Source organism: Aulonocara sp. 'chitande type north' Nkhata Bay, linkage group LG8 (genome assembly GCF_057382095.1).
Source record: "Aulonocara sp. 'chitande type north' Nkhata Bay isolate Kocher_YH1m ecotype deep benthic linkage group LG8, A_spYH_male_GT1.1, whole genome shotgun sequence".
Taxonomy (NCBI): domain Eukaryota; kingdom Metazoa; phylum Chordata; class Actinopteri; order Cichliformes; family Cichlidae; genus Aulonocara; species Aulonocara sp. 'chitande type north' Nkhata Bay.
The window spans coordinates 13,660,003-13,903,795 of record NC_141351.1 but is presented as its reverse complement, the minus strand read 5'-3'; the positions used below and the strand labels follow the sequence as shown (position 1 = coordinate 13,903,795).

At 40.3% G+C, this 243,793-nt stretch overlaps 8 protein-coding genes across 19 annotated transcripts; 4 read left to right on the top strand and 4 right to left on the bottom strand.

The window, feature by feature from the left end:
• Positions 1 to 4,207: 4,207 nt before the first annotated feature.
• On the bottom strand, positions 4,208 to 30,740 carry ccdc186 (coiled-coil domain-containing protein 186). Of its 3 annotated transcripts, none has more exons than XM_086303665.1 (16): positions 30,615 to 30,740; positions 28,157 to 29,147; positions 27,710 to 27,836; positions 26,078 to 26,206; positions 23,703 to 23,915; positions 23,228 to 23,347; positions 22,414 to 22,518; positions 21,667 to 21,765; positions 18,614 to 18,700; positions 18,387 to 18,529; positions 17,454 to 17,709; positions 16,848 to 17,037; positions 15,235 to 15,333; positions 14,759 to 14,987; positions 9,625 to 9,844; positions 4,208 to 7,055 (listed from the first exon to the last, which is right to left on the bottom strand). In XM_086303665.1, the coding sequence occupies exons 2-16, from the start codon at positions 29,092 to 29,094 to the stop codon at positions 6,972 to 6,974; spliced, it is 3,039 nt and encodes a 1,012-aa protein (XP_086159791.1). In that variant the 5' UTR covers positions 29,095 to 29,147; positions 30,615 to 30,740; the 3' UTR covers positions 4,208 to 6,971. The 3 variants fall into 3 exon arrangements, 2 of the variants coding, with proteins under 2 accessions (XP_086159791.1, XP_086159792.1); XM_086303666.1 differs by having other exon boundaries at positions 15,253 to 15,333; XR_015130736.1 differs by lacking the exon at positions 4,208 to 7,055 and adding an exon at positions 11,826 to 13,545 and having other exon boundaries at positions 9,706 to 9,844.
• Positions 30,741 to 32,869: 2,129 nt separating this feature from the next.
• tdrd1 (tudor domain containing 1) lies at positions 32,870 to 44,551 on the top strand. The gene is made up of 26 exons (XM_086303664.1): positions 32,870 to 33,025; positions 33,285 to 33,452; positions 33,587 to 33,624; positions 34,004 to 34,064; positions 34,251 to 34,365; positions 34,517 to 34,583; positions 34,716 to 34,796; positions 34,898 to 35,077; positions 35,179 to 35,322; positions 35,405 to 35,570; positions 35,661 to 35,744; positions 35,835 to 36,011; positions 36,101 to 36,208; positions 38,915 to 39,085; positions 39,344 to 39,586; positions 39,897 to 40,019; positions 40,581 to 40,688; positions 40,910 to 41,077; positions 41,209 to 41,553; positions 41,633 to 41,749; positions 41,873 to 41,998; positions 42,797 to 42,961; positions 43,047 to 43,451; positions 43,653 to 43,718; positions 43,840 to 43,883; positions 44,038 to 44,551. Exons 2-26 carry the CDS (start codon positions 33,293 to 33,295, stop codon positions 44,125 to 44,127), a joined length of 3,552 nt encoding a protein of 1,183 aa, XP_086159790.1. The 5' UTR covers positions 32,870 to 33,025; positions 33,285 to 33,292; the 3' UTR covers positions 44,128 to 44,551.
• A 137-nt stretch (positions 44,552 to 44,688) lies between these two features.
• vwa2 (von Willebrand factor A domain containing 2) lies at positions 44,689 to 61,214 on the top strand. Of its 2 annotated transcripts, none has more exons than XM_086303671.1 (14): positions 44,689 to 44,944; positions 49,016 to 49,077; positions 51,771 to 51,845; positions 54,081 to 54,214; positions 54,290 to 54,399; positions 55,888 to 56,085; positions 56,183 to 56,316; positions 56,482 to 56,611; positions 57,455 to 57,510; positions 57,594 to 57,701; positions 57,795 to 58,376; positions 58,505 to 59,056; positions 59,260 to 59,382; positions 59,615 to 61,214. In XM_086303671.1, the coding sequence occupies exons 2-14, from the start codon at positions 49,026 to 49,028 to the stop codon at positions 59,743 to 59,745; spliced, it is 2,385 nt and encodes a 794-aa protein (XP_086159797.1). In that variant the 5' UTR covers positions 44,689 to 44,944; positions 49,016 to 49,025; the 3' UTR covers positions 59,746 to 61,214. The 2 variants fall into 2 exon arrangements, with proteins under 2 accessions (XP_086159797.1, XP_086159798.1); XM_086303672.1 differs by having other exon boundaries at positions 44,689 to 44,994.
• Positions 60,378 to 105,909, bottom strand: afap1l2 (actin filament associated protein 1-like 2). Of its 4 annotated transcripts, none has more exons than XM_086303667.1 (20): positions 105,675 to 105,909; positions 92,017 to 92,145; positions 87,725 to 87,787; positions 79,546 to 79,637; positions 70,922 to 71,033; positions 69,115 to 69,198; positions 68,452 to 68,663; positions 67,542 to 67,721; positions 67,362 to 67,448; positions 67,186 to 67,270; positions 66,967 to 67,071; positions 64,989 to 65,200; positions 63,690 to 63,835; positions 62,911 to 63,022; positions 62,542 to 62,796; positions 62,150 to 62,447; positions 61,650 to 61,823; positions 61,386 to 61,573; positions 61,055 to 61,258; positions 60,378 to 60,959 (listed from the first exon to the last, which is right to left on the bottom strand). In XM_086303667.1, the coding sequence occupies exons 1-20, from the start codon at positions 105,688 to 105,690 to the stop codon at positions 60,933 to 60,935; spliced, it is 2,781 nt and encodes a 926-aa protein (XP_086159793.1). In that variant the 5' UTR covers positions 105,691 to 105,909; the 3' UTR covers positions 60,378 to 60,932. The 4 variants fall into 4 exon arrangements, with proteins under 4 accessions (XP_086159793.1, XP_086159794.1, XP_086159795.1 ...); XM_086303668.1 differs by having other exon boundaries at positions 60,379 to 60,959; positions 87,731 to 87,787; positions 105,675 to 105,908; XM_086303669.1 differs by lacking the exon at positions 69,115 to 69,198 and having other exon boundaries at positions 60,381 to 60,959; positions 105,675 to 105,906.
• LOC147323359 (kelch repeat and BTB domain-containing protein 13) lies at positions 77,005 to 94,992 on the top strand. 4 transcript variants are annotated; one of them, XM_086303675.1, is made up of 5 exons: positions 77,005 to 79,664; positions 88,452 to 88,633; positions 90,512 to 90,661; positions 92,008 to 92,183; positions 94,696 to 94,992. In XM_086303675.1, the coding sequence occupies exon 1, from the start codon at positions 77,140 to 77,142 to the stop codon at positions 78,655 to 78,657; it is 1,518 nt and encodes a 505-aa protein (XP_086159801.1). In that variant the 5' UTR covers positions 77,005 to 77,139; the 3' UTR covers positions 78,658 to 79,664; positions 88,452 to 88,633; positions 90,512 to 90,661; positions 92,008 to 92,183; positions 94,696 to 94,992. The 4 variants fall into 4 exon arrangements, with proteins under 4 accessions (XP_086159801.1, XP_086159799.1, XP_086159803.1 ...); XM_086303673.1 differs by having other exon boundaries at positions 92,008 to 92,186; XM_086303677.1 differs by lacking the exon at positions 92,008 to 92,183.
• Positions 105,910 to 106,502: 593 nt separating the features above from the next.
• On the bottom strand, positions 106,503 to 116,638 carry LOC147323357 (cystine/glutamate transporter-like). Of its 2 annotated transcripts, none has more exons than XM_086303661.1 (13): positions 116,301 to 116,638; positions 112,296 to 112,531; positions 111,793 to 111,919; positions 111,600 to 111,715; positions 110,274 to 110,399; positions 109,553 to 109,652; positions 109,332 to 109,376; positions 109,124 to 109,247; positions 108,934 to 109,037; positions 108,760 to 108,856; positions 108,319 to 108,468; positions 108,028 to 108,205; positions 106,503 to 107,017 (listed from the first exon to the last, which is right to left on the bottom strand). In XM_086303661.1, exons 1-13 carry the CDS (start codon positions 116,636 to 116,638, stop codon positions 106,953 to 106,955), a joined length of 1,806 nt encoding a protein of 601 aa, XP_086159787.1. In that variant the 3' UTR covers positions 106,503 to 106,952. The 2 variants fall into 2 exon arrangements, with proteins under 2 accessions (XP_086159787.1, XP_086159788.1); XM_086303662.1 differs by having other exon boundaries at positions 110,274 to 110,423; positions 116,301 to 116,431.
• Positions 116,639 to 123,866: 7,228 nt separating this feature from the next.
• Positions 123,867 to 195,670, top strand: atrnl1b (attractin-like 1b). Of its 2 annotated transcripts, XM_086303659.1 has the most exons (29): positions 123,869 to 125,160; positions 127,101 to 127,184; positions 128,332 to 128,445; positions 128,765 to 128,893; positions 129,128 to 129,336; positions 130,043 to 130,217; positions 132,574 to 132,661; positions 132,977 to 133,238; positions 133,726 to 133,909; positions 134,037 to 134,191; positions 134,352 to 134,436; positions 134,909 to 135,123; positions 135,282 to 135,400; positions 136,128 to 136,260; positions 137,274 to 137,461; positions 138,589 to 138,802; positions 138,897 to 139,088; positions 146,642 to 146,875; positions 148,459 to 148,596; positions 150,548 to 150,641; positions 161,507 to 161,559; positions 163,082 to 163,176; positions 163,406 to 163,484; positions 165,424 to 165,581; positions 167,867 to 167,928; positions 171,548 to 171,626; positions 183,995 to 184,102; positions 192,104 to 192,218; positions 193,566 to 195,670. In XM_086303659.1, exons 1-29 carry the CDS (start codon positions 124,910 to 124,912, stop codon positions 193,688 to 193,690), a joined length of 4,137 nt encoding a protein of 1,378 aa, XP_086159785.1. In that variant the 5' UTR covers positions 123,869 to 124,909; the 3' UTR covers positions 193,691 to 195,670. The 2 variants fall into 2 exon arrangements, with proteins under 2 accessions (XP_086159786.1, XP_086159785.1); XM_086303660.1 differs by lacking the exons at positions 161,507 to 161,559; positions 163,082 to 163,176; positions 163,406 to 163,484; ... (4 more) ...; positions 192,104 to 192,218; positions 193,566 to 195,670 and adding an exon at positions 152,801 to 153,078 and having other exon boundaries at positions 123,867 to 125,160.
• A 15,199-nt stretch (positions 195,671 to 210,869) lies between these two features.
• On the bottom strand, positions 210,870 to 237,776 carry gfra1b (gdnf family receptor alpha 1b). Its single transcript, XM_086303658.1, has 10 exons — positions 237,062 to 237,776; positions 236,331 to 236,639; positions 235,629 to 235,712; positions 224,015 to 224,193; positions 223,084 to 223,256; positions 221,865 to 221,974; positions 220,103 to 220,237; positions 219,059 to 219,255; positions 214,941 to 214,988; positions 210,870 to 212,568 (listed from the first exon to the last, which is right to left on the bottom strand). The coding sequence occupies exons 1-10, from the start codon at positions 237,099 to 237,101 to the stop codon at positions 212,416 to 212,418; spliced, it is 1,428 nt and encodes a 475-aa protein (XP_086159784.1). The 5' UTR covers positions 237,102 to 237,776; the 3' UTR covers positions 210,870 to 212,415.
• Positions 237,777 to 243,793: the final 6,017 nt, after the last annotated feature.

The following is a 243,793-nucleotide window of genomic DNA, read 5'->3' as shown; positions in this document are numbered from 1 at the left end:
AGCCTTCATCACACTCAAGGTTTATCGCTACCTTTCTTGCTGACTCCCTGCAGTTATTACTCCCCCCAAGGCTTTGACTGTATCTCGTCTGGCCCCACATACACAAGACAAAGTCCAGACACGTCCACATGTAGCTCTGGTTTAATGTGAAACCACGAATAGTTGTCCAAACGGCCAAAACCTGCAGCTCTGCACCTTTTCATCAAACACAAATCTCAACGAACAAGACAAAAATTTAGGCTGTTAATGCACCGCCGCTCTGGAGAACATTAATTGTCTAAATTTCCATGTTAGAGGCCGAGACAAAGCATCTGAAGAGGCAGAGCGTAGAGTGGCATATAATCAAAGCATTACAGATAGGACGGACCAGACGGATACATGAATATTCCCAATTAAAGGGTTATTTTTGTGCACAGAATTACATAACACTTAAGTTAAAAGAGAATAAGTGGAATGTAATGATGGTCGTTATGAGGACTTGCTTATATTCAGATATTTTTTTTATCTTAATGTTACAGCTACTGCAGGAGGCTCCCTAAATCTGGGCTGGGAAACAGTGAAAAAACAGACTGACAGGATAGACTTGTTATCTTTATACCTTAAGAGCTCTTGTCAAGGTTGGTGCTCCGGCTAAAGGACATGGGCAATGCTTTATGAATTCAAGGGTGGTCATCTAAGCTGATAGGAGAATCCGCTATCTGTGAGCTAAAAATAGCCTCTCAGTAACCATTCGCCTGAATTGGATATTTGAACCTGCTACTGTGCCCGTGGAGAAAATAGGAACTTTCACCCCTACGTGACGAGAATAATGAAAGAAATGTCTTGTTTATGCCGCTAAATTATGATATTTCTGATGACAGGGTGCTTTCAGTTGTTCTGTAGGCGTTTTTCAGCGTCTGTACATGTGCATAACCATGAGACAGCATGTGCGTAATGCAAAATTTTGATGTGAGCAGACTGAGCAGCATGACTAAGGGTATTGTTAAACAAAAAAGGCTTTTATAACTGAGATTTTGACATAAAACGGCAGCCATGGTACCTCAGCTGCTAGAAGGTGGCCTGGTAGACTGCACCTTCTCTCAAACTCTGCTAATAAACTTGAGGCAGTTTTTGGGCAGCTCCCTCTGAAGATACAAAACCTGGAACTCCTCTTTAACCTGTGTCAGATCCACTGCTTTTCTCTGATTGTGTCTGCATGTACTCAACTAGAGCTGGGCGATATAAGATTTTTTCATATCACGATATGTTTTTTTCATTTCAGGCGATAACGATATCTATCACGATATAAGCCAAATAACTATATTTGTAAGATTTAAATGTGCCGTTGCTCACAAGTAAAATGTGAAATAATCAGCAGCTTGTTTTTATTTAAATATTTATTTCCCATAATAAGTTCAACAGGGTAGATGTACTTAAGGAACATGAGACTTTTTCAGATAAATAAAGGCAAATATTGCAAACTACACAAAAGGCAGCCGCTAAAGCGTTTAAGTTTCAAAATAGAACAAACGAAACAGACGACTAAATTGTCAATTCCACTTAGAAACAAAATATTAATTCTAAAAATAAATCTTAGTTTGTTTTACAGAAGAACAGACAAAACTGACTAACTTTTGTCAATATCAAATAAACTGAGAACTAAAAGGAAATTCTCAATCTCTCCTTGTTGTATAGCTTAGCTTTTCAAACAGTTTTAACAGTTACTTTAGTCTGACAAAAGCCGAATGACGAATTAGCGCTTCCAGTCAGACACTGAGGCTACGTCCACACGTACACAGGTATTTTTGAAAACGGAGATTTTCCGTTTTCGTTTTAAAAAATAATCCCGTCCACACATAAAGGCAGAAATGAAGGAAAACGCTGCTATGAACATGCCAAAGCAGCAGGTGGCGCTAGATTCCTAACCGTGCAGAAATGTTGGCCAATCAGAAGTCTAGAAGCCTCGTGGGAAAAAGTAAACAAAGCTGGGGCATAGAAGCAGAACCGAGTCATATGTGTGGAGGGACAGTAACTGTGTGTTAAAACATTTAAACATTTAAACACTGCAGAGAGTAGAATTAACAGTAACAGTATTGTAGAAATTCATTTCACCGAAACAACGTGGCGCACAGTGTGACGTCAAAAAATGCGCACACCTTTGACACTGCGTTTTCTCAGTTTTTCTAGTCCACATGTAAATGCAAAAACGGAGTTTTCAAAAATATCCACCCTGGCCGAAGTTTTTAAAAATCTTCGTTTTCAGTGACCAAAAACGCGTGTGGACGAAAGGTGCAAACGCATAGAAAAATCTGCATTTTCAAAAATACCCGGGTACCTGTGGACGTAGCGCACGCACCAGTTTATTGTATTTCCAGACTTGCTTTCGGCACAATTTACTACAAAATTTACTACTACCACTCTGTTTTTTGTCAGACTTGAAATAGCCGAAATACCTTCACACTACGGAACTTCTATGGCTCTTCCGTTTGACAATCTCTCCGGCATTGGAACCATCATCTGTTTTCTCTTCGGTCACGCTCGGTTGATTTTTCTAGTCGGCACACTCATTTCCTCCATTACCCGGGCGGTACAGTGGCTGGCTGCTTCCCAAACAAATACACATGTGCGGCTTGGCACTTGTGCTGTACGTAACAAGTCACGTGACGTGACGCTGCGGCTGTGATTGGTTCGGCTCTGCGCTACTTAATTTGGATTGGCTGTTTTTTTGTTTTGTTTTTTTAAGAGGACAAGAGCGGCGAGGTCTATCGCGATAGGTTAATTTTTCTATCGAGAAAAAGTTATATCGCGATACATATCGTTATCGTTCTATCGCCCAGCTCTATACTCAACAGACACTTTATTAGGTATACCTCGCTAGTAATGTGTTAGATGCCCTTTTAGCTCCAGAAATGATCGAACTCTTCGTGACATAGATTCAAGATGGGGCCGGTAACATTCCTGAGATTTTGATCCTTACTGACATGAGAGCATCAAACAGTTGCTGCATATCCGTGATGCAAAGCTCCTGTTCCACGACATCCCAAACTGGCTCTGCTGGATTGAGATCTGGTGGCTGTGGAGTTCATTTGAACTCACCGCTATGTTCAAGAAAACAGTATGAGATGATCTGAACTGGGAGCAGCCATCGAAGATCAGAACGCTTTAGTAATCAAAGGATGGACATGGCTAACAACAATCCTGAGGCTGTGGCATTTAAGCAATGCTCAGTTGTCAAAGTGTCCCCCCCAAAATATCCCCCACACTATAACACCACCACCAACCAATGATCCATGCTAGCATGCTGTTTGCACCAAATTCTGACTCTACCATCCAAACGTAAAAGTGGAGACTTGTCAGACCAGGAAACAACTTTGTTTTCTGTTATTCAATTTTTTCTGGCTCTGAAAACTGTAGCCTCAGTTTTCTGTTCGTAGCTGACAGGAGTGGCACCTGGTTGTAATGAGTGGTCACTGCCTTCCTATCAGTTCAGAGCAGCCTCTGACCTCTGGCATCAACGAGGCATTTTCACCCAGAGAACTGCCGCTCACTGGATATCTTCTCTTTTTCTGATCATTCTCTGTAAACCGTAGAGATGATTGTGTGGGGAAATCCCAGCAGAGAAGCAGTTCCTGAAATGGTCAGAAAAGCCACATTCAAAATCACTTTAATCACCTTTCTGATGCCCAGTTAGAACTCCAGTGGGTCATCTTGACCATGTCTACATCGCTAAATGCATTGCCACATGATTGGCTGATTAGATATTTAGATTCACAAGCAGTAGAACAGGTGTACCTAACAAAGTTGACACTTAGTCCACATATTTAAAAAGGTGCGAAAAGGGAAAAATACTATTTGCTTTCTGGAAATTAGCAAAAATGTATGGACTTATATCTATATTTAAATGGACTCCAGCTTGGTGCGCCGTTCAGGTCCAGTGAGGAGAATGTCTGTGAAGCAGCAGTTTGGACTTTAAATCCTCTGAATGGAAGATTGCTTTGATGGACAGCGGCACAGCGACGTGCATGACCTCAAGTACCGCTGACACCGCTGCTTTTGAAGTGGGACCTAAAGCTGACAAAAGTCACTGAGAGGGAGGTCATCTCGGTGCAAAAATCGCTTTGTCACCTGAATTAGGCTCAATTCCACCACGCCCGATAAACAGAAACCAGGACAACAGATGTTAGTGTCAACAGGAAGGAGGAAAAGCACAAAGCAAGACTGCTGCAGCACATTCAAGATGAACTTAAGACTCATCTCCTTTTATTCCCTGAAAACATAGTATGTACATCATCCACAATCTTTTTTTTTTAAAACATCTCATCAGAATTTTACACAATGGCATATCTACAAATGTATAATATAATCACAGTTTGAATATTCCACAAGACAGATCAAAGGGAATCATTGCACAGCAGGAAAACAAATAATGGCAACTTCTCTCATTTTCTTTTACAGATCGGCACTCGCACATACTGAACACCATGTTTTCATATTCATCAAGGGAAACGTGAGGTTTGTTTTAGTCAGCCGCACAATGCTGCAGCATGGCTTCATTTCAAGGCTGTGGAATCGTGTTGGATCAGCGGGAACGTCGCCTCTCTCGAGTTGACACGCTATGACCAAAAATCAGACGCCGCGTATTAGCATGCCTCGGAGGATTTACTTGGACAATCCCATGCGACTGTATTGCATAGGCTGTATTATGCTTCTGTGCCAGAAGCAAACTGCCAAAATACAAGACTGTTAATCACCTTATTCAGCAGCAAGCACCTACTTCTTGATTAAAGATGCATGAAAATTTGGCATAATTTGCAAAAATGCAACTTCACTGAAAATCAGCTAAAAAAGGCTAATAACACCCAGAATGAAGACACAAACTCCAGGTTTGCTACCTGCACGCTTGCATACTGAGCTCACGTCGCAATGAAGTCAGTTCGAATGAAATAAAAAAGTCAACACACCGAAACCTCTGTGCAGAAATAGAGAGGCTTTAAAGACTCCGCGCACTCAATCCTGGAAACTTTCATCTTTATTAACATAGTGGTCCATTTTAACATAGCCTCAGGGTGAATTGGGGGGGGGGCGTGACCCATAAAAGCCCGTTTCAGACTGTGGGAAAAAAAAGAAAAAGAAATGGAGGCTTATCTTTTGTGACAGCTTCTGCAATCAGATCAAACCAACTGAAGAGAGACTGGCATTGTTAAATTGAGTTGCTCTCTTCCCTTCATCCAAAGTGTTTGCGAATGTGTATCTCTCTTACTTAAATAGCTGTCAGCGAGAGACAAAAGCATTATTGTGTGTAGCTCGGGGATGCTGAGCTGCAGGTGTGTGCGTGTGTGCGCGCGCGCGTCTTCGTTTGGCTGACAGACTCTGCTCTAAATGCAAATCGCACGTTCCCTCTCGGTGGAACAAACTCCGGTTAAAGCCTATAAGCCCCGACAGCTGAAGCATGTACACAAGGTGTAAACACAACGAGGCTCGAGAGGTTAACAAAAAGGCACACATGCAGCCATGCACACACCATTTTAAATATCCACACACACACACACTGGGACAGGTGCTTGTTGCACGGACATGAGCGATAAACAGACCACATGGAGACAGACAGTCACGTTCAGAAACACAAAAAAAAGACAAAAAAAAAAAGAGAAGAAAAGAAAAACAAATAGGATCAGCATTGCACTTTGTCCCTGGATATATTTCTGTTGGCTTTCCTGAGCTATAGCTACAGATCTTCTGTTCTCCCTTTGATTCATCTACATTTGATTTACTTCAATGGACTCAGTGACGCTACAAAAAAAAAAAAAAAGAAGAAGAAAAAAGAGGAGTGTGACAAGAATACCTAAACATTTCAGTCTCTTTTTTCTCCCCCAACCTCCTACCAAATCATATTATACACATGGTGCTAAAAAAGTTTCCAACCACTGAGCATCTGCCAAAAATATGAGGAATGCTAATGACGCCGGAAAGCCGAGACATACACATCTTGTCTGGATTAGATGGGCTACTGCCAACTGATGCTAATGAACTGCCTACAATCTGAGTTTAAACACTAAGGTTAAGGACTAAAATGTTTGAGGTATTCATTCATTTAAACTGAGAGCAAAAAAAAAAAAAAAAGAAATCCACAGGAAAGTGAGTGACAAAGAATAACAGATATGAAATCACGTGTACTAAAATAAAACTCAGTTTTAACCCAACCTAAAAGAAAATAAGTGAAAATACGTTGTGGACTGCTTCTAGGATTTGCTGATGGCTGCCAGGAGGAAACTGAAGCAGTCTGCTTCCTTTCAAGTCTAGCAGCGGTGTCGCACAGATGGTCAGGTCTTGCTGATGTGATGAACCTTGGTTCACAATCTTGCACCAGCCACGGCTGATCTGTTTTCTTCAGGTTTACCTTTAAATATGGAGTGGCGTGCTGTCAAGCTGAGGAAGCAGTCTTTAAAAAAATAACAGCAATAATAACAATAATACATTTGGCTTGGAGACAGAGAGAACATGCTGGCCATGAGATCATCTCAGTGTATTTACCGTATGATGGATGGAGATCTGTGGAGCCTAATGTGTCAGAATGTCAGGATCTTTGCCTCTTGTTTTTTCTTTTAGCTACACTCCAGGTAGAATTTGCTATACATTCAGAATGAAGTCAATTATTTTACAAGGCAATTAAAAGTTTCAAGCTAGAAGCGACTGGCGTTAAGAGTCTTCTTGGTGTGGCTCGGGAGGGGGGGGTGATCCAGAGGTGAGCCAGAGGAAGATTCGTTGTGTCAGAGGCAAAAAATAGAGGGAGTTTTACAATATGGATGGAATAGAGATCATTCAAGTAGGTTTAGATAACTTGTTTTTCCCCAAATGGACAGAAACAGAGTTTGAGTGCTTCTTCACGAAACAGGCTGCTGGCACTTAGACATTCAACTCATTCTTCATGCGTGTAAAAAAACAAAAACAAACAGAGGTCCTCAAATAGTTCTCGGGCCTGTGAGGCGGTCGTGTCACTTCCTCCTCACGCCGTCCTCGGGATCCCTCTGCTGCTTTATGAGCTTTTCGATCTCAGCCCCGAGAGTCTGCAGGTTCTCCTGAAAAACAGAACAAAAGGGAAGATGAAGCATTAAAGCGGCACACGAGGGACCGGTGTGCTAGTTATAACTCTATTGTTAAAAACCGGCCCCTGTCTTGTCCATTTTCCTGATGTTTTCTGAAAATAGCAGGGCATTAGTCACACCGTCTGCAGAAACCAATTGCCGCCATCAAATCTCATCAATATGAAGGACAATCATCGGCGGCTTAAAAATCAGAAAAGCCTGGATCATCCATCTCGGTAAAAGTGAAGCCTTGATATGGCTTTGTCTGAATATTTTACTGTCATTTTAACATTGAGTGTTTTTACATCATTCCTTCCTTCACGCTGCCAATCATCTTTCATCTGCAGAAAGAAGTCTGAAAGCCAGAAATTACTCCCACATTTTATTGCAATTTATTGTCTTGTTCAGGTTTTTTCTTTTTTAATGAAGAGAGTCTCTAATATGTAAAAAAACAAACAAAAAAAACCAATAAGAAGCTGACTGGCTGCATCATTTGGAAATGTTTATGAAAGCTTGTTCCCACATAAACATCAACGTGGCTGCGACAATACATGTTGAAAGAGTGGTGACACTTTGCTTGGATTTATGTGGGCGTGTTGGAAACGCTAGAAATATTTTGTTTTGTTGTTTTTGTTGTGAAATCCACCAGATTGATTTTTTTGTCATTTTATTTATCGATTTATTTATTTTTCTGGCCCACCATGTTTGACACTGATTCTAGACACATTTGACATTTTCTATGTCGACATTTGCTTGCATTGCACTGCATTGCACACTGACTGCAGAAACAGACACAGCGGTAAATTGCCTGTAATTGTCTTGTTTTTATCCACAGCGAGCAGCATTTAAATAAATGACCTCTGTTAAAACTCATTGCAAGCCCGGCGCTGCACTAACTGACGGCAGCTACCTACTGAACGGCTCTGGAGGATTCAGAAGCCACGGAGAGAGATTTCCCTCAGGAGCCGGTGGAGAGCAAAACAGAGTGAAATGGAGAAACGCCACACAATCACAGGCTAATGTTGTTTTGGGTTGTGACTGCTGGTTACATCCACAAAATCAAATTGAGGCTGTAAGCTTTATGTTCAGCGACGAAATGTGAATAAATATGAGCAAATCAACATAGATACACAACAAGGTCAACACGCAGCACTCTGATAAATACATCCACACTCCAGCTGGGTGGGTAATGCCAGTCTTAACAAGGTTAATCTTAAAAAAAAAACAACAACTACAAAAAAAACGTCTGATCGTGTCCACTAAGGGGACATAAATAAATACTTTCCACATCCAGCCTCTACATGATGTCATATCCCCTCTCAAGTTTCAAACCTGAGAAGGAATATTGATCGATACGACATCAACAAGTCAGAAACTACTAAGTGCATTAAAAGACCGAAAGGTTCAGCACACTAAATGAGGATGGACACCATTAAATGAGGCTTAAATCAACTATGAATAAAGAATACATGTCTCAGTTACAGTAGGCCACAGTCTCTGTGCTCAGCGATAGCATCAATAATGCAGGCTCTGATCTGAATTGGACTACGACTTTCAACGTGTCGTCTCGAGTTATGTCAAGCTGACAAACTGCTCGTCGCAGGACTGTCAGCCTGTCAAATATCTCACAGAGACAATACGATGCATGCTGTGGCTGGCTTTGAAGCTTCGAAGAGCGATCCAAATATCACATAACGCCACTTAACGAAAGGGAAAAGGTGGTCTGACATTCACCCTTTATCACATTATTTTTAATGGTGGTTTCACAACATGCGGTTATTGACAATAACTGGCTGTGTGGCGCGGTTTGCTTCCTGCCATTAAACAGAATACAAAGGCAACGACGCAATGAAAAGATGCCATAAGAGATACACAAGAAATTTGACTGAACTTAACGCAATAATAATTTGTAAGATGTCGAGATGATAGAAGTTTAATAGCAAATATCTCAGTGTGAAACTTTGTGCTAGAGGCGCTAAAGCAGAGCGAGCCAGGCATCCTGCAGTCTCCAGGGCTTACAGAGGTGTGAGATTAATGTACGACAAGAACACAAACGCTAGAAACACAAAAACATCTTCCAACCGTTAAAATAAAAAACACGAACGCAGCAGAATACACCTTTACAAGCACGAGCGTGATCTGTGCAAATGAAGAAGAAGGGGAAATGCTACGCTGGCAGCTGTATGAATTAGAAATGCTGATGTGAATAATTTTTCGGTGTTTTGTGATGCGTCAAACTGTGAATCCACCAGTTTGACATCAACTCACATTTTTATATTTAGATTTGTTGGATTAAAATGGTGATTGCAGTGTCCGCACGCTTTGATAATGAAGTCACATCAGGCTGCGTCGCTCCAAAGGTGAAGCGTGACGCTCGCACGGCTGATTAATTATCCGCTCGAATCACAAAATAAAATACTTAAAAAATTTTTTTTAAAAAGCAACTTAAGGCTGCAAAAGGAAACTGCTCTGGTCATCAATATCATCACTGCGTTTAAATGAGTTGTTCTGCATTTCAAGAGGAATACTCTGGTGCGATGAAGCCTGCTGGGGTACGCCTTACCTTCAGCGTAATGTTCTTCAGCAGCGTGTCCTCCAACACGGCCTGCAGCTTCCTGTTAATCTCCAGCGACAGGTCCAGGGTCAGCCCGCTGTCTGCCGGGTGGGAGGTGTAAAGCGAAGCCATGATGCCTCCCCGCCGGCTGAGGTGGGCCTTGTTAATATCAGATGCCTCTGATGAGAGGGCCCCTGTCTCCTCTCTCAGCACATAGCTCTGGATAATTCTGCAGGGATGAAGAGAGAGGAGATGAGTCAAACCACATGCTTCAAAAAAAAAAAAAAAAAAAAGTAAAAGGGAATAAAGTGAATGCATCGGCTGGAGACTGCTGAGTGAAGAAAATTGAGAAAGTGGGATTTCATAGTTAGGAGCTCTCCATGCTCCTGCAGAGCAATAAACCATTTCCAGCAGCAAAAAAGGAAGAAGAAAAAAAACTCAGCCGACGTTACAAGAATACTAATCCCACTGGGATGGGCTGTTGCACTCATGTACGCGGGATACATTCAGTCATAGTTAGAAAGAATATTATTGTGCCTGTCAGAGAAGGAAAGGTAATGAAAACGCGGCGTAAGAGCGGCCGACCAGGATTCAATTAATCAACCGGCATGCCTGCATGCGCGTATGAGAAAGTGAGATAAATCTTCATGTTCATTATACATTTTCATCACAGTAACAATATGGTGTCGAGGTTAAGCTATGTTTGTGTCACAGAGAGGGAAAGAAGAGAATTAATCAACTTAACAGCTCTAAACTTCCTGTTGTTCAATTTTCCCATCGCAGCCCAGCGAACACTGAGGAGCAAGTGTTTCCATTTAGAGGAGACCAGACCCATAGAGAGCCGCCACTGAATTTCAATTCATTACTGCCGCCTACATTCTTACTCCCCCCCTCCGTCAATATGTGACCAAAGACAGAGAGTGAGAGAGAAAATAATGCAAAGTGCAAGCTCAAGCGAAAGATGCTGGTTAAGTATGGTAGGGAGATTAAAATGTTAGCATTTTTTTAAAGTCTGCTGTCATATGAGGGAAGATATTTGAGTTAGACTTTAGACATCAAAACTGAAACATGCGCAGGCCTTTTCCAATTGCATCCGTATCCTTTCATTTTCCAATCACTTAATAAAGGAGTGCAGATAGCTGAAGAGGGCTGCGTACTGTCCTAGAGAAAAGAGCAACAACCCAGTACTATAATCGATATTTGTAACCCGCTGTCGATCCAACCATAAACCTAAAGTACTCAACTATCAACTAGCAATGTGTAGTTCAAATTCAGGGTGGCTAGCTATAAGATGAGCTCAGAGTAGGGGGCACTTAAAATAATAAAAGCTGAAAGACTCGAGATTTTTAAAAAGATTCATTAGATAGGAATACAGTGTTTAAAACGCTTCTATTTCTATATTAAGCACAACTACCACTACTGCCACCAAGACTCATTAAGTATTTATGAAAAATGCAAAGTAGGAATTAACACAGAACCATAAATGGAAATGAGTACAAAACATCATCCTGTGCTATGAGGAGCTTTATAGATCAGTCATCTTTCAGTCTGCAACAAGCTATGGATCCATTCTAGTCAATTACACTGACCTCCAGTGGTGTCTTTCAGTGTTAAACACCTAGATTTAGACATGCATGGGGGACTAAGTGATTCAAGAAGAGCCCACTGTTTAATTATTCCTGTTCGCAGAGGCATTTATGTGAATGTGTTGGGAAAGAGGTGAAAAGGGTCGGAAACATGCCTGTGATATTTTCATTAATATAACATGCATTAACGGCCCATGTTAAAATAGGTGAATCGAGTTGCAGGTACCAATCAGCATGCAGCAGCCTACATTTGTAAAAAATGCAAAAGCACCAGCAATTCAACCCGAACTGAAAAGATTCAATGTTTGCATAAACAGAAAAGAGAGATTGTTTTTAACATGCATTTTAAGCATCCATACTCAGAGATGGGTCCTGCTCCTGTTCTTTTATAATGCATGTGCTTTTTATGCTAATGTAAATCTAACACATAAGGAAAGCGAACATCTACCTCAAACTATGCTATGGTGTATTGATTCTAATCTAGCAAAGCAAATAAGTACATGGGTGCAAAATTATATGGATAATAGCTCTGCAAGTATCATAAAAGAGCCACCACCAGAAAATATCCCCATCCACACTCACAGAAAAACACATGGGCTACCACAGACATAAAATTAAACTTACCTCTAGACTAGCCTTGCAAGGGTCCATATTAGGACCCCAGTTCCATCACGACAGTGTTTAGTAAAAACAAAAAAAGTGACAGAAATTAAAGATGTGGCTACATGATGTGCTCAATGGCATGCACAGGTCGGCAGGGGGAAGAGATCAGAAATTTAGAATGACAATGACTTATTATTTTGAATCTAAGACTCAAAGGGATTTTTTTTTCCTTCTAAAAAAGAGGGGCAGCGAGTCATGCATGCATAGCGTGAGGGTGGCACAACAGCTCAATTAAGAAACCACAGTTCTTAAGATTACAAACTTTGGACTTCAAAGGTCGGAAGAAAGAAAGCGGACAAAAAAAAAAAAAATATTGTGGTCTGTATTCAGAACATGGAGGCTATAAGCAGGAAGTAATCAGCTTCATTTTGTACAACAACAAGTACACCTGCTCAGTAAATGCAAATGCATGTGATGAGATCTCAATAAACCATAACACAATCCTTCATCCAGAAAATATGAAGGGACAACATCATGACAACAGCAAAAATACTTTAAGATATGACCCTGACTGGCAATGAGACAGATATCCCTGAAGTGATGCGTCCCATTATGCATACTTAACCCATTCACCAGTGTGGGCCCACAATAGCCTGCAACAGAGCCTATATTCCTCTGATTTACAGTTATCATTGATCGCAGCCTTAGTGGAGTGAAAAGAGTGCTCTCCAGATAAATAGGTATCAACACCTCCTGAGCAGAAGGCCTCCGCCTGCTTTGTTCCCATCTGGTCTTCAACAGTATCATTTTAATTCAAGTCACATGAACAGCCAATTTAGACCTAATAGCCATAATAACCAGGTGTGGCAGTTGAGGGAAAGACATCACTGCCCTTGAAGGATGCTGCTGCTAATTCTGCTCGTTTTAGCTCATTTACTTCCAATCACATATACTGTACTCTATACACTGACCCGTCTTTGACTTCCTACACACATTACATCAACAAGCCACTCCGGGAACATAATGCAAGGCTGCGTGATGAGTGAAAATACATCTACAAATCACCAGGTAGCGATAAAATTGCTAAGTGGGAGGGACCATTTCTGGTTTCGCAATTATTTTTTCTTTGCTCCTGCAAGACTATTATATTGTAGCAATGCTACAGCTTTTTAACTGTAGCCGCAGGTTTCAGTCATTACAATATGGTTTCTGCAGAATCTTGTTCTGTCTGGCTTAGAAAAACAAAATAGACCAACGGTACTGTAAGACTAAGCAATATGGACCAAATATGATCCTGCATTAAAGCCATAAGAAGATTTCACAACTGAACTTTAGCCAATATCGAGAGAATGGGCAGCTTAAGACGATGCTCAGACCTGATTTTTCTGAGCAGAACAAAACAGAAGATGCACTGATGCAGCTTTAAAGAAAAAAGGGTTTTAGATTGCAACAATAAACCGTATCACTATCAAATATATACTTTGAATAGATTTTAAATGTAAAACGTATTGTCCAGCCCTGACCAGTGGCACCCAGAAAGGCTCCTCCCACTTTCAAAAGTGAGCTTAAAGATGAAAAACACTGCTATGATTATGACAAGTGTCATGGATGTGGTATCGAAGATTAGCCACCAACTCTCCTTTATCTGAAACCCTTTAAGATTTAGCCGCTATGTATCAGTCTCTTTATTCATCACCTGCTTCGGCCTTACAGCTATCTTGTCAGTGTTCACCGGGCTGTCCTGGAGGGATAGGGACAGAAAGGCAAAAAGGACAAATTTACATCCCTGCTCTGAGTAGTGTAACCCTCCCACACCCGGCCCCGTGCTTAGCAGAGATTTTACACAGCTAAATTTAGCTTCGCAACCGTGGGATTCGTCCTCAATTTTAACTCTTAAATGTAGGTTGAGGCTAATGGATTCAATCCGAGTTTATGGCTGGGAAACAAATGAGAAGTGGGAAAGCAGAGATGATCCAAGTAGAATCAAGTAGGATGGATGAAAAGAAAAAAAACTGAAGCAGAACTTTAGCAAACTGTACAGCGGAACTATAGGACTTCAGTTATTTACCTTTCAGCTTTGAGACCTTCTGACTTTTTAAATATCCTATTTTTTTAGCTTTATATCATATCAAAAACAAATATATAGATTTAATGAACATATATTCATTGATCATTTTATCCTAGTATACCAGTATAGCACACGATGGACTGCGAGGCCTTAAATGTAGAATACGCAACAATGCGATGAGATTAATATCGTCCAAACGTCCTTTACACTGGCTTTTTCATTGCAGGTGATGGAGATGAATATGGATGGAGCATCATTAAGCAGTCATACACATGCGGCTCCATGTATGGCTCAGACTATAAATAGATTTCAGCGAAGTTTGTCATGAATGAGTCAGTGCCTTCATGGGTTAGGATCAAAAGATTAGAGGGTGAGACAAAGAAGGAAGCAGAGCACCGTAAACTGTCTGTATGGGGGTCAAGGTCAGCTGAAGCATCCTTTCATCATTTGGAAAATCTGTGTCGAACCAAGTTATGAAATGAGATATGATACGTTCAGCGCTCAGAGCTTAGCTGTCATATTGGTCAGGGTGTTTCGATGTTTAAAAAGTGAATAAAAAGAACTGAACGTATACGTAGCATAGACTACACATCCTACTTTAAGTTGTTAGTTTTCTTAAAAGGCAGAGGTTGTTTGCAGAGAGTTTCATTTTCTCAAACCTGTAATATTACTGCTATCTTTTAAATAAAAGCCATAAAGCCTGAAACACTGTATCTGAGACTTTTGTGCATTTGCACTGGGACTGCTGTCAATTTCAAACCTTTATTCATAAGTACTGCTTGAGCACGCAACAATCAAAAAGATTCCAAAACATTAGAGGTAGAGATGCAAGAAGTTGTGTCATTTCCCGTTTTCTGCTTCCTCTATGTTGGTCCATCCCACTCACTTGGTCTTTTTGCGGATCTCTTCCACCAGTTGCTTGATATGGTCCTCCATGAATTCGATTTTCTCCTGCTTCCGAGCTAGAGCCTTTTGCAGACGGACGATACGCTCAACGAGCACAGCCTTGTCGACCTCTGGGAAACTGTCCACAACCACCACCGAAGGGCCCGACTGGCTCTCTGGTGACCGCTCTTCAACGCCACTGCTGCCGCCATGACGTGCATTCAAAGAACCTGGAGCATCAAGGGGACAGACACACATCACCAATGAACAATTTTCACTGATGTGGCTTTGATCATGTAAGAATAAGCTGTGAAATATTGCTTTCCTGTATGAAACATTGACTAGATACAATGTTTGGGGGTTTTTTTAGAAGAAGAAAAAGAAGAAAAAGAAGAAGAAGTAGTAGTAGTATCTATCCCATTGAAAGGCCCAATAGCAAAAAATAAAAAATTACAACTTTAGGTGTTAAATACTAACCAAATCTTGGAGTAGTACCTGAGGAACTGGAGCGACTGCCCATACTGCTGGCATCCCGTTCGCACCCTCCATTCTCAACTTGCTCCAGCCTTTTTCGGGCTTTAGAGAAAAAGAAAGATTTGTTAACTGTCAAAAAGTGACTAATACCAAGATGTCATTGTCACAGACACTTTGTGAAAATCAACATCACTGACAATTAAATATTATGAAAATGAGCATCACAGCTCAGCTGAACTCTCGGAAGGATTCAACCTGAATAAACATGACACAGGTTGCTTTTGAAGAACCCTGCAGGCTCAGCAAACCTTCCAAGGTTGAACAAAGGCTTGAAATGACTATGCTGATTAATTGTAACTGCTACACTGATGAAAAATTACTGTTTCTGCCAAGAAAAATGTCCTCTCTAGCCTACAAGACAGCTGAAAGTGAAAGGATTGATCACAGAACATAAAAGTGCTGAACTTTCAGCTCTAAGGTTTTTCTTTGCTCCCAGAGAAGAGGCGAGGGAAGCTGGCTCACCCTGTTAGGTATAACCACAGCAGGGATCCACCTGTACACTCATCAATCACTTTGCAGATTCTCCTCGTTATGTGACTCTGTGATAGTGTTCCTCTTTGTTTTCTTATCCAGGTATACTTTAATTGCCCTGACACTATTTTTGCGATCATTGTCATGTTGATTTCCAGATGGTATTGTGTTGAGAATCTCTTGAAGGTTTTCTGTATTCATGATTCCACCAGTTTTGACAAGATCTCCAACACCACTATTCCCAAATCATGACAGAGCCTTCACTGTAGGCTGTAGACACTCATTGTCTCCTGAAGTCCTTCATACATAGATGGCGATTTCAGAATCAGAAGACGGGCCAGATACATGTGTCAGGTTTTTGCTGGCTTTTTTCCCCAATTCTTAAGGATATGACTTTCAAATAATGTTTATCTGATGGAGATAATTTTTCAGGCCTTGCACTTCTTCTTTTATCCTCAAATTTTTTAAAGCACACACTGCACACCATTCTGAGATATGCCAATATTTCACCTAATAGCTCTTTGGGAATCTCCTTGCTGGTGTTATCTTTGGAACCAAAAAATAAGAACATGAGCAAAATGTCACAGCAAATGTCCAAAAAGAACTATGAAAGCCCTTCGATAAGCCTGGAGAACTATTGCTTAAGACTACTTTAAAAAAATGACGAGAAGCTGGCTCCCTGGAAGCTAAATCTAAAGAAAAATGAGGTGAATCAAGACTTTTCTGCAGTACTTTATATATATGAATGACAAAACTATTGAAGGGTTGATAATTCAATGAAATGATACAATTCTCTATATTACAGTTATTCTGTTGTTTCATGACAGTTAGCAAAGGGTTTGTCACAGTGGGTGTCTGCACATGTTTGATTTGCACAGATCTCTTTGAGACCGGTCTTCTCCTTAGATGGAACTCGGGATTTTTAACTTGTTAGGAAAATGTGTAAAGCACTAAACAACCGAGACGCTGCCATTTTCCATGATAGATGTTTGAGAAATCATCTGCCTTTTCAAACCAACCTTTATTATTATTCTAGACTTTCTATACAAAAACAAGAGATGCATAAATACATTAGGGTATCTGACCTTGTGTTAGCTGTTTTGTGAGGTCTTTGATATTAGCAGCTTGCTTCCTTTTCTGAGTCACCAGCTCATCCCTCAGCTCTTCTACTCTGGTTTTCAGTTGGGCCACCTCCGTCTGCAGTGCTGCCCGCTCCTCCTGCAGACTCTGCACCTCTTGTCGTCTTAGCGCCTCTTCCTGTTTCAGTTGCTGTGACTGCAGGATTAATGGTGTAAGAAAAAAAAAAGACTAATGATGTAATAACACCAATTATATAGTAGTAATATATATTGGAATGGCTGCTTGCTTTAAAAACAAAATTAAAAAGATATTTTAAGGCTTTCTCCTGAATTTTGAGCAGGAAAATGTCATTACTTATAACAACACAGTGATCCACTGTATGTTTTCTCAGTTCTGCTTCTACAAAATGATTCAAACATTTGATTAGAAAATGTATTTCAATCTTTCTTTAATCAAACCAGGAAACGTGAGCAGACGCTGAAACCAAAACAATTTGATAACAACTTCAAAAAAGAAGAAAAACAAAGACAAAAATGAGTTTAGTATCATTTTTATCTTTCATCTCATCAACAAATGCATTGTATCAGATAGTGCATTCATAGTACGCCAACCTTGTCTTCCAGCAGCCTGTTGGTCTCCTCCAGCTTTCCTTGAAGCTCGGTGAAGTTGTTAGTTAGCTGGTCCAGCTGAGACTGTAGTGCGTTGCTCTCCGACTGAAGCTGAGCGTTCTTGCTGCTCAACTTCTCAGTGAAGCCCAGTAACTCAGCTTCACGCTCTCTGCTGCCTTGTACATCACGGTGCAGGTCAGCCATTTGATTGGTCAGGCCATCCACTTCATCACGAAGTGATTTGATTTCCTGTTCATCGCTACATCCAGAAAACAATAAATAAATCATTAAATGGGCTTTAAATGGGCTCAATGACTAAAAAAATAATAATAATAATAATGGCAAGCTAAACATTTTAACTGTTCAATATAATTAAATGTACATGGATTGCATTGCTTATTTAGGTAAGCCTTTTCTTTTGCACAAATATAAAAATGTTTCAGTTTTCTCTACTGTGACTATCCCTTCTTTCTATTAAATCATCTTCACATGGCCATCACAGTCACACACCCACACAGGGACCAGAGTCCCTTTCCTGCCCTCTATGCTATATCTGTCTCTGCTCTATCTTTAAATGCTCTGATGAAGCAGTTGAGTGAGAAAAAAAGAAGAACAGGTAGTATATTACAAACTGTACATTTCTATAAAAAACTGTCATGTCAGCATGGTAATACAGGTCCAAAGCAAAACAAAAACAAAAAAAACAAAACAAAAACTTATACTAAACATGCTTGCTCATAGTGAAATAACAAATGTCACTTTTTTGTGCATTAAGTATAGTTAGGCCCTTTAGTTGATGGTGCTTCAATATTTGTTACTATGTAAATGTGCTATCTTTTATTTATTTCTGTCAGATGCCACATATGCAAAACTGCTCTGTTCAGTGTGCGGTGGTGTCCCATCACACTTCCTATATGGGTGAGTGTGTGGCTGTACCATTGATGCTGCTCCTGAAGTGCAGTCACCTCTTCGAGCTTTTCTCTCTGGCGGCCAATCTCCGTTTTTTGCCGGTTGATGATCTCCCTGTACTTGGTCAGCTCATCCTCCCACCGTGGACGCTCATCCTCCAGACACTTTAACTAAAGAATAACACAACTTTCTTGCAGTGAAGACCTGGAGATATCCTGTGTGCCAATGTTTAAACACCTGTATGTCGAACAAACCTTTGTGCGTAGCGTATCAAGCTCATCCATGGCCTCTTTATAGCTCCTCTTCAGGTCTTCCAGCTCTTTGGCTTTCACCCGGTGTAGCTGCCAGATGCAGTAGATTGTCCATTAGATATGCAACCACTGTTTTGTGTTTTGCATTGCTTCTGTAAAAATAAGCTCTTAAAATAAGCTATCAAAAGAATACCCAACAAATTTTCCTCTCTTTTTGTTCAGTCTGGTAACTCACATACACAAAAGTTGATTATGGAGTTCCACAGGGTTCTGTCCTGGGACCAATACTTAAAGAAAAAAAAAAAAACAATTATAAAAACTTCTCTAAAGCAATATTATTCTGCTATGCAGATGATTACCATGATAGCCAGTTTATGTATGTAGCCATCCAGTTGCAAATAATTGCAGTCTAATTTAAAAACGCATACAATAATGAGCACAAATCCTCTGCAGCACCTATTTGGTACACCCCGACTGCAAATAACTGGCTGGTTACATTTGCTTGTATTCTGGTCATCTTCCTACATATCGTGTGCCATATCGTGTTGCATCCTGCAGCAACAATGTCACTATTTGTGGAGAAATTTCTGAATTTTTTTTTCCAGCTCTTTTCAGAGCTGGATTTAATGTGAATTTCTGTGCATACAGACTGCAACAGTTTTACAGAAGACAGATTTGCAACATTTGCTGATTAATTACAGACTACATTCAACCTCAGGTTGATACCAAACAGACTCCATCTTATTGCCGTTTTGTCACTCTGAAGATGGCAACTGAATGCAAGTGGTCATAGACCTGCCAAAGTCAACAAGATCACAAGTTGCAATAATTCTGGCCCTGCCAGTCTCCAATTACTGTTTACCCTAATGTCACCAGACCCTTGTTACTCATGCTTTATATTTAGAAAACCTATTATTTGGCCCCAAAAACCTCTGAAATCTAATCAGTGCATAACAATACCCTGCCCTCCAGTACTACTGAGACGACTATGGAGTCATTTTTCACCAGGACTGGTCGTTTGACTTGCAAATGAAACATGCAGTTGGGGCCACACCTGCTTTCACTTCCACGCTATACTCAAAATAGGAAACTCTGTGATTCAGTGATGTTGAAATACTAGCCAGCATATTTGTCTATAAATAACATTGGTCAGAACTCTGCTAATTCTGACTAATTATTACAACTTAAGTTCAGTGGTTTTACAAAGCAATGCAACTATCGGTCAAAAAAGAAAATCATACAGTTGCAGAATTTTTAATGCAGAAGCCTTCCTGGGCAACCTGTGTGCGTTATAGTAATCTGTTCATTAAAGTTGCTTTATTTATGCATTAATTAAGCATGTGAAAGCAATGACCATCTTTTTAACAAAGCCATTACCAGTGCTACTGAAAGTCAACTTTTCCCAGAAGCTATTAGTAGTCTGTGGTAACCACGACAACATGGCAGTAATGGAGATGCTGGTAAATTTTCTACTGTTGATTCTTACATTTATCCCTTCCAATCTAATTTTATAGCCAAAAACCAATGGAAACTTTGTACTTGCATTATTTATGACTGAGATGCATCATCACTTGAGCATAACACACATACTAAAATAAACACAGGCTTGGACCAGTTTATTCATCAGCAGAGTAGTGACATCTGCCAAAAATCAACATCCATGATAAACCCTGTCCTAAAAACTATTTCCACACAGTATCAGTGATGGCCCTGCAATGTACTCTCCAGTTACTGGGAAGAATAAAATCTCTGACATAATACCTAACTGGATGAATCTCTTTATGATCAAATTTCAGACCCCTGAAGAAAACAAAACAATGTAAAAAACATCTGCCACCTTAAATCCATCAAAATGTAAATCTAAGACCATCTCATTTAAACACAGACATTTTAAGGACTTTCTAGAAAAACAAAACAGGCTGTAGAATGAAAACAGGAGATGTGTGATGTATCCTGAGTTGTTGTTGAAATGCACAGCTTCATATTGATTATTTCTAGGCCATTTATTTTTAAAGTGCATTTCCCTTTAGAGCGGGAAGCAGCAAAAAACAGGCCATTGTGTTTGGATTGAGTCCACGTTTGTGCCTGCGTGTAAGGCATGTCTGCTCGGGGAGCGCGAATGCCAGTTTGTTATCTCGTCCAAGTTAAGGCAATTACATCTCTCAAACTGAGAAAAACAGGCCAAAAACATTTTTACTAGAAGAGCTGGCATCGACAATCAATAAAAGGCTGAATAATGGCTTGGTGAATCACAGCGTATGTGCAATTTTGAATTATTGTTTGTTTTGTCTTCTGGTGCCTCGTCACACAGATAAAAATCGAAATTGAGTTCACAAGTAAAAGTAAACCTTCATTCATCAAACAGTTATGTCACCCACTAACTATTGTTTTTGCCGTTTTGCATCAATCGTTGTCCAGGAGTGAATATGGGGATCTCTACACGATAAAAATCAGTGCATCCTCACAAAAAGCAGAGCTAGATTTCTCACTTGGAAAGTCAAAGAAGCCCCACCAATCCCAACTTCATAATCCAAGATTGCAGCAGTGTGAAAAAGCAGTATAACTGCAAAACATAAACTCAGGATGACGTCTCTCCCAGCTCAGACATCCAACTTTTAGGATTAAAGAAAGCAACACAAGTTACAAATCTTTAGTTTTATGCAGTTTAACCTCATTATCAACTAAGTGCACAAACGTAACCAATTTATTTAAAGTTCCTGTTGTTTTTTGTCAGTGTCAAAGGCTCCTTCTAGCAACCTAGTTTAACAAGTTAATCTTCAATAAAATGGGGAGGGTTTTTTTTATTTTTATTCTCTACGTTAAAATTCTCTTTTTTGTGTTATTATTACATTTTCCCCAATTTTTCAGTTTTCAACTCTTGTTAACACAATCTAACAAATCTACTGCTTATTCAGTGAAAATCCTAATGCTATAATGCAATGTAGTAAACTGAACTTGACATGCAGATGCTATGTTTTGCCTTAGGAGGGCAAAGTGGATGATAGGATTGGGTACACATCTCTGAGAATGTGTTGTGTATGCGTATTTAGTTTCACCTCTAACTGGTCTGTTTGTTCCTGCTTGTGTTTCTCCAGCTCTCCTTTCGTCTCCCTAAGTTTAGCATCAAGCTCATTGGACCTGAGTTCCTCTGATTCCTGAAAGAGAGTAGACAGTGAAGATTTTAAAAAACAAACAGGGCAAGAGAAAAGTCAAATACAGTGTAAAAAGACAGCCTTAAAAAAAAAAAAAGAATAAAAAAGAGGGGTCTCAGTTGAAGGAAAATATTTTTATAGACACAAATAACAGGGAATAACTGCCAGTAATGATTTTCCATTTGTGGTTTATGTCATATTGTTTTATTTTTAAGTCTTACTTTGTGATATGCTGACACTGTTGTCTGCGATTTAAAAAAAAGGTAATAATCTTTCTACCACAGAGACAGAGACTAGCACAGCTCTTTGCTACCATCACAAGGTACAAATGAAAAATGCTTTTCTCTTGAAGCAGAATCGGTCGTGCTCTAGTTCAGTTGTTACTGAATAGCATATTTTTAAATTCTATGAAAAGAACAATGCCGCGGCAATAGCGTCATGCAGTCTTTGTCTGCACGCGTAATAGCATGTTATAGTTAAAGATCAACTTTTGTGTTGGGTTAGGCCATTTATTCAAAAGTAAGCCAACTGATTGCAGTGACAGATACAAATCATGCACAAATAAACACTTATTCAGACTGATTCTGGGAAAATCTACTTCTTCCATGGTCTTGAGCAATCTGTTATTTTCCTGTGTTAAATATCACAAACCTGGTATGTTCGAATCATGTCCTGGCAGTTCTTGCGGATCTGCTCAGTCTCTTCCTTCGCCTGGGCCAACTTGGACGTGGTCTCTCTCAGTTTGTCTTTAGTTTCCTGCAAATAAACACAAATATGCTTTTGTACTATAGCACTAAAGCACAATTTTAAGATGCACAGATACCTGTCAACCACACAGAAAAGTGGCTCAACAGCTGCGACCTTCAGGAACCACCGACTTTTTTTTTTTTTTTTACCATTTCCCCTCTGTTTATAGCCTCATATTTGCTTGGAGTCACTTCAAAAATAAAACCATTAGTTTGTAATAAGACGATCTCAAAAATAGTAGCTATGATGTTAATGATGATTTTCTTGCAGGTCCATTACTGTACCATTTTCACCCCATTTCATTTTGCCTGTGACTCACAAGACGCCTCTAATTATGTTTTTTTATGGCGTGTCTGCAGACAAAAATGACTGAAGGAGATGTAATTTGTATGCTGGCGTAAGTCTTTGACAAACAACCGGTCTTTAAACAAAAGGAAATTAACATTAACCAGAAGAGGAATGCTGTTTTAATAATATGGGTAAGGCATACTCTGAAAACTGGAGCTGCATGTAGTCATGTAAATGTGTCATTTTAATTTTTGAATAAAATTTGGCTCTAGCATGCTGAGGTGCACATGCTCACTCTATAATATCATCGAAATCCTGAGGATAATATATGCAACAGAGGTCAAATTAACCTTGTACACCTCCTTTTTTACCTTCATTGACTATTAAATTTTAATAAAATAACAAAAAGTAAACACAAAAGTTACATTACCTTGTGCGCATCTGCCTCACTCTTTAACTTGTTCTGGGCCCATTTGACCTTGATGAGATGGGAGTTGATCTCCTCCTTTAGTTTGTCCACATCTCGAGTCAACCTGCCAACCTCCCCTTCCTAAGAACGCAGTTCAAAGGACAGATCAGCAAACAGATATTTGGTTGGGAGCCAACATTTCTTTTATTAAAAAACCTGCTTTTTGTTTCTCACTGATAGTTCTAAAAGGGTCCTACATCTGCAAACCACCGTAGGAAGAATAAATCTATCGCCCACACAATGCTCGCTTCACTGAAAAACTAATATAAGGTCGCTTATGTGATCTAATTTTCACTGTGAAGTACTGTGTATTCAAAGCAAAAGCTATGTCTATTTTTTTATTATGTCTAGTGGCAAATTAGGCTGAATTTAAATGAGTTCAAATAGATAAATACAAAACTCTCTCTATAAAACAGAGGCACTATAAAATAGTCACCTTTGCTTCATACAGCTGCTGCAGCCGCCCTTTCTCCTGAGCCAGCTGGTTTCCTCGCAGGGCCTGGCGATCCACCTCTTTGGTGGCTTCTCTCAGTTTCTTCTCCAGACTCTCTTTATCCCGCCTCAGGTCGAGGGCCTCTTTCTCACCCCGCACGTATTTCATCACCATGGTCTCCTTCTCTTGCCTCGCCTCATCACATTTCTTATTCACCTGGGGAGTTTTATTTTTTTAATATTAGGAGATGTCAGTTGACAATTCGATCACTGAGATATTCGTATTGTTAGGTCCTTATACATATCACAAAAACAACTGACGTTTCTCTTGGAACTGTCCAACAGCAGATGGCTGAGGCAGTGATTTATCAGCTACCTTACTTTGCCTTCCATAACCTGGACAAGTGACAGACAGCTGGAGAAACACATGCACCCTCCCCAGATGCAGTGGGGGTAGATTTCAGGACTGTCACTGTTCATCTGTCAGCATGTCAGCATTTTACAAATGGAGCCAACAAGCTTTCCATTTGCCAGCTATATTAAAAAAAAATAAAAATCTGCTCCTTATTGAAGGCAATTTATTAGCTTATTATTTAGTAAAGGACAGTAACGCTCCCAGGCTTTTATAATTCCCATATTTTTCTTTTCTTACACTAACAAGGGCTTAACTGTATTTTTTAAAATGATTCAGTAATTCATCAACGTAATTAAACAAAATGGGGTTGTTTTTTTTTAAAAAAATGGTAGGAAATGGTATCAAGGAACCAAAGAAGACACATTCAGTCAGTGAAAGCTTGATAAATAAATATGTGCCATTTAAGCAGCTGATGTGTGTATGGCTGAAACGATAGTAGGACAGGCTCTGCTAACACAGTTAAACATCTAAAATAATGTGTGGAGGAAAAATAACATAATGGATGCTGGAGGTTTGCTCTGAAAAGAATAAGCAGCAAGTGGATAAACTACTTTGTGTGCTGCTATGCATCCTGCAGAGGAGAAAAAGGCTTCTGCCACCCGCTGTGGTTTATGATGGAGCTGAAGTCTGTCAATGGGCGATTCCTCTGAAAGGCAGCTGATTACACTCTTTTATTTATTTGTTGCACAGTACTTGGGATGGCGTGTATTTGCACAGGAGAACCTTATAAAATTGTATTATAAATTTAAGAAAGGCTGTGTACGCCTTCTTTCTTGTACAAAAGCACACGGGTCCACCAACCACTGTGGGGAAACTCAAAGGAAAGAAATTATCTTTTATTTGGCACAAAGCGTCTTTAGATTAACAATACCAAATGTTTTGATCCTCGGGGGCTCCAGCTGATTATGAGCGGGACACACTATTAGTACAAGAGAGGAATGATTCAAGAGAAGGGCTTAAAGAGAGACAACCAAGTGCAAAATCAAACCCCTACTGCTCATTGAGCAGTGAAATTAAAAATTGTAAAGTGTGACAAAACTGTCAAGAGAAAAGTCCCTTCCATGGTTTCAACCAGGTGTGCAAATGGTTGGATGAAAATGTGCTTCCCTGCACTATTCGTTTAACAAGTGATTAAATCTGCAATAACAAGAGTTTGCCGTGCAAAGACCTTGAACATTCAGCTGCTAGTTTTGCGCAAACAGCTTGAAAGAAAATGAGAATACAAAAGCCTGAGTATTTTTGTAGTTAGACTTCATTTTAACCATTTCAGCAAGTACTTTAATCTAAAGACTAACACAAAAATATTTAGAAGAGAATGTGACATTGACATTTATATTTTAGAAAGCCATATCTCAAACTAGAACCTATAGCAAGGGGAAAACTGCTTTATGTGCTGCCATGTATCCTGCCCTGATACCCCTATACTCTATTCAGCAAATAGGTGCATTATTACACAATGTGAACCTTTCTTCTATAAACAGAGTACATACAAAAAAAGCCCCTGACTGTTGTGAATGATGTGAATGACTAGTCCAGAGCGCTTTGTTGTGGTTTGAATTTAATTAGCTGTCTGAGATGCAGTTTTTTCACTATACGATCTCTCCCCCAGATGCTGTAACATTAGTTCTTGTCAGTACATTAATAACACCAACACCATCAGCAGGCATTCATAAAATTGGTGGCAGGAATGTGCACCGTTATATCTTGTGAAGCTCAGAAAACCATTTTACCTACACTTCAACAATAGTGACCCCCCCCCCCCCAATCCAACCACTCAGTGGAACTATAATATACTCCCCCCCTCCCTTTAACATTTTTTAAAAAATGTAAAAACTGTGATAAACCTGGCCTACTGATAAGACAGAAACGAGAGCAGAGGTGCACATAACTTTAAGACTGAGGCAAAGCTAATTTGTGCTACCAGATTATCAAGGATGCAGGTGAATAATAGGTTCCAGTTGTACCTGTTCAATCCGGTAACCTGTCTCCTTCTGCATCTGCTGGAGAGCAGCTTTAGCTGACTGCTCCTGGTGAACAAGTTTATCCCGCGACTCCTTCAGTTCTTTCAGCAGCTCGTTCACCTTCGCCTCCAACTGCAAAAACAGGAATAGACAGTGTAATCAACTAGTTGGGCAATTTTGAAGTCTGGGCCACACCTGGGATAACCTGCTATGCAGGGTGACAACTGAGACAGAATGTGGAATAACTACATTTAGACAGCGGTGTCAGGGCTTTCAACCCCTCTAGATACTTGTACTGTAAACATGGAAATACTCCATTAAAAAATAATGACGAATGACAGACGAGAGCCTCTTCTACCTGAAATATAATCTTTTAATCTGATTGTTTTATGGCAAAGTCTTTATTTTCTTATTACATTTCTGAAAAGTAAACAAAATTATGAAATTATTTTGGATTTTTGCTGGACAAAAATGATCCAGGCATATACTGGATGCGTGTAATAATAAAATTACTCCTGTCTGTCTGCTAGGGCAGTGCTTAAACAAACCATGTTACCAAGAACATATTAACCAATTATTGTTGCTTCCATGGCAACAGCAATGCTTAACTGAGCCCGATGAATAGAAACGCACTTTATGTTTGTAGTTGTAGCTAGGTGGGTAAGCTTTGTAAGAAGCTTTTGTGGTGGGAGAAACCACAAAAAAGGCGGGATATTAAAAACTGCATAGAATTCACACAAATGATGATGTTCATGCCCATTGAATGTTGGCAATCAGTACACATCACCGGGCTGTTTTGTTTGACTCGCCTGTTTACCAGTTATACACAGCTGTACTCCAATTTTTAATCAAACTGATATGTGACAGTGAAGGGTACAACTACACAGGCTTGCTTCTCCCATTTTAAACAATACAAAACAGACTAATTATTTTCTTGAATGTACCCTTGTTCTCTAACTAGAAAGGTGCTCAGATATCCATCCCAGCAACTTAAAAGCATCAGGTGTGTCCATGGTTTTTGTATTTTGCTTAATGCACCGGGTCACATTCCATCACAAGTGCCAAAACCAAGGTTGAATTTGACAGATCAAAGCATTGCTGACCTCACAACTTTGCCAATTTCAATTGACTTTTAACAGACTCATACCACTGAAAAGCAAAACTCCACAAGATAACTTTGGTGAGGTTTGATCTGAATATCATTTTTGCCAAGTTTGGTAAAAACCACAAAAACATGTCCTTACAAAACATATACGCCAGCACTCCAGTGTGGTGCTTTGAACACAGCTTGACCCAACAAATCCAACAGGAAAAAATTGCATCTGGTTCAAAAGGTACTTGTATGAATGTCTGAATACTGATATGTCTGACAAGAAATCAGATTAAAAACACTGAAGTGGAAAATTTTCTCAGTGATGGAAAAATCATTTGGTTAATGTGCTTCCATTACCATTTTTTTATAAGTCTCTTGGAAAAAGAACAAAACTTGATGACACATCCAAATAAATATGGCCTATTAGTTTGGAATATGCTTGACTTTGACCAAGTTTTCCCCCTCATTACTTGAGTTTATATCATAAACAGTGAATTCCATATAACCCTGAACAACATAAGAAAGCATAGGGGCACACTAACCTTTGTAATGGTGGCAAAGCGCTGCTTTTCTGTTTCTGTCCTCCTTTTGAGCTCATCTCTCATTTTGTCCTTCTCTGAACAGATACCCAGGATCAGCTCCTGATGTCTCTTGTTTTCCTCAAGCAACCTGTACAAACAAGAGAGCACGCACAATCTCAATTCAGGTCAAGCCCATATAAAGTAGTTTTTGAATCTCTAAAAGAATCTTGACTGCTGCTATTAAGGCCAAGAGGCATAGCGGGACAGGAAAAATCTGTGGATTATACTCTGTATTCATCACAAAAATTAATGCTTAGGTTTTGACATAATTATTCTCCTATGTCTGCTTTTTCAAAGTAAGAAAAAAAACATTAAATGAGTAGACTGATCCCATTTAAAAGTCAAGTACAGTAAATATGGCACTTTCTAATGACCTGCGATATGAATATGTAGAAAATACCAACTTACTTCTGAATAGCCTTCTCCTGTTGTGCATATTTGTACTGCACACACTTCTCGAAGACTACCATGCATCCCTCCTGGTCCGTGGGGAGTCCATTGACAGGTGAGCTCCCTTTCCGCTCACTTCTATCGTCACCATGCGGCAGCTGACAAGCCAAGAGCTCAGACTCAAGCTCATCTAGCAGTGACTCTTGTGACAGTGACCGCTGGATCTGAGAAATAAGCTTTCGGCTGCAATCAGTGTCATAAGGACTTGCAGAAGAATTTGAGGGAAACAGGTTTTTGGCACTGGTTTGAGGGCTGGAAGCAAGCGAGGAGCTAAAGGTGTCAGAGATCGGGGTAGAAGGTCCATTAGAAATACCGGAGGTTGTTGTTGAGTCTGTGGGTGAGTTTTTGGAAGTGCTATGGACAGAAGAGGATGATGGACTCTCAGCTGAACTACTATCCTCAGCAGGTGATGGCTCAGTGGGGCAATTTGTAACCAAGAGCGATGGCTGTTCATTGCCATTTGGAATGGTAGCATCAAAAGTCAATATGGTATCTTCTGTCCCTTTAAGAACAGAAGGAGAGTTTTCTACTACATCCACAGTAGGTACTGGGGCTACCAAAGTGCTACCACTCTCATTTGAAGGACTTTCTGGAGGCTTCCCACTTTCCACTAAAACAGTTCTGGTATCAACAGGCTCCTCTTTCACATCTGGATGTTCATGACTGCATGTTTGAGCTTCATGTTCCGTCTTTGTGTCCATCTCAGCAAGTGCTGTAGTCTTGACTGATTCACCGTCAAGCTGCAATTCATCTTTTGCCTGACTGCAGGTTTCCGCCTCCTGTGCACTGTTGAGAGAGATTTCTTCCTCCTCGTCTGCATTAGACGTGTTGACATTAAGGAGATTCATCTGGTGTGATGCCGTCGTCAAGGACTGAACCTCTGATCCTTCCATCATTTATGTATCTGAAGCAGGACTGAGGTGTACCCAGGTCCTCCTCTGACTCAAATCTGTGTGACAGAGAGAAAAAAAAAAGACTGAATGGAAGCAGACCTAAACTATTTATTTGTTTTATTCACACCAACACAGCAGTTTTTCCGTGAACAACCTGAAATTCCTTTAAGTCACAGATACAGCACCTGGATTACTATCATGTTTTCCCTTCCTTGTTAAGCTTAAAATTTCCTCATTGTAGTTTATTATGCAACCAAAAGGAAGCCTAAACTCAAAGAATTTCCCAACATACAGCCTCATTTGCTGCGACACACACAAAGGGGTGTGGACCTGTAAAAACCTGTGGTGAGATACAGCTTGAAGAGCATGGTACTCACATAAGATAGGCATTTACGATTACTGCAAAGCCTGAACTTGCTTTCAAAATACATGCATTCAGAAGTCCCACAATTAGAAACATCCTGTTTAATGAATTCATTCACTTTCACTTTTTATTACACTTCGAAGGGACTCGTGCATACTCTCCAGTCAACGTAAAGAATAAGAAATAAAACAGCAATGGCTGAGAAAAAGAAATTAAAGACAGTTTATAATTTAAGAAAATGTGTCTGCTAGCAGATTTGCTCTAAATGGTTTAAGGTTAGTAAACAAAGCCGTCCTATCTGAGTCTGAAGCCTTAAATTACAATTTTTTTTATTTAAATAGCGTTTTCTCAGCATTTACCGTGTTATTCATTACTATGATTATTAATAACTGGGATCCTTTAAGTTATTCTCCCTTTAACAATGTGTAATCGTGACGCCCCTTTTCTGTTTCATGTCCAGAAATCCTCCTCATTTGTCCCACCTCTTTCAATACCATCGTCTAGCACTGCTCTTATACCAACTAAGAGCAGTTTCTTTATGTTATTTACACTAATACATACAAGCATTAAGCTCACCATTACCCTGCAGTCATAAATGTAAGGCTGCAGTTACAAATCGGCGTCTTCTGTTGACGCAGTAAAAGCGCAACAGCTTTAACAGATGCAATGCAGAAGATGCTCCAGTGACGGGTGCCATGCAATAACACAGGAGTTATTGTAATGTAGGCAGTCAGTCTTATTAAAACATACCGTTAAGTGTCCGAGCTTGCTGTAAGCAGCAGGCCGACGTCCCGCTTGTGTTTACTGCTGATTAATCTACATTTCGCTTCATTTAACGTTAGCAACACCTTTGATGGCTTTAGCTCGCTAGCTATTGATTTTGCCTTGACAGGGCTATGAAAACGAAAGGAAAAGAAAGACTGGCGTACGACATAGAACACCCTGTGAGTAAAATATAGCTACTAACAATAGGTTTAACGCTAAACTACAGACTGACAAACTGTAAGCGGGCAGTTAGCCTAGAAAGCTAAGCTACACTGATAAGCCTTGTGTTAGCTCGTACAATCCAATCATCTCATGCTTGACTTAGCGCAGCTAGCGCTAGCATCGAACATAAATATCAAAGAAAGCTTAATAAAGGCTGTTATAAGTTACCCACCGAGAAGGAAAACCCCATGGTGTGCTTCGATGTGGAGACAATCGGGGTAAAAATGAACTTTGAACCTCCCCTGCCTTACCAGCTGATCGCACAACAAGTCAGTCACTTTGATATGACACATCAACAAATATGGCCACTGCAAGAGAACCGATGAGACGATATAAACCAATGACAGCCCAGTGAGAAATGACGTTTGTCTGACGTAAATACAGGATAGGCTCCAGCCCATGGACAGCCCAGCCCTGACTACAGGTATCTACAACACCCACGTTTATTTTCTGGAAGAATTAATAATATGTTACACATTCAGAAAGAGCGCATATGAGCACAGTAAAGCCCCAGTTCTGAAGATGTTGGGATGGTGTATAAAATGTAAATAAAAACTGAGTGCAGTGATTTGCAGATCTCATAAACCCATATTTTATTCACAGTAGAACAATCAACATATATTAAATGTTCAAATCTTAAAAATGTACCTTTTTAAAGGAATAAAAAGGTGATTTTGAATTTGATGGCATCAAAACTTCTTTTAACAAGAGCCCATAAACATTCGTTAACTAGGGGGATCAATTATTGGACTTATGGGAGATGAATGCTGTACGATTTGTGTCTGTCTGTCATCTTTGTTGTACATTTTCATTTCACTCCTTTCATGATACTGTTTTCAGCTGGTGAAAGACCTGGACTGGAGGCAGGCCACTTCAGTACCTGCACTCTTCTACTATGAAGCGATGCTGTTATAATGGTTGGTGAAGGAAACGGTTTCCAAGGCCTAATCCGTGGATCGACTTCCTTCGAGGCGTGGACGTCTATCAGCAGAGAATGTACCTTCACCTATCAGCAGAGAATGTCCCTTAGTCTGTAACACAGTCAAATATATTCTCAAGCAATATTCAAGCATGCCATTCAGCGTGTTAGTACGAGCTCGGGAGCAGCTTGGGAGAACAAGAAAACAGAGACTGCTTTAGATTGTCTTCCCAAATTGACTCAACTTTATTCACAAGTACAACAGTTTATATAGAGGGTAAAATTCATGAGACAGCAGATTATCAGTTTAAACCAGTACAGACCAAGATAAGGGAGCGTCTTCCTGCCCATGGGTGAAGAAGCATCCTTTGTGTAGTTTATTAGTTCAGCTACAATTGTGATTATCTCAGCGACATATTTTCAAGGCACAAAACAAAGAGTTCTTTCATTAGTGAAATCTGAAACAAACCATTTGGCCTTCAACAGGCGTCTAAAAGATTAAGAAACTAATGTAGCTGAGGGAGTGATCTCTGTGGTATTTCAACCTTGTACCAGCCTGTGATTCTCACACATCAATTCTTGGGTCAAAGAGAAAAATAACTAAAACAAAGGGGCCTTATTGAATGACAGAGTTTTCCTGCATAATGTCACTATAAAACAATATCCTGTAAATGCTAACCGTAGTGCTAAAATACCTAACAGTTGGAATATAAAGTCTAGTGTTGTTGTGTTAAAACATATAAAGCCCTGAAAAATGGATGAGCATATGTTGTTCTAAAAGCTATATATATAAATATATTTCAAAACTCATGGTGCCTTTCCACATGTACAAACTACCAACTCCATAGGCACTTAAGCACCCCCATACCATCAGAGATGCATGCTTTTGAACTGAGTACTGATTTAGCCAAGAACATGTATGTTTTCCAAAAAGAATTTCAAATTTTGATTTGTCTGATGGCAGGACAGTTTTTTATTTTGCCTCAGTCCATTTTAAATTAGCTTTGACGGCACATAGAAGGTTTGCTTGTGCTTAAAGTAAAATAGGCTTTATGACACAAGAATGACACTTTTTACTGGCAAAGCATCCTAAGGAAATGTAAAGATACACAGACGATGGCTTTAGATTAGTCTTTAATGTAGATAGTTTTTAAAAAGTAAAAGATAAAATGTAAAATAAATAAATAAATTGAAAATGAAAACAAACACTGGGCACACTGCTTTTAAACAAATGACTTGCACTGATGTAATGAAGTACTAAACAATGTGCTACTCCTGGTACTGAAAACAGAGAAAACCCCAACAATGAAATGATGGCCTATAAGCAAGCACTTTGGGGACAGTGAGAAGGAAAAACTCAATTTAACAGGAAAAAAAAACTCCATTGGAACCAGGCTCAGGCTGCAACCGGTTTGGGGTACTTCCTCAAATTTTCTTGAGAGATTTTCCAGAGGTTTTACTTTATTGATCTTTTGCTATTCAGTCCAGTTACTTTTCCTATGTTTCCTCCTAACCTCTCAATAATAAGCCAACATATCGGCTTCAGTAATTGTTAACTAAACTTGATTTGATTTGGGCTCGTGAACATTGTGAACTGTGCGACACTGGTGCTACTGCGCATGAGCACAACTTTTTTCCCTTTCTGGTCAAACAACACGTGCAAGGTACGGCATTGAGTCTGCGGTGTACAAGTACACTAAAACGTTACGTTTATTGGATTATTTGACAGAATAATGCTCTTCAGATGTGCTGCTGGCGGTTTTTATTCGTTTAACGTGATTTTTAAAAAATAGTTTGCTAATGCATTATTATGTGACCTTGACTCGTAGCTTTAGTAACCTTTAGCTAGCTAAGAATGCTAAAGTGCAGATATAAGTTAAGTATAATGTCTTGATACAGTCATTTGTTATATAACACTGAAAGGTACTGAAATGAACCGCTCATTTTCGACAAATGTGGTTCGACCAAACCTGCCTTTGAGGAAACCTTCGTCGATCCCAGCGGGTGTTTGCGGTACATTACCTCCTCCAAGACACCTCACCATGCCCAGCGCTCCAGCCGTGCGCCTCCCATCAGGCGCCATTGGGGACGGTAAAAAAAACAAAACAAAAACCCTCCAAAATGTGCAGTTATGCTGTTATTCACCGATAAAACTAAAAATGAAGGAATCTGATAATTCTGTAAAAATAATTTTCTCGTTTTTTTTTCTTCCTTTCATTTTGCAGGTCCCATAAATTCATCAGTGAACAGGGATAAATCTGGAGTATGTATTGTTGATGGTTTTGTCGTTTGCTAGATATGTGTGGGGTTGATTAGAAATAAGTATATCAAAGAGAGTGCTCAGATTGAGCACTTTGGGGACAAAGTTAGAGAGCCATGGTTGAGATGGCATGGGCAGAGGAGGGATAGTGGATATATTGGACTCAGGATAATTTTGGAGGTGTAAGGCAGGAGAAAGAGGAAGACCTCAGAGGAAGTCAGGATGCACTGAAGGAGAACATGCAGAGGGTTGGTGTGACGAAGGAGGAAGCTATTGAGGGTTAGAGTGAGACAGATGATCTGCTCTAAAAGGAGTTTCCAAAAGAAGTAGAAGACTGTTGAATAGAAATAAAAGTCAGTACTATTTTTGTTTCCCCTTACAGTTGTTGGGATCTGGTCAGCCATCTCTGACTGTGCATTTCTGCAACTACTGTGGTCACCAAGGTAATATGACAGTTTAAATGTGGCATTGTGTTTATTTGGCAGCATGTTTTTGTTTGTTTTTTTAAGCCAGAGGCTCTTAATTTGTTTTTGTTTTTTGGTTATCTTTAGTGATTTGCACTCTCATTTCAGCGCTGTTGTTCTTGTGTAAGCATTTTAGTAAAGTCTAAAATAACTGTTCATTCACAGGCAATTTTCGATGCAAGCGTTGTAAGAAGGTGCCTTACTGCTCAGTGGCTTGTCAGACAGAAGACTGGAAGACCCACAGACATGTGTGCAAAGCCGTTGATCCAGAGCCTGTAAAGTAAGCTTGGGCAACACAATGTGCTTCTGGCTGACAGTTGTTAATATTAATGAATGCTTAAATATCCATTTTTTGTTTTACCAGCATAAGATGAAATTAGATGGAATGCCCAATAAATAATGTGAAGTTGTTTGTTTATCTTAATCTAAAGAGGGAAACCAGTGGAAGCAGCGGCTGTGCCAGCTAAAGAAGACAGAGCCAGCCTGGGGGAGCTGAAGGTAATTGCAATACTTCGCTGATATGCTAATGCGAGTAAAAGTTGAAAGCTTCACATTTGCACAATTTGAAATCAAAACTAAGTTAAAGAAAGTAATCTGTGTTATTATTTTTTTTAAATTTGTATATTGAAGCACGGTGAATTGTCTAGCCTCCAGAGGGTTTATTTCAAGGACTTGCATGTAACTAAAGTCATCAAGGGAACAGACATCCAGGTAAAATGTATCCAGTTTGCCTCAAGCTTCAAAAGTAAAAGCAGATTTTTTGTGTGTTATTAAATACCAGAATGAGTGATTTGGGTTGTTGCTGTTTTTAGGCGCGTGTTGTAGAGTTCTACAGCCCCAGCAGGTTTTTCCTTGTCCCTCAAAGCCCTGAGTTGCTGGAATCTTTGCAGAGCATCAGTACAGAGCTTCAGAAAACATACTGCAGCTCCTCAGTGACAACACATGTACCCTGTGTTGGAGAGATTTGCGCGGTTCAGTTTTCCTGTGATATGGTGAGCCGAGGCCTTCTTAAGCAAGTCCTCAGGTTGCTATTTGTAATATTTACATTGGCTGTGTTTTGACTTGGGCCCACTTTTTGTGTGTGTGTGTCTAGAACTGGTACCGAGGCCTTGTACAGACTTTGGCTCCTGACCATAAGATGGCTAACGTCCTTTACATTGACTTTGGCAATGAAGAAAATGTCCCTGTGGATAGGATCAGAGCCCTGACGGCTGACATCAAGCCTTTTTGCCCATGTGTGGGTGCATATTTGCACAGTTAATACATTCCCTGTGACATGCTGGCATTTTAAATTTGGTCCTTGGCTCTTTTATTTGCAGGCAATGGAGTGTCGTATCACAGGGGTTGTGCCGGTGGCGGGGAGCTGGTCAGGCGAGTGCTGCATTGCTGTGAGACAGCTGCTGGCTGGCAAGATTGTCACAGTTAGGCTGGTGGAAACTGTAGAAGACGGTCGCATTCATGCTGTGGATATTCTGCTTTCCATGGGTGACTTATATAAAACAGAGATGCACATTTAAAGGATCTACTGAAGTTAAAATGTTTAAGCCCAGCTCTCGCCCGGTCTCTTTCTTTTAGGAAAACAGTTGAACACGTTCCTCCTTGAACACGGCTATGCAGATAAAGAGCCAGTTAACATCGTGCCAACTGTGCAAGATATCAGTAAGATTCATATACAACATCCTCAGTCAGTGCAATTTGTAACATTTAAAATGTGTTTTTGTAACCATTTTTTTTCTTTTTCTTCCCCAGATGCCATGATGAGCGCATCTTTGGAAAACTTCCGGTGCCTCTCTGATGGAAAAGATGACAATACCTGGGCACAACTACCAGAGCCAATAACACAAGCAGTGGGTGATCAGCTCTCTGTTGTGGTCACCCACTTCCAGTCACCCACTGAACTTATCGTGCAAAAGGTGGAGAACGCTGGTGAGAAGCTGTTGCTGAACTATTAATGCAACTTAAATCACTCAACCTTTTTATATACCTTTAACCTGTGCTGAGACTTTGGTTTGCAGGACTGATTCAGGATTTGCAGTTAAAGCTGAGGGAACACTGCTCTCAGGTTGCAACCCCACAGAACTTTAGACCAGCTCCCACCACAGTGTGCTGTGCCCAGTTCTCAGGTATAACATTTTAGTACCTATTAATGTTTTACAATGGGAGTATGACGCTATAGCTGGCTATGAAAACTGTTGTAAGCTGTACAGCAGTATTGTAGTGAACACTAGAATCGTCAGAGGGGTCTTTTTAAACCCTGTTAAAGTAAAACCTAATCATTAGGGCTACAGCTGTTGATTATTCTAGTAATTGAGTATTTTGTTGTTGTTTTTGTGTTTGTTTGTTGTTGTTTTTTTCATCGATTGATCTTCATCTTTGGTGATGTTGTTGTGGGATGGGGTCAAATTGATCCCCTCAGTGGTTCGAGGTTTCAATTTCTGTCAGTCCTAGTGTTTGACTTGTTTTTACACAACATGATTTGGAGCTACTGAATGCTGTGGAGTTAAATATTTGTATTTGAAAAATTAAATACTTTTATCTAGAGCTGGGCGATAGAACGATAACGATATGTATCGCGATAGACCTCGCCGCTCTTGTCCTCTTAAAAAAAAAGAAAAAGGAAAAAAAAGAACAGCCAATCCAAATTACGTAGCGCAGAGCCAAACCAATCACAGCCGCAGCGTCACGTCACGTGACTTGTTACGTACAGCACAAGTGCCAAGCCGCACATGTGTATTTGTTTGGGAAGCAGCCAGCCACCGTACCGCCCGGGTAATGGAGGAAATGAGTGTGCCGACTAGAAAAATCAACCGAGCGTGACCGAAGAGAAAACAGATGATGGTTCCAATGTCGGAGAGATTGTCGAACGGAAGAGCCATAGAAGTTCCGTAGTGTGAAGGTATTTCGGCTATTTCAAGTCTGACAAAAAACAGAGTAGCGTGCACTGTAAATTGTGCCGAAAGCAAGTCTGGAAATACAATAAACTGGTGCATGCGCTACGTCCACACGTACCCGGGTATTTTTGAAAACGCAGATTTTTCTATGCGTTTGCACCTTTCGTCCACACGTAAACGGCGTTTTTGGTCACTGAAAACAAAGATTTTTAAAAACTCCGTTTTTGCATTTACGTGTTGACTAGAAAAACATGGGGCGATCGTGGCTCAAGAGTTGGGAGTTCGCCTTGTAATCGGAAGGTTGCCGGTTCGAGCCCCGGCTTGGACAGTCTCGGTCGTTGTGTCCTTGGGCAAGACACTTCACCCGTTGCCTACTGGTGGTGGTCAGAGGGCCCGGTGGCGCCACTGTCCGGCAACCTCGCCTCTGTCAGTGCGCCCCAGGGTGGCTGTGGCTACATTGTAGCTTGCCATCACCAGTGTGTGAATGTGTGTGTGAATGGGTGGATGACAGGGGTCCTTAGGGACTAGAAAAGAGGGCAGCACGGTGGCACGGTGGTTAGCACTGTTGCCGCACAGCAAGAAGGTCCTGAGTTCAATTCCAACATCAGGCCGGGGTCTTTCTGTGTGGAGTTTGCATGTTCTCCCCGTGTTTGCGTGGGTTCCCTCCGGGTACTCCGGCTTCCTCCCACTGTCCAAAGACATGCAGCTTGAGGGGATAGGTTAATTGATTAATTGACGGACTGGCGACCTGTCCAGGGTGTACCCTGCCTCTCGCCCTATGACAGCTGGGATAGGCTCCAGCGCCCCCCGCGACCCTGAAAAGGATAAGCGGAAGCGAATGGATGGATGGATAGAAAAACGGAGAAAACGCAGCGTCAAAGGTGTGCACATTTTTTGACGTCACACTGTGCGCCACGTTATTGTTTCAGTGAAATGAATTTCTACTATACTGTTACTGTTAATTCTACTCTCTGCAGTATTTAAATGCTTACATATACACACACACAGTTACTGTCCCTCCACACATACGACTCGGTTCTGCTTCTATGCCCCAGCTTTGTTTACTTTTTCCCACCGAGGCTTCTAGACTTCTGATTTCTGCACATTTCTGCACGGTTAGGAATCTAGCGCCACCTGCTGCTTTGGCATGTTCATAGCAGCGTTTTCCTTCATTTCTGCCTTTACGTGTGGACGGATTATTTTTTAAAACGAAAACGGAAAATCTCAGTTTTCAAAAATACCCGTGTACGTGTGGACGTAGCCTCAGTCTCTGACTGGAAGCGCTAATTCGTCATTCGGCTTTTGTCAGACTAAAGTAACTGTTAAAACTGTTTGAAAAGCTAAGCTATACAACAAGGAGAGATTGAGAATTTCCTTTTAGTTCTCAGTTTATTTGATACTGACGAAAGTTAGTCAGTTTTGTCTGTTATTCTGTAAAACAAACTAAGATTTATTTTTAGAATTAATATTTTGTTTCTAAGTGGAATTGACAATTTAGTCTGTTTCGTTTGTTCTATTTTGAAACTTAAACGCTTTAGCGGCTGCCTTTTGTGTAGTTTGCAATATTTGCCTTTATTTATCTGAAAAAGTCTCATGTTCCTTAAGTACATCTACCCTGTTGAACTTATTATGGGAAATAAATATTTAAATAAAAACAAGCTGCTGATTATTTCACATTTTACTTGTGAGCAAAGGCACATTTAAATCTTACAAATATAGTTATTTGGCTTATATCGTGATAGATATCGTTATCGCCTGAAATGAAAAAAACCTATCGTGATATGAAAAAATCTCATATCGCCCAGCTCTACTTTTATCATTATTTGATTTCAAAGTGTCCTGTGCCTGAAATGTATTTAACAAGCTAATTCAGAGATGGTGTGTTTTTTAAAATGGTGTAATAAATGTACTTTCTGGCTCTTCGTGTTTTCTCTCCAGAGGACAAGCAATGGTACAGGGCTAAGATTCTGGCTTATTCATCAGAGGAACGTGTCTGTGTGGGGTACCTTGATTTTGGCAACTCTGAGGAGGTCGGGTTAGGCCACCTTAGACCCATCGCTTCCTCACTCTTACGCCTTCCCATGCAGGCTATTCCATGTGGTCTAGCAGGTATTTTTTCCACTATGCAGTAGATTTTGAGTGCTTAGCAATTCTTAAGCGTGTTAAGCTGTGAATGTGAGAGAGCTCAGTTTTATGCCAAATGTCATTTAATTTTTTTCACCTATTTTTACTTAAAGTTACTTGTATACTTTGACTTAAAAACACTACATTTCTTTGGTGTTGTCTTTTTTTAAATGAGAAAATAATACAGAAACGCATGATTAGTGTGTCCCTCTGTTGTTTTTGGGGGCGGTGTTTCCATTCCAGGGGTTCAGCCTGTTGGGGAGAGCTGGCCGGAGGACTGCCTTCTGGCTCTGCAGCGAAGAGTGTCAAACCGAATACTGCACATTGAAATCCAGGGTGCACATGGGGGCAAGGCATTGGTGACCATGATTGATGAGTCCAGCGATCCACAGGCCAATATAGCTGAATTGCTGATATCCGCAGGTTACGCTGCACCTTGTGCTGTTACTACTGATAATGAGACGGTGGTTACTGCAGAGGCCCAAGGTATGATGCATCTGAAAGTAATGGTTTTATTGGGTTTTTAGTTTGTTTGGGGTTTTTTTTTTTTTAATGGGGAGATTAATTTGGATTCATTTGATGCATCTTGGGGGAAATGATGATGATGTAGAACTGAAAACCTGAAGCAAATATTCCTTTTTGGCAGAGGCCTGTGATATTGACATGGATTTTCTTCTTGTGGTCATAAATTTACCTGCCATAGTCACCACTTGCTTGTGGATAAGTTAGACATGAATAACCAAAGTACTTTATAACTTGATTAAGTGTATATGTGATTTGGCTTCGTTTCTCCCAGCATGTGAGCCTCTGGTTTGGTCTTGTACTGAGCTTCCTTGCAACAGCCAGGCGGTGGCACTGTTAGTCACTGTCGTGGCTGGGAACCCAGCAGCGTTTTACTGCCGCATTGACAGTCCTACAGGTATTGTTTCTTTAGCCTAAATAGCCGCCATTTTTACCCATAGCAGCATTGTCTCGGCAAATATACAGAGACTTTTCGTTAGTAACTAGTTATTTTTAGATTTTTAAAGGCAGCAAATCTATCAGATTTTCAGTCATGTAATTATTCTGCAATATTTTCCATATATTGTAAAAATGTACAGTTGCATTAGCACCACCAGTGTAAGGATAAATGTTAGCAAAGGCTTGTTTTATTTAGTGAAAAAACATTCAGATATTTTATATCAAGGAAATAAAAACAGAAGTGAAAAGAAAATTAAGGATACTTTTAATGAGACCACAGTAATAAATAAGCAGAAGAGAGTGGATGGTAGTCTGGGTCTTTTGTCTTTGTAAGCAGAACAAACAATATGATGAGGTGGGCAACCCCACCATGGTGTTTACAAGCAAGCAAAAATGCAAAACAATACTGCAAATAAAATGCCAGTAATTAAGCTATAAATATCCAGTATGAAGAGAGTAACAGCATGAGTCAGAGGATTCATTTATTGATGCATGCATGTGTTATCTGTGTGTTTGTCAGACCACCAGCGCCTGAAAGAGCTGGGGGCTCAGTTAAAGCAGCATTGTGAGGCTGATGCGTCACCTTTCGAGCCCAAGGTGGGAGAGCCCTGTTGTGCCCTGTTACCTGGTGAGACCATCTGCTGTACCACTGACTTTATAAATGTCATCAGCTCAGCAGCCGATTGCTAAAACATGACACAAACCACACTTTATTGTCAGTTAAATGTTCTGGGGTTTTTATTATAGCTGCTTTTTCCCCACACTGTGATCTAAATCCACTCATGATGAATCTTGTCTTTCTTTGTGTTTGGGGCATTTATGGGACATGATGTGCTGTTTGTTCCCCAGGGGATGGAACGTGGTGTCGGGCTATGGTGACGGGGCTGTCTGATGACAAGGTAGCTGTGAACTTTGTGGACTATGGCTACAGCTTGACAGTTGAAAAGGGCCACCTTCGATCCATTACAGCCCAGCTACTGACTCTACCCTTCCAGGCAGTTCGCTGCTGGCTCACAGGTTCATGGAGAGACTGCATTATAGCTTTGGAACTGTGTGAAAGCCAGATGGAAGTTTGTTCACGTTTGAATTAAAAAAATACAAAAATTTAAAGGGTAGATTATACTGAGTGGTGTGTGTTTGATTTTTAGGCGTGGAGCCTCTTGGATCAGAGTGGAGCAGTGAAGCTGTGCTGTGGTTCCAGACTCAGGTGTATGGTGAGCAGCTCTCTGCACGTGTCCTCTCTGTCACTGAACAGGGCTACGGTGTGGAGCTGGAAAGCAGAGGAGTAAATGTGGCAGCTGCCTTAATTTCTGAGCAACTAGCTAAAGTTCCTGGAGAGATTGCCAGAGAAACACATGGAACAACAGGCTCTGCAACCAAACAAAGCGTGAAGACAAATGAGCAAGATCCCTTAGAAACTCAAGTCTCCAGTCAGACAGAAGTTAATTTCAAAGAGATACCAGCTGAAGGATGGACTGCAGTGTCCACAGAAGGTCAGCCAAAGAGAGGAAGTCCTCAAGATGCTGGTGGTGATTTAGGAGGCTTATTTATAATGTTGCATTCTGGTTTCAGTGCCATCTTTTCCAGTGGAGTGGAAGACTGTGGAGCTGCCGCTCAGTGATGCCTTTCAGCCTTATTTTGCGGGCATCATTAATCCTTCCATCTTTTATCTGCTGGGTCCTGCTCAAGGTTGAAACAGTTGTCTTCTACTGTCTTATAAAATGCATGTACATAACATAGACCTTGCTGTGTCTTATCTAATTGCTCTCTATGCTTGTGTTTGTTTGTTTATTTATTGATTTATTTCTGTAGTGGATCAACAAAAGCTTCAGGAGGTGATGGTGGAGCTGGCTGTCTACTGCAACAGCCAGGCCACCTTGTCCACAGCTGTAAAGGGCAAACCAACTCCTGGGGCTGCTTGTTGTGCTCAGTTCTCAGGTGGGGTTCTTTCAAATGTGCCAGGGTTTTTTGTTTTTGTTTAATTTCGGTTAGGTTTTTTTCCTCACCTAGTTTGGATTTTTAGGTCACTGTAACCCTGCTATACACACAGAGAGCAGCACTAGTTCACCGTTCGCAGGCAATGCAGTAACTGTTTCTAGCCACAAGGGGGCAAATGGGTTCTCACAAAAGTTGTTGGATGGAACTTGAAGGCTAGTCCTGAATGAGATATTCACAGATAATCTAATTTTAAATATTTCGCCTTGCTTGATTGAGGGAGACTAATTTTCACATCTCATAATGCTTTGAGGAAATGTTGTTTACTAATTTTCATTTAATAAATAATATAAACATGGTAACAAGAAAAAATCAAGTGAGGACAAAATTGCTGTTACACTAATCCTGTTAGTGTACATCCAGTTTTCATTGCTGGCGGTCTGCTCTGGAAACCCCACCTGAAATTCTTGCTCTTACAGAGCTAAGCTGGTAATTTCATGTCTTCTAGTAGGTATAATTACACTGTGTGTGTGTGTGTGTGTGTGTGTGTGGGGCTTTAAACACAGTATACACGGAGTAGGCTTTAGCTGGGGTTACATTCCACAGTCCAGCTTACAGCAGGTCTGTTTTCATTGAGCTTTTAGTGCTTGTAAGGTCAGAGGAGTTCTATATGTTAGTCCAATGAGGATAAATGTAATATTTCATTCAATGCTGAGTAGTTTGACAATTTTTCTTTCTAAATTGTGTTGGAATTCCTGTGACTACAAAACAAAATATGGACTTAGACTTCTTTTTTTCCAGCTGACAATAACTGGTACCGTGCAGTAATCCTAGAAGTTGGGAAAGAGGTGAGTGTCCTCTATGCAGACTATGGCAACAGTGAGAAGGTGCCATACTCCCGGATCTTGCCCATCCCCAGCAACCCGCTGGAGCTTCCCTTTCAGATCACTCGCTGCACTCTTGCTGGTAAGGCAGCACAAGTATTCTTTGTCATTTTCTGGGCTTTGCTAGTTTACTGACTCGTGTCGCACTGCCTCATGTTTATTGATAGGTAAGGAGAACTTTCCAGCAGAGTGGCCTCAGGAAGTGCAGCTGATATTTCAAAACGCGGTCTTGGATGGGGTACTCGCCACAGTCCAGCACTTTGATGGCTCTGCTAACGTGCTCTCACTCACTCTGCCCGCTGAGAAGGGCGGGGGAAACGTCACTGACATGATCTCAGAAGCATTACATGCCCAGAGGAGAAGTAACCCTTGCACAACCTCGACCCAGAAGACTGACAAAACTGGCAGCAGCACATCTGTCAACACTGCAGCCGCACCAGACGGCTCTAAGCCCAAATCGGTACCCGAAAACCAAAAAGAGCCAGTGAGCACCACAGTGCTGGCAAATACTGTGGATGCAATATCCCAGCATCCGGAAGAGAAGATGAATATTTCTGCAGCATCGGCCTGTGGTTCGTAATAAGATTGTGATTGTAGGATTAAGTTACTGGTTTCTTTTTAGTGTAAAGAGAACTGACAAAACGTATCCAAAATAATGTGAGATTTTTTAAGTGCCGTATTTTACTTTGCTCAAGTATATTTAGGTTGGTAAAAAGATGTGTATCAAGTATTTAATTGATAACAGGACTGGGTCATTGTTTTTTGTTCTTCAGGAGAACCAGTGAAGGAGATTACTGAGCAAATAAAGCCACCAATCCAAAATACTTCCAACAGTGATGGTGTGTATGTTTTAGATTAGAAACTGAATCGTTTTCACCTGAACTGACAAGTGTTTGGATTTCTTTGGACATGACGTTTTGCTGTGCTCTGATTCTCTTTCCGCTCTCATTCAAATCCTAGCCCTTAAGACCTCAGGCTGCTGCTGTCTGAGCCTGCAGGCCAAGGTCAGAGTTGATCTCACAGTTTTGATTAACATTAAAAGATCTTAAATGGCACTATTTTATAAATGCTTTTGTTAATACTACAAAATGTTTTTATATTTTTCTCTAAAATTAAATGCAAACGAGCGACTGCTTTATTTGCTTTTCTCTTCCACAGATCGATGAGCTGGAAGAGCTGATGAAGCTGCAGCTTTCGCTGATCCAAATGTTTGTTGGACAGAAGAAATATGATAAACAACATTGTTGAATCCTGTTTTTGAAATCAAGGTTGTTGTTCTTTCCCAGATTGTTTCTCCCAAACTGAATCTGGTCTCCAGAAGCTGCCAACCAGCTTGTGTTTGCTTTCTCCGTATTTCTTTGTACCTTTTAATTTTGTTCCCTTATCTGTGAGATTCTACTCTATGTGCCTCTTTTACTTATGTTTTGAATTTTTGGTTAAGCTGAAGTTATTTTTTTTGTTTGCTTTTCCTCTGGAAAAAAATGCCAAAATTCAGCAACAAGAGATGTTCAGCTCTCTTTATCTTTGTGTGTCTTCTGTAAGTGTTGTGGCCCATGCTGTGCTGCCATCTGTTCCTTTATTGAGTCGTAATAACCTGTTCAGGTGAGATGTTCACACTGACTCACTTCTGTTTTGACATGTTTGAGTTTTATGTAAAACTTTGTGGGGAAAAAGACAATACAGCGATGTTTGTGTTCTTTTAAGCTGATGGATTACTAAAGCTTTCTATACAGTAAACCAAAGGGAAAAAGTTTAACTTTAATGCCTCTGTAGTTTCATGTGTCTTAAGTGGTACCAGGATGTAAAACTATCTAAGCCACTCCGTTTTCGTACCTGTTGGAGATGGGAGGAGGTCATGTGAAGTACTCATCTGTGCAGGTACCTCAGGGATAGGCATGTCGGGTAGGTGGGGTCGCAGCTCCCTCTCTGGTCGGAGGCAAAGCGCCTCATTAAATCAAATCAGTGCGGAAACAAGGTGGTGTTAGGACGGAGAGGACCGGTCTGCGGAAGACGCGCTCCAGCTTAAAGGAGAAAAATCTGCGGTCGGCGAGGAGACGATTTATCGGTGCGTGGGTTTGGATGTGCTGGTGACGGTTGACTTTCTGTAGCAGTTTAGTAAGTTTGCTGTTTGAGTTAACAAGTTACTGTACAATGATTTTTTTTTTTAATGTAACCTAAAGGAATTTACGAGATTGCTTAAAAGGTTTAAGGAATACCACTTTGGATATGCATACTGACGAAACCTGCCTTTCCATTTTTGACTGTAATGTTAGCATGCTAGGACCTTGTACCTGACTTTAAACCTGCCATACGCGGAACAGTGACCAGGTGTGGACAGACTTGATTAGAGGTTCAGGCCAGAGGGAAAATTAAACACATTTAACCCACCGCTGTAAACTCTGCTACCGTTAAATAATGCTAATAATTTAGCGACGTTTTATCCCAGGCATTTGAATATATTCCCCGCTAAATTTGTAAGGTGCACCTTAATCCCCCCCCCAACACGAATATCTAATGAGCCAATCACACAGAAGCAGCTCAGAGTATTTCGACATGTAGAAGTGGTCAAAGGAGCCTCCTGAAGCCAAATCACCTGACATTTCCCTGCAGTGTTTACAGAGTGAACCCAAAGGTGCTCTACTGCTTCAAGCTGATACAAAGGCAACAGATAACCACTTGGTATAGCAAAGGTATGCACGATAATAAATCTTGAAGGAGATGGGTGCAATAAATTGCTTTAAAATGATAGGAAAACTACAGTAAATAACTAGTTGTTAAAACCAAGGTGTGCCGAAGAGCATCTCTTGGGCAACAGCAGCAGAAGATCACACATTTGCACATGGTCATCACAATTGGACAACAGAAGATTGGGAAATATCTCGACTGATAAGTCTCAATTTTTGCTGTGATATTTGGAAGGGTCAGCATTTAAACAATATGAAAGCATGGGTCCTTCCTGCCTTGTGTTATATGTTCAAACTGCTGTTGGTGTAATGATGTTGGGGATATTTTCTTGACACACTTTGGGCCCCTAAGTACAAACTGAGCATCATTTAAATGCAGTAACCTACCTGTTGTTGACCATGTCTATCGCTTTATGGCCCCAGTGTACCCATCTTCTGATGGCTTCTTCCAGCAGGATGACAAAGCTCAAATCACTCAAACTGGTTTCTCACAGTCACCAAATCTCTATCCAGTAGAACACCTTTTGGGATGTGGAGGAATGAGAGATATGTATCCAACAAATCTGCAGCAGCTGTGCTAAAATGCCAGTATGGGCCAAAATCTCTTAGGGAATGCTTGTGGCACCTTGGAATCTGTGCCACAAAGAATTAAGTAATCTAGGGGCAGAAACTGGCAAAGTGTGTACCTAATGATCTGGCTTGTCAGAGTGTGTATCAATAAACTCAATGACACACAACATAAAAAATAAAATAAAATGAGTTCTTATTTGCACAAACTGGATTTGCTGCAAATTATTCTAAACAATAATCTTATTTAGCTTGATTAACTGGGAACTGATGATAAGCTGCCTCAAAATCCCATCAGAGACTGCATCCTCTGTCTGTCTGTGTGTGGTTTCCGACTTGTTAGAGCAACACATCACTACAGTGGGTACATACCAAAGCATTTTGTGGCTTTTAATCACTGCCGTGCTGCACAGTTTTTCACATTTGCTCTCTGCTGTTTTTAAAGCAGCTGTTTCAGGTGAGTCACCCTAAAATGATTTACACTGTCAGGATGTTTCTTAGAGTAACACACTCACTCCCAAGTACAGGTTACAAGATCTCTGCCGTTTCTATGAAGCTTGTTCAAAAACTGGTGCTCCTTTCTAATTATACAGCATGAAGGCAATTTACCACCAAGCATACAGTTTGGTGGGAAAGCTTGACTTGGCCCTTCCTCTTCCTCCATTATTTTACCACTGAAATTGAGCGCTAATATTTTATGGGTTAATCATCCCATTCACATAAGAAATATGAAAGACATTAGGTTAGGAGAGTGTAGCACTTTAATTAGCTTTTCACTCCCCTGACAGGCTGATCTGTGCAGTTTTGCTCATTTAGCTGGAACCACTATTCCAGAGCAGACAGCTGAGAAGCTGTTCGCTGGCACGCAGACTCGGGGAGGGCAGGAATGCTTGTGAAGAAGAAGCCAATTTTGAGACAGGTGTGCGCACTACACACGTTTACTGTAAAAGTGTCTTTTATATGCCGGCATGGTCGGCTGCTTCCCTGTGCAAGCATGGGCGCTCTAAGCTGCACCCCCGTGGAAGTAATGAAATCTGTTGTCAGCAAGACGTACCAGCGAGTGCACAAAATGAGCATCAATAGCTTTTTCTTGATGTTTATCAGCACGTGCCTTCTCAGACAGCCACACCATGTCAGCTCTGCAGATCTGTATCACAGACACACAGACTCCTCTTAAAGAGGGGCTCCATCCTGCACACAATCACATCCCTGTCTCAGAAATACACGCGGCTTTACCTGTACAGAGGGTTTCTCTGGTCTACCTATACACAGATACACATATTTTAGTACGGCTATCTTTGTGGGGACCTGTCACTTACATAATACATGCCACGCCCCCTTACCCTAACCATAGATGTCATTACTGAATACCTAAAGTCAAGTATTAACCTTCGGCCAGCTATGTAAGCTTTTGGGATCCAGCATTTTGGTCCCCACAAAAATGTCAGATCCCACAGGCATAGTGGGCTTTTGTTGGAGCAAGTCCACACACAATTATATAACCATGATTTAATTGGATATAACATTAACTTACACTGAGTTGTTTAAATGTGCTCTAACATTAATTAGAACTGCTAATCTTAAAGCAGTCTTTACTTTAAAGGCCACTGCCTTTAAGGAGTGTTGTGTTTTGTCCCCATAAGAAAGGAATGCCCGTATAAGGTTACTTTCTAGGGAAATATTAGTCTCTATAATATGCATACCTGTTGGACCACACACAGTCTTTTCAGCCACAGGAAGGATATTTTAGCCCTGCTTATCAGCTCCCAGAGTTAATCAGATATTATATGCATCCCCCTTAACAATCTCTCGCTCCACCACATCCCAAAGGTTCTTTTCTGAATTAAGAGCTGGTGACTCTGGAGGCCAGTTGAGTACAGTTATGTATGCTGAGTATTGTTATATTCAAGGATCCAGTTTGATCTGAGCTTTGCGACATGGGGAGACTGTGGTCTTAAGGGGACGGACATGGTCAGCAACAATATTCCGGTAGCCTGTAGCTTTTAAACGATGCTCAGTTGTTTTGTCCTGTCTCTCAGAATGGCACATGTGTTTTTGATTATTACACTGTAGAATTAGTTGAAATAACTAAATAAAAAATTCTGGGCGTGTAGACGAATATCTGAAGAAGTGTATTGGATTTTGTTTTAATTTAATAACCAAAATAGAATTTAGTGGTTTGTTGCCTGAGGGCAACATTATGCTGTTAGGCCACTTTTCCCAGGGTAATAATACCAAAACAGAGCTTCTAAATTCTCCTAAATTATGTCTGGACGTTTAGGGTCATTCCCACACTGAGAATGGTGAACTTGATGAGAGTAAAGGTAGATCCCAGCATCAGGTTTGAGGAAAAATTATTAAGGCATAGTATGAAAATATTTTAAAAAGTTTTTGCAACCACCCTGGTTTTTCTCTATGGACACTCTTTGAAAGGCCAAAGTTCAACCACTTAGCTACACTTAGCTATGAAAATATGGTAACAGTGCAGTCAGTCTTGGGTTACTTACCCCCTGGCCCCCCTGATCGAATGTAGTTGTGCCCTGTTGCTGATGACTTTTTCATTTTTACTTGGTAGGGTTACACAGACTTGTCCTCATGTCCCTTGGCTAGCACTATAGCACATTTCCTGAATTGTGTCAAGGCTTAAGTGGTTTTCCGTATAACACAAAAACGGCTCACAAAAAAACCTTTCTCACAATTTCTGGCTCCTTTGCCAGTGTCTCTGACATTTTGTCTGTCTGATGGATTATATTGCTAAAGTTTTTTTCACCTTGAGAATAACAAAAGACTTTCACTCGTGAACAAGAAAACCCCCCCAGATATATGTGCATTTTAGTGCTTTTACTTTGCATTCTGGCTAAGTGTCCCTTTTGTTGTCGTTCCAGGCGTCCCAGGATGAACTTTCATATCTGCCTCTCCTCCCTCTTAACTGTGCTGCTTTTTCAAGGTCGGTTTATTGATTTTATTACTGTTTTGCCTTCTGTGCCTCAGAGCCATTAGTGGGAGGAGTGTTTTAAGTACTATTTTGGAATATCTGCTTGCGCATTATGGATGCTTTGTAAATAAAAGTCAGTGGATACAGCGCTGTGTCAGGGTTAGCATTGGAAATAAATGCTAATATTAGGTATGTACTGATGGTTATGGTTGTTTTTGCTCAGGAAAAGTTTAATGTTCTTGTAAATATAGTGTTGAAAATGTTCATTGTGTTGGTGCTTGTGAGAACATTTAAGGCCCAAGTTTATGCCCTGCTGACAACACAGATAACATGTTTCAGTGCAAGATATCCATGTAATCCAGCCTGTCAAATTGAATTCCACAGATAGGGGCAGGCTAATCCCTGTTATTTTTCTGATTTCAGGGAGATATTGTGTTGATCTCGTGGGATTGATGCCAATTGACATCAACCCTTCAGCTGCAGGGTTTACATTTATTATCTTGTTCCTGATTTTTCTGCTAAATCGTCTTTCACACACATTAAAGATACAGTCATTCTGCTAGAGTCGCTCGGCTGAACAGATAGATGTTTTGTTCAGAGCACTGTGGGCCCCACACTGACCGTGAAAATGCCGCTTGCCAAGAACCTAAACGTCCACTGTCAGGAGTGCTTTGGGGCTGCGGCGTTGTTGGAATTCAAGGAAGCTGAAAGGGTCAGGATTGTGGAGAGGTCGGAGAGCAGAGGTCTGGTTTGCAGGTGGTAGGTTTCTTTAATTATTAGTGTTGTGCTTAATGTTTCATGACCCGATGAAGGCCTTTACTCCTATGAATGAATGGTTGAAGAAAAAAAAATAAAGTCATGAGCTTTAAAAAATGATATTATTGCCACTTCAGAGTTTTAGTTGTGCTCAAAATTTAACAATAAAATATTGAATTGGTTTTATTATTTATATGTTGCATACTTTCCCTTTATTTTTTTTACAACCACTGACATGTCTTTTGCTAAATGCATGTTGCATTTCACCATTAATCATCCGTGGCAGCCTGCAAAGAAATCAGCAGGATGCCATCGGCACTAAATAATCCCATCAAACTTTTGTACGTGCAACCTTTCTTTGATGTTTTCGGTTGCGCTTTATCGTTCGGCTCGTTTGACTTTTTATCACCTGTTTTAGCTGATGTGCAGGCACTAAATCAGCAAGACACAGACAGCCTGAAGCATTACAGGAGGACGAACTCACACTTTCTTTCTAACTGAAAAGAAGCACTGTGGTATTCAGAGTGTGGAATCTGTTCAGCGTGGCAACGCACGTTTGTAAAATCACTCAAGTGCTCCCTTCTCTGTGCCGAACAAATGCCTCTGTCGGACAAAAAGCCATGTTCACACGAAAACATGTCCTTGCTCTCCTCTGAGCCGTACGTGTGCCTGAATAGAAGAGCGTCCTTTGACTGAATGGAGCGAAAGAATGGTTTTCTTCACTTGTCTGCTCACATTAGCTTGAAATACTCAATTATCCATTAGAATAGGGCTCATGTGGGAGTCTATTTTGGCTTTAGGGAAAGCATCCAATTTATTGGTTATTTTTCTTTTCTCACGGCTCTATAGGATGTCTGAACAATGATAATAAATAAAGTTAACATGAAGAGTAATGGTCTACAGGTCAGAGCATGGTTTTTTTATATGAAGTATTTTGTGAATCTGAAACTGATGAAAAATTGTGACTTTTAATGGGAGCTGGTGAGGATCCAACTAAAACTAAGATATAAACAAATTGAAATTGCAATGATAATTTATAAGTGTTTGAAACCTTGTGGAGATCCGGACCCTAAATGTTTTAAGCTTGAATATGTTCTTTTAGATTACAGTAGTCTAGACACATTTAGAAAATCAGTTAAATGTGTGATAAGCCACGTTTCACCTATTTCTAATTTATTCCAAGTTATTTTGGCCTCTCTCTCATAGGTTAGTGCTTCATATGTAAATTTACTGTGACTGTTAGGGGTGGGGGAAAAATCGATACTGTGTAATATCGTGATATTTTGTTTGCTAATAATGTATCGATACAGGGACAGCAGAAATCGATATTTTGTTACAAAAAAGGTTTTTGTGCTCTGACTTCAGAGCATGTTGATCCTTTTTCTGAGCAAGAGTCCTGACATTCCTTCACTGTCCAAATGTGTTTAACTGTTTTTTGGCAGCAATAAACATGACAGTTTACTTATTTTAATTTAAGACATGTTTTATTTAGTTTAAGTTTTAAGTTTAAAACTTTTTTTATTTAATGTAAAATTATATTTTGTTTTAATTTACTTTCAAATTCTTCAGTTGCTGAATGGGCTGCATAGTTTTCATATTGCATAGTTCAGAATAGCTATAATTGTACCAGATGGTTGCATTCAGTTAAGTTGGACTAGACTGTAATACAAACTGTTCAGTTTGTCAACAATAAAACTGACTGAAATGAGAGAAAGACTGAGTGCGAGACTTTGATATTAGATAAAATGAATATTGATAAACCTTTATGTACAGAATCTGAATATCGCAAAATATTTTAAAAAATTGCAATAATATCGTATCGTGCGTTAAGTATTGTGATAATATCGTATCGTGGGATGTATGGTGATTCCCACCTCTAGTGACTGTAGGTGAATAAATAAAGACTGAGTAAATATCTGACTGCTCTCTGTGTTGTTGGTGCCTGCTAGTTCAGCACGGCACCTCTGTGCAGGAGATTCAAACCAGCCATGAGAACATTGTGAAAATCAACTCTGCAGGAGAAAGTGAGTACCTTACAAAATGGTTAACACATAAAATGTACAGTCATGTGAAAAATGAAGCACTGCTTCCATAGGTAAGTAGCAGCCAGGCGCTTGACTTTTTGATCATCAGGGGTCACCTCTGTAAAAGCAGCAGTTTTGGCAGTTCTGTGGTTTGGAGCATTCAGGTGTGTGTTGATGCCCAGCAAATTCAACCTAAGATCTGGCTGCGCAATCCTCTTAGAAACTGTATAAAACCAGAGAACTATATCTCACATTCTACAGGCTTCAGTTAGCATGTTAAATGTTAAAGTTCATGATATCACAATTACAAAAAGACACAACAAGTATGTTTTTTTTTGGAAGGGTTGCTAGATAAAAGGTGCCTGTCACTAATAAGAACATGACAGCACAGCTTAGGTTTGCATCTAAACAGATGAGACCAAAGTGGAGATGTTTGGTCATAATGCACAATGCACAAACATCTCTTGCCACATGTCAAACTCAGAGGTGAAGGGGTGATGATTTAGGATTGCTTTGCTGCCATAAGACCAGGGTACCTTGTAGTCATCGACTCAACCATGAGTCAGTGACTCAAAGTATTCAGCCTAATGTGAGGCCATCTGTCCAACAGGTAATGTTTGGTCCAAATTGGGTCATGCAGCAAGATAAAGATCAATAGAACAGCAGAATCTACAACAGAATGGCTAAAAACAAGAGAATCAAGACACTTAACTCATTCACTGCCAGCCATTTTCAAATCAGGTAACTCCCCACTGCCAGGGTTTTTGAGCATTTTTACTCATTTTTGAAGAGCCACAGAAAACTGTGTGTTATGATCATATAAACGCTGAACCTACCAAAATGAAGAACAGACTCTCTTCTTTCATCCAAAAAAAAAGCTTGTTTCTACCATTTTCCATTCTTTAGTAATCAGCTGTAGAAGAGAGGTGGGTTCCACCAAAAATGCCTGTTTTGACCAAAAAAAGGGAGAAAACGAGCTTTTTGTGAAAAATACATTTCAAGCAGAAAAGTGCCTTTGACACTAATATTTCTTGCTTTGTGACACCTCTAACATATAAAATAGTTTTTCACTTCTATAAAACAGAAATAACACTGAGAAAGGTTATGTTTTATCAAAACAATTTATTTACAAATATATGAAAAAATAAAATGTACATAGTGAAACATTTATTCACAATGAATAATTCACTTTTGTGTGGTAATCATTATAACACTTTCCGGGATGCAAGGGCACACAACAAGACTTGCACCACATTTTTGTTTCACTGCGCAATCCCTTACGTGCGCAAACCCTGCACCTCCTTGCAGGTCTACTTTTACTGCTGGTGGGCTTCAGTTTTTCAAGTTGCCCGAGGTTGTATTCTAGCCCCTCCCATTGAAAAACGTAATTGACGTCTATAGACGTCAATGGCAGTCAACGTAAGTTTTTCAATTGACGTCTATAGACGTCAATGGCAGTGAATGAGTTAAGTGGCCCAGACAAACCCTCAAGCTGTGAATAAGCAAATTTTAATGAACCGGAGGAATGCTGTTAACAATAATGAGCCAAAATACTTCCACAATCACGTAAAAGACAGATAAATTCTTACAAAAAATTACTTCAAGTTACTGCTGCTAAAGGTAGTTTTACAATCTACTGAATCAATGTTTTTTTTCACATGAGGGTTGTTGCTAGGAATTGTTGTGACATGCTTGGTCATGATGTCAACCTGCATGCCTGTAACTGGATGTAAGTCAGCTGAGCAGCACACAGTAAATGAGCCAGAGAGCCTAAATCAGAAATGGATAACAAGTTGTGAGACAGAAATACTTAGAAGTTGGTGGTCTGTGTCAGTGGTGTATGTGACTTTTCTATAAGCAGATGACTCAAATGACAGACAGATGACACACGCTGCACGTGTAATGTGCCCCTAATGGCTCTGTTCATAATCAGCTGATGCACCCAGCAAGTACAAACGTGCATGAAAGAGAGAGAAAGCTTTTCGCTTGGTAGTAGTTTAATGTGTGAAAGGGAAAATATAAGAAAATAAAATGAGCTTTGACATGCAGAGTTTGTTTTCTCTTATTATGTCTAGATACTATTTTTGTCTGCAACGGTCCATTTGATACCCAGCCAGGAAAACCAATATAATACAGGAATGTGGGGAAGCTAGTGAATGAGTTTGGACCTATTGACCCATCTTCGTCTGTACCCTCTGTGTGAATTATTCTGTGTGTGTTTGCTTTAATGGGAAGTGATGCAGTGCTCAGCAGTCATGGATATCCTCTTCCTCATGGATGGTTCCTACAGCGTTGGGAAAGGCAGCTTCGAGAGGTCCAAACACTATGCGATCAAACTCTGTCAAGCACTAGACATCGGAGCAGATAAGGTTTGGGTTGATCTCTTGTCTCTCGCCGTCTTCGCATCCTGTCAGTCAGTGCTCTTGTAATTTCTCCCTGTGCAGGTGCGAGTTGGTTTAATTCAGTTTGGCTCAACTCCTCGGCTTGAGTTTACCCTGGACTCATACTCCACCAAGCAGGAGCTGAAGAAGCAGATAAAGAGCATTTCTTACAGGTGTGTCTCTGCTGCCATCTGAGCACGAGTAGCTCAATATGTGAACTCAAGCCTTTAACTTAAGTTTGGTTTTGTATATTAATGAGTTATAACTATGAAGGATCCGGGACATAAATGAAAGCTTTAAAGAAATGTGGAAAATGTGTCTAAACAGGGTTTTTTTGACATCCATTATGAAATTAACTGTTTTAAATCATCTGCGCTCACTGGAGAAGCAGGCGACATTATTTTAAGATTTTAATTAGCAAGCAACACTTCTAAGGATGGAGTCAAAACATTTGTGGCTCACAGCTTTCTTTGATTTGGAAAACAGAGAGCCTACATTGGCAGGCGTCCTCTTTATTTTTTCTTCTAGCGTTTACATTGTTATCAACCGGCCTGGAAGTGCAAGATGCTGTTAGTGCAGACTGAGATTACAAAACTGTATGCGTGTGTTATATTTGCCACAGAAGATTCAGTAGTTCATCTATTTTGACAGCTGAAAAAAAGACCTAGTGCTAACAAAATGGTATGTCCCTGTTGGAGGCATGCCTTTTTCTATGTTTTTAAAACCAGACTGTCATGTTTAAGAAAACAAATCCAAGAGTAAATGAATAAAAAAGGTGATAGAATTAGGTCGAACATATCCAGACTGGCAACATTTTCTTGTCCTCATCTTATATTTTATAAATCCCTTAAACTATGCTGACAGCAAAACACATACACATGCACACATGTGGCTAAGTAGCACCAAATGCTCCCTGAAAAGGAAAACAAATTAATTTCAGATTAGAGGCCCTCCACAGGTGGTCACTGGATATTGGATAAGTGCATAAACCGAGGAAGAGGATGGTAATTTGACCGTGTGTGTGTGTGTGTGTTGTTCACAATGTGGAAGTAACAGTTTGACCCACCAGCTGGTTTGAAGTGGGTACAAATGTGCAGACCTAGCTGGTGACGCTTGATGACAAGGGAGCAACTGAAAGCTGCTTTAAATGCAGATGTGTTTTTGTTCACATTGTTGTTTGAGATTATTGTAGTTCAAAGAAGCGCAAGTTTCTTAGTCTCAATATTTTGAAGATATTTGTGGAGCATATGCTCACACAGATCTGTTCTAAGGAGGTTAGATTGGCGAGGAAGACACTTGTAGCGTTTGTTTCACCACATCTGTCCTCTGTCACCTGGAAAGGATCTTTTTCTCAGTGTCTACACTTTGAAAATGAAAGGATGGACATTTATGTTAAACAAAAACAAAACCGAAAATGATTTAAATGTGTGTCACGAGGCCTGGGGTGATGAAACGCAGCCAACATACATTTAGAGTCCAAGAACTTAAAGAGAAATCCATCCAAATGTAATCTTTAGTTTACTTTGGCTGTGATATGCAGCAGTTTATTGACCTTGCTGACATCTGCTGTAGTACAGTACATGCGCTCTAACTCCTCAGTATTTTTCAAACAAAAACACAGAAATCCTGCTATTTCGCTTTTCCGAATTCTCTACCCACAGGGGAGGCAGCACCCAGACAGGCCTGGCTCTGAAGTACATCCTCAGGAAGGGTTTCCCAGGCGGCCGTAACTCTTCCAGTGTGCCTCGCATCGTCATCCTGATGTCAGATGGGAGATCTCAGGGCAACTCGGTGCTGGCAGCTGCTCAGCTCAAAGACACAGGCGTGGTTGTGTTTGCTGTGGGCTTGCGCTACCCCAAGTATGTTTGACAGCTCCACAATAAACTTTCCCTATAATAATTCATTAAAGTATGTGTACATTTCTTTATATACTAAGCCATCTCTATATGTTTTCAGATGGGAGGAGCTTCACGCTTTAGCCAGTGAGCCAACAGAGAGCCACGTTTTCCTCGCCGAGCATTTCCATGATGGTGTCAATGGCCTGTACACAACACTGAGCACGTTTTCTTTCTGCAACGCCACACCCGCAGGTTGGACTTTCCACTGACAACTATTCGTGCTTGTTTGTTAAAGAAGTGAATGGGAATCCTTTTCTCTAACATCCTTGTTTTGTGCTGCACTACCCCCTTTTTTCTAGTCCCTCATTGCTCAGTGTCCAGTCTCCTCCTAACCCCTGTCTCAACCCTGTTCTCCAGGCTGTCGGATGGAGACATTTCCCTGTGAGAGGAAGACACTGGAGACAGTTAAAGAGCTGCAGGGGAACTACATGTGTTGGAAAGGTTCCAAAGGCTATTCCCCATACACATCTCTCTGTCCCTACTACAGGCAAGTGTTTAAAGGTTTTACTTTCAAATGTCGTAGCTGCAGTATACAGTACTGTGCAAAAGTCTTGACACGGCTCATCTGCTGTAGATAGTTGTTTTTTTTTTTTTTAGATGTGTCACTACTTCTTTTGTCCTCCTATTTATCCAGATTTCTTAAATTCTTTAACAGTTCTTTAACCTGAAACTGTACAGCATGCTAAGTTGTCTGTGTAGAGACAACACGATCATGGGGTGGCTCAGGACTTTAGCACAGCACTGTATAGTTTCCTAATATGATCTGTTTTGGACGTTGCATTGGATCTAAGTGTGTAACAGTGTTTTTTCCCCCTCATTGCTCAATGAGCCACAAGACAGCAGTGGAACAGGGTAACTCCCATGTGTTAATGTGCTGTGTCAGTGTGAGGGTGTTAATACAAAACAAGCTACAGCAGTGTAATTCTTTCAGACCCTCCCAGGCAAAATTAAAATGGCCTTTGACAAAATTAATTTCACACAACATTGCAACTTTACCACAGCAAAATGGCCCGAGGCAAGTGGAAGTAGACCATTACACTCAGGGAAAAGCAGAGAAAAGAAATAAGGTGTGTGCTGTTTCTAGTACCTGAAACTGTCTAGATGAGTGCTAGCAATTCGCATGACTGGCAAATCCAACTGAGATCTAAAATGCCTCTGGCCACTTATTATATGAATCAATTGATGGCTGGGGCTCAGGTAATATGTTTCTGTTACCTAATAGGGAAAATCAGAGAATGGCTTATGGGGGTCAGTAACTTACCCACATCACACCATCTAGAAGCAACTGTTTTAAATGCTAACAAAATATTTTGAATTTTGTGTTCTACAGGTACAACAAGGTTTATACGAGACACCAGACAGTCTGCCATAGAACAATTTGTCCGGGTAACAACCTCGTCTTGCCGCTTTTTACTTCTCTGAGATGCGGTAACTGCAGCTCACGCTCTTCATCTCTCTCTCCACTGTAGATCCCTGTGATTCTCAGCCATGCCTGAATGGTGGAACATGTGTATCAGAAGGTTCAGAGGGCTACCACTGCGTGTGTCCTCCTGGCTACGGAGGAGACCCACACTGTGGTCAGTACACTCAAAGCTGCTGACTACATGCTAAGGCTATGTCGGATCTTGAACGTAGAGAGCAAATTAACCAAACCATCCATTTCTTCTTAGCTCCTGCATTATTGCTGGACTGCTCTGTAGACCTGCTCTTCCTGCTTGAGGGCTCTGCCACACTCACCATGGAAGGCTTTCTCCGCCTGAAGTCCTTCTTAAAGCGCTTCCTGCAGACTGTGATTGGCTCTAACAGTCCCAGCAAGGTCGGCCTGGCGGTGTTTGGCGGGGAACCACGAGTCGAGGCCCAGGTTGGCAAGTTCAAAGGAGACCTGAGGAGTCTTCTTAATGCTGTGTACTCACTTCAGCTAATTGGTGGTGAAACAAACACGGGCCAGGCCCTCCGCTATGTTACCCGCCATGGCTTTATGAGCGCGCCGGTCTTTGCCGATGTCGCGGACGACCTTCCCCGTGTGGTGGTGCTGCTCACCGCCACTCCTGCCGCAGATGAGGTGGTTGAGCCGTCCAAATATGCACGAGACAGAGAGATCTTCCTGATAGGAGTGGGACCTGACAGCTTAAAGGAGCAGCTGAATAACATCACAGGAAATCTGCAGAGGACCCTCACCTACTCATCACCTGATAGGCTCGCTTCCAAGATCCCCGAGCTGAGGGCCAAGATCTGCAGCGTGGATACGCAAGGTGCTTGATCTGATAGATGTGCTGAATATGTTGGAACATTAATGCCACTATTAGGTCAGATACTATTGCACACAAAAAAAATCAAATTAGCTATCCATATTCTTTTTTTGTTTCCTTTTCTTTTCCAGGTTGTCTGGGTCAAGCTGTAGATCTGGTGTTTGCCCTGGATGCTTCAGGTGGTGTGGGCCGTGATAACTTTGCCACCCTGCAGAACTTTGTGCGCAGCGTCACCGTCCAGTTCGACATCAACCGTGACGTGGCTCAAGTGGCCCTTGTGGCGTACAGTAGGAGAGCCACCACTGTTTTCAAGCTGGACACGTATGAGACTGGTTCTTCCATCATTCAGGCTGTAGGTGACGCCAAGTACGTGGGTGGAGTGGCTTCGACGGGTGGGGCGTTGCTGCACATCCACTCTAATGTTCTCACCATAGCTAATGGCGCACGACCGGGAGTGAACAAGGCTGTAGTAGTGGTGACGGACGGCACCGGTGGGGATGATGCTGTCGTACCAGCTCAAAAGATAAGAGAAAATGGAGTCTCAGTGCTTGTGGTTGGTATCGGCGATGTCCAGAGGGAGAGGCTGATGCAGATTGCCGGTGCAGAGGAGCACATGATCTCAGTGCCGTCCTACGAGGATCTCAAGTACTTTGAGGATGTCCTGGTGCAGATGCTGTGTTCAGGTAACGATGCAGGGGAACTTGTCTTTTACCAAACCTCCTAAACTATTTTCCTTTTCTGTTGATAAAGAACTGTGTGAAACTGATCTGCAAACACAGTTTTTCTTCTTTTCCCTTCACTTAGCCTTTTCAGAGATGTAAGATAGTTTATTTTAAACTTAACATGAAAAATAATTGGCTGCTTTGTGTTGATTCCTTCCTTTCAGAGGTGAAGAAACCTGTAAACCTGTGCAAGCCTAACCCATGTATGAATAATGGGGTCTGCATCTTGTCAGAAGGGAGCTTTCGCTGTCAGTGCCAAGGCTATGAGGGGCCGCACTGCGAAAGAAGTCAGTGACATTCATGAAAGTTTTCTTTCCTTATATCCTTAATTTCTACTTTTCATAGCTTCGTCAGTGATCCTTCTACAAAACTTAAGTGCAAAAACAAAGACAAACTGATTTAGATATACATATCCTGATATAGCATTTGATCCCATATTAAAAGCTCATAAATTAAACTGTAAATGTAAATGGACAGAATTGGTTACAAGTCATGACTTGTTGTGTGGTTTGTTTGTAGGAAGCAGCAGGTCTTCATCCAGAGGGGATCTTCCAAGACCTGCTGGTCTGAGGAGGAAGAGCAGACAGAGGAAGAACCACCAGGAGCTTCTGCATCGCTACAAACTACACCGTCGGAGACATACTCCCTGACATGCCCTGCACTTATAAACACAAAGTATACACTGAGCATATGAACACTTAAGAACCGAGGATGCTTGCAGGTAGACGATGGAGCAAAGGGAAATCTAATGTTGCTTTGTTTTTTTGCTTCAGTGTTTACAGTTTCACACAGTGTCAGCAAGTGTCTGTACTGCTGAATCCATTTGTATGTTATTATTGTTGTCACTGTGCTCACTGTTGTGCAAATGTCTCAACACGGTTCTCTTGTATTTAAAGGATTTAAGCTTTTATATTATTAATCAGTGTCAGGATGCTAATGTTTTTAATGCATAATAGACACAACTTTATTTCTTTACATAACCAAAAAGAAGGTCCTCCCACTCCCTCCGTTTCCATTTTTAATATTACGCTCCATATTTTTACACGCAAATCCACTAAGCTGGTCAAGGTTCATTTGGAAAAAAAAGTACATTCATATTGTTAAATCTAAATGTACAAAAGGTAGTTATACTCCAGTGAGGGGTGAAATAATTGAGGATTTCAAGAGAAGATGGCAGGTACATTTTGAATGAATTGATGGGAAGGAATCTGAAACTAAAGGAAGGAAACAAAAATGTTTCCCCTTACAAAAGTAAAGACTTTATTCTTGTTATAGCAAAATGATACATTTACAAAAAAAAAAAAAAAAAAAAAAAAAAATCAACCCATATTTTTGTCAGTATATTTTTATTTGAATAAAAAGTGCATTTTTAGCTAGCAATACAAGCCCAAAGGCTGAATAATGGTGTAAATATATTTACATCTTGGCTACCAGCATATATGAACCAAGCTACAATCTGTGTACAGAGCGGCTGATTTAGTAAGGGGGCCTCTGTCTCGTTCTTCAGTGGTTTTTAATTTCAACGTTTCAAAGTTTAAACGTAGCATTAATGCATTTCTTACACTGGCCAAAATGCTACTTCATCACTTTCCTCCCTTTGCAAATAGAAACAAACTTTAAAAAGTCATTGAATTTAAGATTAAATCCAGTGGTATCCAAGAACACGAAGTGTGCCTCTGTGGCTCATTATAGTCTTGACAAAGTGATGGTTTGGTTGAAGGGCCAAGGGAAGGGAGGTTCTTGATTAAAATGTCTGCTCATTCGGTGGGTCAGAATGTGGTGACGGGCGACTAGACCAACATAAACTTCTGAATTTCAAAGGTCAATGAAGATTTCCTTAGGTTGTTGATTTCTTTTCCCATTCCTATGAATATAAAAAGAAATAGACCTACCAATTATAATATTTCTTTCAAGATAGGATACTGACATTGATGCTTTCTGTGTAAATAAGAATCTCACCTTAGCTTTCTGTAGGACGTTGCCTTTTGTGGTCATCATGGAGGTGGGTCTGCCTTTAAGAGCAGACACAGAATTGACCGGGGAAACTGAATCTGCGTTAACGTTGCTGCTGGAGGGTTGGGAAGAAGATGATGGTGACAATAACGACGACGACGACGACGACGATGACGATACCTGGGGAGAGCCTATCGTTGATGCTTTAGGCTGAGGGTAAAACGGCAGCGAGATGGTTAAGGTTCACATTTCAAGCATCACGCACTGATTTGAAAAACACAGAAAACATTTAGCAGATGGATTCTGAGGTGTATTGAAAGACAGCCAGCACACTAACCATCGGCGTGTCCTGGAGGCTGCTGTCCAGTGTGGTTCCCAGCGTGAAGGGCCCTGACTCCACTTTCTTCAGACTTTCCTTCACTTCTACCAACTGTAGCTCCACCTCCACCCTGTGCTGCTCTGCCTCTCGGCACGCCTCCTCCTTCTGCTTCAGACGGGCTTCCAATGAGGCCTGCTGCTTGGGATCTGAGGACAACAAACTGCTGTCAGTCCCCATGTGATCAGTGCAAATCTTTGAGTCATACAGACACTGCAGGTGTACCTTGGCAGGTGCTGAGCTCCTCTTTGGTTTCCCTCTTCTCTTTCTTGAGGTTTGCCAGACTGATTTTCACCTCCTCCCTCTCTTTCTCCAGGCGATCACGCTCCTCGATGTAACGCCGCATGTCTGCCTCTGTGCGGTTCTTGCCCAGCTTTATCTCAACTGCACCGGGGCATCCTGGTAATTGAGCATTTATAATTTTAGAGGACATAGAGATTTAATATCCGTAAAAACCCCAAACTTGCCCAGATCTTAAGCTGTGCTTTTAACTGTAGAAGATGCAGGCTGTCACTAGAGGGAGCCATGGTTATGTAATAGTACAGAATAGGAAGCAGGTGTCAAGGAAAGTAATAAGTACTTCTAACATATCTGCTTCATGATGAAAAGTTGTTGAATATATCTGTAAAAAGGTGAGTGTGGTGATATTAAAATGAAGAGCATGCTTGCTATATCTTTTTTATATATACAGAACTCAGCAAACCCACTGCCCCATTTGTCCTGACCTATAGTATGTGCCTTGGGCCTTGCAGGTTGTGGGCTGTGAGGATGCACAGCAGCAGTGTGAGATGTTGGACCCTTGTGGATTTGTCCACCAAAGGAATTGAAGGCCTGTGTGATTCCCAGGCTGGTCTTCTTAGTGGTCTCTTGGCTCTGGGTTGAGGTCTTGACTGGTTGAGTTTGTGGCTGTGATGGAGTGGGAGTCTGGGCTCGTTCTTGTTCTGGTTTGCTGGTAGCAGAGGCTAAGTTTGTCCCATTTAATGCGGGCATTGAATCTGGCTCAGTATTGTTAGTCGACGTCCCCTGCAACCAAATGATGTGCAAATTATTAATGTAGAAAGTAAAAAATATTTTCTAGAGAAAGGTTTGAGGTTGTCAATAAACTCTAATTTCCTACCTCTTTAACTTGAGAAGAGGAGTCCTTCTTGTCATCTGCTGGTATTAGGGAATGTCTCGAAGCTTCTTTAGGGGAAAGTTTCCCTCCAGAGGATGTATGAAGGAAAGAGCGCACAGGGACGAGGTCTAGGTAAATCCTGTTTTCAGAGTCTTGTTCTGTACCCTGTGGGCCCTTGGTATTGTCTTGTGAGCATGTTTCATTGTCTTTCTGGAGATTGTTGCCCTCGCAGTTTGTCTGGCTATTCTCCTCAGCATCCTGTATGACACGAGAGGAGGAAATTAGGAGATGGCTTGTGGCCAGATGACTGAGTCAATATTAAACTGAAAGTTAAAATCTCAAAACATTGCATCGGGTTTCGTGACAGCGTACCTCTGGGTCAGCTATAGAGGCCACATCATCGTACAGATCATCAGAGTTGTGAGAAATAGAAGGTAGGGTGTCTATGTAGGTGTTTGGCTCTGAATACCTCCTCTGCATCAAGCTAGAAAGACACACAATAACAAATAACCTTGTGCAGTGGTAGTCCTCTCCAAAAGCTCAGACTTCAGACTGCTTAAAACACCGGCATTTAGACAGCTTTATATACTCTTCTATCTGGATGATGTCAAAGAGAGGGGATGTTATATTATTTTGGTCATCTGAGGCACTGTTCTGGCTGTGAACACAGCAGCTGCAGTTCAAATGTTTTGTTTGTGAGGACTGACCAATCGGAAGAAAGACAGTTTTAAAGCAGTGGCTGTGGCTTGAAAGATAGAGCAAGCCGTGTACCAATCATAAGGTTGGTGGTTTGACCTCTGGCTCCTCTATTCTGCATGTCGTCCTCGGGGAATAAAAGTTTCCCTTGATGCATCCATTGAAGTGTGAGTGTGTTATGTTAGATTAAAGGTGATTTGGCATAGAATAAAGTACATATGTGTGAATGGGTGAATGACTCTTGTAGTAAAAAAGTGCTTTGAGTGCTCAAATAGACTAGAAATGCGGCGTTTAAGCACTGGTCCATTTAAAGCAAAGTTGGACCAAAGATCAATGCGTGATAAATGAGGATTATTTCAAACTGTGAATGACGCAGAACCACTCTACTAAAGTCCAAGAATAAGATATGGAGCTGGAAATCTGCATATTGAGGTGAACAAAAGCGAATAACTTACTATAAGGAAGTCCTCGCAGCATTGACAATAGTGGAGATCCTCTCAGCATTGACATAGTCGTATGTCAGCTCCTCTGGATCTGTTTTGCTTCCCGTCTGTGACAGCAAGAGTCCCAGCCAGTGACCCATATCTGCTGATGTCTTAGCCTGGGAGGGGATGGAAAAGAAAAGGACAAGCATTCACTGTAAACCATGCACTTGCAACATCATGTTTTTAAATTCTCAGAGTTTAATTTGGATGCCATTTTTAATTAATGAAATGATTGCTACAGCACCATTTCCAAGCAGCGGTTCTCTGAACTAAACTTTAAGAAATTAACCGTACAAGCCGAGCTGTTAGACTTAACTAGAAAAATATAAGAGGAAAGAGCTGTTTCTCGGATTTGGTATTTTGGATCAAACTGCTTCTTAAGAATTCTCTATTAAATAAGTAAGATTGAGATTGAGGCACGTAAAACAACCTGATATGACACGATGTGTTTACTGCCTTTTATTATTTTGGAAGATTCAAACAGCTTGTCTAAATTAGAAGGTTAACTATTACACATATTACATAATGGTTTGACGTCGCATATTTATTTGAATTAAAATAGTTTTAATGTTAACCTTATGACAAGAAGGAAAAAAACAGAACACATCCCAGAAGACTAAACATTGAATTCCATTGACCAAACATGCACTGCAGCTGGGTGGTACTGGAAGCTTAATGAAAAAGGGTGTAGCATTAGTCCCCCAAAAGCCCAGTACATCCACACCCTTTACACAAAGACGCACACTTGCATATGTACACATGCACCCACACCCATTCAAGCTCCCAGACCACCCTTGTGTGCGCACATATATTACATATGCTGTCTGATGTCAGCAGAAAGTGAGTTTCAGATGAGGACATGTTTGTTGAGGGTTCCAAGAAGCAGCTGTGCATCTTTTCTCATTTTGCTGACTCGGTATTTGCTTTTTTCCACACATTTAAATCCTGCCAGACATTTGAGCCCACCGCTTAGAGCTAAGCGGTAAGCCCAAAGTAAGCTCTCATCTGAGGCAAGCATGAGCTGCAGACAGGAAACATGCTGTGTGTACATGCGATATCATGGTCTATTTTCAATAAGCTTTGGTTAAGTAGCGCTTTGAGCTTGCAGCACACCGCTGTTCCACTCCTGACTAACTGAAACCTGCGTGGTTGGGTTTCCACCCAGTGCAAAGTATTTATTTTGCATGATAACAAAGCCTCCAGCATTTTCTCACCAATCTAACCCCCCTACAAACATTTAAATGTAGAGAACATAAAGCGGTAATCTACCTCTAGAGTTGCCATCTGTGTGCCATCCATGTCAATCCGAAAGGAGTATAGGTGCTCTGGGCTGGGGTCAGGCAAAACATTGCAGCCCTCTAGAGACACAGCAGGTTGGGTTACTTTGTTCTTGCCCTTGTCTTGGTAAAACCACAGCTGTCCATTCTTTATAAGACACCAGCAGGTCCGCCACTGACTGTTCACCAGTACATTGAGGTAGCCTGAAAGAGGATGGAGGAGAAAACATAAATATGAAGTTTCCTTTTTTACTTCTCTTAGAAATTAATACTGTGCAAAGAAAACAAATACTGAAGTCGCAGAAACTTACACTGCGTGGCTTTAAGGTAATTCCACTTGACTGAAAGAAATATATGCTTGCTTGATGTGATAAACCTCACAATTCATACTGGTTCTTACTTAAACCAGTGCTTACAAATTGCTGTCATATAATCTTGTTTGTTGCTGAAAACCAACAGTCTGCCATAGAGGGTGCATATCATTATGGACTAAATGATTATAATCCAGTAGCACTAACATATATTACAATGAGGAGTTTTGACAGAACATCATTAGACCATGTTCACAGTGAGGTTCAAAACAAACTGCTTTATTTTGCATATAACACAGGGAAGAAACAGAGACGGTGCTTTTTTGTATGTCTTGCATACAATCTAATGTTATCTGGACCAACCAAAATGATATGCAGGTGCTATGCCAGCCCAATCATGAGGTGGGTTGAGACCTTTTTGACGGACGGTGCTGGAGTGCATGGTGCTATTATTACCACCAGGAGCCCACAGGGGAGTGTCATATCTCCAGTTTTATTTACTTGCTGTACTAGCAAATGTAGGACTTATCTGATGATGCAATGAGTGTTAATTTGAAAATGTTATGGATATTGTGGATGAGTTGGTGTCATGCTAGGTTTCGTTAGTTAAACACCAAGAAAATGAAAGTGGGCGCATCAACAGGTAGCTTTTAGTGAGGACGTTACTTAAAGACACTAAAAAAACTACTTTTCTCTACTTCCTTATTCACGTGTTTTATACTTTGAGTTTTTACATCAGCTGTCCTTCCTGACACAAACACAAAGGGATCTTTGTCTCCTCTTGGAAAACTGGTGATCTTTTGCTTGTTGGGCGAATGTGTAAATTACTACAAGGGGCAAAATCTGTCATGCAATTCAATCACAAGTGTCTGTAATGTCTCCAACAGCAATGTCTTTGTCGTTGTGCTTGCATTCATCTTACATTTATCATGAGATATAAATGGAATTATTGAAAGGGTAATAAATGTTACTACTACGATATATTTACCTTCGACCGGGGATGTCAAGCTCATTTTAGATTACAAGTCTTTTATGACTCACTTTGATCCTAAGAAGGCTGGACCAGTGAAACTCCCCTTTCTGTCAGTGTGCAGAAATTTAACTACACTTTTAATCATTGAGATATCCAAATAAAAGAAAAAAGAAGTGTAATTTCAACAATAGGTCGTAGTTTTTTCTGCTGCTGGAGTAAATGAAAGAAACTGTTCAGCATGACTCTGAGTGTAAATTTTAAAAATAACCGGATTAGAGAGTTTCTGTTAATTCACAGAAAATGTCCTTTTTACCTTTTTTACATTTTTATAGGCAATCTTGAAAAAACAGGAACTTTTCTGTTATTTAATTGTAACTGTAATTTCTTACTTAATTACTTTGATGTAGCAGGAATGGCTATGAGAAAGGTCTTTTTTAACAGGTAAAGCTGCAAAACTTGTTAAAAATACATTTAAAAGCCCAATAATTTATGCCCTACTTCACATTTTCAAAAAGGCATCCAGTTGGCCAGACTGGAGTCTTTGCTGGGCCGATTCTGGCCCCTGGGCCTTATGTTTGACTCCCTTGCCTTAGACCTTCATTAGACCTCTCATGCCAGTACGAATGCCATCCTGCAATTAAAAGCAGCAAACTTTGAACTTTGAAGTTAAGTAGATTTTTGCGAACCTGAGGTGTCGACACATTTCTCTGGGCTCTCGAGTGCGGAGGGTTTTTTCTTGCCGATGTTCATCAGGTTGCTGAACATTAAACCTGCTCCATATTTTTTCTTCACTGTGGAAAAGAGGAGGAGAAGGACGACAAATTGACTATTTTTTCTTTTTACACCCTCTCCTTGAACATGTGGAGCACAGCAGATAAAAGCTAAAACCCCACAGAGGAGCTTACCATCTTTGCTTTCTGGCGTTTCAGCATGGCTGTCTGTGCTGCTGCCGCTCTCTGAAGCCACAGAGTATCTCTCACTCAGCTCTCCCTGTGGATTCATGGCTATATTTTAGTCATTTTGAAATCTTATCAAAAGTCTCATCAAAAACATGATGTCTGATCACAACAGATCAATGTACCTTAGTACAAATAAGCCTTGGGGAGTCAGACACAGTGTGTTGGGGGTCACAGCTATCAGCTGGCTTGGGACTGATCTCTTGAATAACCTGGAGCAAAAACAAGATGTTCTCATTTTGATATTGCGAACAAATAAATAACCATCCAATGATCTCGAAAGCAAGCTACTGTGAACGTGTTACCTTCAGCCACTGCTCAGCCTGTTCTTTGCTCTGCAAGCCCAGGACAATGGTCTCCCCACCCACTGGAATAATCTTCAGCTTGTGCTCTTTCCTCTTTAACTGCTTCTCTTTGTAAACAACACTGCAGCCCAGCAGACTCACATCCAGCAGAGGTGTCTGCTCCTTGGAGCTTTTATAGCACTGAGAGAGGCAGAATCAACATGCAAGCTTCGTTAAAAATGAATTACTGTCCTTTAATTTTAGCTGCATGCTGACCAAAACAAGCTAGAAGGTAAATAGTAAATGTTGTCAACCAATCAGTGTTTAGAATAATCAGCAGATTTGTGTAGTTACTAGGCAGTCTTCTCAACCATAAACCATTACCTACCTATCTAACAGCAAAGTAAAAATTGGGTAAATTCCTGAATGTGTTTATTGATTTGAATCATATTAGAATAAAAGTTTTACAGTAGACTTTTTAAGAAAGTGAAAACAGCCACTCGTGCGAACTCCATGCTTTAGATAGCCTGTTAAAAAAAGTGTTCATAGGTAATTACCCTCTAGAATGCTAGACGAGCATTCTAGAGGGAACATTTGTCTTTTAATACCAAGAAAAATATAAAAATATAACAAGTCAGTTTCAGAGGAAGTTGCATATGCGTTGTCACAGATCTATTTCTTGACAGCTGTTCATTCAGCGCTTGCTATTAAGAATCTCTGGCAGCTGTCAGTTGAACAGTTAAAAAGTAAAGCCTACACACCGGCTTTCTAGCATACAAAATATTACAGGGACTATACACAGCCCTATTCTTTTTAATATATGGGCTAATTTGGTTTAGATTTTTTTTCTTCTACGTATCACAACACAATCATAACACGCAATATCATAACACAAAACCTCACTGCAGCGTTAATACAGTCGTTTACCCACCAGCAGATGATGGTCTTTGATAACGCAAAGCTGTTTGGCCCACTGGCCAAGCCATTTCTTCCTCCACAGGAAAGCGCAGATGCGAGCATCTTTCATCAGCTCAATAGACGCCTCTGCTGATGGCCACTGGTGCTGAGCTGATGACGACTTCTCTCTGGTCACTTCCTCCTCATCGTAGGACTCATATGAGCTGCTTACCGCCTCTCCATCATCTACAAAGGGCAAGCAAAGCTAAAGATTACGACACTGCATGGGCTACAAGGGATGAAAAATGGCAGGGCGTCGAAAGCAAGGATTAGGAGAAGCAAAATCTGTGCGATGAGAGTTAATGAAAAATAAAGTTAATCTCTGTTTTTTGGACCTTTGTGACTTTCTTGAATGGAGGAGGATTTCCTAAAGCATTGAGCAAACACACATTTTCAGTACTGATGGTAAGCAGACAGGAAAATGATGAAACAAAGTTATGATGAAAGGGAAAATAATAAACTCAGGAAATTGATAGTATGAGGCTGATTGATGATGAAACTGTTCCCTTACATGCACAGCGCTGATAAAACTGGACAACGAGCACTTTGGGGACATGCTGGCTTCCCAATTTGAATTTTGGATTTATGCAATCGCCTGCATTCATGCCACACAGACAGACAAACAAGTCCTAGCTACCCCTGGTGATAACAGCATAGACCACACTGTCAGAGCTGTACTCTCGTATCCAGGGCCCTGAGCGATGGCCAAAACAGTCCAGATCTAAATAATATCAAAGGAAACAGGAGGAAGAAAAGCAACATAGGGGAGATTGGACAGAACATAATGCCTTTGAATAATAATCATAGAAAAGATTACAAAAATAAATAAATCTTGTACATATTCATTATTGCATTCTCTTTGGCCAATTCACATATGTTTTCTTTTTCAAATGCATTCACGGGCCACTTCGTTTTTTCTTCAAAGCCGCCTTAAGTCTTTGTGGCATAGATTCAACAAGGTGCTGGAAACATTCCTCTGAGGTTTTTGTCCATATTGACATGATAACATCACACAGTTGCTGCTGATTTGTCGGCTGTATATCCGTGATTTAAATCTCTTGAGCCCTGGTGACTGAGGACTCCACCTGAGTACAAAGAACTCATTGTCGTGTTCCAGAAATCAGATTATCTGAGCCTTGTGAGATGGTGTGTTATCCAGTTGGAAGAAGTCATCAGAAGATGGCTACACTGTTGTCATGAAGAGACGGACATGGTCAGCAACAATACTCAGAAGGCTAAGGTGTTTAAATTATGGTCAGTTTGTACTAAGGGGTCCAAAGTGTGGCAAGAAAACATGCCCCGCACCATCACCACCAGCCAGAAGGATGGGTCTATGTTAAATTCTGAACCCAGCATCACCATTTCCAGTCTTCTTTTGTCCAATTTTGGCAACAATCAAGTCCGAAGTGTAGCAGTTTTCATTAATAGGAGTGAGACCCGGTGTGGTCTTCTGCTGCTGTAACTCAAGAGATGCTCTTCTGCATGCCTTGACCATAACAAGTGGATGTTTACTGTTGCCTTCCTATCATCTAAAAACAGTCTCGCTAGTCTCCTCTGACCTTAGTTAAGTATTTTTGGACAGAGAACTCCTGCTTACTGGATATTTTCTCTTTTTTAGATGATTCTCTGTGAACCCTAGAGAAAACAGTCAGCAGTTTCTGGAACAACCATGCTATCACTGATATTCACTTAAACCACCTTTCACTCCCATTCTGACATTCTGCTTGTTGCTTACCTAGGCGATGATTATACAGTATGACTAATAACAAACAACCACAGGCCAAACAGGACAGAATATTCTTTGCAGCTGTGGTAAAAATGTGTTTAGTAACAATTCTGAAGAAAAAGCTTCCAGTACTGAATAAAAAGCTGACATGTGTTATATTCGAACAATTGTTACCTAATTCTTTCCCACAGAGCTGTGAAACGCCGCTATTGCGCAAAAACTGGTAATACAGACTGGTTTCTTATAATTGTGGTGCGGGTCTTACCACTTACTCAGTTATTTGTTCCAGTACCTAGGCAACTCTTTTCGCTTTATTTTACAGCTCAAGCTAAAATGTTAAGCTAAGAAAAAGGCACAGCAGGTCTGAAATGTCTGTAACTTACATAGTTGAACTGAAACAATAAAAATATATCTAAATGAAAATGGTCTTAATTTAAAAGAAGTGATTGTAAAATTCAATTTAACAGCGTCAGAATTATGAATATACACTTAAAAAAACTATTTCTGTAAAGAAGCAGTCTCAAATATTTTGTGGCACACACTCACACAAACACGAAGAATTGCTTCAAATAGGAAGGCTGCATTAAAAATAATACTGATATTCTTTGCAGTAGTATACAGCAAGAGCACTGGCTAACTCTGATGATGAATAAGGTATGAATTCATCACCTGGGGCTGTGCGATAGATGATACATCTAACTTTGAACACAGTTCTTACCATTGACAGTTTCCTCATAGGGTTGAGCCTCCTCATAGTAACTCTCTGAAGCGTCTGCACAGGCTGGAGCTGGTACTGGAGGCAAAGGGAACGGTTCCCGACACACCACACCCTGACAGATGAGAGAAAGATGAGGGAGTCAAAAACGAGAAAAGTACCCAAAAAAGAGAAGTGTGGGATTGTAAATGTCTGTGCTTTTTGTTCATTTAACGTCACCCCCAAACCTACTGTCATTATAGTTTCTAGACCAGTGGTAATTAAGTGCTCTGAACACACGCGCATACACATGCACACACGCACACATCGACATGTGTTATTCCCACAGGCTGAACATGTGGTTAATCCCAGCTGTCACTTCAGGAATAACTAGGGAATTCCTCGTGTAACCAAACCTCCTCTGACCTGGGAGGCAAGACCTGGTAACTACTAGCACGTTTGCCTTTAGGGAAGAGGGAGTGTTTGTGTGAGCAAGGAAGAAGAGAAGGGTGTCGTATATTTGTGTGTGTGGGTATGTGTGTGTGCGTAGGGGTATATATGTGTGTGTGGCTTTCCTGAAATCACTCAGCAGTCTGGCTTCACTTCTGTCTCCTGTGTGGTAAAGACTGTCTCCCCAACACTTAATGCTTGACTAAAATCAAAACCAAAACAAACACATCTGTCTCCAGTTGTGTTTTTGTTTTTTTGTTTTTTATATTTAGCTTCTTCTTCTTCTTTTTAATGAAGCTCAAGATTTTGCTCGATACATTAGACAGATGTTGCTTGTGCAGCATAATGGCTCCTGAATATTTACACTGTTACAACTGAGCCTCACTCTCTCTGTATCACTTTTCTTTGGGTAAATTAAGAATAAAGCTTGAATCAAAGCAGGACAAGCATAGCACTCTACTGGTAGCTACTGGTAACGCTCTCCAGGAGGATGGAAAAGCAAAGTCACAATAAACTTCTTAGTTCTTGTTAACAATTTAGGCTATTTCTACTTTGTGACTGACACAAAAAAATCACACAAAAAAATAAGATTTTAAAGGCTTATTAAATCTAAATCCACAAACCAATCAATGACATTGTGTGGTTAGACACATTAGTAGACATATAACAGTTAGAAGTTACACAGTAAACTAATCTAGCAGAAGATTCTATTCTATTCCTCTCTATTTTTATGGCCTCCAGGTGCTTTATACTATCAAGTAAAGACCCTAGAATAATAAAGAGAAAACTCTCTGTGAGCAAGCACTCTGGCAAGAGTGGAAAGGAAAAACTCCCTTTTAACAGGAAGACATCTCCAGAAGAACCCAGGAGGCTCAGAGTGGCAGCAATGCACTGCCCCTGGTTGGGGGTGACGTGAGGGAGACAGGATGATAGACACAGTGTGGAGCCAAAGTTATAATAACTGGTTAAATGTAGAGTGGTGCAGAAAGTTTGTCACTGCCATTTGTCAGTCTTATGGGCTGAACTTGCTTCTCTTTTGGCAGTGCATTGGTAGACCATATACAGTCCATCTACCTGCACAGAGCATCTGCTGTCACACGTGTCCAAAGTATGTGGTTCAACCAATCTGTGGTCTTGTGAAACTGAGCTTTGAAAACAAGGAAAAGCATCCACTGCAGCGCATGTCTGTGTTTTCAATACTTTATTTTTGAACTTTAATGTTTTTTCAGACTTCTGCACCCTCGCCCGATTCTGGCCCACTTGTCAACCATTCGGCATTCAGCCTACGCACGGTTGAACAACGTGCCGTTTGGGTTTTTAGAGGAGAACATGGGAACGCATTTGCATTGCTTTTGCATTTGTGTTCAAAACTTCTCCCCAGGCTATGTAGGCAAACAGCTATGTAACCAGATATAACCATGGTAGTATAAAACAAGCATTACTAATCAGCATCTTTTAGGAGATGCTTTGAAACAGCATGTGGTACCTTTTATTAAAACTCAGTCTTGTGGGAAAAGCTGTCAACTTCAAAAATGCAGGTAATTTGAAGACCATATTAATTAATCAGGTGTTTATTTTCACACTTTGAACAACCTTAAACCTTTGGACTCATGCATGATGTGTGGGGGAAGGACCTTCCAAGAAGGAAGAATTTCATCACTGGAAAACAGCCTCAATACCCTGAAGTTGCGACATAATCCTATGAAGTATCAATGGTGGCAATCAGAAGATGGCAGATATGCAAGTTTGGTCTTGGTGCAATCTGGAAATAAAATGACTTGCCCGCTTAAAAACTTCAGTAGCTGCCAGTGAAGATGCAATCTATGTATTCTTTTTCTTATCTCAGATAAACTGAGAGATACTGGAGTCAGACTTCCACATAAGGGTTATTCTTCTGAGGCAGTGAAGTTAAAGGAAGTTAAAAAAAATTACATATATCCCACTGTTTGAATTCTTTCACTTTCACTTCTACTTATTGAAATTAGTATACTTTAAAGCATTCTGCTTATTTTTATTATATTTACTTATTGTACAGCTTTCACATTCTCTGAAAGGTTGCAGTCCTTCAGCTGCTCTGTAAACAGAATAACTCAATATACCATATGATGAGAGTGTGAATGGTACTTTTAGTTGCCCCAAATCAGCCACGCTTAAAATATACAGAAACAAATGAGAGAGAAAGCAGTGATAAATTGTGTTTAGCGGTCACAAACCTGTGGTGGGTCTACAGATACCAGAGTGATTTACTGGTTCAGCTTAGAAACAGAACAACAAAAAATAAAAACACAGCCATATTTGTCTGTTTGTGTAAAAATTATTATTTCTGATGTGGGCTGTCAGTGACAGACGCAGCAACTCCCAGTAAACAGGGAATTCCCTGTTAGTGAGCTTTTCCCACCATATCACTTCAGTGAGCTAAGACATTTTCAGTAATCCATAGCAGATGTTATAATAACTGGCGTCATGTCACGGTCCGCGAGCAGTCACAGTGATGAAGACTCACTTGTGTGATTAGCCTGCATGCCTGAACATGGAGGAAAGCAGCCACTAAGCAATGTGTTGGCAGAAATGTTATCACGGCCGTTTAGGGAGGGTAACATCCCTTATACATCATGGAGCTATTTAAGATGCGTCATTATACAAGCATCAGCAAATGTGACTGTCAGTGTGTCATGAGACCTGCTCTCGAAAATGACCAAAATATATAAAGTCTATTTAAACACACAGGTAACTGATGCTGATAATAACTGATGCTGCTACAGGTATATTGGCTCACTTGTGCCCACATATTCTTCTGAACTTTCTTTAATTCGTAAGTGAAACTGTCAGTGTGTGTGTTTCCAGTTAGGTGATAAGCAGAAAAAACCTACCACGTTTTTTTGATAGCAGGAAATACTGAAGCAAATCAGCAACAGAAGAAGTTGTACTCTTGGTTTAAACACCCTACTATGAGGCAACAGTGATAACCACTGAGATAAGATGTTGGCATTACTAGGGTGTCTATTGACCATTGTTATTTTTAATCACAGGAGTTACATCACTCCTTCTTACTCGTTTATTTCTGTAAAATTATTATAACTTTATAATTTAGGTTGTAGAAAATGATGGAGGCAAAACTAAAATTAAGTCATGTAAACCCCCATTTATCCTAATTGCCAACAGGGGGCTTCAAAATTGAATTCAACTGTAAAGAAATCAATGAAAATATTTTAGATTTTTCCTGATTTATGATCTAGGTAAATTCTCTCCTCGTCAACTTATCATCTCAATTGCTATTTCCAAGTTAGATTTATGTTTATTTTGTATATTAATGTTACATTTACCCCCAGCCAATTACCCAAGTGGCTCAGGATCATGTCTCTTCTTCTTTTGCAGATGATCAAGCGGTGACCTCAAGAAAAACTTGCTGCTGAGTATCAAACTATAGGAATGAGAATTAGCACTTCCAAATCTGAGGCCATGATCAGAAAAAAGAATAGTGCACAAGCTGATTTTAAGACTCTCTAGGTCTGAGTGGAGATGGACATCGAAAGATGGATTGATGTGGGTTTTGGGAGCGATGTGAGCGCTGTACCATTTTTTTGTGATTAAGAGAGTGCTAAGGGAAGCACTGATCTTCCGACCTTCACCTTTGGCCGTGAGCTCTGGGTAGTGCCTGAAAGAACTGAATCATGGATACTAGCGTCAGATATGAGCTTCCTCCGAAGGGTGGCTGTATTCTTCCTTAGAGGAAATTTGTAAATTGAGAGGGATTCAGAGCCTGGCCACTACTCCACATCAAAAGGAACCAAATGAAGTGACTTGGACATATGAATAGGATGCCTCCTAGGTACCTTGTAGGTGAGGTCGTCTGAGCATGTCCTGCTGGGAGGAGGCCCTGTAGCAGATCCACGATACACTCGAGAGATTACATCTCTTGGCTGGTGTGGGGAGTGGAAGGTCTTGGCATAGAGTGTGTGCCCTGAGACTTGAGCCCAGATAAGAAAATTGATGGTGGATGGATGTTATGTTTAGAGTGAACAAACAACAATCGATTACGGGTATGACTATCTTGGTATTGACAAGTTTCTGCCATATGACAATGTGCTCTCAGTGTCCTCAACACTTAGATCCACCCCTCGCTGTTGATGCCCTGATTTAAAGTATTCAAGATGACCATGGCCAAAATGCCAAACTCAATCCAACAGGTGACAACATTGTGGCTATGTCCGTTTTTACATAGAGCTCATGGTTTCATAACCCATATATACTGCAAATAACAAGTCAAGAGAGTTAGAGACAAGCCTGGTCTAAGCCTTAATAATAGTTATATACAAAAGCAGTTAACAGGAATTTCCTGAGAAAGTTATTATTCTGTTTCTCACTTCTCTCTCACTCTCTCACTGCAAGAGTGTAAACTTCTCCAGAGTTTAAAAAAAGTAGTCAAGAGTTAAGCATCTGCTATTAATTAAAACAAAAAGTCAGGCATTCCAGAGGAACCGCAGTAAGCCACCCCAGACTGCCCACCCACTCTTATCTCTATCTTTTTTCTTTTTCTTTTTACATTTCCTCAACTCCAAAAATATTAAATTGGCTTGTTGTCTGTGAGCCAAGCCTGAAGAGAAGCATAGTAAGCCATTCCAGGGAGGTGTTGCACTGGTGAAAAAGCATCAGGGACATGCCAGGTGTGTGTATCCATTCTCCCAGAAGACTTTGCTATTCTTCTGTCTCTAATAGTCACTTTAGCCCCTTCCTTTCACTTCTCTCACGCACAAACACACTTCTTCACCACAGAAACATCGACTAGAAGGGAAGAAATGAGGAGTCGGAGGATAAATAACAAAGCAAGGAGAGAGGGTGGCGGGGTGTGGTGGAGGGGCTTTGAGTAAAGAGTGGGAAAAGAGAGCCCAAAAAACGAACAGTCAGAGGAACATGGAAAATCCCTGGTTCCCATGCCAAGAATTCGGCGCAGTGAAAGCACACACACACACACACACACACACACACACACACACACACACACACACACACACACACACACAGTGTATCTGAAAGCCTGCTGGGAGCTCAATGTAAAAGGTGGTGATAAAAATTATCAGTTTGGTTTCTAGAGAACAGAGTTCAGGAAAAATCCCTGATCCTTTGCCTCTGTTACTTGTTACTTAGTAACTTTTTTGATTTAGAAATTATGAAATTAAAAATTTAATGAGTGAAAATAAAAAAGAAAAGAGACTATACGTTATCTACATGGCAGGAGGCAGAATGCAAAGATTTCACATGACACAAACTATTTGTTTTCCTGTTATTTTGCCTTCTTGGGAAAACTTTGACCTTTTCTAAAACCTTGATATTTTTGGTACCAGTCCCTTTTTTGCCAGCTTAATCCTTTTCAAGTTACCTACTTAAAATGTATGGCTGCAAATGGGTCTTCATGTGTAACATTTAAATAGCCATTTTAAACCAAGCTGGATTTAAAGGGATAACGTAATCATGAATAATTCAGTAAATACTTACTTTATGCTAGCCAGTCTTATTGCGGTTATGATAATGACCAGTTGCCGGCAGCCACATTACCGCTACAGTGCATGTCAACAGTTTTCCTTTCCCTGCCTGACGCTTGCAAGTGGCACAGCTGCTATCTATAGTCCATCTCTATTTTAAGACCATGCAGACAGGACGCAATGGAGCTCACACAAATCTTTATTTACCATGCAGCTCGAGGGAAAAAATGGCTATTCCACACTCGAGTCACACACAAAATAATTACTTGAGAGGCCGTTTTAGGAAGAACAGAGATCCTGGTTTAAGAGACCATGGAAATGCCCGAAGGCCTGGGAATCAACCGGGATATTCATGCCGAGAATGCGACCCTTGATCTGGAGAACAGAGAGTGCCAGGCAGGCTGGCTGAGAGTGAGGGTGGAGGACAGTTGGTTCACTGTGGAGCGGGCTTTTCTCCTTAAGTACAGCGACTATTTCTGTGCTCTTTTTCACTCTGGGATGAAAGAAAGTCAGCAAGATGAGCTCTACCTGAAAGGAGGCGTGCACGCAAGAGGTTTCCTCATTGCCCTTGCAGTCTGCAGGGGAGAGATTCCCACCATCAGTGAACCAGATGAGCTTGTCGAAGCGGTCGAGTGTGCTGCTTTTCTACAGGTTGAACATTTGGTCCTGCATCTTTGCGACATTATAGACTCGGACAACTGCCTTCTGCTTTACCATACAGCCTCCATATTTGGGGTGCACGCACTGTTTCACAATGCTGCACTCTTTCTTTGTGACACCTTTGATGATCTCAAGGATGAAGCAGAAAGTTCAATCCCCGAGGAGCTGCTGCAATACTCTCAAACTTTGTCCCCTTCTTCTTTTATTGCTATAGGGACCCATTCTCCTTCACTGGAGCTGCTGCAAGACTCCTTCAGGGTCGTTTGCTACCTCGACGAAAAAGAGGGGCAGTGGAAACATCTGACAGACCTACCAACTGCTTGCAGCACCTCCATGGCTGGAGTAGCAGTGGTTGACAATCGCTTATATATCGTTGGTGGGGTTTTTGGTTACAGTAAGGACACAGTGGACAGTAGCTTCTGCTACAACCCCGATTCAGGACTTTGGACTACTCTCCCAGGTCCCCAGCAACCCAGATATAATTTTACCCTTCTTGGGCACGGGGGTCAGCTCTACGCCATTGGTGGAGAGTCCCAAAAGAATATAATTTCCACAGCAGAGAGGTATGATGTTGTAAAAGGAGAGTGGACATTTATACAGCATGCGCCACGACCCGTAGCATCTGCAGCTTGTGCTGTTGCTAGACGACGGATATTTATTTGCTTCTGGAAGCCACCAGACACCACAGACATCTATGAATACGTACCTGTGAATGATGAGTGGAAGCTTGCTACCACACTGATCAGACCTCAGAGCTATGGCCACTGTATGGTAGCTCACAAGGACAATTTGTATGTGATGCGCAACGGGCCTTGTGACGACTTTCTTCGCTGTCTAATGGATTGTTATAATATCACAACAGGCCAGTGGACAGCTATGCATGGGCATTACATCAACAGCAAGGGAGCTCTGTTCACCGCAATGATCAGGGGGGATTCTGCGTTCACAGTGAAACACATGTTAACTCTTGTGTATACCATCACTGAAAATGGATGGAAGCCCCGTAAGCAGATGAACGGATTTCCAAAGAGTGGTTCACTGTGGACATGTTTACTCAGGCTTCCCAAGACGGGGCCAGTTATACCACAGCTGGATGCAGAAGGCAAGGAAGGAGAAATGCCTCTGTCAGACCTGTCTGAGGCATATCTGGAAGCTATACAGCACTTGTGAAATTATTGTACAACTGAAAAGTAAAACGTTTTTTGAGTTTTTAAATAATAAAATAAATCCTCGAAAATACTGCTGCTAAATAATTCTGAAGGCTCCAAATGGACAAAAATTGACTTTATTTCAATGCATCCAATTCACATGCACTCTCACACACATGCTGACAAGCACTTGCACTGATTAACAACAGCTGCTACTGCAGTTTATAGTAGGGAGGCCACTGTGCATGTGTGTGAAGTTCAAAGGCACTGACGGGATGTTTTAAACCTTTTTCCTGAAGTCACACTGGGCCAATTCAGAAGCCACTGGTCTCCTAGTCAACATGAAACACAGTGTAGTTCCCTCTCACACACTCCTGAACAATCACCTCTCCAGTCTTGTAGCCCCATGGGTTGTTAAATACCTGCTTCTGAGGGAGAACACATTTCACGAAGCCTCGGCTTGCAACTCTGATGGTTGAGGGGAATGATTTTGGCTTGCATGACCACAGACGTTATTTGTGTCATTATATTAAAACTGCTGCAGCTGGGTTTCAATATCTGACAACAACCCATTAACTTACAGTACTTTTTACTGTAAGTTACAGTACTGTTTTTAGCACTACGCTTCTTAGTGATAGCTGTGCACATACTGTAACACAAGACCAAAATGCTGTCGGTTACATATCAATTTGGAATTTGTCTTCTGGCTTCTTTGGTATACAGTAGGATATCTTGATCACCACTGATTTGTTCCATCTACTATATTACTTCAGCCACTGACTTGGGTCAGTGCTATTAACATTCCCACAACCACAGTGGCAGAGACCCAAATATTTGTGCTTTTTAAGCCAAATCATTCTGCATCATTCTTCTGTTACTCCAATTATGGAAAGAACTGGTCAACACTTACTGTTCTGGGGGGTGGCAGGTCGGGAAGGTTCTTTTGTGGGACGGGGACACGTTTTGCTGCTTTTCCATTGAGCAGGGCATCTAATCTGTCATCTTGGTAACACAAGCAGAGAGTGGAAGGTCAGTATATACCAGGCATTTTGCATTTAAATTCATTTCCATAGCATACCAGAACATTTCAGGATAAATGAATAGCTGTCATCTTGCAAGTATAAATTCCACATATCCAGCTATCTCGGTTAAATATTAATGCAGTGGTATCCCCAACTAACACAATGATATAATCTTCATATCTATATCTATATATATATAGATATATATATATAGCTTTTCAAACCTTGCAGTCAACCTGTTCATAACTGGGCTTTGAAAGTGCAAATTTACTTGTTTGTTCCTGCTGAAAGCCATGTTCTGTTAAACTAATCCATGGGTTCCAAAACTGTGAGCTGAGGCAAGTGAAAAATAAACATGCAAGAGTTTGCTGATGCTATCATGTTCACATCATTTGTGTAAGATTCAAAATATTTCCTTTAACAAAGTTAATTATTGATAAAAATGGTATGATGTAGGGCATGAGTTAATATTTTGCCTCTGAACGGGCATGCTAGAAAGAGTGTTGGCTATGTTAGCTATGCTAGCATTTAGCATGCAGATACGGAGTGATAACATCATATACAGTATGATAACAAACCTCTACACTGTCTTAAACCAAACTCCCCCAAATGTTAAAATACTAACAATGGTATGGCCACTTGTGGTGTCAAGCATTAAGTCATAATTTTGTCTTTTTTTTTCTTTGTTTTATCATGCTAACCTAAACCATTTAGGATAATATCAGGTCATTTTGATTCATGCATTTATCTTTCTTCTAATATTGTAAGATCTTTACCTTACCATATAAACCATCTTAAGGCAACTGTTTTTGTGAATTGGGGGTGTATATTGTGGCGAGCTCAGACAAGGAGGAGACGTAGGTATCGTTTGGTCTTGCTTCCCGTGAGCTAGCCAGGGAGCACAGCCGTTTATTAACATTTGCAGAAGAACACTGCCGCTAGCTAACTGCTCAGCGCGGCAACAACAACAGCAACACCCACAGCGCCCTCTGACAGAAGGACACACCGTCGCAGCGAGAGGGCGTCACCCGTCACTATGGCAACATAAACAAACATAACTGTACAAACAGAACCCCGAACAGCCCTGACCCGCTACATAGCCCCCACCTAAGGGGTCAGTCGTCCCCGACGACCCCATTACCCCACACGAAGTCCTGCAAATGTCCAGGTGCCTTCTTTTGGCGCACTGGCCGGTCACGACCGGCGGGGGAAAAGTCACTCGGGTCAGAACATGGGGTGCCACCATCATCCCCTGCCCCGGCGTCTGCAGGAGCGAGCGGTCGGTACGGTGAGAGCCTGTCCCGGTGCAACACCACCATGCGCCCCGGCCCCGGCATGCGGATACGGTACACCACGTCTGTTAGCCGCTCCACGACCTCCGCCGGCCCTTGCCAGTGACTGCAGAGTTTGGGGGACACTCCTCTCTTGCGAACTGGGCAGTACACCCAAACCTTGTCGCCAGGCATGAAAACCCCCCCTCGGCACTTGGTGTCGTAGGCTCTTTTCTGTCGTACTTCGGCGCTGGCCTGGGCCTGGCGGGTGTAGTCATGAACCACCTGCAGCCGCTCCCTCAGCCTCCAGTAGTAGTCCATCTCTGGCCCACCATCAATCTCTGGCTCGGGGGGGGGGGCCCGAACACCAGATCCACAGGCGTCCAGAGCTCCCGTCCAAACATCAGAGCGGCAGGTGTGCACTGGCTGGACTCCTGCACCGCAGTCCGATACGACCAAAGGACCAGGGGCAGATGTCGGTCCCAATCCCGCTGGTGGCGGCTGGTGAGAATGGCGAGCTGGGTGGCCAGCGTGCGGTTGAAGCGCTCAACCAAGCCATCGCTTTGTAGGTGGAGCGGTGTGGTTCTCGTCTTCTCCACCCCCAGTCGCCAGCAGATCTCCCCGAAGACCTTCGATTCGAAGTTACGCCCCTGGTCACTGTGGAGCTCAGCCGGGACCCCAAATCGGGTGAACATCTCCTCCACCAGCTTCTCGGCCGTCGTCGTTGCGCTCTGGTCCGGCACCGCGTAGGCCTCTGGCCACTTCGTGAAATAGTCCATAGCCACCAACACATACCGGTTCCCTGACTCTGTGACGGGGAAAGGCCCTAGGACGTCCACTCCCACTCTTTCCATTGGGGCCCCCACCAAGTACTGCTGAAGGGGGCAGTGGAGCGTTGAGTTGGGCCCTTTTGTGCCGTGCAGGTGTCACAGCAGTGCACATGAAGTTCCACATCCCGTCGACAGCCAGGCCAGTAGAACCGTCCCCTGAGGCGGCGGAGAGTTTTGGCGTTCCCATAGTGTCCTGCCCCCACCGAGCCGTGGACCAGCTCAAGCACCTGCGACCGCAGCGACCGAGGCACCAACAGCTGCAGGAGATCTCTGCCCTGACCGGGGGCCCGCCATCTCCGGTACAGGAGGCCGTCGTGGGTCTCCAGATTGTTGTGCTGGGAGTAGTAGGCCTTCACCTCGGGCTCCTGTCCCGACACCCCCGTCCAGGCGGGGCGTTGCGCCGCCTCCAGCCAGGCTCCCACCTGAACCAACGTCGCGTCAGCCTCCTGCTCCCGCTTCAGCTGCTGCGTTGTCAATGGGAGCCACCCCCCTCCTCCAGCCGTGGCCTGAGCAGTAGCCACCCCCAGCACCTCCTGGGTCCGCTCCTCCTGTCGCAGGCAGTAGCGGCACTCGACGGCTACGCAGGGCCGTCTGGAGAGGGCATCAGCGTTGCCATGCTGTCGACCTGGCTGATGCTGGATCTCGAAGTCATAGCCCTGAAGGACCTCCAGCCAGCGGGCCACCTGCCCTTCTGGGTGTTTGAAGTTCAGGAGCCAAGTCAGAGATGCATGGTCAGTGCGCAGGAGGAACCGGCAGCCGTGCAGATATGGCTGGAAGTGCTGCACCGCTAGCACTACGGCCAGCAGCTCCCGCCGGGTCACGCAGTAGTTCCTCTCGGCTCGCCCCAAGGCACAACTGAAGTACGTCACCACCCGTTCTCCAGCCTCGTCCTGCTGGGAAAGGACCGCCCCGACCCCTACATTGCTAGCATCAGTGTCCACAATGAAAGGTTGCCGGGCGTTGGGGTAGGCCAAGACTGGGGCTCTGGTGAGGGCCTCCTTCAGCTGTGCAAAAGCCGCAGCACAGGTATCCCCCCAGCCAAACAGCTGTCCCTTGTCAGTCAGGTGGTGGAGGGGGCTGGCCATTGTCGCGAACCCTTTGATGAACCGACGGTAGTAGGAGGCTAGGCCCAGGAAACTCCGCAGTTCTTGGACGTTCGAGGGAGTCGGCCAGTCCCGGACCGCAGCCACTTTTGTGGGGTCAATGGCGACACCTCGAGCGCTGATCACATGGCCCAAGAACGTGGTCTCTCTCGCCAACAGCCGGCATTTTGCGGGGTTGAGCCGCAGCCCAGCTCATCGGATGGCACTCAAGACCTCGCTCACGTGAGACAGTGCACTGTCGAAGTCGCCACCGTGCACAAACAGGTCATCCAGGTACACAACACAGCGGCTACGAGGGATATCCACGAGCACCCTCTCCATCAGCCTCTCAAACGTCGCTGGCGCATTGCAGAGCCCAAATGGCATGACCCTGAACTGCCACAGCCCCTGTCCAATGGTGAATGCAGTCTTAGGCCTTGCGTCAGGGGCTAGCTCCACCTGCTAGTAACCGTTGCGTAGGTCGAGGGAGCTGAACCAACTGGAGCCGGCAACGTAATCTAGGGCCTCGTCGATCCGCGGCAGCGGGTACGAGTCCTTCTTGGTGACTGCATTGAGACGGCGAAAGTCCACGCAGAACCTCGGGCTGCCATCCTTCTTCCCCACCAGGACCACAGGTGCCGCCCATGTGCTATTGGACGGCTCGATCACCCCAGCCGCAGCCATCTCACGGATCTTCTCTTTCTCTACCTGCCGTTTTGAGAGGGGCAGCCGGTGTGGGCGCAGACGGATGGGCTGAGCAGAGCCGGTGTCGATGGTGTGCTGGACCAGACTCGTCTGCCTACAGTCTTTGTCACTGGTGGCAAAGATGTCCACGTTCTCGTCCAGGAGGCACCTCAGGAGGCCTACGCTACTGCGCTGCCAAAGGTCATCAACACGCCTGTCTCATCTGGTCCCCGTTCCCTGCTTTTGGCCGCGCTGGAGAGCAAAAGTCTCTGCGCCAAGAGTGATAGCCAGCTTCACGGTGTCGACGCAGGCCCCCCAGCGGCTCAGCAGATCCAGGCCAATGATGCACTGGTCTTGAATGTCGGCGAGCCAGAAGTCGTGCACCAGCTCTAGATCCTTCACTCGGATCCGCAACGGTTTATTCCCCCGCATAACAGTTTTCTCCCCCGTCACTGTCATCAGCTGGGTGTCTGTGGGCAACCAACCCTTCACCAGTGGCCCGGATGTTCCAGGGAGCACGCCAGGTCGTATCAGGGAAATGGTAGACCCTTTGTCCACCAGGGCCTGGCATGGCTGGTCCTCAACACAGCAGCTCAGGTAGAGTCCCTTGAGGTGCCCAACTCGGCCCACCACTGTGCATCGTCCTTGGAGGGGGGCAGGAAGCTGGAGCGGTGGTCCCCTCACTACACCGCTCCCTCCTTGTTTCCCTGAGGCTGCGTAGTTCTGGTCTTCGGGGATGGTGCTGGGCAGTCATGCGCCACGTGGCCAGGCTCATCGTACCGGTAGCAGCGGTCGGTCAGTCAACGAGGACGCCTCCGGGGCACCGAGGGTTGCAGCTGGGACATCTCGGCGACCTCCCCCTCCCCGTCGCAGTCTGTGGCTCTGATTTGGGGGTAGTTTGGGGGGGGGGGCACCTGCTGGTTAGGTCGTGAGGTGAGCACCGGCTCTGCCCTTTCAGCCTCAAGGAGCGCCTCACGGAGGGTCTGAGGCATGGCCAGGCGGACGTGTTGGCGTAGTCGCTCGGGGAAAAGTCCTTGCAGAAAAGCATGCAGGCTAATCTCCTCACGGGCTGCTGCTGGAAACTCCGGGTAGCCACGACGAGCATACAGCAACACGTCTGCTGCAAAGGTGCCCAGGCTCTCCTCCGGTCGACGGCTCCAGTTGGTTAGCTGCTCTCTTCTCTGATCAGTGGAGTGCCGGTGCCTGAATCGCCTCTCGAGTGCCGTAGTGAGGGCCTGGAGCTCATGCTGCTCTGCCGGGGCTAGGTCAAGGAGTATCTGCAGTGCATCTCCCTCTAATGCTAGTGCTAGGTGTGTAGCAGTCTCCTCTTTGCTCCAGCCACTATGTCTGGCGGCCAGCCGCACTTGTGAGAGGTAGGGCTCTAGCGGGGTTAGCCCGTTGTATTTCGGTACCTTAACTGGCGTGGTAGGCATAACTGCTCGCGGCTGGGGGCTCGGCGTGTGGGTCGACAGAGGTAGCCCATGAAGCATTGCCCTAGCATCTGTCACGACGGGCCGCCGCCGCGGTGCGCTCGCGCCATCCGGACCCGTCCGGGGACTTACATGGCCGCTCACATCCTCTCTCTTCAATCGCCGGTTTCCCAAGCGGGGAATGTTCTCCTCGACAGCTTGCTCCAGCCTCTGAATGTCTCTCTCCATTACGGCGAGGGTGAGCTATCCCACTTCTGACACCAATGTGGCGAGCTCAGACAAGGAGGAGACGGAGGTATCGTTTAGTCTTTAGTCACTATGGCAACATAAACAAACATAACTGTACAAACAGAACCCCGAACAGCCCTGACCCGCTACAATATTTAATATTAATATGAGGCCTAATGAGCGTGACAAAATGGCACAGCAATTTTCTCTTTAAGATCTTCTTCAGTGTCTTATATTTTTTTGGTCTCAAATGGGACCTTCAGAGAACATCCTTAAGCCAACTAGAGTTCATATATGTGTTATAAAAAGTCCCTGTCTGTACCTTTGCTCTATACCTTTATGTATCATTACAAGAATAGAAACACGCTGATATGAACTGCAGCAAAAGCACTGCATTACCACAGGCTGCACGTGTACTATCACGTACACGTAAGATAATTGAACCAGGCTGCCTGTTGTTTTATGAGCAATGCTTTACAGTAAAAGAAAAGGTAAATAAATAAATAATGTAGCTCATCCTATTTTAACAAACAGTTCACTCCGAGTGTATTTCATCCCCCCCTCACATGAGTTTCTGTGGTAGACAGCGTGTGGCTTTGTAAGCATCGCTGCTGAAAATATGTGTTAACTCTAGTGCTCATTCAAACCACATTCTTTATCACTGTCCAAACAAAACAGGTCAGTCTCAGATGTTGAGGCTCTGCAAAGAAACAGACAGGAAATGGTGGGCGAGTGCTGAGGAGCTGAAGGGGCCACAGCTTGCAGCGGCTTATCATGTCTGTTCAGTTGAAAGTAAACTGAGCATGAGATGGAAATAGTGTAACAACTATGCGCCATCTGACCTTCATGGATAAACGCAAAATTACACTAAAAGCCCTTTTTTTAAAAAGAAGGGAAAAAAAGGTGCTTTCTTTGTTTCATATTCAGAAAAATTTACTCTGAAATGAAGTCATCATAACAGGATTATGTAAGTACAGTAGGTAATTTGTAAGCAATATGAATATTAGCTACACTAACGATATATAATACAGACATGACGAGCTTTTGCCAGAAACCTTTTATGTTTAGATTGGCGACCTGTTCTGTCGTTTATCCTGATAAAAAATAAGCGGAAGAGAATGGATAGATGGATGGATGGAATAATCCAAGAATAGATGGATGAAACCTAAAGAATGACAAGGAAATGTGAAAATGTGACATTCAACTCTGTGAGGTTGCAAACTTTGCCTTGATCTAAATTTGTTCGCATGCAAAAAATCTACCTAGTTTACCATCTTAGTCAGCAGTTCTTTGGTTTTTACTGGCATGCAACACCGTGTACTGCTGATGCAATGCCAATGAATGGTGGGTGAGTTTGGTAGGTATGTGGTCGGAAAACAAAGAATAAGATTAACTGAAACAGATGCCACCAATTATGAGAATTGATATTCATTCTTTTTTCAAAGTATTGAGCTTTATGTCAAATAGATTTTTACACCTGTTAGTATAGTAATTTTTTTTTAAAAAAAGAACCTGCTGGAAAAGTCAGCAGTGGCTAATAATTATTGGGATTATTGAGCACAAACTTTTATGAAAGATTTCAGTTTTGTATGTGACATTTGTCTTAATTAGTTGAGCTTGACTCAAACATTGTTATAAAACTATGTCAGTAATTCCGTGTTAAGCCTTTCGTTTATTAGCCCTAATTTTCAACAGAATAACATCTTTAAATATTATTGTTTGAAGCCTGTATTTTTTAGGCGTATACGAGACAATTCAGCACAAAGAGTCTGTGTATGTGTGAAGTTGTAAAATTAGTAATTTGTGGGTGTTTTCTTGTGCTAATCCAAATGTATGCAGTTGTTTTTTGACAGCTGACGATGCCTTATTGACGTAAAATTTTTGCATTGTGGATTACAGTTCAGTGCAGTGAAGGATCAGTTTGTTCCATAATCCAGTTTGCACAGTGCTTAATTGAACAAACCAGAAATCGAGAGCACAAGAGATTTACATTGTACATAAGATATTTGAGTGGACATAACAGTTTTTATCAACCAAAATTTATTTAACTAATTTGTTATCTATTAACTCATATTACTGTTATATTATTCTTTCACTTTCCTGGTTCACTGTGTACAGAATTTTGTAATACAATATGGTAAAGTAAGCCAAACAGCCTGGTAAGACTATGAAGTCATTAAAAAATGATGGTGCTAATACGCAGATCAGTCTGAACAGTGATATAAGCAATTTTGGACAGATGCGGCCAAGGCAAAATGGGATTGAATATCTGCTTTAATATATTTTAGGCGAGTGTTGATGATTTATTTATGCACAAAGAGAAAATGTACACCTCAACAATTGAGTTTCAATGTACAAGCTGGAATGTGGAACAAACCGGTGCTTCGGTGCGCTTAACAGTTTACACGTTTTCATTCAATCTGCCATCAAACATTTACATTTGCATTTCTTATTATACAATTTCCGAAGCTATACTTACATATACATACAAAAACCACTAAGTCATTTTCAAAGTTCAAAGAGCAACATTTAAAACTCACACCTTTACCATTTTTTTCTTTTCCCGGAACGACTTTGTTCATGTAGATATACTCCTCATCAGCACCTGTAAACAGAGACAGCAGAAGGTGATTAACTGCTGACAGCAGTGCACTTTTGCATAGATGTTTTTGCTCTGTGGTTAGCTACCACAAACACCTTTATTGAATTTAAGCAAACCTTACAAAACAACAAACACAAATGCCAAGAAAATATGAGCTTATGCACAGGTATTTTTGTCTTTTTTACTGTTTAACGCTTGCTTTGAATTCCCAAAGTTGATTTTCTTGATTTGGTTGAATATATTCACAGTGTGACTTAACTGCAAACGATAACACGGAAAGAATGCATATTTTGCTTTCCCTTGAGACAGCTGATGGGAAAATCTGATTCCACCTTGGTGCAAAACAAACTTCCATCGTGCTTGTCAAAAAGAAGTCCAGGATAAAAGGGAAACTTCACCCAAACAAGTAGTCCATTGTGCACATAGATAGGGCCACTATTCACACCCACTCTTACCGTGGCAAGCATTCATCAGGCATTAGTCAGAGTACTCCTTGCCTGCACAGATACAGCACTGTGTCACGTCTGTAGCGGAAGTTTTACATTGCTTTTTAATATACAAGGCAACTCCTGAACTTAATCCACCTGTTCATAACAATCATGTATTCACAAAAACTTTGCATTTGACTCTAAAAGTGATCCATTTTCTGTTTCTTTTGCATGGTTAGAGGAGCTGATCATAACCAGACTAAGGAACTAAAGGATGAACTTGACTTCACTTGCACTCAACTCTTCAGGCAAAAAGTGGAGATGATGAAACCTTCTTACATACATCAATGCTAGAGTCAGCGAGGAAAGGACTACAGCTGGAGTCATGTCACTCTCAACATGGTGGAGTAATTACAAGCTGGTGAGGACATCGCCATAACATTGCCACACAAACAGTCTGAAGAAAGGCCTTTTCTTGAACAATAAACACAGAGGTTGTGGCTACGAAGGCTCCATTTGGTTACTGTAACCTGTTATGGGAATTTGTTCCGGAGCTGCAGCACAGTTTTTCACTGGAATTAAATATTTTAGCTGACTTAGATTAGAGGAAATCAAACAAAACTCTAACCTTGGGTGATACTGCGGAGAAGGGCTTCTCCTTTGAAATAGATATCATGAGGTGAAACCAAACAGCAGCAGCATAAAATGATGTTTTGCCTGTACAGTGAAAACAGATTTTCGGGGAACAAAGTTGAAATGCTATTTATAAATTGCTGCTCAGAGGAAGTGAGCATCCCCAGAGGATAAATGCAGCTTCGGAAAAATGATACAGCTTGGAGCCAGAAGAGGAAGTACGGAGAGACGAGTCCAAGACCTGAACATGGAAAAGCTTGACTGCTGGTGTGTGTTAGTGAACAGTGTGAGAGCTCTCTGAGAAAAACAGGGCGAAAGAGAGTTGACTTTTAAAATCCAGAAGTGAGAAGGTGACAGCAAATGACAAAAATGGCAAAGAATCGGGGTCATTACAAAAACCAACCAAACAAACAAACAAACAAAAAGTCATTATCATATTTGTGTCAAACTATTTTTGAGGTAGCGGTAGCATGTCATTAATTAGTTGCTTCAAAGATTAAGTAGCAGGCATAGAGCACCATAAATCACATCAGCCCACCAGCAGTTGCAAGAAAAAAAACTCACCTGAAGCTGTTTAAAAAGTTAACAAGTTAAGTTTTAGCTTGATTATAAACTGAAAATTGTAAAAAATTGCATGAAGCAAATAATTTTGCAACAGAGGGAGGAATGTAGTAAAGAAAAAAAGAGCAATCCTGCAGGCACAATGTGGCTTTAGCTACCAAAATTGAGATTGATGTTTTTGCAAAGCTTGCAGGGATATGATTATGAAAGGTTAGTAAGAGCTCAAAATAACAAAATAAAACCAGAGTAGGTGGTTTAATAACTTCTCCTAGGCCAGTTTCACTTAAGTGTGGGAAATGCAGGGAATGACCACATGTTACATAAGATACTTTGTTGGATGGCAGATTAACTGCCAGCCGGTCCATGCAGCTTTTGAATGAATTGAAACATTTGTGGTTAACCTTCAACCAGTGTTACAGTTTTGGATGCAAAAATCAAGAGAACAGTTTAAAGGTTTGTGACAAATTCTTCTACTGAAATTAACTTTTTTTTTTAAAAAAAAAAGAAAAACCTAATAATGCACCAAACAACAAAACAAAACACTGCAACATTGTTGTAAGTGGATTTATGCATACTAATAGGCCAACTAGAAACACTTCCACAGCAACTTTAAAGTGAACCTTTCATACTTTTTAATTATTTCCTTTCACACACTTATGGTACAAAGAACATACACCCTCTATCAAGTTTTAACATAAAATCTAGACCCTAACATCAGGTCTTAAAATGAGCTAAATATAAGCTCAGATGAATAATAAAACATGACACATCAAAGTGTGTCATTATTTATTTACTATAAGAAAAACTAAACCAAATTGCTGAAGCAGTGTGTGAAAAACTAAGCACATCCCATAATTTAATATGTTGTAGAACCACCAATAATGACGTGCTTATCAGTCTTTCACATCATTAAAGAGGAATTTTGAACTTCTCTTCTTTAAAACACTGGTTCACTTCATTGAGGTTTCCAGGCATTCATTTATGCACAGCTCTCTTACTTTGACTGCATCATTGCAACACTTTGATTCTTTTCTTTTTCAGTCATTCTGTTGTAGATTTACTCTTGTCCTTGGAATAATTTTTCTATTTCATGATCCAATTTCAGGCAAGCTGGTCGTACAGGTGGCCTCGCACTGGACTCTAGAATACTTTGGTGTACAGAGCTCATGGTTGATCCAGTGATGCAAGGTTCACAGGTCTTATGGCTGGAAAATCAACCTGAATCATTAACGTCCACCACCGTGCTTGACACTTGGTAATTATGACCTTGACATTAGGCGTTTGTGCTGATATGCTGGGTTTGATTTTTCCAACCGTGGTGCTGTGCACAATGGCCAAACATATTCACTTTGGTCTTGTCTGTCTAAAGGACATTGTTTCAGAAGTCTTGTGGTTTGTTCAGATGCAACTTTGCAAACCGAAGCCATGCTGTCATGATCTTTTTAGAGAGAAGAGGCTTTCTCTTGGCAACTATTCCAAAGAAGCCATACTTGTACAGTCTTTTTCTATTTGTACTGTCAAACTTTAACATTAACCATGCTAACTGAGGTCTGTAGAGTTTCTAGGGTTTTTTGTAGAATTTTATTACCTTGGGGTCCGACCACTAAAATGCCAAAACTTGATAAAAGTGCTCACACTTGCAGATAATCAGTTAATTAAAGTGTCTTTGATTAATAACACCTTGCTGCTACTTAATTCCTATCAAAGCAGTTAGGCTGTGCTTAGCTGTTTTAATGTGTTTTGGCTTATTTTTGTTAAAGATAATTACACAGTGTGATATATATGATGATTTTAGTTCATCTAGAGTTTGATCTAATTTTAGAACTTTAGTTTTACCAACACTGCACATCTACAGTTGCTCATGGTAGTGTTAAACATGACTAAATGTAACCACGGTTAGACTTGTTTAGGTCATTTCTCACTTCAAATGTTACATGTAACATGTTTGCAGTAATTCTACTCTGCAGTTTGCTGTGAGTCAGCTAATTCTGCGGTTATTTAGACTTCACAGTATATCTAACCTCCCAATTACATACTGGGAAGAATAATTTTCTCTTCCTCTCATGAAATTTTCCTAAGGAAGTTATTATATTGTAGTTCAGTAACTGTATGTCTATGACTTGTTTGCACGCTTTCACTTCCGATTTGTTATTTTTTTTAATCAAACATATCAAACCGATTTAAACTTTCCCCATAAAATATCCATGAAAATCAGTTCCTGAATAAATATGAAGTGAGAATTTGGTCATGCGGTTTCAGATTTGTATTTCTGTCTTCATCTGCTTTAAGTTTGAAGTTGTTTGGGCCGACATGTTAGAATATAGACAGATGTTATTTTATTATTACCACTCACAGTTTTCTGACTTGTCTGGCACGTATAAGTTAAACTCTAAGCAAGTAGGACAGTTTTTAAAAAAACTGTAGCTGGTTGCCTTGACCATGTCTACAAGCCTGAATGCACTGAGTTACAGCCGTGTGATTGGCTGATTAGATATTGCCATTAACAAGTAGAAATTGTGTACCTAATGAAGTCGCTGTTGAGTGTATATCAACTGTACTTTGAAAAGACGGGTGAATAATGGTCCACTGTTTCTGAAAAAGTGCTCTTACCAGTCGAAGCTCTGTAGGACTGGAGGAGATCAGACAGCAAACCCTTCTGGACGGTGGCGTTCCCACTCAGCGTCTCCTTGTCCAAGATGACCAAGAAGCGGTGGAGCTCCATCAGGAGCTGGTCCAGCACTGGAAGCACAGACAGACAAGAGGGGCTCAGATTTACAGTGGTATAAAAATTCCTTTAAATTTTATTACACTTTTCTTGGCAAGAAAATATTTAGAAGCATTAAGACAATGGCTTAAAACCAGGACTGTCAAAGTTCCCATCATCAAGAAAAGCAAGAGTCATGAGGGAAAACAAAGCCTGTAATCTTTCCAGACAGCCATTATCAGAATATTGTGCTTTAATTTATGGCAGAGAACTTGTTCAACTTAGGGATTTGTCTTTTAACACTGATTTCAGTTCTTAGTTTAGCAGCTATTCCTTTCCCACTGACTTCCTTTTGTTCCTCAAGTTGTTTGCTGGTTGCCAGCATTTTGCATGGGAGAGACTCCTCTGAGGTTTTTCACTGGCAACAGCTGATAACCACTCAGACTTCATTTCTCATTCTCATTCCTCTCATCGAGCTGTTATTGACAGTTGCAAGTCCGTTTGAGGTTGTTTTGGGAGTTTAGCTAAAGGTCAAGCTCAGAGTAGGGAGGAGCCTAGGCTGGTGTTGGCGGGGCCAGTGTGTCTGGGTGCAGCCCACACACATCCTTCAGGGGTCAGCGCTGAGCTCAGAGTCCTCTCTGCTGTGTGGGGAGCTCTTTGTGTTTTCCTTCACTGTCTCTTGGCCTCATGAATAGGCCCCTTGCTACAGTGGGCCTCAGTGTGTGAGCACTTCAAGAGAAGAGACGGGGGAGGAAATAAAGAAGAAAGACCTTTTTTTAAAGAGAAGGTGGGGCAGGTAGTGGTGGTTGGGGGATAGAGATGCGTAATTATTCCTGACTTTTTTTTTTTTGAAGAACTGCATATTTTCTGTTAATTTTCTAAAAAATGATGAATTAATCTATTTTACATGAATTGCAAGCACATATAGCTTTATTAAGTAGGAGCATATTCTGATGTTTGACCATCAAATTCATCCGCTCCTCTGAGCTGACTGTTGGCCCAATGGCTGATGAAAAATGATGATTAGCCAATCAGTGCCAGAGGCGGGATTAACACTACTTTTAAGTTGCTTTGAAGATGTGGACTAACATTAGAGTTGTGTGATACTTATTTACTTGGTATCAAGCTGGCAGCATGTCAGTACATTGCCAATACAGATATTATATTATTAATTTCCAAAGTATAGATCCTATTGTGCTAGAATCAGTCTGATACCAATTGGTATCAATACCATCGATATTTGGATCGATCCGCCCACCTCTACATTAAGCACTCCTGAGGCATGGGTACTAAATAATAATGGACGAACACACTGAGCTGTTTTGACTTTGCACTGCCCCACTCTTAAAATAAGATAAGATTCAAGTTGATACATGGGTATTGTGACTGGTAAGGGAAAATCAAATCTTCTTCCTCAGGAATCCGTTCGAGTGGACATAATGTTAGACTAAAAATGGAAACTGAGTTTTCAAGTTGGCACTCCTGCCTGGTACCCAAGGGCAGACTTTAAAATTGTCATGAAACTGAATCTATTCTTTCCTGTTCATGGACATAAACAGTACTTCTCCAAACTGAAAGGGAAACAAAATTTGCCTCAGGAGGCAGGAAGTGGCAGAAGAACAGTTCTAATCCCACACAGGACCACTGTGGCTTTCCTTGGTATTAATTTTACACTTGAAGATGACCTTACATTCATCATTTAACATACAATTTCACTCACATCTAATACCGTTCAACAAGGATCATGTGTTAAAATACAGTATATGTGTATATATATATATATATATATATATATATATATATATATATATATATATATATATATATATATATATATATATATATATATATATGTGTGTGTGTGTGTGTGTGTGTGTGTGTGTGTGTGTGTGTGTGTTGCAGGTGATAAACATCATTCCAACTGAAATAGATTTGCTTTCATTAAGACTGGCCCGTACATTAACAGATACACACTGCTGTAAATGAAAAACTGTAAGAAAAAAACGAAAACAAAACCACCAATATTGTGTCAAAATCATCTGACCCTACTTAAAACCTCAACTCTGCCCCACATAAAATGACAGTAAGTTGCCTTTTTTGTTGTTTATTCTCTATTAAAACTGTCAGCTCTCATTTTTTAATAGCTCCTTCCGTCTCAAACTGATTACTTAGTGGTATGTGTCAGCAATCTATTGAGTGCAATCATTCCCTCTGCTCTGTTTGCTACTCTCCCATACATGGCTAAACTTTTGAAAAAGGGGGGAACATTTTGCAGCGTAAGGTATCAGGCCCGGGTAAGTTTTGCCTTTCGGAAACGGCAAGAAGCTTTCCAAAAGCTACAGCACGCTAGGTTGTTTTTTGATGACTCTAACTCAAGCTGAGTCAACTTCTGCTGAGAGGCACCATGGAAAACATCACTGTATTGGACACATATAGATACACACATACACTGCTCTTTGTCTCAAAGCATTAGAGAAATGATTTAAACCACAGTCATTACAATTTTCAGTGTTTAGCTACTGATGTATGCCTGGTGAATATGAATCTAAGCATTTTTCCTGCTCCTTCTCCTTGTGTGTTTGCAGAGAGTGACTCAGATGGCCTTTTGGATTGGGGACCCTGGGAAACAAAGTCAGCTGACAGGACAGGGAGGTCTGCAGCAGCCTGTCTCTGTGGGTTTTGGGTTGGCCAGACGCCCACTAAACATCCAGTTAGGGTCCGCAGCCTCCACAGTATAAACAATTCACTTCTGCAGAATAGCCAAAAGGAATCTGAATCAGAGAGGAATACTACTACTACAGTGATTTGTAACTGCTGCAGTTAAAACAGAGTAAACAGGGTACATAAGAATGAACTTGCTTTGCTTGAATTAAAACTTTCCAAACACCTACGCGGTGTGATCTTGGATTTTCTCTTCCCCCTGCCTGATTTTGGAGTTCCAGATTTGTGTTATGAACACAGTACATGACCATTTTTTGTCTGACTTCTCCCACACTACGCTTATCAAACACTTTACTGTGTTTGATAAGCACTCTTGTGCATTGTCAGGCAAATATGTATCTATTTGCAGTGACGGTAAAGTTTCATAAAAGGTTTCCTGCAATCGTTGGCTAAAGCTTTTTACATTATCCTGACTGTCAATAAAGAAGGTTTATTTTTTTATTTTAAAGCAAATATTAACAAAAAATATCTTCCTTTTTTAACGAGCCATCCAAAATTATGAATCGTTTTGCTGTATGTGCAGTTATGCCCATGTTTTTTTTCTTTTAGACAGCCACTGTGAACTGGTCTTAACCTTTCGTCTTCTGGTTAGGCAGGTTTCCCAAAGTTTAACTAAAGATAAACAAACAAAACACTGAGACAATATAGTGTCTCTGCTCTGCAACAACTACCTAAAATGTTAGTTTAGCTTGTTAGAAATAGAAAAAAGCACAAGCTTAGGTTCCACTTAAAAAGGACTTTTTGTTTCAGAAGTCTGGCAGATTGAGGAAGCTTGAGGTCCTGCATCAACTCTGGCATTTAATTTTCTTAAATTAACAAAGCACACGTGGAATCTCATTTTAGCTGCTTTGAGGCTAAATCGAGTTGTTGATGCATTTTTCACATACACTTAGAGGATTAGGCTTAGAAAATATGCTGTGCTAATGTAATTTGACAAGAATCTAATTGGCCTTGCCTTCAAGTGTGGTCTCAAAACAGCAAGAGGGACCTGCAAGAGTAATGAGTGCTTCAAACAAGACTCCAATCCAAAGGAGAGGTCAGCATTTTGCTTGAATGTTGAACAGTCACATGTGTTCAAACATTCTTTTGCCATCTCTTTCTTTTCTTTTTTCAAATGTGTGTTTTCTCCTCTCTTTTTCTCGTATCCAAATCAAACTCGCCCCGTTTAAAAGTTTCTTTTCATCTGTACATCATCAGCCCTACTTTTAAAACAACTCTTAGCATACCAATTTATGCTCCAGGAAATATCCTGGGCTCCACTGATGCAATATTTGTGCTGCTTCCAAGCATGTTTATGATGACTTTGATCAGCGGTGAATAATATCATCAGTGGCGGAGAGTTAAAGAAAACATAAACAAGTCGAAATGTTAAGATTGATGATGCAACCGAGGCTGTTTCAGTGCAACCCGGGTATTCCTGCTTGTTCAGCTTGGAGCTGCTGGTAAAGGTCTGTTTGGGACACTTCCTTTAGTCTCTGAATCACAGTCATATTTTTGGGATGTGGTGCAGATGTTGAAAATAGTTGCAAATGTGCTTGCTTTGCTTTTCTCGAGTCTAAAATGTGCTATTGGACTTTTATATAACAGATTCTGACTGTGAAGATCTTTCCTTATATCTGCTCATTTATGCACCTGTTTAACTCAAGTACGGTTGTGAAAAAACAAACAAACTACACCATGTGTGAAAAATAACTGCACCTTTGCTGCATCAACAGGAAGGCACAGCAGTAGGGTCAGTAGCAGCCTGCTAGAGTGCTAAATGCACTTGAGCAATTGATCATTTGATTAATTGAAGTTTGCTATATAAGCACAGGCAGAGCAGGTTATTGGAAGGTTGGTGGTTGGAGCTGTTTGCTCCATGCTGCATGCCAAAGTATCCTTGGGCAAGATGTTAATCTAAAGTTGCTCTCCAATGCTTCCTTTGGAGTGTGAATCTGTCTGAATGTTAGACAGAATGCACTTAAGCATAGAAAAAAAGATCTTTTATGAATTGCTGTGAATGGATAACTTTGTATATAAGTGTTGTGTAACTTTGAGTGCTCAGGTAGAGACGAAAAGCACTACATAAAAACCAGTCCATCTACCATCCGCAGGACTGGACATCCCAGCAAAATTAGTCCAAGGTCAGACCAAGATATGTTCAAAGGAACTAGAAAAAAACCCAAATTCACTCTCAGTCAGCAGGATAAAGTTCATAACAGTGCATTAGAAGAAGACTGAACAAGTAGACACCAGAAAGTTGTTGCTGTTTATCTGGATGTAGCGTGTTGAGTGGGAGAAACGTTTCATCGCTCATCCCAGTGACTTCTTCAGTCTAAGCTGAACAAGTACGGTTTATATTTGCACAGTTGCAACAGACCAAGCATTTCAGCACAAACACCTCATAACAATTGACGAACACTGTGGTGGAGGTGCGATGAGCTTGTTTTGCACCCACAGGACCTACCTTTGCACCCACCTTGCATTCACTGAGTTAACAATGAACTCCTCTGTATACCAAAGTATTCTAGAGTCAAATGTGAGGCCATCTATCCAACAGCTACGACTGGGCTCGAATGACATAATGCAACATGGAAGTGCAATGGCCCACTAAAGGCTACCCTGGCCCAGTTAAAATGTGGCAGGAGCATAAGCGAGGTGTGCACCAACAAATACGCACAAACTTTAATGAACTGAAGCAATGCTGGAAAGAAGAGTGAGGCACATTCCTCCTCAAGATGCGAGAGACTGATAGCATCACACAGAAAAGGGCTCAAGTTCAACGGTGTAATATGTCATGTGTTGTTTTTCATTTGAGTTTGTATTTACTAGACTACAGAATGTTCTGATGCATAAAACCTTAGAAGTGAAAGAGGGTGCGCTTTCTTTTTTCCACATGAGTCTACATCCATCTCACCCAGCGTTTACTCATCCATTTACCACAGCATTAGATTTGAAATCCAGAGGTGTATCTTCTTTATCTGATTTGTTTTTAAGATTACAACATATTTAGCAGAAAGAAGAGTCTCACCACAGCAGGTGTGACCGTTTCTCCCGACATATTTTATGACTCACACTCACACTATCTACTCACACCACTAGCACTTTATATAGCCTCTGTAGAAACTATCTACACCCTCACTTATCTTAACTGCACTACTGTATAGCTCTGTGTAAATAATCATTCTGTACATACGATAATTTTTAATCCTACAACTGTTTACAACTTGCATAGTTCCCATTTCTGTATAGCTGTATATCTCAGATTCTGTAAAGTTATTTATTTCATATTCTGTATAGTTTTTCATATTTATATCCTGTTCATAGCCTGTACATAGCTTGTACTCACTACAGCTTGTACATACTTATAGTTATAGAATATTCACAACATACTTCATACCGTGTACATCATAACATACCATAATAGACCCATTTCTGTAATATACTCACATATCTATATTATTGCTAATATATATTGTAATATATCTATATCACTAAAGCACTTCTGGATGGATGCAAAAAGCATTTCGTTGCCCTGTACCTGTGCATGTGCAATGACAATAAAGTTGAATTCTAATTCTAATTCTAATTCTAATTCACTATGCACTCTACTAATGACATGTCACACAAAACACCAGAGATAAAACTGATTAAAAATAAAATAAATCCATGTTCAACAAGTTCAGTAAGCCAAACTGTGATTTCTTGCTTGTTACTGGAATGAACGATCAATCAACCAATCAAGACTTGATCTCTATGAATTGGTAAACACAAACAGCAAAGAAGTTCAAGCCATGACAAACATGAATATATGACATTAAATATTATAGATATGAAAAAGAGCTTATAAACTTACATAAATCCATTTTAGAGGATCGCTCTATTTTGGAAAAATCTAGTAAAAACTAATTTGCATGAAATGACACCAAACGCCGGCTCGATGATCTGATTAGCCTTGTGACTGACACTTACAGAGCTACGACTCCCAAAAGGGAAGTGGTGGCAAGAAGGAGAATTGGAACCAGTAGCCAAAGTCACAGTAAAAACGTTTGGACTGTAATGTGCTTTTCGCCCTGTCACACACTTAAAAGTGCTTCTGCTCCAGTAGACACGAAAAAACGACTGAAGCAGAGCTGATTTGTATCAGGCGAAAAATGTGCACAACTGGAAAAAAAAAAACCCAAAAAACCAAAGAGCTGCATGTGATTGATTTGTTCCAGGCTGCTCTTTCTTTGGTGAGAGTGGCAGATAATTCACTGATGAATAAAGGATCAAACAACAATTTGATTGGTGTTTCATCCAAATTGGCAGGTGCACGTTTTTTTCTATGTGAAACATGCTGGGTTCAGCTGTTGGACAGAGACTGCGACCGACATGGCTGGATTAATCCAAGCTGTGTTGTGGTGTTATTTCCATAGAAACCACAGAAGAGAAAAAAGTAGTTGACTTGATGAATTCAGAAAAAAAGGGGGCTGTAAATGTCTGATAGCAACACTGAAGGACAAAGAGAGAAATGAAAAGTTGTATTAACAAATCAGTGCCAACCTGAGGCACACAAAAATATGACTGGTGATACCGTACAGCCTTACTAGCCCTCCCTGAGATGCCTAATGGACTAGCACATGATAAATAAATGCATTTTTGGAACGTACAACCTTTTATTCACTCTTAGCTGTCACCTTGTCCCATGAAAAAGATGCGTTAAGTATTCCCCAGGTTAAAAGCAAGCCATCACAGGTCTATGCAGCGTACCATTATGCCAAAATGCCTTTGAATTTCAGCATAAAGACAATGTACAAAGAACAAACCTCACCTCTGAGAGCAAATATTGTGTTTTATCTGGACCATATATCTAAAAACGGGACGCCGAAAGAACACAAAAAGTCTTTGCACCTACATATAGTCACAACATAATAAGAACACACAAAGGAATAGCGAAGATCACAAGTGATTACAAGTTCCTACGTTAGCATGTAGCAGTGTTCAAAAACCACTGAGATGTGGGGTTTTTTGTTTTTTCACATCCTAGTCACTTCCGTCACTGCTCATTGCACGGCGAGGCCATGGAGACCAGTAGTTGTGGGTTTTAATTCTGTGTAATGCCAAGCTAACTACCCAGAAGGACTGACTACAGTAGCACTTTCAGGTCCAAGGACTTGTTTCAAAGTACTGAATGAGATGAAAGCAAAATACAAAAAAAACAAGCCTATTCATACCGAGCCTTGTTACTACAAGCTGGTCTTGTAGCGACATGTTTTGGTCGTCAGGCTCAACACATTTTGCTACTTGTCGCATATGTAAATTAAAACAATTTGGAAGCGACTGGATTTTGTTCAAAAAGTCTCTGTTTGGCTGTTCATCATCATAATTTCTATGAGACAGTTTTCTTCAGCAATACAAAATATAAATCATGGTTCAATTTAAAGTGCTCCAAAAATAATCTGCAGCAGTCTCACTTTCTGATAAGGTGATAGAGGTTGAGAAAGAGTTTTGCAGAGGAATTGATACAAGTAAGGCTTGAGAGCGTTCAGCAGTCTTATTATAGCCAAGAGCCCAAATAGTCGATTGATTTGAACACTGCAGCATGCTGTTGCACTACACACACACACACCCCTCTCTAAAAAAACAGGAACAGATCAGTGAAATCAGCTCCCAAGTCTTTGATAGAAACAAAAACCTGAAGTCATGACTGCTCACAATGGAGAACTATTTGTTTTGGTATTTTTTTCCTTTCGTTTTGGAGGATAAAAATAACAGCATGAACAAGGAAGGAGGAACAACCTGCAAAGAAACAGTGTCATATAATTAAGAAGGTAAAAGAGAGTGGGCACGGCATGGGCGAATGACAACATAAGACTCTGAGCTGAAGAAGAATTCGCACAAAGCTCACAAGGGCAAACTCTCCATGCTGACCCTCCCATTGAGGTGTTAAACTATAAGGATGAAAGAAGTTATAAAGAAGCCACTTATCAAGAGTCATTCCACTTTCTTTTTCAAGTGTCTCCTCTTTTATCTTCCCTCTGCCCCAACTATTGAATCTTGCCTTTATTCGAATCACGCTTCAACTTTCTTTACACTCTTTTCTTTTCTTTTCTTTTTGGCGGTCTTTCTTTAGATCTGTGCCATCTCATTTATATTGAGGCTTACATCTGAGCCCTTGGAGAAATCAGGCAGTTTTTCACTGCTGAAGCATGCTAATGGCCTCTAAAAGCCCAAGTAAATCTTTGTTGATTTTAGGAAGAGGCCTTGCTCTGCTTACACAATTTTGTCTTGATTAGGATTCAATGCAGGTTACAGTAGACAGTGTAGATAAACGCCAAAGCTGAAGAGTCGACTCGTCGGATTAAAGATGTGATGCTGCAAATTTGTGTCTGTGAGGCTGCGTATACATGAGATTCGGGGAGAAAATAAAAACGATGCCGAAATCTGGCTCATCGCTGAAGCTTAGTGTCTGAGTTGTTGGCTTAATTTGACATTTTTAATGCGCTGGAATTTTAATAATGCTCAGAAATTATAATATAAACAGAGACTAATGATTCAAAACACCATCTTCTAAGCTGCTCTAATCATGATTTAATCAACAGTGGATCCATTGAAGGGGTTGCTTCAAGTGCAAACCTAAGGATAAATCTGCCTAGACACTGCTGTCTCCCTCTCCTTGCTAAGCATGCAACAGTAGATGGGCCAAAGCATAGCTAGCTAATTAACAAATACCTAGTAAATAGGCTAAATTCAGCCTAGAATTACATTCTCCAGGCAGCCAAAAATTACATTAACTTTGTACCATAAGACTTGCTCCAAAACAAACTTTCTCCTTGCCTTTGGCCTTTCTCACAAACACACACAGAGATGAAATATCTGTCAGCCCCTGGGCCATAAGGCAGAGGAGGCTCAGTGAGGTTCCACGTCCCCTTCTTAATCCACCACCCCGCCTGCATCCTTCACTCAAACCTCCTCACTGCTTCCCCTCAGACGCTTTCCTCACACCGCTGTTCTCTGGTGTGATGTGTGTGTGCATGTATGTAACACTTTGTGTGGCTTTTAAGTGAGTAGCGCTAAACTGATTAATTCAGAAAAAAAGACAAAGCTTTACGAATGTGTCAAACTTCTTGACTCAATGATACAAAAAAAAGTGACAGACTAGAAGCGGCAATTCCCAGCCTCAGTCCAGCCACATTAAAGTTTCTCCGCTTAGTTAAATATCCCACAGAAAGGCTGCCAAGAAGGCCTTCGTGGAGAGACTGTGCATATGAGTGTGTGATTACAAGTGTACCTTCTCCAACAAAAGTGTACCTGGTGAGAAGCAAACAAAGTACAGGTTGATCCAGAGCTGGATCCATAAACCAAAGACACGTTTGATGTGTTAAAAATGGGCGAGAGTGCAAGCCAGAGGGCAAAAAGAGCCAAACTCACACAGAACAGGAAGACCGCCTTTCTTTTCATCATTTTTATAGCCTCATCCAGCTTCCTGAATTACCCACACTTCACTCACTCCCCGTTGGCAAGTTCATCCCATGACACACATACGAGTGAACCAGGAGACCCCATGCCAGCTCTAATGGTCTACATCTAAGCAAGCTACTGCTGAGCTGATAGCAGGTCAAACCCACTAGACCCACTGACAGTTTCATATTGTTAAGCTGCGCTGAAAAGCACCTTAAATTGATTGGCATGATCTGTGCTGACAGACTGAAGAGCATGCTAATATGGAGATACCGGCTTAAAAAGACATTTAGGAGGGGATCGGTGCCTTTTGGATTTGTAAAACTGTTCAAAAAATAATATGTGAATTAAGGTCAATGAATTTTTTTATTTCCAACTCCATCCCTTCCTTTCATTTGATAAATTATGGGATTTTGAACTTGAAGATGTTTTCAAGGTTTGGCGTTTGTGGCACTGTAATAAAAAGTGTGCCATTACTGGCATACACAGATTAAGAAAAGTGAAAATAGCTTTTCAGCATTTAGCGGTTTGTGCACAGCGTCTTTCACTGCAGCCACACACAGCACACAAATACTTATGGTTAAAAATACATTAGATTTGGTCACTACTGTGTTATACAAGCACTCGTTGTTGAATTGAGCAAAATGACCACAAATGATATTAATGGGTTCTCATTTGGTAAATGAGGGACTTCTTGACTAAACATTGCACCTGTTTGAACACCAATATGACTGTGCTGTGGGTCCAAATCCTACAGCTACCTGTGCCTTTAGGGGTGCCTTTGCTCCAGCTTGTAGAGGGCTCTCCACTAATTTCACCTAAATATCACTTCACTCGCATGGCAGCACATTCTTGTTTTACTGCAAACTTTTAAAACTTTTAAAAACTATGCTCCACCACTCCTCAGATTCATACAGTTTTAATCTGTGAGTCTTCTGCATAATCTTCTAAACCAACAATGTCCACAAGCACATCTTTCAGCATGCCTCCATTTTACTTGCATATTCTTTTGGAACTGCTCACAGAGGCAGATCACTGCTGGAGAAGAAGACTGATGGCTGAGGCGAGAAAAGAAGCCGTCGCCTTTATGGGTGAAACGCAGCTGTGAAGAACTGGAAGACAGGCATATGTAGCATATAGCTTTAGGCACAAATTGCTGGGATCCATATTAGCATGGAAGGCTAAATAAACAAGGGCATTAGGTGGAAGCCGTTGATTGACAAGGAAACGAAGATAATAAATACTGGAAAGGATCTTAGATGAAAATAAACATATGCTTCTATTCCCATTATGGGAACATTTAGTGGAATTACACTTTAATTATTTCTATAGTTCCACTTGTATATTATGAATGTATAATTTCTATGTCAAGCCAATACTATGAAAATATGAGGGTGTCTAAGGACTTCATCCATTTATCAGCTGATAAAGACACAGTTAACAAGACATCTGGTATCAGTAAGTAATCTGTGAAAAAAGAGGACTGTATAACTATTTCGACCGCTCTGATTATTTTATATTTTGTGGGCTAAAACACCATCATGTGGGTTTTAATCAGGTGCAGGGCAAAGCGAGCTCAGGGCCAATGGCTGAGTAAGAAGGGCTCTAATCGTCTCTTGGCTGAGCTGCAGAAGTGTGCGTTCTCTTTTGTAATAATCGATTCCCAAATATGTCTCACGACAGCCCAGAGGTCATGGAAACCAAACAAAGCTCCAGGTGGCTGAACTAATTCGATCCTCATCTCTGGCACAAGGTGTGAGAATCAGTGGCATGAGCTGCTGGGCTGCTTCTCTGGAAGAAAACCGGCACGAGTCAGATTTCAGAAGCACGAAACATTTCCAGAATACTAAATAATACCTTTCCTTGTCATCGGCCTCCCTGAATTTTCCCAGGTTTCCCTTTACTGTACCCCCTCCAATGGTTGCCTGTGGCTGTTAGTATCTAATTCATTGTCCTAGTGCGCTGCCAAAAGAGGTGCAGTCCAGCTTTTTTTCCATTTTTTCAGCCTGAACACACCGACTCATTCTCTGCAGCCTGTTTCTTACCCGCCCAATTTTGCCCTTCTCTAATCAATTACATCCCCACTGCAAGTCTGTTGCCTCTGCCTCCCCTTCATTGCTGACTCATAATTCATCGAATCATTGGCATTTTAAACACCTTTATCCCCTATCAGGATGACCTGATAGGCATCAAATGAAAGTGGTGCAAATCTCACTTCTTACTACTTTTAAAACCACTGACACACACACAGCAGGCGGTGAAGTGAGCAACGTGGCTCCCCTGGTGGACGATCGCTGTAATATCATCGGTCCTAAAACATGACAACATCACTGTTTGTTACATGAGGGCGACGGATGTTATTACATGTTATTACTTGTTATTATATCATTGATGTTTTTGTCATTGTCAAATAATCTGGCATAATCTTGGGAGGAATGGCGGGTAACAAAGGAGAGGAAAATTCCTCTGAGCCCAATAAAAACATTTCCAGATATATCTGTGTTCAGCTAAGACAAAAACAAACATAAGGGATATGTGAAAAGAAAAGAAAAAAATCAGTCAAACGCCTCAGCTGGTATTCTCCCACAGTGGGTGAAAAATGCACATACGCATAAAACACCTCTGTAAGTGGCTGCTTGAAACACTGACTGTGTAATCTGATGGGCTGTGGGAGTTAGCAGTCTGGGCTCACCAGTCAGCTGGTAAACGGGAATGTGGGAGCAAGACTTTTTTGACTAGTTGCCATTGTTTCTACTCCAGCCAGGAGTCGGACAGTCACTCCTCTCAGCAGTGCAGAGGTCCAAAGAGCGATGTTTTGTTTTTCTTTTGCAGTTAGGCAAGCGAGGTGAGATTCACCTAACTTTATTTTAAACTCTGATTGTGTTAATCAGGAAGCATTAAAAGGACCTTGCTCATCCCCTCGCGAGCAAATAACCACAGGAATTTGAGGAATGCTGTGAGAACGATGTTGCAGCTAATGGAATTCATCAGAAGCCACAGTGTAAACAATTTTATGGAACCCAACTTTGAATGGTCGTGGAAAAGCCATCTTCGTGTCCCGGGTTATTTTGGTTACATCCTTAATGAGTGGCAGGTGACCGACAGTTAAATGATCCACATGTTGAAAACAGTGTGTTATTCCAGCACAGCACAGCAGAACAGAACAAGCACAACCGAAACAACTTTTATCTGAAGATGCTTTTCTTAATCGTTCATTTCGAAAGTATATAAAGTCACAGCAGTAGATTCTCCCGTGTAAAAACCCGAGTAATTATTCACCGCAAGCCTGTTTTTGTCTACCCTGCGTGTTGCACAGTACCACTTTTTATTACAACTGTTCACAAGAAAGCAGTGTCACCAATCCCACCCGAGAAGTCAGCAGCCCTTTCTCATGTTCTTGACACAAAACCTCTCCTCTTACCTTTGTGCTTCTCCATTCGCTCGCCCCTTCAGCTCTCATAAAACGAATCAATCCCAACGAAACTTTGCGGCAAAGTTCCTCAATGATGGCACTACTTCTGCAACTAATGCGGAATGTAGCCCGACCCTCCCGTTTTCAACAATACACTGACTGAGCCGGACACGCTGAGTTGTGACGGAACAACAGCGCTCTCCTCTTGTTCCTCATCTCTCTTTTTTGCCACACCTCCTCCACCTCCAAGTTTGCAGCATCCAGACAGAGACTACGTCGCTGCTTCAAGACCATCATCCAGGTGTCACTCAAACATCCACGCCCGTAGACTTTCAGTGACAAACTGGGGGAATGAGCTGTCTTTAAGGGCATTTAAATGCGTGCGCTAAAGTGGAAACTAAAGGGAAGTCTGCGTATCCAGAAGCTCATTTTATCTGTTTCTCTGCTGTGCTTCAGTTGCCTATCTTGGGTCGAATAAAAGGCTAATGCTAAAGAGAGGAACCCTGTTTCATGTCAATTGATTATGTTTTTGCCGTAACATAACAAATCCTCAGGCAAACACCAGAAATCCTCCAAATCCAGAAAGGTAGAAACTGCTGTTTACCAAATCTTGGATTGGCATCCTTGACTGCTAATAAGCACTCACATGAAAGTGAGTTCCTGTCGCCTTCCAGCTCTCTCGTTCTCTCCTGCAGCAGAAAAGTGAAGTTCTCTGCCTAAACAATCGAGAATCCCCGTGGGAGAACCGTGACCGGGTGGAAGTATGGGAGGAATGTGAAGCGGAGTAGCAGATCATGCTCCAGAAGATGATTAAAACGCACGACACGCACTCTGGTATTTGAAGACGTGAACATATTGTGTTTATTCAATGCAGACACAGAATATGAATATGTAGGTGAATATAGAAGAGAGAAAAAAAAGCAAGATTTATTTGAAAAATAAACAAAAAGGGGGGTTAAAAAGAAAAACATTCTAAAATATTCAGTGACAGCAAAAGAAAAACATGAAATAACCAATAGTTCTTAAAAAAAAAAGATCTAAAGGAACCATGACAGGAATAAAACACAGCCTTCGGATAGAACAATGTTTTATGGCTCCTACAGATCTTGACAGCTTCAGGAGCCCATCAGCAGTCACCTTGAGAAAAAAACGACCACTTTCAGTGTTCTAACTAAAATTCCTCAACCAGAGGATTTTCTTTTTGTTTAATTTCCCCCTTTGCTATTCCAAAAATTTTAGAACCTGTCAAGATGCTATCCAGGAAGTATATTGGTAGAAAGCAGGTCTTCAGCATGTCTTGACTTCCTGTTGAGCCACTTCAAGAAGGATCTGCAGCTGCTTGCTGCAATAATCTGGGAATGTTGGAGAAACAGTATTATGCACAGGTCAAGAAGTGCTCTCTTTCTTAAGATGTTTATCTTTCTGTCTTCCTAAAGAATGGTCTGACCCAGCTCAGAGTCTGATGACTTAATAATAGCCCAAGGTTCGTGTTTCACATACAGTGCTGTGAAGATGTTATGTATCACTTCCTGATTTCTTCTATTTATTTTTTTGGTCACACTTACATGTTTCCCATGTTTCTTCAAAAAATGTATAATCTTAGACAAAGATAACACCAATCAATCCAAAATGCAGTCTTTAAACGATCATTTTGTTTATTAAGGCAAAAATGTTATCCAAACCTTCCTGGTGTAAAAAAGTAGTTGTCCTAAAAACTGGTTGTACCACTCTTAGAAGCAAGAACTGCAATCAAGACTTTGCGATAACTGACAATGAGTGTTTTACATCGCTGTGGAGGAATTTTGGCCCATTCATCTTTGTTGAATAACATTTTTCCCTTAATAAATCAAATCTTTAATAAAAAGTGCATTACGTGGAAAACTGGAAAACTTTGTGGTTCCTGTGTTATCCACATTGTGGTCACTGTATTTTCAAAATAAAATATTTAAATAAATAATGAAATTATCGTTCTATTATTATTGCTTACACCTCTTATATTGGACTTATGGGTATTTGTAAGATAGTGATAGGAGTAGGGAAGTTTCAGCACTACTACAAATAAAAGTGTCCGTGTTCTGCAAGGAGTTGATTTCAGTCATTAACTTCCTCATTCACAGGGATGTTTTGTAACAAAATGAGTATGCATATTGCATGATTTCACTTCCAGCTGATGGAAAACCACCTAGATTTTACACGCAAACAGGTGCTAGACTTCCCCATCAAAATCTGGATAATACATTTTAAGGCAAAACTGCAGTGACGCAGTGTTTTCACAACAACCACGTGTTTCTGTGAGAGACCTAGTCCATCTTGCAGGACAGATGGACTAGGACTTCAAATGCTTTGCAGGTATGAGACTTACTGAAGATTCGCCTCCATGTGGGGGGCAAGCAAAAGTGGTAGACGGTCATGTAGTAAACTGGAACCCCAGACAATGTAACTGCACAACTACATCCTGTGTTCCAAGGGTCCGAGTAAAGAGAGAGACCCACAATGAAGAAAGACACCGCTGTGAAGGTGACTGCGACGACCAACGGCACCTTAATGTTAATAACCACAATGTAGCAAATACATAAACAAACAAACCAATAAATTGTTCAGTTTAACATGTAGTAAGACAAAAAGGCTTTGCAATTCAGTACAATATGCTAACCTTAAAAGGTCTAGGGTGGAGGGGGAAACGATATCGATGGATGAGCATCCCCAAGGTTGCCAAGGCAATGAAGAACCAATGAGAAAAGGAGGCAAGGCTGATGAGCTGGGAAATATCTCCACTGATTAACATGATCACCATCAGTGGGTACTGGAGACACACAGAAAACAGAGTAACTCTTATGTCACTGTTACACACACAGTGATTAAATACACAGAATCAAGAATCATCTCATATCTTTTTAAGGTGAATTAAATATACAGTTTAAATATATTTAATAAGATATTCACGATAAAATATTAGGACTTATTCTTGGTTGAAATTAAACATTCTACTTTGAGAGTTTTTGACCAATGCCTTGTCTTCTGTACTATATTTTCAAAGCGTTTTACTATTTATTTACGTAGATGACTGGTTTATAATGTGTGGACAGCTCTTTACCATTAACAGCAAAGCAGGTAAAGGTGTGTGTCTGTGGATATGGATTGTGGAAAAGATCTGTGGCCAGTAGCCCTCTCTGGCTCCAACGAAAAGCATCCTGCAAGACAGAGCTCTCACATGAGTTCAAAGCCACAGAAAAGATGGCAGTAATCATGTTTTAAGAGGTCCGAATACCTTGGTGACACAAAGATGCCACCATTAAGTGTTCCGAGGCAAGATAAGGCCACAAGTACTGGAATTACAGAATCCAATCCCTGAAGAGCACAGGTGGCGAATGTCTGCGGGACAGAGAGCTTATCACACAAACTCTGTACACACATCGCTCTGATTTTTCTTTTTTAATACAGTACAGAATGTGATGTACCCCAGCCACAGCATCAGACAGCAGCAGCTCAGTGGGAGCCAACATAGTGTAGTAGGCCACATTAACAAGCACATATAAGACTGTCACGGTCATCATAGACGAGATTATTGCCAGTGGGATGTTTCTGTTAAGACAGGATACAGACAGAGTGATATAAGAGCTGCAGCCAACTTGGTCTGAGAAAAAAAAAAATGAAGATGCAATCTACCTGCTTGGATTTTTGACCTCTTCTGTGACAAAGTTCAAACTGGACCTAAAGAAAAATAAGGAATGACACAGGCATCTGATGTTTGTAACAGTATGATTTAATGGACTGTACAAAGCTAAGCAAAATAGTTTTGTATAAATTATGGTAAAAAAAACCAAACCCAAACATGTTAAAATCGTTTGTATTTGTAGCAGCTCTCCTGATATAATATGTTTGCTTACCATCCACTGTAGGCATATAGGCCATTATAGATGGCGAGTGGCAGCCTGTCTAATGTTAATGATTCAAACTCAAAACCATTCTGGAAGTTTTCAGTCTTTCCTGCAAAAAGGATGATACAGAAAGAGATGACAACCAACTGAATGCATTGTAATTATTATTATTATTGTTATTGTTGTTGTTGTTGTTGTTATTATTATTATTATTATTATTATTAGTGGTAGTAGTAGTAGTACAAAATCAATTCTGCAAAATTTGGGTTGCTGTGCAAAAATGTACAAAAACGATGCAAGAATTTACAAATCTTATATTTCGTGCACAACTGAACATGGAAAATATATTGAATGATCACACAGAGAAAATCCCAGTCTCTGAAAAGCAATGTCGTATTTTCAATTGAACATAAATTTGGGCCAAAGCCATGTTTTACCACTGTGCAAGAATGTTACATTATTCTGATTTTTTTTTTTTTTTTTTTTTTTTTTTGCAGAGTAGTGAACCTCTGTACATTTCTACTTCTGAGAAACTCTCTAAAATGCTCTTCTTATATCCAGTCATATTGCTCATTTGTTGCTAGTTAACCTAATTAGTTCCTGAAGCTGGTTCTTTTTAGTATTTCTTACTTTTTTCAGCTTTTTTTCAGTATTTTTTATTTTCTTTTTTGGGTGGATCTTTACAGTTAGGAAGTCTGTGTCTTCAGAAATAACAATTACGTGTTCCCACCTTTGACCAAAGCAATGATGCCAGGGATGATGATGAGGACTAAAGCAAACATCTTAATGAAAGTCAAAGAGACCTGGATGTGAGATGCCATGCGCACACTCCAGCAGTTGACTGCCACAAGAAATGCTACAGACACACAAAGATAAACAACTGGCAAAATAAACTATTGTGGTTAGTATAATACAAACATGTAAAAAAAAAATAAAAATACAGGACTGTGCAAAGTTGTTGAGTCATTCTTCATCTCTTTATATTTTGCAAGGAAAATGGGAAATAGATGAATGAGTAAAATTTCTGCACGCATGGAAATATGTGTTCTGTTTGGAAGTATATAGGCAAAACAAGTTTGTACAAAATTGCAGAAACTTGTTTTTACAATTTAAATGAGCTTTAAAGATTTGGTACTCCGACCTTTATTCTTGAACTCCCTAGTTCTCCAGGCTTCTTGAAGGACATTCAAAGATCTTCTTTACATGTTGGCTGCCTCCTTTTCTTTCCTCTCTCAAGCTGATTTTTGTCAAGTTCAGATCTGAGCTCTGATCTGAGTCCATGACTGATAGTTTTCAATTGTGTGTTTTTCTATTCACATATACTTTTACTGCTTTGGCAGGGTATTTGGGATCATTTCAAGCTGAAAAATGAAAATATTCCCAGTCAGATACTTTCCAGCTGATATTGAAAGGTTTATAAAAGTCAGACGTTTCTTTTGTGTGTTCAGAATTCCAACAATTTTGACAAGATCCCCAAAATCACAGCATGAAATCAAGCCCCAAACCATGACAGAGCCTCCACTGTGTTTTACAGCTGGTTCAGACACTCACTGTTGTACCTCAGTGATTTGAACAAAACAATATTCCATGAAACCAGACTTTCAGTTTGTTGTATTGTAGCATACCTCAGTGGCTTTGTAACAGACACTCTTCCACTTAGACCATTTCTAATACGGCTTCTGTGAATTTTAGAAGGATTACCTGAAGGCCTAGATGCATACCTCAGTCTCTACTGGATTTTTCCTATAACTTAAGGACATGTTCATTGGATTTTGTTCATCTGCTACAGATTCTTTTAACCACTTTTTCCCATTTCCTCAACATTTCAAAGGAAACACTGCACACTTGAGAGGTTTTTGGTTAATAACACTTTAGGAATCACTTTGTGAGAGCAAAAATACAATCTCTTGCCCTGTTATCTTTTCTGTTCTTCATAGAGTCAGCTAAAGAAATTAGAGAAAAATTATTACAAGACAGTCTATTTGGAAGCAAAACATAAAGAAATCAAGGTAGACTCAAGACTTTCGCACAACACTGAGAACTGAAAACCACTCACTCACTCCAAGGATGCTCACAAGTTTGATTAGCATTGTCGGAGCAGCACATGGTGCGAAGAATGGCTCCACCACATAACGACTGAAGGCCAAGGACACAAGGGAAGTCGAAGCTGGTCTGGATATTAAAAATATTTTCAGTGATTAAGCGCTGACTCTATTTTATAACTCTAGCCTGATAAATAATAATCTTACCTGATAAATAAGAACTCAACCCAGAGTCGGAGGAAAGCAGGAAGGGGTCCTAATGTCTCCAATAGATACGTGAAGTCACCCCCTGATTTTGTAAAAGTGGTGCCTAGTTCAGCATAGCACAGTGCCCCTGGAAGAACAGAAAATAAGCACATGAAAATTTTTTGATTGTGATTTGACAATCAAAGGCCTTTCTGACAAAACCTTTAAAGAATTTGATCATCATGTTGGGCTCAAATCAGATTTTGTGGTTATTAGACAAATGTATACATTGAAGATACCTATTACATGTAATATTTATGACCAGCTTAAGAGATTTATTTTTACATCTGTAATTATTGATGAACTTTGATAAACTTTGATAACCAAGCTTGCAACATGATGCTTCAAAATGTGTAGTTCACGAAACAATGAACTGACATCTTTAATTTACAGTTTATGGAATTTTAAGCTTGAGACATAAATACAGCTTTTAAAAGACAGAATACACTTTATTCAGATCTTACCAAACAAGGAGAGGACCCCACACAGTCCCCACACTAGAAGTGACAGCTCCACGCTGCCACTGTTCATTAGGACTCCCTTCGGTGCAATGAAGATCCCACTGCCCACCACTGTTCCAATGATGAAAGATACAGCAGGCAGCAGCCCAATCTCCCTCCGAAGGTGCACCAGCTCCTCGTCCGTCTTCTTCTTGTTATCGTCCTCTTTATTCATCTGTGTGTGTCCCATTTGTCCGTGGCTGCAGGTCACAAAGTAAATGAGCTTGAAGCTATAACAGAAAGAAGCCTCGACCTACACGTTTTTCTGTGTTCACTCGCTCTTACTCCATTGTCCAGCCTGATTAGGGAACAAAGCCAGTACTCTTCCAAACTTCAGCCATTAAACATAACAGCTTTAAGCCTTGACGCTTTTGTGTGGAGCTTGTCAGAGTCCTTTTAGACTCAAAGAGAAAAGAGTTGGGATGTTGCAGAAACAGCTACATAGACTGCACATAGCTACTTTTAACAAGGTTCACACAAGCTGTCATTTTCCTCTGGTTTCACACAGTTTATGTGTTCTCATTTGTCTACCTACTACAGAATGTTCATTTATCACTGCTTCCCTTCCTGTAAAAGTCACAACACGTCACTGATATTTACAAATTTATGAAAAGAATTCAGCTACAGATTGTCTCATGTTTCTTTGTCAAGTTAAATAAACCTTTTTGAAGATTGTTTGACCACTATGGGAGTAAAATGTTTACAATGTGAAGCTGTATTAGTGTAAACCTAAGCAATGTGGTTTATATCATCTCTGCAGACTGCATTTTTAAATATTAACATTATAAACTATCCACTTGAAAGGCTGCTAAAGCACTCTAATGCATTGTGAAACTATCTGTCTGAGCATATTAAGGGCTACATTAAGAATTTATTACCTTTGTGATTAAAATGTAGTCAACATAATGTATTGTAAATGTTAAAGCCTACATGTCAGACACCTTGTCCCAACCATGATAAATGACACAGTGTATTTATAAAAGAACAAGCTATTGTGATTCAAGGACAAAACAAGATACAAAATAACAGAGAGATTAGTTGTAGATTTTACTGACATGAATCAGCACAGATGACAGTCTTGCAATTTTAAAACCAGGAGCAACCACTACAAACATATGATCATTAATTTTTTAAGTCTAGACGGAAAACAAGCAATTTATCTGATGGTGTTTTAACACTGGTAATGTCAAGGCAGGGTATGATTAAGCTTCTAGGGGCCTATATCTTGATATCTATATGTCCATAATTCCTTTTCTAAATGAAAAGGTTTGAGTGCACAGAAAAATAATTCATTAATTAATTAAGAAAAATAGCTAAAGTGTTTTAACAGCTTAACTGGGACAGGCGAGAGGCTACCATGCCACTATGTGTTAGTAGATAGAAATGGTAATAACTAGACTTTCTACAGGCGTGTGAAAAAGAAAGTCCACATTCACTGTTCCCATAAGAATGAAGAGGGTAAAGAACAAGCAGGTGCTACAAATCCCCTTGTTTAACTGATCACCAGTAAGTGTGACCACCTCCTGGAAAGTAGAAGTTTTGGCAGTTTGCAGGTCTAAAGCACTCAGGTGTGTGTTAACAAGATGCTGCAAGCATCCCAAGAGTGGACGTCCAAGTAAATTCAACTCAAGATCAGGCTGTGCAGTGTGCAAGGAAAAAACCTCTTTGTGCTAGAAAGAACATGGCAGCATGGTAAATGGTAAATGGCCTGTATTTATATAGCGCTTTACTAGTCCCTAAGCACCCCAAAGCGCTTTACATATCCAGTCATCCACCCATTCACACACACATTCACACACTGGTGATGGCAAGCTACATTGTAGCCACAGCCACCCTGGGGCGCACTGACAGAGGTGAGGCTGCCGGACACTGGCGCCACCGGGCCCTCTGACCACCACCAGTAGGCAGTGGGTGAAGTGTCTTGTCCAAGGACACAACGACCGAGACCGTCCAAGCCGGGGCTCGAACCGGCAACCTTCCGATTACAAGGCGAACTCCTAACTCTTGAGCCACGATCGCCCGAGCATGGTTAGAAAAGTTGTTTCCCCGAACAAACAACAAGACTTCTCTCCTTTGGACAGACAGAATTCAAGTGGAGATGTTTAGTCATAAAGTATAGCGCCAATTTGAGTGAAAACCAAATACAGCATATCAGCACAGACGTCTCATAAAACCTTTCAAAGTGGTGGAGTGGTAATGGACTCGCTTTGAAGCCAGAGTAAAGACTTGTAGTCAAGACTGCCTAAACCAAGAACAAGACAATACCAAGACCAGAGGGTATCGAGACCAAGACAAGACCAAGACCAAGACGGACCGAGTCAAGACCAAGACAAAGTCGAGACGAGACCAAGACCAAGACCGAGACAAAAAAAGTCTTTAAATTGCAGCCACGGGTGCCAGGCATATTTATGTGTTTTTGCGATGCACTCGCACAGCCCTCCTCACTGCTGTCTACAGTCTCACTCACTTACTGAGAGGACAGACGCACGCTCCACTTGACTATCGCGTCTCTCACCCTCTCTGTTTTTTACATAATGATATTATCCTATATCCTCGCATGTGATTGGCCACAATATGGAGGGATTGGAGCATAGCTGAGCTACTGTGTGAGAGCTGAGCAGCGAAAAGAAATTAAGTGAGGAGCCGGCTCTCGCTCAATGGGAGTCGACTCTTCTGATTCACTACAAAGCACTCTCTAAGCACGGCTCTTAGAGCTAAAGCTTTTGCGCATGACACATTATCGAACGTTACGTTGTGTGTCATGGATACTGTTGACCCCAAATATCCCGACCACTATGTCGATCTGAGACAGCGAGACCGAGACAGCGAGACCAAGACAAGACCAAGACCACATAAAAGTGGTCTCGAGACCGTTCTCGAGACATCCAATTTTACCAGAGGACTTGGGCACCTTGCAGTCAATACCAAAGTATTCTAGAGTCAAAGTGAGCCCATCTGTCCAACAGCTACATCTTGATTGAAATTGGGTTAGTGGAACAGCAATCTCAAGGACATGAGCAAGTCTACAACAGAATTGCTGAAAAACAAATAGTGCTGCAACACTCCAAAGACAGCTGCGGATTAATGAACACCTCCAAATCTCAAAGAACTGAAGCCCAATGATGTAAGGAAGAGTGGGCCGAAATTCCTCCATAATGTAAGAGACCGATAAAGTCAGAGAAAAAATGATTACTTCAAATTATTGCTGCTAAAGATGGTTGAACTGAATGATCGGGTGTAGGCTACTCAGTTTTTCACAGGATTTCACACAGCCCGGTAAAAACTTTCTTTTTCACGGGACTGTATGTGCTGTTCACACTGTTTATGGATCACATAAAAAACAAAACATCAAGACGAGTGAGCATGATAATGAATAAAGAGTATGTATTTGCATCTTTGCCCACGTTTTTGAGTCTTACAGATATTTCAACCACTTTTCATTGTCTTCATCGTCAAACAAAGACGTCTGTGTCCACAAGGTCATGTGAGCTATACGTAAATTTTCTTTGATCTAATTATTGTTTGCGAGGTAGGATCAACACCCTTTCTTTTTCTTTCCATTAATAAATCCAATTTTTAATTAAGGAAACGCTTTTAATCTCTTTTAGAGAAACATTGTTCTGTTTTTTCTTTTTTCAGATCCTAGGCTTGAAACTATGGCTAGCAGATGATGTCAGCCTTTTCTATGCTTCATCCAGTGGTTAAAGTGGGATTTGAGGAATGAGTCAAACCAGTATAATGCTAGTAAAAGGTGGAATTTGGAAAGAACATCAGTAGCTTAAATTAAAATTAAAATTACTCACGATTACTACTTCTAGGAACCGGTCTTGTAAGTCAGCCATAGTTAAAGGTATCTGGATGCCTACTTTGATCCATTATATTATTTAAATTTCATTTTAATGGTTAAACTGACATATATAATAGCATTCATTGTTGTTCAGATTTAAGCTTTAAATTTCTGGTCCTTACCTTTGAAGAGACTCTCCCATCTTCCTCTCCTGACCTCTTTCTCTTTTGTCTTCCTCCATCTCTATGTGTGAACTTATCTCACACTCACTTTTCTTTTTCTTCCAGGAAACTGCAGCTACAGCAACTGCAGATAACGGTAGCTCGCAGACGCAGTATGTTGCAAATGTTACAGAACAGTTTGTTTCTTTGGTGATATTCGTTGAGCTATTTGAAATGTTGCATTTGAAATTAGACGCCACTTCAAGAAACATCTTGTCCCTGCATCTTCTTTGCATCGACACCACTCTGAGGACGTGTGCGGGTGACAACATGTGGTGACTTAGCTGCTTCCATGGCATCCACTGGAAGGGCCAGGGTGGACTACATGAAAAACAAGATTGACTTTACATTATTTTGTATTAAACGTCTTATAAGATTTAACAAAAAGTGCCGGAACGCCGTTCTGAATCGTTTGACCCATGCCTTTATCATACTGCATTCAGTGAGTGTTTAAAGTGTGAATGTGAGTCAGGCATGGTGGCTCAGCATGAACTGAAAACAGGGGTGGTCCGGCATTTTTCTCCTCCACTCTTTCTGTGTGTGTCCAAGGACTGTCTAGTTAATCCAACTGGGGAATTCCTATTGTGCAGTAGACCTTTGTAAGGCCCTGACTGCGCGGGACGTTCAAGGTCCTAAACATTCAGATTCGGATGATTTGGGGTCATCATGCTTGCCTTTTGTGTGTGTGTGTGTGTGTGTGTGTGTGTGTGTGTGTGTGTGTGTGTGTGTGTGTGTGTGTGAGTGAGCGAGAGAGAGAGAGAGAGAGAGAGAGAGAGAGAGAGAGAGAGAGAGAGGTATTTGCATGTATTTGTGTAACAGCAGTGGCGAGATTTTAAACACCTGAGGTTTATGTGACTGCATTTTTGAGTCAAGGGCCCTGCTGTGGACTAGGCTACTCTCCTTGGTTCTGCTGCTGATTGAAGCACAAAGAGCATTCCTCGGCTGTGAATCAGAGGACAGAGGTCACCAACATTGCTCCAAATTAGCACTGAAACTCTCATTGAATCTTGGGCCATGTTTGCACACATACAGTGGGGCAAAAAAGTAATTAGTCAGCCACCGATTGTGCAAGTTCCCCCACTTAAAATGATGACAGAGGTCAGTAATTTGCACCAGAGGTACACTTCAACTGTGAGAGACAGGATGTGAAAAAAAAATCCATGAATTCACATGGTAGGATTTGTAAAGAATTTATTCGTAAATTAGGGTGGAAAATAAGTATTTGGTCACCTCAAACAAGGAAAATCTCTGGCTCTCACAGACCTGTAACGTCTTCTGTAAGAAGCTTTTCTGTCCCCCACTCGTTACCTGTATGAATGGCACCTGTTTGAACTCATCATCTGTATAAAAGACACCTGTCCACAGCCTCAAACAGTCAGACTCCAAACTCCGCCATGGCCAAGACCAAAGAGCTTTCGAAGGACACCAGGAAAAGTATTGTAGACCTGCACCAGACTGGGAAGAGTGAATCTACAATAGGCAAGCAGCTTGGTGTGAAAAAATCAACTGTGGGAGCAATCATCAGAAAATGGAAGACATACAAGACCACTGATAATCTCCCTCGATCTGGGGCTCCACGCAAGATTTCATCCCGTGGGGTCAAAATGATCATGAGAACGGTGAGCAAAGATCCCAGAACCACACGGGGGGACCTGGTGAATGACCTGCAGAGAGCTGGGACCAAAGTAACAAAGGTCACCATCAGTAACACACTACAACGGCAGGGAATCAAATCCCGCAGTGCCAGACGTGTTCCGCTGCTGAAGCCAGTGCATGTCCAGGCCCGTCTGAAGTTTGCCAGAGAGCACATGGATGATACAGCAGAGGATTGGGAGAATGTCATGTGGTCAGACGAAACCCAAGTAGAACTCTTTGGTATAAACTCAACTCGTCGTGTTTGGAGGAAGAAGAATACTGAGTTGCATCCCAAGAACATCATACCTACTGTGAAGCATGGGGGTGGAAACATCATGCTATGGGGCTGTTTTTCTGCCAAGGGGACAGGACGACTGATCCGTGTTAAGGACAGAATGAATGGGGCCATGTATCGTGAGATTTTGAGCCAAAACCTCCTTCCATCAGTGAGAACTTTGAAGATGAAACGAGGCTGGGTCTTCCAACATGACAATGATCCAAAACACACCGCCCGGGCAACAAAGGAGTGGCTCCGTAAGAAGCATTTGAAAGTCCTGGAGTGGCCTAGCCAGTCTCCAGACCTCAACCCCATAGAAAATCTGTGGCGGGAGTTGAAAGTCCGTGTTGCTCGGCGACAGCCCCAAAACATCACTGCTCTCGAGAAGATCTGCATGGAGGAATGGGCCAAAATACCAGCTACTGTGTGTGCAAACCTGGTAAAGACCTATAGTAAACGTTTGACCTCTGTTATTGCCAACAAAGGTTATGTTACAAAGTATTGAGTTGTATTTTTGTCATTGACCAAATACTTATTTTCCACCCTGATTTACCAATAAATTCTTTACAAATCCTACCATGTGGATTCATGGATATTTTTTTTTCACATTCTGTCTCTCACAGTTGAAGTGTACCTCTGGTGCAAATTACTGACCTCTGTCATCATTTTAAGTGGGGGAACTTGCACAATCGGTGGCTGACTAAATACTTTTTTGCCCCACTGTATATAAAGACACATAAAGCACCACTTCAATCCCCTTGAAAAAAGACCTCCCACTTATATGAGCATTTTCATCTAACCCAGTCTAAACCATGTGCCGTCTACTCACTGTTAGGTCTGGGAATTTCCAGCAAAAGTCAAACCCAATGACTCTGCTCTACCTCCCTGTTTTTTGGGAAAAGTTAGAAGAAGAATGTAGAGGGCACTGGCTTTAGAAATACTACACCTTGTAGAGATGGTGCCTATTTCCCTGCACCACAGAGGTGCGTGCACCTGACTAAACGCCAGCAGGCTCTCACCATGGCTTAAGTGGAGGAGATCTAAGTCAAAACTGAATAATATTGTTTTTGGTTCTTGTATGATCATGATTTAACCTCTTTGAAAAATAAACAGTGGTTCTTCAGATTTCAAAGAGTCTGGGTGGCTCGCGTGAAGGTTGAGGATATTCTAAGGCAATACTTTTTGAGGGAACTAAAACGCTGTCTACCAGACTTTTGATAGCCTGGAAAAAGTTTTGATAGAATTTTCTTAAAGGATTATATTCTGAATAAAATCACTAACAGTTTGGATTGTAAGTATTGTCGCAAAATCGATCAATGTAGAGCAGTGTCACAAACCACGGAGGCCCCAGAAAAGTGCAATCAAACGTTGAGTTTATTAACAGCCCGGAGAAAACATCAACATATGTCTTCTGACCAAAATACATGTTGTGGATACTTATAAAGCAGTGGGGTACACGCCCCCCCATGGCGTAAATGACAGATTAAAATAGGTTCCAGACATTAGTCACAGTTTATCGTACATCTTTAATAGCTATAAGCAGACATAGAACTTCTCTTTTCTATAAAACCTTCCATACAAGGTAATAAACTTCAAGCCCTCAGGGTCTCTGAGGCTAATTATTGACTCTGATCATCTGTTACCAAGTAGAATAAAATATAGTAAGACACCAAATGAGTTAAGGTCTCAGGCCGGACACATTCCTAGATTATATGTATTATATGTACTGCAAGCATGCATTGCAGTTATCCTTCTATGTTCTAGTTTCCCTCAGCATGTATCACCTGGACAGTCACGCCAGTGAAGCTTAAGACCCTTAATGAACCGAACATCAACTCAAAATAAGCACAGATATGCAATGTGTATAAAATACTTCTAACCGTACTTGTAATAAAAGTTAACATAATGGAAGGATCCTCAAATGGACATCTTCAATAAACAGCTGTAATGCAGTATCAATACTGTGAGAAATATTATTACATGAAATAATGCTGTAAAGAATGTTATTAATGCAATTATAATGATGCAGATTATATGGCAGCAATAAAAGAATTTCTGTATCTCCACAGTATCCAAAATACACATATTAGATTAACCCTGACTCTAACACAAACTGGGATGGAGCTTATAGTTTATAAAACAGGATTTCAGCTACTCACTTCCAAGTACTTGAATGATGACTGAGTTATGACAACATATAGTCAACAATGTGTCTGAAAATATGAAAAAGCTGTAAACTGCAGTATAAATGAATGTAAGGTCAGTTTCTGGAGGAATTTCATGCTGCACTTGTTAGTAATGTAGCATAACTGTGCACAGTTTTCTGTCTTAAAGGAAAACCAGCAGATCACCCTGTATAGATAAACCTTATTGCAAAATCTGTTTTAGTGTTGCTGTTGATTATGCATTAATTAAAAGAGGCTTCGTCACATTGCAATATTCGTTTAACGTGTGGCTGTGCAACAGTGGCACCTGCAGGTGAAGCTGTGGAAGTGCAGAAATAAATCTGCTAAACAATTGCTGTTAAGGATTTGAAATCAATCAGTTATCATGTGATTGAATTGCAGTTTTCCAGCTTTAATTAAAGAGATTTTTAGCATTAACTGTTCACACAACCCCCATTCCATTTTCAGAGGACTTAATAATAGGGCTGTTTTAATACTTGGATCAATATCCTTTGCAGTCAGTGACTGCCCGACATCACCAAATGCTGTGGTTTCGCCCTTGAGATCTTCTGCTGGGAATTTACTGCAGCTGCTTTGACTTGCTGCTTTCAGACTTTCTGTTTTTGTCTCCAGCAACTGAAAAAAGGTCCATTGGCTATACTGTCTTAGTTTTTTGTCCATTCACACTGGTTTGCTGTATTCGGTTCAATCTGAGCAGAGTATAGCAGTTTACATATCAGAATTTATCCTGCTGCTTCTATCAGCAGTCACTCAATCAATAAACATTAGTGGCCATGAGTCACGTGACCATACTATCACATTGCCACCATCATGTTGTTTCTTTCCTCCAAGCTTTTCTTCCTATCATCCTAGTACAAGCAAATCTTAGGTTTGATCTATCCAAACAGTTTTTTTTTCTTTCTGGGAGCTGTGCAGACTCAGACTCTGACTCTGAGTGTAACCAGCGGTTTGCACCTTCTTGTAAAGCCATTTGTCTTTTCATTTATGAAGTTACCTCTTCATTGTAGACTATGTCATTGATACACCTGTTTTTGAGCATCCTTGGTTTGGTTAGATGTTGTGAAGTAATTTCTTTAACCCATGTTAACAATTCATGCACTTTAGTGGTCTTCTGTAGTCTTTGAGACTTTCTGCTATTGCTGAACTCCCTAGTGAGTTCTTTCTGTTTAAGGATCTACTAGATTGTTGCACTGACATTTCTTTGGGCCTCAAATTTAAAATTACAGTGAAAAGCTGTAAAATGCAAATTCAACACTCTGAATGAACTTCACATATTCTGTCTGTTTCTGTCTGCACGGTTGTCATGAAATAACAAGAGAAGGGGCCTCCCCTGGCTGTGAAACTGCTTGTCGGGCAGTTGCCTGATTAATTTTGAGGCTCTGAGAATGAGAGGCTGTATAAAATTGGCTGCAATTCCTGAACAGTCAATGTAAACTTTTTGTAAAACTCAAACATTGATTTAGTTAAATTGCACTGTGGTGGTGTACCAAGGCAAAACTACAAAAATGTGGCTTTTTCCCCAAAAAATTATCTACCTAACAAAGAACATATATTTAATTGAAGGGTTGTAACTCAAAAACAGTGTAATTGTGATTTAAAACATTAATTTATTGATTACAATGCCAGTACAGTTAAGGTGTAGATGTCCATCCTATTTTATACCCATTTCAAATCTACTATAGCAGATACCAGGATCCATCTGTCAATGAATCACCATATGCATGGTATAGAAAAATAAAAGTAAACCTATCATATCACTCTCTTCACAGCTGCATCCAGAAACTGCATACTTTGCTGTGTGTCAGCTTCTTCAGCTTGGCAGCTGTCACCACAATAGAGAGCCCCATTCCCAAACAAAGACAAGTGCCTCTCCACAGAGGCAGGCTGGATCTAACGTAGGGCACAGTCACAATAGAGCATCTTCAAACATTTGAAGGATAAATGACTTTTAAAAAAAGCTGCGGTCACACAATGACCTCGTCACTGATTTATTTTACCAACCATGAGTGTCAGAGAGTAATAAACTCTTTACAGACGAATTGATCCTGCAGTATAAGTACTTAAAATGCAGAGGTTATACGTGCATAGCAGAGCTGTGAAAAATTATTAAAACCAAATTGTTCAAAATCATATGCAAACCTTGCTGAATTGTTTTTCCACCACCACCTCCAGGATAATAATGCCCAGTAAATTATAGCAAAATGTATGAATAGAATTCAATAAAGTAATGTGGCATCGTTATCAAAACTTTAGCGCTTTTATTCATTTTATAAACATTTAGGGGATGCAAATCAATTAATTAAAAAAAATCCACTGACCCTGCTAAAGATTATGCTGCAAAAAAGAGGGCAGATGGAGGTTGCAGTACAGTTACCACTCACACAAACTAAATGATCACACTCCAATACTACTGCACAGCCACCATAAACCATACTGCCCCAAGTGTGCAGACTGGCTGCCACTAGGAAACTCTGAAGAAGACAGAAGGGCCATGATTAAAAATCATTAGGACAAATCACCAAGAGAACAAACAACAGTTTAACAGTTAAAAGTGTAAAATAATCAGCACTTGACTAGAATTGGAAAGAGAGAGAAAAAAAGAATTAGACTCAGACACAGCACAAATTTAACTACTATAAAAATATCATGGGTTTATACACATATGTGCTCAGTTAATACCAGAAATTCTTGTCCACACAGCCCAGGCAGCTGTAGGTTTATGATTCTTGAAGAACTGCTTTGAGATTAGTCTCTCTGTCTCAGCTATAGTAAAGCATCCAGCTTGAAAAAAAATACTTGTGTTTAGCTTTTCCCTTAACCCACCAGCAAAAGCACCCGGGAGTGCCAAACCTTAAAATTCAACTCACCAGTGGTACAATTACTGTACACATGCAGCTTGGGACACTCTGTTCAATCAGCCTCCATCATTAAGGGAGACAAAGAGGCCTCATTACACCTGATGCATGACCTTTTGTACACCAACTATTCCCAGTATTTCTGAATCCCCTAGGGATGTAAGAAATTCCGTCCATTACACATGGACTACAACATGTGACTGTTAAATGTGACTGCAACATACCATCCACTGTTACTTTTATCTTTACATGTATTTTTGCATATATTACCCCTAGTAATAAACAAACAAACAAAAACAAAACACGTTTGGAAAAAAAATTAAATTATTTGCGGTACATCTACTAAATAACTAAATATAGCCTAAACATGTAAGTTTTGCTTCAGTTTTGTGTATTTAAACAAGGTCAAATCACATAAATAAAGGGGGGGGGGGCTTTATTATTAGTAGTATTTACATTTATTACACGTGGAGAGAGATGTAACAACTTTTTGAACAGTGATTATAATCACGTGACAGCTGTTCCGTACGTTACTGGCTTCTGCCTGTGAGATGCTTTAAGAATAAATAATATGTCAGCGGGACACAACAGTGTGCTTGACCTTATAAAGCTTAATAGGATTTAATTGCCGCATAGCCTAGTTATAAAGATTTCCGACACTCTACCTTTAAATGAACTCCATTCCCGTACGCATGCGCAGGCTGTGTTTGGTTTTTCTTTAACCTGAGGAACTGTCTAGTGTCGCTGCGCTAGCAAATCCATCGCAGCTGTAGTTCTTGTCATGTTTTCAGAGCAACGGCGTGGTTTTCCCCCCACTGGAGTACAAGGACACAACACCAGACAGTGTCGCCAAGGAAATATACGTTTAAGGATGCTGCAGTCGTTTTGGGAATAGACTAACAGGACCAACAACAGTTCAAAGTGTTTACCCAGCGCTCTCTCCGGTCGGCAAGAATAGCACTGCTGTTTCCACATCGCAGTCACCACATCCATGTTCACTGCGGCAGCCTGCTCTCCGGGTCCTGGGCTTCACACGCTACAACCTCTTTGTTCGTCTGTGGAAAATATCCGGGAAAGTGTTACGACCTGTGGAAGGACTGCCGTATGTTAAAGTGTGCATCCCCTTTTCAGTCCGTGGGATTGTTTACGCATTAAAATGGCTGCTCAAATGGCATTTGGGAGAGAATGGTATTGAATCAATGCAGTAACGTTAGATTACCGAGCAGAGGCTAGACAGCCAATAAGCTACATATGCTAACAAATTTAACTTGTCAAAGTATTAATCGACTAGGCTACTTGAATAGCTTTAATCGATGGTCGGCTTTTTAGCTAGGTTCTTCCAACAAGAAGTAGGGTGAAGGGAATTCCTCCCACTCCAAATCTATGCATGCGGTTAACCAAGCAGCTTTTGTAAACACTTAGCTAACATTGCGACTTCTTAGCCAATTTTCTCCCAAATCTTTGTAAGCAGGCTTAGCTAAAGCCCTTCGTTTAAGTATGCACATCAATCAGCGAATATGCAGGACTTTTTCGTTATAATTAAAACATCCTAAATATCCGAGGCTTTCTCCCAAAGTAGACCTCAAGGCCCCGGTTTTCGGTGGAGAAGGGGGGGAAATGGATCCTGGGAGAAACTGTAAACCTAAACTCTTTATTTTTGGACCCAAGCTGACCATCCACAGCGATTTGCGAGGTATCAGCAGATACTTGTTGGTCTACGTTTTGTTTTACTTTGTACTGGTCACTCATGCATCCCCGGCGAAAGCGTGCGAAAAGAACTGCCTCTCTGGAAAATGTATCAACGGCTCCTGCGTCTGCGACCGGGGATGGGTGGGAGACCAGTGCCAGCACTGCCAGGGGAGGTTCAAGTAAGTGCCCTTAAAATTAAATTTCTGTGTCTGATTGCTTGTAAAGTGATCTGTTTATAAAAAAAGTAGGTTAGGAACCACTTTGACCCAGTCTGCCTGCTGTTTATCCTTTAAACAGCAGTGTCGGGGAGGATCGTTTAACTGGACAAACACACCTGTGTTCACTCAACTTTTTTTGGGGGGGGGTGGGGGTATTGATGAGAAAGTGATTGCACGCCACAGGCAAACTCACTTCAGTTTTATTAACTTTAAAGAGGTCCAGCTTTAGTAATAGAAAACCCATGCATTCATTATTTATCATTGCGTCCTTCAAGTGTAAAGTTCATAGATGTTTATTTATACAAGTGCTGTCAAATGTTTGATCTTAAATGTTTTCATGCCTTTTATTATTTGTCATGTTCTCTCCCACACAAGGGGGGCAATGTGTAAAGAGCCATGTTGCCATTGCAATGTTGAGTTCAGTCGACACATGAGAGCATGGGGTAGAAAAGCATGACTGTACCATGTCATTATTGACTTCGCACCTCGCTTGCTGATATGGATTCCAGATACAGTCTTTAAACAAATGAGTACAACTGGGTTTTATTTTTCTGAAGGCGGAGCCCGCAGTGGATGCGAGGAAACATCTGTCATCACCTAGCTTTAACTAAAATCCAACTGAGGATGTGACTGATATATTTATCAGCTGTTGTTCCTCTGCTGATCTGCACAGGAAGTTATCAAGGCTACATAGTAATAAGGCCACTAAGTCAAGGCTTGTGTGCAAAGTACTAAAGGAAGGAGGCAGAGACAAAGTGACAAAACGAGGAAAGATTAAAATGTTCGCAATATATAATAATAATGATGTTCATCTTCACAGACGCTTATAATGACCTTTTGACACACTTAAGGAGCACTCTGTGGAACAGAAGTACCTCGATCACAGTAATTACCCCTCTTTCAATGTGCCCTGGGTTTGCTATAAGTTGTCATCAGGCATGCTGTCAGAGAGTAACCTCCCATCAGCAGCAGACACACAAACTAATGAATCTTTATCTTTTAGACTCTGTTATGATTAGGAATAGGAACATTTACACATTGCCGCCTAGCACCAACAAGTGTGAATTCCTTTCTTGAAGGTGGATTGCAGATTAATTTCTTGCTAGTGCGGTGTGGTTGATGAAAAGCACACAGACTCTTGATACGCTGAAGGACAGACTAGTGTTTCCCTGGATACGCTCAAACCTACACGGCCAAAACTGTTTGATAGTTAATTTGAGTTTAGTGTTCACCTTCAGGAGTTATTTATGAGACTGTAAATACACCTCAGCCATATCTTTACCCTAATGTCTGCTTTTATGATGCATTATTATCTGAAACTCATACACATCATCTGTCTTTATGAATTACAACCAATCTTTAGTCAGTTATCGTGGAAAAATCTAACCAAAATATAAGAGGGGATTGGGGGGGATTTAACTCGTATTTCTTTTGATATGGGACAGTGATGTATGGCCATTTAGAAGTTCTCTATCATTGTGACACACTGCTAATTTGTTTGGCACCTTCTCAGGAGACAAGTGATTGGATGTTTTGGTTGACTGGGACTTTTCTTGGGGAGACAGTTATTTTCTGGGGTCTTAAATTGAACCTTTGGATATGAATACTGTGTGTTGTGCTGTGTTTGGACACCCATGTCAACATTTATGGGCAGAGACAAACAGACAAGACATCTTTTTAGAGAAACACCAATAGATCTATCTGCGTACAAAATATTTGATTGATATTACAACTTAATATCAATTCAGAATCGCATATAACTTCTCTGTCAGACTCGAAAATTTGTTTAAAAGTGATAGGGTGACTGATGTACGTACCAGTCAGAAATCTTTTTTTCTTCCCCGCAAATACTTGAATTTAACCAAATGTAACTGTGCTGTTTTAATTTTGTGATTTTTCAGGCTGACAGAACCCTCAGGATACCTCACAGATGGTCCAATCAACTACAAGTACAAAACCAAGTGCACCTGGCTCATAGAGGGCTAGTAAGTATTTATGTAAATCATTGTGTTGTGTAGATGCTGGGTATGCAGAATTTATTATGTAGTGCAAACTGATTAATGCAATTAATTGAAGCTCATCAGCATCTCTATGGCGACGGGTATGCTTTTGTTGCTTAGGTAATGTAGTGTAAAGCTGGCTGGCTCTGGCATTTTGAAAGTTTAATATGTTTAACACGGATCATCATTCAGAGAAAAGAATAACCTTTACCTTACCTGTTGATGCTATTTATTGTCACGGCAACAGCAGCTGCTCCAGGACAGACAGGAAACCACGATTGCAATAAACAGTTTATATTCACTAAGATGGTTCAGCTGAAACGGAAAAAATCATGCAGTGGTATCTGTTTAAAGAAAAAGAAACATTTTTGAGCATCTTGAAGTAGCGCTGGTTCTCAAGCTATATTCCCAAGATTACCCTGTACCCATAAACCATAGCCATTGGGTCTTCAGAATAATTTAGTGATTATTTTGGAACATATATGCAAAATTTCTGTTGTTTAAAAGAAAAAGTATATGCCTTTTATTTCCTCCTTAGGGCAATGGAAACTGTGAATTGTGACACATCATACTATATTGAAATTACTCACTTCTCTCAGGGTGTGACCAGGCGTTATTGCTGCTGTAGATGGGGTTATTAGACAGCTAACTGGGGATCTTGATGAAATAGTTGAGTCAGGCCACTGTGTCAGATAATGTTGGGCCAAAGCCAACTAAAGTAATATTGTAACCGAGATGAGCTTCTTGGAAAAGCGTCTTCCCTGTGCAGGGTCACTGGCAATGAAAAGTTTAACAGTCCTTGATCTAAATTCTTACGATAAATTTGCATGCTGCTCATCACTACACCGTGACTCAGGAGATTTAATGGGGCGTTTACTAATCGTAGGGTCAACTGTGTGTCGTGTTAGTGTCCTTCGGTAAGATATTGAACTCAACCCATATTAGCGAGTGTGTAGGAAAGGATGAAAGATGATGGGTTGTTTGCCAAGAAAAGTCATTATAAATATGCATTAATGTGTGCAAAAGTGATTGGAGTGGTCAATAAGACTGAAAAGCACTTAAAAAAAACAGTAATCTAGTTAGCTTCCATTAAAACCTGAACCGTGATTCTATTGTTATTTCTCTTCTTCAGTCCAAATGCAGTTCTTCGCTTAAGATTCAACCACTTTGCCACAGAATGTAGCTGGGACCACATGTATGTCTATGATGGAGACTCGATATATGCTCCTCTAGTTGCTGTTTTCAGGTGAGTTGCTTACGTCTTACTTTATTCCTCGATACAGATGAAATACTTTTACTCTTCTGTCACATTGTAACCAGTGTGTGCACTCTTAACAAATCAGTATTGGTTTGTAAAATAAAAGAATAAATGAAATAAAGTCATGAAAAAAAATTGTTAAAATTTTGGAGTCAAGGTCTCCAGACTCTTCTTCTGTGTTTGTTTAGTCAGACACATGCAACAAAAGTTCAAGTCGACTGCAGAGAGTTACCAATTTCTGCTTGCAATTTAGAACTGGTGCAAATTTCGAGAAAGTAATACTGATTCTTTTTTTGTGTTTCTCTAGCGGTCTCATCGTGCCCGAGATACGAGGTAATGAGACGGTTCCTGAGGTTGAGACGACTTCAGGCTACGCACTATTACACTTTTTCAGCGATGCTGCCTATAACCTCACAGGATTTGAAATATTTTACTCGTAAGTACTTACCTTGTGAGTAATTATCGGCGTCACAATTCTAATGATTAGGTGTCTTTCTAATTATAGATGACAGCAAACTGTTTTCAGGCTTTCGTGTCCTTATAGCTGTTTTTCTAGTGACGTGCTAAACAGTTTTTATGTCTCTCCAGTCTTTTTGTTCCACTAACTGATAACACCCCTCAGTCATCCTCAGTCTGTGTTGGAGTACTAATCCAAATCATATTTGTCCAGGATCAACTCTTGCCCCAATAACTGCTCCGGCCACGGGAAGTGCACACCTGGGAACTCAGCTGCCAGCAGAGTGTACTGTGAATGCGACAAGTACTGGAAAGGCGAAGCCTGTGACATCCCTTATTGCAGAAACAACTGCGGCAGCCCTGACCACGGCTACTGCGACCTCACAGGGGAGAAGCTTTGTGTCTGCAATGACAGCTGGCAAGGTGGGAGCAAGCTGCAGATCTTTTGCAGATGCTAAAAAAACCTCTTAAGGTTATTTGGAACAGCTCTACTCACTCTGATCTAACCCTGTGGCATATTTCTGAAGCGGCATACACAAAATTAATTTTTTCCAAAACAAATCTTATATCACACCATCTCTCAACGTATTTTGCAATCAGGTATACTAAAGATGGACTCCTCCCACGTGCGCTGCGGTCTGCAAGGCTGCGGTGGTTTTATGTTGTAAGCTTGTGTTGTACTGTAATGCTGATTAGCAGCACGCTGATCAGGCCTGTGCATTATTATGCGCCTCGAGCTGAAGGAAACAAAATTCTTTTGCGTGATGAAACTTGACAGACTCATTAGCTGAGATCTCTTCTTTTTTTTGTCATGGCCTCCGATCGCACAGTCTAACATGTTTACTTCTCTCTGACTGTCATGTTTGTTGAATTGCATTCCTCTGTTTATGGGTTTTGAGGTTTGAGAGCAACCAGTTTCCTTTTTAAGGTTTCAGTGGGTAATTATGAAAGTAGCTGGCAGGTGCTAATGAAGAATTGCATCATGCAAATATTAAGTTGCCATGGAGCAGATATAAAAGAGACTATAATATTATTGATTTTGGAGATTTTTGTACATATGAGCATTGGTGTTTATTGTTCCTGAGCTATAATTTCTTTGCTTTTGCTGCTCTCCTGTATGTCCCTGCAGGCCCGGACTGTTCGCTGACCGTACCGTCAACAGAATCTTTCTGGGTCCTCCCCAGCGTCAAGCCCTTCGGCACATCACTCGCCAGAGCCTCCCATATGGCTATGGTGCAAGAAAAGGTCATGTGGGTGGTGGGGGGATACACTTTCAACTACAGCTCATTCCAGATGATTCTTAAGTAAGTAGAGGTTTTTCCTCGAGCAGCTTTCTCACTTTGTATGTTGTTGATGTGTTTCTGAATAGAAAAACCACCATTGCTTATTTGGGGTTTTGCTCACACACAATGTATGGCTAAGCAAAGATTTCCTTATATTCCCCGACAAAAATTGCAGATGAGTTTAGGTGTCCGTGACTTACATTGTGATGGTGTATGTGCTGCTCTCATGAAGGCCAAATTGAGAATTTAATATTTAAAGTACTTGGATGGTGGTGTGGAAGCGTTTGCAGGGCTGTCAAGGGGCACTACTTTACGCCTTTGCCTCGCTACGATATGCTGTGGATCGCTACGGCTCTCTTTTAGTTATTCCCCTTCACTCTGAGACATTAGAGAATGTCTTATACTTTATTCACCAGCTTCTTATTGAGAACAGCTGCAGTGTGTTTTGTCCCAGTTATGCAGAAGTCGTTTGAAATTATCAAGTGGTGACTGTGGTTTAGGTGTCTGTACGCTGGTTTAATATGTGAAAGGTTTGCAGTTAAAATGAAAGTTAATATTCGATGTGCTTTTTATGCATTTATTTATTTTACCCTGTATACTTTTAACGTGTTATGTCTCGTCTCAGATTGTTGTGTATGTGCTGTACTTGGCACAGGAAAAAAAGACCTACTCAAATTTCTTTGGGATTTCTTTTTCTTTTGCCACAGCAGATCATCTTCCTCCTTCTTCCTTCTCCCCCTATCCCTAGCGGCCTCCTCCTCTGTCACACCAACTCTCTGCATGTCCTCTCTCACTATATCCACAAACCTTCTCTGTGGTTTTCCTCTTTTCCTCCACCTCCAGCATCTTAAATTTCTTTGGGACTACTTCTGTAAAAACTGAGAAATATGGCACACGCTCAGAGTTCTCTCGCAGTTTAGCTGACGAGCTCTCACCATCTGCTCAGTGTTTGTTCATCACCAGGTGTTATGATTCCTGTTGCTCCTGGAGTGCCTTGTTTAAATTGCTAATGTGTGATGATGTGACCGGGTGTGCTTTTTTTTTTTTTTTTGTGTGTCTTTTTTGGATGTTAATGGCAGCCAACAGTAATGTATGCATTTGCCAGCCTGCTAGATTTTTTGCACAGCAAAATGTTCAGCTCGATTAAATCTAAAGACCTTGAGGTAAACTTATATTAGAAAACAAGACACTATAATAGCGTAGATTTTAACAATGTACATTTTGATTGTAAACTTGCATTTTTATATTTTAAATAATAATAGAATGCAATTAACAATGTTTTATATTATTTCATTTAGTGCTGTCAGCATTAATCTTGTTAATATGACGTTAACGCCATAACTTCGTTAACGCGGCAAATCCCTGTTAGCGAGTTAACACGGCCCCGTGAGAGGGCTGCACACCGCTAATGCGTTAACGAGCTAACCGCACTAATGCGTTGATGCCGTGCAGGCCTTGCATGGGGTTATCCACGTTAACTCGCTAACGGGGATTTGCCGTGTTAACGCGGTTATGCTGTTAACGTCGTATTAACTAGATTAATGCTGACAGCAATAATTTCATTATAAATCTGGAAAATTATATAATGAGAGCCTTGAAACACCCCATGCCCCCCTTTATATTCATCCTGCTTGCTGCAGGTATCTCTGCAGTATAAAGTGGGAAGGCTCCCGTCAGCGAGTTGCTTAATTTAATCGCATCAGACTAAGTTAATAGTTTATCTGCAAATTTGAATGTAGTGTCTGTAGCTTTACTGTACATTGTTGTGTAAAACAAAGGGCGGTGGGTGGAGCAGCTACGAAGTTTGCTTTTCTTCTCGTCGAGGTTGTTGATCAGGTGGTTTGATGAAGGATTTCGGCCAGCTCTTGATGGTGATTACAGGAACAAACGCTATTGTTTTGGACGTGATAAAAATGTTTCATTCCACCTGAGCTCACAGTCTCAGTAAGAGCTCCGCCTCTTCACTCCTCGTGGGTTGTATGTAGAGAGACGGCGGCTCCACGTTAAACCGTGACAGCATCATCTTCAGTGCTGCTGTTATCAGTCTTTTTGTTTAAAACCTGGGGCCTGCCTGGGCTTCATGCTGTTTTAATTTGGTATTCACACACACATGCTTCTAGATGTGTTTCTATTGCAGGTCTATGTGGGTGAAACACTCGCGCTTACACCGAAATGACGGAGCGCTACAGAATTTAAACTAAGCATCAAAGCAAAAAAAAGGATTTTTAAAATTTTTTTATTATTGATCGATGAATCGTTGCAGGCATGTTATGAAGCCACAGTGGGACAAAAAGTGAATATGCAAAGGGATTTTCCCCCCTCTTTGGTGTGTTGGAGGTGCATTTAAAGTGTAAAATTCTGTTTCTTTTCTCTGCAGCTACAACCTTGAGAGTGGCATCTGGAACACAGTTCCCATCAATAGTGGCCCCGTGCCAAGATACGGCCACTCACTTGCTGCCTGCCAGGTAAACACACACAGATTTAGAAAACCACAACAGTGACTGGGAGGGAGGAATATTTGGGAGAAGTGGGAAGAAAAGCAATCAAATGTGGTTTCAGAAAAGAAAAGGTTGCTTTCAAGCAGGAACTGCTTATTTCTTTGAGTAACTGAATGTTGTAACACATTCCAAACACAGAACTATTTTAAAACAACAGCAGGAGAACAACTTAAAATTATGGAGTTTAAAGCAAACGCAGGCTTGTCCTAGAGGCACATTTATGGCACGTTTAGAGACGAGTACATTCTTTAGCTTACTAAATAAATGCCGCCCTGTGTTTAGGATGATATCTACATGTTTGGTGGAAAACTGGAAGCCGGCTGGGAAAACGTGACGGACGAGCTGTGGGTCTTCAATGTACCCAATCGGACATGGCAGCGGAGAAACCCTGTGGTCGGCCCACCGGCCCAAGCTCAGATATACGCCGTGGAAGGACACTCGGCCCACTGCGTCCCACTGGACAGCGGCGAGACTATCATGCTCGTCATCTTTGGCTACTCCCCCATCTACAGCTATATCAGCAATGTTCAGGAGTACAACCTGAGTGAGTCACAGCTTTCAAGTGCAGACTCTTTCACGTTTTGTTTCTGCTTATCTATCAGCTCTCTGTAGCTTTCCCTTAGCACTGAGATAAATTTAAAAGCCCTGGCAAGCAAACCCAGTATGGCTGTGCTTCCAAACTGCAGTGGATGGTATCCACTCATAATTGTAGACTTCTCTGGGATCTTTTTTTTTTTTTTTTTAAATTTAAAACCTGCCAGCAAATACTTTGTGAATCCAAAAACACCATATTTCATGACTGAATTTTTGGATAGCAGAGTCTAAGTGTCCTGTTTTATTTCTTTTTTTTTTTCAGTGTAAACAATAAATAAAAAAGTATAAACAGCAGCCATGTAAACCATCCCTGAAAATCTGTGTTTGAAGCATCAAGATACAAGAGCCCAGCTGTCTGCTTCGATTCTACTAGGAGAGATCTAATTGTATATATATTTTTTCCCTATAAAAAATGTCTTCATATATTTTCTTTTTAGGGTCCAACACGTGGTTGGTGCCCGAGACCAAAGGTGCCATTCCCCAGGGAGGCTACGGCCACAGCAGCACGTATGACAGCGGTAGTGGCAGCATCTACGTTCATGGCGGCTATAAAGCTCTGCCCGCCAACAAATACGGCCTTGTCGATGACCTCTACCGATACGACGTGAACACGCGGACATGGTAAATCGACACAGTTGCGCTGCTCTTGTTGTTTCATTATGCATTCCAGACTATATGTGACACCGTGGGAGTTGCATATCTCCTTGGCACAGTTGTCCTTGACATGCCTGTCATGCACATGCTCCAGGTTCATTCTGAGAGAAAGCGGCTTTCCACGGTACTTGCACTCAGCTGTGCTCCTCAGCGGCACTCTGCTCATTTTTGGAGGCAACACGCACAACGACACATCCCTGAGCAACGGGGCCAAATGCTTCTCTGCTGACTTCCTCGCCTACGACATCGGTAAGAATCCTGTTATTGTTAAATAGTCCTTTATTTATTTATTTTTAAATGTATCTCTCTGTTTCACATAAAATCAGAAGTACAATCAGATCCATCCGCTATGTTAACTGATAATCACACAGCGAATCCGAAATAGTCACCTACACCTTGTTTTCCTCAGCCTGTGACGAGTGGACGCTTCTGCCCAAGCCAGACCTGCACAGGGATGTCAACCGCTTCGGTCACTCTGCTGTGGTTAGTAATGGGTGAGTGTTTCTATTAGAATTTCTGTGTAGATCACCCAGATCGATTGTGAAATCAGGTTTGGTAGCTGTCCCTGTGGTGTAATCATGTTTTGTTTCATAGAAAATGCCCAGTTTTTCCCAGTAGTTTAATTTAATATATTCCACTGTGGTCTCGGCACTAATTTATCTTTAGAGTGGATGACTGGGTCTCTTTGTGAGCATTAAAAGCTTAATTTTTTACCATAAATTTGAAAAACAGTGTAAATAATAAAGAACTGTTCAATATCACAGCAATAACAATGTAATAAAATGACTTGCTTAAAAAAAGAGAAAGATTAGATAATTATGTTTATCAATTTGAGCATGGCGAAATAGAAAAAATACTCCATAATTAAAAAACAAAAGTCCAGTTTATCTTAATTTGTTGGCTGTAGTTTACACCTTTTTTTTTCCTTTTTTCTTTTTCTACACTGTTTTCTTTCGTCTTGCTCAGGTCCATGTACGTGTTTGGGGGCTTCTCCAGTGTACTGCTCAATGATGTGCTTGTTTACCGACCTCCGAGCTGCCAAGCCTTCTTGGCAGAGGAGGGTTGCGTGAAGGCTGGGCCAGGGGTCCGTTGCATCTGGAGCAGAGGCCGTTGTCTCCCCTGGGAAGTCAGAATGGCTAATAGCAGCCTGACTCTTGCTCCATTTTGTCCACCTAAAGCTGGTGAGAAAGACCACAGAACTTCTCCAGCCTCTTTTCACTTTCTCGTCACTACTTTATTTGTTGTTGTTAAAACTGCCTTCTTTCTAGAAATTGTATTTTACCCGTATTTACAGACTGATTCATGCACTCTTGTTGCTCTCCCTCTCATCTCTTTGTAGTTACAATGGACGAGTGGTGCTACAGGTTCTCAGACTGTGCCAGCTGTACAGCAAACACCAAGGGGTGCCAGTGGTGCGATGATAAGAAATGCATCTCAGCCTTCAGCAACTGTACCTCTGTAAGTGTTCCAACAGGGGGCAGCAGTGCACTGCTGATCTTGTGTTCAACTCCCTGAAGCTGCCAAACGTGCACACAAGGACACATGCGCTTTTTAATACAGGTTTTGTGAGTCGAGGACATTGGTATGATAATTTTGTGCTATTCAGGACTACATGGAAACATCACCTCATTGCTTAAGGTAGAAAAAGCCTTTGCACATGGACTGTATATAAAAGATGGACACGGCCACCATGACGTCACCCGTTGGTCTCTAAAATCTGCATTTTTGAGGATTCATTAGTAGCAGTATTTAAAATATTTTGAACCAGAAGTAAGCATAGCAGGTTTAGTTGGCAGACTATATCCATAAAATGTGTGTGCAGTGCACAGGCACTGCCCTGACTAATTAACTAAATACATTTAACTGATTTAAACTGAAGGATGGACATCTTGGATTGTGTGAACAACAAACCAAGCTGTCTTATTTTTTAAATTTCAATATTAATGGTGAAAAAGCACCAACAGAGCAAACGCCAGTAAGACACCTTCCTATTATCTATATAAATCTGTATAAAAGAAGTATATAATAAAGTGGGGAACTATTTATAGAGAACAAAAGCGTCTTTCATACCAGACTGTAAAGATTCTATTTAATGCTGTTAATTTAGACATTTTAACACGGCGGTCCATGGGGCTCTATCATAAAATGACACTTTCTCTCATGATTCTTTTCTCTGCCGCTGCAGAATGTGAAGAACTTCACTGAGTGTCCTGTGCGGAACGAGCAGGTGTGCAGCAAGCTTGCCAACTGCAAGAGCTGCTCATTGAATCTCAACTGTCAGTGGGATCAGAATCACTCGCAGTGCCACGCTTTGCCCGGTAAGCTTTCCGTGCACACAAACACGCCACCTTATTAAACGGAAGCTTCGGATTTGGTTCTCACACATGCATGGCAGAGGATTTTTGGTCATTTCCAGGCAAGCATGTGGGAGACTGTGGGAGATGCAAGATAAATGCAGATATGTTTTAAAACTTAAACCTAATGCAGAGATGCTGATCAGTGTGAATACTCAACAGCCCTTGTAACATGAAACGGCCACATTGGTGGTTGTATTTAGTGCGTCAATTACGAGCGCTGACATTCAGACCTGAAGGGAAGCCTATTTCATTAATTAAATTTTTGCAGATGTTAATGACTCCCTACCAAGTTTACTTCTTCTGCCGCTGCTTGTATGGTTAAACCCAGTATCAGGGATTTGCAGAGATGTATTTTCAAGATGTCATCCCAATGTTGTTTATGAGGTCTGGCAGTGTATTTAGCTTACCTCTCACCATCTACCCCCCCGCACCCACCCATCGTGTTGTTGATGTTGACGCTGGCTGAATCTGAAGAGATAGTGCTGTCACTTTATCCATAATTTTCAGTTCACCAAGCCCTGTCGCCTAAGGGGAGTGCAGTGGGAGCTGAAAATAATATCTCTGTGTGTGTGCATGTGGGTGTGGATTTCTGATTCCTGAAAGGGAGCCGCTGATTGCACAAACAAAATGCACACAGAGCAAATGGGTGCAAATTACGCTCAAACAAAATCAGTGACATCCACACACACACACACACACACACACACACACACACACACGTGTTAAACCCTAATTCTTTAGCCCCCTGTGGTTTGTTATGCCTTCTAAGTTCTCTGTTTTCATTTTTCTTGGATTATGGTTCTCCCCGTTGAGCAGTACTTAACTAATATTATTCCATAGTTAATTATGTCATTTTTAGCTTACGACACAATACAAATAATGTCAAAGTAGTTTTTCCTGTTAAAGTTAAAGGAGAGCAAGGTTTTCTTGGCCCGAGGTCATTCACTTCTTGACATGCTCTTTTGATCGTCCAGCTCAGCAGTGCAGTGAGGGTTGGAACCAGGTGGGTGATGCCTGTTTGAGGATCAACTCCAGCCGCGAGAGCTACGACAACGCTCAGCATTACTGCAAGAACCTCAATGGCAACATCGCCTCACTGACCACCTCCAAACAAGTGGACTTTGTGCTCGAGGAGCTCAAGAAGCTCCAGCAACAAGACAAGGTACACTTAAATCAGTCATAAAGCAGGGGATATTGTGTTTTATCCTTGCTTTATTGTTTGACAATATACATGTAGTACAGTATCTCACATTCATTTTGAAATATTTTCTTTTGCTAGAATTGCAGTTTCCACCTTGGTGTTTAATTGAGTGAAAATAAAAGTGCATTTTAGCTGCTGGGGGAGCCTTTCTCTAACTCTGACTTATTGATTCTGAGCCCCGATCAGTTTTCTGCAGCTCTATTTTTATCTGATTGCAGGCATTCTTCTAGCTTTCTTGCCTTTCAACCAATTATGGGGAAATAGTTTTCCACTATTCCAACATCTTGTCTCAGACTGTGTGGTTTGCACATAGTTTTGTTTCTGAGATACCGCAGCTGATGAATCAGACTGCGATAATCACTCATCACTTCTGCCTGCCTTACGCAGGGCTAAAAGGGCCTCTGTGATTCTGTCTGATGGAAGAATCATGTGCACTTACAGTATCTAAGACCTTGACTGCGTAGTCTGGTCTGCATTTAGTTTTTCTTTTTATCTGAGTAATTTTCCTGATGTTGCTCTAAGTTTATATATTTATTGCTCTGCTCTGTTTTGTTTAACCCTATGATATGGTGCAGAAACTTGTTCACTGAGAGAAATCCAAATATTCACAGCAACATTACAATTAGAGCTTCTGCTTCTTTAATGGAAATGCGGTTTTGGGCATACTGGCTTCTTCTCATCCCTCGCGGCTACGTATTCTCCTTGCAGTGACAGAAAATTGTGGCATCTACTGATGATTTTAGTTTGGTCATGCCTGCTGTATTCATGAGAATGTCATTTCCTGTCAGTCTGCTGGGTTGAAACGCGGCTGTTTGTTCCAAACAGAACCTTGACATGCCTTTCCACATCATTTTCCCATTACATTAAAAGTTGAATCCTGAAGGCAAATAAGTAATCATATCTGTGAAATTATTCTCAGCAGACTTTTAATAGCATCTTTGGTTCCTAGGTGTAAATGCAGAAGGCAGGCTTTTTTTCCCTTTTTTTTGTTAATAGCAGGATGGAGTAAAAAAACGAGGCACTTTTATGAAATTTTATCTTACATTTGAATAGCTTTATTTGTTTAGACTTTTGCTGTTTTTCCACAGCGGCTGTCTCCCTGGGTGGGTCTGAGGAAGATCAATGTGTCATACTGGGGTTGGGAGGATATGTCTCCCTTCACCAACAGCAGTCTGCGTTGGCTGCCCGGTGAACCCAGTGACTCTGGTTTTTGTGCCTACCTGGAGGAGCCACAGGTGTCAGGACTGAGGGCCAATCCATGCACTGCTACTGCCCACGGGCTCATCTGTGAAAAGGCTACTGGTGAGATGACCGAACACACAAGTACACTTCCTAAATATTGCATCTGCTTGAAAAGGTTTTTTCATGTCTTTTGTTTTGTTGTTTCTTTGTCCAGGCAATCCCAACCAGAGCACCCGTCCATCCTGTAAGAAACCTTGCTCGCTGCACACCAACTGTGCCAACTGCACCAGCCAGGCCATGGAGTGTATGTGGTGCGGCAGCGTGCAGCGCTGCGTCGACTCCACTGCATACGTCATCTCTTTTCCCTATGGCCAGTGCCTGGAGTGGCAGACTGGAGATTGCGTGGGTGAGTGTCTGAACTTAATCTAGATGAGTCTTCTTTGAAGTCTGCAGTCCGGCATTAAGGTGGCAGACAATAAGCTTTCCCAGAATGGCTTCTGTAAGCAGTCAATATTCATCTCGGAGAGAAAAAAGGTTAAAGGAGGAAACAGGCTTAAAGTGGCGGGTGTCTGTGGCGGAGGGAAAATCGTATTAGTTTTCTGTGATTGGATTTGGAAGCTGTTTTTGGTTTGTAATGGCCAATTACTTTTGCATATAATCACACGCCAACTGTTAGATTTCCCTGTTGACCGAGCTGTAGATGGGCTCTTTATCATTAGCTGGTTTTAAGTAGTTTAAAGACAGTCTCACATCAAGAACAGTGATTGCAAATAACTCTGTGAATAGGAAGTGTGCATAATTAAAACGCCCAGACATGCACTACTGTAAAAGTGGATGTTTTTACATTGAAAGTCATTGAAATTTGAAATGGCAAAAATGAGCGTTTCATTCTGATAATTAAATGTTAAACGTTAGAATGGAATAAATGAACATCTGAAAAAAACTCAGTCAACTTCACTGAGTGATATACTATCCTTAAGTACTACGCCAATACAGCTGAGCTGGAAAACTGCAGTTCCTGCTTGTGCCGTTAATCCACATTTATTTATTTATATTTTGCTGTACTTTTAGGTTTTAATCCACCATCCAATACCATCGAAACCAAAGTTCAGGCTGTGTTAAAGAAGAAATCTTCCATTTCAAACCCATTATATATTACAGGAACTCTGTTTTTGACTTACGGCATTCCCATTGTTTGTTAACAGATGTTTCGATATATCACTGCACCTGTTGCCCATTTTCCTATTAAAATATAAAGAACTGAAAAGTGAGTCAAGACATTTGCACAGTACTATCGAGGGTATATGTCTGTCATTTGTAAGATATTTACAGTAGTGCTTCTTGTGACTGTCTGAGCTGTCACAAAATAAACACAAAGGGTCACAAAGCAATTAACAAGAAGTGATTTAAGAAAAAAAGAGTCCTCTTTATTAAACAGCGTCACTACTCTTTGTGATTTCCTATTTAGTCGTAGAAATGTCATGCAAATTTAATGATCTGGCAAGGTCTGACAAAGACAGTTTTTGCTTAAAATGCTCTCCGAGACGTGTTAATTGGATGCAAGTTGGCATATTGAGTTTTTAAAACTAAACTGAAAATATGTGCAGATGAAAAGGCTTAAAGTTTTGCTCTGTACAGGTTAGTTCTTTGTACACAGCCTGCAGCTGCAGGTCCTCTTATGATAACAAATATGAATACCTTTAATCATCCATTTTCTCTTTGTACAACACAGCAAAAAGAAAGGGACTTTCATCCTATCATGACATGACTGACAAACATGATTCCGCTGTTATTTTCCTGATGGTTGTATTGAAATGTGATCATACTAAGTACTAGACACGTACCAAGGTGAAACTGCACAGTAGTAAGTTGATTGGAAAGATCCTTCACATGAAAGTCGGTGTAACCGCTGAGGTCGTTGCTGTTGTGCTACGTGATGTATGCCTTTTGCCCACAGTTGTGTTGGATTGTAAAAACATCTCTGATCAGTTTAGCGAGTAATAAATTTAGGGAGCCCAGGAGTGCTGTCTCAAATTCATTTGAGTGTGCTAGTGTTGGGTGATGCAGAGATGTTTCTGTTCGCTGTGGATATTTGTCTTGAGGAATTAGTCCCTGTTGGCATGAAGGACAGAGAAGGTTGTCCTATAAATTGTCTCTGTATTTTCTCCTCTTTTGCTTTGCTCTGTCTGACTTTGCTCGTCCATATTCACTCCCAGGGTTTCAATCACTGTTTAAGGCTTTTCTCACCTGCTTTACTTCTTCCTTGCTTATTTGGAGTGCATGGATATGTGCTCTAGGCTGAGTATGCTCCATAAATACATGCAAAACTACAAACCCTGGTCTAAAAAAACCAGCTCTTTTCCTAGTTTTTTACACTGACTTCAAATGTGCAATTTGACTTGCACGTCGAGTTTGCACATCAGGTTTTTGACATACACATCACTGTCATTTTGACTCTTTTGAACATCAATATAATGGACAAAGAATTAAAGGAACACTTTGAAAACACATCATATCTCAGTAGGGGCAAAAATGATCATGATTGATGTCTGTACTGATATGTACTGGATAATGTGTTAGCAATGAAAAGATGCCTCATCTTTTCCTTTTAAATGAAAATGGTTGACCTACACAGGGCTAAATTCAAAGATACCGCAAAAGTCAAAGTAAAACAGTGATGTGGCAGGGCCGTCCATTTAGCTGAAATTTTGTTGCAGCAATTTAAAATGGTTCTCGTAGTTTGTATGCCCCCTTACATGCTTGGATGCATGCCTGACAGTGTCGGGGATCGTGCACCAGGGGGAACCCGGGACCCACTGCACCATCGTAGGGTCTGACAGTGACAATGACTTCATCCCAATACCTAATGGTAGTCCGGGTGCTGTTGTTTAGCCTGTAGAGGTTTGTGCGTCCCTTCGTGGATATGCCTACCCAGACGTCACTGACCCACCATCAGACCAGTGACCCTGAACAATGTCACAGGCAGCAAAATGTTTCTACTTTATCTCTAGACCCTTTTACACCTTTCACATGTGCTTAGGGTGAACTTGCTCTCAGCTGTGAAAAACACAGGGTAGAAGTGGTGGACCTGCCAACTCTCGTATTCTACGGCAAATGCCATTCAGCCTACATGGTGCCAGGCAGTGAGCAGATGGCCCACTAGAGGACATCAGGACCTCAATCCACCCTCACACAAGAAGCCTGCCAGAGTAGACTGTCTAGAAGTGCTCATCCTGTTCCTCTTTGCACAAAGGAACCAATGCCAGCCCCGTGCATGGGTTATGGACCTTCTATGGCCCTGTCTAGTTCCTTCAGAGCAACTGCCCATCTCCTAGAATCTTCTGTGTTCTTGGATCTGTGCTGGGAGACACAGCAGTCCAGCATGTGAAAATGAAAGTGTAACTTTCATTTTTTCTTAATCAATTTATATCACCACAATGTCTCTAATTTTGACTATTTTTGACCAAACTATTTATTTATTTAATTATTTTACTGTAAAAACAGCCTAGAAGATATAATACCAGAGATGTGTCAATTTAGCTCAAAGTAAAATGAGGTCATTGTTCTCAAAAATGCCCAAGTCATTTGCTTTTGTGCTCAAATGGCTCATCCGTATCTCTTTGCAAGTACCAACAGTAGTTGCCCGTCATGGTCGGATTAAATTTTCCCTGATATTGGTTTTCTATCACTTTCATATCTCGATGAAATCCTTCCTGGTGCCCATTGCTGACATCACACAGGTTTGGTGGAAACAAAGTCAAGATGAGAATTTTAATAATAAAAAAAGAAAAAGGAAAAAAAAGCATCTTCAGTGACATTCATGCGCTCATTCGGTGATTCATTTTCAGCATCTTATCCACAAGCTCCTCGTAATTCTCTGCTCTGTGATTGCCATGAAAATTCTGGACGACCTGCAGGACAGCTATGGTTGAGACCAAACGTATTTTATAAATGCTGAAATGCATCACCGTTCCTGTTCAGTCATCCTAGTAGTCCAAAACTTGGAATATCAACTAAAAAAACCCCCAAAAAACCCAGGATGTGCTAGTCGTAGGTTTTTAGATTTTGAGTAGGCAAGTGAAATGTTTGTAAGTACAGGTGAAAGGATCCCAGGTATGTGGTATCTTTTGCTTGCTGGGCTGCTTTGAGATTTTGCTCTCTGTATGACCTAAGCAGCTTCTTACTTTGCTGAGGGGATGGACTCTAAATGTATGTCCTTTTAAATTGATTATTTAAAGATCTCATTTGTCCACACTTCATCTTCCCTGATCAAACAACCTAACAAAACCTGGGGTCATCTGTGCTATGAGTTCGCGGTCTGTCCGCTTCATTATGACAGACCAGAAGAAAGTCCTTCAAGCTGTGAGTTCATTTCAGGCAAAATTCTAAACAGGCAAGGCTCACAGAGTTTTCTGTGGTCTTTAATTCAGTCTTTTTTTTTTTTATATTGGATCAGGCTTTTCCGCTCACTCAAGCTAACAGCTTCCATTCTTTCACAATGAATTGAATCTTTTAGTTAAGTACTGTAGTTTAGCAGCTGCTCTGTCATTTTTTTTCAAGCAGAAGTGGAATTGTCAAATATTCCTACTCTTCAGATGCTGCTTTCTGTGGCCTATGTTGGTGAGAGTGGCAGCCATGGGTCAGAATGGAAGGTTGCTCTGTAATTACAGGGTTGAAGGTTTGATCCTCTAGCAGATGTGATAAAGTGTACATGCTGGTGCAGATGCAGTCACACTGTAGTTTTTCTGTGAATTCCACATTCTAGTATCCTCACTAGTGGGCTGTCCACTTTGTACCCTGCCTCTCATCTGGGTTAGAGTTAATTAATAACTCATTTGGCAGCTTTACACAATATGTTATTTACATTTAAATAGCTAAATAGCTCATCTTATTCTTTTATAAGATGCCTTGGTTTTTACTCCATTTGGTTTAAGAAGCACTTGGCTGTGGCACAAGCTGTAAAGCAGCATTTGAAGTCTGCACAATTGGAGGGATACTTGTGATTGACACAGAGCTGTGTAATTTCCTTCCTAACACTGCTTTCAGATCAAAAGCAGATCGGATACTGAAGCAGTAGGGTTATCACGATGATCAGTAGTCTGTGAAATCAAAGAAGAACAGTTTGAAAGCTGCGAAACAGCCAGCCAGCATAAATACTCACAACTCTGAAGAGAAATGTGGATAAATGGATCTTATAAAAATTTTAACATCTTGAATTTGGCCTCGAACGTCACACTTAACTGGAGTTTGTGACTGAATAAAAGCCTGTGCAAAAAGTCTGGAGCCCACCCCTCTTTTCTTCATATTTGGGTTCTAAGTGGTCTTAACTAATGGTTCTCCAGGCTTTCTGGACATTTGCTGCATTTTCACTTATTTCTTTCAAAGCAAAACATCACCACTGTCTTGACCAGCAGCAGTGCCTCATCCTGAGAGCAGTTGAATCGCGTCATAAAAATGGCACAAGGACTGTCGTGAGCATGCTTCCTGCTCCTAACCCTAACGCACCAGGACCAAACCTGTGATAAAATGTGTTGACACTTTCGTCACCAAATAAAAACAAGATGAAAGTGTTCTGGACAGATAAGAGCTAATTAAGTTGCGTAGAAAGGCGGGACAAGTTTACTTCTGATTGGATCACTTCTAATCTCCTTGTGCAGCAAGGTTAGAGACGCACATTTGATCTGATCCTGAGAAATGGAGTTGGAGTGAGAGGTTCAGCTCAGTGACTACAGGCCAGTGGCTCTAACACCAATAACCATGAGATGCCTGGAGAGCCTGGACCTCAAATACATCAAAGTCACTATTCCACCTACTCTGGGCCCATGTCAGTACACAGACAGAACCAGCATCAACAGATGATGCCATTCCCATCACCTTCTACACCACATGGACCGCCTGAAACCACAGGGAACATTTAATACCACAGTTGGTCAGGATGGGCCCCCACTGCTCCTCAATCCTCTCCTCAGCACAGGAGCCCGACAAGGCTGTGTTTTTAGCCTTTTCCTGTACTGTCTGTATGTATAAGACTGCATAAATGTCATTGTTAGGTTTGTAGATGAGACGGTGGAAATAGGACTGCTCACTGGTGGGGATGAGTCTGGCCACAGAGAGGAGGCTCAGAGGCTGACAGATTGGTGTACTGAAACAATCTGGCTTCTAACACCACAAACACCAAAGAACTAATAACTGACTTCAGGAAAAATCAGAATGTTGACTCTGTGACATACTGGGGAACCTGTCTGGGGTGTACTCCACTTCTTGTCCCATGGCAGCTGGGATAGGTTCCCCTGCGACCCTAAATTAACTGAATGGATGGATGGATGCACGCAGGGATCAGGGATGGACACAGGGCTGGATCAGAATGCCCAGATACCATTGAACGTAATTGAGAGGATGTACAGAATACAACACAGCCTTGTTAAAAGAAAAAAGCCCAAGATAGACTGTAATTCCTGAAAACTATGAGGAACATAAACCTGTCTCAAAACCTTCTGGTGTCTTTCTGCTGGCACACTATTAAAAGTGTCCTCCTTTGCAGCATGCTGACATGGTAAGGTAACATCTATGAAGCGGATAAAAAAAGGGACTGCGGAACGTCATAAAAGCTGAACAAAAAGATCACCAAGACACAGTTGCCAGCACTTGGAGACGTATACACATCGTACTGCTTGCAGAAAGTACTCTGAATCCTAAGGGACGCATCTAAACTGTTTGAATATCTGTCCTCAGGCGAGCGTTACAGGTCCATCAAATCACAGACGACAAGATTAAGACACTTTTTATCCCAGATACATCACAACACTGCAAATGTTTCAGTAAACTTCATCAATTTTCAATGTATCCAGCAAAATATAAAGAAATGAGGCGTGGCACAAGCTCCTTATGTTTCTCAGTTAATTCAGGGTTTTTGAGGAAACCTTAGTCAGGCTGTATATGCTGTGATGATGAAAACTGGTGATGCAGGATGAAGAGAATCTTGTTTCTCGGGTGCAGACAGAGTCATAATCAACATCCACTTAACAGAGCATATCTAGGCATCAGATTTAGTTCTTAGATATTGATTTATCTGTCAGAATCCAAGTGAGAGACGTGATTCATGTTTTCGTGGCAGATTTTGTGCTTCAACATGCTTCTTGTTGTGTGGCAAGACAAAAGTCCCCATCCAGCTGCTGCTTTCTTTTCTCAGAAGGACGTGTTCCTGAGAAATTCGCCACTTACGTCTTGTCGTCAAAACAATCTTAAATGGCCTTACTTTGTGCTTATTGCTCTTGTGTTGTCATGGTTTCACATCCATTAGTGGAATAGCTAGAGATTTGTTTGACATAAACTGAGGTAAAAGCACTCAATGTTTGTCTCCTTAAAATAGTAGTGGCATTTTCTCCGCTAAAGTGTCTGTCTGGCAGGCGAGTGGTGGCGCTCAAACAGTTTAGAGGCCTGAAAGTTCATCTCTCAACTGACAAAAACGGCATCGCTCCCTTGGGTTTCTAAGCTTTTTGTGCGGAGCTACTTCACACATCACACTTAATCCTTTTGTGGGACTTTTTCTCAAATCAAACTTTTCAGGGGCCTTGGTTATCTGACGCATTTGCTCTCATTATACAAACTTCTCAGACTGCGTCAGGTATTAAACGCTCAGCAAGTTGTTTCGTATCCTTTTATCTGTGTTTAGATCTGTTGTCCTGCCACCTCACTAGATAACCTGTCCATTGCCTACAAATGCTCAGAAATAAATTAGGGTGACTAGTACAAAGGATAGAATTCAACAATATGCATATAAAAGCAACATTGTTCAGAATTTAGTCTGCTCCAGCATTAAGCCTTCGGTGCTGTGGCTGATGTTTTGTTTTTGTCGTTTTATCATTGTGTTGTGATGACTCTAGTAAAATGGAATGGAAAAATGATGGCAGTGGTGGTGGGTTAAAACATACAATTACCTGCATTTTTCCTCTCCTGCAGCCCAGAACTGTTCAGGCCTGCGGACGTGTTCTCAGTGCTTGGAGCAACCTGAGTGCGGCTGGTGCGGAGATCCCACCAGCACAGGAAAGGGCCTGTGCATGGAAGGTTCGTTCCGGGGTCCCATGAAAAGACTGGCGAAGCAGGGCCAGCAGGGCCCGTCGCACGACATGAGCCTGGAGCCAGGCATCTGCCCCAAAGACAAAGGCTACGAGTGGGCCTTCATTCAGTGCCCCGGTGAGTGCTAAACTTCCTGTCAAGCTAACTGAAATTACAAACCATCTGTCATGTCAAGTGAGGCATTATTACCTATTGGAGGTCACTACTTAAGCTTAGGGGGAAAAAAAAACAAAAACAAAAAACTCTACCATGGACTCCTGTTACAGCCTCCCTATGCAACTAATCCGTCCCTGCTGATTCCATGCAACCTTATGCCGGTGTGACGTTTCATGCTTTCATGAAGCCCCTGTCCATACTGCTATGTTATGTAAGATGATAATGTAGCCACTGTAAGTTGTAAACTGAGAATGTGAGCAGCGCTCAGCAGCTCGCGGATTACTTAAAAAACCTCAAGAAATCAGATATTTGTGTGAGTTTTGGTGAGTCTAGAATGAATTAAAAGACTTGTAATATTTTGCCCAATTAGAGTTTTACGCCTCTAGGCTTGAACTCCACCATCATTGTGTCTTTTTCTCAGTTGTTCACTTTTTATAGCATGGTGCCTCCGGCCGCCGTTGCTGCCATCGTGGACCCATTAGAGTTTTGAATTGTCTGTCCATCCTTCCCAAACGCTCTCGTGAATGCCTTGAGGGACTTTCTTCAAATTTAGAACAGACCTGTATTTGGACTCAAAGATGAACTGATTCGATTTTAGTGATCCGTCGTCAAGGTTGGGGTGACCTCAAAAATTCATATGATTCACACAAATGTCAAGTAGGATTTGGGCATTATTGAACACCACATCTCAGGGACAGAAAGGGAGATTGTGGCCGTATTTTACATTTGCCATAAACTACACTGGTGACGCTAATGGATACCCACCTTGAAACTGTTCTGCTTGGCTAAAAATGCACATAAACTATTCATCTTTCCAGTTACATGCTATTTAGCAAGTCAGTTCAGTTTCACTTATATAGCATCACATCACAACAATTAGCGTCTTGGTGTGCTTTATATATTAGGGTAAAGACCCTTTAATATTAGAGAGAAAACCCCCAACAATCAGATGACCCCCCCCCCCCTCTAGTAAGACAGCACTTGTTTTAAACAGAAAACGCCTCCTGGCAGTCTAGGCCTGTTGCCATTAAGGTAGCATTGCTTCTTTCATGGCTGCTACTTTGTGTTCCAAGCATAATAATTTTTAGCAAATTACTTCAACAACTGCTCGATAGCGCGAGCACTTCTATTTACCGTCACATACAGGTAGTTTAAGGAGTGGACGTTATCCATCCTAAAATATCGGGGGTCATACTGATGCATAGTTTCTTACATGCTCACTGTGTCCACACACTTTGTCTGAAAAATCAGTAACAACAAGGTTAATCTGCAAATTGTTGAATAGATTATCTTCAGGTTGATTAAAGGATTAAACTATTACAAATATTACAAATATTTTAAAAGGCAGGTCTGGATAAAATAACAAGTCAAACAACAAAAAGCTTTTGGATTTCTAGGATGCTATAACAAGTCACATATGACAAAGGCAGCTTATGAATCCAAGAATATTTGCTTGGGTTGTCAAGTTAATAAATTTCCTATAATTTTTCATTTTTCTTGCTGTGACAAAGCAGCAGAATGAACTCTTCTGTCTTTTTTTGCAGCATGCCAGTGTAACGGCCACAGCACGTGCGTTAACGGCAGCGTTTGTGAGCAATGCCGTAACCTCACCACCGGTCCTAACTGCGAGACCTGCATGCCTGGTTACCATGGCGACCCGACCAATGGCGGCAAATGCCAGGGTGAGTGCCGCATCACAACAGACATTGGTTATTCTGCATGCATACGACTTAATGGCTCCACTTGTTTTTGTTGAGGCAGTCGAGTGATGTACTTTAACCCCAACAAGCGCCCCCTCCCAAGCATGTTCTCATCATCGTTATAGATTTCATTGCAATGCAGGAGATCAGCATTATGAAGTTTAAATGATACAACACAGAGTGCCTTCTCTAGGTTGTTTTAATTTGACTCAACCTGCTTTGTGTAAGTGATAATTAAGCTTTTTAGAAGGATATGGCCTGCTTTTTGAATTCTAATTGATGTAATATGTGGTGAATATGGTGTAATGCAAGTTGATAACCAACAGAGGGCACTATTGAGTGTTGATAGTGATAATTTGCCCACTCATGTTTGATTAATGACATGCAATATGTTGGTTTCCTAAACAGGCACTTTCCACCCATGGGATCCAAATACTTTAAATTTACACTGTGAACATGCACACAGCCTGACACACACACACACACACAGCTAGGAAGGGGGAAAATTGATGCTTTAAGCTCAACTTAATACAAACTTCAACACATGCAGCTCAGTAGCCTAACTGCTTTACCAGTTTTCTGGGTGTGGTGCTCTTTCTTGATAGAAAACCTCTTTTGATTGAGTTTTTGATTAGCTCATGAGGGAGATTTATTATCCCAGTCTCCTGCCCAATGGCAAATAAATTTTTCTTAAGTGACTGCAACCCATAAATTATGCTGAATTCCTGTTTTCTAAGCCAAAACACATAATGTCTGCTAAATTTATTGTGGAGAGTCGATGTGAACGCAATACAGGAATGGGTATTAAATCAAATACACAATGATCACACTAGTATCTGATAACTGTCTTGGCTTGTGTTTCTTAATGAATGGATCACAGACTGGCTGAAGGCTGGGAGTACAGGCTCCTTGTTGAGAGGAGATTTAGCTGCACTCAATGGTTATGAGACATGAATAGCATTCCTGAGAAGTTACATGTGGGGTTTTGTGTGACTCGCCAGACATGGGAGACACAAATTTTGTGGGCGCTTTACAGTCTCAGATACCATATGTTGCTGCTCAGGCTAAAGCTGTGAGTTGGAAAGTGAAACTGCACCAGTGAATACCTGTCACTATTCTCCTCATTCTCCTGGAGCCTGAGGACAAAAAAATCATAATTTGTGATAGGAACATGTGAATAAATTCACAGCGAGGAGAACCACATCTAATGTGGCTTTCACATAGTCAAATTAAATCCCCGTATCACCAGCTGTCAATAACAAGAAGTGTTGGAGGAAGTGTCAGTATACTCAGTTAAAAGCTTTCCAGTCTCCTAAAATATTCATGCCATGCTGGAAAGGGTGCACTACTTGGAAAGGAGGGAGGAGGATCCACTGGTCCTTCAGTAATGCACCTTTTCAGTGTTTTAATGATTACTGAACTGAAAAGAATTGGTCAGTGTTTTTTTTTCCTTCTCTTTTTTTGTCCTGCAAAAGCAAACCTGAAAGGCTGTCACAGTAGAAGCACTTTAGAAGCCAATTCACTCATCTGTCACACATCTATTGCAGCACTTTCTGTATTCTTTACACACACACAGACACACATGCCTAGCGGGTATCTTAGCCTTTGTTTGGAGGTGCTGGTTCTCCTTCATGTCTTTGAAGTTCAGCCAGTCTTTTGGGAAATACATTTGTTTACCATCTTACCCAGATCAATATCAATTTCCCCCTCTGTGCAGTCTTACCTGCACAGGTTTCAAATGTATAACTGATCACATATAAGTGTACAAATCCAAACCAGCCATGTGTTTACTGTATCAAGTTTTTTTTCTTTTTTGTTCAGGTTTGATATTGATCATTTCTGTTCTTGTACCTGTCTTTTTTCCTTTTCTTTTTTGGCTTTGCTACTCTCTGTCTTCCCAACCTTCTTTTCCATCTGGTTTTGCCTGTTACAGCCTGCAAGTGTAATGGTCATGCAAGTGTGTGTCAGGTGTTAACCGGCAAGTGTTTCTGCACCACCAAGGGGATCAAAGGAGACCAGTGCCAGCTGTGAGTATATTGGTCACTTCTCGCTCTCTCACACTCACTCATACAAATTTTGTTCCTGAAATTTAACCATGGAAGATGCACTGACTGCTTCCATCATTTTCCACTATGTGTATAAATGCACTAGATAGCAGGGCTGTTTTTTGTTTTTTCCTTGTAGCTACTTTTGTGCTTTGCTCATACCGAGGCTGATGACTTGTAGCTGGTTCTGAGCTTTGGGTTGCTTTAGATTGATCCACTTTGCCTTTGTTAGCTTCTTTAAAATGTCTGTATTCATCTGGGTGAAGGTGACTGAAGTGTCTCATTAAGTTTATTGTTATGAGCGTTTTATGTTTACTTTGGACAACTTTGTGTCTTCACTCTCAGTAAGGAGCTTCCACACTAATGACATGTTAGCGTGTGACTGCGAGTGTGCAGCTGTGTGCCTGCGGTGCTGGGTGCGTGTTGTGCGTGAAATGGACCGGCCTGTAATCGGACACACGTGAGGATGATTGGCTGTTTACGGGTCAAGACTGAAAATGCTGGAAATCAGCTTTGTGGCTGGTTGAGGTTGATAACAGAATAACAAGATAAAAAAAATAATGTAAAGTATCTGATTATATATATTCGTATTAAATCCACAATAGAAAAATACCATTTAAGTGATGGAAAAAAGTTGCTGCCTGATTACTGGTGACTGTTTACCCGATGAAGATCTGGGTTGAAATCTCACCTCTTTTCAGTGCACTCAGTTTTTAGGAGCTGTTGTCCCATTACTTATGACCTGCGGCTGACCTCATTGTAGTACTTGCTCTTTTGGCTGAGTTTTATTTCAGTATCAGAAAGGTCAGATCAGAAATACCAACAATGTTCCGACTAAACTCCACTGACTCACGGTAATGTGTTCAGAGCGATTCTCTGAACAACATAAGCGTGTCAGTAATCACTTGGGATAGAGCCTTGAAGATGTGCTTGAGGCTGTTTTAAGGAAAACAAGTGAGGTACCCGGCTGTAGGAAAGCACTATGTGCTTTCTTCATGCTTTAAAAAAATTGTAATTTGTCTTTACAGACACACAAATTGAACTGCTGATTGAGTTAAACCAATCCTAGCAAAACAACATTGTTGTAAAGTAGAGTAACGGGTAGCTGGTTACCCAAAAGAGGTCTTTCTTGACAAACAAATAATTAGTATGTTAAAAATATTCAATTTCTGTGGTGAAGTGGATCAGTGTGTTTGTGTAATTGTTTAATTTGGCCCCCGTATTGCCGTCATGGATAATTCCAAAAGGCATTAAAACAATTACTTTGGTTGATTTTAAGTCATTATATAGCCTGACTTTCACCAGCCATTTTTAAAATAAATTTAATGGGATTTTTTAATTACATGATTTATCTCCTGCAGTGACTCATGATTTTCATAATATAGTTATGAGGATTGATTTCTGACCAATAAGAACGGCTCAATTTCTCCTCATGTCGAGGCTTAGATGCTGATGCTAATGGCCCTGTGGTGTAAAAACAGGCAGTTGGCACTATTTGCCAGGAACTCCACCTCCAGGGTGATTTCTGCTGACACAGTCGAATCCACTCGCGTAGGAGGACCATCTCTTAGCTGTCTGCTTTCCCAGTTGTAAGCATAATGGAGACTGATATTTCTGATAACCCTAATGCAATAAGCCTTATGGATGGGTCAGCGGCAAACATATGTGTGCTTACGTACACACTCACCCACAATCTAATGATTTTTTTTCTCTCTCCAAAGTCACCCAACACTCCTTTGTGTTTTGATCAAAATGAGATAATCCCCCTCCTGCTTTTCTGCTTTTATAATTCTCTTTGAAAACACAAGGAAAATAATGCATGATCACAATATACATGAAAAATAAAAACATTGACTAGAAGAATTCATAAAGGTTATGGGAATAAGAGGGAAAGACTGCAGAGAAATCAAAGAAGAAAGAAAGAAAGAAGGGCTACAGGAGAGCGAGACCTTTCCAAACCCTCAGTGCTTTCAGTCAACATTGAGAGCAAATAACTAACACTTTGCACAATTGGAAAAAAATGTCACATTGATTTTTGCTACTAGATTTAATGTTGTGCAGTGCAGTACAGTGTAGTGTTATACTCAGATAGCAGGTGGATAACAGTTAATAAAAGAAACGTATTTTCTCATTTACTGCAGAATCAGACTCGAGTATCAGAACAGGCCAGGCAAAGCTTTGAAGCCAGCTTCGAGAAGATCCTTGTAGCTGTTGCTGATTATCACCTTGAAATTTCAACAGTACTAAAAAACTCCCAAAACAACACTTCTAAAGTGAGGGCACTCTGTTATTTTGTAGGTTACTTTGCCGTTATGCTCATGATGGCTACATTCAGACATACTCATGGCCGTGTCTGTGTCATTGACAGGCTCTGTTTTGAATGAATCTGCTGGGCTCACAGATCATAAACTGGGGGGCAAAGAATGGGCTGCCATGATTACAAAGGATCTGTCACTTTTAGTTTTTAGTCTTAGATCAGCAGAGGTGTAACATGAGAATTTTGTATAACCAGATAAGCTTTTCAGCAGCATTCTGCACAAGCTGTAGATGATGCATGGAGGGATTGTTTGAGGCAGGTGAAGAGGTGAATTGCAATAGTTTAAAAAAATAAAATAAAACAAAAATCTAAATCTCTGACTTAGATATAACAGGAGGAAATGTACTCTTTCTTAACTGATGAAAACAAGAGCTAAAGAGATGCTTACAAACATGCAGAACCACTGACAACTCCCCACGCAAAACAACTCCCAGGTTTTTTTTTAATAGATTGGGTTCACTCTTCTGTTATGTTAACCAGATTTTAAATAACAGGGTAGCAGGGGCGACAATTAAAACTTTAGAAAAACACTGAGGTTTAAAAGTGATATAAAGCTGAATATCATCAACATGCCAGGGTTTTAAAAAATGATCTTAAATGCCGATATAAAGGAAGTAAATACAGTGGGGTGCAAAAGTTTGGGCAACCTTGTTAATAGTCATTATTTCCCTGTATAAATCGTTGGTTGTTACAATAAAAAATGTCAGTTAAATGAAATGAGATGAGATAGCCTTTATTTGTCAGTTGCAGGTCTTTTGCCCACAACCGAGATGACAGACCTTGCCGACCGTACATACAATACAAACATCACATTGGGGAGACAGGTCAGGCCAGGTAGTGAGGAAAAAAACATTGAAATGTGCAACACAAAAGGATAATACAGGAATGCACAGGTATCAACACACCATAGCACAATAAACACAGACAGCAACATGGGAAAGTGTTCCAGTGTGTACATCTGATCTGCGCCTCCAGCTGACCCGATGTCCACATCGGAGGGGAGGTAAGCGTTGGAGGTGGCGTTGGATAGGGAGGGTGATGCGTCAGTGAGTGCTTATCAGTATCAGTATATGTATGTATGTGCGCGTCCATAGTTCAGCTGAGACAGTGTCCTTCGCCCTGCCAGGCTAAGTAAACAGTCTTCCAGCCAACCCAGGTGGCCTTGCATGGAATGGGAAGGAACAGACTCAACACAGTCGTTATCAGGGAGTTTTTGTTCGGCTCCAGCCTTGAGCCCACAGCTGGCGCCGAAGGGGTAGCCGGATTATGATGGTGATTTTTCTTTTGCAAACAACTCATGAGAATTTCAAGCTGTTTTTAACACTCCGACACAGGTCTCTCAATCTCCCGTTGGATAGCCGCGAGTTTCTCCGTGATGTTCTTAGCCGTCGATTCTGTGGTCTTGTCACTCTTTTGCTCACATAGCAGATTCTGAGACCTCACGACCGCAGCCAACTGATCCGAGATGTAATCCAGCTTCCGCCCAGAGATGTTGTTCTGAGTTGATTCTTTCCTGATCTAATCCAACATACATACGCTCAAAGGTGTTATTCTGAGCATTCATTGCAATCGTAAGCGCCTCCAAGCTCTTAACCATGCTGCCTTCAGTGAGCCCTTTCTGAGAAGTCGCACCTATCGTTCCAATCCCAGCGGGCAGCCTTGTGGGGGTTTGAACAGCCGGTTCCGCTCTCTTAATTCTCCAATAAACCAGGGCCAAGCCAGCTCCAATCAGCAAGAACCCTGTTATCATGGTTCCGAATAGGTAGATATCTTCAGCGTCCTCGATCGACAGTCCCACGCAGGCACACGATCCTCTGCCACCCGTCCATCGTGTATCCGGCAGGGAAAGTCCCTCCAGGGCACTCGGGTTCTCCCGAGCCCAGACTTCTCATCAGAGGGTGTCAATAGCATTCAGAGACCAGTTGATCAAATCCATAATTCTCTTTTAGGTTATTGACACAGACTGTGAGAGAGTGTTCCAGGGAAAGTAATACAAAAAAGACATGAGACTAGACAAGGACATAAGAACTAGCAGGGAAGATAAGGGAGAGGAGAAAAAGTGCGTCCGCCTCCTCCGAGAGCCAAAGAAAGAATATATCATATAGGAGACACACACACAGTGATATTTGAGAAGTGAAATGAAGTTTATTGGATTTACAGAAAGTGTGCAATAATTGTTTAAACAAAATCAGGCAGGTGCATAAATTTGGGCACTGTTGTCATTTTATTGATTCCAAAACCTTTAGAACTAATTATTGGAACTCAAATTGGCTTGGTAAGCTCAGTGACCCCTGACCTACATACACAGGTGAATCCAATAATGAGATAATTTAAGGGGGTCAATTGTAAGTTTCCCTCCTCTTTTAATTTTCTCTGAAGAATAGCAACATGGGGGTCTCAAAACAACTCTCAAATGACCTGAAGACAAAGATTGTTCACAGTCATGGTTTAGGGGAAGGATACAGAAAGTTGTCTCAGAGATTTAAGCTGTCTGTTTCCACAGTTAGGATCATATTGAGAAAATTGAAGACCACAGGCTCAGTTCAAGTTAAGGCTCGAAGTGGCAGACCAAGAAAAATCTCAGATAGACAGAAGCAACGAATGGTGAGAACAGTCAGAGTCAACCCACAGACCAGCACCAAAGACCTACAACATCATCTTGTAGCAGATGGAGTCACTGTGCATTGTTCAAGCATTCGGTGCACTTTGCACAAGGAGATGCTGTACGTGAGAGTGATGCAGAGGAAGCCTTTTCTCTGCCCACAGCACAAACAGAGTCGCTTGAGGTTTCCTAAAGCACATTTGGACAAGCCAGCTTCATTCTGGAATAAGGTGCTGTGGACTGATGAAACTAAAATTGAGTTATTTGAGCATAACAAGGGGCGTTATACATGGAGGAAAAGGAACACAGCATTCCAAGAAAAACACCTGTCTCCCATATAATATATTTGACTGACATTTTTTATTGTAACAACCAACGATTTATACAGAAAAATAATGACTATTAACAAGGTTGCCCAAATATTTGCATCCCACTGTACAATGAATGAAAATGGGGCCAAGAACAGAACCCTGTGGAACACCATGTGAGAGTGGCAGAGTGATGATTTGTAAGTTGATGTGGCAATGGAGACGCTTCTATAAGCATTAAAGTGAACTGTTCAAATGCTGGACCAGACTTGCTCACCTGCTGTTTCAACCTCTTGATCAATACTTGTTGGTCAGTATTGTCAAAGGCTGGGCTTAAATCCAACATCACTTCGAATGAACTCTCCTGAATCCCTGAACATCAACAAATCACTTGAGAACAGCAGGCTCTGCCAAGGGACCTCTATGGGAACCAGACTGAAACTTTTAGAGAAAGTTCAATTCTTCCATAGAACTGAAGTGCAGTTACCTTTTATTTTTAACACTTTTGCAATAAAAGGGAGTTTTGAAATGGGCCTAAGTTGTTCTCTGAGGGTTGTATGTCTTTTGGAGCCAACTTTAAGTGGTCACTAAGCAGTTTTTGGTACTTAATGGGTTGGCTTTGTGCTTTGTTTATCTAACCAAAAGACTGCCACTCGCTTATGCAAAGTTAAAAACATAATATGCCTTAATATAATGCAACTTAACTCATTCACTGCCATTGACGTCTATAGACGTCAATTACGTTTTTCAATGGGAGGGGCCAGAATACAACCTCGGGCAGCTTGTCGGTGAATTTTATTTTTTCATATATTTGTAAATAAATTGTTTTGATAAAACATAACCTTTCTCAGTGTTATTTCTGTTTTATAGAAGTGAAAAACTTTTATATGTTAGAGGTGTCACAAAGCAAGAAATATTAGTGTCAAAGGCACTTTTCTGCTTGAAATGTATTTTTCACAAAAAGCTCGTTTTCTCCCTTTTTTTTTGGTCAAAACAGGCATTTTTGGTGGAACCCACCTCTCTTCTACAGCTGATTACTAAAGAATGGAAAATGGTAGAAACAAGCTTTTTTTTTTGGATGAAAGAAGAGAGTCTGTTCTTCATTTTGGTAGGTTCAGCGTTTATATGATCATAACACACAGTTTTCTGTGGCTCTTCAAAAATGAGTAAAAATGCTCAAAAACCCTGGCAGTGGGGAGTTACCTGATTTGAAAATGGCTGGCAGTGAATGAGTTAATATATAATGCATAGTACATATAACCTACCAGATCATATCAAGGATGATTGCTGCAGAGATCTTTATGGAGCCCTGACATTTCCAATACATAATGCATGTTTGCATCTCTAATGTCAAAATCAAACCAGGTTTCATATACAGCTACGTTGGTGTAATGACACAAGTGTAATCTAATTACTTTTTTTTATATCTTGTAACTTTCAAGCTCTCATTACATATAATCATTGTGTCCCCAAACACTGTCAGCTGCTCGCTTGCACCATCCCTCCCTGTAAGCCTAAATAAAGACCTCTTCGCAAGGGTACTCTGCCTTTTGAGCATTGTGCACAGAAGTACACACATGCAGATTTTCACTCGTGCATGCTCTGCATCTACTGATGCCATTAGGACCTCCAAATAATAGCTGCACTAATGAAGTGAAGGGTGCATCGGTGCAGAATAGAAGTGCTTTTGAAAGCGATTGAAGAGGTCTGAGCTGCATCATAGCGATGAGTCAAATAAAACTGGCGAGGGAAATATTTATCATATTGCTCATTTGGATGCATCCAGTGTTCAGGATCCTTCACATGCTCGGGGGTAACGTGCTGTACCTCTCAAGAGTGCGTGAACATATGCATGCCTGTGCTAGCCTGCACAGATGTGAATTAAACTGTAAGGGTTTTAAGCACATTTCTTCTCTGTTGTTGTGTCTGTCTTTGCATTTTTGTCTGTTTTAATCACTGAGCTGGCACAGGGACAGGCAAAGGTTCAAGCTGAGTGTAGATTAAATTAAGATACAGTTCAAGGGGACTGCCTGAAGTTCAGATGTGTGCACGGATGCATGCAGGTCTAGATTAAATTAAGATACAGTGTTGGGAAGCTGCATTATACTGATGAGCACATGGGTACTTGTGTGTTTTGCCATCTGCAAATGCCAAGCAGTTGAAATGCCCTGCCAATGACGTTCTGTTAGGCTTAAAAGCCTGTGGCAGCATTTGTCCTCTGTCCTTTGTACCGTGGTAAAAGACCACTCTGCCCTGTCCTTGCCTGTATAACATTATAACAGCAAGAGGGGGCAGAGCTGACCCCTCCTGAGCTGTGTGAACCTGCCTCCTTTAGGTCACTGAAGACACCGATCCTTGTTATTTAGGTTTTGCTGGGTAGATGCAGTGTTAAAAATCCATCTTCTGCACATGTGCATTGGCGTGAGTTATTGTTTTCATTACATGACGTTTTCAGTTTGAATGAGTTTACCAAATGATTAAAAATTTTATCACCTCTTTATAATTTATAGAGTTTAGAGGATTATTCCTTATTTTCTAAACAACAAAAATCTAATACTATAGAGTGATTTTAGTGTTGTAAAATGTGAACACTAGAATTTGAAGATCCGACTGTAATGCTGCATAAAAGCTGAGAAAGGATGCATGGAGGTTGATTGCTGCTCAAAATGAGTTAAAACACATTTGCAGCAGTAATCAGCAGGTATAATAAGAGCTATAGTACCAGTAATTGAAGCCACAGTGACGATCCTCTTAAAATGTTGCCTTGTACATTGTCGTTCTGCGAAATAAATGGGCAGATGCCTCAGATTTGGCACAGTGGTTACTGTATATGTAGAATCACTCTTAATCATGACTTCGTGACATTGCAAAAATGCAAAACCTTGCTTGCTCTACATTATGAAGAGTGGGAGCACATTCTTTGGTCTGATGAGACCAAAACAGAGAGAGGGGAAAGAAAAAAAAAGTTAATATCGGATGAACTACAAGACGTTTTGCTCGAACCTGGCCAGAGCTGCCACTGTGAACACATAGTCCTGACACTGAAGAGGTGGGAGTGCGATGATATGGTGCTGCGTGAGTGCAAGGGGTGTTAGAGAGATGACATTTATAGAGGGCATCACGGACATGGTCGACGAGATGACTCCAGGAGCCTGGGAGAGGAGGAATATTCCAGCATGATAACGATCCAAAGCACATGGACAGAATTACATAAGAGTTTGTCTAAATGAATAAAATGAAAAGTGTAATCTGTTAAAGTGTTCCTTCTGATGCGAATCCAACAGCACACCTTTGCAGTATTTCAGTGAGAAAGGCAAAGGGACACAACCCCTGCAGCAAAGGACAGGCTGGGCAAAAATTGTCACTGAAAAATGTCAAGACAAACGTCCTCCACGCCAAGAAGGATCAAGTCTACCATCATAATATAGCTGGAGATGCACAATATTGAGAAATGAACAGATTCAGTTATTGAAGCTGTGCAGACTTCTGTTGTTGGTGTTCTTTTGTATGATGCAGTCAAACGAAACTGTTAGTTTGGATTTTGAATAAATCCAAATGTCCCGTTTGAAAGCTTGAAAGTAGTGCAACTGTTGTAATTTTGAATCATTTGAATTTGAAGTTGCTGCACAGGGGTGTAGTCACTTCTGCTGTGCACTGTACTCCTGAGTGTCTGAGAGGAGTCAGCAGCTACAGTAATATGTGACATATAAAGCTGTTGTCAAATCAAAGCTGTTGTGTAATAGCTTTGCTTTTTTTTTTTTTTAAAGCATTTTTGACATTTTTTCTCCCTGGTGATATTTAATGTGCCGAATGACGTCTGGTGACCTTCAACCCCCGTATGACTGGGTTTTTATTTTTGTTGGTTTTTGCACAGTACGTTAGGTGGTGATAGCGTCTGTCTTGCAAATCTGAAATGCTGCAAACCAAGCCAGTCCCAAATTATTTTTAGAGTCAGAGTCATCCTCATTCAGTGTAACATCACTGACGGCCTCCTCCTCCTCCTCAGCGGCGTTCGTGCCTCTCGGTTGGCTCGCTCCACTCTGTTCCCTCCTTTATTTGCCGTCCCCTCTGACTCCTCGACACCGCCTCGGATATTCACATTCTCACAAGTTTCATTGGTTGTCTGCAAGATGAACCAACTGTGAAGCCTAATCAGTGTGATAATAGGTTTCTTATCTTTAAAGTAACACAACAATTTTCACCTTATTTGTGCGCTTCAATTGCATATGTGGCATTCATCAACCTGCTCATTGTGGTCAGTCGCTAAAGAGTGATGACAGTGAAGTTCGGAGTGAACTGCGGACAGTTAAATGCATGTACGTGCGTTGAGAGGCGGAGCAGTGCAGTCCAGTGAACATTGCCATATGTTCCTCCTCATTATGGGGGCTTTAGAAAGCAATGGGGCTGATAAAACAGAGCAGTTGATGGCGTTCTGTGGATGTTAACAAATTATTTTGCTTGGAAGCACTTCATTTAAAAGTCAGACTGTTTTCTGGCTGATACCACAACATCCTTGTTGTGAAAAAAAACCCCCAAAACTGTAGTGGGTTTTAGCAAACTACACAATCTTACAGGAAAACCTGGATGTTTAAAAAGTGTTGACTTTAAAGGAAAAGCTTGAGACTTGAATTTAACCTCTCTTAGGCTTATTGTAAGTTTGACATCCCTGCCTTAGAGGGAGAAAAAAGCATGGCTGCAAACCCCTTTGACATCATGAGCCACGTACAGTACCAAAGAAACTAGTTTTACTATGCATTAACTATCCACTGTAAACAACTGACATTTATGTTGTAAATAGTGAAAAAACAAACAAATAATAAAAAACAGGCACTTTTAAAGGGATTTTTAAATCGTGTAATTATTTTGTAGGATGAATAGGAAGTTGGAGATCTTTATCAGCAGGAAAAATTAGGGCTGGATTGCGGGCTTTGCTGTGGCGATTATGACACCCCTGCCCTAAAGTATCAGAGAAACAAGGAGTTGCACTTAACAGCGTCCAAGCAAAAGCCTCCTGTTTTCTGTAAAAACACTTTTGAGTTATGGACAGAATTAAACGTCATGGGACAACCATTTAGTTATTTAGCCTGTGACTGTTGTTACTGTGTTCAACCCCAGCTCTGATTATCACATCTGAATTTTAACTTGGGTCAATAAACCTGGTCCATTTTGAACTTTAAATTTCCTCCTTACTACGTGCAAAACTCTGTCTTATCTGACTTTATTCCACGAGGAGGATTCCCCTTGATCACCGGTTATTCTCAGTTAAAGATTATATTTCTCCAAAATTCAAATAAGAGCTGTTTTTGCTCCAAGGATTTTAAGGGCTTAAACCTGATCACAGACCTCTGTGATCAAGCGGAATGTGAAGTTTTGTGCATGTGTGACGTTGATAAACAACATTTTTTTGGGGGGGGGAAGAGAAAAAAAAATCTAATTAACTTTTACAAACTATCAGATTATTTCCTCTTTGTCAAAAGTAAGAGACTTGATGAGGCGCCAACAGCAGGAGCTAATGCGCTGGCACTTGGCAGACACTGCTTCTGATAAGAGGCATTCTTGCTCTCAATCTGTTCGCACTCTTCTTCATCTTGTTCTCTCCTCTCTGTTTTCTTCACTGCAGATGTGACTCAGAAAACCGTTACCTTGGCAATCCACTCAGAGGAACCTGTTACTGTGAGTAATTCTCCGCTGGACAGCTACTTGCTGGAGAGACAGCTCATATGCACTCGCTCTCACAAACACACACCTTTATTATTCTTGGCGATTCTCTCTCTCTGCCTCTCTCTCTTTCTGTCTCCCCTCTCTTTCTCTCTCTCTCTCCCCCCTCTCCTTCCACTTCCACTCTTCCGCCCAGGGCAGATGGAGCATTTTAGCACTTTGGCACCAGGGGCGCTTGTTCGGTGACAGAATGACTTGTCGTGAAAATGTCAAGTGCATCAGAGGGAGTGAGTGATTGAGCTAATCAAGGAGACGGAGGAGTAAAAAATTCTCCACTTGTCTACCCACTCAATCACGCACCTACTCATTTATTCATTTAGAAAGTTGACTAAATGATAGATTTTCCTTTCACTTAACAAGTCAAACTATCAGTGTGCGTATATGGAAAAGGAACTCGAATGACACGAAGCTGACACCCAGCGCCGAGTGGTAGCACATCTGTGCCCCCCTTCCTGTGTATACTGTACACGCTGGTGTGTTTGTGCTTTGTGTGTTTATTTGCATGATGTGGTGTCCTTCACGGTGCTGCGGTACTTAGTGATTTGTTATCTGCCTTTCAGCACTCCGCTACTGACAACAGAGCCTTTGCCAAGGTTTTGTCCCTTTTTGAAATGCCACAGCCTGACAACAGGCTCAATGGGGGGAAGACAGGAAACTAAAAGCCTGAAGCTTGTTTTAACCTCTGGACACCACTGGGACTTGTTCTTGAGCTTAGCTGTGCACTATTGTAAACATGGCAGTGCTCACTATCCAAAAGACCACTGAGCATAGATTAGCACTTTGAACTCATGCGACATTATCCAGCTCCTTTGCAGTGTGTGTTAGTTTGTAGTTTGTAATTGAAAAATGCAGACCTAAATGTATCTCCCAAAGCCTTCTGTGGCTTTAATGCCATTTTACTATTAATGTGCAGTTTTTTGTTTTTTGTTTTTAATCATGAGTCAGATCTTCAGGAGGCTTATTTAAGCCTATAAAGAAATACTTTTTATTCTGTGGCTTTACAGGACATCTCAGACTCTGGCCGGTAAATTATGTAATTTATATGCCAAAAAATAGCTCCTGCAAATTCGATCATCCACTGTCTTAGTACTCATGCCCCTGCAGTCCCCCAGGGAAAAAGTAAACAGCTGTGGTACGAATGTGAAAGGACACATTTAATAATAAAATATTTGATGCATGTATCTCCTTTAAAAAAAAAAAAAAAAAAAAGATAATTTAGCATTACCAGTGAAATCATCTGTGGCAGTTCATTAATAATAAAAACTTCATTAATCTCTGGTGAAGATTATTTACTCTCAGGGTCAGGTTAATCTGTTAGTTCCATGCTTGATTGCAGCAATCAGATTTTAGCCTCTAGCCTGTGGTGGTAAAGCTACATCTGCCAGCTAAGTTCTTGATGAAGCTGTCATCTACGTATGATGTACGGGACATGGGACAACATCTGAGTAATTTCTTTCCTGTCTGGTTTTCTAAACAGACAATCTTCTGATTGACTACCAGTTCACCTTCAGTCTCATCCAGGAAGATGATAATCACTACACTGCCATAAACTTCATGGCCTCGCCTGAGCAGGTAACTTCTTCAAGAAGAGTTTTCAGTGAGTCATCGGGAACGATGTTAGAGTTAACATGAACGCAGCGCTCTGAGGCACTCACATTTAATTATTCTGGTTACTGGTCAGTTGTTTTTGATAATTAGAAACATTGAGCCTGACATTGCTGTAAAAACGTTTGTAATGTAAATTGTAAATTGTGCAGTATTTAGATGATTTCATTAATGGATTTATGTTTTTCATCTAAAGCAAACCAAGAATTTGGAAATGTCCATAAATGCGTCCAATAACTTCAACCTGAACATCACGTGGTCGGTTGGATCAACAGGTACTCTTTTTTTTTTTTTCTTCTTCTTCTTTTTGTACTTGAAATGTTTCTGGTGAGTTATTAGTCCCAGTCATTTTAGTATCCATCCTTTTTTTTTATCCATTATATCTGATATTCAGGGTTGGAGGTGGCTGAAACCTATCCCCTCTGGCAAAGAGCAAAAGATGGGGTACACCCTGGACTGGTTGCCACTATAATGCATGGCTAACACAGCAAGACAGAGAACCATTCACACTTTTTGGCCAATTTAGAATCACAAATTAACCCAACATGCATGTTTTTGGAGTGCAAGAGTACCCAGAGAGAAGCCATGTAGGCACAAGGAGAACAGACATAAGCAAGATTAGTAGTAGTGAGTTTGTCTCTCCTGTTCCAACTTCTTTGTCACAAATAGTATTAGGTATTCTCAGCAAAAGTTATATGTTTCGTGAAGTCGCGAACCAAGAAAAAAAAGTATCTTTCAGGGTTTTTTCTGGGGTTTTTTGTGATTTGCGTGACAGAGGACATAAATGAATAGGCTGGGTCTCAGGAGGCTATTTGGATGTTATAAAAATGTCCAACAAAACATCTATAAAACTTTCTCAGCATTCAAAGGTCACCAAAGCCAATATTCAAACTGACAACAATTTGTTGCTTATTTTTATCCACATGGACTCAGGCTGATTAGATGTCCTCTATTTATTCTGAAGTCTGTGACATAAAAGGTTCCTATTGTTCCCACATTCACAGCATTAAATGAAATAATGACTAAGATGCTTTCAAATTGAACCTAATTACAAAACAAAGCCTTTGTTTAATCAGTTTCATTCAATTTGAAAAAGAAAGTATCTAATAACAAATGTGATTAATACCATACAATCAGTGCTTTAATAATAATAATAATAATAATAATAAAAAAAATAAATGTATATACAGTATAATGTCTGTGTGTGTAACATTATGATATAAATATTAAAGTAATGAATTAGTCAGTCAATATAAGAGATATAACAGGAACAACAACGCGCCTTCTCTCGTTAGTGTGTACCGTGTCACTGTTGAGTGGATATTATAGGTTCCCTGAGGAAAGACACCCAAGGACACTGCAGTCGTCCAGTGCCACTGTTTATCTCTGGCCTCCCCTCCTCTCAAGTCATCTGCCGCTTTCTCCTGTCCACACAGCACTGACATTTTCTAGCCACTAAGACACGTTAACCTCCCGCGCGCCTCGCCACCACCTTAACCTTTTTGGAGTAGCGTTATTAATATTTGAAGTTGGGTCCCCTTTCTCTGCTAAGATATTGTGTCTCAGAAGGAACGGGACCCTCTTCACAATCGACGAGCGCGCGAAGCGCCTTTGGGTGGGGGAAGGAGAAGGGAGAGGAGGGGTGATTTCAATTAAGATAAATGTGCTCACGTAGCCACAGTCAAGCTGTCATTTTCACTGCTTTTGTTTCAGAGCCGTGGTTTGGAATGTCAATGTTGAGAACCCACTGACATGAGGAAGAATAAGAAATGACTTGGAACGTTTAGATAGATGGAAGATTGAGTTTTAAGAGTTTTAGTCCAGAATATGTTTATATATTGATTTCATTAGGGATATCAAGAAGTTTGTATACACAAGACACAGAAAATTTACGGTTTAGTGTTTAGCATACAGAATTTCATTTAAGGCACATTGCATCATCCTGTTTTAAAATTTTAAGATGCCACTTAGAGAAAAGCTAAAAATGGACACAAGCAAGAACTGATTGTTAACAATAGTGGATCTGAGCAGACCTCATGCAGACTTCATCTTCTATAGTTACATTAAGGCAAAGTTAGGTCTCAAACGACTTAATGTCCCTCTTTTAGGCTTTTCAACCACATCTAGAAATATTTAAAACATTTCTGTTTTACATAAATAACAATGAGTGTGTTAGATGTTTATATTCTGAACATAAACTCTTTAACTCTACAGCTGGAACAATCTCTGGAGAGGAGGTGCCCATCGTGTCCAAAACAAACATCAAGGAATATAGAGACAGTTTCTCATGCGAGAAGTTCACCTTCAGAAGCAACCCCAACATTACTTTTTATGTCTACGTCAGTAACTTCTCATGGCCCATCAAGATCCAGGTAAGAACTGCGTGTGTGACCTTGGACTGACTTATGAGAAGCGGATAAGACAGTGAGCTAATCCTCTCTTATGTGCTGTGACTGTTTTCAAAATGCTAAAAACACACGTGAATACAGTATGTATGAATAAATCTATAAAAGAATTAAGACAAAAAAGAGCAGGAGCAGCCATCTTTGCACATGCAGAGCTCTATTGTCACTCTGGGTGATTTCAAGTGCACTCGATTGTAATTACACCTTCAATGAATGTGTGTTCATAGGTGCACAGCTGCTTTTTAGCAGGCAAAGGCAAAAAGCATTGTTTCAAATTTGTGCCCCTCTCCCTGAATGGATCCAATTGAGGCTTTGATTGGTGGGCCGCTTGAAAATACAACACTGAAAGATGTCTCGTCCATTTGCTTTTATCTACTTGCAGGAAAACAAAAAGGTCTAGTGTAAAGGGATGGGGGATGGGCAGGGTTTCTTTGTAAGGAAAGCTTGCCCATGGACAGCACACACGGGGAGTGTTCTTTGACATTTTAGGGATTATAAATGTTGCTTAACATTTTAATTCTATAAATTGTAACTAAGCCTTAGAAACGCTCTCTCTGGAATATGCTAAGTTTGATATAAAGTACATTAGTACTAGGATATGGAAGGTGTCAAACCCATAGAATTAACACCCGAATCTGCTGTCACCATGCAATTTAATACAACGAGATAACAATTGTCCCCCCCCAAATATCACACAATATCCATTTTGCTAATTAGTCCACTCCCAAATATTGATTTTTATATTTCGTCCTACAATTTCACGAGGTAAATGAATGGAACACCTTGGAGTAATAATATCTGTGGGGTCAATCCATCTTTGGAGGGGGCCTGGTAATAGTTTTCTATTAGATTTCCCAGCCAACAGTCGCTTATTTATTATGGACTAGCCTGGGCTGTACAGCAAATAGCTTCTGTAACAGGATAAGGTCTCTCTTTCTTTGCTTGTCTTCATGATGCATGGATGAGAATGGAGACCTGGATGAGATAAGACAGGATTTCTTCTTATGAGGGTTTGTATGTAAGGCCCAAACACATAAACAGATTTAAATATAGACTTGGATCGTAAAGAGCAGTTTTCATGGAGGGAAAATGTTGCCACCAAATCGTATCGTCAGCATGTTCCTCCGTGTAATAAAAGGCCAATTGTAATAGAAGAATGTTCTCAGATGATGAAATTGATTGGCTTAGATGGATGAATTGAAACTGAATTAACCCTACACATATTGCTTTGACCTCATATCGTGTGAAAAACAACTTTATAAGCACTAAATAGACATGTCCAATTTACTTAAAAGCCAGCTAACATCTGTGCACAGTGTGCTTTGTGAGTCATGTTAGCCATGTCAGTAAGCATCTTATTTCAGATCAGTGATTCTCATTTTCTACTTAATAGGGTTGGAAAAAGTCAAAGGTGGCAGAAGTTTGGGGGGTAGATGAAGTTGTCATTAAAGAATATTAGCCCCGTGACTCTGTTATGCTATATGATCATTAACATACCCCTTTCTGTTTCCTGTGATATTGACATAGCCAAATATTTAGCTAACCACTACATTTCAATACAATCTAGACATATCTGCACGAATAAATAAATGTGTAGGTTCAGCCACGCATCTTCTCCTTCTTCTTCTTTTTTTGGAAGACCAGATTAATTTGATTGTTAAATTAGCATTCAACGCAACAGATGTGACGCAAGTAATCCACCTCTAAAAGCACAATTTGTGCCCCGTTACCCAAACCAATGTGTTGCCAACCAGGGGCTCCAGATGACATTGTGTGTGTTTGTCTAAATGCTTTCAGGCTACAGTGCTTTCAAAACATCTACAGTAGATAATGACTTGTCACAATGATGTGGCCTGTTATATGTGATTTAGCTGCCAGGACTGTGCGTAATCTCTCTTTTAATGAAGATGAAACATGTTTCTGATGAAGCGTCATTCACTGCCATGTTGCCTTTTGGATACGTCGGCTATGGTAGAGAGAGACTGCATTATTGCTGAGATCTGAGATCAATGGGTTAAATTAAAAAAAAAAAAAGTCAGCATTGCGAGTTATTTTGGATTTTAAAATGTTGTATTTATTTTAATTTATGCATCTGAAAAGAAAAATGCTATTAACAATATTGAACATTAACCTTAAGACACAATTACAAATTTAGGTTAAATTATACATTAGAAATCTTAAAATTATAACGCATATCCATGCGTTTTCTCTCATAGTAAGTCATTGCTTATCGTCTTCTTTCCATTCACTAGATCGCCTTCTCCCAGCACGGTGGCATTATGGATCTCGTCCAGTTCTTTGTTACATTTTTCAGGTAAGTGTATAAAATATTTATTTATTCCTAAACGTGAACTCAGTCATTTCTTTTAGTCACAAAGCCTTGAGACTGATTCACAGCAACCTGGCAAGCCAGTTGTCAATTGCCAGCAACTTTCACCAACCGCTTGTGAAAAAGTCATTCTACCAATACAAATCGTGGTTATGACAGCGTCACCGACTGGTTTCTAGGCCTGTGAGACTGAAGCCTGGTGTTACGTTGAGATGGTTCAGTCTAAGAAAAACAGGTTAAATAAATAAGTGTATATAATAAGAAAAAGCTGTTGTTTAAAAAATGATTGAAACCCAATTAGTTTTGCTTTTTAGATATGTATGTTTCACTTGGTGAACGACTGTGTGAGCAAATAAGAGTTGAGCAATAATGTTTCCCAGCATAAAGAAAACTAATATTGAATGATGGTGAAAGAACCATTAATGCCAAATTATATATTTTAAGGTTGCCGTGACATGCATTAAACGTCTTTTGTAGGGAAGTTCTCCTTTGTTCGGGTTGCCAGGCCACAACCTGGTATATATTAGCAGCAACAGAGCAGCAGGCTCAGTGAAAAGAGCCTTGGTTTTAAACTTGCCCTCCGCAGCCCACACCTGTCAGTCACTAAAAGCATCTGAGACATTATAAAATGAACTACACCACGAAATGGGCCTGACTGCATCTAAAAGCATTTCACTTTAAAACTACAGAAACTGGTCTTCTCAAATGTTACACAACACGAACTTTTTAAAAACTTTCTAATGGAAAAAAATGTTTTAAATGATTAATTTTATACTTGTGTTTGGTTTTATTTAATTTTTGCAATGCATCCCTACTATTTGGAAACAGGGCTGTAAGTGTTCTCCAGTCAGGAAACATTATCCACTATATCGTCACTCTCAGCTCTTCTCTCCTGGGCCTTACTGAGTTATGTGAGCCTTTTAGGTCAGTTCTGCTAACCGAATACATGTAAATGCTTCTTGTGTCTTCAAGGTAGCAATTTTCCTTTTTCAAGTGCCAAATGAACTGCCAGTTACAATTTAAGTAGGTGCACATTTCTATGAAAGTGCCATCTAAATAGAAGGTGTGGGCGATCAAGATATGAGGACTGTTAATGATTTTTCATCCAGAGAACTGCGATGAAAGTCTTTCATTGAAATGTTTAAAAGGAGTAAATTGGGCTGTCTCAAAGGTACATCAAAGTCTGAATAAGTTAAGAAGATGTGAGTATAATTGCAAAATTTATACTGTAAGTTATCCTAAATATTGCTATCTGTGAAAAGATTCAGAAGATGTTCCCCACAGCCATATGTGTGGTTTCTGGTTACTGACCTTATAGCAAGAGTTGTTTTCTGTGTATAGGCGTTCATTTTTTGATCTTGTGCTGCCCAGAGTAGCTAAATGGACTAAAATGCTATGTGTGTAGGTGTCACGAAGGGAATAGAAGATCGTCTTTGCCCAAGGCACCTGCCCATCATTACACAACCCACAATAACTTTCCCGTAAAGCTGTCACACAAACAGTGATCCTCTGCTTCAAGCGTATCACGTTACAGTTCAATAGCCAATTTCAGGAATCGTTGGAAAGAAAAAGAGAGGCTGATAGTTTAGTTTGTCTAAAATATATTACACACAAAAACAGTTTTGAACAGGTTCACAACATGGACACAACGCAGCTACAGTTTGGTCCTTCTTTTTGTTGTTTCAGTATTAGTTATAAAAACTGTTTATGCTTTAAGTATTTCTAAGATCCAGGATTTGTTTCCATTGTTAGAGAGGTGATAATAATTCTCATAATGTCTACATCGTCCTTCTGTTGTCCAGTTTTTACTGACCCATGAAAAAGAAAAAAAAGCCTTGATGCAGTGACAAACAGCTTGTTTTTTTTCTGAAGAGGGATGAAATCCGCAGGAAACATAATCAGCTTGATGACAAAATGTCAAATCACCCCACAGGGTTTCTAGGCCTCCTTGTATAAGAGGTAGAGGGCGACGAAATGACAGCATGACTCTTCTTCAACTATGTTTATTCAGTGTTTACTTTACCTTTTCCACTGCAAGCCTTTTGACACCTAGTATTTTTCCATTATTTCCATATTTCTTCTTCATCTGAATTCATAAACTTCACTTGTCTAAGTTGTAATCTAGTTAGCGTGATTACGCTTTGTGTTCTACAGCCAAAAATCTGTCTGGTCATTTCTGCCACATGAAAATCCCATTCAGACACTCTCAACCCCTTTTTCTGCCGCTCACTGTTATCTTCAAAGGTGTCTAAGATGGCTCAAGTACTTCTAAAAGAATGAAACGGTTTCAAAGCTTAAAATACATTTCATGTGTGACCGTGATATTTGAAGCAGAGTTTCACTTCAGTCAACGCTTAAATTTCACTTTACTTATTTTTTTCTTTTCCTGTTATCACTTTCTTCAAACATCCTGGCCAATGGACCTGTTGTAGAAATGTAGCATATCAAGTCAACATCTTACTGTTCCTATTGCAGCATTTCAAATCAAAACGGCATCGCCTTTATTCCTGTACTTTAACACAGGTTTAATTTCAGTGATTAGAGAATGGCTTGAAGGAAATGTGAAAATATTTACCCTTATTTGTTTCAAGTGGATAAAATGTTCAAATTTCAGATTGTTCAAAGTAATTGAAGTAATTGATTAAATCAAATGTAAGCCAACACTAATACTTTCCACGAGCTTGCTTAGGTAAAAACACCATTTGACACATGTTCTTAATTAAAACAAAGCTAAAATGTCTCTTTAGCAGATAATAATCTTTACATTCTCATCTGTCACATGGATAATGAAGTGGAAGCTCTCAATCAGTCATATTTTTCTATCCCGGTAGAGCTCGGACCTTGCTGAATTTCCCTTGACTAATGTGCTGTCGGATTATTAATTGAAGTAATCAGCCAAAATATTCAGTCTACTGAGAAATGAATATTCCGCCTCTTCAAATCATCTTCGCTGTTTTGTTAGCAGGAAACTTTGAAATTTTGAGTCTGTCCTGTCTTGATCACTGATAATGTCAGGAGTTTAATCATGTCGAAGCTACGTACTTGTACTGTAAGAAAAGCTCGCAAAATTGAGCTCATTGTTTTGCAGAATTGCTGGAAGTTGCACGGCCGCTTAGATTAGCAGAAAAGGGCTAATGTGGCTTTGTCCAAACATGATAAATCTTACTAATTAATAAATGATATGCCCTTTGTTTAGATACAAAAAATAAACAATACGACAAGTTGTGAGGTGTTGCGCAGAGCTGGTATTTGAAGGACTGCCTGCTCCTTTGACCCAAAGAGAGATTATGCTTTCAACAAGCTTGCAAGTAAAAATATAATCTGCCAGTTTTTTTTCTGTGTCTGTGTGTGTGTCCCTTCCTCCCCCACAATGCACTTCGACAATTCTACACAATCTTTCAAACTGAAGGCAAAAACTTTCAGCTAAATTAAAAACAGCATGTCCTCGGTCACGGTGACATTCATTCAGGTTGCTTGCAACCAAAAAGGAGCTCTACTGTAGCTAAAGGCTTTAAATGATTTCATATGGGGCTACCTTAATGTTGCATATGCATATGAAAAAATAGAATATTTTGCTGATATTGTTTCCTCTCTGTCAAAACAGTTGCTTTCTGTCACTACTCCTGGTGGCAGCGGTGGTGTGGAAGATCAAACAAACCTGCTGGGCTTCTAGACGACGAGAGGTAAGTCGATAAAACACACCGTGCTTACATAAATACACCTGACTTTAACAAATTGTGAATATGCCGGTTGTTTATGCAAAAGCATTTGGCGTTTTAAGGAACGTGGGGTGACAATCACTGCATGTTGTTACAGCTTCTGTTCCAAATACACACAGCCCCTCTCTTCTCAGAGGCAGTCTGACTTCTGCTCTTTAGTGAAATCAAAAGGAAAGAGGGCAGCATTTGTTCTTTCTCTTCAAGACAGTGTCTGAAATCAGATTTCAAGAGTTGTATGGGAGTTGGCAATGCTGCACTACCCACAGAGTGGAGAGTTGAGATCCGTCACTGTGTTATTTGTAAAATCAGGAGTTGGAGCTTAACTCGGATGATAACTGTGGTTAAAGGACTGCTTTCAGACTGGTAGATTGTGGTTTGATTACATTTTTTAATGCTTATAGTTCTGTCCATTTCTTCATATTTTCCTCACCCCTCATATTTTGCTAGGAAAAAAATATATACACATTATATATGGCAAAATGAGAGTGGGCACAATTCTAAAGAGTTGATATAACCACCTTCTTGTAATTTCTGTAAGTAATCTATGGGAATAGCTCGACAGATTTCTTCGAGGATATGCCAGAGTTCTTTGGATGTTGTCTGCCTTTTGTTCTGTGAGAGAGCCTTCACTTTGGGGCAACATGTTAACGCAGATTTTCAGTCCAGTTCTTGTGTAATTTGAGAGATCTCAAGCCTTGTTTGCCTTTGTTAAAAATGGCTTCTCTACAGCCACCCTTCCACTTCTGAGGTGGTTTTAGAAAAATACTACTTTATACCAGCTAAACTGGCATTTTATGACTTTGGCATTTACATAGAGAAAACTAAAGAAATTGGAGGAAATTTTCTTTTTCTTTTTGCAACATGCTGCTAGTAAGAAAGTGACTAAAGATATAAAGATACAATTTAAAATTGCGTTGCTAAATTGCGTGTTACACGTGGATAGAAAATTGACTCACCCCTTCTGATTGCTCAGGTGTCACCATTAGGCTGATGATGGTACAGGGCAGGCTGTAAGGTTCTCAGCATGATGTTTAGAACTCCTTTTAGAGGGCTTTAGGCTGACTATTTGATTATTTTGTCAGAAATACATATGATTAACAGTAAAGATGATAATTGTGATAAATTGTGAATTTAAGTTTAATGGCCCAGTGGAAAGAAGAACGAGAAAGGAGAAAGTGCAGATACTGTGAATGACCAAAGGAAAAGGTGGATATGAATCATTAAAATTCAACGTTGGAAAGATAGGGCTGAAAAAGACGGGGAAGAAGAAGGATTATAGATGAGATGATTGTCAGTGGAAATTATAAGAGAGGGTTAGAAGGAAGGATACTGTGGAGGAAATTTAGGGAAAAGGCAAATATATGCAAATTCATCTCACTGCCCTTAACCCAAACTGTATCGGCTGGTTTCTGGTTTCTATCAGAGTAACTGACATTTCCATCTCCTCAGTGAATCCATACATTCTCCTGGATGCTGTTTGGTACTCAATAGCAGGAGTTTTCATTTGGTGCGTATCCAGCCTTTATGACATGTGGGCTACTAATAAATCTCTCACAATTTATATCCCCATCGGGGATGACATTGATAATTATGGGATCTGAATTTTATATTCTCTAATTGATATATGAAAATAAACAAGAATGATAGCTGCCGTGAGTTCGAATCATGCCTATCCAAAGAATTAAAGTCAATAAAAAATTAATGCGAGCAGATGGCTCATGGCATTAAAATTCTGCTCACTTTTCTGTTTGCTCATCTGTTTTGTCACTGTCCTTCAGGCATCCGATCAAAACAAATGCATAGTTAAATAAAACCCCCTATATCTTAATTTCTCTGGGTTAAAAGTTTTGTTGTGGCTAAAAGAACGTGTACACATACATATATATATATATATATATATATATATACATGTATATATAGTTCATATTATTTATTGCTCTGTATTTGAAGGCACACCTACTGGAGTTTCTTGTTGATATGTCATTACAGAACTTCTTAGATTATACAGAGTGAAAACTTGCACCAGTTAGAAAAGATGAGGCTTTGATTTCTAGTGCACGGTTTTATAAATATGTGAAAAACAGTAGCTCAAGGTTTCCCTTATGTTCTTTTCAGAAGCCCTACTTTTAAAGAAACATTTTAAGGAGAAGCAGTGTCGGTAACCTTTTCCTGAAAGCTGTAACAGCCTGGAGGGTGTTATTCAACACTGTAATGGGTGCTTCAGCTGTGCAAGTAGTTTTCAACTACTTCTTATGTGGCAGTTCTCATGAGCACTCTTCCACAATACCTAAGAGATTGTTACAGAAACAGTAAAGGTCTTTTTTATGTGCTATCTGAGTAAAAAAGTTTCATATATCAAGTAGGACTTCTAGTGCATTATTTTTCTGAGTGCTTGTATGTTTTTGAAGCTATAAGCTCAAACCACTAATTTTCATCTTCACATCTAATGCAGCATGAGCTATTACCATAATTTTTATTGATTTTGATTACATTAAAAACGTTTCAGCTGGGAAAAGGATCCAACGTTTCTGTGAGTGACCTTCAGCTTACATCTTCATCTTGGATTTCTTTAGTAAACTCTATTATAAGTCTATATCTACAAGTTATTTTATAACAGACTTGCATGCCCATGCACCTGCTGCCTAGATACTTTCATTCAGTTTGGACATTCATATGGAGAGCTTGCTGGATTAGGTGCAGTTCTTAAACCAACTAAGTTTATAACTTGTAAAGTTGTCCCAGTACTGACTTGCTATCCTCAGGACTGTCTCGGTAACAAAACAAAATTAATAATTCATCCTACAATAATACATATAGCGAAAAACCCAGCAATCATATGACCCCCTATGAGCAGGCAGGTTGCTGTTAGTGGGAAGGAAAAACTCCCTTTTAACAGGAAGAAACCGCCAACGGAACCAGGCTCAGGGGGGGGGAGGGTTTCTTGGAAAATTTGTACAATTGTACATTGCTTTCTCACATTTGAAAAGTGCTTCATAACTTGTTTATTATCTTTTTAGTGTTTGCCATTATAAATGCCAATATTACAGAATAAGTCAGAAGGAAAGACATGAGACAAGCAGGAGTGTTTAGGAAATGTTGAAAAAGCTTAAAAGATTTGGAGTAAAATAGTCTGAAGATTGGAATACATGATTGATGGCGGTATATATCAGAGGATGCTAAACAACAAGTTCCTATTTCTATTGGAGGAAGCTGAGGGCGTCTAAAGCTTGCTGCTGTATTTTTACAGTTAATTAAGAAATCCTCCAGCAGGTGCAAGGATGACTTCATGGAGTTATGCTCTTCTCACAGTGGGAGGGTGAAAGGATGGATTGGAGTTGGACCATAATCAATCCTAAGAGGAAATAAAAAGTAATATTGCTTTCTTTCCCCCTTTTTTTTCTGTTGCCTGCTCTAAAGGCAATTACACAAAATCACTTTCATTTCCTAGAGAGGACACTCTTGGGTTTGCTCATTTTACACAGCCAATTCTGGACATTAAACATATTATTCTCCATTAGGCTTCAGTGAGCACATTTTATAGGTACAAGATTTAATGATTAAGTTAATATTTATTCCAGGGTAAATACATTGTGTTTGCTAGTTGAACACGTATGGTCAAACAGCTTCTTTTTTTTTTTTTACTTAAGTCCTGTACCCGCCAATTTACCTGGAGAAAAGGTGATTCAAAAGATTATAAGAGTCATTTTCTTTCTCATCAGCTACACATTGATTCACTAATTTTTAAAATAACTCTGTTACTGTAGATTTGAAGGATTATTTTCTAATCCACCAGTTTTGCCCTTATTTTTCACTGTTACTCAGATAATTATCCAGTGCCAAGCGAGTGGTGGAAAACAGAATGTCTGATTTACTACACTGCTTGTAATACTAGCTACTTGATGTTGTGTAGTAACCAAAGTAAAGTTATAACTACGGACTAAGTCTCCTGTAGTGTTAGGTTAACCGACTCAGTTCTGTCAGTGTTGTCTCATTGATGACCTGATTTGGCTCTTTTGTAAACACTATGTCCAGTTAATTTGAAAGAATTGGTGCACAGCCTCAGCACTTACAAGACTTGTCCAAATACAAGATGGGAGGATTTGGTCTGCGGGGCCATTTAAGCCTCAATCTGACATAAGGGCATGGAATGAATGAGTCCTAATGAGGCTTTCAGGAATGGCAGAGACAATAATGAGATTCTGATTAGGCCAAGTGGCATATGGATGCCTGATACTTGGTATTGGCTTTTTGATGTGAAGTCTGTATTACTCCTTCTGTAATGTGTTGGATCGAAAAGGCAATAGTTTTATATGATATTTATATTTGTGGGGGTTTTTTTGTCTCAGGATCAAATTTGACAAGAGTATTTCTTTATATCCAAGCAATCATTGTCATAATAATAAGGACATAATCGTAAAAGAATAGCTGTGAATGGAGGATACCCAATACCCAATGATTCAATAATAAACAAGAGCATTCCACGAGCCTTTAAATGGAGAATATGTAATTCCTTCTATTAAGTTAATCTTACAAGGCTGATCATTTACCACACTAAATGAATAATTGAATAAGGGGTTTCTTTTTGTGTGGACTTGAAAGGATGTGGTTTCAAAGTGACAGCTTTTATATTTGAATAATTTTAGTTGAAGGTAGGTGACAAGACTTGGATCCTGAGTGGGGAAAAAGGGAGGAAGACAACAGCTGTAAATGCCACAGAAGAGGACAAGGGCTGACCTCTTTGAAGCTACCTGTGGGGGGAACAGAAGGGAGGGAGTGTTGACATTTCACGAGACTGCAACACAAAGATGATACACACACAAGCACATGAATTTATCTAATGCAGCTCCTCTCTTTATCGCTCTCACACACAGAGACATGCTTCGCAACATATGTAAATACAGATGGTTGTGTAGAGCAATGTTTTCTTGTGCTATTGTAGGTGAAAGGACCATTATTATTACATTATCGTGGCCTTCATAACTACTGATGGGCAGATCTGATGGCGCAATGATTGTTGTGTCAGCTGAAGACAAGCAAGTGAGGAATGTAAAAGTTGGCGCAAAGGCTTGTGGTATATTTTTATTTCAGTATATGTGTTTTTGTCTTGGGACTCTAGCTTTTATAGTTATTTGTTTTGGTTGTTCGGAAGACCACATGACCATCAATTTCTTGCAAATGCGTAGATGTGCGTTCACAGAAAACGCACTCAAGTTATTGCCAACACATCATCTGCACAAACCAGGAAATGGAATCAAAACAGCTGCTTGTGTGTGATGTTCACAGCTGTCCATTTTCCTGTCTGAATTTGAGTGTACTTCAGGTCTTGGCCAGAATGAGCCAAACCAAGCCCTTTGTGTGTGTGTGCAGATGTGCTGTAGGCACTTTCACATAAAAGACCCCTGAGTTTAAGGGCTGAATGGCATGCGTGTTTATTGCAAGTGATCATCATAACATTCACTTTAATTTTTCTTGCAAAGAACGTAAACAAATACTCCATTGGCAAGGCAAAAACATGGCATTCCAAAGAGGACTCCATGCATTTGATTGCCTAGCACCTAAATACACATCCTGCTTTTTCATACAGGCACCAAGAGCCTTAAGTATCACCCAAAATAGCCACTTCAACAACACCCATTTGGATTGCCTGATTTATTATTGTGCTCTCATTGACAGAAGTGAAAGGAACACATTACTAACCACATAATTTTCGCTTGTCCCTCTGCAGACTTGTTGGTCTCAGTGTGTGCTCTTGAAGAGCTCAATCAGCAGTCATCGATTGCTACAATAAGATTATCCTACTCTTAAGCCTCTTGTCACCTTGATTGTCCTTTGTTCAGTTTAAAGTTTGCGCTCTAATAATTCCACCTTAAGTTACACATCGAGCACGACTGTCATTAGTAGTACAACTTATGCCACAGTTTGGAAGTTTAGAAGCTATCTTACTAATAAGTGACTATTTTATATATTCATTTAACCTCCCATACTCAAGCACTTCAACATTTTGTTTTCCATTTTATGAAGTGTTTACTTTTATTTTTATTCTGCGGGACTGAGCCGGTGGGTACAGCCAGTGATCTTTGAAAGGGACAAAGTGACCTGCTTAGGTGTAGAATATGCTCAGAGGCGGGATGACACCTACCCTTTTATAGAATCCAGTGAAGGGAACAAAATGCTGTATTCACTAGACAGATAATTCATGCACTCACTTGCCAAATTAATCAAGTTGCATAGTAATGCACTCCATGCCCACCCTTATCAAAACTGTGAATGGCTCCAGCTTGTATTCTTGACAAAATCAGTCTGTCATTGCACAAACGTTAATTGGTTTTACAGAGTTCACTCTCGCCTTTTGTCAGTAACTTAGTATTCATTTCTAGAATCTTTCCGGTATTGTGTTGGACCTTTGATGATTGTATTCCCAGCACATTTCTGAAACATGTTCTGGACACAGAGCAAAGCATTCCCCGACTTTGCTCCCGCTCTCTTTTTGTGATTTGCTGCTGCTTTAAATTAATTCTGCACCATGATAAATAACATTGCTTCTATCTGACATTTACAATGAACGTTGTTGGATTTGAAGCTTTTGTGTTGGAACCAGTAATAACCGGTGAGCTGTTTTCTTGTTTTGCAACAACTTTGCTTGGCACTCGAGCCTGTGTTTATCTTATTGCAAAGGGCAAAATTTCTCATTTCAACTTGTGGTGGCCTAGGCAGGTCAGATCTGTTGGTTTGGTATTGCTGCTTTGACGTTTAATAGTAGAGATGTACAACAATCTAACACGGGACCTCAGATGTAAGTTAAAAAATCAGAGCTACAAAAGAAAAATCAATCAGGTGATCAATCTCAATTTCATATTGTTGTTTTTTTCCCCTTAGCTTTACCTCCCCTAGGCAATATTTTCAGACTGAGGGAACAAATCGGTGCAGTTTTTGGGGCCTTTTTTCATGCATGTTCTACCAGCAAGTCTGTACAACAATACAGTAACAGCTGCATCTTCAAAATAATGTACTGACACAAAATACACCCTCTTTTTTAGCTCTGAGGTTTTATGTATCAGGACCTAATAAAACATCGTCTGGTCCTTACCGGGTTCTAAAATGATTCAGATGAATAAGAAAAAAAAACTCATAATACACCATGTCATTATTTACTTATTAAAAACCAAAAATGGAAAACCACTGTGTGAGAAACCAAGCCCCACAGCCCTTTGATTCCATTAATTATTAAACCACCTTAAGCAGCAATAACTTGATGTAATCATTTTCTGTATCAATCTCTGACATCATTATTGAGGCGTTTGGGCTAACTGTGTTTTTTACAGCGTTCCTTTAGTTCACTGAGGTTTATGGGCATTTGTTTATCTTGAGGTCCGGCGACAGCATTTCACTTCTTTTCACTCTGGAATACTTTGGTATACAGAGGAGTTCATGGTAAACGCAATGACTGCAAGGTTCCCGGGTTCTGTGACTGCAAAACGAGCCCAAATCATCCTCCCTCCACCATCGTTGATGTGAGGTGTTTGTGCAGTAAGGCCAGAAGTCTTGTTGTTTGTTCTTCCAAACAAGCCAAACTTATTCAGTTTGAACAGGTTCATAGCATTGCAAAGTCCAACCTTGGGGTCAAGTTGCTGGGCCACTTCTGTGAGATTAGCAACTGTGAATGTTCAATGTTTTCCACTTGTGAATAATATTTCTCACTGGAGAGTGATGGACTTCAGATTGCTTGGAAGTGGCTTTGTAGACAATACTTCAGATCAGCAAAATGCCAAATCTTGTGCTTTGATCGAGGTCCTCACATTTGCTGATGTTGGATTAGTCAAATGATTTCATTAGCGTCACACGGTTCTACTTATCTTCTTAATTCATGTGGGAGCATTTCGACTGGGGTTACTTTTTCACACAATGCTTCTGCATTTTTGTTATAATTTGTGTAATGTGATGTTTCCTTGTTGTTCTGAGGTTGTATTAAAATAAATTTAATTTGGTAAGGGACAGGTTTTTTTTTTTTTAATGTGTCCTGATAAGTAAAACCTTTGAATTGAAAGAGAGTATACTTTCATTTTCAGAGTGTAGGACACACAGGATGCACTGGCTGTTTATCCGATTTTTAACCTTGGCCCAGACTACAATTAGATTTCCAGTGTTTTAAAAGTCCGACCCCAATTAATAACTACTTACATGTACTTACACTTAGTTACTTACACTTATATGGCATTGAAAGAATCCTGCGTAGAGTGGAAGAAAACAGAAACAAGGCAGTCATGATATTAATCACTGATGCTGCAGCTGGGTTGTGGCTGTAACATCTCTACTCATCATATTAAAGAAAAAGTAAAAGTCTGTCTCACTTTCTTTTGGATTATTGTGGCCATAACTAAAATTAGCATGGAGTTTGTTCACTGTTCATATTTGTGGGATGAACAGACGCTGTTTGTGTTGGCAGTGTGGACCGACTTGTTAATCAGGCTTTAATTCTGTGAAAGTCAGCAAACTCTAAGTGATTTGTATTGCTTTTGACTGGGGATAATGTGCATTCATTTTTATGTCCCAGTGACCATTGAGAATAAAGTTATGGCCCACCTTCCATTCTTTTAGATAGGACTGCAAAATAATCACCTGAGTCTATACGTGCATTGGTAGAAATGAGAAAATTCAGGAAACAACATTTGCTGATCATTATTAGCAAGTGTTATCATAATGAAAAAGTCAGGTGCAATCACAGATCATAATGTACTCCTTCTAAACGAACGGAATACTGTATCTTTCTGCAAATGAGTATGCTATGTCTATGCAGGACTGTGTGCTTACTTGAAGGGTTTGTGTTGCTATGCCAGGTAGTTACCTTTCTTGTTGTTGTGCACAGGCTACTTCAATCAGCACAGAATCAAATATGTTGTGTCTGTCATCTGGCCTGTGGTTAGCTTTTTATTTCACAGGTGTTATAATGTCAATTATCCCTGTTAAATTAGCAAATTAAGTTAAACAAATAATCTATTAGAAAGTACTTAAGGTAGATGTATACAAAACGTAATATACGTACATAACAATGTAATAAGGAAATGATTAAAAAAACATTTTTACTGTTTATTGTTTCATTTTTGGGTCTTTTAGGTTGATTAAGGCTGTGTTTTAATTAAAAAATGTTTTTATTAGATATCTACAATATTTTATATAAGATCAATTGTGCAGTATGGTCTTGTGTGTGTGTGTGTGTGTGTGTGTGTGTGTGTGTGTGTGTGTGTGTGTGTGTGTGTGTGTGTGTGTGTGTGTGTCTTTAGTGAGAAAAATATATATGCATAGGGTTTTTATAGATATAAACGCATAGATGGATGGATGGATGGATGGATGGATGGATGGATAGATAAGACCAAAATCATTTGAAGAGGTCTACCTATTTGAAGGTGTTCTTGGTGTTGAACCACTGTTTGCTACCAAATATCTTATTAGTGTTATGACATCTTATTTGGTGTTTTCCAGTGTACATCCTCAACAGAACAACAGCAATTTTAGATAATGAATGCAGAGGCCTAATAGTATTTTTATAAACCTGTTACACAGATCGAGTCCTTGATATACTGCTAGCCCCCCTTGTTCATTTCTACATTGCTGTCAACCTTTCCAGACCTCGTATGAATTTGCCAATTAATGGCCAGACTAATGAATACCTAATTATATTCAGGGTGAGCGAGGGTGAAGGTCTGGACACAAGATTTTCAGGGTTCATTACTGCCCCAAGGACAAATTCCTGTGCCGACAGAAAACTCAGCGTAATACAACTGACCCAAACAGTCACACACAGTTTTCTTAATGGGATGAGATAAATTAGAGACTACTTAAATTGTTTATTAGAGATGAAAAATCTGAGCTTTTTTGCATGAGATAAACTACAGAAGGCAACAAAAATGTTCTGTTATTGAAGCATTTGAATTCTACGGTGGCTTACATACAAATGCGATGTGCTGTGCTACAAAGTATTTGTACATGCTGTGTTCAAAGTTTGACACAGCTGAATTAGTATTATTATTATTGCTGTTATCATTATCATCATTATTCATCAATTAGTCTTATTCAATTCAGCCTCTCTGTCACATGGCTAAAGGCTCCACACTGGACAAGTTGTCAGCCTATCAGAGGGCAAACAGGTACTGTGAAATAGATATAAAAATAGTTTTTTTCTTGCAACTTCTCACTTACATTATTGTTGTTGCTTTGCTCAGTTTCTCTTCGTCATGAGGAGAAATGCAGGTAGCATGCAGATTGCACAAGCCTGCTGGATTAGACTAATCCTGATTCACTCACATACGCATGGTGGTAAGAATAAAACAGGTTGCTGCACATGTTTCATGAATCCAACGATAATGTTGCGAGAGTATTTTCTATGGAAATATTAGCGAATGAGGCCCAATGGACCTTTGTGACCACATCCATCTATTGTACTCCTTTTGATCCAACCTGCTTGTCTATGACTGGTGCAATCCGATCTTATTGTTAAAATATATCTGCTCAAAGCAAAAAGTGCTGCATGGTGGGAACAAATGCACTCACACACAGACAGACTTGTAGTGAAAATGATACCAGCCAAGCTGTTGTAGCTGGTAATCAATATTAGTCTGCATATACAGTAGCATCCAATGAAATGATCCCTGACCTTGGAGGTAGTGCTGAATTACTTTAACTAGTTGGTCACACGTGGGTCTTTTAATCACAGTAGTTCATTCATTTCTTATAATAAAGCTTATATTTTAGTTTTACAGTGGCTTAAAAATCACTTTTATATACATAATGTCACAATGTGCACAAAAAACAACCCTTGACTTTCCTTGTGTATTTGCTCACCTACTTGTTCTTTGGATTACTTAAAAACATCAATCACAGCTTTTCTTCAGGAATATAAAAGGTTTTTTTGCAATGACATTTTTTTCTTAACTTTTTTTTCATGTGAAACAATTTCTAGGATAAGTGCAGAGGATAGTCAGGTTATAAGGTGGACCAGCACAACCACTTGAAATGCTTACTAATCTGAAGTACAATTAGATCTTAATGCAACACACTTAAGCTCATCACAAATCCAATAACAATCACTGATGTCCTTGGCACTAAAATGGCAGCCTATTTAGATATTGATCAGACAATGATGAAAGTGTGGCGCTAGTTGTTTTACAATATTGATTAGTGAGGAACAAGAGAAGCTATTTTCTGCTCAGTCAAAGCCGCAGAAATTGTGTCACTGTGGGGTAATAACCGCACCACAGCCTGGAGAGAAACCGGTAAATATATTGCAGAATGTGTTGGTCAAATCTGGAGAGATGCGTTCCTACACTGATGGTTTTGATTTTTAATGTTAATGCATATGGAATCTGTCTAGTTTTGTATCATATTTTGTACCATTATATTAAAAAAAATCCTTTGAATATTTTTGTACCTCCATAACTATTTCATATAATATTTTTGCATCTAATTCAGGGCTATAAAAAAACAACTCAATACAAAAAGTAGACTTGGAGCTCAGTGGAGTAGTAATTCTCCATGTCTTTAGGTCATGGACATTTATGAGTAGTCTTTTAGTGCTTCCTCATTGATATCTGCTATTGATTTTTAGCTTCATACTGTAATAGCCCTGCAGCTATAGGTTACACTCGATGAAATCAGTATTTCATTTTCAGTTCTTCATTCTTTCTCATTCTTTAACCCTGTAAAGCAGCGGTCTCCAACCTTTTTTGCGCCACGGACCGGTTTATGCCCGACAATATTTTCACGGACCAGCCTTTAAGGTGTCGCGGATAAATACAACAAAATAAAACTAGTACGGGTACCGAAAAAAAGAAGATTTATTCATAACACACTTGAAAAGACCCAGGAAAACTGAGTTAACGATAAAAACGATAACAAAATAACGCTGAAAACCGATTTAAAAACCCTGAAAACCATACATTTCACACCCGAGCCTCAACTCTCGCGGCCTGGTACCAAACGACTCACGGACCAGTACCGGTTTGAGGCCCGGGGGTTGGGGACCGCTGCTGTAAAGTTTAGTTCTATAACATGTATGTTAAAAAAACAAAAACAATACAGTTACTGTGTCTATAGATTTTACCCACACACAAACCATCGCCTTCATATTGATTTGGGGTGACTTTTATGGGCTGACTCTTAAAATGATTATACTTTCAGGGTTTTTACGTTTTGGTGTAAATTATGTGTTTGAAATATGTACTGTTTATGTCTTTATATGTAGTCAATCACAAAGCCCCAAAAGCTTTTCCCTGTTGATATTGTTGTATGAGAGTATGCCCTGTGTTTTGCTTATCTGTCATCTGTGTTTGATATTACAGCAACTGATGAGAGAGCGTCAGCAGATGGCCAGTCGTCCTTTTGCCTCAGTCGACGTCTCATTGGAAGCCAGAGGAGAAGTAACAGAAGTGTTGCAGCCTGTGCTTGACGTGAGTCTTACTCACTCGCTTACATGTGCACATACAGATAATCACATTTGTGACGGTAAAGTTAACGGGAACTTATTATGCTGTTCATTATTTTCTCTTAGTTATATCGTTGCAGCTGTAGAGACTCTTGTTAATTATGACTAACTATTTAAATACAAATGCCAGCATGTGTACAAGTAATCCATGTGAGGCTTCAAGCTGCTCTAAACGCTGCATTTCAGACAGTTTCTCCTAGTCTTTGCTCTGTGTGACGTCATTAAAAACAGACATCCAGGCACAGAAACCTGTCCAAACCTTCTGTTTGTGAGACACTGCCACTGTCAAGAAGGTTAGCTTTATGGGTTTTGTGAAGAAAGTGGTTTGTTTCACTCAGGGCTTGAACTGAGGAGCTATAGCTAGGCTCAGCATATATTAAATACGGATTAATTTGACTGTTGGGTTTAGTCTCCAATATTAAACATATGAAAACTAAGAATAATACTCTTGATGCACATTTGCGTTTTCATTACTCTATTCCAGAAGCATCTTGGGAAAAATCTTACATAGCAATGGTTGACAGTGAATTCTTTATGAATTTCTTTCATTGTGATTATTGAAATTCCCTGTTTATAAAATCCATTATCTCGAAGAACCTTCAGTTTTGACACAAGCCTCAAACTGAGACTGTGTTATTTCCATTTAGTTATATTTGTACTAACATCAAATAAAAGCAAGCACTTTTTTGTTAGTGCATATACTGACATGTAGAGTATGGCAGTTATTATTGCTGCATAATTAGGGGTTATTGTGCCATTTTCAGCCATCTCGTGCCATCAACACAAAATATTTCAACCTTTTATTCAGTCGTCCAGTCAATAAGAAATGTGCCCGTTGTGACCCTTTCTCTCCATGCCTCTTGTTTATTTGTGTTGCCCTCTACAATCATTTTCCAATCAATGTTTTCTTTTTAATATTTTTTTAAAGCATCTATTATATGTTTCAAATTATTTGTATGGTGGTTTTAATCGTCTAGCTAGAAGCAATGGCCACTTCTTTTAAAAGCGTCACAGGAAATTGCTCGCTCTGATATTAAAATGATGACATCGGGACTGTTTTTGGAACATTTCATAATTTCATGGCCCACCGGGTGTATTTTACTCCGTTTCCATTTTTGCCTAATTTATCCTCTTTGGTTGTTTACTGGAAATATGCCACATGGTGCCTCTGCATTCGAAATGTGATTGATAATTTGTTTAGCTTGGATGCTCATATACCTTTGGTGTGAATTATTCTGTAGCCCCCAGTTGCTCCACTCTTATCTATTCCTCCCATACAGATAGAAAGTAGAGGGGTAGGCTGGCACTGAGTACAGTGCGGGGCTCTATGCCATGTGGAGTAAAAGCATCGTTTAAAGTTCTACGCAGAGGTACGTCGTCATCATAGCAACAAAGGGCCGATTCCTCATCTAGGAACAAGCCCTGTGTCACTCGGAGCTGAGAGAAATAAAATCACTGTGGCAACCGGCGAAGAGGCACTACATTAGCTATTAGTGTACCGCTGAGTGGTGCTCACTGTGCATTATGGTATTGTGAAGGGCAATGTAAAGAGCAAAACAGGAGGAAAACAATGCTTCTTAGCTGTCTGAGTGCACTATATTGTTGCACTTGTAAAGCGGTACAGTACACCCTAAATTTGAGTGGCGTTGGAAGCCGGTGCTCTGCCTTGATTCAGGTAAAATGTTAATTACGTACTTGACAGTGGGACACGTGTCCATCTGTCGTTCAGTAATTTATTGCAGTGCTGTTCCTCCCACTCCTGCGCAAAAAAAGAAATCAAAGATGATGTTCTTGTTATGCGGCACAGTAAAGAGGAGTCACTGGAGAATATTGCTGTAAAAAAATATTGCAAGCTGTTTTGAAAATGATAACTGGAAAAAAAAAATAGATCGTCAGTCTCCTGTTTCTCAACCCTGTCAAGATGCAGAATTGACCTTTAAATATGGGACTTTGAATCCTTCACCTAGATGTCCATATGGCCTTTATTGAAGTTGGCTTTGTTCCCTGTTATACTTTTATAACCACATACTTGTGCACATAAAACTGATCTTTCATTTACTTTACTTATATAAAGGGTCTAAATTTACCACATTTTGATATTCTTGGTGTAACCCCAACTAACCTTGAGCTGACCAGGTTATACTCCCTTCTCTTTCCTGCATCTGTTTATTTTCCAGTAAAGGCAACAGCTGGAAAAAAGAATGCAGTGCTGTTGTGGTCACATTTCCTTATGCTACAGTCACAAGAGATAAAAGAGTAGTTTGGGATTGCACCACAACCAAAGTTATTGCGACTGCGTGCAATGAATTTTCAGTCTTTGAAATGGTTACTTTGAAGACAGCGGTCGGGTCTGCACACGCTCAGTCAGCTGCCATCTTCAAATCGATTCTGCTGCGTCAAGTTGGCAGTGCTCTCAGTTTGAGATTGAATGGGGTCAAGTTAGCAATTACATGCAATCTTTTTCTTGTAATGCGGTGATTAATAGTGATAAATCGTCTTTATATAAAATTCAGATTCCACAGAACTTCATGATAACTACTTACATTCAGAGTCCAGTCAGAACTGCAGCAGAAATGTAGAAATTCTTCCACAGATAGTGATGTAGACTTAGTATTTGCCAACCTTTTATACAAGTATACTTATACATATAGATATAGAGCAGGGTGATATGGCCAAAAATATTTATCACGATATATATTTGAAAATTTGCGATAACGATATAACCAACGATATAATTGATGCGAGACAAAATACAACTCCACAACATTACTAGCGCAAAAAGACAACCTTCCATTTATTTTCACTTAAACAAGAAGCTGGTTTTTATGTACATTAAAGCTTTATAAAAATGTAACAGTGCAAATGCAAATTCCTTGCTGAAAGTTTAACCAAAAGGCATTTCCAGTAGAAATGGGCTGACATATCCTGAGCATAACCACGTATAATATGGTTATATGGTTAAAAAGAGGTGCTTTGCAACATTAAACTGCAGTGTGCAGTACGCATTTTTCGGGCCATAAGGTGCACGGGATTATAAGGCACATTAAGCGAAACAAAGCAGTCAGATAAATCAAACTTTATTAAACTCATTCTTCTTGCTTCCTCCACTTCTGTACCATTGATTCATTAATGTTGAATTCTCTGCAGCTGCTCTATTCCCATGTTGTTGCAGTATATTAATGACTAACCTCGTATTGTGGATGGATTATCTCAGTTGTTCTCCTGACTGAAGTTTGGTCCGTTTACAGCATCCTGCCATGCGATTGCATTTGTCTCTAACCATGAAGAACCTTCACGTTAACTTTTATAAGTGGAAAAGTGTTAGTGTTCGTCCTCCAGCTTCACTGTTTATGTTATGCTAACATAGCTGTGTCGCTAGCGATCACGTAGCACATCATTATATACCAGCTAGCCCAACTTCAGTAACCCTACAAACGTCACTGCTGTTTAGTTTCCTGTCTTCATTTATGTTGGAAGTGATAGCAGAGCTGTACGTTTGATTTTTTTCAGAAATCTCTCAGTCAGAACATGCAATATCATGCTTAGGTAACTAGCGAAACTAGCGAGCTAACTTCCGCTAGCTTCCTGCTAACTTCTAACTCCGTTAAATGTAATAACTTTTGTTTTCATGGATGCCTGGAAGTTAAACTTTATAGTTACACCTGGTAAAGCAGCAATGCTGATCGTTTTATTAAAGATGAAAGAATTTAGACAGTTTTTAACTCTAAGTGATGCTGCAGTGTTGTTTGACCTGAAGAATATGGAGTTTAGGACCCAGATTACTCCCAGATTTAAGAGCATCTTAGTCCGACAAATACGACAATAACGACGGCCGCTTGCATGTTCTGCAAAAAAATGTGCTTTATTGTGTATCTGACGGACAAACACCAAACCAGTTCCACATCACGGAAGTTGCACCATTTTTACAAACCAATTCTGGTTCATCTGTTTCACTCAACAATCGGCCATGTGCGTATGAAAACAAAGGCACTGCGCATGCGCGTTTTACTCCCATTCTATCGCGATATTTCATTTTCCTATCGTTGCCTAACATTATACCGGTATTACCGTGAACGGTATAATATGGCCCAGCCCTATATAGATATACAAGTATATTTAAGACTATAACTAGTTGAGTGGAGTTCCCAAAGATGCATGTTACAATTGACTTGTGCTCATCAGTGCAGACGGACTCGGATTGAATGCAATGTGTTGACAAAAGGTCTAATAAATTATAGCTTCACCAATCTGTCTGAGAGTGATTGCAGTCCTAGTTGAAGTCCGTTTAAGAGGTTGTCTTCCACCAGCCAACGATCGAAAGTGGTCAGCTACTGGACACCAGTTGGTCACCGCAACTATATGTAATCTTTTAATGAATGCAGACAAATGCACTGGTCAACCACCGGTTATTTATTTATTGACTAAGTTGGTGTATTTTGCATTAAAAAGCTTGCTAAAACATAACATTTCTTATTCATTTGTTAATACAATAATAATTTAAAAAATTTTAAGCGTCCATTTATTGAAATGATTTGTGTTAAGCCACTATGTCTGCATCTTATCTGTGTACATGGAAGTTTACAAAATTAAATCTCTGTGGTTCCAAATGTCTAAATACTTACGGTGGACCACTTACAGCTCAATTACATGACTTGGCACCAACTGAAGGTGAAACATATCAAACCAGCCTATTTCTCTTTTCTAAAGGTTAATTGGTCAGCATCTGGAGCCACTTAGCTATTGGAAATATTTTTTGATGTCAGAGAGGACACAGTTGCTGTGCTTTGTATTTGTTTCACCAGCCCAGACCCGCTGCTTTAACGCAGTAAAGCATAGAACAGGTTTTTGAATATCATATCCACACTGAAGCCAATGCAGTTTACAAAGGGGGAAAAAACATGAACACAAAAGACCTTATCCTTTAACTGCACCGTCTGCATTGATCTCACTGAATTAGTTAGTAGCATGTCTCAGTCACTACTTACAGACCCTCCAGCTGGTCTGAGAGCGAAAATTATAACAGCCTTTGTGCCATTTTATTCCATTTGGTTAGTTTAAACTCCCGAGATGGACATGGCTTTTAGCGACCAAGATGTCAGCAGCTGTTAGACAGAGCGATTCGTGCCCAAACACTGCTGACCACAGCCTCTATATTCACTATGGCCGGGCAGTCAACATATGGAGCCACTAACGAACAGCTAGTATGATGGATGACACCTGTCAGTGGCGAAAGGAAAGGAGATACATTGTGTGTTGTTTTTGTGTTTTGCATTTGTGTATGGATGTTTATGTGCTTGTGGATGGTTGTGAATGACTAGAATACACTACTTATTCTAAAAGTGTTATTTTCAGATCTTTGGAAGATCTAAAAGTTGTCTAGTTTTAGACCATTTAAAAAGGCAACCCTACGACTAAGCTTGAAGGAAATGACTTATTAATAGCTTTATTTGATTTTCCTCTTCACTGGAGGAATGTGTCTGTTTTTCTCAGAGCAACGTAAGGATTTAAATGAAGTGAGGGAGAGCCAAAAGAAAGTGGTTTAACTTTCCTGCTGCCTTACACAAACCAAAATGTGTAATTTATGGTTCACTTGTAACAGAGCTGGTGTTGCAGTTCGGGGGAGAGTTACAGATGGCTACAAATATTTGCTTACCAAACTGAAGCCATCAAATTGTTGATGTACATGGTAACGATGTCAGCAAAGCAAACTGGGCGCATAAGCAAGTGGCACATCTACCAAATGGAAATTTCTGTAAAAGTAAAATAGTTTACTTTCTAATGGTAATCTGCACTAAACACAAACAAGAGCTTAGATTTGGAGTTTACCTAAGGGTGGCATTAGATTCTGGATCAATAATTAAAAGATAGGGGGGACCTCCTAAGGGGATTTCATATAAACTGTTAATCCCAAATGATGTTGAGGCCATTAAGAGTTTTAACAATCTAACCAGCAGCTGACCAAAGTTGTGAAGATAAAAGCATTTTAGCGATCTGTCATCAAAGCCATACGTGCCTAAACGTAGTCGATCATTCCTTTTAAATTTGACAAATTCATCTTTAGTTCTTCTGCTTTTGCTGCTGAGCAGTGCTGATGATTCCGAGTCTCAATTTTAGCTGATGTGTCACCCAGCGGTCCATACATGTGTATCTCACAAATCATCAAAAATCAACATGGAATAAATGAACTCCTTTATATGAATGCAGCTTATGCAGCTATTCATTAGCAGGATCACTTGAATGGTCATGAAATGGCTGGCAATTTAATTACCCTCTAATGTCAGTCGTAGTTTTAATATTACCCTCTTGATGGTGAATGTGCCTGAGCAGATGCATGAGAATATTGTGTTCCGACCATGTAGCCTAATTGGATTGTGTAACAATGCACGTAAACGAACCGTAAGTCAGCCTACAATACGGAAAAATGTTTCGAGTATATGTAGCACGACTCTTTCATGTTGTGCTCTTGAAGGGTGCAGCTTATTCAGAGTACTAGATATTGATGATACTTGAGGCTAGCTGGACTGATCCTGGGTCGTTCTTCCAGGGAGTCGCCTTTGCTAGCAAATTGGCTTTAAAAATGAAAGATTAGTGTCGCTTTAAATCAACATTGAGTAGGAAACCAGGTGTTTTTCTTTCTTAGTTTTGACACAATGTTCAAATGGTAGGGCTCCACATATGGCTCCATTACAGTTTGTGTCACAGACTATTCCTGGTTTTGGTGGTGCAGTGGTGTAGTGTATATTTTCTTGGCTTTGTGCACATTAGTGTGCATTGAGCATTGTTTCAGCAACACAGCTTACCTATGTATGGCATTGACCATCCATTTATGACTACAAGCTGCTAACAGCAGGATAGCATGTCACAAAAGAGGGGCCAATTTGAGACTAGGAAGTTGTGCCTAACATGGATATAGCTGCGCCATTACACAAGAGCAGTTGTGAATCATGGCATTTCAAATGGCAAGCTTAATTACTGCATTAAAAATTACACTGCAGGCTTCATAGGAAACAAGACTGTGTGGCCCTGAATTACACTCAAATATGCTGAAACATATATTTTTTACCATTTGGCAACTAAAACTAATAAGATATGTACTTCCTGAATCTTTTGCTCTTAACTCACTGTGTATATTAGGTATTTGGAGTCAATGCAGCTTTAAAAATACCCAAAGCGTCAGTGTTTGTGTTTGTGTTTTTGTTTTCGCAGGGTGAAATATACGGCAGATTGCAGTGGAATACATTTAAACAAATTACCGAGTCTGCCTCGTGATTTTCACGTTTTAATGGGTGTGCTTATGCAGACCTGTTTTTTTTTAATCCTGCCTCTGCTGCCTCTCTCATCTCCATTTTAAATTCAGCCAACACAGAAATAAAAAAAGAAAAAGTCAATTCCATTCAGACATGTTATTATTCCACAATTTCTATCCTCTCATCCAAAACATGCTGTGAAACCCTTGACATTCATTATCAGGATGACATGTTTTTCACACTCGAGACGGGCAGTTTTTGGCCATTAAGTCCGAGGGTAGGTCATTGCCTCCACACTTTGACTGTCTGACAGAGACACAAGTGTTTTTTGTTGTGTGACCAATCAAAGCATTTGTCTCAGGAGGAGGGAAGGGAGGGTGTGTTGTCTTAAGTGGGGCAACTCCAGCAGCTGATATGAGTGATTTTTGGTCTGCTGCTCCCAACAAAGAAAATTCAACATCACATGTGTAACTGCAGGGAAAGAAGGACTAGTAAGACACATCGATACTTTGTTGATAGTTGATAAAGCAGGGCTATACCAATCCACAGGTGCTGGGTTATTGTTAAAAGCAGTGAAGTACTTTTGTCTTGCTTTCTTTTCTTAAGGCAGTATTTACTGTGTGCTTTTCACACTGCAGTATTTTTCACATAAATATAAACAACTTTATTTCCAGAGCAAGTCATAAAATCTTTTCTATTTTACCGTCGCTTTTCTTCAGGGTGCACCTAAACCTGTTGCAATGGAACCGTGTTCAGGAGGAAAAGCAGCTGTGTTGACTGTCCTCATGCGCCTGCCCTCTGGGCCTTCAGGCTTACCTCCACCGGGACAGTCAGGTAACTACAAAACTGTAACCATCTTTTTGTCTTATGGTTAAATGTATTAACCCTGCTGTGGCATAAGGGTCATGAGGGTTATGTGGGAAAGACTACATTTACAAGGTTCTCTGAGTAATGAAAGTTTACATTTTGTTTTTTCATTTTATTTCATTTTTTGAGGCACACCTCACTAGGACAGAGTTAGATGGCCTTCTGCTTTCTACCTTAACATCGCAGCTACCAGCCTGAACTTTGATAGAGAGCAGGGTGGCTCCATGCTTTCATGTTGTTTATGCCGAACTCAGACCCTACAATGTAAATTTTGCAGCAGAAATCAAGACTCACCAGAATAAATAATTTGTTCTCAATATTCTGTTGTTAAATTTTGGTCCTTACAAAATGTAGCCTCAGCTTTCTGTTGTTAGCTAACAGGAGCGGCACCTGGTGTGGTCTTCTGCTGCTGTAGCCCACTGGCTTTAAGGATCAGTGGGTTTAGAGATGCTTTTCTGTATACCTTTGTTGTAACGAGGGGTTATTTGAATTACCCTGCCTTCCTGCTATTTCAAAGCTGACCTCTGACATCAACAATAGATTTTTGCCAAGAGAACTGCCACTCACTGGTTATCTTCTCTTTTTTTGGGCCATTCTCTGTAAAATCCTAGAGATGGTTGTGTGGGTTTATGTCTGCCATCTAGCACTAACAGCCACACCACATTCACAGTCACTTAAACCTTGCTTCCCCATTCTGATGCTTGGTGAGTTTGAACTTATGAGATTTGGGGCCCGTTGGTTACACACAACTATGTCTATTTTAATCATTTAAGTTTATGAACATATTATCTGGTCAGGTGACATGTCCTCAAATGTCCTCCTCAGTGGTCTGTAAAGCAGTAGACCTGTTGTGGCCACTTGCACAATTTATAATAGACCATAAGCCTGTGCAGAGAGTAAACATCAACTTCAGGGTCCAGCTTTGATATTGAGCGTCGATCTACATGGCACTAAAGTAAGCCATGGCAAAATCTTAAAAGCAACCTAAAAACAAAACAATGTAGGCCACACTGCCTCAAATGTGAAAGTGCATGTGGTCAGGATCAGGATCAATCTAAAAAAAAAAGGTCAGTTTGAAGGGGAAAGTAGTTAAAATTAAGTCATATTTAGTTCTTCAATCTTTAGGAGAAAAATCCTAGAACTCATTGCCATAACAAGTGAAATTGTCTCACTGTCAACCAAAGTAAAGAAATCCTGCATTTACTGGTTGAAATGCCACATATCCATAAAAATATCTATGAAATTGTTTAACCGAACAAATGAATTTGTGGGAGTTCTCACCCTCATGTTGTTCTTTTTCTTTCTCCTCCTCAGGACTCATTGTAGCGAGTGCACTGATAGACGTTTCACAGCAGAAAGCGTCAGATTTTAAGGAGAAGTCTTTGGCCATAAAGAACCGAAAAGCCCTTCCTCCAGCACACCAAGGGACCTGCGTCTGAGTCGCAAAAACTTTATCTGCTGGGCCCCGATTTACACCATCTGACATTATATTGTTCCAACATGTCACAGATCCCAGTTGGAAGCCTTTGCAGAGACACGGCATGACTACATGTACGAGATTTCACTTAGCTGCTACCACAGAAGTTTCCACGTTCCAAGAGCACAACCTGTGTTACCTTTTTTTGCCCTTTTTGCTCTATCCTGCATACGCCAAACTCCGAAATCCTTCTCCTGGATCCTGGACTCTCCCTTTAGCTTTGGCAGCCAGTGGCGTGCATTAAGCAGACACCTGACGGCTCAGCGGCTACTACAGAGTATGACGGACAAATGAATGAGGAGATTGTGAAACAGTTGAAGCTTTAGGCTTAAAGACTTTGGGAGACCACAAATTTGCTCAGCATGAAGGAAAAAGCAAAGGTGTCTATATGTTAGGTTGTATCAAAGTAAACAGATTTCTCTGACACCACTTAGGAAATGCAACAAATGATTGAAAATGGCTGGTTAGGGATCCAGTATATTATGCGATGTTTGTCCCGCCCTATTTTTTCTTTCTTTTTTTTATTTTTTGCTTGCCAACAAGTGGTATTAAACGGTGCTAAAGCATTTAGTTTGTATGACATAGCTCTTAACTCAGCCTTTGCTATGGACTGAACTCATTATGCCTTTTTCTGGGGAAAGCTTTGTGCGATTTACCATCCTTCAACCACGTGATAGCATTTTAACAACTAGAGCATTTTGTCATACCACTTCATCGCTCACCATTAATGATCTTTAGCATCTCCTGTACATAAGTGTCATCCACGCAGCTAGGCTAAAGTCTGTATTTTTAGTGGAATACACGTACAGATACTGCCGAGATATCACTGCAACTACCACCACCACCAGCATGTAGGTGACCACATACTGGAGGAGGCACGGACGAATCACCCACCATCCAACTAAAACATGGAAATCTCCAAAACTTTTTGTTTCATTTGTAATATATATATATTTTCTTCTTCTTCGGTGTAGTCTCCTTTGAAGAAGTACGATAACGCAGAAGAAAACTGAGATCTTGACTCATTCTTTACTACAGTTTGTAACTGTATCGTTTTGCTGTGCAACTTGGCTCCTGAGCTCGTCCTCGACCGATGAGGTGGGTGGATGTCATGTACTGTTGGAGAAAGATGCCTACTTTATAAACTTGGACCAGGGACATTAAGCTCCTCTGGCTGTTTACTAGTTTGTTTGTTTTATTTCTAAGTAGTCCTCTAAAGCTATGACTTTATTTCAGTCCTTCAGTGCAATGGGTTATGTTACCTTTTTATAATGCCTTGGCTTTCCACGAACCGGCGGGGAAATGTTGATCTGCAGAGTTTTCAAAGCTGTCGAGTGTTTTAGCCCCAAATCCACCCTGAGCTGTACAGTGTCTTGTTGGAACAAATGTGAGTCTTTGTCACTCTTATCCCTTGACAGTTTGTGTGTTTTTGTCAAGTTTTTTATGACTGAACGACAGAGCGGTTATCATTTATTTTAGGCCTTGTCACCTGATAATATTATATCTATGATAAATTGTCTTTTGCTACACTTGTGTAAAGAGCATTTCCGTTAATAATTTGTTTTGATATTTAACAGATTCCTGTGTAATAGCGCATTTAACTCGATTTTCATTGTTGACTTAAATCAGTTGTTTTAATGTCAACCCTTTTTGAATTGTGCATCTTTGAAGACTGTACGGGCATTCTCTTGCTTTTTGTTACAAAGTGGTTACGACGATGCATTACGTTATGGTGGTATGCCAGCTATTGTGTTTTAATTTTGTGTTTGTAGAGTATTCCTATACTGGTGTCATTACACAGGAATCAGGGTCTCACTGTACCGTGAAGGAGGAAAAAATGAAAAAAGAAAAGATGAGAAACTGCATATCAGTATTCTTCAGTGTATTTTAAGGATGGACAACATGCCAGAAAATAAATAAATAATAAAAACAGACCTTGAAATCTTTTGTGTGGTAAAGTCTTTTAACTTTTTTTAAGCCTTTTTTAAAATTCTTAGGTTTTACATATCATCTGGTCCTCAGCAGGTTGTAAAATTCGGTAAATATGACACAGATGTACAACAACGTGACACATTAGTGTGTGTCATTATTTATTTCACAAAAAATAAGTCTAAGCACTCCAGAAGCAGGGTGTGGACAAACTAAGTACGCACTGATTTCTTCCGTGTGAATTAAGAGGGTAAATAGGAGCCAGGTGCTGCTAATCAAATGCACGTTAATTAACTGATCATCAACAAGTGTGAACACCTCGATCAAAGCACACGTTTTGGCACTTTGCAGGTGTGTCTGTGGTAATACAATGCCAAGGAAGAAAGTCATCAGCAGTGAACTGTTCATCAATCTGGGAAGGATCAGAAGGCCATTTCCAAACAATTTGAAGTCCATCAATCTACATTAAGAACAGAATTCATTCAGTTGACAATCTTCCTGGAAGTCGACTATGCCAGCAAATTCTCCTCAGAGGTCAAGCTGTTTAACTTTAATATCTTAAGTTCAACATTTATATCTCCAGGCCTCAAGGGCCAGTGTAATGCAGGTTTTAGATATCACCCTGGGTCACCACACCTGAATCAAATAATTAGTTCATTACCAGGCCTCTGGTAACTTTAATACATGTTGAGGAAATAATTTAGTCATTTAAAACAGCTGTGTTGGCTCAAGTGCAGATCTAAAACCTGCAGGACACCGACCCTTGAGGCCTGGAGTTCCCCCACCCCTGCTTTAGACAAACAAGACAGTGAGACGTTCAACAAAAACCAAACACCTGAAGACAACTGTCAAGCACGGTGGCAGAGGGGTGATGATTTGGGCTTGTTTTGCAGCCACAGGACGTGGGTAACTTGAGTTGATTGAGACAAATTCCTCTGGATCTGAAGTCATATTTTTTGACAGCTAAAGCTGAATTTGACTCCTGCAACAGGACAGTCCTGAGCACACCAGGCAATCTTCAACAGGATTTCTGAGAAAAAAAAAGAAAAACAAAAGAATAAGAACAATAAATGCCCTCAAACGTCAATTAATTAAATAAATGGAAAGAAGAGTGCGTGGGAGACTGAAAGTGCACAGAAAACCTTAAGTTCTACAAGTTAAAAACTCCTGGGGTATACTTTGTTTTTCCATATTGCTTTTCCATTTTGGCTTCTTTTCTGTTACTGTCATGTGTCGTTCATCTGAGGTTGTATTTAAATACCCGGTAATAGTTTAAGGCCTTAAAAGACAAATATGTAGTTAAAACATGTTTGTTTTTTTTGCTAATTATTCACTCTCATTAACATTTTTCCTCACATATATTTTCTGAAAAAATGACAAAGCAGACAAAAAAACATCTAAATGCAAATAACTCTCGTTTTATGTTTAATTATTCAGAGAGCATGCTGTGAGATCAACCAAACGCAAAGCAAATCACTTAAATAGAAAAACAATATTCACTCAAAAATAGCACTTTTAGTGAAACGAGGGGCCACTCCAGAATACAGGAGATTACCAGTAACGTGAAAAAGTGCCTACGAGATGTAAACGTGAAGATAAAGAACACAGTGGGTGGTTTCCTTTAAAGCTCAGCCTGATATTAGGAGGTTTGTCCTTCAATGTGCTAACACCTCTCACTGTGCCTCCTCAATGTCAATGATGTGCATTTGAAAAAGGAGGCAAAGAAAAGAGATGCAGCCTGCCAAAGTGCTGCTCTGGATAATCCTCACTTATACTCAGTGTACTTATTAGCTGCTGGCGCTCCTGGAAAAAAGCCATGAGCTCCTCGAAGAAGCGCTCACCGTGTTGATATTTTTAATGCTCCGAACAGGAAGAAGAAGACTAACCCATTTAGTGCAGCTATAAAAGAGCACTTTTCAAATATTACAAATAGTTTCTATTCATGTTTCGAACGCAACACAAGCTCACTTTTGGAGCAGTAGTATGTTTAGTGGTGCATTTCTGCATGTTCTGTAGAATGCCTTTAGCTCTTTGAAGTGCCGAGAATGCACTTTGAGTGAAGTGAACTCTTTTTTTCTGCCAAAAGTGAATCTACACGTGTCACATTCCCTTCCAGCTCATTAAAGCGAGGTGTAAAGCTCTGGAGGTGACAGGTGGTGCCACTGTCACTGTGTTATGTGTGGCTGCCAGCTGTACATGAGATGTGCTGTATGTCTCCCCAAGGCCCCTTTGCTAAAAGTGAAAGATTTCCAAGTAATCACATTTTAGAATAGATAAATGAAGCTCTGACTCTAATTTTATGTAAATGGATCTAAAATCTTCAGAACTAGGCTTTAAGCCAATGACAATCATATTTTTAATGCAGGCTTATATATTTCCAATGAACACTGATGACTGTAACAAACTCAATTAATTTTAAAGCAGACATTAGTTTGATTACTGTATGCTCACTCTGTTGGGATAGTAGATGTGCATTATGTTTATTGGAATATGCTTCTTTTTATTCGTGTTTATTCATGTTGTCTTCTTCTGCCAGTTTAAGGATTGTGAGGCAAGATTCCCAATTCATGTACATGAGCAAAGGCTAGTGGATATACTAAGACGATCCACATGACAAACGTGCTATTTTTGCTCCATATCAATTACTTAAAGTAGTAATGTCCTTGTTCCATTTCAGATTATGTGACAGAAAACCCAAAGTGGGAACTGGATGACATATTGATCTCCACTGCAGAGCGAGCACAAGTTTCCCAGCACTTTAGAGCTGCTGTGCCAGTGCCGAGGAGCGCATATCCGCATATACTTTAAATTGCCAAAAGTATTCGCTCTCTGCTTTCACATGCAAATGAACTTGGGTAACATCCTATTTTTAGGACATATTGTTAGTGTGTATGCTGATTAAGCATTCACAGTACTCTTATCCTAATCTTTGTAAGTGATATTAAAGGCAGGCGGTCAACACTGGGGGAAGACAAGAAGCAGGAGAACTTTCAACAAGCAGTGGCAGTGAGGGCCAAGCCGCCTTACACTGAGGTCAGAGAGCGAAAAAATTCAAAAAGCATCTAAAAGAGCTCATGTTTGGATTTTGTCAAGTTTGCAGGTGTATCAGCATGAGACATTCTTACATAGAAGAGACTGTTAGAGTCTCTAATTCAGTGAAACATAATTGGAAATCCAGTGTGTTTGCATAAATTCAGTTAGTTGTCCATTTTTTCACATAGTTTCTTAAATGCTTATCCTTGTCAGGATGGCAGTGGGGCTGGAGCTGGATATGTTAAATAAATAAACATTACGAAAGTTAACAATATATCTCCATCCGTGTACGCTGTTGTCCACAAGATGAGAAAATCAAAATGATCAAACTGGAAGACTGTGGAACATGTTAATAAATGTTTGTGTGTTTATGTCTGTGTCTTTCAGTGGAGGCGGGAGCCACCGAAAGGCTTCCCTACCAGTTTCTGTTGAATCAAAGCAGAACCATAAATGGCCGACGGAGGAAGGGTGGATAGGGGAAACGAGATGGAGATGGGGTGAAGAAAGGAGGGCAGTGGAAGCTACTGTTCTGTAGCCTAAGCTGAACCCCCAGCAGCCTCATCCGCACTCTTGTCAGGAGAATGTTTCCTGTTTGTTGTCATCGAGGACCAGCAGCATTTTTCTTCTTCAGCTGTTTTTGTTCCATTTTTTCTTCTTTTTCTTTTCGGCCTTATCCTCACCTGACTTTGACCTGAAGAGCCAGAAACATTTTTACTTCTTCTTCTGTTGCTCGACGAGGTCTGTGTTTTTCTCCTCCAATTTTTCCACTTCTTAAGCAAGTGTTACATTCTCATCTTGTATTTTGTTACACTTTTGCTGGAGTTTGTCGAACTCTTCCACTGATGCTTGGAGATTTTCTTTAAGGTCGTTGCCTGTCTGAATTTGCTCTTTGTGCTCCAACTGCAAGTTTTTGGTCTGCAGTTCTTTATTCTTTGTCATCAACGCTGCATTATTTTGCAGCTGCTCTAGCTTGTCCTTTTGAATGTCTCCGTTTTGCTTCACCTGTTCCTCGTACATGTGCACCAGTTCTTTGTGTTTTTGCTCAGATTGGGCTTTTTTCCTGGAGCGCTTCGGACTTTCTGCTCTCCACTTCTTTCTGGTCCTTTTCCAGTTGTACATACTTTTCCTCCCATTCCATATTTTCTTTGACTATTTCATCATTTCTGGCCTCCAGTTGTTTGAGCTTTTTTTGCCAGTTCTTCGTAACCTTGCACTTGTTTTGTTTTCGCCTGTTGCATTTCTGCGTTTAGGGTTAGAATTCTGACTCCCCCAGAAATCTGGAAAAGAAAAGCCCACTTTTCCCCCCGGTGGCCCTAATCCTCTTCCGTAGACTTACGACTGTTTTACGACAGTTGACTGGGGAGTAAACTCTGGCGGGAGGGGCTTTGAGCTCACGTGGCCTGTAGCTGTCGGAGAGCAAGCTTGTATGAGCTAGCAGTGATATCGCAGTAGCCTTAAATCAGAATCGTGTTTATTGGCCAAGTATATGTGCAGACACATACAACGAATTTGGTTCTGGTAGATGGTGGCTCTCAAGCACAGCAATGTAAATCACACACACACATGTGTTCATTCTCTTGCTAGCGGTGGAGGAGAGTTTTCTGTTGAGGAAGAGGCCCTGCTGTCCTGCTGTCCTACTGGTGCCATTGAGGGATCAGCGGCTGCTACATATTCTTCTAGACCTCAAGTATTTGGACCAAAGTACTCACACACACGTCCCATAAGAGAAGTGTTGGTAACTGATGCAAATATTTAAAAAACATGTTTTTTCTTCTGTCACACTGTTTAAATTCCATTCATATAGGGGCCGTAAGTTTATTCTGACTGCAAACATATCCACCAAATGTTAGTTAAGTTTCCTTTAAACTACACGTGTAAAGTGGATGTGAGAGAGGTTGTGATGAAGTTCTTTAGGATGTACGTCCTCCAGTCCAGAAAACTGTATGAGATATTGAACATGGATGGTAAGCTGCTGTCAGACTCTCAATAAATTGTCCTCTTTTGTTACAGATATTGTTTCAGTTGTTCTTTGGTAAGCTGACATATTGGTTGCATGTACAGGTAATACCATTTAAATGGACAGCATTATAGCTATTACATTTCAGCTCAAAACATCCATCTGTCAGCATTCATACTGCATTTTCTCCAGATGTCAGCTAACCCTTTGCAGCAATGTCTTCTGCCCTTCTGGAAAGACTTTCCCCAAGGTTTAGGAGTGTGTTTATGGGAATTTTGACCATTCCTACAAAAGTGCATTTATGAGGTCAGACACCGATGTTGGATGAGAAGGCTTAGCTTGCAGTTTCTGCTATAATTCATCCCAAAGGTTGAGGTCAGGACTTCCACGTTGCTAGGCCAGTCAAGTTCTTCCACGTTGGACTATTGCCAGACGGAGGAGTGTGATTCGTCACTCCAGAGAGCACGTCTCCATTGCTTTAGAGTCCGTTAGTGCTTTACACCTCTGCATGTAAGGTTCTGAAGATTCTGAAGCTCAAGTTGCTTTCGGATGCATCCAGTGGAATGGGAATGTGTGTGAGTTTTAGATAGAAAGCACTTAAGCAAAGAAAAAACTGCTTGAATGATTGGGTGTGAATGGGTGAATGAGGCATGTTGTATGTGCTTTGAGTGCCCAGGTAGAGTAGGAAAGTGCTTTACAAGAATTAGTCCATTTACTATACACCTCAGCATCAGCTGACCCCACTCTGATTTCGTGTGACCTACCACTTTTTGGTTGAGTTGCTCTCATTCCCAATCGCTTCCACTTTTGTTATAATACCACTAACAGTTGACTGTGGAATATTTGCTAGAGAGAAATTTCACAACTGAACTCCCGAGACTCATTCTTCCACAGATGTTTGTAGAAGTGTGTGATTTTTATACATTTGTAACCAAAGAAGGTGTATAACACCTGAAAATCAATGATTTGGATGGGTGAGTGAATACCTTTTGGGAATTATATATACATACACACACAGCACACACTTACTGAGCAGGTCTTTGTGCTTTCACAGGCCAAACAAGCTATTTCCAGATTCCATGACTTGCTGAAAGTGCTAATATCCGCATGTGATTACCACTGCCAGCTATTTGGCTAAGTGTCTGAAAAAGATCCAGAAAGGCACTAAAATCGAAGGGCTTTTGACCAAACAGTCTGGCAGATGTACAGCGTGTGACTGGCTGTTATTTTTCAAAATGACAGTTAAGTGAACAGAGGTCGCTGCTAAGTACCAGAGAGGAATGTGCTGAAAATACTCAGAGTGACTGCTGTGCTGAACCTCAGTCAGTGTTGGCAAACTGGCATCCATTCTGGTCCAAACCTGATGGCCGTGTTGTCTGACTTTTACTAATATAAAATTGTATTTTTGAACCACTAAATCTGTTATTATGAAGTTGAAGTTATGCCTTCATTAAATTGCATTAGCTTTTTGGCCTAGGTTTACTGAATTATAATATATATATATAGTCCTTGCATTAAGACTTTCTGTATCAGCTTCCAGGATGTTGTACTGACTCTTCTACAAGGAGTGGCAATCCTCATGGCCAAGACACGGCTCGTTTGGTTTTCATACAGAGCTTTTTAGTAACCCAGTCTTGCAAGCCACTGTCAAAACAGGCTTACAAGATTTTGTGCTGCTAGATGCCTTTATTTTAATACTACTTGTTGAACAGGAGTTTTTTTGTGTAGCTGTGAACTGCTTTGCATTTTTGTCGTTCACTTACTAACACAAAGCACATCCCAGCTTTTGTATTATGAGAAGAAAATCCTCAAAAAATTTAGTTTAGACATTGAAAAATCTCAAATTTCTCACCTGGTTCTGAAATCCGTTGTCTGCTTATTTTGACACTGAAACGACTGAAACCCTGTATCCTTGAGTTTATGCCTGCTGCTTTCTCATTTCATCTCTGTCACGTGTACGTGTGACTTATATATTCTCTCACATTGGTTAGAATTTAACCTGTTTTGTTGCTGTTAAATAGTATTAGCTGCGTGCTTACCGAATCCATTATAGTTGAATAAGTCATCGCGGTTGTGGATGATATCATTTGAAGCTATCCTCTGCTAGTTTTGCAATAAATATGAATGATCTTATTTTAGAGATGAACTTTTAATTGTAAAGGTTAATAAAGACACACGACTCCCCTGACTTCCCCAGGGCCGAATGTTGGTCACTGCAGAAATTAAGACTTGTGAGTTTCCTGATCCACATATGATTGAAAAGTATATATTTTTATTTGTGTTTTTCTCGGTTCATCTCCGGTCTTAACAAGAGAGAGTAATTAATCTGTCACTTTCAGCAATCTAATTCATGGGGGTGTGTCAGGAGCAGAGATGGGCAGTAACGCGTTACTTGTAACGCGTTACTGTAATCTGATTACTTTTTCAAGTAACGAGTAAAGTAAGGGATTACTATTGCAAAATCGGTAATTAGATTACCGTTACTTTCCCGTAGGAACGCTGCGTTACTGCGTTACTAAAACCGTGATTTTTTTGCGAGAATGTCTCATGACAGTGACGTAAGCAAGTGCGACGTTGGTGACAGCAGCTGTGTGCAGATCAACAATGGATAATATATCGAGTGCGGGAGAGAGTATGAGCGTGCAGCGTTTAAAGTGTGGAAGTACTGACCTTACTTTGAGTTTGATTCCATAAAAAGTGACAAAAACATTAGCGTCCATCGTGCGTGGGAAGAAAACTTCTTTTTACAGCGAAAAAAACCCCTAAACTTCCGAGCAAGCACCGAGTACCTACGACGTGATGGGAAACTCACAGAGACACTCGCGCGGATTCTTCAACTGACCGCAGCACACCTGCACCAGGGTAACCCTCCGCCTACCCTGCTCCTGCTTTACAGGTGAAAATAGAGCAAAAGGACCGCTGAGTCTTTGACTTTATTTATTTTCTGCTGTGTTTTACTTGCATCTGTTTGAAAGAGTGAGTGAAAACACAAAAAATATTTTATTTTATGTGCTGGAATGTGTAGAAAATAGGTTTAAATGTTAAACTAATTTATTCAAGTCAGAGAATGTTGCATATAATTAAATGTTTTGCTTGATGCATAAAGTTAAAAGATTAAAACTGATAAAACAAGTTTTAAAAAGAGACTTTTCCATTTGATTACATTTTGTATGATGGATTATGTAGAAAAAGTAGAATTGGGCTGAAAGATCTATCACTTTATCACCTCTTCAGGTTGTAAATCGTGTTTTTAAAAAGTAACTAAGTAACTAAGTAACTAAGTAATTAATTACTTTTGAAAATAAGTAATCAGTAAAGTAACGGGATTACTTTTTTGGGGGAGTAATCAGTAATTAGTTACTGATTACTTTTTTCAAGTAACTTGACCAACACTGGTCAGGAGACAAATCTGCCAAAAAATATCCAGTATAATCCTGTTTTTTTTCTTCCTTTTTTCCTCCCCCTTTTGGATACCAGTGCCAGTGTAAATCAAACTGACAAGGCTTAGACCTCAGGAGATATTAATGTAAGTGTGCTTTAAATATAATGGATAAAGGAGGGTAATGAGTATTAAAGTAATAGAAATCACCAGGAAAGCCCTAGGCTGTATATCATTTACACTGCTGAGACGCACATATTTTAACGTTTTTATTTAATATGCAAAATAAAACGTATTCAAAGCTTCTCCACAGCACAGAGGCATGCTATTATTTATTGCAACAATTTGGCCAGTTAATGAAGCATGATAGAGGTCTTCAGGCATTTGCCCTGGTACAGTGTAAATAATAATTTGCTGTCCATTCTCACGTATGAAGTTGACTGCATTATACTTAGCCTACTAATGACATAAACTCGTGATTATGTCACACAATTCATCATTCACTCAAAGATTTACACTTCTCTTAATTTCCTCTTTCCTTTTGTTCAAAGAATATCTTATCACACAAGTTAAATTTTATTTAGGCAGCAGTGGTGACCGAATACATGTAAACAAATAAACAGGAAATTTGTTGAATTACAGGGTTGATTTTTTTTTTTTTTTACATGTCATGTAGTTAGCTGTTCAGTTAACATTTTCTTAATAATACAACTAATAGCCCACTTTGTGGTGAAGCTTAGCTCCTCATAACTATCCACAGGACCTTTCCAAGTTCGCTTTAGCATCAGCCACTTTGGCACAAGGAAGTGGGCAGTGTTAGCTTGCCAACTTTGTTTGCCAGCTGGAAGATATGTTTGCTGTCAGAAATACTTCATCTTCTTCTGCACTTAGGTGGGCATTTTTCCCAGTCTGTTGGTCATGTTGACTGACTTTTAGTTATGCAAGAATGTCACATGACTAACACACCTGCAGCACAGAGGCTAATTAAACTGTTATCATGTTAGTAGCTGTTAGCCGCTAATTTGCTAGTGTACAAACTGAAAACAGCCTGCTGCTGGCTGTGCAGCATTTGCAGGTATTTTTTTCACTGCCAAAGACACTCTTATGTTGCTTCGGGACAAAATATTGGATAAATATGTTAAAACTTTCTCATTTGGGACTGCGGCAAACTTTCGGACCATGGATAAGTAAAACTTTGCTGTTTATGGGTATATAAATGTGAGGTTATGAACTGCGGCCTCATTGATATAGGATTGCTAAAACGGATACCAATTTGGTGTTGTTATAAATACAGATGTCAATACTGATACCAATGTAAAATATGTAAAATATGTAAATAATACAAAATGTATTGACTAGGCTCTGATTTGAACAGTTGCCATGTATCCAAGTCTTGCTTGTAGTTGTCTTATTTGAATTTGATATTGCACTTTATACTTTTATATTGGCTTTGCATGTATCAGTTATTAATTTCTTTTAGTGGCTGAGCTAATTGTTTAGTTGTCTGGCAAAATTGCATTAGGGTGAGCTATGTGCTACATCAGTCTTAAATGAAAACATGATTAATTCCTTTATAAAAGTTGTTGTTGTTTTTGTTGATGATGAATGCTTTCTCTGTGATGCATTTGAGGTGTGAGACAGCTTTGACAATATAGTATTGAGTTGATTACTTTTGAAATAACATCCATTGTCTGGTTCTAATGTGAGGGTTTAATGATTTTCTCAGTTTTCAAACACTGAAAACTGTCTTTTGTTTGGATGACACAAAACATGACATTTCAAGATGTCATCTTAGACCCTGATCAGCTGTGATAGGATTTCACTAAAACAATAAAACATGTCACCAAGTTAAACTAAAACCTAGAGTTTGCCGGTCATTTCAAGAGTTAATGTCACATACCAGAGCAAATCCTGATTATGATTTAAGCCATGAAATTATACCAAGAATAAAACAGAGGGATAGGTCTGTCCTCAGCCTGGACACAAGGTTGTAACCATCTGCACTATATTATCTCAACTATTTGTTCTTTATCACTGTGCGGGTGCCAATTGATCTCGGAATGATGATTGCGAAAAGACTTATTCTAAAGGAATGGAAGTCCGCTGTTCCTCCCTCCTTCAGTGTCTGGCTCAATGACATGTTATCAGTCATTCAATTGGAAAAAGTTCGATACCTGCAAACACCTGCAGCAAATGTTTTCTCAAAATCCTGGACTCCACTTTTCACCTTGAGAAAGCTCACGTTGTATAAACATGTACCGGGCAATACAATTTCCCTGTTTATTACATATTCATGACATTAATTTATTATGGATACTGGTAGTTTCTAATTTTAATGTTTTCTTTCTTTTTTTGTCTTTCTCTATTGATTATTATTATTGTGCTATTTCTTGTCCTATTGTTCATTGATGGGGTTTTCTATGCTGGAAAAATTTAAATAAAATATTGGAACTGTTTGTTCTTTATCAGTATCTTAGTAGAGCTAAAGGTTTTGACTCAACTTTGAATTGTGGGTTGACTGGAAACTTCAAGAGGTTAATGTATGTTGGTTTTAATGAAGAAAGCCAATAAATGTGTTCCACACAGCACATACAAGTTATTTATGTGTATTATTGGCAAACAGTAACATGTTCATCTTTCTGTACACACACTCACATCTATCAGGCTTTAAAACATTTCAACCGAGTCATTGGGTGTACATCTCAGTGGCTCCTTAAGCTTTAATTGATGCTGCTACTACACTCAGGTGGCACTCATTGTCAGCTTAAGCTTTATTGATGTATTTCTAGTGATCTGCTTCCATACAGTGCTATATAACATTTAAATCAAACAATAACTCAACTTGAATCCATAAAATTGCAGTCTCATTTATAACTGTGATGTTTTTTGGGTTTTTTTTTTATCTTCTAAAAAGAATTTCTATTATAGTCCAAACATACAGAAATAGACAGAAATGGCTTTCTAGGTGTAAATTTGTCAATTTATTTTCTAAACTGTAACCTATTTTCTGTTCTGCTAAAGAGTAATATGGGTGGTAGCTATGTTTGTATCTCATGTTTGCTTTGAGGAGGATGTTAATACAACTACTCCCCAAAGTCTGCTGTGATAGATATATCAGCTGTGACTTGGCTGCCTTGTACCAGAGAGCTTCAGAGCACACGCTCCACTGAGCTACAATCATTTGAGGTATCATGTGTCTGTAATGATGAGCCACCAGCTGGCTGTATACCCCTTATCATGAAGGACGGAGTCAAGGTCTCTGAGGTAGCTGCTATATGCAATACCGCATTCAAAGTACAATATGTCTCCCTTTTGAAACACGTATAATAATTATTGTCAGGAATTAACTTTTAGAGAATATCATTCAAATCTTTCTTTTTAAAAGAACCTGCCGGAATAAGGAACAGCTGCAAAGCCACTATGCAATATTAAGGTTTTTTAAGAAGTTGGAGATACATTACCTTAGAAAATGTCCGAGTAGGATGACGGCCTACAGATTCTGAATTGGTCATGGGAAAATGGATGGACTTTTAGTAATTTAAAATTAGTCCGGGTCAAACTCTGATGTGGGAGACTCATTACTTTGATTGAGAACAGCTGGTCTCATACTCTCCAGTTTTCACCCCAGGCTGCCCTCTGTGGAGACGGTGCTCTCCATGGTGCTGAACTCCTGGTCAGGCAGCATGACTTTCCACAGTTTTACACTTACTGTTGCTCAAACAGTGAGACAATTTCATCACTAAGAGATTTAATACTGAATCCTCTAAACATCTTTCTCCCAACATAAGCAACATAAAATCATAGTTTAATCACAGAATCATCTCTCATCTTACTGTCTATAGATTTCATCTTGGCATCAAAGAGATAAAAGAAGGAAAGAGCCAATGTAGTGCTCCACCACGCTCTGCTAAGCAACTATTGCATTTTATTAGTTATACGATCTACACACCAATATATCACATGATAAGTCCAATCTTTAACCATTCTGAAGTGAACCTTTTATCGAGCTTTATGGAAAATGGAGAACTTCATAGGAGCTGAGTGACCTCACGTTGACTTTTTCTTAGTGTGAGGTTGGAGTAAATTTGCACATTTGGATCAGGTGTGACTATTATTTTTGCAGTAGCATCCATTTTCTTATCTAAAGTTAGTATAGCCTATAGTTTTCTGGCTGTTTCAAGTGTTAAATATATCACATGCTAAAGCTAATCCCGATTATGATTAAAGCAAAATCATACCAAGAATAAAACAGAGCGATGGGCCTGTCCTCTAGCCTGGACATTCAAAGGTCATAACCATCTGTACTATATTATCTCCACTCCATTTTCTTTATCTGTATCTTAGTAGAGCTTAAGGTTTTGACTTAAGTGTTCAATCAAGAGTCTGGATGACTAGTGCTTCTCTTCGCCCCTGCACAAAGATGTGAAGAGAAGCATCACAAAATAACCGATACCAAGGAGTGTTTACTGTAAAAAGTCAGGCTCACCCTGACATTTGAGCACAACAAAAACAACAACAAAAAACAAAACTGAAGTAATAAAGTGAAATTGCTGCCACTCTGTTGGTTAATAGCAAAGGTGAAATCCACAGAGTAGTTCTGAGGTGGTCAAACAATGGTGCTGCAGAGGTCAGAGTTAGAGTAATTAGATGTGATCCCTACCAGGCAACACTGCCATGATTGAACTATTTTATCAGTGTCCACTTTAATCTATACCAAGGGTGAACACTGGGACTGAATAGACCATGGAGTGGGTTTATAAATTGTAGAAGGGTTGGGGTGGCGAGTCTATCTTCCAGTCCTTGGAGCTTTACAGCAGGAGAACAGTAAACCTGGGAGCAATAGCATTAATCACAGGTTTAAATGATAGCTATGAGTTAAGGCTTCAGTCAACTTCTTTCTTAAAAGTTGAACTTTTAAACTGCACTGTCATTCATTGCTCTAAATGGTATCTTTAAATGTAATGTTGTATGTTAATGTGTATATAGTGCTGTGGTAGTTCAGGAGAGTTTCCTTCTTTTTAAAAAACAAAAACAAAACAAAACATTTTTTTTCCATAAAGAAACATAAAATACTTTGCCAATGCCTGCTCAAAATCAGTTAATTTTAAATTTCATGACCATAGTATATTTGTTATTTTAAGCATTGGGGCAGGGATTGCTCAGGTAGAGTGGTGGCCCATGATCAGAAGGTCGGGGGTTCAAATCCACTGAATGGCTACCCTGAGGTACCGTACACACTGCTCCTTGGGCACTCACTGAGTGAATGGGTTAAATGTGTCTGAAATTACACTGCCACACAAATTAATAGAACACTTGATAATCACACTATAACACAAAGCCAGCTAAACTTCAGGGATATCAATCTGTCCAGTTAGGAAGATTGTACATCCTTATATGCTGTTGCAAGAAAGTTTGCTGTTCCAGTTTCAGAAGAGTGAAGAGGATACCAGGAGCTGTGCTGTTACATGAGGAGAGCTGGACAGGGCCAAAGGAAGGCATCAACCGAGGAGCAGGACTGTGATGTGTGTGAGGAGCACAGCACAGCAGGGAGGAAGATTGTCACAGCTCTACAATACACTTCAGTGCGCTGCAGTCATGCATGAATCCGACGCCGACCTGAATCAAAAACAACATCTAATGCATAATGTTGCAGGCAGTATAACATTTGCCAAGATGTCTCCAGACTCGCGTCTCTCACATGTGCTCATTGTGAACCTGCTCTCGTCCGAAGAGAGAGCAGGACCCCAGCGGCAGACCTGCCGGTTCTGGTGTTCTTTGGCAAATGCCAGTTGAGTTACACAGTACTGGTCTGTGTGCACAGTTCCAGACTAAAGGACACTGAGACCTCATGCTGTCATGATGAAGTTGATTTCAGACAGTTTGCTTAGAAACATGCACGTGAATAATTTTGTAGTGGCATTGACCTTCTTGTTCCTCCTCTGAACACAGAGGAGAAAATATCGGTCCTTCTGCTGGATTTGAAGCTCTTCTGTGGCCCAGGCCAGGCAATCACATGACTAGTTGGGTTAAGATGAAGCTGTGATAAGATACTGCAGATGTTTGTGGAGCAGTTTTGGTTGTCAGTGGTTATATGAAGGTTAATTTTACATTTTGTAAAGTGTAATTTTTAGTTGTTTTTTTTAAAGACTTAAAAAAAACCCCATTGATACCCACCTCAAAATAAGAAATCAGAAACCATCTAGACACAGAATAAAGAAAATATGTATACAAGTACCTAAAACTCACCAGTGGGCACCAGTAAGAGATCTTCACTATAGAAAAGAAATAATCCAGGTCTATAACCTTCCTTAAAATGTCACATTTACACTTTTTTTTTTACATCAACAAACATTATATGTTAATTAGTGAGGTTTGGATGTGTTGATTGGCTGAGTTTCTGCCACTGCTGCACAAAGCCAGAGTTGCTAGTTAATTCTGTTAAAATCCCACACTTTCCTTCTGCATTGTCATGCACAGCTGTCATTTCCATCTCATACATAACATGAAGAGGATGTTTTGGCCCTTTTTGTTTTCTGGTGACATGTCTAATAAATCTTTAGCTCTCTGTCTAGGTCAAGCACTCCATCACTGTGCCAAAGCAGGTGGGCCATATTCTTGGCAATGCATGCCCCTCTTCAGTCCACTGAGAAATCTGTCCTCTGTTGCCTGCGTCCTTGTCCACTTGTGTCACTTTGTGCCGGCGCTGATGCAATCTGACTGACAACAGCAGCCTGTCTGCCAGGTGCTATCTTATAATCCTGCTTTACAGGTGTCCCTTATATATAGAAAAAGACAAGCATTAGGGAAAAGAAATGACACGATCCATGATCCGCTATCGTGGAAACCAGAATAGGTCAATGTTCATCATTTTTATTTCAGCAGATTGCCAAACACCAAATGACCAAATTGTAACTTGTACATAAAGTGTCTGAGTGTTTAACCCAAACCCTGGCTGATGCACAACAGCCAAGAAGTGCATCATTACAGGCTTTAGCTTAGATATCAACAAGGCTCCTATATGACAGGATTATAATAAGAGACACACTTTACACATTTTTGGTAATGATAGGGATGTTTTAAAACAAGTCTTCATTATTTTGTATACTCTTTGAATGTCTTTGATAATTGCGGTGCCATTAAGTACATAATGTTTTTTTTTTACCTTTTCCTCCATTTGCATCAGCAGTAATTGCCAGCAATTAATGTCTTTTGGCTTTTGTCTTTTGGCGTTTGCACTAGTTGTGGGTATGTTCACATCCTTTATTCATCAAACCCCAGAAAGAAATGAGAATACTGGCAGACTGAAGAGCCGGGATCAAACAAAACAAAGCATATTTGACTTTTTAGCCATTAGAGTCACTTTTGTGAATTCTTTATGTTCTTGGTACTGTTACAGAGAGTTTGACGTTAGAGAAAAATACCGTTTAAGCTAACATTATGCACTTTACCATCAAAATATAGTCACACGATAAAGTCATATCCGTAATCACGTGAGGAAAAGAACCACACCTCATCACATTTCATAGATCACAGCTAAGCTGGATAAAGCTGAGGCGCCTCAGTCACCAGATACTAACATAGAATCCCAAAATATTACAGACAATATGTTACAAGCTAACAGCAGCATACAGTAATAGAGTGTGCACTCGTGTGTCATTTTTACAAAGGCGATGGGATAAAGCCACAAAGCACCATGACAATCAAATATACAAAACTAGTCTATACCAAGTACTGAATGTGTAGAAGAAAAATGTGTTACTTTCTTCTGGCAGATGTGTCTTTTTTGTCCTTTGAGGATATCTTGACAAATTGGAATGAGTTTCAGTGTTTGATGAATCAAATGTCACACCAGTAAATGTTACTTGTCAATTTTGTCCGCTTTTAGTTTAACGCTTTTCCATTTCTGCTTTTCGTGACCTAAATCAAGGTTATTGACGGGCAAATCATAGCACAGTTGTGCAAAGAATGATGCATTTTATGCTTAAAACACTCTTCAGCATGTTGGCAGTCTATTCAGTCAAATATGCAGCGGCTGCCAAAGAAATGCATTTATTCACATCAGATCACAGAGTTTATTTCCACCCCTTAAAAAAAAGAATGCTCCTAAGCATGAATCAGATTCTTGAAGTCACCAAATTGCCCCCATGAGGCAAGGAAGGCAAATGAGCTGATATCTCAGCAACAGATTCAGCAAGTCTGTTTTCCACACAGCAGCCAACATGTCATCCTTAGATATAATCCACTGTTGCCTGATTTCACTGTTCTTACCGTGCTGTTTGGTCGCTTCTAATTAAAGAAAAATGTAGCTGCTGCAGTTGGGCAGATGCCTAAATTAAAAAGGGTCCGATCAGTTCTCCAGATAAAAATGTTGAGCGATAGTCCTCAGAGTCTACAAAAGCAGGAAACCTTCAAGCTGCAGTAGTGTTGATGTGAGAGCAAAGGCCAGCGCGAGGAGCATCACTGAGGGGTGTGAGCAGGTGATTTCAGCTGGCGAACTTCTAGCAATGGCGTTTGAGTCGTTGGACTCATCCAGTTGATGGTTCTAAGAGAAAAGATTAAGATGTAAGAATCGAAGTGGAAAGTTCATGAAAGATTTGTTGATACTGATGCATCAAAGTTCAGATATATATGTGTATATACTGTATATGTCATTCACCTCAGGTTACATTTAGCTATGTAGAGCTTTGTGGCTGTATATACTCGTATTTTGGTGACCTTCCATCAGTTTTGTTAAATTATCAACTCTCCACCATCAAGCTCGGCAGTTGGTATGAGCTGTTCACTCTGGTCTGATCTGTCCATAAGGAAATTGCTCGAGACATCTTTGGGTTTGTTCAAGTGCAGCTTTGCAAACCTAAGCACTGCTGCCTCATGTCGTTTTTGTTTTTTGGGGGTTTTTAGGAGAGAAAAAGCTTTCCCACTAAACAAACCATACTTGTTCAATCTTTTTTGAATTGCACTGTTGTAAACTTTAACATTTAACAGAGGTCACATGACTTGGACTCGAGTCAGACTCGAGTCATTAATTTTATGACTTTAAACTTGACTTGAAAAAATGTTCTAAGACTTGTGACTTGACTTGGACTTTTACACCAATGACTTGGGACTTGAATTGGACTTGAACCGGTTTACTTGAAAAGACTTGATATTTCACCCCAAATATAAAATTTAACATGCATATTATATAGAGATTGAAAATGTGACGTCATTCACGGGTAGAACCGCAAAGGATTCTGGGAACTCGTGGCAAGAAGTACTAGCGCATGCAGGCTTTCAATTAAAATCAGTTACACAGAGATAAAAAGAAACACAAAAATGTCAAGAAGCTGTTGTGTTATTAACTGCAATAGCCGGTCGCATGACAGCCACGGGAAGCCGACGGGTAAAGAGATCGGTTGTTATCGGATTACGACGTTTAAGAGAAATTGTTCGAGCCATGTTTCCGAAGTGACAAACAGGCGACGGATGGCCTGGATTGCAGCCATTCAAAGATCAAATATAACGTCCCAGAACACTCCAGCTCACAGGTTAGTCTGCTCCAAGCATTTCCACAAAGGTCAGTCTGCTGTTGTAGTTAATGCGTCATTTTCATAACATAATTGGTGATATAGGTTACAAGCAAGTCTGGCGCTGAACAGAAATTGTCGCGCTATGCTCCTTTATTTATTGTGCATAAATAGTGAATTGTCCTGACACAATATTGCGTTTCGCTTCTGTTATTATGGTACATTGACAAAAACATATACTTTTATTCACAGGATAAAACAGGTTTTTTGTATCACTAATTGCCCAGTACGATTACAGCATACAATATTGTTGTCACTGCTACATTTCTGTGATGCTACCAGAAATTATTTCCACTACTAATTAATTACCGTTGAGCTCAAAGGTTATATTAATAAACGGTTAACGAATGTGTATTTATGAAGACAATTTGTGAGACTGGTAAACTTATGATACGTACGATGGTCTTTCGTTCTACACGGTGCATTTCAAGGTCCTGCACCCATCCGTCGGTAAACTGTACCTGGGCTTGTTGCAGTGACCTGAAGTTACTAAACTTCATGAGTGTATGCACTCACTCCAAGAACCGTATGCTTATAAATATGCATATAAATATGAGATAGCTGACTTCATCTAACTAGCAAATGTTGTCCAGGCTACGTTGGTGATGCAGTTTTTTTTTAATGTGTATGATATTTTTGTCATGCGATTTTAAAGCCGGTCCTACAACCGCATCCAAGAATAACATGCAGCTTATCTCAGAACTGTCGGTGAAAATTATTCTTGGAGCTAAGTTTAATTGAGCTGCATTTTAAAGAGGTGCAATTTCACAATTTGTGTATATTTTCTAAGTTCACTATTTTGTCATGTGTTGAGAAAAACACAGATTTAAAAATTACATGGTCTAATATTTACATTTAGCATAACTGCAACATGCTTTTTTTCGTTTTTTTTAATGACTCGAAAGGACTTGAAATTCAAAATTTCAGACTTGTGACTTGACTCGGACTTTTACACCAGTGACTTGAGACTCGACTCTGACTTGCCTGACATTACTTGAGACTTGACTTGAGACTTGAGGATAAAGACTTGAGACTTACTTGAGACTTGCAAAACAATAACTTGGTCCCACCTCTGACATTTAACATCCTAACTGAGGTCTACACAGTCTTGAGCGCTTGAGTGTTTTTTTCTTTCGCAACTCTTCTGAGCTGCAAACTCTCATCGTTTGACCTTGGGGTGAAATTTGCCAAGAGACTATAAGACACACCTGAATGCCCATGGCCATAGACTCCTGTGAATGCTTTCTTTTTCAATGCTGCATAATTATGTAGAACTAAAGAATTATTGTATTTCATATCTCCTACAAGTCCACTATTATTTGACTTCACAGAATAAAACAGTTCTTACCACACACAGAGCGGAGTCCACTGTTTGATTTGACACTAGCTTTTGAGCCTGTGAGGAAAACACAAAAAAATAGAGACATTAGCTTTCATTTATTTATTTTTTTAATGGGTTTGTAAGTATTTCAGATTACACCCAGACTTGGAGAGGTGCAAAAATGAAAATAGCAGACTGCTTTATTTTGCAATGCCCATATATTAGAGGTCTTAACTCTTGGAATAATCTTCCCCCTTGTGCAAGATGTATAGGATTCAAGTGCATGTTTGTGAAAAAGTGTGTCCCTGCTTTGTTCAAGCTCAAGGTTATGACAGTCTAATGGATTAGAAGTTTTCCCAGATGGCTCAAAACCTTTTCAGCCAAACATAAAAATACCCACATGCATTTGCACAAACACAGCTATACGCACAAACAAAAGGCAAACTCACAGATACAGATGGAGAACATAAATGATAAAGTGACTCTATAGCAGTTTGGAAACACAATAAACACCCCATGTGTTGGTTCTTAAGTAGAAAAAAATTCTATGAACCAGGATTGCGGAGAAGAATGATTAATTGCTCTATCGGAGGTCTTTTCTCCTAGAGGATGTTTTACTGGTGATAAATCATATTATCGCTATTAAAAGCCAATATGATAGATTGTCTCGCTTAAAGTATGTGATATCATCTCATTTAAAAATATAGCCCCATGGTATTTATCAGAGGAGAATAGCAGATATCTGAGTGTGTGTTGGTGGGGCCAAAAATTTCAGGAGCTAGAGCTGCTATAAGCACAATCAAGCAAAACATGCCATTTATGATGTTAAATGTCAGAATCAGCACACTAAATCGATTTCCTACTATTGCATTTGATATTTGAAATATCCATTTGCATGTCATTATCTGCCACTGCTATGAAAATTCCCTGCAGCAGTTTTTTTTTAAAGTGTCACTTAGCAGACATTATTGCAAATAAGATGGTTTAGAATTGCGTACTCATACATACAGTTCGATACCTGTTGAATTAAAATAAGTTTGAGCTATTTGAAATACTCTAAAATACAATATTAACACAAGGTCAGTTTAGTGTTCTTTTCAAGCTTTTCAAGCTTTTAATGATCTGATTGGATTGGTTTTGGTACATTTCCTTTTTAGTTTTATCTTTAATTATACCACTACAAAATTAGAAAAATATAAAAATGGTGTTCAAAAAGTGCCATAGTAGTTTGCGTAATTAAAAAAACTGTAGTGAGATGCTTTTAATTGTAGTTATAGAGCCAGTAACACAGGCCTAGAGACTAGTCAGTGATCTCCTGACAAACATCACTTGCTGTGTATTCTCTGACCAGTTGGTGAGTGGTTGTTGGTGTTGCAAGGTGATTATGGTTGAAAAGAGGTATAAGGTGTTGCACCAAAAACATCCAGCCATTGCTTTTGTAGAGCAAGATACCAACTTATCTACAAACAGTCATCAACCACTCAAGGAGCAGAAGTGAAACTGTGATGCAAATTGTAAATGGAGATTGTTCCGCTTCAAAGTAAACAGTGAGCCTTTAACTTTGAAGGTGAATCTTCTCCATTTCCGGTTTACTGTTTGGCAAGTAGTTGGCAAGTGTTTGCAGACGAATTAGTGTCTCACATGTAAATGGAATCGATCAGCTATATAGTGCTAAATCACAAGAACAGTTGCCTCAAGGCAGTTTATGTTGTATATGGAGCCCCGCAGGGGACATGGGAGAAAAAAAAATTAAGACGGACTTTTGCGAGATCTCGCAAAAACTAACTCAGGATCTCGCAAAACTTTTGCTTTTAAACTCAGGATCTCGCAAAAGTTTTGCGAGATCTCGCAAAAGTTTTGCGAGATCTCGCAAAAGTTTTGCTTTTAAACTCGAGATCTCGCAAAACAAACTCGGGATCTTCGGAGGCCGCCAGCTCGAAGCCGACCGGGAGGTCGAGGCACGACGTGCCGGGAAAGCGGTGTTCCTCCCGGCTGTAGTAGGTCTCGACCTCCCGTTAGCTTCGAGATGGTGGGTGTCAGATCTCCGAAAACGTCGGAGCACTTTTGCAAATATGTGATGTCTTGTAAACCTAGCAGATATCTGACGTTTACACAACTACATTCACGTCTCAAAATATCTTAAAAGTTTATTTTGTGACCCAGAAAGAGTAATATTACAACTAAGTAGCCATTGTTGGAATTCAACTTTTGCGAGATCCCTAATTAGTTTTGCGAGATATCGCAAAAGTTCATCATAATTTTTTTTTCTCCCATGTCCCCTGCGGGGACATAGTTGTAAGATAAAGACCCTACAATTTTACAAAGAAAACAGAAAAAACACTGACTTTCATATGACCCTATGAGCAAGCGCTTTGGCGAGAGTGGGAAGGAAAAACTCCCTTTTAACAGCAGAACCAGGCTCATGACCGATTGGGGTTAGGTGAAGGTAGGAACAAATATTCACTTGGACTGATTAGAGTGTGGCAGTCAGTGGTTGCTGTGACCTTCAAAAACACAAGAATGTGTTAATTACAACTCCATTCCACACAAATCTCTAACAAACAAACAACAAAAAATAAGTGATGACATTTTATATCTACAGTAAAAAGTCAAGTCTGGGCTGACATTGATGTAAACTCAGTTGACTGGGGTTGGTAATCAACCAGGAGATGATTCCACTTTATCACTGAACTACGAGCTGCTACAGTTGTAACAAAGTTAACTGCGTAGCTGTAATCTCATTCTATTTCACCATTTAACATTAGGGGGGAAAACACATTTGGTTCATCCATGCGATGATACTTTGTCCCTGCTCTGCAAACACACACAGTCACATACACACTACCCCTGTGGGCCATTTCTGATGTTACAGTGGCAACCAATTAGCTTTGACATGACAGCTTAGGAAACTCTGACTCCACGCTGACATCTCATCTTTCTGCCCAGGAGGGGGGATTCTGTGCATGCCATCATAAAACCATCCCTGATCCATCAAGGTGACAGAGCCAGACGTCTGACACTCAGGCAGCAGCTCTGAATAGATCTCTATCTGATGTTTAGGTCTCAATTTGGATTCAGCCGCATTCTTTTACAAGTTTGGAGAGCTTTGTGAATCCTCCAAAGGTGGAAAAGAAGCCTGGACAGTTATCTGAATATTTTCTGGAAGACCTTTAAATTATATTCATTTTCCCTGAATGGAGACCTATTACGCTCTTTTTCAGCCCTGTATTTTTATTTTTATTTATTTGGGTATTCTAGAGTAGCATGGCTGATTAAGTGAGCTCTAATGCTTCTAATTCATGAGAATGTACATATCTAGAAATTCACGTGCTTATGTGAGCTCAGTATAAATGTTGAAATGTAAAAAAAAAATTACGATTTTTTTTTGTGCAATTTGAAGCATAATTTTTGGGGTCATGGCGATTACATTCACCCCATTTTGAAACCTATGTGTTTCATATGCGCATATCATATTGCTTGCCACTGTCTGTTCAGCTGGGATGTGTACTCCTCTATATGTGCTGCAGGCAGTGCTGTGATTACTCTAAACAATGAAGTAGAAGCCACTCTGATGGACCATTACCTTGCAGCACAGTGCCCTTTTGCTTAAGCGAGTAGCTCCTTAGAAGGCAATTAAAAATTTCCTAGTTAATGAGATCAGTGGAGGTGTACACTGATTGACATCATCCCTGTGAGTTTAATAGAATTTAATTTGTTCACTCTGTAATTTAAGATTTGTGACACTGGTAGCCTATATTGGCTTTTGGTACAGTTTAAAAACTACAGAGTCGAATAAAACTGCAAGAGGAGAAAAACCTCTTGTTTTTTTACAGACTGGCTTTTCTTGGGTTTTTATATATCTGTAGCAAATATTTCTTACATTTAATTTTTGAATGTTTGGTGTAGTTTTTGTACTTATGTGTTCATTATCTGGCCTTCTTGACTACAAGCCAAGGTACTCCCTTTGGGACCATCAATCACATCGAACTGAACTAAAATGAGTATCATCACAATAGTGTCTGTTTATTGGGGTTTAAGCGTCATATTTCTCTATAATTGTATTCCCAACCCCTTTAGTTTCAAAAATAGCAGCTGTGTTGATGGGGAGACAAAACATACAGGCCATACTCAAACAAAAACTTCACCTGCAGGGTCCCGCAGATGTGATATAGTGAGTTGCCATCAAGATCCAGTTTGGTCATGTCCGTCAGCACATCCAGAGCATTATTGGTTTGTGCTTTACCCTTCCGAGTGATGCTAAGGTCTACTGTGGGCTGAATCGGGGGCTGGGGTTGCCAGACCCCAACGTCTGTACCATTCCCAAAAGCCTGGATGGCGTTACCTACAAGAAAAGAGTAAAAACGTATTGATCTTTTCTGCAAGGTTTAGTCTTAGCTGTCTGTATTTGCTTCAGAAATAAGTGCAAGTACCATGACACCAACTGTTTTAATAACGTCCAACTAAAAGCTGCTACTAATTGATACTTTCAGTAATTGAGGAGGAAAAGAAATGACGTGACCTTTCTTAAGAGCCTCTTTAAAAGCAGTGGCTGCGTGTAATATCTGTGATTTGCAAAACAGTCCAAAATTGGCTCCACAAAGGAAACACCAAAACCTTAAAGATAATTTCTATAATCTAATTTTGGCAAGATTAAGTTGACATTCATCGTAAGGTTTATTGTAAGGTTTGCAAAAGTGGCAACTGCGGTGATCACAAAGCCACCAATGGATGATTTAGAGTAACATCTCAGTCCAGTAAGCTACAGTGAAAACCAGATGTGACAGATGGCTGTCCCTCCCTGAGCCTGGTTCTCTCTGGACTCTTGTCGGTTGTTTGTCATTAAGGTAGCAAAGCATACTCAAGCTTCGTTCAGTGAGTGTATTGATGTAGCAAATTACTGCTGCTCCTCAGGCTCACTTCAACAGTTATTTCTCTATTAGAGTGATACTGTCCAAAGTAATGTTAAATGTTAATTTACGTATATAATATCTGCATAACATAACATATTGAGTTTTATGACCAGTATTGTTGAATCACTGGAGTTAAATTCTGGCATCTCAGATCTGATACAATTTATAGCGATATTTTTAAGTCTAACACACCTGGTGAGTCTGACCCCAAGCAGAAAAGAATAATGCAAAGATGGGAGACAAGTTATTTCTGCAGGATGGGTGAATATGGGCACTTACGTAGACATCGGTTGTTGGTGAACAGCTCAACAAATTTATCACAGTCTGGCTTGCTGTTCCCACTGCCACTGCAGTCGCACCACGGCGACAGGCTAATTCCAAAGGATCGCACATAATTGGGTGTCATCACTGTACCTGCAGCATAAAACACAAGTAGACCACTGTTAGTGAATATGACTGTCATCCCATTATTCCAGTGGAAACCTTCTACCAGGACGTCTTTGGTTTATCGGGTAGGCTCGAGGCTCTGCATGCTTAAATAGAAATATTCAGGTCAGTCTGTGTGTGTAAGCAGATTCTCCACTGCAGGCAAACTTTAACCTGTTTATAAGTTTTACAGAACTTGCACTGAATTAAAAGATGCTACATTAGAGTGAAACTCTGTCTCGACATTGACACTTGGCATTGACAACTTGCTGCATCACGATTATGACACTCATTGCCTGGTAAAGTATCCTCATTATGTGGCCAATGGCTTTTTCTTTTCTTTTCAAGAGCATCCACATTATTCAAACAAGTGCTAATGTCACTGCAGGTGACACATAGCAGCTCTGAAGAGACTTGTGACAAGTGTTTTCGGGGCTGCTGACGCTTAACACCCATTGTGAGTCCACAGTTACGACTAAACTGGGGCACATTGTACTTTATGGACGAAATAGCCAAATGAAACTATTCTTGGCTATTTTTTTTCCCATCTTAATGAAACTGAATAAAATGCTGATTTGTTTAGGGATCATTGGGGTTGAGTAGGCTCATAGTTATTAGCTCCGCAAGTACATGCAGATTTTTGTGTGTGAAGGCAGAAATGAGCGGTTAAACTCGGGGGGGCCCATTAGAGGGTGTAAACTGTGTGAAGCATGATATGAATGGTGCAGATTAAAATGTCTGCCTGTTGAGTTTGCAATTGGTCACTGTTGCCCTGCGTTCAAATCTCATTACAAAAACTCAGTGGGACATCATTTTTCCTTTCTACATAATTAAACCTGCTGATGGAAAAAAATCCTGAATTAAGTACTTTTCTGCACAGTGTTTTGGCTTATGAAGTGCGATGCCTTGTACACGCTACAAATTTTTAATTTATTGACTGTGAACTTGGGTGTCTTGCGTCTTTAACCTCGTATCTTAAGCTCTGCTTTGAAAATGCATGCCAAACTTGCAGTTTGCAGGTCAGCATGCTAGCTGCAGAGAGGCAAAGAAGCGGGGCATGTAAATTATAATGCAATGGAATATATTCACATCGCTTTTTTCCCCTACTTTTAATGGGTTTCTGTTGGCTTGTACTTTAAGAAAAAGCAAATGTGTTTAAAACTGCATTTTACTTCTAATTGAGCTGACAAAAATCTGCAAATTACCGAAAACGGCGACCAAAAATCCCCCCACACCAAAGTAAATAAAGAATTTGTAAAAAAGAAAATACAAAAATAGAATGAGTTTGGTTTAATTTCTTAATAATGATAATAATGGATACTTTATTGATCCCCATGGGGAAATTACTTGTTTTTCTCTGCATTTGACCCATTCACTCAGTGAAGCAGTGGGCAGCCCACTAAGCAGGCGCCCGGGGAGCAGTGTGTAGGGACGGTACCTTGCTCAGGGGTACCTCAGGGTAGCCGTTAAGTGGATTCGAACCGCCGACCTTCCGATCATGGGGCGACCACTTTACCTACTGAGCTATCCCTGCTAATGCTAGTTTGTCCTAATAGCAGCAGCAGTTTTGCTAAAATTTTAAATGTAATCCAGCTTTACAACTTGATTAACTTACCAATAAGACCTGAGTAAGAAAGCAGACAGTCAGCATAGTTCTCTCTAAGACAGCCGGATATGGAGTGAACCTCTGGCTGACAGTTGCTGATGAAGTCTGCCAGTCTTGACCTATGAACAAGAGTTAAAAGAGGTTGAAGAAGTCGCTGCTTTGCGGTTTTGACATATTTTTGAGTAACTGATCAGTAATTTCAAGTCATTTCTTCAAGGTTGTCACTTTTAAAAGCATTATATCACTTCCTGCTATGTTTGATCATTCCCTGGATTTCCCGTTCAGACCACAAGCACATGTTGTTTGATAAGTGCGAACATCAGCTTTTGTGTCAAAATGGCCTGACTGTCATGTTGATGATAGTTACTCGTGACAGTGTAGGTCTTTGGCACCCAAGACTAAAATGTGGTCTTCAGCGCAAAGAGTCCAGAGTTTTCATGCTTAAAGGTTTAGCATCAGGTCAGGAGTCAGGAGCACGGCACTCTTTTTTTTTGGTTTCTATAAATTTCCACCCCAGGGTCTGGCTGTCAATTTTAATGTCCTGAGGTGTCTGAAGGAGAGCGGTTGATGCAAACTACTCTGAGAGGATAGTGGCCACTTCACACATCGGCCTAACAAGTGAAGATCCCTGAATGCCTTGGGGGTTGCATCAGGAAGGGCAAAAGTCTGCCAAATCAAATACACGGAGCAACCCGCAGCGCCGACCTCAGCCGAAAGGTGACAAATGGGAACACTTGCAACACATGACATCTACAAAGAGGGAATACATGGATGACAACGGACAAGAGGGGGAAACTAGATTATTGTTACTATTATTATTATTATTATTATGTTATTATAATTGTAGGATTATTTCCTTCTTAGCCACTTTATCTTCACGGCTCTTTATCTACTCACTTCCTAATTACTTTACTTTTACTGTAGATTTAAGACATTACAGCAAAACTCCACGAGTGAATAAAAACTTACCTAATTTATGCAATGTTTATAACTGACAGTACATGACAACCCAGTCTAATTTGCACATATTTTTAGCAGTTCGATTACAGACTTAAAGTGGCTGCAATTTACGATAAATTACATTTTGAATATTTAGTTTTCAATTTGTACTTTGCTCAAGATGGACAGAATGGAGGAAAAATCTTAGTGGTTAATTTATGGTCATATTTACTGCCATAGAAAAACATCATGTAAAAAAAAGTCTACCCAGTATCTCGAGGTGCCTTACCTGCATATGTAGTTGGTCTTACATGTGTTTTGAAGAGATAAACAGTTGGTTTTGTCCTTATCCTCGTAGGAGCACACTGGTACAATGGTTTGACGTCTGCGTTCTGCACATGCTGTCTGATCCCCCGTTGGACAGGAGCAAAACAGCATCCCGTAGCTGTATTTCGTGGGAACCTTGGTTTTGGAAAGGAAACGGCATTTGACATTTAATGCTTGCTTTCTCAAACATCTGTGTTCTATATAAATTTCTGCATTGTTTTGATGGCATGGCATGCATCCAGCACAGCCAAAATATTACCCACCCTTTGATCCCTTGCAAGCCGATGTGTAAACTGAATATCATAAAGCTGGGCAGAAAGTATGGTGTGGATATGCAGCTATACTGCAGCTATGTGAAAGACTGAGATAGAAATTAGACTGAAAGACACTTTAAATTTCATATGTTTTGTACTTAGCATCACAAATAACCAAAAAGAAGATTATGTGGCAACGCTTTTCTCTTCATATAGATTTTGTGTGAATGCAGTGAATAAACAATGTTGCACTGCTGCTGTGAAATGTAAATAGTTTAACTATTTTAACCGAGCTGTTCTTCTTATTTACAGCAATGCAACATTTCTATAATAGTCATTAAACATGTTTAAAATACTGACATAGGCTAGCTTCGTTGCTGCTGTTTAAGCATTCATCCTCAGTAAAATGTTGTGTTTGACGTATATGAACTACAGTATCAAGAGCTATAATCTGGCAACATAACAGCAGCCAGTAGTCAGAAAGTAATAAGCAGGATTTTAAAACTGTTTATCTTCAAAATAAACCTCCGGTGTCAAATATGGTCTGAAAAAAATCTACAGAGGAGCCTCGAAATTTGTGTCTGCAAAAGCAGAGATTTTCGAAATAGAAAATGTGTAGGAAAATGCGAGGATAATTACCTTGTCAAAGAACTGTCTTAGAGCCTTGTGGCATTTGCGCTTGTTGCAAACCTCAGAAGTGGACACCCTGCTAGTGCAGGGGTTGATGTAAGCCGAGCGATACTTCTTACACGTGTCATTCAAGTTACAGGCCTTGGCAGCATTCAGACAGTTGTTCTCCTTTGTGGAGGCAGGCTCGACTAAGAGAGAGGAAAGAGTCACGCAGTTATTTAATATTTTCTAATGTGAGACTTACTGATTTTTGTGCGCTGTTGTTTAAGCCAAGCCAATCAAAATTAACATGGTAGGTAAGTTACATGAGTGAATAGTAAGAAATCCATAAAATAAGCGTAGAAATATTTTCAAATCAGACGAAGAAAACAGGATCATCAGTGCAACTTTTATTCTTTCCCAACATTATTTTCACTTTGTCATAAAGCCCCCTTTCTTCTAAAAGTACCTGTTTTTATTAGTTTGCATCTATTTTTAAAGTAAAACTACAGTGTTATATAATTGAGAACAATAAAAAACGATTTATTATTGATTATTTTGAATGCATTTGGATCATTTACCGTTAAATTGTTTGAAACTGCAGAATATATGAGAACAACTGTTCAGATAGAGAAGTCTTTTCTAGCAATTTAGCACAAAACATTCAAGCAATTTTTTGCTTCATTTAATGCATGAGGTGCTTTATGTATTTATCATATCTCACATCTCAGGTCTCTCTGATCAGGCCTTCCATTTATACTTTTAGCAGCAGAAATCAATAGTTGGAGCATCTTGACAGTTTATCATTCCCAACTGGATAAAAGCTAAAAACCCATCTTTGAGAGTATTAAAAAAAGCAGATGTTATGTGATTTTTGTGATTGTAACCGTTTCTCATGTTCTCATGCATAGCATATGTAACCGAGGCTGATTTTGCCTCAAAAATACAGGCACATCCTCAGGCACGGTTCACATTCCTTGGCTTAAGTTATGGAAATCAAGTCATCTCCGTTTCCATCCCTGTGTGCCTCGCCTTCCGTCACAGAAAGAAAGCATTCTGCGGCCAAAATAATGCCTCTCACTTCTCATTTGTTGTCATTAAAGTCTTTCCTGCTCCACTGCTTTCTGCACAGTAACACAGACTGTATCCTCTGCCTCGACATGGAAGAATGAATTCTGTAATTTTGCCTTTTGAGGTGGAATTGAAGCTCACTGCACTCTTTCATGCACCACAGAATGAGCTATGATTAAATCTGAATACATTCTTGAACTTTGGGTTAATCACATATTACAAAACCCATTACTTACATCTGACAAGTGACTAGAGATGTGGGCTGTGATCCTTCAGTGGCTGTTTGTAGCTTTTGGGTCGTGGGTGTTACGGGTTTACCTCCATTACTGTTAACCTGCAGGAAAATGCTGACCTAAGTTGGATTTAAAAACTGTTTTGAAAAAGTTATCACTTTTGACGACCTGGGTTCAAATGAGGTTATCTGCATGTGCAAATTAACTGGCCGGGTTGTGTGTTAGTAAGAAGGTCATACGCTGGAGCCATATTGACATAATACCCCACAGCAGGTAAAAATGAACAACAAAAAAAGCGTTTTAGCAGTTAGGAAGCTCATTTTGAATTTATACTTTAGAGTCATTTGCGATCACAAAGAGTAATGATGTTGATATAGCAAAGTTCAACAATTACCTCACCCACATCCTCCCTCAGAGAACATTATGTCCTAAAACAGCATCACATAAAACAGTAATATGATTCTATTTCTTAACAAATTTAGTGTTGACATTAAGGCACTTTTACATTGCCACTGGGTTATACAGCATCAGTGGGATTGGGAAATTCCATTTGAATGCTCTATTGTGTACCAGTATGTATTTGCTTGTTTAGTTGACTCTCAAGTTGTATACTCTTTCTGTGTTTCTTTGTAAAATAAACACTGAATTATCAAAGTTATGAGTAACATCATGAGTCTCACACAGCCTTCTTATGTTTCTCCCCCCGAGCAAGACCACCACTGCAGTAAATGACAAACAGAGGGATCTGACCCCATGACCTCTAATGGGATGATGCAAGACATTTGAAAGACTGTCGGCCGGGTAGGCCTACATATGAAACTCAGACAAGAGGATAATTATACCAGCCTTGGGGGAGTAATGATCAGAAAGTACCTGCACCTCTCCAACAAACCTATATGTGTAATGTTGTGAGAAAGTATTTTCCCTTCCCTTCTTAGTTATTTGCATATTTTTCACACTTACATCAAACTAATTTTAGCATTAGACAAAGATAACCTGAGTAAATACAAAATTCAGATCTTAAATGATGATTCATTTATTAAGAAAAAAACTTATCCAAATCTACCCAGCCCTCTGAGAAAAAATCATTCCCTTATAAACCTAATAGAAAGAACTGCATGTAACCGTTTGTGACAACTGTCAAAAAGTCCTTCACATCGCTGTGGAGGAATTTTGGCTCACTCTTTTAGAAGAATTGAGCCACATTGGAGGGGTTTCCAGCGTAAACGTGCTGTCTGAGGTCATGCCAAATCATCCCAATTGGATTAAAGTCTGGACTGTGGACTAGGTCAGGGCTGTCCAACTCCAGGCCTCAGGGACCGGTGTCCTGCAGGTTTTAGATGTGTCCTTGATCCAACCACCTCGTCAACATGTCTTGAAGTTCTCCAGAGGCCTGGTAATGAACTAATCATTTGATTCAGGTGTGTTGGTGGTATCAGGGTGATATCTAAAGCCTTTTGTCTGTCTAATCCGCAGAAAGGAAGGAGCAAATGCTTTTTCACTGAAGTCAGCATCCAGACATATTTCTGTTTGTCCTGGTCTTCTACAGTGTTGTCTACTGTGTATACAGAGTACACTGCATATACAGTACCGAAGACAAAATACAGTAAACATAGGTCAGAAAAAACTAGGACCCCTGAATTTCAGTTCAAGGTGCCTCAAGGCAATTTACATTGTAAGGTAAGCACCCTATAATAATACAGAGAAAACCCCAATAATCATCTGATAGTTGGGATCAGCCAAGTTGTTTATTATTTGTTTACTTTTTCTTGTTGACAATGATGTTGTTTATAAGTGTTACATGGCTAATGAGACACTTGAGCGTTTATTTTTTCCTCAATAAATGCTAACATTGCTATTTTATGCTAAATGTCTCTGCAGTACTACGGCGCTGAACAGTGACCCTAAAACCAAGGGGGAAGAAAAATGAGAATCCTGCATGTAGGGTTTGGGGCATCCAGGTTTCCTGGCAGGAAAATCCTCAAAGCTTTGTGCACCTCTGCCATCCGCTTTCTTTAGCATATCTTTATGGATTCAGACAAATTTCTCATTTCTATGCAGACTGCACATGGAATGAAGCACACAAAATTTTCTGGATTGATGCTACCATTAAACACATTCCATTCAGAAACAGTAGAGGTGTCCCTTTGCTGTAACCTTCCATTTCACTGAAGTGGTCCTGGATAACAATGTTCGGCAAAGAAATTGCTCGATCTGCTCCCTTTTTCCCCCTCTGAATGTAATCCAAGAACATTAATATGAACATCGTGGAATTGCACTTTTGTCTGCGTATGACATAAAAATCCTCTCCTGTCCAAAAGACACAGATTAGAGTAATACTGAGAATTCATGTGACCCTTAAGCTAACCATCAACAGCCAGCTGTGTGCCTGAAGCTCTCAAGTCAATAAGTCTTAAAAAGGTGTGGATTACTGTGAAACTCACTGAACAGGTTTAGTTAAAAATACTATGGGGCGATCGTGGCTCAAGAGTTGGGAGTTCGCCTTGTAATCGGAAGGTTGCCGGTTCGAGCCCCGGCTTGGACAGTCTCGGTCGCTGTGTCCTTGGGCAAGACACTTCACCCGTTGCCTACTGGTGGTGGTCAGAGGGCCCGGTGGCGCCAGTGTCCGGCAACCTTGTCTCTGTCAGCGCGCCCCAGGGTGGCTGTGGCTACAATGTAGCTTGCCATCACCAGTGTGTGAATGTGTGGATAATTGGATATGTAAAGCGCTTTGGGGTGCTTAGGGACTAGTAAAGCGCTGTACAAATACAGGCCATTTACCATTTATGACATTCCCCATAGAGTGCAGCAGGATTTCTAATCTTGTCATGTTTTAACATAATACTTTTTTAGCCATCTGCCAAGTGCATTTATGAATTTATGAAAGTAAGTAAGTAAGTAAGTAAGTAAAATTTTATTTATATAGCACATTTCTAGATAGAGATCACAAAGTGCTTTACAAGATATAACAGATTAAAAAGACAAAATACAAACAAAGTTAGCAAAAGGCAGTTTTAAAAAGATGTGTTTTTAGCTGTTTTTTAAAAGTAATCAATGAATCAGCGGATCGTAAGTCCTGAGGAAGGGATTGCTGTTTAATTGAAAAATGAATTTTAACTACCATAATGGTTCCTTGGCTATTGTTATAGCTGCTTGTCTGTTATAACTGATTTTCTGAGAGGTTTGGTTAATCATAGATTCTCTTATAAATCTTTTAATACTTTTCAGGACTCTTTATTTATTTATTTGACTCTCGTTTAATGAGATATCTTATTTTATGAGTAAAATAAGGCCAGTAGTGTTAAATGTCTTCAGGCTGTATAACAGTCTGGCACAATGCCTGATTCGACTCTCTCTTCGCTTTACTCAAAATTCACAAAGTCACCTAAACTTAAAAACAAGAACTTTGCCATCTAGATAATGATTCAAATTAATATCGTTCATAGCGTATCAGTGATTCACTTCATTTATTATAACCCGTCTCTCTATTCAGTTTCGTCTTTGTAATTTAAGAAAGCCCTGAATTGGTCAGAGCCTCTCCGTCATGGCATCTGGCCTTCTGTCAGGTTTCCTGCCAGCATCACTAAATCCACACCAGTGTCTTAATACTTGACCAGACCCAAGACCAATTTATTAAATGCACCAATGCAATTAGCAAAATCCCCTTTAGTTTTTACCGCAGCCATTATTCCTTTCCTCCATTTAATCCTCTAGTAGCTCATTTATCGTGCATTGATTTAAAGAGTAAGCTTAAGTAGCTGCAGAAATGTTATGCTGAGAATGAAATTCCCTACAGAGTCCCCGATGATTATGATTGCCTGCGGACATTACTCACATGATCAAATTTTCCTGTAATAATAACGCATGTGCCCAGTGACAAACATGTTACTATGGAAGCTGAACTACCCTTTTAAATTTCAGGTTGTTGGGAGCATTTTCTTTTACCAGAAATCTTCTACTTAAAGTAGAGTATTTTTGATTGGACTTGGTGCGCTATCAGTGCAGGATATTGCAGAAAGAAAGGCTGAGCTCTGAGCTCTGATTGCTGTGAGTCAGATATGATACCCAGGTGCACCTCTGCTTTGTGCTTTTGTTCTATTTTGTTGTTTTGTTGTTTGCCAGTTAAAAATGGTAATTTTCTTTCTGTTTTTGCTCTCACTTTACAGGGTTTTTGTTTTGTGTGTTACTCAAAGAGATGTACAAAAAGGCCTGGCCAGAGCAACAACTATTTTTTTTTTGATGGTTAGGTTTATCTGTAAAATTACAGTGAACTGTGTGGACAAATGTTACAGAACAACATTGTTTTTAAAGCGTTTTTTGTGCATACTTTGTACTTTCCTTGTACATACTGTCATGGAAAAAAAGTAGTCTTTCAGTCCTAAGTTTTTACTTATCAAAACATTATCATTGTTAGAAATCCAGTCTTTACCAGACAAGTTTAGACTGGTACCATTTTATCAGTACTGAGTCTTAAAATTAAATGTAATTATTCATTTTAGAACAATTTAGTCAAAATGGAACAGTGGGTGAAAAACTAAGTGCAGTAAGTACAGCATTAAATCTTATTACGTAGAAATTAAGCAGTTAGGTAGTAACGAGGTGCAGCTAATTAAATGCACTTGATTAACTGATCATCAGCAAGAAGGAACGCCTCTATAAAAGCACATGTTTGGGCAGTTTGCAGGTCTGGAGCATTTAGGTGTGTGCTAACCCAATGCCATGGAGGAAATACATCAGCAATGATCTTAGAGAAGCGATTGTTGCAGCCCTTCAGTCTGGGAAGGGTTTTAAGGAAATTTCCAAATAATTTGAAGTCCAAGATTCTACAGTGAGAAAAACAGAAAGGCAGTTCTCAGCAAATTCACTCCAAGGTCAGACCATTCAATGCTCAGGAAATCTTCCAAAACACACAAACAACCAAAGGCTACATCTCAGAAAAACAAATGATTAGCAAGTTAAAGGTTAATCTTCTTCTGTATAATTTTTAAAAAGCAAAGCTTAAGCTTAGGTTTGGAAAACTTTATCTGGACCAACAACAATACTTCTGGAACAATGTCCTTTGAAGGGATGAGACCAAAGTCAAGATATTTGGCCATAAAACACAGGAACACGTTTGGCAAAAGACAAATGGCATATCAGCACAAATGCCTGAAAATGTTAAGCACAATGTTGGAGGGGTGAATATTTGGGCCTTTCTTGAGGCCACAGGACCTGCACTCCTGGATTTGACCTGAATATTTTTGTTAAATAGAAATCAGTAAATCAATAGAAAGTGTAATGTGTCATGCTCTTTTGTTCATCTAACATTATATTTACTTAATTTTAAAACGTGCTAAGAACCACATGAGTTTTCTAATCATATGCTTAGATCTGAAATTGATTATTTCTTTTTATTGTGTAATTCACCTTTTTACCATGAAGAAAGAAGTCTACAGTGACAGCTGTTATCACAATGATTAGGTCAGACACAGAATAACAAGCAGTGGTTGGGATGGGTTGCACAAGGGTTTGCAGCAAAAATGTGCAAATTAAAAAAACCTAAATAGCACCATTACTGCAAATTTTTCCAATTACATGCATCAAAAGGTATCGCACTGAGATCAACTGATCTGTGCAAATTTCTCATATCTGAAAAGATAATGTAACGTAAAACAATTATTAGATTAAAGGAATAGAAGTTAATTAAATTTTTGCCCGTTACCGTAATCACTGCAGTTCTTCAGAGTTTAACTGCATGTATGAATGCCTAGAGTGTTTTTTTTTCTGTGAAGGAGTAATGCACACATTTGTGACAACATGTATGCGTACATATTCCTGTGTGTGGGCGTAGGGTGTGGTAAACTCACATAAAATAACAGCACGCTTGTCAGAAAACACTATCATGTGTCACCTGCAACCTACAGTACTTTATTTTTTCATCTCAAAGCTATCATTAGCAATTGCCTGCATCACTTATGGTTGCATATCCACTCTGCCTGCTGCGCACAACTTATCACGGTAAGCCATAAAGTACACTCATCATGTTGAGGAATTTCTGCTTTTCAGGCCATTTTACTTCTTCCGGTAACATTCATATGTGTCAGAGTGGCAAGACATGTTGGAATTGGGTTAGTAAGTTTGTAAATGACAGCCTGTGAACTTGCATTTTTGTGTATTTTGTAGTTTCCATACCTATTGATAGTATCAATCATGCCAAGAATGTCATTGACCAAATAGTTTTGCTTTGCATGAATTAGGGATAATTAGCAATAATTCACAGTTACAGCAATTAGGCTGTTTTTCGTAAAACTGTTTTTCAGTTTTACGAAGCATGTCCAGCAAACACAACTATTTAGCTGTCTTTCACAGTAAACTAACAAATGCATGTATTTAATAATACGAAAGTAATGCCGTATATCTCCAGTTCAGTGACATCCATGCTGGAGGTGGTTATTCAACATCTTCATTGGATTTTAGTCTACAGATATTGGTGGATTTGTGCAGTCTTCATATTTAGATGTAGTAGCATATAACTAAAACCTCTTATATTTTAAATTGTGTGCTTACTATGCAATAAAGTTTTGTTGGTTTTACTTCATGGCACCGAATATCTGATATTTGCTGTGTAATTACTCAACATATAAGTGAATTTCCGACCTCATAATTGAATTCAGTTGGAATAAACTGAGCTTTTTGCGGTTTCAGAGGGGGCAGAAAAAAACAAAGGGGAGAGGAAGTGCCATCCAGTGATTTGCTGATACAGCTAAAAGCAGGTTTGTGCAGAAAGAGTCAGCAAATTTAAAGTGTTTCTTCTGCTGATAGCCACACTGATGTTCAGCTGGAGAAGTTTGCTCACATATGGATAGTTCACAGGAACACTGAGGCCAGCAGCAAAGGACAAATACTACTGAGGATTAATCTGTTGCTTCAGGCATCTAGACCCACTGAATTATTCTTGAGATTCCTGCAATGGAAAATCATCATGGCAAGCTTCATCTCTTTTTCAGTGGCTATATCCTCAGCGGGACTACTGATGAGATCTGCGGATGGACTGGGAGGAGGGGGTAAAGATACTGGGATCAGCTCTAGGGCCAGTAACTAGTAGGGAGACTTTCTTAAAGAAAATAACTGCTTCTGTGTTAAATTTGAGGATCTGGCTTGAGGAGGTTTTGGAAACTTCTGCAAGATATCAATTAAGGATGGGGTGAAGAACATTTGTTCAGATTTGTAGTGGTTATAAAGTAGCTTCATATGAACATGAGCGGCTGGAATTTAATTGAGTACAAAAAGCATGCGTAAGACTGCACTGACACAATCCAATCTCAAATTTCAAAGAAGCAATACATGCAAACATGAATTTTAAGAGGAAGCATTTTATTAAAAATGAAAATGTATTTGCTTCATTTATTGCTCAATATTATGTACACTATGTGCTACTGAAAAGAGCCTCTTGGAATGGATTCGGCACTCATACCACCGCTGCCAGCCTTGAATGCCCTGAAGTACCCTCGTAGATTGTAATAGACATAAATGCAGTGTGTTAAGGGCAGTGCTGTAGCCCCACAGTTCCCTTTGTCTGCACACCAGTATCTGTAAAAAGCACTCTCACTGATTGATCTTCATCATTGATTTATAAATGACGCAGCATTTCATTTCAGTAGCTCCTTGCGGGTATATTCTACCAGTTAGTGGCCTCGATGTCACGCCTTTCGGATTGAATCGATAATGTTATTAGTATGACATAAGAAAATCTTTTCACTGGTGCCATAATGACGTAACAAAGGCAGTACTCAAAAATCAAAAGAGGTAGAGTAATTGTCTTGACTTTGCGTTATGAATGCCCTCTGTGTTATTCGTTCATTTGATATTCTACACGCCCGTCTCAACAAACACTGGATTAATTGCAATGACGTCTTCAGAAACAGTTCTCCGGGCTTCCTGAAGGACATCCCAAAGCTTTTCTGCCTTTTGTTCTGTTCTCTTTCAACATGATCTCACACTGCTTCAATAACGGTGACAACAGGTCTCTGGGGAGGCCAATCCATGACAGACAGTGCTCCTTTGTGTACTACATTGTAGTACACAGCTGAGATGTAACCCCAAACCATGACAGAGCCTCCACCATGTTTACAATTGGCTGTAGACACTCAACGTTGTATCTCCCTGTATGTATTGATAACAATAATTCAATAAGACCTGTTGTTACTGACCTTGAATCAAGTTCTTGCGTAATCTGGCAAATCTGTTTTTCTTCCTTCTTAGGCCTGCTGCATCTTTTTTATCTTTACCTACTTTTCTCTTAATTTTTCAGGATACCATGCACACCATGCCAAGATATAACAAGTCTTCATCTAATGGCTGTTTAGAAATCACCTTGTTAGGGTAAACATCAAATAGTTTACCATAAAAAGTGTTTGCAAAGTCATCAAAAATATATATATATCACTACTTCTAACTAGTCTGGGAACAATGCTTTAAGGACTGACTGATCCACTGGTGTTTTTTATGATTTCACTGCTGACTAAAGGAAAAGGATGGCAGCAGAGGCTTCTGGGAGAAGCTTTTCCTTTGTATGTTTGTGCCCAATCACTTTAAATCCCCAAACTCTGGGATTTATTCAATTTTATTTATTTTTTATTAGTAAAAGCTAAATTTCTTTCAGTCTTCTTCTTATACTGTTGTTAAAAAAATCCATGATGAGACATGGCATTTACTGGAGACGCCTGTACTTTACTTCTAGTTAAATGTCCTGAAGCACAGAGCAGAAAAAAGTGTTACTGTTCAAATATTTATTATCTGGGTGATATAGCAGTCAGAATGGGGAGTATTATGCCTTAACAGTAGACTCCAGGGGGTACAGTACCTATCATTGGATTTTGGCTCGCATGTGCATCATTTTACCCTTTTGATTGCCCGAGGCCTGGCTTAGTTGCAGGCAGGAATGAGGTCACTTATGGCAAATGGATTCCTGATATCTAGACTACTCAATGATTTATTTATTTATTTGTAAAAGCTATAGCTGCTTACGTTATAATGGCTCCTCAGAGCCATCGCTGCTTCCTGATTTGTCTTGCTCACACTGCCTAGGTAATCTAAATTATTACTTAAAATAATATTTTAATATTGACGAGTAAGCTTTGAATTTCTTTTTTTTTTAAGTATATCTTGATGAAGGTTTTTCCCATGTATTCAAAAGGGTTCCTTGGAATTTTTGGGAGGTCGTGGAACTTGCACATGGTTTTGCAGGACTATTTCAAGCTGATTTTGTTTTATTTCTTGGCCTTTTAATAAATCCGACTTGGTTTAACTGGTTATTGTGGACGCTTTGTCACTTTTGCAATTCCTCCCAGCCTCTCATTGCCATACCTGCAGGTATCTCTTTAGTATCTTGCCATAATTCCAGCGCAGGTGAGAAATGTCAATTAAAGTAATGTTTCCTTTTTCTCACTGTTGAAATACATTTGTGCCCTCGTCTCTGAAGCAGCACCACTGTTATATACCAAGTGGATTCAATCATAGGAAGAGCGAGAGACATGGAGAGAGAAAGAATCAAATGACCACTTTTTTCTTTTTTTGCGATGAAATGGTAGCTGGCCAATGCAATAGACACCCTCCTCCTGCCAGAAGCCCAATATTGAGGCATGCCAAAGAGTTCTGCACTTGACACACACACACACACACACACACACACACACACACACACACACACACACACACACACACACACACACACACACGTGTTCTATCAGTGCCATTGAATGCACACAGATGGTTAATTGTCTCACTGTGAATGTGTTTATGGGATCTCTGCAGATCTAATTTTGGGCCTGCCTAGGTGTACACTCCCTGGTCCACCTGCACTCTTTTGACATTTGAGGACACATATGGCATTTACCTTTACAACACGCAAATGCTTCCTGTTTTTTCTTTCTCTCGCTTTTCAAACCAGGCATTCAGCGCTCGCGGTCTCCAGCAGCTCAGACAAAACCTCCTCTACGCTAAAAGGATGATTAATTCAAAACTAGCAGATAACCGCTACTCCCCGCGTTATACTGTGACAGTGGAATAACATGCAGACCCCTCATTATTGCTTTGAGGGTGAAATACACTAAATTACTCTGCTTTGTGTATGGTGGGTCACAGTGGCAGATAAAAGCTTTTGTGATGGATAATAGGCGTTGAAAGCTGCAGCCTGAAACCAGACAGCAATAGCAAAAAGTGGTTGTCAAATAGTGACAGATTTGTGGCAGCGATGCGGTGACTTAAGCTGGGTTTAAAGAACAACTGAGAAATAATGGCCGTGACTTAACACTGCACAGCGTCCAAAGTGAAACCTCAGGAATGCAAAAACAGGTTCTTACCAGCTATGATGGGAGCCAGGCGGAAGATATCCGAGAGGCGGCTATTCACTGGTTCATATGGAGAGTATTCCAGCAAATCGTTACCTGCATGGCAAAAAGCAAACGTGTGTGTTTGTGTGTAAATGCTGTCTTCTCTAACAGCATAATATCAGATGCATAAATTTGGATTTATTATGATCAAATGGGATTAATCCCAGTTTGATGCAGTGTGAGAACAAGGTTTATCTTGGCGTGTGTCTCACTGTGATATTACAGATACAAAAAATGTTCCCTTCTTGAAGTCATAAACAGATATGTAGACTGATAAACTTTGATGATGATGAGTTCAGACATAACCTCAAGTCAAGTAGCTCACCCAGGTACAGGTCTGAGGTACAGATTTGTCTCTACTCTGCAGGTTCTTGACATTTGTGATAAACTTATAAAAACTGAAGTATTATTGCAGTATATAACCTTGCAAATTTGTTCCACCTTTACCAACGCATGAGTGGTAACTGTCCAGCAGTATGTAATATCATAGAACAACAGGAGGCGTTCAGCCTACTTTGTAATCACTATACTTTAAATACTTTATATTTCTGTGCCTTTAAGTATAAATCTACATGAGTACATTTATAAGTTCAGGACTAACATGTAGTGATGCTTTTACTTGAGTAATCTTTATTAATGCTCAGTCCTCTACTATAAATGCACATGAATTACCCTGTAAACTCTGATATATGCTCCAAAATATCCGCAAACAGTTCTTCTCCTTTTTCATGCCTCTTCGGCATCGACAGTTGTAAAGGGGGCTTTGCTTCATGGCATCTATAGCGCTGCGGCACTCGCCCTGCGCCTCGGCACCGTGGACCGCGCTGAAGTTGCTCTCCCTCCCCGCCACACACTGCCTCATTGTCCGGTACTTGGTGCTGCAGGAGTACTCCTTTAGACATTGTTCACTGGCCTTTACGCAGTCCAGTCGGACGGCTCGGGATGCCGAGCCGCTGTCACCCTTCAGGGTGAACACAGAATCTGGGAGTAAGAAACAAGAGTGAGTGAGAATGATTTGTGTAGTCCGTGTAAACTACTTTACTGACACTGCATTACGCACAGTTTAGACATCTGTCAGCACACACTGCTTAATTGGAGAGCACTTTTGTTGTTGTGGTGCTGTTTCCTAACGCACATAGGCTACACATTACTGCTGACACGCAAATATGCAGCGAGTACCAGAAAAGCTATGAACCCCGGAGGCTCACAACCGTGTCCCAGCAAGCAGAACAAATCAGTTCAATGAACTTCTCCTTTGCCGCTTGGCGAAGGACGCTCCTTGTTCACCACCACCCTTCTGTTGCTTGAATTTATTCATATGAACTGCAAAGGAGCACGCGCCGTTTCAAAACGCATGTTTATGTATAAATTATAGGAATTCAACAGATGAATGTGGCACTTACCCAGAAAGGACAGTGTAATGACAAAAGTTGTTAAAATCATTGCGCTTTAGAAAATGTTCTTTTTTAACGAGGTGTTTCCGAGATTAAAAGAAAATGACACGAGAACTTGTCAAACTGATCCACTTGTCCTCTGGTTGCACATTGTGCGAGAGAAAAAGACGAAGCATCCTGTAGCAGAGCGTTCTCACTCCCGAGAATCCCAGCTCTCCACCGGAGTCCGGCGGCTAAAACCAAACCGTGCGAACCTGCCGGACTTTAGGACGACACAAAAAGCGAGTGAGACGCAAGGAAGCGCGCTGATGGGCCATCTCCACTTCACCCTGCTCGCGTCAACTCCTGTTTGTCTGCGGGGGTCCTTAGTCCGACGCAGTCCTGCAGGTTGGAGGAGGAAAACTTTGCAAACAGAACCTCTGGAAATCACATTACAAAACCCTAAAAGCAATCAGTCCAACTTGAAAAATGGATTATTTTATCTTGAGCAGTCCATCACTACCTGGAATGGAATGAAAGTGTTTGTTTTTTAATTTATTTATTATTTTACATCCAGTTAAACGAAAAAAAGGGGAAGAATACTCCGTTTAGATGAAAGGACTTTAAAGCGTAAAACCTAAAATAACGCGGTTTGATCTGGACTGTCCTCCACTCTAATGGAAAAAAACGCAGAAGCTGGAGATGCAGCGTGCGAGGGCGTGACGTCATGCAGCTGCGCGCCCAATAACCTTAATAAAGCCATTAAGAGCCTCCATTTACATCAAGCTGTTAAGGCAGTCGCAACAAATGGTTTGCCAGCGGCGAGCAGGTTACACGTGTAAAAGACGTGTAAGAGCGATTCCAGCTGAATGGAGCTCACTTATTAACCTCGAGGAAGATCAACATTTATAATAGCTTATTATGTATTTATGTAACCCGCAGGCCACCAAAACCGTGACACCAAAACCGAATAGGTTTGACATAAATCTCTAAAATTGAAATAAAAACGGCTAAATTGTGACGATTTTTAAGCGTCTGGATCTCAATGAAGGAAGTCTTCATTGCCACCCTGCCTCAGTTCTTCAGTATGTTTAGAAACCCCACGTTTATGCTCTTCGGTTTTGAGGGAGTGAGGAGTCTTATTCTTTTACTCTTAAGAGCAAAGTTTCAAAGTATTTCAATCCCTCAACTTAAACCAAGGGTGGAAGTGGAATTAAGCAGAAAAAAGAAAAGAAAATCACATTGCTTCTTTATCTGAAATTGCCGTTACTGTATAAATCGTGATAACTGCTGACAAAACTTTTTCTATCAAAGTTTGCTTTTGTGCACTGAAAAATCCCCCCCAATCATATTTCGAGAATGAGTAAAAAATAACATGGTTGTGCTCAAGAGTTTACTTGGCAGAACACTCGGGGATCTTGCAGATTTTTTTTCTCCCAAAAATTCTGCCCCTAAAATGGCAGTTATATTAAACACTGAATTAAAATGTTATGTAGGAAATATGGTGTGTATAGGACATCTGAAATCGTACCATGCTTAAAGGCGTTTCTACAGAAAATCAAAGAAGAACTCATCTTGGAACTAGGCAGCCTTGCCTGAAGTATGCCCACCTCTGCTATCATCAGAAGAAATACAACATTAACCCTAAAGGGGTGGAAAAAAATCCTAAGAGTCTGAGTTTACAGAGCAAATGCCATACAAGTGCGGGTGTAATCTACAAGCTGCACTGATCAAAAGGCAAGATGCATCAAGCTCTGGGTGGCTTATCACCTCAGGTCAGCATTTTCCCAGTGAAAGTCATATACTGATAGCTTAAAAATATTTGTATAACAAGTCATTCATTTATCAAAAATCACTTGGAGTCCAGAACACCCTTCATTTAGTTTTTACCCGCTTTATTCTCTTTAATTTACATTAGGTCGATCTGCTGCTCCTGATTAAAATAAATGTGTAAATTGTGTTCACATTAGCTAAAGAATAAGAAGAGAAGTGCAGTTATGCCATCTTCACAGGATTATTTATCTAGTAGAAAATGCAGAACAGCAAAGAGACATTTCACTGCCTCTTAGAGAGCCGTGAGTTTTGATATTTCACAGTAACTTTTGTTTTCTTGCAACATGTTTTTCATCCCTTCTGATCAATAAAAACAAGACTGCCAGCTTGGAATAACACTTTAAAGAAGAAATGATCTGACACTTATCACTCATTTAAAAAAAGGTGTCTACAGCATAAACATTTTTTCCCCTTTGGACATATGATGCTGCTAATGTTTGCATGGTTTGTAATGAAGGCCAGCCAGTCACTCCTGAAATAAGGAATGCTCTGTTACAGTAGCAATCACTCCATGCATCTACTGTAATTGTTTTGTAATGCGAAAGCAGAAAAAGTAAATAACAAGAGCACGCATGTGAAGGCAAACACTTTGATGAATTTTCTTGCAAGCTCATAGTCAATCAGTCAACTGGTGCTACACAGATTGAGCCAGGGTGTCTGAAAAAGCATTACTATACTTCAAATGCAAATTCCAACAAAGTTTGGATGCTGTGGAAAAATGTGTAAAGGCAATGATTTGCAATGATTTAAATAAATAAATAAAATTGGGACAGTTCCATGTTTAGTACTTATTACCCTCTTCTTTTAAAAGCAGTCTGGGAATTGAGGAATGCTGTCCCATTCTTTTCTTATTGGGGACTCTGGCCACTTGACAGTCCTAGATCGTCTGTATCGTTCATTTCATGAGGGACCAAATGTTTTCAGTTGGGGAAATGTCTGAACTGCAGGCAGGCTAGTTCACACCCGGACTCTTCTACTATGAAGCCATGTTGTTGTAATAGATGCAGTAAGCATGTAGCAAGTAATTGTCTTACTAAAATGTGCAAGGGCTTTCCTGAAAAAGACCTGGATGGGAGAATATGCAGCAAAACCTGCAAATACCTTTCAGCATCGATGTTGCCTTTCCAGATGTGCAAGGTGCCATACCACAGGCGCTAATGCAAACTTTAGAACTGAGCGCTGATAACAAGTCACATGGTCCCTCTCCTCTTTAGCCCAGAGGATGCTACGTCTTTGTTTTCCCAAACAAATTTCAAATTTTGACTCATCTGATCCCAGAACAGTTTTCCACGTTGTCTCATCCATTTTGAAAGAGCTTCGGCACAGAGAAGACCATGACAAAAAAAAAGTATATCGCTTCTTATTTGCATGTCCGACTGTTAATCTGCGCTTGTGGACGGCACATGAACTCTGTTCACGGATAATGATTTCTGGGAGAGTTCCTGAGTGTTTGCAATGATTTCCATGACAGAATCATGCCTGATTTTAATGCAGTGCTGCCCGAGGGCCCAAAGATCATAAGCATCCAGCACTGATTTTCAGCCTTATCCCTTGCACAGAATGATTTCTCCATACACCCAGAATTTTTTATATAGTACACTGTACCTGATGTCTTGATAACTTAACAAACATTTGGAAATTGTTCCACAATTTGTTCTACAGTTTATTGCATGTTATCGCTCTAATATGCTCATTTTATATCTAATCATGTTATTGACCTGTTGCCAATTAACCTAATTCGTTGTGAAATGGTGCTCCAGCTGTTTCAGCCTTTGGTTGCCCCTGTCCCAGCTGTTTTGAGATGTGTTTCGCCCATCAAATTAAACGCCTCAGTTTAAACATTTGAAATCTTTTATATGGCTTACTATGAATAAAATATGCTGTTTATGAAATTTACAAATCATTGCATTCTGTTTTATTTACATTTTATACATTTGCCCCAACTTATGCCCATTCGCTGATAAAGCAACCTAAACATGTTCTTAAATTCAGTTTGAATGCTCCTTAAATGTTTTAGTCACGTCACGGTGAGAAATTTCATCCCCTCTATCACTCCCTGATGCTGAGGCCTGGCAGTTAGTCACCTGGCACAGAAGAAAGCATTGGTAGTCAGCCGGCTTGCAAGTGTTTGGAAATGGAAACATTTAAATGTGACGACTGTTACTCTTGGTGGTTAAAGCCAGTTCCAGAAATTGCTTTTGGCAAAGGTGTTTCAAACTTGGATAACATTTCAGGCAATTATCCTTTTCACCACACACTGGGACAGTGTTCTTGATCTCAATCAGATACTTTAATTTTAATTTAATGCTCATTTTGTACTGACATCAGTCTGTTTATTTGGAAAGAGAACATTTTCATCACCAGCTTAGGCTTAAATTTCATTCAAATATGATGCGAATGCAATGAACACATATTAATGAAACTGCCAAGCACTGCTTTGACCTCCTTCCACAATGTGGCAACAGAATTTCTATAGACTTAATTTTAAAACTTCTCCTCATCTGTGAAGTGTAAAGTGCAGATTATTGGATGGTGTCAGTCGATATCTGTCCTCATAATCTGCATTAATCTGAGACGTGTTAATTATTAACTAGATATTTCCCTCTGCAGTATTATTTATGTATCAGGTGTCAATGAAATCTTTGTTCCCATGTTAAAAGTCAAAGGATTTCTGACTGAACTGGCAAAAGACATTTGCTTATTTAATAATCATTTGCATTGTTAATCCTTTGGGCTGTTGGGTTAAGCCTAACTTAGGTATATTAAGGAGTCAGACAACCATTCACCTTCACAGTCAGACTTCTGACCAATTTAGAATCACCAGTTAGCCTAACATGCTGGTCTCTACTTGGGCTGGAAAGTGAAGAACCCAGGAAGAACCCATGCATTTGGAGAACATGCACAGAGAAGACCCAGTCAGGCAGTTGGTTTGAACCCAAGACATGTAGTGAGGTGACAGTGATCCAGTGACAGCTAGAAATGGGCCCTTTATAGTCAGAGTTAATATTGTTGTCTGCATATGATTTTTCATACTTAATCAAGTGAAATATTTATACAGACTCAACAACTCGGGAAGAATGTGCTTTACTTTGCAGAAGCTCACTTTCACGATATTCTCCATATGGTCATCATTCCTGTGATGTGTCCCCTAAGAACACTGAACATTTCACAGTGTGAGAATACCTGCAGGTAGACATTTATTAGCGTGGAATTGATATAATGTATATCACAAGATCAACACTAACCAATTACAGGGGCCCTAGGCCAGTTTCTGCATAACTCACTTCATGTTATAAAGATTAATGACTCGTTAAAGGCCCAAGAGAGTGATTTTGTTGATCATAAAAATAAATTACTCATATACATATGCATGCTTTCAAAGAGTTTGATGGAGCACTGGCTGTTGAAGTGTTTCACATGGTTCTTTAGTGGTTACCTTTTATTACATCAGACATTTGTTTGAAAAATCCTAAATGCAAAACGCATTAAATCCTCACTAGGCTCAAATATTAGCCATTAGAAGCAGGTTGTAGGCTGTCTCCAGGTCAGTGGTCTGCAGCCGGTTTAGTCCATCCTGGTTTCAGCTGATTCCAGCTGTGACATGAATTTCTGACACAGAGAAACACAACAACTTGAGTATGAACTTCTTAAACCGCTCTGTTGCACAATCAGCTTCTTCACTGTCCATCTGCATGCTCACTATGCTCCAAATGCCCACTGCTGTGGCAAAAATATGTCAGAAAACACAGCTTGTGTCTGTGTGGCACTGGTGTTAGTCAGGAACATGAAAACAGAAGAAATGGGAACCGTGTATGATTTGGGTTAGTTTTGACCAGAAACTGTTACCTGAAATTGTTTCAACACATTGAAAATGACGATGAAAATGAGGCAGTAAGATGTTTTAATCATGTCAACTCTATGGGTAATTTGACAACTTGACATAAATATTCTGAGGTCTGGATATTATTAAAATTTATATGAAAATCTGCACGAGTTTAAGCTAATAGCAGCTGCCGTTGCCCATGCAAATAGATATATTCGACACAGTTAATACGAGATTTGTGTTGTTTTTAGGCATAGTTACATTATTGAATATTGCAGTTAAACACTATGTAATTGAGCATAGTGTGTTAAGTACTTTTAATATGGCAGAATATATCATTTTTAATAATGTTATATTCATTTTTTTCTATATTGGCTATGAAATAATCTTCTTGTTGATATTCATAGAGCCTTCTAGCCTATAAACTGTTTTGTGGTTATAATATTTCTTCTTCTAAATGGACCTCTGGGTGTCTGTGAATAGCTGGAGCATGTGTTTTCTTTTGGAGAATAGGTTTTTATGAGATAAAACAGCTGTTTATGAGCCAGGGATTACATTTCTAGGCTATTTTTGGAGCCCTGAGTGAATCAAGGAGAGACAACAATACCATCTAGTGGAAAACACAGCTATGCACAAGCTTTTCTGACCTGCTGAATCACTGTCTGCTGTTTGAAAAAAGTCACCATGAATCCACTGTGTGCATGACTCCGATATTAATTTGATCTCATATTGAGGTCTCATAAAAGATCTCGATTAGTTGGATCACCAGTAGGTATGTGATCTGTTCTAGTAGAAGACACACAACAGGCCTAACCATGTTGTTCCCTTGATTTGCATTTGAATGTTTTCATGCTGCTCTTCCCACTTTAGAACGTATAAATGCAAATGAAAAAACCCTTTGAAAGCCTTCGTCTGACATAATATACTACACATGCCGTGCATTGCCTGCGGGTACACTGTCCACAGTCAAACCCCTTGCTGTAGCTGTATCATATTAAACATTTAACTGAACAGAACATAAAGCTAGCCTCTGTTCACATATTAACAATACATCGGTTGCAGCATGCACTACGTCTGTGCTCGTTCATTTTATGCCTCCGCAGTGG

Coding starts and splice junctions, on each gene's coding strand:
- ccdc186 (XM_086303665.1), bottom strand. CDS start 29,094: ATGATGGAAGGATCAGAGGTTCAGTCCTTGACGACGGCATCACACCAG. Junction 23,348..23,702: donor AGCAGCTGTATGAAGCAAAG/GTGACTATTTTA, acceptor CTGCGTTCTTAG/GAAGGGGAGGTTGGCAGGTT. Junction 17,710..18,386: donor CTTCAGGAGCAGCATCAATG/GTACAGCCACAC, acceptor TTCTGGATGTAG/CGATGAACAGGAAATCAAAT.
- tdrd1 (XM_086303664.1), top strand. CDS start 33,293: ATGAACCGCTCATTTTCGACAAATGTGGTTCGACCAAACCTGCCTTTG. Junction 34,797..34,897: donor TCAAGGGAACAGACATCCAG/GTAAAATGTATC, acceptor TGCTGTTTTTAG/GCGCGTGTTGTAGAGTTCTA. Junction 42,962..43,046: donor CACTCGCTGCACTCTTGCTG/GTAAGGCAGCAC, acceptor GTTTATTGATAG/GTAAGGAGAACTTTCCAGCA.
- vwa2 (XM_086303671.1), top strand. CDS start 49,026: ATGAACTTTCATATCTGCCTCTCCTCCCTCTTAACTGTGCTGCTTTTT. Junction 54,215..54,289: donor TAGACATCGGAGCAGATAAG/GTTTGGGTTGAT, acceptor CTCCCTGTGCAG/GTGCGAGTTGGTTTAATTCA. Junction 56,086..56,182: donor GTGGGCTTGCGCTACCCCAA/GTATGTTTGACA, acceptor ATATGTTTTCAG/ATGGGAGGAGCTTCACGCTT.
- LOC147323359 (XM_086303674.1), top strand. CDS start 77,140: ATGGAAATGCCCGAAGGCCTGGGAATCAACCGGGATATTCATGCCGAG.
- afap1l2 (XM_086303667.1), bottom strand. Junction 69,199..70,921: donor CTATGAGGAAACTGTCAATG/GTAAGAACTGTG, acceptor GATATTATTTAG/ATCTGGACTGTTTTGGCCAT. Junction 62,448..62,541: donor CCTCTTCTCAAGTTAAAGAG/GTAGGAAATTAG, acceptor ATTTGGTTGCAG/GGGACGTCGACTAACAATAC.
- LOC147323357 (XM_086303661.1), bottom strand. CDS start 116,638: ATGCCATGGAAGCAGCTAAGTCACCACATGTTGTCACCCGCACACGTC. Junction 109,248..109,331: donor GAGGTCAAAAATCCAAGCAG/GTAGATTGCATC, acceptor CTGTCTTAACAG/AAACATCCCACTGGCAATAA. Junction 109,038..109,123: donor TGTCTGATGCTGTGGCTGGG/GTACATCACATT, acceptor TCTGTCCCGCAG/ACATTCGCCACCTGTGCTCT.
- atrnl1b (XM_086303659.1), top strand. CDS start 124,910: ATGGATCCTGGGAGAAACTGTAAACCTAAACTCTTTATTTTTGGACCC. Junction 130,218..132,573: donor TCATTCCAGATGATTCTTAA/GTAAGTAGAGGT, acceptor TTTTCTCTGCAG/CTACAACCTTGAGAGTGGCA. Junction 139,089..146,641: donor GCAGACTGGAGATTGCGTGG/GTGAGTGTCTGA, acceptor CCTCTCCTGCAG/CCCAGAACTGTTCAGGCCTG.
- gfra1b (XM_086303658.1), bottom strand. CDS start 237,101: ATGATTTTAACAACTTTTGTCATTACACTGTCCTTTCTGG. Junction 236,640..237,061: donor CATTACACTGTCCTTTCTGG/GTAAGTGCCACA, acceptor TCTTACTCCCAG/ATTCTGTGTTCACCCTGAAG. Junction 212,569..214,940: donor TGGACTCCGCTCTGTGTGTG/GTAAGAACTGTT, acceptor CTTTTCTCTTAG/AACCATCAACTGGATGAGTC.